We start from the raw sequence: 288,358 nt of genomic DNA, 5'->3' as shown, positions 1-288,358 counted from the left end.
GGGATGGGAGAACTACAATACCCAGATAGATTAGCGAAATTAGGATTATTTAGTCTAGAAAAAAGACGACTGAGGGGCGATCTAATAACCATGTATAAGTATATAAGGGGACAATACAAATATCTCGCTGAGGATCTGTTTATACCAAGGAAGGTGACTGTCATGATTCCAATGGCAGGGAATCACAAAAGGACAAGCACCAACGAGCTCTAGGGTGATGGAACCTGAGCTGACCGCGACCCTAAACCTGAACACACAAATAACAATAGCCGGGGAACGTGCCTACGTTGATCCTAGACGTCTCGCACCAGCCGAAGATCTAACTTCCCCTATTAGAAGAAACACAGACCTCTCTTGCCTCCAGAGAAATACCCCACAGAAATAGCAGCCCCCCACATATAATGACGGTGAAATGAGAGGAAGGCACATACACAGTATGAAAACAGATTCAGCAAAATGAGGCCCGCTAAAACTAGATAGCAGAGGATACAAAAGTAAACTGCGCGGTCAGCAAAAAACCCTTAAAAAAACCACCCTGTAATTACTTGAACTCATGTTCCAACTCATGGAACATGAGGAGCAATTACAGCCCACTAGAGCAACCAGCAGCAAAGAAACAATTACATGCAAGCTGGACAAGACAAAAATAAAGCAAAACGTGGAACAAGAAAATCAAAAACTTAGCTTGTCCTGAAGATTACTGAAGCCAGAAGCTGAGGTAACAAAACACTCTGATAACCTTGATAGCCGGCAGGGAAATGACAAGAAAGCCCGGTTAAATAGGAAACTCCCAAATCCTAATAGAACAGGTGGACACCAGAGACAGCAGAACACAAATCACCCAGTACCATCAGTAACCACCAGAGGGAGCCCAAAAACAGAACTCACAACAGTACCCCCCCTTGAGGAGGGGTCACCGAACCCTCACGAGAACCACCAGGGCGACCAGGATGAGCCCTATGAAAAGCGCGGACCAAATCATCAGCATGAACATCAGAGGCAACCACCCAAGAATTATCCTCCTGACCATAACCCTTCCACTTGACCAAATATTGGAGTTTCCGTCTGGAAACACGAGAATCCAAGATCTTCTCCACAACATACTCCAATTCTCCCTCCACCAGCACCGGAGCAGGAGGCTCAAGCGAAGGAACAACAGGTACCTCATACCTCCGCAACAACGACCGATGGAACACATTATGAATAGCAAACGATGCCGGGAGATCCAAACGAAACGACACAGGGTTAAGAATTTCCAAGATCCTATAAGGACCGATGAACCGAGGCTTGAACTTAGGAGAAGAGACCTTCATAGGAACAAAACGAGAAGACAACCACACCAAGTCCCCAACACGAAGTCGAGGACCCACGCGGCGACGGCGATTAGCAAACTGCTGAGCCTTCTCCTGGGACAACTTCAAATTGTCCACCACATGACTCCAAATTCGATGCAACCCATCCACCACAGGACAATCAGAAGGCTCCACCTGACCAGAGGTAAAACGTGGATGAAACCCCGAATTACAAAAGAAAGGAGAAACCAAGGTAGCAGAACTAGCCCGATTATTAAGGGCAAACTCGGCCAGCGGCAAAAAGGTAACCCAGTCATCCTGATCAGCAGAAACAAAACACCTCAAATAAGTTTCCAAGGTCTGATTAGTTCGCTCCGTCTGGCCATTCGTCTGAGGGTGGAATGCAGACGAAAAGGACAAATCAATGCCCATCTTAGCACAGAACGTCCGCCAAAATCTAGACACAAACTGGGATCCCCTGTCAGAAACGATGTTCTCCGGAATCCCATGCAAACGAACCACGTTCTGGAAAAACAGAGGGACCAACTCAGAGGAGGAAGGCAACTTAGGCAAGGGTACAAGATGAACCATTTTAGAAAAGCGGTCACACACAACCCAGATGACGGACATTTTTTGAGAGACAGGGAGATCCGAAATAAAGTCCATGGAAATGTGCGTCCAAGGCCTCTTCGGGATAGGCAAAGGTGACAACAATCCACTGGCTCGAGAACAGCAAGGCTTAGCCCGAGCACAAACCTCACAAGACTGCACAAAAGAACGCACATCCCTCGACAAGGAAGGCCACCAAAAAGACCTGGCCACCAAGTCTCTAGTACCAAATATTCCAGGATGACCTGCCAACGCAGAAGAATGGACCTCGGAGATGACTCTACTGGTCCAACTATCTGGAACAAACAGTCTCTCAGGCGGACAACGATCAGGTTTACCCGCCTGAAACTCCTGCAAAGCACGTTGCAAGTCTGGGAAGACGGCCGACAAAATCACCCCATCCCTAAGGATACCAGTGGGCTCAGAATTTCCAGGGGAGTCAGGCACAAAACTCCTAGAAAGAGCATCCGCCTTCACATTCTTTGAACCTGGCAGGTATGAAACCACAAAATTGAAACGAGAGAAAAACAGTGACCAACGAGCCTGTCTAGGATTCAGACGCCTGGCAGACTCAAGGTAAATCAGATTTTTGTGATCAGTCAAGACCACCACACGATGTCTAGCACCCTCCAGCCAATGACGCCACTCCTCAAATGCCCACTTCATGGCCAAAAGTTCCCGATTACCCACATCATAATTCCGCTCAGCGGGCGAAAATTTTCTAGAAAAGAACGCACATGGCTTCATCACCGAGCAATCGGAGCTTCTCTGTGACAAAACCGCCCCCGCTCCAATCTCGGAAGCATCAACCTCAACTTGGAAAGGAAGCGAAACATCAGGCTGACGCAACACAGGAGCAGAAGAAAACCGGCGTTTAAGTTCCTGAAAGTCCTCCACAGCCGCAGTAGACCAATCAGCAACATCAGCACCCTTCTTAGTCAAATCCGTCAAAGGCTTAACAACACTAGAAAAATTAGTTATAAAACGACGATAGAAATTAGCAAAGCCCAAGAACTTCTGTAGACTCTTAAGAGATGCAGGCTGCGTCCAGTCACAAATAGCCCGAACCTTGACGGGATCCATCTCAATAGTAGAAGGGGAAAAAATATACCCCAAGAAAGAAATCTTCTGGACTCCAAAGAGACACTTTGAGCCCTTTACAAACAAGGAATTAGCTCGCAGGACCTGAAACACCTTCCTGACCTGCTGAACATGAGACTCCCAGTCATCAGAAAAAAACAAAATATCATCCAAATACACAATCATAAATTTATCCAGATATTCACTGAAAATATCGTGCATAAAGGACTGGAAGACTGAAGGAGCATTAGAAAGTCCGAAAGGCATTACCAAATACTCAAAATGGCCCTCAGGCGTATTAAATGCGGTTTTCCACTCATCACCTTGCTTTATTCGTATAAGATTATACACACCCCGAAGATCAATCTTAGTGAACCATTTAGCCCCCTTAATGCGAGCAAACAAATCAGTCAACAAAGGCAAAGGATACTGATATTTTACGGTAATCTTATTCAAAAGACGATAATCTATACAAGGCCTCAAGGACCCATCTTTTTTGGCCACGAAAAAAAAACCTGCTCCCAAAGGGGACGAAGATGGACGGATATGTCCCTTTTCCAAGGACTCCTTAACATAATCCCGCATAGCAGTATGCTCTGGCACTGACAGATTGAACAAACGACCTTTAGGAAATTTACTACCAGGAATTAAATCTATAGCACAATCGCAATCCCTGTGAGGAGGAAGCGAACTGAGCTTAGGCTCCTCAAAAACATCCCGATAATCAGACAAAAATACAGGAACCTCAGAAGGAGTAGATGAAGCGATAGAAATCGGAGGTGCATCATCATGAACCCCCTGACATCCCCAGCTTAACACAGACATTGTTTTCCAGTCAAGGACTGGGTTATGAGTTTGTAACCATGGCAGACCAAGTATTAGAACATCATGTAAATTATACAATACCAGGAAGCGAATCACCTCCTGATGAACGGGAGTCATACGCATGGTCACTTGTGTCCAGTACTGAGGTTTATTCATAGCCAAAGGTGTAGAGTCAATTCCCTTCAAAGGAATAGGGACTTCCAGAGGCTCAAGACTAAACCCACATCGCTTGGCAAATGACCAATCCATAAGACTCAGGGCAGCGCCTGAATCTACATAGGCATCGACGGAAATGGATGATAATGAGCAAATCAGAGTCACAGACAGAATGAACTTAGACTGTAACGTACTAATGGCAACAGACTTATCAACCTTTTTTGTGCGTTTAGAGCATGCTGATATAACATGAGCTGAATCACCACAATAAAAGCACAACCCATTTTTCCGCCTATAGTTTTGCCGTTCACTTCTAGACTGAACTCTATCACATTGCATTGTCTCAAGTGCCTGTTCAGAAGACACCGCCAAATGGTGCACAGGTTTGCGCTCCCGTAAACGCCGATCAATCTGAATAGCCATAGTCATAGACTCATTCAGACCCGTAGGCGCAGGGAACCCCACCATAACATCTTGAATGGCCTCAGAAAGGCCATCTCTGAACTTTGCAGCCAGGGCGCACTCATTCCACTGAGTAAGCACTGACCATTTCCGAAATTTTTGACAATATATTTCTGCTTCATCTTGCCCCTGAGAGAGAGCTAATAAAGCTTTTTCAGCCTGAATCTCCTGGTTAGGTTCCTCATAGAGCAAACCCAATGCCAGAAAAAACGCATCCACATTAAGCAACGCAGGATCCCCTGGTGCCAATGCAAATGCCCAATTTTGAGGGTCACCCCGCAGGAAAGATATAATAATCTTAACCTGCTGAGCAGGGTCTCCAGAAGAGCGAGATTTCAAAGAAAGGAACAGCTTGCAATTGTTCCTAAAATTCAGAAAACTAGATCTATCTCCAGCAAAGAACTCTGGAATAGGAATTCTAGGTTCAGACATAGGAGCATGTACAACAAAATCTTGTATATTTTGAACCTTAGCAGCAAGATTATTCAAGCTGGAAGCTAAACTCTGGACGTCCATGATAAACAGCTAAGGTCAGAGCCATTCAAGGATTAAGAGGAGGAAAAAAAAAAATCAGCCAGGCTGCAATTAAGGCTAGGCAGCAACCTCAGAGGAGAGAAAAAAAAAAATAAAAAAAACTTCCTCAGACTACTTTTCCTCCTACTTCAGCCCAAACATTTTGGGCCGGCTATACTGTCATGATTCCAATGGCAGGGAATCACAAAAGGACAAGCACCAACGAGCTCTAGGGTGATGGAACCTGAGCTGACCGCGACCCTAAACCTGAACACACAAATAACAATAGCCGGGGAACGTGCCTACGTTGATCCTAGACGTCTCGCACCAGCCGAAGATCTAACTTCCCCTATTAGAAGAAACACAGACCTCTCTTGCCTCCAGAGAAATACCCCACAGAAATAGCAGCCCCCCACATATAATGACGGTGAAATGAGAGGAAGGCACATACGCAGTATGAAAGCAGATTCAGCAAAATGAGGCCCGCTAAAACTAGATAGCAGAGGATACAAAAGTAAACTGCGCGGTCAGCAAAAAACCCTTCAAAAAACCACCCTGTAATTACTTGAACTCATGTTCCAACTCATGGAACATGAGGAGCAATTACAGCCCACTAGAGCAACCAGCAGCAAAGAAACAATTACATGCAAGCTGGACAAGACAAAAATAAAGCAAAACGTGGAACAAGAAAATCAAAAACTTAGCTTGTCCTGAAGATTACTGAAGCCAGAAGCTGAGGTAACAAAACACTCTGATAACCTTGATAGCCGGCAGGGAAATGACAAGAAAGCCCGGTTAAATAGGAAACTCCCAAATCCTAATAGAACAGGTGGACACCAGAGACAGCAGAACACAAATCACCCAGTACCATCAGTAACCACCAGAGGGAGCCCAAAAACAGAACTCACAACAGGTGACGGGCACAAGGGGGCATTCTTTGCGTCTGGAGGAGAGAAGGTTTTTCCACCAACATAGAAGAGGATTCTTTACTGTTAGGGCAGTGAGAATCTGGAATTGCTTGCCTGAGGAGGTGGTGATGGTGAACTCAGTCGAGGGGTTCAAGAGAGGCCTGGATGTCTTCCTGGAGCAGAACAATATTGTATCATACAATTATTAGGTTCTGTAGAAGGACGTAGATCTGGGGATTTATTATGATGGAATATAGGCTGAACTGGATGGACAAATGTCTTTTTTCGGCCTTACTAACTATGTTACTATGTTACTATGTTACTCCCCAGATGGCGTGGTTCAATCCTTTATTGGAGATACACAGCTGTTTCGCGCTATACCAGCGCTTCTACAGGACCTGTAGAAGCGCTGGTATAGCGCGAAACAGCTGTTGTCTTTCCCTGCTCACTTCCACTATGTCCGCACTCCCCCGAGCCGTGAACACGCTACTATGGATTGTGTATCTCCAATAAAGGATTGAACCACGCCATCTGGTGAGTGCTGCCGCATTTTTTTCTTCGTTGTATTCACATATAGTATACTGATGCCACCCCAGAGTATAATGCAGCCACCCCACAGAATATATTGCAGCCCCCTGAGTATAATGTAACCCCCCAGAGAATATAATGCAACCCCCTCATATAGTATAATGCAGCCCCTGCATATAGAATATATGGTAGCCCCCTCATAGAACATAATGCAGCCCCCCATAGAATATAGTGTAGCCCCTCCATAGAATGTAATACAGCCCCCCATAGAATGTAATACAGCCCACCTCCCCATAGAATATAATACAGCCCCCATAGAATATAATGTAGCCCCAGGAAATGTAATACAGCCCCCCCCATAGAATGTAATACAGTCCCCCCATAGAATGTAATACAGCCCCCCCATAGAATGTAATACAGCCCTCCCACATAGAATGTAATACAACCCTCCCCCATAGAATGTAATGCAGCCAGCCCACAAGAATGTAATTCAGCCAGCCCCCATAGAATGTAATGCAGCCAGCCCCCAAAGAATGTAATGCAGCCAGCCCCCTTAGAATGTAATGCAGCTAGCCACCCATAGAATGTAACGCAGCCAGCCCCCATAGATTGTAACGCAGCCAGCCCCCATAGAATGTAACGCAGTACAGTCCCCATAGAATGTAACGCAGCACAGCCCCCATAGAATGTAATGCAGCACAGCCCCCATAGAATGTAATGCAGCACAGCCCCCAGTTACAGACTGGGACTGAAATTCAGTCCTGGCATTTGAAATCACACAAGCCCATGTTGTCCCCCGTCCTCATGAACCAGATGGGATATATTACTAATATTACCCTGGATGGAGGAAAGGAAGATTTTCTACAAGACCAATATTTCTAATGATACCAGTGGCCTGCTGGGGTAAGTGACGAAGTCAGCAACTTTGTGCTTCATCACAACTCTTAAAGGTACCTTCACACATAACGATTTAGTTAACGATATCGTTGCAACGTCACGGTTTTTGTTACGTAGCAATGATCCCGCTAACGATCTCGTTATGTGTGACAGCGACCAACGATCAGGCCCCTGCTGGGAGATCGTTGGTCGGTGGGGAATGATCAGGACCTTTTTTTGGTCGCTGATCACCCGCTGTCATCGCTGGATCGGCGTGTGTGATGCCGATCCAGCGATGTGTTCACTTGTAACCAGGGTAAATATCGGGTTACTAAGCGCAGGGCCGTGCTTAGTAACCCGATATTTACCCTGGTTACCATTGTAAAAGCTGTGCTCTGCTTTACGGCCGGCGCTGACAGTAAGTGCAGGGAAGCTGACGGCGGGGGACGTGACAGATATCGGAATGTGAGTATGTACTGTTTTTTTTTTTTTAACTTTTACAATGGTAACCAGGGTAAATATCGGGTTACTAAGCGCGGCCCTGCACTTAGTAACCCGATGTTTACCCTGGTTACCCGGGGACTTCGGCATCGTTGAAGACAGTTTCAACGATGCCGAAGTTGTACCCTTGATCGTTGGTCGCTGGAGAGAGCTGTCTGTGTGACAGTTCCCCAGCGACCACACAACAACTTACCAACGATCACGGCCAGGTCATATCGCTAGTCGTGATCGTTGGTAAGTCGTTTAGTGTAACGGTACCTTAACAGTATGGGTGTCTTGAGAACACCGATTCTGTTAACAACATAGCAGACAAGGCGGCCCATGACCAGACAGGCCCTTCTGGCATTTGCCAGATGACCAGTCCTGCCCTGTAAGTGAGGACGGGGATTAGTAGGGCTGGAGAACTAAGGATTAATCTCAGCTAATTGCTATCACCCGTCCTTTGTCCCAGGAGGAGAGAATCCCCATTGATGCTGCTGCTTTGGACTAAAAAACAAATTTACCTTAAGAAAGGACACTATGTTATTTTGTGGGGGCTTGAAGTATCCATCCATCAAATGAGGTTTACTGTTGATAACTGTAAAGTTCTGCCTATGTCTACTAATAATTTACATAAATCGTATGTCAGGGGCTGAATAAAACAGGATGTATAGATAACGGCACACAGTATCAAACACACACACCAATAAGTACATAGTGTAATGCAAAATACTATTTTATTACTCCTACACAATAGCACGGATGTAAAAGTCTATGTAAAACAAAGAACAAGCCTCGAGAATTCTCACTCTGCAACGTTATGGGGGTCTCCATTTTGTGGCTATGTTGCTGCCATTCTTTCTACGTTTGCACAGGTGATGGACTATTTAGAGGGGAAGAAATGTCATGATCTGACTTGTTACACCAGGACCTCCTATTGCTATTTAGCTTTACCGCACTCCATCCGATGCTTAGCATTGTGCTTGGTGATGTAAGGCTGGCATGCAGCTGCTCTGCCATTGTAAGCCATGCAGTGATGAAGCTCCTGGAGGGGGAAAGAATGTATTTTAATGAAGATTCCCCTAGGTGCAAGGTTTTATACATTACTGTGGCAATGGGGCTTAATGAAAAACCTGAATGAAATGATTAAGTCTATTGTCCCATTACTTTTCTCCAGGTAGTAACTATACTGAGAAGAATGATTATTCTAATCCCCACCTTTGAGGAATTACCTGAGCCGCTGCTCTCACGCCCCAATTATACCATATACTATGTAACCTTTAGGGTGGTAACCACATTCTATTGTGTTGAGAACAGGTTCTGAGATGGCAACCTCTCTTCTCCACGATGATAGGATCTATCACAATACCTCGTACATTTGGGACACTTTGGTTTCCTCTGTTTGAATTTTGACGTTATATCATTTTTCTACGAGGGACATCAATTTTGAGTTTCCGTGCAGTCACCACACAGTCAAATCGCCACACGCGGATGCATCGGCATACAACGCATGCCCCTGCGTACACAATGTTAAAGATAGGAACGCAGGATGCAGGACGCATGGAGAAGTAGGCAGAGCGTAGGCAGGGCTTCAAGGAGGAAGAAGGGAGGATGTAAGCTGCCATCCGCAGCCCTCGAGACCGCAAATGTGAAACTAGCCTTACTGTGTGTGGCTGGGGGATATCATACTGTATAGAGGTCACTAATGGGTAACATAGTGGGTGGGAACACAGAGTTTCGCACTTTCTGTGTGGGTGCACAAAAAAGTAAGTAGGTGTGAAAGAGTAGAAAATTGCTCTTTGCATTAACCCAATAGAGAGGGGGAAGTGTAGAAGAATCAGTCTGGCTGTTTAACCCTCTAAATGCCACGACCAATAGCAATTTCAGCATGCAGCATTTAGAAGGCTAGGAGAAGGAGAGGGCTGCGTCCGAAACAACCTGATCAATGAAAATGTCACATTATTTAATCCCTTCAGTGAACACCATAAAATCATATTTTTTTTCTATCACACAGCTGAACAAAACGTAGAATAGAATGTGACCGAAAAAAAACTGATGTAACCAGAGAGGTATTGATGAAATGTCACCTTGTCCTTCAAACAAATAAGCTCTAATTTAGCTCCATCAGCAGAAAAATAAAAAATAAACTAATGTCAGAATAAAATGATGCAAAACCCCAAAAAATATATAAATGTGGTATCTCTGTAATCGCATCGACCCAAAGAATAAAGTCGCCTAATTACTTATACTGCATGAGAAATGGCACAAAAAATAAATAAAACCAATTCTTCGCCAGCTGTTGATTTTTTCATTCTGCCTCCAAAAGACTGCAGTAAGGCTCGGCGCACATTTATCCTGCGCTCTGCGCTGAGCACTTACACCAGGGTTTCCGTGTAAATCTCTGAAATACGTGATTCACAGGGAATCCCCAGCAGAAGGTTCCGTATAATGTGGCAAATGAAGGCACTGTAGATGCCATAGGACCTGTGATCTGGCGGTGTCCATCTTTTTAGGATTGCATAAAAGTGCGGGCGACCACAGTTTTGTGCACTTCTGAAAAGAAGGACAACGCTAAACAGAGGCCAGACGGAGTCCAGAGTAACTCTGCTGCCTCATTCTAGTGAGCGGATCCCTCGGGGGTTTCATCTGAATCACGTCACTCTGAGATTTAGATGGAAACCCCAAAATAAGTGCTCAGCGCGGGATAAATGTGATCCAAAATGCCACCAATAAAAGCTTCAATCCAACCCACAAAAACAAGTTCCTATTTAGCCTGTTAACAAAAATATAGGGGGCTTCATGTTACTGGTAGCACAAAGGCTCTGGAAAAGTGACATTGATCCCAAGAAAAGAAATCCAGTGATCTCTGCTCTCCCAGATCCAAATGCCTCCCATCTCCCTTCTGAGCCCCAATGTGTCTACACTGCAGTTAGTGTCTACATGTTTGGAATTTCTGTAGTGAGGAAAGCCCACTTAGTTTTGTCTGGACCATTTTAGGGGTTTTGTGTGACATTTTGTCCAATTTGCCTTTATTCCTGTTTTTTAGTGTTGTTCCAATACACATAAAGGACATAAACATGTGTATAACAAAACGTGTAATTGTAATAATTTTCAGAGAAATACTACATTTTTCTGGAACAATTTCAAGGGTGCCAACACTTTCGGCCATGACTATGTGGTATTGCCACATTCAGATGAAATTGTGTAACAAGTTATGGTGCCTTCTTTCCCATTTCCCCTTGTGTAAAATTAAATATCTGGAGCAAAAACTATATTTTAGTGGTAAAAATGTAATTATTATTTCTTCACCAGCCAATGGTATAACTCAGTGACACTCCTGTGGTGTCAATATCCTCACTGCATCACTAGGTGTATTCACTGAGGGGTGCAGCTTGTAAACTGGGGTCACTGTGTTTTCTATGTTCTGGCATTTTAGGGGCTCTACCAATGTGACATGGCACCAGCAAACCATTCCAGCAAAATCTGCATTTCAATATGGCGCACCTTCATTGTGCATGGAAAGTAGTTTCCGACCACATGTAGTATATTGGTGTACTCATACGTTATTGTGTAACAAATGATGTGGTCCATTTTCTCCTAATAGTCTTTTGAAAATTAAAGACTTGTGCTAAAACAACTTTTTGGTGATTTTTTCTTTTTAATTTCCACAGCTCAGTGTTACACAATTCTATGATCCGTCCGTCTACAACGCTAAACAAAATTCCTCAAGAGGTCTAGTCTCCAAAATGGTCACGTGTGAGAGACGTCTGCCGTGTAGTCTCCAAAATGGGGTCGCATGTGTTTTTTTTCTGCTGCTTTGGCACCATAGCGGCTCTTCAAGTGCGACATGGAGTCCACAGTCTATTTTAGCCAAATCTGAGTTAAAAAGAAATAGCGCTCCGTCACTTCCAAGCCTTGCCGTGTACCCAAACAGCAGTGTTAACCCAATAAGTGGCATCACCAAACTCAGGAGAAAATGGACCACCCAATTTGTGTAATTTCTCCTGTTACCCTTGAGAAAATGGTAAATCTGGTGCTAAAGCAACATTCTAATTTTTCATTATGTTCTTTCATTTTGCTATTATTCCTGTGAAGCACCAGAAGGGTTAATGACCTTCCTGAATGAGGTTTGCATACAGTAAAGGGTGCAATTTTTATAACCGGGTCTGGTATGGGAGTTTTCTGACACATAGGACCCTCAAAGTCACTTCAAAAGTGAAGTGGTTCCTAAAAAGAAATAGGGTTTGCAAATCTTGCTGGAAAAATGAAAAATTGTACATGTTTTAACCCTTCGAACTTGCTATAAAAAACCATATGTCTCAAACATCATGCTAACATAAAGTAGACTTGTGGGAAATTTTATTAATTATTTTGTTTTGTTTGTTTTAAAAAGTCAAAGTTCAAAATTTTTTCAAACTTTTAAGATTTTCATTAAAAAAAATGCAAATCATATCTAGCTAAATTTATTACTATCAATGTGTCACGAAAAAGTCAATGGCCTACACTACCACAGATGAGCACTAGATGGCAGAGACATTATCCACCATTGCGATTGTGCCATTTGTAAATCATTTATGATTGACGTCCGTATTGGGTCGGGCTGGCGGCCGCTCCTCTTTTACACCCAGTGGATAATGCCGCCCTCTGATACAAGGCAGATATGTTAGATATGCTATTGGGTAAGGTTGGGACAAATGCTAGAATCGGCGCCCTGGGCTCTGGGCCAGGTCCGGTGACATCCCTATCATAACTCACAACTACCATGATGCAGCCAAATCTGAGGGCTCAAAAAATAGAGATCGCAAATATGGCAATAAACTGCTCTGAGTCACCGATCAATGATGAATTCTACTAGTTATACCTGTCATATGGCCCTCCTTCTTATGCTAATATGTGTAAATCTGCCTGTTTTAGACCAATTATATTACAATAAGGAGGCTGACAACCCTCAGGTCTGCAGTAATCCACAAAGTCTGAACGGGTCAAAAAATGTATGTGACAAGACAAAGATCTGCCATGTTAACACTTGGAGTACAGTATAATGACACTGACACTCAGGGTACAGGATAATGACGCTGACACTCGGGGTACATGATAATGACACTGACACTCGGGGTACAGGATAATGACGCTGGCACTCGGGGTACAGGACAATGACACTGACACTTGGGGTACATGATAATGACACTCAGGGTACAGTATAATGACGCTGACACTCGGGGTACAGGATAATGACACTGACACTCGGGGTACAGGACAATGACACTGACACTCGGGGTACAGGATAATGACACTGACACTCGGGGTACAGGATAATGACGCTGACACTCGGGGTACAGGATAATGACGCTGGCACTCAGGGTACAGGATAATGACGCTGACACTCGGGGTACAGGATAATGACGCTGACACTCGGAGTACAGGATAATGACACTGACACTTGGGGTACAGGATAATGACACTGACACTCGGGGTACAGGATAATGACGCTGGCACTCAGGGTACAGGATAATGACGCTGACACTCGGGGTACAGGATAATGACACTGACACTCGGGGTACAGGATAATGACGCTGACACTCAGGGTACAGGATAATGACGCTGACACTCGGGGTACAGGATAATGACACTGACACTTGGGGTACAGGATAATGACACTGACACTCGGGGTACAGGATAATGACGCTGACATTCGGGGTACAGGATAATGACACTGACACTTGGGGTACAGGATAATGACACTGACACTCGGGGTACAGGATAATGGTGCTGACACTCGGGGTACAGGATAATGACGTTGACACTCGGGGTACAGGATAATGACGTTGACACTCGAGGTACGGGATAATGACGCTGACACTCGGGGTACAGGATAATGACACTGACACTCGGGGTACAGGATAATGGTGCTGACACTCGGGGTACAGGATAATGGTGCTGACACTCGGGGTACAGGATAATGACACTGACACTTGGGGTACAGGATAATGACACTGACACTTGGGGTACAGGATAATGACACTGACTCTCGGGGTACAGGATAATGGCGCTGACACTCAGGGTACAGGATAATGACACTGACACTCGGGGTAAAGGGTAATGACACTGACACTCAGGGTACAGGATAATGACGCTGACACTCAGGGTACAGGATAATGACACTGACACTTGGGGTACAGAATAATGACAATGACACTCAGGGTACAGGATAATGACGCTGACACTCAGGGTACAGGATAATGACGCTGACACTAGGGGTACAGGATAATGACACTGACACTCAGGGTACAGGATAATGACACTGACACTTGGGGTACAGGGTAATGACACTGACACTCAGGGTACAGGATAATGACGCTGACACTCGGGGTACAGGATAATGACACTGACACTCAGGGTACAGGATAATGACGCTGACACTCGGGGTACAGGATAATGACACTGACACTTGGGGTACAGGATAATGACACTGACACTCGGGGTACAGGATAATGACGCTGACACTCGGGGTACAGGATAATGACACTGACACTTGGGGTACAGGATAATGGTGCTGACACTCGGGGTACAGGATAATGGTGCTGACCCTCGGGGTACAGGATAATGACGTTGACACTCGGGGTACAGGATAATGACGTTGACACTCGAGGTACGGGATAATGACGCTGACACTCGGGGTACAGGATAATGACACTGACACTCGGGGTACAGGATAATGGTGCTGACACTCGGGGTACAGGATAATGGTGCTGACACTCGGGGTACAGGATAATGACACTGACACTTGGGGTACAGGATAATGACACTGACACTAGGGGTACAGGATAATGGTGCTGACACTCAGGGTACAGGATAATGACGCTGACACTCAGGGTACAGGATAATGACGCTGACACTAGGGGTACAGGATAATGACACTGACACTCAGGGTACAGGATAATGACACTGACACTTGGGGTACAGGGTAATGACACTGACACTCAGGGTACAGGATAATGACGCTGACACTCGGGGTACAGGATAATGACACTGACACTCAGGGTACCGGATAATGACGCTGACACTCGGGGTACAGGATAATGACACTGACACTTGGGGTACAGGATAATGACACTGACACTCGGGGTACAGGATAATGACGCTGACACTCGGGGTACAGGATAATGACACTGACACTTGGGGTACAGGATAATGGTGCTGACACTCGGGGTACAGGATAATGGTGCTGACACTCGGGGTACAGGATAATGACGTTGACACTCGGGGTACAGGATAATGACGTTGACACTCGAGGTACGGGATAATGACGCTGACACTCGGGGTACAGGATAATGACACTGACACTCGGGGTACAGGATAATGGTGCTGACACTCGGGGTAGAGGATAATGGTGCTGACACTCGGGGTACAGGATAATGACACTGACACTTGGGGTACAGGATAATGACACTGACACTAGGGGTACAGGATAATGGTGCTGACACTCAGGGTACAGGATAATGACAATGACACTCAGGGTACAGGATAATGACGCTGACACTCGGGGTACAGGATAATGACACTGACACTCAGGGTACAGGATAATGACACTGACACTTGGGGTACAGGGTAATGACACTGACACTCAGGGTACAGGATAATGACGCTGACACTCGGGGTACAGGATAATGACACTGACACTCAGGGTACAGGATAATGACGCTGACACTTGGGGTACAGGATAATGACACTGACACTTGGGGTACAGGATAATGACACTGACACTCGGGGTACAGGATAATGACGCTGACACTTGGGGTACAGGATAATGACACTGACACTAGGGGTACAGGATAATGGTGCTGACACTCAGGGTACAGGATAATGACACTGACACTCAGGGTACACGATAATGACGCTGACACTCGGGGTACAGGATAATGACACTGACACTCAGGGTACAGGATAATGACACTGACACTTGGGGTACAGGGTAATGACACTGACACTCAGGGTACAGGATAATGACGCTGACACTCGGGGTACAGGATAATGACACTGACACTCAGGGTACAGGATAATGACGCTGACACTCGGGGTACAGGATAATGACACTGACACTTGGGGTACAGGATAATGACACTGACACTCGGGGTACAGGATAATGACGCTGACACTCGGGGTACAGGATAATGACACTGACACTTGGGGTACAGGATAATGACACTGACACTCGGGGTATAGGATAATAGTGCTGACACTCGGGGTACAGGATAATGGTGCTGACACTCGGGGTACAGGATAACGACACTGACACTTGGGGTACAGGATAATGGTGCTGACACTCGGGGTACAGGATAATGGTGCTGACACTCGGGGTACAGGATAATGACGTTGACACTCGGGGTACAGGATAATGACGTTGACACTCGAGGTACGGGATAATGACGCTGACACTCGGGGTACAGGATAATGACACTGACACTCGGGGTACAGGATAATGGTGCTGACACTCGGGGTACAGGATAATGGTGCTGACACTCGGGGTACAGGATAATGACACTGACGCTTGGGGTACAGGATAATAACACTGACACTAGGGGTACAGGATAATGGTGCTGACACTCAGGGTACAGGATAATGACACTGATACTCAGGGTACAGGATAATGACGCTGACACTCAGGGTACAGGATAATGACACTGACACTCGGGGTAAAGGGTAATGACACTGACACTCAGGATACAGGATAATGACGCTGACACTCAGGGTACAGGATAATGACACTGACACTTGGGGTACGGGATAATGACGCTGACACTCAGGGTACAGGATAATGACGCTGACACTCAGGGTACAGGATAATGACGCTGACACTCAGGGTACAGGATAATGACACTGACACTCGGGGTAAAGGGTAATGACACTGACACTCAGGGTACAGGATAATGACGCTGACACTCAGGGTACAGGATAATGACACTGACACTTGGGGTACAGAATAATGACAATGACACTCAGGGTACAGGATAATGACGCTGACACTCAGGGTACAGGATAATGACACTGACAATCAGGGTACAGGATAATGACACTGACATTCGGGGTACAGGATAATGACGTTGACACTCGGGGTACAGGATAATGACACTGACACTCGGGGTACAGGATAATGATGTTGACACTCGAGGTACGGGATAATGACGCTGACACTCAGGGTACAGGATAATGACGCTGACACTCAGGGTATAGGATAGTGACGCTGACACTCAGGGTACAGGATAATGACACTGACACTCGGGGTACAGGGTAATGACACTGACACTCGGGGTACAGGGTAATGGCACTGACACTCGGGGTACAGGATAATGACACTGACACTCGGGGTACAGGATAATGACACTGACATTCGGGGTACAGGATAATGACGTTGACATTCGGGGTACAGGATAATGACGTTGACACTCGGGGTACAGGATAATGACGCTGACACTCAGGGTACAGGATAATGACACTGACACTCGGGGTACAGGATAATGACACTGACATTCGGGGTACAGGATAATGACGTTGACACTCGGGGTACAGGATAATGACGTTGACACTCGGGGTACAGGATAATGACACTGACACTCGGGGTACAGGATAATGACACTGACACTCGGGGTACAGGATAATGACGTTGACACTCGGGGTACGGGATAATGACACTGACACTCGAGGTACAGTATAATGACTCTGACACTCGGGGTACAGGATAATGACGTTGACACTCGGGGTACAGGATAATGACGTTGACACTCGGGGTACAGGATAATAACACTGACACTCGGGGTACAGGATAATGACGTTGACACTCAGGGTACAGGATAATGACGCTGACACTCAGGGTACAGGATAATGACGCTGACACTCAGGGTACAGGATAATGACACTGACACTTGGGGTACAGAATAATGACACTGACACTTGGGGTACAGGATAATGACACTGACACTAGGGGTACAGGATACTGGTGCTGACACTTGGGGTACAGAATAATGACACTGACACTCGGGGTACAGGATAATGACACTGACACTAGGGGTACAGGATACTGGTGCTGACACTCGGGGTACAGGATAATGAAGCTGACACTCAGGGTACAGGATAATGACACCGATGGTACAGGGTGACTCTGACACTCAGAGTACAGGATAATTTGAAGGGAAGGAATATAAACCAGCACAATCTTGTCATGATTAAAGGAGCTTAGTCTCCAGAAACACGTTGAGATTCTTACCCATATGGTTTGTGCTGAAGTTTGTATCTACCATGTTTAAGTTTGTGAATAAAGAAAACTTTTTTTCACGGATTCGGTGAAGCTGGACATTGTACGGGATAATGACACTGATACTTGGGGTACGTGCTAATGACATTGGGGACACTGTCATTAAACACTCCGTTCCTGCCTGGTGTATCTCACGTGTCAGTGACAATCACTCCCCACAACCCGCCGTCGGTCAGTATTCCCGCTTGCTCATATTTGTACTTTGTATTACTGATGTATTACGCAGACTGCGTAGATTAGCGTGTTTGCCTTAGGGGTGGTGGAACGGAAAATTAAAGCCTCTCTCCAGGGGACTCAGAGTGGTTCTGCCAAGGAACAATGAGGTGTTGATAAATCACAGGAAAAACATCCCATTAATTGAGCTATTTGATGGCTGTGTACTCCTTATCGACAGCTTCACATCACTTCCTGAATTCCTCACCTGAGTTTCCTTCCAGGAGGCCACTCTGTGACTCACTGACTATCTTTTTCTTCTTTTATTTAACAAATTGACAATAAACAGGAAGTTTATCTGTGGCCTCATTCTATAATTACGGGTATCATTTCTCAGCATGGCCAGTGATGGAGGCAACTGAAACTGGACCCCCAAATTCTATATCTGGGGAGCAGGATATGATCACTTCCTACTCCAGCATCAGTGTGATCCATGGACATTGTCCAAACGAGCAGTTATTGGGGCTGGTACAGGTAGACTGGGCATGGAGGTGCTAAGGTCTCCATACTGCACCGTGATCCCTAACCTATCACATATTGACACCTGAAAGTTTGCTTGAATCCTCTACATTAGTAGTCTGCAGAAATCAGAACAAGAAAGGAGCACCAAAAGAACCAAAATACTAAAAGTACAAAACTTTATTAGTGTGATAATGAATACACAATGTAAAATCAGAAAAAATATAATTACAGGGAAATAACAGTGGAACACCAAAAACAGGAGTGGAGTCACGTTAAGTAATCAGGCAAAACGGAATCACAGGCAAAGTTAATAAATAAAACTATGTTGGTCAGCTCAAAAGTGCAAGTGCAATAGAAGATACCCACAGGAGTAAATGTAAATAGAGCATGTGACCAAGTTAAAGGTGTATCAAAGACACAAGCAATATGCATTGGGATAACTCAACAAGATGAAAGATCATGTGGAGCAAAGACCGTGAGCTAAAATTATATGAAAGCCTGGGAGTATTACCTGTAAAGACCGTGCCGCCACGCACCCCAACGCACGTTTCAGCAACAGTGCCTTCTTCCGGGAAGGCATTGTTGCCGAAACGCACGTTTACATTTACTCCTGTAGGTATCTTCTATTGCACTTGCACTTTTGAGCTGACCAACATAGTTTTATTTATTAACTTTGCCTGTGGTTCCGTTTTGCCTGATTACTTAACATGACTGTGGAGCGCCCCCAGAAGCAGGGCCGCGGGTTACTCAGTACCGGTCCTCTCTGTCTCGGTTCTAGGCACCGCCATGGGTGCGAATGTTGCACCGGCCTATGCCAATATCTACATGGACAACTACGAGAATGCCTATGTATGCAACAACACCCTCTTTCGCACCTATAGCCGATGCTGGCTCCGATTCATAGACGACATCTTTTGTCTATGGACGGGCCCACACGACACCTTACTCAGGTTCACTGAATACCTCAATTCTTTACATATTTTCTCCATTCCACTTAATCCTATACCATTCCCTCTCTACAGTTTTCCCTGGAGCCTGCGTCATGCTACTATGTGTCCCGCAATTTCGGGGTACCTTCCATTTTTTTCTTTCTACAACAAGGTTAGTCACCCTTTCTCTTACTGCTATTACCCGCATTGATTTTTTCAGGTTTTGTCAGAACCTTACCTTTGGATGTCATTCATCGATGTTTACGCCAACTTTCATGCCAGCTCTATGAATGTATATTTCACTAATTCAACTATTGGCATGATGTATATATTTTATGTGTATATAAAGTGTCTGTATTAGATAGATATCACTGTATATAGCTCTACAACCTCAACCAGCAGTTGTTGCACATGTATAGCACCTTTTTGATTTTTTGTATTTCTTTGTTCATATCTACTATATAAAGCTGAATGTGTGTATGTGTGTATGTGTGTATGTATGTCCGGGATTGGCATCTGCACCGTCGCAGCTACAGCCACAAAATTTTGCACAGTCACACGTCTGGACCCAGAGAGCGTCATAGGCTATATTGTGAGGTGAAATTTTAACCCCGCGCGTTCCAATTCACCAAACAATTTTGCCCCTATCTACATAATGGGGAAAAAAGTGAAAGGAAAAGTGTTGGAGGCGTTGAAGCTACAGCCACAAAATTTTGCACAGTCACACGTCTGGACCCCGAGAGCGTCATAGGCTATGTTGTGAGGTGAAATTTTAACCCCGCGCATTCCAATTCACCAAACAATTTTGCCCCTATCTACATAATGGGAAAAAATGAAAGGAAAAGTGTTGGAGGCAAATTGACAGCTGCCAGATGTGAACAAGGGGGACGTAAAGAGTGAGAGCGATGGCGCCAAAGAGTATATACCGTACAGTTGCTAAGGTGGGGCTCCGACATGGGATACTCACCACACACGGGGATATGAACACACACACACAAAATGCGCCACACACTTCCACGTGCTTGAACACATATCACCCTCAGCACACATTTCACCACACATTCTCCAACCTCGCCACATAAAAGTCGAAACACAAAAGTCGCCGCTCAAAACTCGCCACGTGCAGAACTCGCCACATGCAAAAACTAGGCTCTTGCAAAACTCGCCACAAGTGCAAAACTCACCTCAAGGAAAATTCGCCACACGCAAAACTTGCACATGCGGAAAAATTGCCACATGCACAAAAGTTGCAACACATGCAAAATTTCTTCACACAAAACTTGCACATACTCAAAAGGCACCACACAAAACTTGCCACGTGCAAAACTCGCCATGCGCAAAACTTGCTGCACACAAGTTGCTACACTAACATGTCACATGCAACTCGACACACAAAAAGTTGCTACACGCATGTTGCCACACACAACTCATCTCACAAAAGTCGCTACATACATGTCGCCACACGCAACTCAACACACACAACTTGACAAACGAAACTCGCCCTAAAACACACACAAGTCTGGTCTTATCCTTCAAAAATAAAAATCTGATTAATAAGCAGACAAACTACAACAAATGTACCATAAAGGAAATACGGCAGCTGTCAGTCACATGACCTGTCTATTATGTGTATGTGTGAGCTAATATATACTGCTGGCTGGGGATTTATCAGGCTGCCAATTTAGCTTACAAATACTGAGGTAAAAATACTGAGCAAATAACGTGTGAACGAGGTCTAACACAGGAGGCGATGACACACAGGTATATACTATATACAGGAGAGATGACACACAGGTATATACTATATAGAGGAGGAGATGACATACAGGTACATATATATACAGGAGGAGATGACATACAGGTATATACTATATACAGGAGGAGATGACACACAGGTATATACTATATACAGGAGCAGATGACCTACAGGTATATACTATATACAGGAGGAGATGACATACAGGTATATGCTATATATAGAAGATGACATTCAGGTATATGCTATATATAGAAGATGACATGCAGGTATATACTATATACAGGAGGAGATGACACACAGATATATACTATATACAGGGGAGATGACACACAGGTATATACTATATACAGGAGGAGATGACATACAGGTATATACTATATATAGAAGATGACATTCAGGTATATACTATATATAGGGGAGATGACACACAGCAGGTATATAATATATACAGGGGAGATGACATACAGGTATATACTATATACAGGAGATGACATACAGATGTATACTATATATAAGGGAGATGACAAACATGTATATACTGAGGTGATGAGGTGAAAATGAAAAGGTGTGAGTGCAAAATGAGAGGAGTGAGGAAAAATAATGGAGTGATCAGAAAATGACAGATGTGAGGTTGAAATGACAAGTGTTAGGGGGGGGAATGAGAGGAGTGAGGGAGAAAATGAGAGATGTGAGGGAGAAAATGAGAGATGTGATTGGGAAAATGAGAGGCGGGATGGGAAAATAAGAGAAGTGACGTGCTATAACTAACCACAGATATTTACTATGCCCAGGCAACGCCGGGCTCTTCAGCTAGTTAGTAATATATTACAATTCTTATTGTCTTTCTAGTGAGGTTTGACAAAGGCCCACAGCAGGGCCGAAACGTTACCTCAGTACCTTTATACGATTGTGGTGACCCCAGGTTCGCAATATCACTGTGGTGAACATAAATTACTTCTCTGCATATGAAAAAAACAAAAACTCGAGTGCGGCTGTTTTTTACTTATTTGTGAAGTTACCTTGGTTCAGCCTGCACCTATCTACATTGACCAGAGTGCACGCCTTTGCTATTTATATTCGGTTCTAGGGTTGTCACAGTGGCTGGACCCGGTCCGTGACCCTGCTAAGGGACGTCCAATGAAAGGGTGATGTAAGTTTGTCAAGGATTTGTGAAGCCACCTGTGGTATTCGGTCAGGGTGACCGACGCTGCTTAGAGGTCCACTGGGGTGATGGAATGGCAGCTAGATGGAATACCTTCCCACAGGTGAAATATATCCCCAGGGCTTCCCAATAGTGTAGGTGGAGATGATGTGAGGCACAGTTAATAACGAGGACACAGGGTTGCAGTCTCTTTACCTTTTACTGAAGACTTCGGGATCCGCAATCCAGAGCACTGCTAAAGGTACCGTCACATTTAGTGACGCTGCAGCGATCTAGACAACGATCCCGATCGCTGCAGCGTCGCTGTGCGGTCGCTGGAGAGCTGTCACACAGACAGTTCTCCAACGACCAACGATGCTGAAGTCCCCTGATAACCAGGGTAAACATCGGGTTACTAAGCGCAGAGCCGCGCTTAGTAACCCGATGTTTACCCTGGTTACCAGCGTAAACGTAAAAAAAAAAAAAACACTACATACTTACATTCCGGTGTCTGTCCTCTCCGGCGCTCTGCTTCTCTGCACTAAGTGCCCGCCGGAAAGCAGAGCACAGCGGTGACGTCACCGCTGTGCTTTCCGGCCGCTGCGCTTACACAGTGCAGAGAAGCAGAGCGCCGGAGAGGACAGACACCGGAATGTAAGTATGTAGTTTTTTTTTTTTTACATTTACACTGGTAACCAGGGTAAACATCGTGTTACTAAGCGCAGCCCTGCACGTAGTAACCTGATGTTTACCCTGGTTACCAGTGAAGACATCGCTGAATCGGCGTCACACACGCCGATTCAGCGATGTCTGCGGGAGATCCAGCGACGAAATAAAGTTCTGGACTTTCTGCGCCGACCAACGATGGCACACCAGGATCCAAATCGCTGCTGCCTGTCAAACTCAACGATATCGCTAGCCAGGACGCTGCAACGTCAGTCACGGATCGCTAGCGTTCAGTGTGAAGGTACCTTAACAGGGCTGGCTGAGTCCGGCCGGTCTGAAGGCACATCCAGAGTTCCCTTTGCAGGTGGAAATCAGTGCCTACCAACTAGCGCCTGTGTGTTGTAGTTCTTCCCTGCTGAGCATTCGGGATAGTCCTCACAACTTTCGTATTCGTTCTTTCTCTCTCCGTCCCCCAAGTATATCTGGCTAGGACGCACCCATTTGACGGGAAGGCTCGGAGCTATTCTGGGACCCTAGAGACGCCCCTCTCCACGTTTGCCCCCTATGTCTGCTTAGGTGATGCATGGTAGACAGCCAACCTATAATCAACTGTCCTGCCGCTGTTTGAAGTAATGCTTGGAGTCAGTTACTTCCTTGGCGTTCCGGCCACCGGCTACGCGCCTCAGTAGGATGTTGCCGATCTCGGGGCACGACTCCTACTGGCTCTCCTTTGTGATCTCGTTTCTCACTTCTCCACAATATCCTTCGCTTCGTGTCCTTCCTTAGGATGCCGCCGCAAGGTAGTGCAGGTGCGGCTCCGTAGCGTTCTGTCCTTCTGCTAGGTACCTGCCAGGAACCCACCCCTGACAGGTCCTCCCTGGAGCTCTCCCAGGCTGCGTTCTGACTAACTTCCTATCCAACCCCCAGTTTTACCAGTGTGAGGAGTGTCCTAATACATAGTGCCTTTTGCTCCCCCTGGTGGCCGGAGTGTGAAGTGTAATGTGTGACTGTGATACCTGGTCAGGTGAACTCCTTTAGTGCAATCAGACATAACATCACTCCCCTTAGTGGCAGAGCGACATTACTGCAACGACCAGGACTCTGGGGCGCTGCACTCCCCAGAATGCTTTAAACAAGTAAATATAACAATGCTTCCCTTTATGGGAGGTGAGGTCGCTTGAACGTTACAAACAGAAACGCGTTTAAATATTTTAAATAGCATTCTATTCTACTGACTATAAATAATTTCTATTACCCAGCCGGGTATTCTACTAAGTGCAAACCTTTGAACAATAATTTAACTTTTCCTTTAAGGGAGTATAAGCTGAACCCACTAATGGCTTACTATAAAACGCTACAGTACAAATCTAACTTTTTCTTTATTTCTTCTGACTTCACACATATGCAGGACCGCCTGGCTATTCATCCGGACCTACTGCCTCTCTTCTTCTTCTAGGTTCACAGCAACCATCTATCAACCCTCTCTCTATGGTTCTCAGACTCACTAACCCCTACGGGTTCACTTTCTAGCTCTCTAGCTATATGTCATCTACTATGTAAACATTATTACTATCTTACTACTTAAGGCAACATTATCACAAGGCAACAAGTAACATTCCCTTTAAGAGGAAAAATCAGTCTTCTTTGAGGTAGTGCAAACAATCATCAAGTCACTAATAAACTTTAAGACACAAGAAACTTTCACGTCGTCATCAGCAATAGTTTCTTCGCAAAGTCTTCTTTCCTTGTAAAACCAGTAGAGAACACCATTAAGAAGGTGCGAACTATTTACAAAACCAGTTTGTGAATCATTCACCGTCCATGATTTGGCAGTCTCTTGAAACAATGATGAACTTGTGCAAAAACGTAAAACAATAGGGATCCCGGGTCAACAAAGGGATCCCTTTAAGAGTTTACCCTAAACGGGTTTAAGCAGCAAAAGAGCAGGAAACAAACAGTTAACTATTTACATTTGTCGGGGTTTTGAGGTTTATTCTTGCGACGGTAGGTTGCAAGGCATCAATTGGTAGCGAACACTTCCTGGCCTGGGAAGATCTGTGTTCGACTTCTCATCCGATGCGGTATCAATGTCACTAATCGATTTTTCAGGTATAATCTGGGTTCGAATGTCAGTTTTGGTAGTAGGTTCAGTAGCGGCAATAATGCCCACCTTTATAGGAATATACTTGCGTTCTTTATTCAGGAGCACCCTCCTCCTTGCTGGGGGTAGTGCGATTCTGATTGACAGGTTGAGACGAAGACATGGCTGGCACAAACTGCACTCTCTCATGCTGCCAGCATAGGCAGTCTTACCCCTGCAGTATCAGAGGAGTGCAGAGGCACTGAAACTGGTCGGCCAGCTTCAGGATGGCAAATTCAAGCTCACACTTCTTTGTCTAGGATCTAAGGGGGAACGTTTCTCCTTGTGGAGACTGAGAAGCAAGGCCTGGCATGTCAGTGAAAGAAGACATACGTCATGCATGTTCCTCTGGGAAACTAATGAATGGCATATAAGTCTCCTCACTCTGGCATGTCAGGCCTGGATTGTTAGTCACCACAAGGAGAAACATTACCCCTTAGATCTCAGTCTTAAGTCTCTCACAGCCAAATCAAATCTCATACTTTACACTGATGAGGGGCAATACCCCTAAAACGTGTCTGCAAACTGAGATTCTTGTTTGGCTTTTATCCCATTATATAGCAAGGCTTGTTAAAGGGTCGATATTGACTTTCAGGCAGACCCTTGTCTTACCAGGCAGACTCGCCTACCCTTGTCTTACCAGGCAGACCCACCTACCCTTGTCTTACCAGGCAGACCTGCCTACCCTTGTTTTACCAGGCAGACCCGCCCACCCTTGTCTTACCAGGCAGACTCACCTAACCTTGTCTTACCAGGCAGACCCGGCTACCCTTGTCTTACCAGGCAGATCCGCCTACCCTTGTGTTACCAGGCAGACCTGCCTACCCTTGTCTTACCAGGCAGACTCGCCTACCCTTGTCTTACCAGGCAGACTCGCCTACCCTAATCTTACCAGGCAGACTCGCCAACCCTTGTTTTACCAGGCAGACTCGCCTACCCTTGTCTTAACAGGCAGACCCGCCTACCCTTGTCTTACCAGGCAGACCCAACTACCCTTGTCTTACCCGGCAGACTCGCCTACCCTTGTCTTACCAGGCAGACTCACCTACCCTTGTCTTACCCGGCAGACTCGCCTACCCTTGTCTTACCAGGCAGACTCACCTACCCTTGTCTTACCAGGCAGACCCTCCTACCCTTGTCTTACCAGGCAGACCCTCCTACCCTTGTCTTACCAGGCAGACCCACCTACCCTTGTCTTACCAGGCAGACTCACCTAACCTTGTCTTACCAGGCAGACCCGCCCACCCTTGTCTTACCAGGCAGACTCACCTAACCTTGTCTTACCAGGCAGACCCGGCTACCCTTGTCTTACCAGGCAGATCCGCCTACCCTTGTCTTACCAGGCAGACCTGCCTACCCTTGTCTTACCAGGCAGACTCGCCAACCCTTGTCTTACCAGGGAGACTCGCCTACCCTAATCTTACCAGGCAGACTCGCCAACCCTTGTTTTACCAGGCAGACTCGCCTACCCTTGTCTTAACAGGCAGACCCGCCTACCCTTGTCTTACCAGGCAGACCCTCCTACCCTTGTCTTACCAGGCAGACTCGCCTACCCTTGTCTTACCAGGCAGACTCACCTACCCTTGTCTTACCAGGCAGACCCTCCTACCCTTGTCTTACCCGGCAGACTCACCTACCCTTGTCTTACCAGGCAGACTCACCTACCCTTGTCTTACCAGGCAGACCCTCCTACCCTTGTCTTACCAGGCAGACCCTCCTACCCTTGTCTTACCAGGCAGACCCACCTACCCTTGTCTTACCAGGCAGATTCGCTTACCCTTGCCTTAACAGGCAGACATGCCTACCCTTGTCTTACCAGGCAGACTCGCCTACCCTTGTCTTACCAGGCAGACCCACCTACCCTTGTCTTACTAGGCAGACCCAGCTACCATTGTGGTAAATCAAATCTAAAGGACTGACTAACCTATTCCACAAGTTTAAAAAGAGTCCAAAAAATGTAGTAATTGAAAATTGTATATGAAATGCTAGAAGACAAGGCGTGGTGATGAGGATTTTACTAGTTATCTAAAAAAGATAAATATAATTACAAAGATGTAACAGATAATATATATATATATATACATCATGTACAATGCAGGAAAATGTGTCCTTCATATCATGGCTCAGTAATACTGCAGATTAAATGCCCTTTGTGGGGCGCGGGGTTTCAGGCAGATGAAGGTCGGCTACTTCACTTTCTGTCCGTGATAGGTCTGAGGCCTCCTTCACACCAGTTTTCTTGGCTTGCTAATTCACATTAAAAAGTCAGTTTTATGATGTTTTATTGCATTTATAAAAACTAAGCCAATTAAAAATATTTTTTGGCACAAGGACTTTTTCTATGTGTGTTTTTTTATATTAATGTCATTACAAAAGAAGAAAAACAACCTGAGACCTTCTTCATGCCTGCAAAAAATATAAGCTGTTTTCCTAGCGTCTTTTTTTGTTTTACAAAGGTTTTCACGTGTTGCTTTTGATGTTTTGTGCAAAAATACAAAAAAAAAATGTTATATCCAAAACAAGATTTTTTTTTTTTCTCTAAGAGGTTAGTTCACAGCAGATATATTATACAAAAGGTAGGGAAAAAGCCACATAAAATCCCAGCTCAACTATCACAATTATGTTATTAGTGGAATCATTGCTTTACACCATGACCCATACTCCAGTCACATCCAGAACTAAATTCACAATTGTGCAACATAGCCCTACTCTAAATGTTTGCACTGTGCTCTGATGGTTTATATTATTTTAGTTATAACATGTCTGAATCAGCAGGGAGCACTGGTTAAGATTTGAGCAAACCTACAGTATTGTGAATGCTGCTCTGGAGTATGAAAGGTGATGGACTTTTGTTAACAGTACTGAGGTTTAATGAAGAATTAACTGATGTTTAAAAGTGGACTCTGGTAGATAAAATCCCACCATGACCAATCATGTGTATTCAACTACCAGGCAGGTTGAGATTACATTTTGGGGTCATAGTTAGAGATTCTTCCGAACTACCATCTACGACTACGGTAACTGTTTCAGTTACCAATGAAATATTTTCCTGTCCTGAAATACTTTGGCTGCCTTTACCCAGGATGCTCTTAAGTTGGACCCAGAAAAATGGCTGTCGGTTTTCCTCCAAAGGCCACTCAAGATAAGTTTTTGTGCTAAGCATTTTTCTCAGCCTGCAGAACCTTTTTGGTAGGTCCTCCATACTGACTTTTTCCTTGACCACGAGTATGACATCTTCAAAGGCATGGCCAATAGCCCTCTGGTGAGCAAAGTAGAGTTCGTAGTTACACCATTCACTATTGACGAAGTTATGAGACAAGACAAAGATGATCTTGCGGCTGTTCTCAATGTTTTCAATGATGTTGTCAATGATCCATCTCCCAGGAAGAAAGTCTCGTTCATGAATGCAAACTCTATATGGAGGGTTGGAGTTCTCTAGGCGAGGCAGTAATACTCCTCTTACCCAATCTGCATCTGAATAGCTATATGATATGAAGGCATGATAAGCGTATTCTCTCGTCTCCTGATCTTTCTTGGACCGGTATTTGGACTGAATTACTTGCCATGTCGCTTTCAGATACCAGGGGACATCAAACCTATAGCAAAGCAACATGAAGATGATGACAATGAAAGCCGTCACCGAGACAGAGGCGGCCACCACCAAGCGGACATCACACTCTAGTTTCCCTGGACTGAAGAATTCAATCCTGGTATCTACAAGGTGTAGAGGATGATAGCAGTAGTAGTTTTCTGGCCAGTCAGAGAGAGTCAAAGATCCCTCATTCAGAGTCTCTGTGATGAAAGCATGGAGATCACACGTACAATGATAAGGATTGTTCCCGGCAGTCAAACTTCTCAATTGGTTCAAGTTTTCAAAAGACCCTTGATCGATGACTCCAAAAGAGTTCCCTTCAAGTGACAGGACCTGGAGATTAGGGCTTTGCCAGCCTGTTGGTATAAACTTGATTTTATTATTTCGTAGAATAAGCTCTGTAAGGTTGGTAGCTTGGAGAAAATATTTCATATTCAGACGATCAAGTTGAGAATTTGACATGTCGAGATATTCTAGAGTTATAGGTAGGCACTGAAACACATCCACTGTGAGTAGGTTGTTTGTTAGGATTAGGGTTTTTATGTTGTTTTGCCACACACAAGACTCGTTGAGGCTACCAATGAAATTATTCGCCATATCCACCTTAGTGAGCATTGGCCAGTTGGCAGTCAACCGTGAAATGGTCTTCAGACTGTGTATCTGATTATTACTAATGTTGAATGTGTGAATGTTCGGTAGTATATTCAGTGTACACAATGAGTTGAACAGGTAGCTGGCTAATAACCGATTTCCTGATATATTTAGAGTGACAACATTAGTCATTTCACCCCAAGCGTCACAGGGAACAAAGTTGAAGTTGACATTGATGATGCTCAGGTGGATGACTTGGCTGAACCAAGTGAAGGTCCAGTCAAATCTCAGGATGTCAGGGTTAGTGACATCCTGTATGATCAAATTCTGCAGAGTTAAGTTATTAATCCCCCCATCCGACTTATTGGCATTCAAGGAACGTGCAAAATCTATAGAGAGTAGTTGAAGATTTTTGATGTTAGAAATCTGAACGTTCTGCAGGACCTGACGGAGAAGATTCTCGTTAAATTTTCCTCTATAGAAGACCAGATCTCTTAAACCAATGGCGGGCAAGAAGGAAAATATATCCAAGGCACCTTCATAATAAGAAAACTCAAATAAGTTTCGGAATCGGAGAGTGGTTAAGTTTTTCTGTGCCAAGTCCATTAACATATAGGGTAGCAAAGAGGAATTACCATCCAGGGCGATGTCCAGCCACAAGATTTCAGTATTTAGCTCAGAAAAAGCCCCGGGCTCGTAATTTTCCAAACTTGATTTGGTTTTCAAAGAAAACTTCTGGAGTCTGATATTCCGGAGGACTCGAAAGTCATCTCTTAGAATGCAAGAAACCAAAGGACCACCAATAGATAATTCTTGTAAATTCACCAATGTGGTAAACTCTTCGCTCAGTGTTGGGAACTTGTAGAAATTATTGGACACATCAAGGATCTGCAGTCCGGTCAGAGACTCCAAGGATGAGGCTGGGATCTCCATGAGGGAGTTATTGAACAGACTCAGGTTCCTTAGAAGGAAGTTGACTTCGAATGACCCATTTTCTATTCTGGAAATATTATTGAAGCTAAGGTTTAATGTATGCAAGTATGGGTAACGTGACAAGCTGCCCGAGACCAGGTGAGTGATTATATTATAGGAAAAGTCCAGATATTCCAGTTCCTCCGACAAGTCCTGGGGGATATAGTCCAGCTTTTCTCCTTTGCAGTTGACATGTTTCCCACCCAGAGTGATTTCACATATCGACACACACAACCCAATGGCTCCAAAGAGGAAGAGGAGAAGCACCAGCAATCGCCCATTTTGGAGAAACATAACTAAATCCTCCACATCTTCTCTCTCTAAAAGAAAAATGCCAAATATTAGTATTGAGATATTAATGACAACGTTCCACCTCAGTCAGCTGTGTATCTAATCCTAGCATGTGTGATACTGTATATCAAGCCTTGTATCTAATTCTATTTATGCATTTTACTGTCTTCTAAGCCGGGTATCTAATCATATCCATGTGTGATACTGTATGATGAGCTACTTCACCTAATCCTATAACGCATGATTCTGTATGCTAAGTTGCTGCACCTAATCCTAACATGATACCGTTTTCTGAGCCATAAATCTAATCCTATTGTGTGATACTGTTTGCTGAGCTACTGTATCCAATTCTGTCCTGTGTGATACCACATTCTACTTGTGGGATAACACCTACTGGGTATGCATGTGTTTTTATTGGACAAAATGGCATTTAATACTATCTGACCCCCTAAGGGTCGAGCATGTGGGTTCCTTCTTGCCCTTGACATACGCCTTCAAGGGAGAATCGGGAGACCTCCAAACAACTGTCCAATCTGATGTGGAAGTTATCAGTATTTTAACTGACAGCTCAGTTGTCCAGTCTGGTGCAGAGGCATGCTGAGCTGTCAGTGTGTTGATTGACAGCTCAGCTGTCCAATCTGAGACTGGGAAGCGCTGGTTGTCTCCAGGTGTTCATTCCCAGGTAATTGCCATGCTACTTAACTGGGCTGTTTATACCAGATGAATATTTAACTACTGTGTGGTTTGTCTCACTGTGCTTTGCTTTCTGTTTGTAGATCTTTCGTCGCCCGACCTTGAACCTCATTCAGAACCTATTCTGCTCTGATCTGCTTTTCTGACCATGGAACGTTATCTGACTATGCCTTTGTCTCTTATTTCTGTTTATGACGTACCCTCCTGACTATTGATCTCGGACTCCTGACTATCATGTCTCACTGCTTGTCCGTGGGAGGTGACTCAGCGTCACAGCATATATATCATTATTTGTTTATGATCATGCTCGACAACTATCCTGGAAATGGGGAGACTTTGGTGGACAGGTCTCAACCTTCCAGAAACCTCTCAGAGGGATTGTGTTATGACCCTCTCTAATAGCGGTATGCAAATTTCTCCAGTATGACTATATGTTATGTAATTAACACCGTCTCCCAGCCTGCAGCCACAACAATGGCCACCTCCAGTGAGCACCTCTTCATCACATACTAATGCAGCTTCCCTTTCGCCTCTTCTGCTCTCTCTAAATACTTTCATGCCTACTTGAGTTTTTTGGCCCAAAGTCTTGGATTGCACACAGGAGACATCACCACTCCTCTCTGCAGAGATGGAGGTGGGGTGTGCCGCTTATCCACCTGTAATCACTGATTGTTTTCCAGGATGTCTCTCACCATGGAAAAACATCTAAATGTTCAGTGGTGCGATAAAGGGAGGGATCAGCTGATGTATACAGAGATTTGCCTCCTCTCCATAGTCTGTAATGGACCTTTCTGCTGAGGGATGGTTACTGCGATGAGGAATCCAAAATGTGTGGTGGTCCTCAGGGCAGCAATATCACTATGTGATGGGAGCTGCTCTTCAAGCTTGATGGTCTGACATGTCCATCTCTTCCAGAAATGTCAGAAAATGAGGAGATCGGCTGTGCAAAATGTGATCAGACAGTTTATGTCGTAATGAAAAATCATCATTCTCTGCAGCACGAGATGTGCTGCCGATAACACGATGCTGTTTGGAGGCAGAACAGAGGTAGCCATTGCTCTTCTTACACGTTTTGTTGGCCATGTAAACAAGCGGCTAAATGTACAATTAGTCCTATAGATCAGTCAGTCAGACATGTTCTACACACGCCTCACAGCACTTACCTCAAAGAATTCATTATTGTGGGCTCCGCAGACGTCAGGGAAGGACATGGAATCACGTGACCCGCGTTTTATTATCGTGTTGTAAAGTCCGGAGCCTTTATCTTCATCCAGAACTCGGACGGTCACTGAGAAGGATGGAAAATATCAGTCAGAATCCAGGATATCAGACGTTTGAGAACTTCTAAACTTGGTCTTAAGAAGTGTGACCCATAGCAACCCATCAAATCACCGCCATCATGGGACGTTGTGACAGTTCTGCCCCCTGTTGATGACATCATCAGTCATGTTGACCTGTTGGTGACATCATCAGTTATGATGATGTCTCAGTCATATTGAATGGAAGTGAGAAGAATCTGAAGGTGTCAGCACCTGATATGTGAAACTCTAGACTTTTGTACTATGTAGCCATGACGCAGCTGTGTTTCCGGGGATTAACCTTTTCATGCATGGAGAAGTCATTTCAAGGAATTCTACATAAATAGCTAGAAAACAGCATGTGATACAGTCCCTGGAGACTGTGAGCCAAAACTTGAAATGCCTGTTTGTCAGGCAGAAGTGAGGTAGAAGTTGCCACCTCCTAACACTGACTGTAAAGTGACCATACACAGGCGCCGTGCCTACAGGATCCCTCGCCTGCGGGGGTCCTGAATACTGAAATCTCCATGGTGACCTAGAGTATAGCCCCAGCATTATGAAAGAACAGTTACAGCCATCTTCTCACTCTGAGAATGTGTAATGTTTACAGCCGGCCACATCTGGGATCACTTGGATCCTTTCCCAGCGTAACGTGGAAATGTGTGTCACGTCGAATGACACTTTGCGGCGGCGTGTCCCACAAAACACGAGACAGTCGTTCACACAAAGAGAAGCGAAAAATAAGTCTTCACACCCAGCAGTTACCTCCATGCCTGCATTACTAGGACGGCGGATGGCAAGAAGCTCCAGGGGTGGAATTAATATCATTGTGACAAGGGGACAGGTTCTACCGGAGCAAAAGGAAGAAAAGTAAACAGAAAGAGGTGGGGAGCCGCCATTGTTACGCATTGCCTGCCAGTTCTAACTTTGGGGAGATAAGTGGCGCGGGCGACAGTGCAGTCACAGAATAACCCCAAATGTGATGAGAAAAATGACTAATGCGCCATGAATTGCATCCAAGTCACATGATTGGCGGGATAAGGTGATAGACGGCAGAACGGAAGAGTGCTAACGATGCTGGAATATGGGAGCTCTGCAAAGATCCTGGCAGGCACTGCAGAATTCAGTCCTCAGGAGCTGTCGCTCAAGAAGGACCCAAAACAACCATATTACGTAGCATTACGAGCCAGCTAATACTTCCATGACCAAGAGTCAGAAACACTATGTACAGGAACCAGAGGCATAAAAGAAAGTGATGAGGACAGATCGCACTAGTCATACTGATATCATGTGCGGGAGTTTATAATCACATCATCCCCAGATTATTATAAGATGATCATTACTACAGTCATACAACTACAACTCCCAGCAAGTGTAGAGCTGTGAATACCATTTACAGAACAGAAAAGTGCAGATAATTCAGAGCACTCACCTCCAGGGTGGAGGACCCTCAGCAAGGACTGGAGGACTCTCCTCAGCACACATCCTCCCTGCTCTCCAGTCACCAGCCCTGCTGATCAGAGGCCCCAGAGCAGGAGGTGTGTCACTACTCCCATCATCCCGGCCTAGAATAGTAACTCGTTCCTAGCCAGCCACTGCCGGGCTCGTGTATCTAACCCTATCCTGCGTGATACAGTCTGCTGACAGTGCTGAGCCGTGTATCTAACCCTATCCTGCGTGATACTGTCTGCTGAGCCGTGTATCTAATCCTATCCTGTGTGATGCTGTCTGCTGATCCGTGTATCTAATCCTATCCTTTGTGATACAGTCTGCTGAGCCGTGTATCTAATCCTATCCTGTGTGATACAGTCTGCTGAGCCGTGTATCTAATCCTATCCTGTGTGATACTGTCTGCTGAGCCGTGTATCTAACCCTATCCTGCGTGATACAGTCTGCTGAGCCGTGTATCTAATCCTATCCTGTGTGATACAGTCTGCTGAGCCGTGTATCTAACCCTATCCTGCGTGATACAGTCTGCTGAGCCGTGTATCTAATCCTATCCTGTGTGATACAGTCTGCTGAGCCGTGTATCTAACCCTATCCTGCGTGATACAGTCTGCTGAGCCGTGTATCTAATCCTATCCTGTGTGATACAGTCTGCTGAGCCGTGTATCTAATCCTATCCTGTGTGATACTGTCTGCTGAGCCGTGTATCTAACCCTATCCTGCGTGATACAGTCTGCTGAGCCGTGTATCTAATCCTATCCTGTGTGATACAGTCTGCTGAGCCGTGTATCTAACCCTATCCTGCGTGATACAGTCTGCTGAGCCGTGTATCTAACCCTATCCTGTGTGATGCTGTCTGCTGAGCCGTGTATCTAATCCTATCCTGTGTGATACAGTCTGCTGAGCCGTGTATCTAATCCTATCCTGCGTGATACAGTCTGCTGAGCCGTGTATCTAACCCTATCCTGCGTGATACAGTCTGCTGAGCCGTGTATCTAACCCTATCCTGTGTGATACTGTCTGCTGATCCGTGTATCTAATCCTATCCTGTGTGATACTGTCTGCTGAGCCGTGTATCTAATCCTATCCTGCGTGATACAGTCTGCTGAGCCGTGTATCTAACCCTATCCTGCGTGATACAGTCTGCTGAGCCGTGTATCTAATCCTATCCTGCGTGATACAGTCTGCTGAGCCGTGTATCTAACCCTATCCTGTGTGATGCTGTCTGCTGAGCCGTGTATCTAATCCTATCCTGTGTGATACAGTCTGCTGAGCCGTGTATCTAATCCTATCCTGTGTGATACAGTCTGCTGAGCCGTGTATCTAACCCTATCCTGCGTGATACAGTCTGCTGAGCCGTGTATCTAATCCTATCCTGCGTGATACAGTCTGCTGAGCCGTGTATCTAACCCTATCCTGCGTGATACAGTCTGCTGAGCCGTGTATCTAACCCTATCTTGTGTGATACTGTCTGCTGATCCGTGTATCTAATCCTATCCTGTGTGATACTGTCTGCTGAGCCGTGTATCTAATCCTATCCTGTGTGATACTGTCTGCTGAGCTGTGTATCTAATCCTATCCTGTGTGATACAGTCTGCTGAGCCGTGTATCTAACCCTATCCTGTGTGATACTGTCTGCTGAGCCGTGTATCTAATCCTATCCTGTGTGATGCTGTCTGCTGATCCGTGTATCTAATCCTATCCTTTGTGATACAGTCTGCTGAGCCGTGTATCTAATCCTATCCTGTGTGATACTGTCTGCTGAGCTGTGTATCTAATCCTATCCTGTGTGATACAGTCTGCTGAGCCGTGTATCTAATCCTATCATGTGTGATACTGTCTGCTGAGCTGTGTATCTAATCCTATCCTGTGTGATACAGTCTGCTGAGCTGTGTATCTAATCCTATCATGTGTGATACTGTCTGCTGATCCGTGTATCTAATCCTATCCTGGGTGATACTGTCTGCTGAGCCGTGTATCTAATCCTATCCTGTGTGATACTGTCTGCTGAGCTGTGTATCTAATCCTATCCTGTGTGATACTGTCTGCTGAGCCGTGTATCTAACCCTATCCTGCGTGATACAGTCTGCTGAGCCGTGTATCTAACCCTATCCTGTGTGATACTGTCTGCTGATCCGTGTATCTAATCCTATCCTTTGTGATACAGTCTGCTGAGCCGTGTATCTAATCCTATCCTGTGTGATACTGTCTGCTGAGCTGTGTATCTAATCCTATCCTGTGTGATACAGTCTGCTGAGCCGTGTATCTAACCCTATCCTGTGTGATACTGTCTGCTGAGCCGTGTATCTAATCCTATCCTGTGTGATGCTGTCTGCTGATCCGTGTATCTAATCCTATCCTTTGTGATACAGTCTGCTGAGCCGTGTATCTAATCCTATCCTGTGTGATACTGTCTGCTGAGCTGTGTATCTAATCCTATCCTGTGTGATACAGTCTGCTGAGCCGTGTATCTAATCCTATCCTGTGTGATACTGTCTGCTGAGCCGTGTATCTAATCCTATCATGTGTGATACTGTCTGCTGAGCTGTGTATCTAATCCTATCATGTGTGATACTGTCTGCTGAGCTGTGTATCTAATCCTATCCTGTGTGATACTGTCTGCTGAGCTGTGTATCTAATCCTATCCTGTGTGATACTGTCTGCTGAGCTGTGTATCTAATCCTCTCCTGTGTGATACTGTCTGCTGAGCTGTGTATCTAATCCTATCCTGTGTGATACTGTCTGCTGAGCTGTGTATCTAATCCTATCCTGCGTGATACAGTCTGCTGAGCTGTGTATCTAATCCTATCCTGTGTGATACAGTCAGGGCCGCCATCAGGGCATGACAGCCGTGACTGGCGTATGGGGCCCGGTGAGCAGAGGGGGCCCGCATCGGGCCCCGTCTCATCTGGTCACCGGGCCCCCCCTGCAGGCGCTGCGGCAGCGGCACACTATTGACGTGCGGGCCCGCGCCCGCACGTCAATAGTTAACAGCCGCCAGCCAGTCTGAGGCTGGCGGCTGAATAGGGCCGCAGTGCGCACTCGCCGCCGCCGGCGTCTGACGTCATTGTCAGCCGCCGGGCCCGGCGGCGAGTGCGTCTGTGTGGAGCCTGGAGAGGGAGCTTCACCCGGCGCTGGAGCTTGGCCAGGTAAGAAGTTGTGTTTTTTTTTTTTCTTTGAGAGCTGCTGCGATCCAGGGGGGCCCGGGGGGCAGGATGATGGACACACAGGGGCAGAAATGCTGGACACACAGGGGCAGAAATGCTGGACACAGTGGGGCAGAATGGTGGACACAGTGGGGCAGAATGCTGGACACACGGGCAGAAATGCTGGACACAGTGGGGCAGAATGGTGGACACACAGGGGCAGAATGGTGGACACACAGGGGCAGAATGGTGGACACACAGGGGCAGAATGGTGGACACAGTGGGGCAGAATGCTGGACACACAGGGGCAGAAATGCCGGACACAGTGGGGCAGAAATGCTGGACACAGTGGGGCAGAAATGCTGGACACAGTGGGACAGAATGGTGGACACACAGGGGCAGAATGGTGGACACAGTGGGGCAGAATGCTGGACACAGTGACACAGGGGCAGAAATGCCGGACACAGTGGGGCAGAATGGTGGACACAGTGGGGCAGAATGCTGGACACAGTGGGGCAGAAATGTGGACACACAGGGGCAGAAATGCTGGACACAGTGGGGCAGAAATGCTGGACACAGTGGGGCAGAAATGCTGGACACAGTGGGGCAGAAATGCTGGACACAGTGGGGCAGAAATGCTGGACACAGTGGGGCAGAAATGCTGGACACAGTGGGGCAGAAATGCTGGACACAGTGGGGCAGAAATGCTGGACACAGTGGGGCAGAAATGCTGGACACAGTGGGGCAGAAATGCTGGACACAGTGGGGCAGAAATGCTGGACACAGTGGGGCAGAAATGCTGGACACAGGGGCAGAAATGCTGGACACAGTGGGACAGAATGGTGGACACACACAGGGGCAGAAATGCTGGACACACAGTGGGGCAGAATGCTGGACACAGTGGGGCAGAATGCTGGACACACAGGGGCAGAAATGCTGGACACAGGGGCAGAAATGCTGGACACAGTGGGACAGAATGGTGGACACACACAGGGGCAGAAATGCTGGACACACAGTGGGGCAGAATGCTGGACACAGTGGGGCAGAATGCTGGACACACAGGGGCAGAAATGCTGGACACAGGGGCAGAAATGCTGGACACAGTGGGGCAGAATGCTGGACACACAGTGGGGCAGAATGCTGGACACACAGTGGGGCAGAATGCTGGACACACAGTGGGGCAGAATGCTGGACACACAGTGGGGCAGAATGCTGGACACACAGTGGGGCAGAATGCTGGACACACAGTGGGGCAGAATGCTGGAGACAGGGGCAGAAATGCTGGAGACAGGGGCAGAAATGCTGGACACAGTGACAGGGGCAGAATGCTGGACATTGGGGCAGAATGCTGGACACAGTGGGGCAGAAATGCTGGACACAGTGACAGGGGCAGAATGCTGGACACAGTGACAGGTGCAGAATGCTGGACACAGGGGCAGACTGTGAGACCCAGGGGCAGAATGCGAGACACGGGGCAGAATGGAGATACGGGGCATGATTGGAGACACGGGGCAGGATGAAAGACATGGGGGCATGACTGGAGACAGATGGGGCAGGATTGGAGACAGATGGGGCAGAATGGAGACACAGGGGGCATGATTGGAGACAAGTGTCAGGATTGCAGACATGGGGGCATGGTTGGAGACATAGGGGGCAGAATGGAGACATGGGGCATGATTGGAGACACTGGGGGCAGAATTGGAGACAGATCGTGCAGGATCATGGGGCAGGATGGATATGATGGAGACAGATGGGGCAGGATGGAGAGATCACATGGGGCGATCATATGGGGCAGGATAAGGAGATCATATGGGGCAGAATGGATACTCATGAGGGCAGGATGGGAGAATATCTGGCTGACGCCAGGAATGAGACACACGGGGCCAGGCTGGGTGATATTATTAATACCATAGGGGCTAATTTAGGGATATTATTACTGCAGTGATGTATTTATTTTATTTTTTGAGTATACTGTTTTAAATGGGGGGCGGTCCTGTTACTGTATAGAGTGATACTATGTCGCCTTCTTCATGTGGTGTAATGTAGAAGTTGTGAAAAATTAAGTAATGTGTTCTGCAAGCGGAGCTCGAGATAACTGTGTTATTTCCTGCAGAGAGAAGTCCTGGCTGGATGAAATGATGGCGGTCTGTGCTGGATGAAAGATGAAGGACTTCACCTAGAGACGTCACTGGTGAGTCAGTGTGTTACCTATACACTGACACTATACACTGTATACAGAGCTCCTGTGTATAATTTCACTAGTGATCACTATATTATCTGTACACAGACACTGCATACTAAGTACAGATCTCCTGTGTATAATGGCACTTATGGTGATAGTATGGTGCTTTTTTAAAAATTACTGATCAGAATTGTAGTATTCAGTCACTATGTGGTGGTAATATGTGGTCTGGACATGGTGTTGTGGTATTTGTTCCTTGTATGTGATATTATTCGATCACTGTGGTGGTAATATGTGGTCTGGTCATGGTGTTGTGGTATTTGTTCCTTGTATGTGATATTATTCGATCACTGTGGTGGTAATATGTCATCTGGTCATGGTGTTGTGGTATTTGTTCCTTCTATGTGATATTATTGGGCATTTTAAAAATTGAAAAATAAATAAAAATATACCTAAATTGTATTGCATATTTTAACAAATATTTAATAGGTTACAGCAGAGTAGGGCCCGGCCAAAAGTGTCTACCGTGTTATGGTGGCGGCTTAAAAAATCTTTTGGCCAAAACAAAAGCTGCCTGCTATATGTGTGATCTGGTGATGGGAACTGTTAATGTGTGATTGGTGAGAAGTGGAGTTTTTCCAACAGAGAGCGGTGGGACTGTGGACAGTTCGAGGGGTGGAGCCTGGAGGCAGGGCTGGGGTGGAGCCTGGGCGGAGTCTCAAGGGGGCCCCGAAAATTTTGCCAGTATGGGGCCCCGAAATTTCTAGTGGCAGCCCTGGATACAGTCTGCTGAGCCGTGTATCTAATCCTATCCTGTGTGATACTGTCTGCTGAGCTGTGTATCTAATCCTATCCTGTGTGATACTGTCTGCTGAGCTGTGTATCTAATCCTATCCTGCGTGATACAGTCTGCTGAGCTGTGTATCTAATCCTATCCTGCGTGATACAGTCTGCTGAGCCGTGTATCTAATTCTATCCTGCGTGATAGTCTGCTGAGCTGTGTATCTAATCCTATCCTGTGTGATACTGTCTGCTGAGCTGTGTATCTAATCCTATCCTGCGTGATACTGTCTGCTGAGCAGTGTATCTAATCCTATCCTGCGTGATACTGTCTGCTGAGCTGTGTATCTAATCCTATCCTGTGTGATACTGTCTGCTGAGCTGTGTATCTAATCCTATCCTGTGTGATACTGTCTGCTGAGCAGTGTATCTAATCCTATCCTGTGTGATACTGTCTGCTGAGCAGTGTATCTAATCCTATCCTGTGTGATACTGTCTGCTGAGCTGTGTATCTAATCCTATCCTGTGTGATACTGTCTGCTGAGCTGTGTATCTAATCCTATCCTGTGTGATACTGTCTGCTGAGCTGTGTATCTAATCCTATCCTGTGTGATACTGTCTGCTGAGCAGTGTATCTAATCCTATCCTGTGTGATACTGTCTGCTGAGCTGTGTATCTAATCCTCTCCTGTGTGATACTGTCTGCTGAGCTGTGTATCTAATCCTATCCTGTGTGATACTGTCTGCTGAGCTGTGTATCTAATCCTATCCTGCGTGATACAGTCTGCTGAGCTGTGTATCTAATCCTATCCTGCGTGATACAGTCTGCTGAGCCGTGTATCTAATTCTATCCTGCGTGATACAGTCTGCTGAGCTGTGTATCTAATCCTATCCTGTGTGATACTGTCTGCTGAGCTGTGTATCTAATCCTATCCTGCGTGATACTGTCTGCTGAGCAGTGTATCTAATCCTATCCTGTGTGATACTGTCTGCTGAGCTGTGTATCTAATCCTATCCTGTGTGATACTGTCTGCTGAGCTGTGTATCTAATCCTATCCTGTGTGATACTGTCTGCTGAGCAGTGTATCTAATCCTATCCTGTGTGATACTGTCTGCTGAGCTGTGTATCTAATCCTATCCTGTGTGATACTGTCTGCTGAGCAGTGTATCTAATCCTATCCTGTGTGATACTGTCTGCTGAGCAGTGTATCTAATCCTATCCTGTGTGATACTGTCTGCTGAGCTGTGTATCTAATCCTATCCTGTGTGATACTGTCTGCTGAGCTGTGTGTCTAATCCTATCCTGTGTGATACTGTCTGCTGAGCTGTGTATCTAATCCTATCCTGTGTGATACTGTCTGCTGAGCAGTGTATCTAATCCTATCCTGTGTGATACTGTCTGCTGAGCTGTGTATCTAATCCTATCCTGTGTGATACTGTCTGCTGAGCTGTGTATCTAATCCTATCCTGTGTGATACTGTCTGCTGAGCTGTGTATCTAATCCTATCCTGTGTGATACTGTCTGCTGAGCCGTGTATCTAATCCTATCCTGTGTGATACTGTCTGCTGAGCTGTGTATCTAATCCTATCCTGTGTGACACTGTCTGCTGAGCTGTGTATCTAATCCTATCCTGTGTGATACTGTCTGCTGAGCCGTGTATCTAATCCTATCCTGTGTGATACTGTCTGCTGAGCCGTGTATCTAATCCTATCCTGTGTGATACTGTCTGCTGAGCCGTGTATCTAATCCTATCCTGTGTGATACTGTCTGCTGAGCTGTGTATCTAATCCTATCATGCGTGATACTGTCTGCCGAGCTGTGTATCTAATCGTGTCCTGTGTGATACTGTGCTGACAATGAACGGAAAGTTTCTTGATTATATGCCTCTAGTTCACTGCATTATTTATCTGTAGCTCACAGAAGGGGGCACCGGTCGCTGGTGGTCCTGGGCTCCTCATTGTGACACTCTATTCCATGATGAAACTGCTGACCTACAGATACAATGTAATATTCCAGAGACAGATTAGAGAGGAGGAAGAGGAAATGCTGACTGGTGCAAAAGGTAACATTGTGGTCAGGGCAGCACTGTGACTCAGTGGTTAGCACTGCAGTATTCATAGGGCAGAATGGTGGCTCAATGGGTAGAATGGCAGTGTTTATACAGCAGCATGGTGACTCAGTGGTTAGCACTGTAGTATTCATAGAGCAGCACGGTGACTCAGTGGTTAGCACTGTAGTATTCATAGAGCAGCACGGTGGCTCAGTGGTTAGCACTGTAGTATTCATAGAGCAGCACCGTGGCTCAGTGGTTAGCACTGTAGTATTCATAGAGCAGCACGGTGGCTCAGTGGTTAGCACTGTAGTATTCATAGAGCAGCACGGTGGCTCAGTGGTTAGCACTGTAGTATTCATAGAGCAGCACGGTGGATCAGTGGTTAGCACTGTAGTATTCATAGAGCAGCACGGTGGATCAGTGGTTAGCACTGTAGTATTCATAGAGCAGCACGGTGGCTCAGTGGTTAGCACTGTAGTATTCATAGAGCAGCATGGTGGATCAGTGGTTAGTGCTGTACTATTCATAGAGTAGCACGGTGGCTCAGTGGTTAGCACTGTAGTATTCATAGAGCAGCACGGTGGATCAGTGGTTAGCACTGTAGTATTCATAGAGCAGCACGGTGGCTCAGTGGTTAGCACTGTAGTATTCATAGAGCAGCATGGTGGATCAGTGGTTAGTGCTGTACTATTCATAGAGTAGCACGGTGGCTCAGTGGTTAGCACTGTAGTATTCATAGAGTAGCATGGTGGCTCAGTGGTTAGCACTGTAGTATTCATAGAGCAACATGCTGGCTGAGTGGTTAGCGCTGCAGTATTCATAGAGCAACATGGTGGCTCAGTGGGTAGCATTGCACCATTGGGGTCCTGAGGTCAAATCCCACCAAGGACAACATCTGCAAGGTTCTTTTCGTATTTGTGGGGGTTTCTTTCAGGTCCTCTGCTTTCCTCTCACACTCCACAGACATACTGATAGGGAATCTAGATTATGAGCCCCAATGGAGACAGTGGTGATTATGTCTGTGGAATTAATGGCGCTATATAAGTGAGTAAAATAAATGAAATGAGTCCCCCACCTACAGAGTGCAGATATAGGGTATGCCTGTAAAGGTACTGTCACACTAGACGATATCGCTAGCGATCCGTGACGTTGCAGCGTCCTCGCTAGCGATATCGTCCAGTGTGACAGGCAGCAGCGATCAGGCCCCTGCTGGGAGATCGCTGGTCGGGGAAGAAAGTCCAGAACTTTGTTTAGTCGCTGGACTCCCCGTAGACATCGCCGATTCAGCGATGTCTTCACTGGTAACCAGGGTAAACATCGGGTAACTAAGCGCAGGGCCGCGCTTAGTAACCCGCTGTTTACCCTGGTTACCAGCGTAAAAAAACAAACAGTACATACTTACATTCAGCTGTCTGTCCCTTGCCGTCTGGTTCCTGCACTGACTGCTGGCCGTAAAGTGAAAGCAGAGCACAGCCACAGCGGTGAGTCACCGCTGTGTGACTCACCGCTGTGCTGTGCTTTCACTTTCACTTTACGGCCAGCAGTCAGTGCAGGAACCAGACGGCAAGGGACAGACAGCTGAATGTAAGTATGTACTGTTTGTTTTTTTACGCTGGTAACCAGGGTAAACAGCGGGTTACTAAGCGCGGCCCTGCGCTTAGTTACCCGATGTTTACCCTGGTTACCGGGGACCTCGGGATCGTTGGTCGCTGGAGAGCTGTCTGTGTGACAGCTCTCCAGCGACCAAACAGCGACGCTGCAGCGATCCGGATCGTTGTCGGTATCGCTGCAGCGTCGCTAAGTGTGACGGTACCTTAACCCCCAGCATCAGATACCACGCATTATTCTATTACTAGTAGGTGACTGGCTTATAGGTCTCACCTTGGTTTCTCGCCCCCTATATTCTCTCGGAGCTTTGTAGCACACTGGGTGGGATAGCGCCTCCATTCTTGTGGCTGCTGCTAAGACAGACTAGATACAAATGTGAAGGGCCGATAGGATCAAGCTATAATTCCCTTACATGTGTATCTATTTATTTTCGGCATTTATTCTTGGTGCTTTCTGCTCAGATGTGAATCCTGTACCCGTCCTCTATACAGTATGGATCATCTGGAGCTCAGGAATGTGCGGAGGAGATGCTGCAGCAGCTGTGGCCGCCCATCCTGTAATTCCTCAGTCACAGATGTTGCCTTTATTTCCTGGACCCTCATATAGATTTACTGCTTCATGTTTCTGACAATTAGAGAGCTATCAGACTGAATGGCAATGTGCAGCATATAGGGTATGTGCACACGTTGCGGATTTTGCTGCGGATCCACAGCGGTTTTGACGCTGCGGATCTGCAGCTGTTTTCCATGCGTTGTACAGTACCATGTAAACCTATGGAGAACAAAATCCGCAGTGCGTTGTTTATTCCGCAGCATGTCAATTCTTTGTGCGGATTCCGCTGCGGGTTACACCTGCTCCATAATAGGAATCCGCAGGTGTAAAGCCGCAGGTGGAATCCGCACAAAAAACGCATAAAATCCGCGGTAAATCCGCAGTAAATCCGCAGGTAAAACGCAGTGCTTTTTACCTGCGGATTTCTCAAAACAGGTGCGGAAAAATCCACAGAGGTTCCTTCTATGTGTGCACATACCCTTACTGTTGGCCATGGTGGCTCTGCAGCAGACGACCCTTCTGAAGGTGAAAGCGCAATATAATCCCTGGTGTCCACTTAGTGAACGTTCATTTATATTCCTGGGTGTCTAGTTGGTAAGGAAGGATGGCAGGACTACATTTTCTTACGATTTTATTATTGTAAACCCAACAACTGCAATTGTTGGGTTCTGTCCTGTGGCATTTTATCCCACCACTTCTAATTACATGCCTATTTTGCTCCTTTTTGGAGGTTTTTTTTCACCCTGTCTTTTTATTTAGAACTAGATGGTGGCCCGATTCTAATGCATCGGGTATTCTAGAACGTAGTATATAGCACAGCCCACGCAGTATATAGCACAGCCTACGCAGTATATAACACAGCCCACGTAGTATATAACACAGCCTACGCAGTATATAACACAGCCCACGCAGTATATAGCACAGCCCACGCAGTATATAACACAGCCCACACAGTATATAACACAGGCCACGTAATATATAACAGAGCCACGTAGTATATAGCACATCCACGTAGTATATTGCACAGCCACATACAGTCATGGCCAAAAGTATTGACACCCCTGCAATTCTGTCAGATAATACTCATTCTCTTCCTGAAAATGATTGCAAGCATAAATTATTTGGTATTATTATCTTCATTTAATTTGTCTTAAATGAAAAAACACAAAAATAATTGTCCTAAAGCCAAATTGGATATAATTCCACACCAAACATAAAAAAGGGGGTGGACAAAAGTATTGGCACTGTTAAAAAAATCATGTGATGCTTCTCTAATTTGCGTAATTAACAGCACCTGTAACTTACCTGTGGCACCTAACAGGTGTTGGCAATAACTAAATCACACTTGCAGCCAGTTGACATGGATTAAAGTTGACTCAACCTCTGTCCTGTGTCCTTGTGTGTACCACATTGAGCATGGAGAAAAGAAAGAAGACCAAAGTACTGTCTGAGGACTTGAGAAACCAAATTGTGAGGACGCATGAGCAATCTCAAGGCTACAAGTCCATCTCCAAAGACCTGAATGTTCCTGTGTCTACCGTGCGCAGTGTCATCAAGAAGTTTAAAGCCCATGGCACTGTGGCTAACCTCCCTAGATGTGGACGGAAAAGAAAAATTGACAAGAGATTTCAATGCAAGATTGTGCGGATGTTGGATAAAGAACCTCGACTAACATCCAAACAAGTTCAAGCTGCCCTGCAGTCCGAGGGTACAACAGTGACAACCCGTACTATCCGTCGGCATCTGAATGAAAAGGGACTGTATGGTAGGAGACCCAGGAAGACCCCACTCCTTACCCCGAGACATAAAAAAGCCAGGCTGGAGTTTTCCAAAACTTACCTGAAAAAGCCTAAAACATTTTGGAAGAATTATCTCTGTTCAGATGAGACAAAAGTAGAGCTTTTTGGGCAAAGGCATCAACATAGAGTTTATAGGAGAAAAAAAGAGGCATTCAAAGAAAAGAACACTGTCCCTACAGTCAAACATGGCGGAGGTTTCCTGATATTTTGGTGCCTCTGGCACTGGACTGCTTGAGCGTGTGCATGGCATTATGAAGTCTGAAGACTACCATCAAATTTTGCAGCATAATGTAGGGCCCAGTGTGAGAAAGCTGGGTCTCCCTCAGAGGTCATGGGTCTTCAAGCAGGACAATGACCCAAAACACACTTCAAAAAGCACTAGAAAATGGTTTGAGAGAAAGCACTGGAGACGTCTAAGGTGGCCAGCAATGAGTCCAGACCTGAATCCCATAGAACACCTGTGGAGAGATCTAAAAATGGCAGTTTGGAGAAGGCACCCTTCAAATATCAGGGACCTGGAGCAGTTTGCCAAAGAAGAATGGTCTAAAATTCCAGCAGAGCATTGTAAGAAACTCATTGATGGTTACTGGAAGCGGTTGGTCGCAGTTATTTTGGCTAAAGGTTGTGCAACCAAGTATTAGGCTGAGGGTGCCAATACTTTTGTCTGGCCCATTTCTGGAGTATTGTGTGAAGTGATCAATGTTTTGCTTATTGCTTCATTCTCTTTTGTGTTTTTTCATTTAAGACAAATTAAATGAAGATAATAATACCAAATAATTTGTGTTTGCAATCATTTTCAGGAAGAAACTGAGTATTATCTGACAAAATTGCAGGGGTGTCAATACTTTTGGCCATGACTGTAGTATATAGCACAGCCCACATAGTATATAACACAGCCCACATAGTATAGAGCACAGCACACGTAGTATATAGCACAGCCCACGCAGTATATAGCACAGCCTACGCATTATATAACACAGCCCATGCAGTATATAACTCAGCCCACATAGTATAGAGCACAGCACACATAGTATATAGCACAGCCCACGCAGTATATAACACAGGCCACGTAGTATATAGCACAGCGAGGTAGTATATAACACAGCTCACGCAGTATATAACACAGGCCACATAGTATATAACACAGCCCATGGAGTATATAACACAGCCCACGTAGTATATAGCAATGTGGGCACCATATCCCTGTGAAAAAAAAGAATTAAAATAAAAAATAGTTATATACTCACCTTCCGGCAACCCCCGGATCCAGCCCAGCAAATGCTCGTTGCGACGCTCCGTTCCCAGTAATGCCTTGTGGCAATAACCCGTGATGATGTAGCCGTCTCGCAAAACCGCTACATCATCTGGGGTCATTGCCGCAATGCATTCTTGGGACCGGAGCATCGCGAGGAGCAGGAAAGGCTGGCGCGGACGCCGGAAGGTGAGAATATAATTTTTTTTTTTTTTATTATTATTATTATTATTATTATTTTTAACATTATATGTTTTTACTATTGATGTTGCATAGGCAGCATCAATAGTAAAAAGTGAAGCAGTGTTAAAATCCGGCCCTATATCGCTGATTGGTCGCGGCCGGCCGGGCGCGACCAATCGGTGACGCGGGATTTCCGTTGCAGACGGAAGTTACAGACAAACAGACGGAAGTGGACCTTAGACAATTATATATAGACTAGATGGTGGCCCAATTCTAACGCATCGGGTATTCTAGAATATGCATGTCCACGTAGTATATTGCCCAGCCACGCAGTATATTGCCCAGCCACGCATTATATTGCCCAGCCACGTAGCATATTGCCCAGCCACGTAGTATATTGCACAGTCACGTAGTATATTGCCCAGCCACGTAGTATATTGCCCAGCCACGTAGTATATTGCCCAGCCACGTAGTATATTGCACAGTCACGTAGTATATTGCCCAGCCACTTAGTATATTGCCCAGCCACGTAGTATATTGCCCAGCCACGTAGTATATTGCCCAGCCACGTAGTATATTGCCCAGCGACATAGTATATTGCCCAACCACGTAGTATATTTCCCAGCCACGTAGTATATTGCAGTCACGTAGTATATTGCCCAGTCACATAGTATATTGCCCAGCAATGTAGTATATTGCCCAACCACGTAGTATATTGCCCAGTGATGTAGTATATTGCCCAGCCACGTAGTATATTGCCCAGTGACGTAGTATATTGCCTAGTGACGTAGTATATTGTGCAGCCATGTAGTATATTGCCCAGTGACGTAGTATATTGCCCAGTGACGTAGTATACAGCACAGATCCACGTAGTATATTGCCCAGTTACGTAGTATATTGCACAGCGACGTAGTATACAGCACAGAGCCGCGTAGTATATTGCACAGCGACGTATTATACAGCACAGAGCCATGTAGTATATTGGCCAGTCACGTACTATATTGCCCAGTGACGTAGTATACAGCACAGAGCCACGTAGTATATTGCACAGCGAAGTAGTATACAGCACAGAGCCATGTAGTATATTGGCCAGTCACGTAGAATATTGCCCAGCTACGTAGTATATTGCCGAGCCAGGTTTGTCACAGTTTAAAAAATAAACATATACTCACCTTTCCGAGGGCCCCTTGTAGTCCACGGCAGCTTCCGGTCCCAGGGTTGGTATGAGCGCAGGACCTGTGATGACGTTGCGGTCACATGACCGTGACGTCATGGCAGGTCTTTCTAGCGCAGGCGCGCAGGGCCTGTGATGACGTCGCAGTCACATGAACGTGATGTCATGGCAGGTCCTTCTCGCGCAGGCGCGCAGGGCCTGTGATGACGTCGCGGTCACATGACCGTGACGTCATGGCAGGTCCTTCTCCCATACCATCTTTGCCACCGGACCCTGCAATGGAAGATTGCGGCCGGCGCGAGCGACTACGGAGGGTGAGTATAGCAGGTTTTTTTTTTTATTATTATTTTTAACATTACTTTTTTACTATTGATGCCGCATAGGCAGCGTCAATAGTAAAAAGTTGGGACACACAGGGGTAATAGTGGCGGTAACGGAGTGCGTTACCCGCGGCATAACGCGGTCCATTACCGCTGGCATTAACCCTGTGTTAGCGGTGACCGGAGGGGAGTATGCGGGCGACAGGCACTGACTGAGGGGAGTAAGGAACGGCCATTTTCTTCCGGACTGTGCCCGTCGCTGATTGGTCGCGGCAGCCATGACAGGCAGCTGGCGAAACCAATCAGCGAATGAATAACCGTGACAGAAGGACAGACAGAAGGACAGACAAGAGTGACCCTAAGACAATTATATAGTAGATTATTATTTGATATTAATTTTGATATTGAATAAAAATTATTTGTGATTTTATCATTTTAAGTTGGAATCGCTCCTATCTAACCGTATTAGATCATGTTGAATTATTGATTTTTTAAAGGGTCTAACGCTTATTATAGGATACTAGATGGTGGCCCGATTCTAACGCATCGGGTATTTTAGAATATGTATGTAGTTTATTTATGAAGTTTTCAGAATAATGCAATTTATACACAGGATTCGGCCGGCCGGGCGCGACCAAATAGCGAAGCGTGGTTCAAATTCCATGCCACTTCGAGGCCGGACTGCACCTGTCGCTGATTGGTCACGCCCGGCCGGGCACGAACAATCAGTGAAGCCAGGGCTGTCTCCAGGTTTTTGAGGGCCCCAGGCGAAAGAGTCTCAGTGGGCCCCCCTCTTTAACACATACCATGATTCATGATGCACAGATACAGCAGAGAAATATACCACAGCCAAATAGCATATAACACAGCCCACGTAGCATATAACACAGCCCACGTAGCATATAGCACAGCCACATAGCATATAGCACAGGCCACGTAGTATATAGCACAGGCCACATAGTATATAACACAGCCCACGTAGCATATAGCACAGCCCATGCAGCATATAGCACAGCCACGTAGCATATAGCACAGCCGCGTAGCATATAACACAGCCACGTAGCATATAGCACAGCCATGTAGTATATAGCACAGCCACGTAGCATACACAGCCGTGTAGCATATAGCAAAGCCACGTAGTATATAGCACAGCCACATAGTATATAGTACAGCCCACGTAGTATATAGCACAGTCCACCACGTAGTATATAGCACAGCCCACGCAGTGTATAACACAGCCTACGTAGTATATAGCACAGCCAACATAGTATATAACACAGCCCACGCAGTGTATAACAGCCCACGTAGTATAAAGCACAGACCACCCAGTGTATAACACAGCCCATGCAGTATATAGCACAGCCCACGTAGCATATAGCACAGGCCACGTAGTATATAGCACAGGCCACGTAGTATATAACACAGCCCACGTAGCATATAGCACAACCCACGCAGCATATAGCACAGCCACGTAGCATATAGCACAGCCACGTAGCATATAACACAGCCACATAGCATACAGCACAGCCACGTAATATATAGCACAGCCACGTAGCATACATAGCCATGTAGCATATAGCACAGCCACGTAGTATATAGCACAGCCACGTAGTTTATAGCACAGCCCATGTAGTATATAGCACAGTCCATGTAGTATATAGCACAGCCCACGCAGTGTATAACACAGTCTACGTAGTATTTAGCACAGCCCACATAGTATATAACACAGCCCACGCAGTGTATAACAGCCCACATAGTATAAAGCACAGACCATGCCGTGTATAACACAGCCCATGTAGAATATAACACAGCCAACGTAGCATATAGCACTGCTCACATAGTATATAACACAGCCCACGTAGTATATAGAACAGCCCGTGCAGTGTATAACACAGCCCATGTAGTATATAACACAGCCCACGCAGTGTATAACACAGCCCATACAGTATATAGCACAACCCACGCAGTGTATAACACAGCCCACGTAGTATATAGCACAGCCCATGCAGTGTATAACACAGCCCACGTAGTATATAACACAGCCCATGCAGTGTATAACACAGCCCACGCAGTATATAGCACAACTCACGCAGTGTATAACACAGCCACGTATTATATAGCACAGCTCATGCAGTATATAACACAGCCCACGTAGTATATAACACAGCCACGTAGTATATAACACAGCCAGGTAGTATATAGCACAGCCCATGTAGTATATAGCACCGCTCACGCAGTATATAACACAGCCACGTAGTATATTGCCCAGCCATGTAATATATTGCACAGCTACGTAGTATATAGCACAGCCCACGTAGTATATAGCACAGAGACACAGTATATAACACAGCCACGTAGTATATAGCACAGCCACTTAGTAAATTGTCCAGCGATGTATATTGCACAGCTACGTAGTATATAGCACAGCCCACGTAGTATATAACACAGCCACGTAGTATATAGCCCAGCCACGTAATATATTGCACAGCTACGTAGTATATAGCACAGCTCACATAGTATATAGCACAGTTCACACAATATATAACACAGCCACGTAGAATATTGCCCAGCCAATTAATATATTGCACAGCCCACGTAGTATATAGCACAGAGACGCAGTATATAACACAGCTCACACAGTATATAACATAGCCCACATAGTACATAGCACAGCGATCTAGTATATAGCACAGCCCACGTAGTATATAGCAGAGATGTAGTGTATAACACAGTCCACGTAGTATATAGCACAGCCCACACAGTATATAGCACAGCCCACGTAGTATATAACACAGCCCACATAGTATATAGCAATGTGTGCACCATATCCCTGTTAAAAAAAAGAATTAAAATAAAAAATAGTTATATACTCACCTTCCGGCAGCCCTCGGATCCAGGCGAGGCGTTTAGGCTACGTTCACATTAGCGTCATGCGACGCAGCGTCGCCGACGCACGACAACGCATGCGTCATGCGCCCCTATCTTTATCATTGGGGACGCATGCGTTGCGTTGTCGTGCGTTTTCGGTAAAACGCACGACGCATGCATCGTTTCACCGCACCTGGGTGGCGTCGGAGACGCTAACTTGTTGCATTTTTCTAGCGTCCAAAAAACGCACGCGTCGCACTTGCGTCGCTCGTGCGTCGTCAATGCGTTCAATTTCCCATTGAAACCTATTGACAACGCACTTGCGTCGCGGGTGTGCGTCGTGCGTGCGTTGTGCGACGCATGCGTCGTTAGATAAAATGAAACAAAAAAGTGTCTAGACAGTGTCTAGACAGTGCAAACAGTGAGAAAAACATCCCCCATATATAAAGAAAATGTTGGATTGTTTGTCACTTCTGCTGCAGCATCTTGAGGCAAGACACCAGAGGCACATCTCCAGAATATCTAGAGGCATCACACCAGAAAACCAGACGACTTCTACTATTCATCCGCTGTCCAGAGATGTAAGTATAGAATGATTCTGTGCATTTTCTACATGTTTTTTAAAATTATTTTTGCAAGTTGTGTATTATATTCTGCACTGTGGTTAAAGATATTGTGGTATTTTTAGTCTGGTTGTGATGTATGGCGTTGTATAGGATGGCGTTTCCGTTTCATTGTCTGCGGCCTTGATTACTGTTACAGGATAGATTTTTAGTTTCCATTTTTTGGTTTGGTGGTGTTTTTTGTATTCAGTTGTGATGTTTTATTCTTGCGTTATATGATGGCGTTTAATAGTCTCCGGCCCTGTCGGTTTTATTGTAAAGTATGGTAGTATAGAATGATTCTGCGCCCTTTTATTACATTTATTAATTTTTTATTGCAAGTTGTGTATTATGTTCAGCACTGTGGTTGTGTAAAGACATTGTTGTATGTTTTCTGGTTGCGATGTATGGCGTTGTATGGCCCTTTTATTGTCTCCGTCCCTGTCGGTTTTATTGTAAATTATGGTATAGAATGATTCTGCGCTTAAATGTAATAATTTATATTGCAAGTTGTGTATTATGTTCAGCACCGTGGTTGTGTAAAGACATTGTTGTATGTTTCTGGTTGTGATGTATGGCGTTGTATGGCCCTTTTATTGTCTCCGTCCCTGTCGGTTTTATTGTAAAGTATGGTGTGTTATTAATGTTTCTGCCCTAAATTTTTGGGGGTGGTTAATTTTTTACTTTCAAAAAACTATTGTGTTTTTTGGGTTGCTCCATGCATACTGTACTTTTAAAAAAAAAAAAAAAACACTCTTTTGGGATTACTACATAGGGTCTGTTGTAGATTAGTTTTCTTATCTTTAGGCTTTTGTACTCTGGCATTGGGTTGTCTCTGCCATTGTTTCTTTAATTTAATCAATGTGGCAGTGTTGTTTGCTCAGCGTTAGTTCAGTTTGAGTGCAATGTTCTTTGTGGTTTAAATGATTTTTTTTATTTTTATTTATTGCTGGATTGTGCATAGGAGCATAGTATCAATGTTATTTTGTTCTTTATTTCAGAATTGCATTAGTCATGGCCAGCGGCAGCGACTCGAGTCACACCCCACCGCTGAGGAGTCCGGTGAGTACATGATCTACTATTGCTTACTATATTCGCTGTCATTTGTAGATGGGTCACTCAACTTTTTGGTCAACTATTTTGCAGGCTTCTTCAAGTGAGGAGGAGAACCAGGAGGAAGAGAGAGAGCAGCAGCAGGGACCACGGGGCCAAGCTGTGGCTGCAGGACGGAGAGTAAGTATTTATTTCAAACCTTTTTTTTTTTATTTTTTTATTTTTTTGTTTTTGCGGTTATGGGGGGTGGTGGGAGGTTGTGGTGTTGTGTGTAGTAGGTGGCGGTGGAGGAGGTAGGGATCATTGTTTTTATCTTTCAAACATTAATATTTCCCATTTTTTCTAGGTTTCACAACGGGCCCTGGATGAACCACTCAATATTGACATGATGGTGGCATCCATTGAAGCACGTGGCCCGTTGTGGGACAGCCGTGACCCCCGGCACGCGGACCAGGGCATATTGCGGCGTCTGTGGATAGAGGTGGCACAATCGCTGTGGGATGGCTTCGACAGCGCTTCACCAAAGGCCAAAACTAGTTTCCGTAAGTATTTACAAAATGCTGCTGTGACCCATCATGCCAGGATTACACAACCGTCAGTGATGTCTTCTATTGGGATTGCACACGGTTGCGTAATCGTTTTCAATATATTATCTAAAACCTTTTTTATTTTTTCAATTTATACACAGTTAAACAATTGAAGACCAGATGGCGCTCCATGAAGGACCGCTTCCGGAGGGGCCTGAAAAAGGAGGGACAGACTCGTAGTGGTGCTGCCGCTTCAAGGACCTCGGTGTACAAGTATAACCGTATACTGCAGTTCCTGCGACCGGTCCTTGAAAGCAGAGAGTAAGTATAGTACCTATGCACACACCTAGTTTTTACAACATGCATATTCACATACTACATTCCAGCCACGTAGCTTATTGCCCAGCCATTTATTTTGGCAAGTACAAAGTATAGAAATGAAGAAAAAAAGGAAAGCTCACCGAGGCGTGAAAAATAAAAAATACATACTTTTATCCTCTTCAATCATAAGCAGAGGATGAAACATCAGCACAATACAATAGACACTATCTACGCGTTTCAGGTGACAGGGAACATCAGACCTGAAACGCGTAGATAGTGTTTTTATTGTATTGTGCAGATGTTTCATCCTCTGCTTATGATTGAAGTGAATAACGTATTTTGTTTTTACTTTTCACGCCTCGTTGACCTAGAATTTTTTATTCATTTCTGGTCTTCTCACACTTGACACAGCGGCTCCCTTCTGGGATTACTACAATGTTGAGCTTGACTTACTAGCAATTTCACTGAAATCTGAAGTATACAGAACACAGAAAGATAGTAGATTGGCCATGCCCAGCCAATATTTAATAGTGTAGTAGTATAGTGGCTATCCAGGTGTATCCCCGATTTTTTTATACACAAAAAAGTAAAATATAATAGATACGGCATACATTCCACTGCAAAGCAGGTTATGTTCCCATGGTTGATCAGCTCGCAGGACCTGTGATGACGTCTCGGTCACATGACCGTGACGTCATGGCAGTTCCAACGTAAGCATAATTGTCTGGCGTTGCAAACCACAACCATGGGTGACTATTGTGAATTAAATAAATACCTTTTTTTTTAATATTGATGGTGCATATGCAGTGTCAATATTAAAAATAGGTTAATATTAATGGCGGCAATGGATACCTGGCGATAAAGTTAATTAATGACGCATGTGAAATGTGATATTTAGTATACTAATGGTTTCCTTATGTTTTCACAGAACACACAGCAGCACCCGCGAGACTGTCCGACCCTCTGGAGCGGTCCTTTGTGAAGCGCCATCTGAACAGTCGCAGCCATCCCACAGCGAGAGCAGGTCTGCACCACCACAATCTGGCGAACCGGCAGCCGGTCCATCAGATGTTCCCCTGGCCGAGGCCTCTGTCGCTCCTTCCTTTGGGTCTTCCCGACAGCATCAGCGGGCCTTGGACAGGGCGCCCATGCCCGAATTTTTACATCTGAGCACCGTATTTCAGAATGGTTTCAAGGCGCTGTGCGATAAAATGTGCAATATCGAACGGCGTCTTGAAAACATCGAAACGGATCTCTCGAGGCCGGCCAAACATTTTTTTACTGCCATTCACAACGGCATGGTTGAACATCTTACGCCGGAACTCCAGATTTCGGTCATGCAGGGCCGCAACAATGTATATGTCAGTGCTCTGCAGCAGGCTCGGGTCATGCAGTCAGCGACAAATATGCCCGCAGTACCATCGCTGGCTGCCATGACTCCGACTCCTGCTGCAGAGCACCACCACAGAGCTCCGCGTGCCGAGGGCCACCGCCACCGCCACCACAGAACAGAGCCCCAAAGTTCAGAGCCTGACAGACCTTCAAGGGGACACAGACGGGATGCCGACCCACACCCAGAGGGAGAGAGGAGGAAAAAGAAGAAGAAGACGACGACGACAAGTACTACGACCTTGGCTATGGCTGCTCCCAAAAGTACCACCAGAAAACACCCCGGGTCGACCCGGAGCACACCAAGTACCCAGGCTGGGTCTACACGGAGTACACCCAGTACCCAGCCTGGGTCTACAAGGAGTACACCATCACAGCCTGGGTCTACCCGGAGCCGGAGTAGCCAGCCAAGGACACTGGTCGTCCCTCCTCCCTCCCTCACCTCCTGCTTTGCTAATCTCGCCACCATCCACTACCTGGATTGATGTCGGCATCCCGTCTAGTGTCATAGAGTATGCTGCTTCCTCCCCCTCGTCCTCCTCCTCGGTCTCCTCAACACCCCCAAAAAGTGTGGGATATCAATCCCCTTTAATTGCGGATGTTGGTACCCCCTAGTAACATTTCCCAATTTTTTTTTTTTGTACCCTAAATAAATGTTATTTTTAAAAAAAAAAATTAGTTTTTATTGTCTCAAATAAAGTTTGCACCAAATCACACCTTGCGCCGTATACACAAATCTTGTCTTTGTAACACCTGATGTGCAATGTCTGACAATATTTATCAATTTGTTTATTTCATTGTTTTATAGGGCTGTCGCTCATTGTACTCAGATGTTACAAACACAAACAGCATTGCTCAATATGTCAAGTTTACAATGTACCATCACACCACAATTTCAGTATAGATAAAGTTGGTTTTTGTGTGTAACCAACGTTATCTTTTCTGAAATCGTAAAACGATTGAGCCCCTGCTGTGAGTTTTTTGGTGTCAGCGAATGATTTTGAATTTTTTTTGGGTAACTGATCAGACGCTGTCATTGTTGGATCGGCGAGTTTCGACCGATCCAGCGATGTCTTTGTGTTAAACAAGGGAATATTGGGTTACTAGCGCAGTGTTTTAAACAGTCAAATAAAAAGTGAACAATACCCCACAAATATAAAAAGGTGTCTACCACGTCCCTCGCCGTCATCTTTCCGCACTGACACTGTGATTCCCGCCCGTAAAGCTGAGCACACCGTTGACTTAATAATAAACGCTGTGCTGTGCTTTAGGGCTGCCACAGTACGGGAAGTTGACGGCGATGGACGTTTCACACACCGGAGTGTAAGGTTTTTTTGTATTTTTTAAAATTACATTTACAATGGTAAACATCGTGAGTGTGGCAAAGCGCTTCATAACATTACCCAGATTACACGGGACTTGCTCTTTTTTGGTCGCTGAAGAGCTGTCTGTGTGACAGCTCTCCAGCAACCACGCGACAACTAAACAACGATCTCGGTCCAGTCGTATCACTGGTCGGTATCGTTGGGTAATAGTTTTATTAATGTACCTTAAGAATATTGGTCAGGTGAGGTGGAAGCAATGTTCACAGTGTCGCCACTATTTGACTCTGGACAAATTCTATCATCCTGAGTACAATAGTGTTAACTCTGTAGAGTTTTGCAAACATGATCGTCTCCCTCCTTGTCTAGCCTGGTTCCATATGCAAATAGTCTGCAGGATTAAAAATGGTTGACAAGGTGGGAGCCGATTATGTAATTATACGTCAAAACTATGGAACACACAAATTTTGTGTGACACACATTACTTTCAATAAAATTGGATTTTACAATTCTATTACTATGGAAAAACGTATGGGAGATTTGTTTGGTGAAAACGGAAAGGCACAAGAACTTTATTTCAAAACACAACGCATTATACAATCAGGGGACATTTTAACAATAACCATACATAGTATGGTTAAATGACATGGACTCCACAGTGTTTACATGACATCATAATAACACGAAGAATTAAACCATTTGATCTTGCCATGAAACACGGCCAACATCAGAAACAAAGTATGCAGCAAATTGGTCCCTCATATGAGCAATCTCCACAGTTGTCCGCAGAGGATGAGCTTGATAATCAGGCAATGGATTTTGTATGGGTTCATCGAGTTCCACGTTGACTCTCTCTTTATCAATAATAAAATTGTGGAGAACCACACACGCCTTCACCACCTCATTCACTGTCTCAATTTTCAAATTTATGGCGGATCCTAAGATACGCCATTTGGAGACCAGGATGCCAAAGGCGCACTCCACAGTTCTTCTGGCCCTGGACAGTCTATAATTAAATATAGTTTTGGTGCGGTCCAACCCACGACTTGAGTAAGGTTTAAGTAGGTTGCCACTCATTTGAAAAGCCTCATCACCAACAACAACAAATGGCAGAGCTGGGCCGTCGGTGTTGGGAAGAGGTCGTGGATGGGGGAAATTAAAATTGTTATTGTACAATCTTCGGCCCATATCAGACTCCTTAAATGTCCGTGAATCATTTGCACGACCAAACGCTCCAATGTCCACAGCGAGAAACCTGCAGTCCGCACCTGCAATTGCCATCAGCACGGTGGAAAAGTATTTTTTATAATTAAAAAAAAGAGATCCACTTCTTGAAGGCTTGGTAATCCTAATGTGCTTCCCATCCACGGCTCCAATACAGTTAGGGAAAGAACACACTTGTTCAAATTTTTGGGCGTTGGCAAGCCATATTTCTCTTGTAGGGATGGGTAAAAATTCCTCCCGGAGGTTGTCCCACAATGCGCGGCAAGTGTCGGCAATAATACCCGACAGTGTTGAGACTCCAATCCGAAACTGGAAATGCAGTGATCTCAATGTCTCTCCGGTAGCCAGGAAACTGACAAGAAGAAAAATAAATAAATATAATTAATAAAATTGTTATGAAAGAATTTTTCATTTTTAATAACAATCCCCCCACCCCACAAAACAAAAACACGTTACTTTAAAAAATGGCAAGAACATATAAATCCTTCACATTCCATTACGTACCGTAGAGTCACCAGCAGACGTTCCTCAGGGGAAATCAATTTACGGAGCTGCGTGTCCTGCCTGGAAATGGTTCCTTTCACCAGACGCAGCAGATATCGGAAGCTGTCTTTTGACATCCTGGTGTATTCAAAGTATTTGTCCTGGTTCTCATTTAATTCGCCAGACAATGGTAGGCTCCACGACTCTCTCGGACTTCCACTATAGGGTGTAGCCAAAAACGCCGACGACTCCTTCTCCGTAGTTTGTCTCTTTTCCTCTGTTCATGACAGGCAATAGCATAAGCAATAGCAAGGGCTAATTCCAGCTGAAAATTGAGGTAGATACTCTCCATGGAACAATCCATCTTGATGCTCTATGGTTGGAAATAATCTATGCCGGGGTATATATACCACTATTACATTAATACCCACCCCCATTTACCCATTGGTGGCATTATCGATTGTCTAGACACTAGACCCACCCTCTTCTATTCATTGGTGGTGTTATCTAGTGTCTAGACACTAAATTGTGTGTAAAGATCTAATCAGTGTTTGACAACGCATGCGTCGTAAAACGCTGCGTTTTTTGTAAAAACGCAACAAAAACGCACCAAAAACGCTGCGTTTTACGATGCATCCGTCCGACGCTTGCGTCAAAAAAGGTGCGTTTTTGCGTGCGTTTCCGATGCGTCGTGCGTTGCGTCGGCGACGCTGCGTCGCATGACGCTAATGTGAACGTAGCCTTAGCAATGCTCCTCGCGACGCTCCGGTCCCAAGAATGCATTGCGGTCTCGCGAGATGATGACATAGTGGTCTCGCGAGACCTCTACATCATCATCTCGCGAGACCGCAATGCCTGGCCCGGAGCGTCGCGAGGAGCGGGAAATTATTTTTAACATTAGCTCTTTTTACTATTGATGCTGCATAGGCAGCATCAATAGTAAAAAGTTGGTCACACAGGGATAATATCAGCGTTAACGGACTGCGTTACACCGCAGCATAATGCGGTGTAACGCAGCCATTAACCCTGTGTGAGCGCTGACTGGAGGGGGCACTGACAGAGAGTAGGAGGGGGCGACCAATCAGCGACACGGGCTTTCCGTGACAGGCAGACAAACAGACGGAAGTTCCCCTTAGACGATTATATATATAGATATAGAAATGGTAGTCTTAGTATTGTAGTATTATTACCACCACCACTATATGGCGGTATTACTATTATTTTGCAGATTTTGTGGATGTAAGTATCTGTTATCTTATTCATACTTTGTGTTTTGGGAAATCAGCATCAACCATTATATCAGCATATATAATGAATAATGGCTAAAAAGCAAAGCACTTAAAAAGCTGCAGAGAGCGCTGGGAGGGGCGAATATTTCATTACTCGTTCTAAGAAATCATGTCCGTGTCTGGAACTGACTGAATCTGGAACAGAGCAGATTCGCTGCAAGGTGTCACCTCCATGACTGTAAAGAATCCTGAAGGGAACAAAAGCGTCTCTGCAATCTGATGTAACAAAGCAATGGACAATAAAAACGTAATAACACAATGTAAAATATCCTAAACTCATTTAGATCTACTTTACACAAATGATCTTGGCATAACGATATAAAATATGACATGAAATTACGGTAAGTAATGAAAAGGTGTAACAATATAAGTCACAATGTAATAAGCTGATGTAGTAGAAGAATATAATAAAAGATAGAGCCATAATAAAGTATGATATAAAACATCTTAATTACAGTTACAGCCTTAGTTTGACCAAGAGCTGCCAGAGGAAGAGGCTTGATTCAGGAGAGATGTGATGCCTAACATTAGCTGAATAATGGAAAAGGGCAAAGGAGGTCTAGCTTTTATTCATCGATTACAGCGAAGTCTTCGCATTTGTTGATCACCAGACACTTTGGAATACCATGAAGGATATGGGTTGATGGACCATCTCATCAGCCTCATTGGGAACGTTTATATCAACCAAGAAGCAACCATGGCCAGGAGATCAGCCTGCAGGAGGGGAAAAAACATCAGAGTGGGCCCCTAACTTGTAACCCTGCTTACAACTATGGTGGCACACTGATATTACCGCCATATGGTGACATATAGTGGTAGATATCAGTGCTGCAGAACATGTAAGAGATCACAGCGCAGTTATAGATGGTGACTTACGGCTGATGTTCTTTCTGGCCCAGACCGACATCTCCAGCCAGGACTAAGCTGCAGAGATTACAGCACAGAGACACATCTGAATTCTCACATTTCTGGCACCGTCCCCATCTATCCCTAACCTGCACAAACTCCTCATCCTGCTGATACCACAATTCTGAGCGCTGCTGCTGTAAGTGTCCATATTACTGCACCTGCTGTGTGGTACAATAACGGCTCCTCTTACTGTCCCATATAATAATGCCACCACTGTGCCCAGGGGCTGACTGGCAAATTTTGGACTGGGGGGCAAGCACACAGCAGTGGCCCATGAGTAGCGGCTCATCCTTAAAGGGGTTGTCGGATCTTATGCTACATGTCTACAGACACTATGTGTGAATCCTCATATCGTGCGCTGTGAAGATTCTCTGGTGACGGCAACAGGTGGTCTTGTGACTGCAAGCATGCGATATATATATTCCCAGCCACATTTCGACTAGACTGTTTTTGGCCTTGTTCAATACAGTTGCATTAGGCCATGCAAGTCTAGTCGGCATGTGACCGCATGTATGCAAATCACAAACTTACAGCCACACACCCGCCAAATGACCACAGCACTGCCAGCAATGTGAGAAGCACAAGTCTGCAGTCCAAAGAATTACAGAGTGAATGCACCAATGACACACACACACACGCACAGCCCCACTGTATAATGACAGACACACGCACAGTCCCACTGTATAATGACACACACACAGCCCCACTGTATAATGACACACACACAGCCCCACTGTATAATGACACACACACAGCCCCACTGTATAATGACACACACAGCCCCACTGTATAATGACACACACTCATGCACAGCCCCACTGTATAATGACACACATGCACAGCCCCACTATATAATGACACACACACAGCCCCACTGTATAATGACACACACAGCCCCACTGTATAATGACACACACGCACGCACAGCCCCACTGTATAATGACAGGCACATGCACAGCCCCACTGTATAATGACAGGCACACGCACAGCCCCACTGTATAATGACAGGCACACTCACAGCCCCACTGTATAATGACACACACACACACGCACAGCCCCACTGTATAATGACACACACACAGCCCCACTGTATAATGACAGGCACATGCACAGCCCCACTGTATAATGACACACACCCACAGCCCCACTGTATAATGATACACACACGCACAGCCCCACTGTATAATGACATACCCACACAGCCCCACTGTATAATGACACACACGTACAGCCCCAATGTATAATGACAGGCACACGCACAAGCCCACTGTATAATGACACACACATGCAGCTCACACACACACGCACGCAGCTCTCACACACACATGCACGCATCTCTCACACACACATGCAGCCCTCACACATACATGCACGCAGCTCTCACACACACGCACGCAGCTCTCACACACACGCACGCAGCTCTCACACACACGCACGCAGCTCTCACACACACAGGCACGTAGCTCTCACACACACACACACATACATATGCACGCAGCTCACACACACGCGCACGCAGCTCACACACACGCGCACGCAGCTCACACACACACGCACGCAGCTCACACACATGCGTTATCTCATACACACATCACACACCAGTTACCTCATACACACATCACACACTCTACTCATACACACATCACACACTATCCTCATACACACATCACACACACTCTCCTCATACACACATCACACACACTCTCCTCATACACACAACACACACTCTCCTCATACACACATCACACACTATCCTCATACACACATCACACACTATCCTCATACACACATCACACACACTCTCCTCATACACACATCACACACACTCTCCTCATACACACATCACACACTCTCCTCATACACACATCACACACTATCCTCATACACACATCACACACACTCTCCTCATACAGACATCACACACTCTCCTCATACACACAACACACACTCTCCTCATACACACATCACACACTATCCTCATACACACATCACACACCAGTTACCTCATACACACATCACACACTCTCCTCATACACACATCACACACTATCCTCATACACACATCACACACACTCTCCTCATACACACAACACACACTCTCCTCATACACACATCACACACTCTCTTCATACACACATCACACACTATCCTCATACACACATCACACACACTCTCCTCATACACACAACACACACTCTCCTCATACACACATCACACACTCTCCTCATACACACATTACACACTATCCTCATACACACATCACACACACTCTCCTCATACACACATCACACACACTCTCCTCATACACACATCACACACTCTCCTCATACACACATCACACACTATCCTCATACACACATCACACACACTCTCCTCATACACACATCACACACTCTCCTCATACACACAACACACACTCTCCTCATACACACATCACACACTATCCTCATACACACATCACACACCAGTTACCTCATACACACATCACACACTCTCCTCATACACACATCACACACTATCCTCATACACACATCACACACACTCTCCTCATACACACATCACACACACTCTCCTCATACACACATCACACACTCTCCTCATACACACAACACACACTCTCCTCATACACACATCACACACTATCCTCATACACACATCACACACACTCTCCTCATACACACAACACACACTCTCCTCATACACACAACACACACTCTCATACACACAACACACACTATCCTCATACACACATCACACACTCTCCTCATACACACATCACACACACTCTCCTCATACACACATCACACACTCTCCTCATACACACATCACACACTATCCTCATACACACATCACACACACTATCCTCATACACACATCACACACACTATCCTCATACACACATCACACACCAGTTACCTCATACACACATCACACACTCTCCTCATACACACATCACACACTATCCTCATACACACATCACACACACTCTCCTCATACACACATCACACACACTCTCCTCATACACACATCACACACTCTCCTCATACACACAACACACACTCTCCTCATACACACATCACACACTATCCTCATACACACATCACACACTCTCCTCATACACACAACACACACTCTCCTCATACACACAACACACACTCTCATACACACAACACACACTATCCTCATACACACATCACACACTCTCCTCATACACACATCACACACACTCTCCTCATACACACATCACACACTCTCCTCATACACACATCACACACTATCCTCATACACACATCACACACACTATCCTCATACACACATCACACACTATCCTCATACACACATCACACACACAACACACACTCTCATACACACAACACACACTCTCCTCATACACACATCACACACTCTCCTCATACACACATCACACACACTCTCCTCATACACACATCACACACTCTCCTCCTACACACATCACACACTATCATCATACACACATCACACACACTCTCCTCATACACACAACACACACTCTCCTCATACACACATCACACACTATCCTCATACACACATCACACACCAGTTACCTCATACACACATCACACACTCTCCTCATACACACATCACACACTATCCTCATACACACATCACACACACTCTCCTCATACACACATCACACACACTCTCCTCATACACACATCACACACTCTCCTCATACACACAACACACACTCTCCTCATACACACATCACACACACTATCCTCATACACACATCACACACACTATCCTCATACACACATCACACACTCTCCTCATACACACATCACACACACTCTCCTCATACACACATCACACACTCTCCTCATACACACATCACACACTATCCTCATACACACATCACACACACTATCCTCATACACACATCACACACACTATCCTCATACACACATCAAACACCAGTTACCTCATACACACATCACACACTCTCCTCATACACACATCACACACTATCATCATACACACATCACACACACTCTCCTCATACACACATCACACACACTCTCCTCATACACACATCACACACTCTCCTCATACACACAACACACACTCTCCTCATACACACATCACACACTATCCTCATACACACATCACACACTCTCCTCATACACACAACACACACTCTCCTCATACACACAACACACACTCTCATACACACAACACACACTATCCTCATACACACATCACACACTCTCCTCATACACACATCACACACACTCTCCTCATACACACATCACACACTCTCCTCATACACACATCACACACTATCCTCATACACACATCACACACACTATCCTCATACACACATCACACACTATCCTCATACACACATCACACACACTCTCCTCATACACACAACACACACTCTCATACACACAACACACACTCTCCTCATACACACATCACACACTCTCCTCATACACACATCACACACACTCTCCTCATACACACATCACACACTCTCCTCCTACACACATCACACACTATCATCATACACACATCACACACACTCTCCTCATACACACAACACACACTCTCCTCATACACACAACACACACTATCCTCCTGGGGGTTGTCATTTTGTCCCTCAAGTAGCCCTGACTGGTTTGCGTTAGAGGTGGATTTACAGGCCTTCTTCAGACGATTAAGACTATCTACTTTTTTTTCTGAGAAACTTGAACAGAGTGAGACCCCTGGTACTTCTATGGATAGTGCTGGGAAGGGTTTTACTTTGAGAGGGGTAGGTTTGTACTGCAGGAGCAATTTTCAACCACCCTCTAGGAATCATTTTGTGGAGTCATACATCGACCTGGTACACAGAGACATTGAAAAATTGAAGAGGGACTTTAAATCTATTTCAGTTCATAATTTATCATCTATGGAAAGAGAGACATTGAGGGCCTTGGCTGACAATACCTCAATAACAATCAAACCAGCCGATAAAGGCGGGGCGGTAGTAGTAATGGACAGTAACAAATATAAGGCAGAGATTCTAAGACAATTAGATGATGGGGCTGTATATGAGAGACTGACGTGTAATCCTTCTTTTCGTTTCCAAAGGGAACTACAGCTTGTGGTCAGTGACTCCCTGGCCTCGGGACTCATTGACCACAAGCTGTCGGAATTTCTGATTATTGAGGCTCCGGTGGTCCCGGTAATATACGTATTGCCGAAGATACATAAGGACTTGTACAATCCCCCGGGACGACCGATCGTCTCGGGGAGAGGTTCCCTCTTTAGCAATGCGGCCATTTTCTTGGATCGGGTATTGAGACCATATGCAACATCAGCACGGTCGTATATTCGTGATACGGGTGACTTCCTGGATAAAATTGATGATTTGACCGTCTCTGAGACCACCATTTTAGCCTCATTTGATGTGGTATCGCTATACACGTCCATTGAACATAATAGGGGACTGGAGGCTGTTTCTTGTGTGCTATCAGGCTCTGACGTGGCCCCAGAGTGTGCACGGCTCGTCCTCACATTGCTCGAATTCATCCTCGGGCGGAATTTTCTTCTATTTGGGGATGAGTTTTTCTTGCAATTGAGGGGCACCGCCATGGGGTCCAATGTGGCCCCCACTTATGCCAACATCTTTATGGCGGTGCTTGAGGATGAGTTTGTGTACAGTTCCATCTACTGGCGCCACGTCAGAGCCTGGTGGCGATATATCGATGATATTTTTCTGGTATGGGAGGGGACTATAGAGGAGTTGGAGGACTTTCATGGGGCCCTGAATTTGATATATCCTGAGCTACAGTTTACCCTAACACATTCGACTACACAGGTACAGTTCCTTGACACGTTAGTGTATAAATGTGGCGATAGACTGGGTACAGATATTTTTGTCAAGGAGACGGACAGGAATGGGCTGTTAGCCTTTGACAGTAATCATCCCAGGAAAATGGTGAGTTCCCTCCCCTGGAGTCAACTATTAAGGGTGAGGAGGATTGTGTCTGATGAGGAGCGAGTGGACAGTAGACTCGATGAAATGAGTAGGAAATTTATTTCAAGAGGATACCCAGCGAGGGAGGTGGCTAGGTATAGGAGTAAAGCTGCTAGCTGCTCTCGTGCGAGTATTCGAAATAAAGTTCGGGTCAATTCAACAGGTGAGCGAATTCCTTTTGTATCTACTTATAATACAGTGAGCAACCGTATTGGTAATATTCTGAGGAAACATTGGACTTTGTTGCAGCGGGGTCTTCCGTCTGTTCCTAATTTTGAAACATACCCCATAATGTCATACAGAAGGGGTCGCAATCTTAAAGATAAACTTGTCAAATCGGATATAGGGACTTCTAAAAATTTGATCCAAAGTACCCTAAGTGCAGTCAAATATGGAAATTTTCCATGTTTAGGCTGCTCCTGTTGTAACAACATGCTGAAAGGAGAATTTTTTTACCATCCCCAAACTGGGAAAAAGATTTTTTTAAAGGACAGGTATACCTGTGCTTCAAGCTATGTTGTATACATGATTGTGTGCCCGTGCGGACTCACTTATGTTGGTGAAACAACCATGGAGGTGAGGTCACGCATCAATAAACATAAGAGCACTATAAGGACGGGTTTAACGGAATTACCAGTCCCTAAACATTTTTTGGAAAACAGACATTCAGTAAACCAATTAAGGTTTAGGGTAATTGATAGCGTCCCTGTACTGAGAAGAGGGGGCAATAGGTTACAAATTCTTAAACAAAAGGAACTTCGGTGGATTTATACCCTGGAATCACTGCAACCTAAGGGTTTGAATATTGATTTTAACTTACATACCTGTGTTCGCTAGATTTGTGGGGCAATGTCATTGGTTTTTGTTTTTAAATGTTTTCCGTCATCTGTATGAGGTGGTGAGGTTGGATACGACTTTGTGTGTCTTTTTCTGTTCTAGACTATGTCTGCTACAGTCGTCTGCCAGGAGGACGGGTCTTATTGGAGTGATGTAGTAATGGTCAACTGTATAAATGTGGGATTTCGTTCGACTCCCCTTGTTGGGGTTTTCTCGACTGTTTTATGGTGGTCTATTATATTATATATAAAAGAAATGTTCCTGAGGTGTATATAGTTATTACATGGTTTTGTGATATGCCTTGTATAGATATTTGGATTGATAAGTATAGAGCCTTGTACATTTCTATATTAAGGTCATTATGTAGTTTTATGGTATTTCCCCTGAATCAAATATCTGGTTTGTTGTGTTCCATTTTTTTGTACCATGAGGTTTGTGCTAACTGTTATCTGGCTTTTATTATTGCCTCTAATGTGGTCTATTGGTCACATGAGGTATATGTATGTTGCGTTCGGTTCACTGGCGCAGCATTAGACAGGGAGTTGGTCCTGATAGTTGGGCGCTTGTGTGTTCTGAATGCTGCCCTGTGGAGACCTGGTTAGCGGCCATGTGGTTCATGGTTTCGGTCTCCTTGGTAACCAATTTTGGTCTTTTCGGGCGTCTCTGGATGTGGACGCATGACGCGCTCTGGCTGGGGGCGGTTCCTAAGACGGTGACGTGTGGGGGCTGGTCCGGGCGGTAGTGCGCGTGCGTCCCCTAGGTGTTGCGCCGCGGGGCTCCAGATGGTGGCCGGGACTCCTTGTCAGTGACGCGCTCCAGCTGGGGGTGGTTCTGTACACGGCGGGGCTGCGCATGCGCCGCCTTGCTGTTGCGCCGTGGGGCTCTAGATGGTGGCCGTAACTCCTTTGCAGTGACGTTTTAGGTAACGGGGGAGGTTTTGAGCCTGATGGGAACCCTTGGATTGGTCCGAGGTGATTTCCTGTTGCTGATGATTGGTGCTAGCATGGAGTGTATGGAAGTTTGGAGCTCATTGGCTCTCCTTTGTTTACAGGTAGCCATGTGGACTCCGGGGGATTGGATAAACGGCATAATGGTGACCCTGAGACCGGAAGTTAACTGCTTATGGTTCTTTATTTACTTTTGTATATTTATGTTACAGGGCAATATCGATCTGCCACACGGATTGCTGATACTGATGGATGGAAACTTTTAATATGTATATGTTTGATGTCTATTTTGTACTTTTTATTATATGTTAAATATGTTAAAGGGGCGGCTTGATGGTGATTGGTGCCCTGCGTGGCACACACACTATTTAAAGCCGCACCTGTGCACTGAGTGTTATGCTTGACAAAGACCCTCTGGGTCGAAACGTTGCTGTTTGATGGCTCAATAAACTCATTTGTTTGGACTTTACACCCGGATGGAGCGCTGTCTTTCTATTGCCTGAATCTTCTGTGGTCCTGGTGGGTTCCCTGGACCTGGACGGGCGCTCCAGGTTGTGAGTGCTGTCGGCCATTTCTTTTGTATTCTCCTCATACACACATCACACACACTCTCCTCATACACACAACACACACTCTCCTCATACACACATCACACACTATCCTCATACACACATCACACACTCTCCTCATACACACATCACACACTCTCCTCATACACACATCACACACCAGTTACCTCATACACACATCACACACTCTCCTCATACACACATCACACACACTCTCCTCATACACACATCACACACTCTCCTCATACACACATCACACACTCTCCTCATACACACATCACACACACTCTCCTCATACACACATCACACACACTCTCCTCATACACACAACACACACTCTCCTCATACACACAACACACACTCTCCTCATACACACATCACACACACTATCCTCATACACACATCACACACACTCTCCTCATACACACATCACACACTCTCCTCCTACACACATCACACACCAGTTACCTCATACACACATCACACACTCTCCTCATACACACATCACACACACTCTCCTCATACACACATCACACACTCTCCTCATACACACATCACACACTCTCCTCATACACACATCACACACTCTCCTCATACACACATCACACACTCTCCTCATACACACATCACACACACTCTCCTCATACACACAACACACACTCTCCTCATACACACATCACACACTCTCCTCATACACACATCACACACTCTCCTCATACACACATCACACACACTCTCCTCATACACACATCACACACTCTCCTCATACACACATCACACACTCTCCTCATACACACATCACACACACTCTCCTCATACACACAACACACACTCTCCTCATACACACATCACACACTATCCTCATACACACATCACACACACTCTCCTCATACACACATCACACACTCTCCTCATACACACATCACACACTCTCCTCATACACACATCACACACTCTCCTCATACACACATCACACACACTCTCCTCATACACACAACACACACTCTCCTCATACACACATCACACACTATCCTCATACACACATCACACACACTCTCCTCATACACACAACACACACACTATCCTCATACACACATCACACACACTCTCCTCATACACACAACACACACTCTCCTCATACACACATCACACACTATCCTCATACACACATCACACACACTCTCCTCATACACACATCACACACTCTCCTCATACACACATCACACACACTCTCCTCATACACACAACACACACTCTCCTCATACACACATCACACACTATCCTCATACACACATCACACACACTCTCCTCATACACACATCACACACTCTCCTCATACACACATCACACACACTCTCCTCATACACACATCACACACTCTCCTCATACACACAACACACACTCTCCTCATACACACAACACACACTCTCCTCATACACACATCACACACTCTCCTCATACACACATCACACACACTCTCCTCATACACACATCACACACTCTCCTCATACACACAACACACACTCTCCTCATACACACAACACACACTCTCCTCATACACACATCACACACTCTCCTCATACACACATCACACACACTCTCCTCATACACACATCACACACTATCCTCATACACACACACACGCACACTCTCCTCTGTGGTGCAGGGGCGGCTGATGTCCATGTGCAGCTCTTCAGTTTCTCCTGCTCACAGCTCTGCACTGTCCCGGCACCTCCCCCGTCTTTCCTTCTCTGCCGGGATAGCAGATAAGAGCAGGAGAAGCCGGAGCTCCGTGCATACACAGCCTACACAGGCCGGTATTCCGGTATGCTGATCTTTCATCTTGGCTGCTGGCTCTCTCCCTCAGAATGGCAGTGGCGCATAGGAGCCTGCTCATCACATACCCCTGCAGCCTGCATGCCAGGGCTGCTGGCGGGATGACACCACCGCGCACTACAGGTGCACTATGTATTAGTCACTGCCAGTCCTCCAGCGGCCCTGTGCAGCTGCTTAAACACCGGCCCGGGGGGCATATGCATTTCTGCCACCCAGCCCAGCCCGCGCCTGACTGTGCCCCTTACATAGTAATGCCTCATTTGTGCCCTATAGATGGTAAAATTGCCCCCTACAAAATACTAATGCCCTGTTTAAATGCCCAAGAGAACAGTGTTCCCATTTTGCCCCTTTAACAACCACATTTCTCTGAGTGCTCCTATGCCAATAATAAGTGCCCACTTATCATTTAATAATGTCCCCTGAGTTCCCCAATGTACAGCTCATCTACACATAGTATTGTGGGCCCACAGCTCCTGTATACGGTACATAGTACACTGCTCAAAAAAAATAAAGGGAACACTTAAACAACAGAATATAACTCCAAGTAAATCAAACTTCTGTGAAATCACACTGTCCACTTAGGAAGCAACACTGTTTGACAATAAGTTTCACATGCTGTTGTGCAAATGGAATAGACAACAGGAAATTATTTGGCAATTATCAAGACACACTCAATAAAGGAGTGGTTCTGCAGGTGGGGACCACAGACCACATCTCAGTACCAATGCTTTCTGGCTGATGTTTTGGTCACTTTTGAATGTTGGTTGTGCTTTCACACTCGTGGTAGCATGAGACGGACTCTACAACCCACACAAGTGGCTCAATGTGAGCTGTGGAAAGAAGGTTTGCTATGTCTGTCAGCGTAGTGTCCAGAGGCTGGAGGCGCTACCAGGAAACAGGCCAGTACACTAGGAGACATGGAGGGGGCCAGAGGAGGGCATCAACCCAGCAGTAGGACCTCTACCTCAGCCTTTGTGCAAGGAAGAACAGGAGGAGCACTGCCAAGCCCTGCAAAATGACTTCCAGCAGGCCACAAATGTGCATGTGTCTGCACAAACGGTTAGAAACCGACTCCATGAGGATGGTTTAAGTGCCTGACGTCCACAGATGGGGGTTGTGCTCACAGCCCAACACCGTGCAGAACACTTGGCATTTGCCACAGAACACCAGGATTGGAAAATTTGCCACTGGCGCCCTGTGCTCTTTACAGGTGAAAGCAGGTTCACACTGAGCACATGTGACAGACGTGACAGAGGCTGGAGACACCGTGGAGAGCGATCTGCTGCCTGCAACATCCTTCAGCATGACCAGTTTGGCAGTAGGTCAGTAATGGTATGTGGTGGCATTTCTTTGGAGGGCCCCACAGCCCTCCATGTGCTTGCCAGAGGTAGCCTGACTGCCATTACTGAGATGAGATCCTCAGACTCCTTGTGAGACCATATGCTAATGCGATTGGCTCTGGGTTCCTCCTAATGCAGGACAATGCCAGACCTAATATGACTGGAGAGTGTCAGCAGTTCCTGCAAGATGAAGGCATTGAAGCTATGGACTGGCCCGTCCATTCCCCAGACCTGAATCAGATTGAACACATCTGGGACATCTTGTCTCGCACCATCCTCCAAAGTCACGTTGCACCACGGACTGTCCAGGAGTTGGCAGATGCTTTAGTCCAGGTCTGGATGGAGATCCCTCAGGAGACCATCCGTCGCCTCATCAGGAGCATGCCCAGGTGTTGTAGGGAGATCATACAGGCACGTGGAGGCCACACACACTACTGAGCTTCATTTCCTTGTCTTGAGGCATTTCCACTGAATTTAGATCAGCCAGTAACTTCATTTTCTGCTATGATTTTGAGCATCATTCCAAGTCCAGACCTCCGTGGGATATTAGTTGTGATTTACATTGATCATTTTTAGGTTTTATTGTTCTCAACACATTCGACTATGTAATGAATAAAGATTTGCAACTGAAATATTTCATTCAGTGATATCTAGGATGTGGGATTTTAGTGTTCCCTTTATTTTTTGAGCAGTGTATGTTGTCCCCACTGCTCTCCCAAAACAAACTATAATGACCCCTACAGAAGCCCTCACAAAGTATAATGATCCCCACAGTAGAACCCACACTGCATAATGGTCCCCACACTGTATAATTGTGTAATGTCCCCACAGTAGTCCCCACATTAGCCCTCAGACTGTATGATGGCCTCCTCTTTAGCTCCAATACTGTATAATGGCCCTCACTTTAGCCCCAAACTGTATAATGGCCCTCATGGTAGCCCCCAAACTAAATGATAGGTTCTAGCACTTTATAAGGACCCCCATAGTACTCCCTAATATATCAGGCCATTGTTTATGATCCCGCACAAGCATTAATTAAAAATAAAAAAACATAATATACTCATCGAATCCAGGATCCTGAGGACTCCACCAACGAGGCTCGAGCGGACCAACGCACCGCCATAGCGCCAACGCATGCACAAGACGTCAGAGTCCCGGCACTGCACGATGGCGAAGCTGCACCAGGACTTTGAAGCTCTGTGCCAGGGTCGGCGCCTTTGCTGTCCTGTAGACAGCAGGGTTAAAGTGACCTGCGGTCTACAGAACAGAGAGCGGTGGTGCAGGGAGACCATGCGAGATAACGAACATTGTAATTGACTCCAATTGAAAAGATGTCACTGACCCTGGAAACTGCCACCTGAATAACAGCTTATATATGAGGAAAAGGGTTATACCAATGTGCTATTGAGCCACTTTATCCAAGTCTCTCATGTGGTACACGGCCTACTCATAGAAGAGCAGTGACATTTACAGGAGATATTTACATATCACCGTATACAAAACATCCCTCCAAGGCCCGACACAGTGCTGAGAAACCAGTATGTCCACATCAACTTCATTCCTCATATCACATGCACCGACCACTGCAGAATGTAACCTTCATAACATGCTTCATAGCGGGCAGTATAATAGTAGTTATATTCTTGTACATAGTAGCAGTATAGTAGTTATATTATTGTACATAGGGGCAGTATTATAGTAGTTATATTATTGTACATAGGAGCAGTATTACAGTAGCCATATTCTTGTATATAGGGGCAGTATTATAGTAGTTATATTCTTGTACATAGGAGCAGTATTATACATAGTTATATTCTTGTACATAGGAGCAGTATTATAGTAGTTATATTCTTGTACATAGCGGGCAGTATTATAGTAGTTATATTCTTGTACATAGGGGCAGTATTATAGTAGTTATATTATTGTACATAGGAGCAGTATTACAGTAGCTATATTCTTGTATATAGGGGCAGTATTATAGTAGCTATATTCTTGTACATAGCGGGCAGTATTATAGTAGTTATATTCTTGTACATAGGAGCAGTATTATAGCAGTTATATTCTTGTACATAGGGGCAGTATTATAGTAGTTATATTCTTGTACATAGGAGCAGTATCATAGTAGTTATATTCTTGTACATAGCGGGCAGTATTATAGTAGTTATATTCTTGTACATAGGGGCAGTATTATAGTAGTTATATTCTTGTACATAGGAGCAGTATTATAGTAGTTATATTCTTGTACATAGGGGGCAGTATTATAGTAGTTATAGTCTTGTACATAGGGAGCAGTATTATAGTAGTTATATTCTTGTACATAGGAAGCAGTATTATAGTAGTTATATTCTTGTACATAGGGGCAGTATTATAGCAGTTATATTCTTGTACATAGGGGCAGTATTATAGTAGTTATATTCTTGTACATCGGAGCAGTATTATAGTAGTTATATTCTTGTACATAGGGAGCAGTATTATAGTAGTTATATTCTTGTATATAGGAGCAGTATTATGGTAGTTATATTCTTGTACATATGGACAGTATTATAGTGGTTATATTGTTGTACATAGGGGCAGTATTATAGTAGTTATATTCTTGTACATAGGGGGCAGTATTATAGTAGTTATAGTCTTGTACATAGGGAGCAGTATTATAGTAGTTATATTCTTGTACATAGGGAGCAGTATTATAGTAGTTATATTCTTGTACATAGGGGCAGTATTATAGCAGTTATATTCTTGTACATAGGGGCAGTATTATAGTAGTTATATTCTTGTACATAGGAGCAGTATTATAGTAGTTATATTCTTGTACATAGCGGGCAGTATTATAGTAGTTGTATTCTTGTACATAGGGGCAGTATTATAGTAGTTATATTATTGTACATAGGAGCAGTATTATATTAGTTATATTCTTGTACATCGGAGCAGTATTATAGTAGTTATATTCTTGTACATAGGGAGCAGTATTATAGTAGTTATATTCTTGTATATAGGAGCAGTATTATGGTAGTTATATTCTTGTACATATGGACAGTATTATAGTGGTTATATTGTTGTACATAGGGGCAGTATTATAGTAGTTATAGTCTTGTACATAGGGGCAGTATTATAGTAGTTATATTCTTGTACATTGGGGCAGTATTGTAGTAGCTATATTCTTGTACATAGGGGCAGTATTGTAGTAGCTATATTCTTGTACATAGGGGCAGTATTATAGTAGTTATATTCTTGTACATAGGGGCAGTATTATAGTAGTCATATTCTTGTACATAGGGGCAGTATTATAGTAGTTATATTCTTGTACATAGGGGCAGTATTATAGTAGTTATATTCTTGTCCATAGAAGTATTATGGCAGTTATATTCTTGTACATAGGGGCAGTATTGTAGTAGCTATATTCTTGTACATAGGGGCAGTATTATAGTAGTTATATTCTTGTACATAGGGGCAGTATTGTAGTAGCTATATTCTTGTACATAGGGGCAGTATTATAGTAGTTATATTCTTGTACATAGGGGCAGTATTATAGTAGCTATATTCTTGTACATAGGGGCGGTATTATAGTTATATTCTTGTACACAGGGGACAGTATTATAGCAGTTATATTCTTGTACATAGAGGGCAGTATTATAGTAGCTATATTCTTGTACATAGGAGCAGTATTACAGTAGTTATATTCTTGCACACAGGAGCAGTATTATAGTAGTTATATTCTTGTACAAAGGAGCAGTATTATAATAGTTATATTCTTGTACATAGGAGCAGTGTTATAGTGGTTTTATTGTTGTACATAGGAGCAATGTTATTGTTTTCTCTTCTACACAAGATCAGTATTGTAGTGGTAGAATTGAAATTAATATCTTGGAGATTTTGTGATTACACAGAGCTGATTTATAATCACTTCCTTTGTGTATGCTAGAACAACATCTGCAAGACTTTGTATGTTCTCTCCGTGTTTGTGTGGGTTTATTTCCGGTTTTCTCCCACACTCCAATGACATACTGGTAGGGAACAACCATATAAACAGAGGCGTAATTGAACAAATAGAAAAACTTTATGACATATAAACATACAGGTGTTAAAACGTAGTCAAAAGTGCTTGCAGATAGAGCTACAAAGTTATGGTGGCACCTCCACAGGGCAAGCAAAACTGTAATAACATTCATAATATAACTCAGCACTACACCGAATGACAATAACAAATCTAACCATATACAACAGCGACACTAGTAGTACATCACGTCATATATGTAGTTTACTTCTAAAGTACAAGGCAAGTGACAAGGGTAAGATCACGTGACCACGATAGGCTGGAAGTCTAAGAAGAGGATGCCGGTATTTGTAGTTCTAAACCTAGCGTTCTGACCAAATGACTGGCCAAATCACGGCGCGTGCAGCGCCGACACGCCAGGATTAAATGTGGCCGACGAGGGCATCATGACAGGCAGCGAGATTCCAAGGTCTGGCCGCAGCCCTCCGCTCCCAAATGCCGGCGCCAGAGCTGGGTTTTCACCTGCGAGACTCGGCCGTATCTTGCGTATGTGTGATCCCGGCCATAAAGGGAATGTCACGTGGCTGCGACCTGGTCCATGGCTCTGGGTGTCCAATTACAGGGGGAAAGGTCTTTTAAGGGAAAAATGTTTATAAGTTGTGACGCCACCTGTGGTGTTCTGTCAATAGTGGGACCAGCGCTGCGTTAAAAGGGTCCTCTGGGGGATGTTATTGCAGCACTGATGATACACTTCCCACAGGTGAAGCGGGGTCCCCAGGGGTCCTAAGGTGTATGGTTATGATGGTGTACGCCGGGTAATGAGTAAAAGACACAAGTTGTAAGTCTTTACCTGGTTTACTGTAGTTGTAGTAGTCCACAGTCCAGGTTACCAGGCACGGATGATGGTATGGCCCTTCTTCCAGTAGAGGTCGGTTTCCAACTAGCGCCTGCTGTATATGAAGTCCCTGCTGCCTGAAGCTTTCTGCGGAGTCCTCTATTCCCCCTGTCCTGAGACAGGTACCTGCATGACGGGCAGCTTGAGCCGTTATACAGGGACTCTATCATGCCCCGGGCTCCTCAGGTGCTGCTGCGTCTCAGGTGTGGTGTGGGCAATGTCTGTATGATCTTATGCCCTCTGGTTCTGCCAAGTGTCGTACAGTTCCACTGAGGCTTCGGGCTCTCAGTACCTGACTTCTGCGCTATAGCTCTGAGGGTGTCCTATCGCTATTCCCCTCTGAGCCCTGTTCCTCTCCTTTGCTCCTTCCCTTCCTGCTCCTCCACACTCAACCCCTCAGGTCTTCCTCTGTTGTGAATTCTGTTGTTGGGCTCCCTCCTGTGGTCATGAATGGTACTTCGGCTGGTTCTATCCATGGAATTCCTCTGGTGGCTGTGGGTGTTTCTGAGTTTCCTTCCACAGGTGACGAGGTTAATTCGTTAGCTGCTGCTCTATTTAACTCCACTTAGTTCTTTGCTCCATGCCACCTGTCAATGTTCCAGTATTGGTCTTGTTCACTCCTGGATCGTTCTTGTGACCTGTCTTCTCAGCAGAAGCTAAGTGCCTGCTAGTTTTTCTCTGGTTTGCTATTTTTCTGTCCAGCTTGCTATTTTGTTTTGTTGTCTTGCTTGCTGGAAGCTCTGGGACGCAGAGGGAGCGCCTCCGCACTGTGAGTCGGTGCGGAGGGTCTTTTTGCGCCCTCTGCGTGGTCTTTTTGTAGGTTTTTGTGCTGACCGCAAAGCTACCTTTCCTATCCTCGGTCTGTTCAGTAAGTTGGGCCTCACTTTGCTAAATCTATTTCATCTCTGTGTTTGTATTTTCATCTTTACTCACAGTCATTATATGTGGGGGGCTGCCTTTTCCTTTGGGGAATTTCTCTGAGGCAAGGTAGGCTTTATTTTTCTATCTTCAGGGCTAGCTAGTTTCTTAGGCTGTGCCGAGTTGCATAGGGAGCGTTAGGAGCAATCCACGGCTATTTCTAGTGTGTGTGATAGGATTAGGGATTGCGGTCAGCAGAGTTTCCACGTCCCAGAGCTCGTCCTATATTATCAGTAACTATCAGGTCATTCCGTGTGCTCTTAACTATCAGGTCCATTATTGTCCTGACCACCAGGTCATAACAGTACAGGTGGCCCAAAGTACTAATGCATCTCAATAGAGGGATAAGAGAAGTTCTGAGACCATTTTTTTTTCTTTGCAGTGTGTTTTGTCTCTCTTTTCCCCTTTACATCTGGGTGGTTCAGAACACAGGTGTAGACATGGACATTCAAGGTCTGTCCTCTTTGATGGATAATCTCACTACAAGGGTACAAAACATTCAAGATTTTGTGGTTCAGAATCCGATGTCAGAGCCTAGGATTCCAATTCCTGATTTGTTTTTTGGTGATAGATCTAAGTTCTTGAATTTCAAAAATAATTGTAAATTGTTTCTTGCCTTGAAACCTCGCTCCTCAGGTCACCCTGTTCAACAAGTAAAGATCATTATTTCTTTGTTACGTGGTGACCCTCAAGACTGGGCATTTTCCTTTGCGCCAGGAGATCCGGCATTGCGTGATGTTGATGCGTTTTTCCTGGCGCTTGGATTACTTTATGACGAACCTAATTCAGTGGATCAGGCAGAGAAAATCTGGCTGTCAGGGTCAGGATGAAGCGGAGATATATTGTCAGAAGTTTAGAAAGTGGTCTGTGCTCACTCAGTGGAATGAATGTGCCCTGGCAGCAATCTTCAGAAAGGGTCTCTCTGAAGCCCTTAAGGATGTCATGGTGGGATTTCCCATGCCTGCTGGTCTGAATGAGTCTATGTCTTTGGCCATTCAGATCGATCGACGCTTGCGTGAGCGTAAAGCTGTGCACCATTTGGCGGTACTATCTGAGCATGGGCCTGAGTCTATACAATGTGATAGGACTTTGACCAGAGCTGAACGGCAAGAACACAGACGTCGGAATGGGCTACGTTTTTACTGTGGTGATTCCACTCATGCTATCTCCGATTGTCCTAAGCGCACTAAGCGGTTCGCTAGGTCTGCCACCATTGGTACGGTACAGTCTAAATTTCTATTGTCCGTTACTCTGATTTGCTCTTTGTCATCCTATTCTGTTATGGCATTTGTGGATTCAGGCGCTGCCCTGAATTTGATGGACTTGGAGTTTGCTAGGCGCTGTGGTTTTTTCTTGGAGCCCTTGCAGTATCCTATTCCATTGAGAGGAATTGATGCTACGCTTTTGGCCAAGAATAAGCCTCAGTACTGGACCCAATTGACCATGTGCATGGCTCCTGCACATCAGGAGGATATCCGCTTTCTGGTGTTGCATAATCTGCATGATGTGGTCATTTGGGGTTGGCATGGCTACAGGTCCATAATCCAGTATTGGACTGGAAATCTATGTCTGTGTCCAGCTGGGGTTGCCAGGGGGTACATGGTGATGTTCCATTTTTGTCTATTTCGTCTTCCACTCCTTCTGAAGTTCCAGAGTTTTCGTCAGATTATCGGGATGTATTTGATGAGCCCAAAGCCAGTGCCCTACCTCCTCATAGGGATTGCGATTGTGCAATTAATTTGATTCCTGGTAGTAAGTTTCCTAAGGGCCGATTGTTCAATTTATCTGTGCCAGAACACGCCGCTATGCGGAGTTATATAAAGGAATCCTTGGAGAAAGGCCATATTCGCCCGTCGTCATCACCGTTAGGAGCAGGGTTCTTTTTTGTGGCCAAGAAGGATGGTTCTTTGAGACCTTGTTTTGATTACCGCCTTCTCAATAAAATTACAGTCAAATTTCAGTATCCTTTGCCGTTGCTGTCTGATTTGTTTGCTCGTATTAAAGGGGCTAGTTGGTTCACCAAGATAGATCTTCGAGGGGCGTATAATCTTGTGCGTATTAAACAAGGCGATGAATGGAAAACAGCATTTAATACGCCCGAGGGCCATTTTGAGTACCTGGTTATGCCATTCGGGCTTTCCAATGCTCCATCAGTATTTCAGTCCTTTATGCATGACATCTTCCGAGAGTACCTGGATAAATTCCTGATTGTGTATTTGGATGATATTTTGGTCTTTTCGGATGATTGGGAGTCTCATGTGAAGCAGGTCAGAATGGTGTTCCAGGTCCTTCGTGCGAATTCCTTGTTTGTGAAGGGGTCAAAGTGTCTCTTTGGAGTTCAGAAGGTTTCATTTTTGGGGTTCATTTTTTCCCCTTCTACTATCGAGATGGACCCTGTTAAAGTCCAGGCCATTTACGATTGGACTCAGCCGACATCTGTGAAGAGCCTGCAAAAGTTCCTGGGCTTTGCTAATTTTTATCGGCGCTTCATCGCTAATTTTTCTAGTGTTGCTAAACCGTTGACTGATTTGACCAAGAAGGGTGCTGATGTGGTCAATTGGTCTTCTGCAGCTGTAGAGGCTTTTCAGGAGTTGAAGTGTCGTTTTTCTTCTGCCCCTGTGTTGTGCCAGCCAGATGTTTCGCTCCCGTTTCAGGTTGAGGTTGATGCTTCTGAGATTGGAGCTGGGGCTGTTTTGTCGCAAAGAAGTTCTGATGGCTCGGTGATGAAGCCATGTGCTTTCTTTTCTAGAATGTTTTTGCCTGCTGAGCGCAATTATGATGTTGGTAATCGAGAGTTGTTGGCCATGAAGTGGGCATTCGAGGAGTGGCGTCATTGGCTTGAGGGAGCCAAGCATCGCGTGGTGGTCTTGACAGATCACAAGAATTTGACTTATCTTGAGTCTGCCAATTGGTTGAATCCGAGACAGGCTCGATGGTCGTTATTTTTCTCCCGTTTTGATTTTGTGGTTTCGTACCTTCCGGGCTCTAAGAATGTGAAGGCTGATGCCCTGTCAAGGAGTTTTGTGCCTGACTCTCCGGGTGTTCCTGAGCCGGCGGGTATTCTCAAAGAGGGGGTAATTTTGTCTGCCATCTCCCCTGATTTGCGGCGGGTGCTGCAAAAATTTCAGGCTGATAGACCTGACCGTTGCCCAGCGGAGAAACTGTTTGTCCCTGATAGATGGACTAGTAGAGTTATCTCTGAGATTCATTGTTCAGTGTTGGCTGGGCATCCTGGAATCTTTGGTACCAGAGATTTGGTGGCTAAATCCTTTTGGTGGCCGTCTTTGTCACGGGATGTGCGTTCTTTTGTGCAGTCCTGTGGGACTTGTGCTCGGGCTAAGCCCTGCTGTTCTCGTGCCAGTGGGTTGCTTTTGCCCTTGCCGGTCCCGAAGAGGCCCTGGACGCATATTTCTATGGATTTTATTTCGGATCTCCCCTTCTCTCAAAAGATGTCGGTCATTTGGGTGGTTTGTGATCGCTTTTCTAAGATGGTCCATTTGGTACCTTTGTCTAAATTGCCTTCCTCCTCTGATTTGGTGCCATTATTTTTCCAGCATGTGGTTCGTTTGCATGGTATCCCGGAGAACATCGTTTCTGACAGAGGCTCTCAGTTTGTTTCGAGGTTTTGGCGATCTTTTTGTGCTAGGATGGGCATTGATTTGTCTTTTTCCTCGGCTTTCCATCCTCAGACAAATGGCCAAACCGAACGAACTAATCAGACTTTGGAAACATATCTGAGATGCTTTGTTTCTGCTGATCAGGATGATTGGGTGTCCTTTTTGCCGTTGGCTGAGTTCGCCCTTAATAATCGGGCCAGCTCGGCTACTTTGGTTTCGCCGTTTTTCTGCAATTCTGGTTTCCATCCGCGTTTCTCTTCAGGGCAGGTTGAGTCTTCGGACTGTCCTGGTGTAGATACTGTGGTGGATAGGTTGCAGCAGATTTGGACTCATGTGGTGGACAATTTGACATTGTCCCAGGAGAAGGCTCAACGTTTTGCTAACCGCCGGCGCTGTGTGGGTCCCCGACTTCGTGTTGGGGATTTGGTTTGGTTGTCGTCTCGTTATGTTCCTATGAAGGTTTCCTCTCCTAAGTTTAAGCCTCGTTTCATTGGTCCGTATAAGATTTCTGAGGTTATCAATCCTGTGTCATTTCGTTTGGCCCTTCCTGCTTCTTTTGCCATCCATAATGTGTTCCATAGGTCGTTATTGCGGAGATACGTGGCGCCTGTGGTTCCATCCGTTGATCCTCCTGCCCCGGTGTTGGTTGAGGGGGAGTTGGAGTATGTGGTGGAGAAGATTTTGGATTCTCGTATTTCGAGACGGAAACTCCAGTACCTGGTCAAGTGGAAGGGTTATGGTCAGGAAGATAATTCCTGGGTTTTTGCCTCTGATGTTCATGCTGCCAATCTGGTTCGTGCCTTTCATTTGGCTCATCCTGGTCGGCCTGGGGGCTCTGGTGAGGGTTCGGTGACCCCTCCTCAAGGGGGGGGTACTGTTGTGAATTCTGTTGTCGGGCTCCCTCCTGTGGTCATGAATAGTACTTCGGCTGTGTCTATCCATGGAATTCCTCTGGTGGCTGTGGGTGTTTCTGAGTTTCCTTCCACAGGTGACGAGGTTAATTCGTTAGCTGCTGCTCTATTTAACTCCACTTAGTTCTTTGCTCCATGCCACCTGTCAATGTTCCAGTATTGGTCTTGTTCACTCCTGGATCGTTCTTGTGACCTGTCTTCTCAGCAGAAGCTAAGTGCCTGCTAGTTTTTCTCTGGTTTGCTATTTTTCTGTCCAGCTTGCTATTTTGTTTTGTTGTCTTGCTTGCTGGAAACTCTGGGACGCAGAGGGAGCGCCTCCGCACCGTGAGTCGGTGCGGAGGGTCTTTTTGCGCCCTCTGCGTGGTCTTTTTGTAGGTTTTTGTGCTGACCGCAAAGCTACCTTTCCTATCCTCGGTCTGTTCAGTAAGTTGGGCCTCACTTTGCTAAATCTATTTCATCTCTGTGTTTGTATTTTCATCTTTACTCACAGTCATTATATGTGGGGGGCTGCCTTTTCCTTTGGGGAATTTCTCTGAGGCAAGGTAGGCTTTATTTTTCTATCTTCAGGGCTAGCTAGTTTCTTAGGCTGTGCCGAGTTGCATAGGGAGTGTTAGGAGCAATCCACGGATATTTCTAGTGTGTGTGATAGGATTAGGGATTGCGGTCAGCAGAGTTTCCACGTCCCAGAGCTCGTCCTATATTATCAGTAACTATCAGGTCATTCCGTGTGCTCTTAACTATCAGGTCCATTATTGTCCTGACCACCAGGTCATAACATTCCTCCTTCCAGAGGCTGCAGCTCCCTCGTGGCTGCCAGGCCTCTCTGTCCGCTCTGCATCTCTCCTAGACGTCTGCTCACCTTGGTCTCCCCGGACCAACTCCCTCTGAACAACTAACTAGCTCCTCCTCCAGATCAGGATACATATAGCTTAGGGAAGCTCCCATGAATTAGGGTCCTGAGCTCCCCCTCCTGGTCTGGATTTGGAATATGTTGTGTGTGGGTGCCTTACCTGGTGAAGAGAACTCCATTGCCTCTGAGCATGATACTACGCTCCCCGAAGGGAAAGCAACATCACTGCAGCAACCGGTCACCTGGGGTGCTGCATGTAAATTAAACTTATCCATATGTCTCACTCACAAAGAGACAATAACACAATAAGCAATAATGTGACGAGAGGGAAAGAGATATAAAAAAGGAAAAATTAAAAAAATAAAGAAAGAAATAAAGGACTAAAATACAAAATACTGAAAATAAAAAAGAATCTACTATATAATTGTCTAAGGGTCACTTCGTCTGTCCTTCTGTCTTATTGTCACAGATATTCATTGGTCGCGGCCTCTGTCTGTCATGGAATCCAAGTCGCTGATTGGTCGTGGCAAAACGCTCACGACCAATCAGCGACGGCCACAATCCGTGCATATGCAGCATCAATAGTAAAAAGATCTACTGTTACAAATAATAATAATTTAAAAAAAAAAAACACGTTATTCTCACCCTCCGACGTGTCGTTCTGTCCTCGGCAATGCAAGCGGCAGGTTCTGGTGCTAAGAATGCTATGCGAGAAGGACCTGTCAAGACGTCACGGTCATGTGACCGCGACGTCATCACAGGTCCTGTGCTCATACCAACCCTGGGACCGGAAGCTGCCGCGTGCACCGCACACAGGTGATAGGACTACAAGGGGCCCTCGGAAGGTGAGTATATGTTTCTTTTTTCTTTTTTAACCTGTTACATACCTGGCTGGGCAATATACTATGTGACTGGCCAATATACTACGTGACTGGGCAGTATACTACGTGTCTATGCTGTATACTACATGGCTCTGTGCTGTATACTACGTCGTTGTGCAATATACTACGTGGCTGGGCAATATACTACGTGACTGGGCAATATACTACGTGGCTGGGCAATATACTATGTGAGTGGGCAATATACTACGTGGCTGAGCAATATACTACGTGGCTGGGCAATATACTACGTGGCTGGGCAATATACTATGTAGCTGGGCAACATAATACGTGGGCTGTGCAATATTCTATGTGGACATGCATATTCTAGAATACCCGATGCGTTAGAATCGGGCCACCATCTAGTAAAAAATATAATAAATAAAGGTAAGAATCAGTAATAGCCGACAATAGTCCCACAATTGTCAAATCCTAGATGAGAAAATCTATATTGATGAGCAGGATTGATAAGATAAGTCCCAAAGAAATAATCAACCATCTTCAAATCTTCTTCTCAAAAAGAATTCCTCTAAAAAAAAACTATGCACGGGGGTCAGAGTTTAAATGAAAGGAGCAAAATTTAACCCTTTTACACCCAAGGGTGGTTTGCACGTTAATGACCGGGCCAATTTTTACAATTCTGACCACTGTCCATTTATGAGATTATAACTCTGGAACGCTTCAACGGATCTTGGCGATTCTGACACTGTTTTCTCGTGACATATTGTACTTCATGATAGTGGTAAAATTTCTTCGATATAACTTGGGTTTATTTGTGGAAAAAAATGGAAATTTTGCGAAGATTTTGAAAATTTTGCAATTTTCCAACTTTGAATTTTTATGCCCTTAAATCACAGAGATATGTCATGTAAAATAATTAATAAGTAACATTTCCCACATGTCTACTTTACACCAGCACAATTTTGGAACCAAAATTTTTTTTTGTTAGGGAGTTATAAGGGTTAAACATTGACCAGCAATTTCTCATTTTTACAACACCAATATTTTTTAGGGACCACATCACATTTGAAGTCATTTTGAGGGGTCTATATGATAGAAAATAACCAAGTGTGCCACCATTCTAAAAACTGCACCCTTCAAGATGCTCAAAACCACATTCAAGAAGTTTATTAACCCTTCAGGTGTTTTATAGGAATTTTTGGAATGTTTAAAAAAAAAAACATTTAACTTTTTTTCACAAAAAATGTACTTCAGCTCCAATTTGTTTTATTTTCCCAAGGGTAAGAGAAGAAATTGGACCTCAAAAGTTGTTGTGCCATTTGTTCTGAGTACGCCGATACCCCTCATGTGGGGGTAAACCACTGTTTGGGCGCATGACAGAGCTCGGAAGGGATGGAGCGCCGTTTGACTTTTCAATGCAAAATTGACTGGAATTGCGATGGGACGCCATGTTGCGTTTGGAGAGCCACTGATATGCCTAAACATTATGCCTTACGGCGCGCGAATTTTTGCCTGTAGGACATTATTGCAAGAGAGCTTGGCTGAGTAGATTACACAAGAAGGAAAACACACAGCAAGTCAGCAGGATCTAGGAGCAACATGGCAGATGTGACAACCTACATGGTGAGCTGCAGCATGTGCTACATGTTCACAGATCGACCAGAAGAAGAATCCAATTTCACCTGTCAGAAGTGTAGACTAGTGGCCCTTTTAGAAGAAAAGGTGCGGGGTCTGGAAGAAAGAATAGCAACTTTGAAACTCATCAAAGAGAATGAAGACTTTCTAGACAGAACAGAAGCATCTCTACTGGTCACAGAAGGTGCAAAAAGTGTCAGAGAACCTCCAAAAGCAGATGAGTGGAAGCATGTGACCAAAAGAAGCAAGAAGACCATGGAGAAATCACCAACCACACAACTGAAGAACCGATATCAAATCTTTGTAGAGGATGAAGATGGCACACCTAAGAATGAAGCAATACCAGCAAGCAAAAAAGAAAAGGGCACACAGCAACAAGTGACAGCAAAAAGTACAGCCAAGAAGCAACGAAGAGTGGTGGTGGTGGGAGACTCACTACTGAGAGGCACCGAAGCAGCCATCTGCAGACCGGACATAACTGCAAGAGAAGTATGCTGCCTTCCAGGTGCGATGATCAAGGATGTGACCGATAGGATACCAAAGCTCTTCAGCTACAAGGACGTCCACCCATTTCTTCTGATACATGTTGGCACCAATGACACGGCAAGGAAGGACCTACCGACAATCTGCAAGGACTTTGAAGAGTTGGGGAAGAAAGTAAAGGAACTGGATGCACAGGTAGTTTTTTCTTCTATCCTTCCAGTAGACGGGCATGGCACCAGGAGATGGAACAGGATCCTTGATGCAAACAACTGGCTAAGACGATGGTGCAGACAACAAGGATTTGGATTCCTGGACCACGGTGTGAATTACTGGTATGATGGACTCCTCGCCAGAGACGGACTACACCTCAACAAACCTGGGAAACACACATTCGCCAGAAGACTCGCTACACTCATCAGGAGGGCGTTAAACTAGAAGAAGAGGGGACGGGAAGAAAAACATTAGACTCGAACAAAGACGACCCAGGAAAACATACTCAGAAGGGAGGTAAGAACATTTCTAAAACAATCCACAGTGAGGAGATTGGAACAAAACAAAATCCTCTAAACTGCATGCTCGCAAACGCCAGAAGCCTGACAAACAAGATGGAAGAACTAGAAGCAGAAATATCTACAGGTAACTTTGACATAGTGGGAATAACCGAGACATGGTTAGATGAAAGCTATGACTGGGCAGTTAACTTACAGGGTTACAGTCTGTTTAGAAAGGATCGTAAAAATCGGAGAGGAGGAGGGGTTTGTCTCTATGTAAAGTCTTGTCTAAAGTCCACTTTAAGGGAGGATATTAGCGAAGGGAATGAGGATGTCGAGTCCATATGGGTTGAAATTCATGGAGGGAAAAATGGTAACAAAATTCTCATTGGGGTCTGTTACAAACCCCCAAATATAACAGAAAGCATGGAAAGTCTACTTCTAAAGCAGATAGATGAAGCTGCAACCCATAATGAGGTCCTGGTTATGGGGGACTTTAACTACCCGGATATTAACTGGGAAACAGAAACCTGTGAAACCCATAAAGGCAACAGGTTTCTGCTAATAACCAAGAAAAATTATCTTTCACAATTGGTGCAGAATCCAACCAGAGGAGCAGCACTTTTAGACCTAATACTATCTAATAGACCTGACAGAATAACAAATCTGCAGGTGGTTGGGCATTTAGGAAATAGCGACCACAATATTGTGCAGTTTCACCTGTCTTTCACTAGGGGGACTTGTCAGGGAGTCACAAAAACATTGAACTTTAGGAAGGCAAAGTTTGAACAGCTTAGAGATGCCCTTAATCTGGTAGACTGGGACAATATCCTCAGAAATGAGAATACAGATAATAAATGGGAAATGTTTAAGAACATCCTAAATAGGCAGTGTAAGCGGTTTATACCTTGTGGGAATAAAAGGACTAGAAATAGGAAAAACCCAATGTGGCTAAACAAAGAAGTAAGACAGGCAATTAACAGTAAAAAGAAAGCATTTGCACTACTAAAGCAGGATGGCACCATTGAAGCTCTAAAAAACTATAGGGAGAAAAATAATTTATCTAAAAAACTAATTAAAGCTGCCAAAAAGGAAACAGAGAAGCACATTGCTAAGGAGAGTAAAACTAATCCCAAACTGTTCTTCAACTATATCAATAGTAAAAGAATAAAAACTGAAAATGTAGGCCCCTTAAAAAATAGTGAGGAAAGAATGGTTGTAGATGACGAGGAAAAAGCTAACATATTAAACACCTTCTTCTCCACGGTATTCACGGTGGAAAATGAAATGCTAGGTGAAATCCCAAGAAACAATGAAAACCCTATATTAAGGGTCACCAATCTAACCCAAGAAGAGGTGCGAAACCGGCTAAATAAGATTAAAATAGATAAATCTCCGGGTCCGGATGGCATACACCCACGAGTACTAAGAGAACTAAGTAATGTAATAGATAAACCATTATTTCTTATTTTTAGTGACTCTATAGCGACAGGGTCTGTTCCGCAGGACTGGCGCATAGCAAATGTGGTGCCAATATTCAAAAAGGGCTCTAAAAGTGAACCTGGAAATTATAGGCCAGTAAGTCTAACCTCTATTGTTGGTAAAATATTTGAAGGGTTTCTGAGGGATGTTATTCTGGATTATCTCAATGAGAATAACTGTTTAACTCCATATCAGCATGGGTTTATGAGAAATCGCTCCTGTCAAACCAATCTAATCAGTTTTTATGAAGAGGTAAGCTATAGACTGGACCACGGTGAGTCATTGGACGTGGTATATCTCGATTTTTCCAAAGCGTTTGATACCGTGCCGCACAAGAGGTTGGTACACAAAATGAGAATGCTTGGTCTGGGGGAAAATGTGTGTAAATGGGTTAGTAACTGGCTTAGTGATAGAAAGCAGAGGGTGGTTATAAATGGTATAGTCTCTAACTGGGTCGCTGTGACCAGTGGGGTACCGCAGGGGTCAGTATTGGGACCTGTTCTCTTCAACATATTCATTAATGATCTGGTAGAAGGTTTACACAGTAAAATATCGATATTTGCAGATGATACAAAACTATGTAAAGCAGTTAATACAAGAGAAGATAGTATTCTGCTACAGATGGATCTGGATAAGTTGGAAACTTGGGCTGAAAGGTGGCAGATGAGGTTTAACAATGATAAATGTAAGGTTATACACATGGGAAGAGGGAATCAATATCACCATTACACACTGAACGGGAAACCACTGGGTAAATCTGACAGGGAGAAGGACTTGGGGATCCTAGTTAATGATAAACTTACCTGGAGCAGCCAGTGCCAGGCAGCAGCTGCCAAGGCAAACAGGATCATGGGGTGCATTAAAAGAGGTCTGGATACACATGATGAGAGCATTATACTGCCTCTGTACAAATCCCTAGTTAGACCGCACATGGAGTACTGTGTCCAGTTTTGGGCACCGGTGCTCAGGAAGGATATAATGGAACTAGAGAGAGTACAAAGGAGGGCAACAAAATTAATAAATGGGATGGGAGAACTACAATACCCAGATAGATTAGCGAAATTAGGATTATTTAGTCTAGAAAAAAGACGACTGAGGGGCGATCTAATAACCATGTATAAGTATATAAGGGGACAATACAAATATCTCGCTGAGGATCTGTTTATACCAAGGAAGGTGACGGGCACAAGGGGGCATTCTTTGCGTCTGGAGGAGAGAAGGTTTTTCCACCAACATAGAAGAGGATTCTTTACTGTTAGGGCAGTGAGAATCTGGAATTGCTTGCCTGAGGAGGTGGTGATGGCGAACTCAGTCGAGGGGTTCAAGAGAGGCCTGGATGTCTTCCTGGAGCAGAACAATATTGTATCATACAATTATTAGGTTCTGTAGAAGGACGTAGATCTGGGTATTTATTATGATGGAATATAGGCTGAACTGGATGGACAAATGTCTTTTTTCGGCCTTACTAACTATGTTACTATGTTACTATGTTACTATTGAAACCCCCCACAAATGACACCATTTTGGAAAGCAGACCCCCTAAGGAACTTATCTAGATGTGTGGTGAGCACTTTAACCCACCAAGTGCTCCACAGAAGTTTATAATGGAGAGCCGTAAAAATAAAAAATCATATTTTTTCACAAATATGATCTTTTCTCCCCCAATTTTTTATTTTCCCAAGGGTGAGAGAAGAAATTGGACCCCCAAAAGTTGTTGTGCCATTTGTTCTGAGTATGCTGATACCCTAACTGTGGGGGTAAACCACTGTTTGGGCGCATGGCAGAGCTCGGAAGGGAAGGAGCGCTGTTTGACTTTTCAATGCAAAATTGACTAGAATTGAGATAGGACACCATGTCCCGTTTGGAGAGCTCTTGATGGGCCTAAACAATGAAACCCCCCACAAGTGACACCATTTTGGAAAGTAGACCCCCTAAGGAACTTATATAGCTGTGTTTTGACAGCTTTGAACCCCCAAGTGTTTCACTACAGTTTATAATGCAGAGCCGTGAAAATTAAAAAAATAAAAATTTTCCCAAAAATTATTTTTTAGCCCCCCGTTTTGTATTTTCCCAAGGGTAACAGGAGAAATTCGACCCCAAAAGTTGTTATCCAATTTGTCCTGAGTACGCTGATACCCCATATGTGGGGGGAACCACCGTTTATGCGCATGGCAGAGCTCAGAAGGGAAGGAGCGCCATTTGGAATGCAGACTTAGATGGATTGGTCTGCAGGCATCACGATGCATTTGCAAAGCCCCTGATGCACCAAAAGAGTAGAAACCCCCCAGAAGTGACACCATTTTGGAAACTAGACCCCCCAAGGAACTTATCTAGATGTGTTGTGAGAATTTTGGACCCCCAAGTGTTTCACTACAGTTTTTAACGTAGATCCGTGAAAATAAAAAATCATTTTTTCCACAAAAATTATTTTTTAGCCCCCAGTTTTGCATTTTTCCAAGGGTAACAGGAGACATTGGACCCCAAAAGTTGTTGTACAATTTGTCCTGAGTACGCTGATACCCCATATGTGGGGGGGGGAACCACTGTTTGGGTGCATGTCAGAGCTCGGAAGGGAAGAAGCGCAATTTGGAATGCAGACTTAGATGGATTGGTCTGCAGGCATCACGTTGCATTTGCAGAGCCCCTGATGCACCTAAACAGTAGAAACCCCCCACAAGTGAGACCATTTTGGAAACTAGACCCCCCAAGGAACTTCTCTAGATGTGTTTTCACAGCTTTGACCCACCAAGTGTTTCACTACAGTTTATAACGCAGAGTCGTTAAAATAAAAATTAATTTTTTTCCCACAAAAATGTTTTTTATCCCCCCAAATTTTTATTTTCTCAAGGGTAACAAGAGAAATTGGACCCCAATAGTTGTTGTCCATTTTGTCCTGAGTATGCTGATACCCCATATGTGCGGGGAACCACCGTTTGGGCGCATGGCAGAGCTTGGAAGGGAAGGAGCGCCATTTGGAATGCAGACTTAGATGGATTGGTCTGCAGGCATCACGATGCATTTGCAGAGCCCCTGATGCACTTAAACAGTAGAAACCCCCCACAAGTGACACCATTTCGGAAACTAGACCCCCTAAGGAACTTATCTAGATGTGTTTTGACAGCTTTGAACCCCCAAGTGTTTCACTACAGTTTATAACGCAGAGTCGTGAAAATAAAAATTAATTTTTTTCCCACAAAAATGTTTTTTTAGCCCCCTAAATTTGTATTTTCCCAAGGGTGGCAAGAGAAATTGGACCCCAATAGTTGTTGTCCAATTTATCCTGAGTATGCTGATACCCCATATGTTGGGGTAAACCCATGTTTGGGCGCACGAGAGAACTTGGAAAGGAAGGACCACTGTTTTACTTTTTCAACGCAGAATTGGCTGGTATTGAGATCGGACTCCATGTCGCTTTTGGAGAGCCCTGATGTGCCTAAACAGTGGAAACCCCCAATTCTAACTGAAACCCTAACCCTGACACACCCCTAACCCTAATCCCAACCATAGCCCTAACCACACCCCTAACCCTGACACACCCTGTTAGGGTTGGCGGAACGCACCGAATATATATTTATTAGAAGAAGTTGGTGCGTTCGCAACCCGGGATCCACCGTGCAGGAAAGCACCTGCTGCTAGATATGGCGGTACAAAAAGCAGTATAAACAGACTCTGTTACTTCACAGAGTCTGTTAGCAAAGATAACGCAGTGCCCTGTTTGGCTCACAGAGGAACACAGCTACTTAGTAGAGCAGATGGTGGTCATGCAGTCAAATGCAAACATGAAACTCCTCGCCGGAGGTGCCAGCATTCTAGGGGCTTATTTCAGCCGGGTCCCTGAATACACACACACGAAACTCCTCGCCGGAGGTGCCAGCATTCTAGGGGCTTATTTCAGCCGGGTCCCTGACTGCATACAAATATGAATACACTGGCGCTGAGCTCATACATAAATTGATACTAGTGCGGCCATGCGAACCTTATATAGCTACAGCACATACAGGACCTTCCTAGAAGGACCAATGAGAGGCTGCCACAGAGCCTGAGGAACTTCAGGACCTTCCTGGAGAACCAATGGGTCTTGCTGCAGTACCTGAGCATGTGACCCTCGATCTCCAATGAGAGATCTTACCCTGGGCATGCTCAGAAGCGGAAAAGCAGGACTTAGTCCCAAAAGCGTCTGCTCGCCGCTGCCCAACACTGGCTTTAATGGCAGAAGCAGGAAAAGCAGCAGTAACCCTTTGCACAGAGTCAGACTGAGCGAGATGCTGGGACCGACGTCTCCGCTGAGCAGGCTCCACTGCGGCAGGAGATGAATGGGAGACCGCAGCGGAGATGGCCCGAGATTCCCCCTGTGCAGAGGCGGGAACTCGACCCCAACATCACCCCCCCTGGGGCCCCCCCCTGGACCTCGCCACACTCGAAGGTAACAATGAGCTCAGCAGGCTCCCAGGACCTGTCCTCAGGACCATAACCCTTCCAGTCCACCAAATAATTTTTTTTGCCACTTACCACCTTGTACCCCAAAATAGCGTTCACCTCGTAATCGTCCGTAGACGAACCCGATGTCCCAGCAGATGATTCGGAAAACCGGGACATGTATACGGGTTTCAAGAGGGACACATGAAAGGTGTCGGTGATACCCAGGTGTGGCGAAAGGGCTAAACGATAGACCACAGGGTTAACCTGTTCGAGGACCTTGAAAGGACCCAAGTAGCGAGATGCAAACTTAGTGGCCTCAACTCGCAGCTTGATGTTACGGGCGGAGAGCCACACCAAGTCGCCAGGAGCAAAGGTCGGAGCGGGGCGCCAATGTGCATCGGCGGAGAACCTCATTCTCTCCTTGGAGGTCCGAATGGCATCCTGAGTGCGGTCCCAAATATCCCATGCTTCCAGAGCCCAGTCTGCCACCCTGGAGTCGGCGGAAGACACGGGCATAGGCACAGGTACCCGCGGATGCTGACCATAGTTAAGGAGGAATGGGGTTTGTCCAGTGGAGTCGGCCACGGCGTTGTTCAGCGCAAACTCTGCCCACGATAGCAAGGATGCCCAGTCATCCTGCCTGGCTGAGACAAAATGTTGCAGATATGTGACCAAGGTCTGGTTGGCCCTCTCTACCAACCCATTCGTCTCGGGATGATATGCGGAAGAGAGACTTAACTCAGTGCTGAGAAGACGACAAAGCTGTCTCCAGAACCGAGACGCAAACTGGGGACCCCGGTCACTGACAATTTTGTCCGGCATACCGTGTAGGCGGAAGATGTGTTTCATGAACAACGCTGCCAAGGCCCGTGCAGAAGGTAACCGTGGAAGCGGCACCAAATGCACCATTTTAGAAAAATGATCGGTGATAACTCAAATGATGGTACAGCCACGAGACTTGGGCAAACCCACCACAAAGTCCATCCCGACCATCTCCCTGGGCCTGTCTGCCACCGGCAAGGGATAGAGTAACCCTGCTGGCCGTTGTCGAGGAGACTTATTTTTGGCGCAGGATACACACGCCTGAATGTAATCTCTGACATCACGGACCATATATGGCCACCAGTACGTCCTCGCCAGCAGCTCAGATGTCCTCTTTGTCCCAAAGTGTCCACCCACCCTGGCCGAATGAGCCCAAGAGAGAACCTCCGGTCACAAATTAATGGGTACAAAAGTCTTGCCCGGAGGCACAGACTCTAGCGAAACCGGAGCTAATGTTCTCAGGCTCTCAGAAGGGACAATAAGCCGGGGCTCCCCTTCCTCCTCCTCAGATGACACAACAGAGCGAGAGAGGGCATCAGCACGAATGTTCCTCTCCCCAGCGAGTTAATGGAGGGTGAAGTGGAACCGGGAGAAGAACAAGGACCATCTGGCCTGGCGAGAATTTAGCCGCTGGGCTTTTTACAAATAACAAATTTTTGTGGTCCGTGAAGACTTGAAAGGGAAAGCGAGCCCCCTCCAAGAGATGTCTCTACTCCGAAAAAGCCAACTTCATCGCTAGCAACTCCCTGTCCCCGATGGAATAATTCCTCTCCGCTGGTGTGAAGGTCTTGGAGAAGAAGAAGCAAGGATGCTTCCGACCTTGAGCATCCTTTTGGAAAAGGACTGCTCCTGCACCAACGGATGAGGCATCCACCTCCATTATAAACGGTTTATCAACATCGGGACGATGTAGGATGGGAGTGCTAGCAAAATGAGACCTAATAGAAGAGAAGGCCATGGAGACCTCTTCAGACCACAATTTGGGATTTGCTCCCTTCTTGGTGAGGGCTACAAAGGGAGCTACCAAAGTTGGGAATGAACTGGCGGTAATAATTAATGAACCCAATAAAGCACTGCACCGCTTTAAGAGAATGGGGTTCTTACCAGTCCATCACAGCCTGTAGTTTGGCAGGATCCATAGCCAATCCCTGGACAGAGATGATATAGCCCAGGAAAGATAAAGACTCCTGCTCAAACATACACTTCTCCAACTTTGCATAGAGGGAATTTGCCCGTAAGAGGTCGAAGACTCTGCCAACATCTCTCCGGTGGGAGTCAATATCTGGAGAGAAGGTGAGAATATCATCCAGATAGACTATGACCGAGGTGGAGAGCATATCCCGGAAGATGTCGTTGACAAAGTCTTGGAAGACGGCTGGGGCATTACAGAGCCCGAAGGGCATCACCAGATACTCATAGTGCTAATCCCTGGTATTAAACGCCGCCTTCCATTCGTCCCCCTCACGGATGCGAATCAAGTTATAAGCACCCCTCAGAATTAATTTGGTAAATACCTTTGCTCCCTGTAGCCTATCAAAGAGCTCAGAAATCAGGGGCAACGGGTACTTCTTCTTAACGGTGATGGCGTTTAGACCCCTGTAATCTATGCAAGGACGTAATTCTCCATTCTTCTTCAGTACAAGGAAGAATCCCGCCCCTGCAGGTGACACTGACTTCCTAATGAACCCTCTTGCCAAATTTTCCTGGATGTATTGGGACATAGCCTCTGTCTCCGGGAGAGAGAGGGGATAGACCCGTCCCCGAGGAGGTTCTGCTCCAGGCAAGAGATCAATAGGACAGTCATAGGGGCGGTAAGGTGGAAGGGTCTCCACAGCCTTTTTGAAGAAGACGTCTGCATAGGACCAATAGCATTTGGGAAGGGAAGAAAGATCTGCGGGTATCTCGGTGGTAGAAACCTGAACGCACTCTCTCACACATCTGCCCTTACATGAATCACTCCAACCCAATATCCTCCCAGAGGTCCATTCAATATGTGGGGAGTGAAAATGGAGCCAGGGTATTCCCAGCAGAATCTCATCCATTCCCTCGGGAAGGACAAGAAGGGAAATAATCTCCTGGTGGGAAGGGGACATGGATAATGTGAAAGGGACAGTCTGGTGTGTGATCTGAGATGGAAGTGTCGACCCATTCACTACTCTAACAGTCACCGGTTTGGCGAGCATCACCAGAGGTATTGCATGGCGCTGAGCAAAAGCCGAGGACATGAAATTCCCCTCTGCTCCAGAATCCACACAAATATCAACTGTTAGAGAGTAAAAGCCTAATATGATTGTCCCTTTGAAGGACAGCTTGGAGGAAAATGCCGCTGTGTCTAGTGAACCTCCTCTAATGGTTACTAGACGCGATCGTTTACCCAATGGAAAGTGGGTCCCTCCTAGGACTACTGGAGACATAAGGCAGGGGCAGCTGTGATTACTGGGAGACGCAACATAGACCTGCTTTGACTACTAGGGAGATAGGAACGTCTGATCTAATTATTGGGGAAGTGGCAAAGGAACTGATGTGTCAACTGAGGAAGTAGTGGCCTTGTGCAGGCCACTGGGAAGGAGAAGGGAAGAGGACAGTAGGGCATATATTGACTACTGGAAAGGAAAGTTTCATGAATACTGTGACAATGGGGGAAGGAAAAACTATGACTGATGTTTGTAGGCGCCATTATCCAGGCTTATACTCAGCCAACTGGGTGTTCTAAAGAAGGCTTGTCCCTGGAGCACCCCCAAGGGCTAGGGGTACTCGGTACCGGGTCCTTCGGTTCTCAGGGGGATGTCACGGTGGCTGACCCGGTCCGTGGCCCTTGGGACATCCGTGTAAAAGGGAAAGGTCTTTAAAGGGATATGTTCGTGACGCCACCTGTGGTATTCGGTCAGGGTGACCGACGCTGCTTTAAGGGGTCTGCTGGGGTGATGTTATGGCAGCTAGATGGTATACCTTTCCACAGGTGAAGTATGTCCACAGGGCTTCCCAGTGTGTAGATGGTGGATGTGAGAGGCGCAGTGAAGAATGAGGACACGAGGTTGCAGTCTCTTTACCTTTACTGAAGGCTTCAACATCCACAGTCCACGGGGCAGGCAGAGTCCGGCCGGTTTAAAGGCAAATCCAGAGTCCCCTTGTCCAGGTGGAAATCAGTAGCCTTCCTCTAGCGCTGCAGTGTTGTAGTCCCTTACTGCTAAGCTTCTCATAAGGTCCTCACAACTGTTGTAGATGTTCTAGATGTTGTGTCTGTCTCTCTCTCTCTGTCCCCCAGATGGATAGGACAAACCCGTATGACTGGTGGCTTGAGGCTTTTTGTAGGGACTCTTGCACGCCCCGGCCTATGAGAGGTGCCGCCGTGCCTCCTGGGTGTAGGTGCGGACAGGTAACTTGCAATTAGCTGTCCTTCCAGTCTCTGAAGTAAAGCGTGGAGATCCTTACTCCCTCGGTATTCTGGCTACCGGGATCCTGCGCCAAAGAAGGAAGCAGCCTGCTCCTGGCTGGTCTCCCTCTGATATCCTCTCCTTTGCTCTGCTTTCCTTCACGCTTGCTGCAATATGTCCTGCTTTCTATCCGTCTGTTTCCTAGGAGCTGCAGCACTTCAAGCCACAGGCTCATCTCTCTCTCCCTGACAGGAACTGAACTCTTTCCCTCCAGATCAGGATGGTCTTATAGGGGAGTTCACCTTGAACAGGCTTAGAGCCCCCCCTTCTGGTCTGGAGTGTGAAAATGTTGCTTGCATTGTGTTACCTGACAAAGAGTTCTCCTTTATTGCCTCCAAACGTAACATCACTCCCCCTAGAGGAGATTGATATTACTGAAACGACCAGTACCCTGTGGCGCTGCATCCCCATTTGTTGTTCTATGTAAAAAAAAGGGCAGAGATCAGTGTGCTGTTCCGTGTAAGTTGTGTTCTTTAGTTTTATGCATCTTCATGTTATGTATGTTGTTATATTTAACTCTGCTGCCACCCAATGGCCTTTTTCCGTATGGCAGCTTGTAATTCATTATTTCTTACTAGATGGTGGCCTGATTCTAACGCATCGGGTATTCTAGACTATGCATGTCCACGTAGTATATTGCCCAGCGACGTAGTATATTGGCCAGTCACGTAGTATATTGGCCAGTCACGTAGTACATTGGCCAGTCACGTAGTATATTGGCCAGTCACGTAGTATATTGCCCCGCCACGTAGTATATTGCCCAGCCACGTAGTATATTGCCCAGTCACGTAGTATATTGCCCAGCCACGTAGTATATTGCCCAGCGACGTAGTATATTGCCCAGTCACGTAGTATATTGCCCAGCCACATAGTATATTGCCCAGCCACGTAGTATATTGCCCAGCCACGTAGTATATTGCCCAGTCACGTAGTATATTGCACAGCCCACGTAGTATATTGCCCAGCGACGTAGTATATTGCCCAGTCACGTAGTATATTGCCCAGCCACGTAGTATATTGCACAGCCCACGTAGTATATTGCCCAGTCACGTAGTATATTGCCCAGTCACGTAGTATATTGCCCAGCCACGTAGTATATTGCCCAGCCACGTAGTATATTGCCCAGCCACGTAGTATATTGCCCAGTCACGTAGTATATTGCCCAGCCACGTAGTATATTGCACAGCCACGAAGTATATTGCCCAGCCACGTAGTATATTGCACAGCGATGGAGTGTATTGCACAGCGACGGAGTATATTGTCCAGCCACATAGTATATTGCCCAGGCACGTAGTATATTGCCTAGCCACATAGTATATTGCACAGCGATGGAGTATACAGCACAGAGCCACGTAGTATAGAGACTTAAAAAAAAAAAAAACATATACTCACCTTCCGAAGGTCCTTGTCGCACACCAGCCCTGGGACCGGAAGCTGCCGCTTGCAATGGAGCGGTCCCGGGAGCGTCCCGAGGAGCGAGAAAGGCGGCGGAGGGTGAGTATAGCAGGTTCTTTGTTTTTTTTTATTATTTTTAACATGACATATTTTTACTATTGATGCTGCATTGGCAGCATCAATAGTAAATAGTTTGGGACACACAGGGTTAATAGCAGCGGTAACGGAGTGCGTTACACCGCGGGTCGTTACCGCTGCCATTAACCCTGTGTGAGCGGTGAGTGGAGGGGATTATGGAGCGGGCGCCGGGCAGTGAGATTATACTCACGCAGGGGCAGTCCCGCTGCGGTCTGGTCCGATAGATGTCACAGGTCCGGTCCGGCGCCTCCCATCTTCTTACGATGATGTCCTCTTCTGGTCTTCACACTGTGGCTCCGGCGCAGGCGTACTTTGTACCATATGTCCAATAATGAGTTAGACACTTCCATATTTAGAACGCAACATGATCTTATACGGCCGATAACCGTTAGATACGAAGAGATTTTAACAAAAATTAATACAAAAACATATTATTTTATTAGGTGTTCAACATAAAAACAATTAATATAAAAACACAAGGCAAGGACCTCCAAAAAGGGAGGAGAAAAGACACAGCATGAATATGTATAAAAAGCCTGTGGGGATATAAAACATAAAGCCAATGATAAATGCTATGCAATGAGCAACGAAAAGAGCAATAACCTGCACAAGGTACAGCATATAATACAGAACATACATGAGCTGTGCTAAAGGCTGGTGAATAAAGGAAGGGAGCAAATGTAAGCAGCCATTATATACTCCCCCCATTTCTTGGCTCCCAGAAAGAGGATCAGTGTGAGGAGCCTGCCATAAAGGCGCTGGTCCTGTATGCTCCGCACACTTAGTAGTCATACAGTGAAGGCTTCCCTTAACCCCTTAGTGACGGAGTCAAATTTTTAAAATCTGACCAGTGTCACTTTTTATTTGGTAATAACTCTGGAACGCTTCAATAATTCCCATTGATTTGGAGATTCTTTTTTTCATGACACATTATACTTTATGATAATAGTAAATTTAGGTCAATATGTTTTGTGATATTTGTAAAAAAAAAAATCTAAAATTTGTCAAATGTGAAAAATTTGCAATTTTCAAACTTTGTATGATTATCACTTTAAAGATAGTCATACCACAGCAAAACATTCATAAATAACATTTCCCTCATGTCTGCTTTACATCAGCACCATTTGTAAAATGTTATTATATTTTGTTAGCATTTTAGGAGGTTTAACCCCTTCATGACCCAGCCTTTTTTGACCTTAATGACCTGGCAGTTTTTTGCAATTCTGACCAGTGTCCCTATATGAGGTAATAACTCGGGAACGCTTCAATGGATCGTAACGGTTCTGAGATTGTTTTTTTCATGACATATTGGGCTTCATGTTAGGTCACTAATTTTTGCGTTTATTTGTGAAAAAAAAAGAAATTTGGCTAAAATTTTGAAAATTTCGCAATTTTCAAATTTTGAATTTTTATTCTGTTAAACGAGAGAGTTATGTGACACAAAATAGTTAATAAATAATATTTCCCACATGTCTACTTTACATCAGCACAATTTTGGAAACAAAATTTTTTTTGCTAGGAAGTTATAAGGGTTAAAATTTGACCAGCGATTTCTCATTTTTTCAACGAAATTTACAAAACCATTTTTTTTAGGGACCGCCTCACATTTGAAGTCAGTTTGAGGGGTCTGTATGGCTGAAAATACCCAAAAGTGACACCATTCTAAAAACTGCACCCCTCAAGGTACTCAAAACCACATTCAAGAAGTTTATTAACCCTTCAGGTACTTCACAGCAGCAGAAGCAACATGGAAGGAAAAAAGGAACATTTAACTTTTTAGTCACAAACATGATGTTTTAGCAACAATGTTTTTATTTTCCCAAGGGTAAAAAGAGAAACTGGACCCCAAATGTTATTGTACAATTTGTCCTGAGTACGCCGATACCTCATATATGGGGGGGGGGAGCACTGTCTGGGCGCACGACAGGGCTCTAAAGGGAAGGAGCGCCATTTGACTTTTTCAATGAAAAATTGGCTCCAATCTTTAGCGGACACCATGTCACGTTTGGAGAGCCCCTGTGTGCCTAAACATTGCAGCTCCCCCACAAGTGACCCCATTTTGGAAACTAGACCCCCCAAGGAGCTTATCTAGATGCATAGTGAGCACTTTGAATTCCCAGGTGCTTCACAAATTGATCCGTAAAAATAAAAAAGTACTTTTTTTCACAAAAAAATTATTTTAGCCTCAATTTTTTCATTTTCACATGCAACAGGATAAAATGGATCCTAAAATGTGTTGGGCAATTTCTCCTGAGTACACTGATAACTCACATGTGGTCACAAACCACTGTTTGTGCACACGGCAAGGCTCGGAAGGGAAGGAGAGCCATTTGACTTTTGAATGAAAAATTAGCTCCAATCGTTAGCGGACACCATATCGCGTTTGGAGAGCCCCTGTGTGCCTAAACATTAGAGATCCCCCACATGTGACCCCATTTTCGAAACTAGACCCCCCAAGGAACTTATTTAGATGCATAGTGAACACTTTGAACCCCCAGGTGCTTTACAAATTGATCCGAAAAAATGAAAAAGTCCTTTTTTTCACAAAAAATTTCATTTAGCCTCAATTTGTTCATTTCCACATGGGCAACAGGATAAAATAGATCCTAAAATTTATTGGGCAATTTCTCCTGAGTACACTGATACCTCATATGTGGGGGTAAACCACTGTTTGGGCACGCGGCAGGGCTCGGAAGGGAAGGAGTGCCATTTTACTTTTTGAATGAAAAATTAGCTCCAATCGTTAGCGGACACCATGTCACGTTTGGAAAGCCCCTGTGTGCCTAAACATTGGAGTTCTCCCACATGTGACCCCATTTTGGAAACTAGAAGTCCCATGGAACTAATCTAGATGCGTGGTGACCACTTTAAACCCCCAAGTGCTTCATAAAAGTTTATAACGCAGAGCCGTGAAAATAAAAAATCATTTTTCTTTCCTCAAAAATGATGTTTTAGCAAGCAATTTTTTATTTTCACAAGGGTAACAAAAGAAATTAGACCCCAATAGTTGTTGCCCAGTTTGTCCTGAGTACACTGATGCCCCATATGTGGGGGCAAACCACTGTTTGGGCACACGTCGGGGCTCGGAAGGGAAGTAGTGACTTTTGAAATGCAGACTTTGATGGAATGGTCTGCGGGCGTCACGTTGCATTTGCAGAGCCCCTGATGTGCCTAAACAGTAGAAACCCCCCACAAATGACCCTGTTTTGGAAACTAGACCCCCCAAGGAACTTATCTAAATGTGTGGTGAGCACTTTCAACCCCCAAGTGCTTCACAGAAGCTTATAACGCAGAGCCGTGAAAATAAAAAATAATTTTTCTTTCCTCAAAAATTATGTTTTAGCAAGCAATTTTTTATTTTTGCAAGGGTAACAGGAGAAATTGGACCCCAATAGTTGTTGCACAGTTTGTCCTGAGTACGCTGGTACCCCATATGTGGGGGTAAACCACTGTTTAGGTGCACGGCGGGGCTCGGAAGGGAAGGAGCACCATTTGACTTTTTGAACGCAAGATTGGCTGGAATCAATGGTGGCGCCATGTTGCGTTTGGGACCCCTGATGTGCCTAAACAGTGGAAACCCCTCAATTCTAACTCCAACACTAACCCCAACACACCCCTAACCCTAATCCCAACTGTAGCCATAACCCTAATCACATCCCTAACCCCAACACACCCCTAACCACAACCCTAACCCCAACACACCCGTAACCCTAATCCTAACCCTAATCCTAACCCTAATCCCAACCCTAATCCCAACCCTAACCACAACTTTAACCCCAACACACCCCTAACCCTATCCATAACCCTAACCACAAGCCTAATCTTAACCCTATTTCCAACCCTAGCCCTAATTCCAACCCTAACTCTAATTCCAACCCTAACCCTAAGGCTATGTGCCCACGTTGCGGATTCGTGTGAGATTTTTCCGCACAATTTTTGAAAAATCCACAGGTAAAAGGCACTGCGTTTTACCTGCGGATTTACAGCGGATTTCCAGTGTTTTTTGTGCGGATTTCACCTGCGGATTCCGCACAAAATTGACATGCTGCGGAAAATACAACGCAGCGTTTCCGCATGGTATTTTCCGCACCATGGGCACAGCGGATTTGGTTTTCCATAGGTTTACATGAAACTGTAAACCTGATGGAAAACTGCTACGAATTCGCAGCGGCCAATCCGCTGCGGATCCGCGGCCAATCCACTGCGGATCCGCAGCCAATCCGTTGCGGATCCGCAGCCAAATCCGCACCATGTGCACATACCCTAACCCTAGCCCTAACCCTAGCCCTAACCCTAGTTCTAACCCTAACCCTACTGGAAAAAAACTAGATATTTTCTTTATTTTATTATTGTCCCTACCTATGGGGGTGATAAAGGGGGGGGGGTCATTTACTATTTTTTTTATTTTGATCACTGTGATGTCATGCGCCCGCCATTTTGGAAGATGTCGGCACCCATGGAGAAGACGGACGGACACCGGGAGGCTCGGTAAGTATGAGGGGGGGAGATCGGAGCATGGTGGGGATCGGAGGACGGGGGGTGGCATCGGAGCACGGGGGGAGCGGGCAGGAGGACGGGGGAGCAGACAGGATGATGGAGGGGAGCGGAGCACAGGACGGAGGACTGTGGAGGCGATCACTGGTGGTGGGGGGCACATCAAGGTTTCCAGCCATGGCCGATGGCATTGCAGCATTGACCATGGCTGGATTGTAATATTTCACCAGTTTTTATAGGTGAAATATTACAAATCGCTCTGATTGGCAGTTTCACTTTCAACAGCCAATCAGAGCGATCGTAGCCACGGGGGGGGGATGAAGCCACCCCCCGTGGGCTGAACTACCACTCCCCCTGTCCATGCAGATCGGGTGAAATTGGAGTTAACCCTTTCACCTGATCTGTAGGGACGCAATCCCTCCATGACGCCACATAGGCGTCACAGGTCGGATTGGCACCGACTTTCATGACGCCTCCGTGGCGTCAAAGGTCAGGAAGGGGTTAAAAATGCAGCAGTAATTTTTAATTTTTTCCAAAGAAATTTACAAAATTATTTTTTCTATATATTGGAATCCCCCCAAACGTGATACCATTTTAAAAACAGCACCCCTAGACATACTGAAAACTGCTGTCAGGTAGTTTATTAACCCTTCAAGTGATTTTCAGGAATGAATGCAAAGTGACATGATAGGAATAAAAACTGTATTTTTACCCCTCACACCCGATGGGCGGTTTACCCCTCACACTGCTGGCTTCTTCTGGGGGCGTGTCAGGTAAGGGTTAAATATGCCGGTATCTGAGTGACACTCACCACGTCATTGGTGCCCACTTTCTCCAAAAGACTTGGGACTCCGCCCCCTATAGCATAGGGGGCTTCTGGAATCACGCCAGGTGAAGCGCAATGGAACGCACAGCGATCACCTGATCAAGCACTTCCAGAAGTCAGAGGGGAACCCAGAGCATGCGCACCGTCATGGGAGCCGTCGGTGCGGGCCGAAAGAGTAAGGATGCCAAAGGAAGGGGGGATTCTGTTATGATCTGGTGGCCTTGGAGCAGCATGAAACGTACTCTGGAGAAGGTGGCCCCTGTACTGACCGCAAACCCTGAACCTAGCAGCGCAACTAGAAGTAGCCGTGGGGGGTACCTAACACTCCCTAGACCCCTCGACACAGCCTAAGAAATTAACTACCCCTAAAGACAGAATCAGGAAACCTATCTTGCCTCAGAGAAAATCCCCAAAGGACAGACAGCCCCCCACATATATTGACTGTGAGAGGAGAGGGAAAAAACATACGCAGACATGAAATCAGGATTTAGCATAGGAGGCCATACTAGCTAAATAGAAAGAATAGAACAGAGAACTATGCGGTCAGTATTAAAACACTAGAAAATATCCACCACAGAAAATACAAAACACCACATCTGACTAAAGACATGGAGGGTATATCTGCATCTCCAGAGAAATAGCTTGGCTGCAAAAAATCCTTCACAGACAAAGCTGGACAAGGCAAAACATGAAAATGCACAGAACTATAAGGTCCACAGCAGGTGGACAGCAAAAACAAAGCCAGGACTTATCTTTGAAGAAAAGCACAGCGAACAGGAGAGAACAGAAGGGATGTGAATCCTCCAAAAACAATGGACAACTGGCAGGGACTAAAGAGTCCTGCAAAGCTATATACCCCAGTCAGTTTTGCAATTAGTAGATACACCTGTCCAATCCTGCAGTCCAGGCACAACTGCATTACCCTCTACAACCACCGGAGGGAGCCCAAAAGCTGAATTCACAACAGTACCCCCCCCCTTGAGGAGGGGTCACCGAACCCTCACCAGAGCCCCCAGGCCGATCAGGATGAGCCCGATGAAAGGTACGAACCAAATCAGCGGCATGGACATCAGAGGCAGAAACCCAAGAATTATCCTCCTGGCCATAACCCTTCCATTTGACAAGGTACTGAAGCTTCCGCCTCAAAAAACGAGAATCCAAAATCTTCTCAACAACATATTCCAACTCCCCATCGACCAACACATGGGCCGGAGGATCAACAGAGGGAACAACGGGCTCCACATATTTCCGCAACAAAGATCTATGGAAGACATTATGAATAGCAAAAGAGGCCGGAAGCGCCAGGCCATGGCCAGGGAAGCCGAGGAGAGGCTGTAAAAGAGGAAAATAACCTCAACAGCAGGGCATGAAGTGATAGATATTAAAGAATTAGATATTAAGGAGTCATTGGGTCACAATTGCACCTCCAGATGGAAAAGAACCAATAATAGAGCATAATAAGTGATTATTAGGTTTGCATTAGGTCATTGGAGTCTGGTGGGAATGTTATATTAAGGGAAGCCTTCACTGTATGACTACTAAGTATGCGGAGCATAGAGGACCAGCGCCGTTATGCAGGCTCCTCCTCAGGCTTGTAACCCGTAATGTAAAGTTGTCTTTTCTCACATAGACCATTAGGTGTCAGTGTTGTATAAGCGGCATCTATGGAGCCAGGTAGCTCTACTCTTCTAACAAGACACTTCTTTTTATCACCTTGATACTTTTTATTATTATTATTATTATTATTTATTTATATAGCACCATTAATTCCATGGTGCTGTACATGAGAAAGGGGTTACATACAGAGTTATAGATATCTTGTAGATTGTGAGCCCTCGCGGGCAGGGTCCTCACTCCTCCTGTACCAGTTGTGACTTGTATTGTTTAAGATTATTGTACTTGTTTTTATTATGTATACCCTTCCTCACATGTAAAGCACCATGGAATAAATGGCGCTATAATAAATAATAATAATATCATACTTTTCTTATACTGTTAGGTTTTTTATTGCGTAATTGTTCTTTTTTTAAATTAGCAATGGAATAATAATTTATATAATTTTTTACCCCCGAAGAAGCCTACGCGAAACGCATGTAGGGGCTGACAGTCCGCTTCCACACTACGATCACAATGGGTGAGGATCAATGTTTTGTTTACCTATGTGACTAGCTGTCCTTTGGGACATACACTGATTTTCACTATAGGGCTTACGTGCCTTTAGAACTTGATTCCTCTGACTGGATTTCATTCTATTAGTGTGGACTCTTGGACTTCCTTACCTGTGTCCTTCATTGTTCTTGTTACCCATGTGATGATCATTTGTACTTAAATGTACTGTTTTAATTTTTGACTATACTATGTGATATTGTTATTTAATAAATACTATTTTGTAATTTTTAGGCAGTAGTTTTGACTCCAATTGTCCGAATTTTGTATTATTCAGTAGTTCCTGTCAATATTTCTAAATTTCCTCTAACGTTTGGGTTGCTCTGATCTATATAACTATATCTGCATCTTTTGCCCACAGATTCACGGGCACATGTGCACAGACCCATTCACTTGAATGGGTCTATGTGTGCAAGTGTCTCCAGTGCGTGTGAAAACTGTCACCACTTACTGGGCACACTGACATCTGAAAAAGGCCTAATGCAGGAAGTCTCCTGATGAAGATCTAACGAAACGTGTGTTGGGGTGGCAGGGATACCATTACCCGTATTACCACATACATGTAAGTTTACTTAATTTTGTCTCTTAAGTGCCCTTGTCTTTCTCACATTTAGGGAAGTTTACCTTTTTATTATTGCATTTATATAGGGGTCTTAACAATCTACATGCTTATTGACTGATGTATTGCATCACTATCTGATTTATCTGTATGGGTCCCTGCAGAATTCTCTAGCAGCCTCTGGTGCTGTACATTTTTTATGTTGTTTTTAATTGTTCTAATAGTTACATATAGTTACATAGTTATTAAGGTTGAAGGAAGACTATAAGTCCATCTAGTTCAACCCATAGCCTAACCTAACATGCCCTAACATGTTGATCCAGAGGAAGGCAAAAAAAACCCACGTGGCAAAGAGTAAGCTCCACATTGGGGAAACAAATTCCTTCCCGACTCCACATACGGCAATCAGACTAGTTCCCTGGATCAACGCCCTATCAAGGAATCTAGTGTATATACCCTGTAACATTGTACTTTTCCAGAAAGGTATCCATTCCCCTCTTAAATTTAAGTAATGAATCACTCATTACAACATCATACGGCAGAGAGTTCCATAGTCTCACTGCTCTTACAGTAAAGAATCCGCGTCTGTTATTATGCTTAAACCTTCTTTCCTCCAGACGTAGAGGATGCCCCCTTGTCCCTGTTTCAGGTCTATGATTAAAAAGATCATCAGAAAGGTTTTTGTACTGTCCCCTCATATATTTATACATTAAAATAACATCACCCCTTAGTCTTCGTTTTTCCAAACTAAATTACCCCAAGTGTAATAACCTATCTTGGTATTGCAGACCCCCAGTCCTCTAATAACCTTGGTCGCTCTTCTCTGCACCCGCTCCAGTTCAGCTATGTCTTTCTTATACACCGGAGACCAGAACTGTGCACAGTATTCTAAGTGTGGTCGAACTAGTGACTTGTATAGAGGTAAAATAATGTTCTCCTCATAAGCATCTATGCCTCTTTTAATGCATCCCATTATTTTATTTGCCTTTGTAGTAGCTACCTGACACTGGCCACTGAATATGAGTTTGTCATCCACCCATACTCCCAGGTCTTTTTCATTGACGGTTTTGCCCAGAGTTTTAGAATTAAGCACATAATTATATATCTTATTACTTCTACCCAAGTGCATGACCTTACATTTATCCCCATTAAAGCTCATTTGCCATTTATCAGCCCAAGCTTTTAGTTTACATAAATCATCCTGTAATATAAAACTGTCCTTCTCTGTATTGATTACCCTGCAGAGTTTAGTGTCATCTGCAAATATTGAAATTCTACTCTGAATGCCCCCTACAAGATCATTAATAAATATGTTAAAAAGAAGAGGGCCCAATACTGACCCCTGTGGTACCCCACTGCTAACCGCTACCCAGTCCGAGTGTGCTCCATTAATAACCACCCTGTTTCCTGCCCCTGAGCCAGCTCTTAACCCACTTACACATATTTTCCCCTATCCCCAATATTCTAATTTTATGTATCAGACAACCAACTAGGATAATATAAGGATATAATTACTTGAACAACCAAAAAAAAACACAATATCCTAAAAAAATATTGTATTAATAATATTAAAAATCTCATAGATACTTGAATGTACTTAAATGTATGACTACCAACATCAACCACCTGAGTCCGAGTGGGGTAGGAAAAATTCAGGAAATAATAGTAACAAATGTATTCCTGACACAGTCCCTGTTAAGTGGCCCTATAGTAGCTCACGCCTACCTAACAGCGGAGGTTGGCACCCTAAAATTCGATGTGGCGCCCCCGCTCCACGTCGACTGTCCCTTCTTGCCCTACCCTGGAATGTCTCCACCTTATGTGCCGAAAGGACAGCATTCTCTGAACATTACGGTATTCTGAACTATTAAGTATAGCGTCGCTACCTCCGCATGTTCATATCCACTTTCTAAGCCATTGCTGCTATATCCCAATTTATCCCCTGATGAGCCCCTATACTGGGAAGGGGCGAAACGCGTAGGGATGATGACATGGGACGAACTACGTCACATATTCAGATAAGTTTTTTCTTTCTCATTGTCATGGCAGACTGAGCATAGCACTTTTTCTATATGAATGCTTAAATGTGTAGTCTGATAGCAATGAGGGATTGGCCTCAGCTGGTTTGGGCTCCTATATGCATTGGCTAAATCTAAGTGAGACATACTATATGTGATACCTGATATAGCAGACACTTTTCATTTGTTTTTTATTAATTTTTTCTTTGTTTCTTTGAGTATTTTGTTTATTTTTTATCTCAGACACCCGAAGCTTTCTATATGTGTCGATCTGTATGGCATTTAGGGTGTAAATAAATAAATCACCCATACAAGTGAGCTCGCATAAGAGATACATTGGACTAGGTATCGGATAATAACGAGGGATTGACCTCAGATGTACCAGCTGCACTGATTAACCATATATGAGACACACTATATGTGGCATTCTGATATAGCAGATGTATCCATGTGAAATATAATGGTTAATAACTAGCATTGCTATATACATATTTTTTCATTTTTTTCATTTTTTACTTTTTCTTTGATTATTTTGCTAGTTTTTTATTTCATGCATCTGAAGTTCTTTATATATGACTTTGAGGGTATGTTCAAATGACCACTTTTTGAGTGAGCCCTTACATTGGCTATTCTGGAGTTGAGATACACTGTACTAGGTATCCAACAGAGATATATACATTTCTTTTCATTTTGTTTAGTTTTTCTCATTTTTTTTCTAGTATTTTGTTTATTTTTTATAAGTCCTGTGTATAGGTCTGCCTTGATGACCTTCAGGTCATTACGTACTAACAAAGACAGCGACATATAAGTATACATACTAGAGGTATCTATTTTATGACCTCTTAGGGTCTTTGAGCATAGGACATCTGTGCTCTATTGTACCCCTGGGTATTTTTTTGACTATTACCCGTATAGGTTTTCCTGAAGCTATTATTCACGCTATAGAATACTTCTACTGATTAATATTTAGATCATTTTTTGATATAGCCCATGGGGTACATGTAATTTAGTGGACATTTACGCAGCACTATTTTTGCTGTGTTGTTTTTAGTAGTTTTTGCTACACTGTTTTTTTCACTTTTTTCACCTTTTTTTTACACGTTTTTTCTTGTTAGTGTGACCTTAGGTCAATTTGTGTGTATGTTGTTGGGGTCTGGGCGTGGGTAGTTGGTAGGGCCCAGTAGGGCAAGAAGGGACAGTCGACGTGGAGCGGGGGCGCCACATCGAATTTTAGGGTGCCAACCTCCGCTGTTAGGTAGGCGTGAGCTACTATAGGGCCACTTAACAGGGACTGTGTCAGGAATACATTTGTTACTATTATTTCCTGAATTTTTCCTACCCCACTCGGACTCAGGTGGTTGATGTTGGTAGTCATACATTTAAGTACATTCAAGTATCTATGAGATTTTTAATATTATTAATAAAATATTTTTTTAGGATATTGTGTTTTTTTTTTGGTTGTTCATTTTATGTATCAAACTTTTGTGTGGCACCATATCAAAAGCTTTTGAAAAGTCCATATACACTACGTCCACTGGGTTCCGTTGGTCCAGTCCGGAACTTACCTCTTCATAGAAACTGATCAGATTAGTCTGGCATGAACGGTCCCTAGTAAACCCGTGCTGATACTGGCTCATGAGGTTATTCCTCTTCAGATACTCCAGTATAGCATCCCTTAGAATGCCCTCCAGGATTTTACCCACAGTAGAGGTTAAGCTTACTGGCCGATAATTTCCGAGTTCAGTTTTTGTCCCCTTTTTGAATATTGGCACCACATTTGCTATACGCCAGTCCTGTGGTACAGACCCTGTTATTATGGAGTCTTTAAAGATTAAAAATAATGGTCTATCAATGACTGTACTTAATTCCTGCAGTACTCGAGGGTGTATCCCATCCGGGCCCGGAGATTTGTCAATTTTAGTGATTTTTAGACGCCGCCGCACTTCCTGCTGGGTTAAGCCGGTGACATTTAATGGGGAATTTTTATCACTGATCATATTGTCTGCCATGGGATTTTCTTGTGTAAATACTGATGAAAAAAGTCATTTAGCATATTGGCTTTTTCCTCATCCTCATCCGCCATTTCACCCAGACTATTTGTAAGGGGGCCAACACTATCATTTTTTAGTTTCTTAAGGCCCCTTCACATTAAGCGACGCTGCAGCGATACCGACAACGATCCGGGTCGCTGCAGCGTCACTGTTTGGTCGCTGGAGAGCTGTCACACAGACAGCTCTCCAGCGACCAACGATCCCGAAGTCCCCGGGTAACCAGGGTAAACATCGGGTTACTAAGCGCAGGGCCGCGCTTAGTAACCCGATGTTTACCCTGGTTACCAGCGTAAAAGTAAAAAAAAAAAAACACTACATACTTACCTACCACTGTCTGTCCCCGGCGCTCTGCTTCTCTGCACTCTTCCTGCACTCACTGTGAGCACAGCGGCCGGAAAGCAGAGCGGTGACGTCACCGCTCTGCTTTCCGGCTGACCGACGCTCACAGCCAGTACAGGAGGAGTGCAGAGAAGCACAGCGCCGGGGACAGACAGCTGTGCTATGACTTCTGTGCTCACTCACTACAGCACACTTCCTTTCGTGTCCGTTCTTAGGAGGCTGCCGCATGGGTTGCAGGCACAGCTCCGTGTCCTTCTTTCCTTCCTCCTCAGACTTCAGTCTGGATCTGACCAGGGATCACCCCAGCCAGCTCGACCTGGAGACCTTTTCTCGTCGGTCCCCAGCCAGGAGCTCTCCTTTCCTCCGACTCCCTCTGACTCTGCCTAACTTCCTAACCAACCCACCAGTTTTACCCTATGTGAGGAGTGGCCTAGTGAACAGAACCCTTAGCTCCCCCTGGTGGACCGGCGTGTGAAGTGTGTGTGTGGCTGTGATACCTGGCAGGGTGAACTCCTTTGGTGCCATCAGACGTAACATCACTCCCCCTGGTGGAAGAGCGACATTACTGCAATGACCAGGACTCTGGGGCCCTGCAGATGAAACAAGACATGATGTCCCAGATGTGTTCAATCGGATTCAGGTCTGGGGAATGGGCGGGTCAGTCCATAGCTTCAGTGCCTTCATCTTGCAGGAACAGCTGACATACTCCAGCCACATGAGGTATGGCATTGTCCTGCATCAGAAGGAACCCAGGGCCAACCGCACCAGCATATGGTCTCATAAGGGGTCTGAGGATTTCAACCCGGTACCTAATGGAAGTCAAGGTACCTCTGGCTTACACATGGAGGCCTGTGCGGTCCTCCAATAAAAGCCTCCCCACACCATTACTGACCCAATGCCAAACTGCTCATGCTGCAGGATGTTACAGGCAGCAGAACGTTCTCCACGGCGTCTCCAGACTCTGTCACGTCTGTCACATGTGCTCAGTGTGAACCTGCTCTCATTCATGAAGTGCACAGTGTGTCAATGTCGAATCTGCCAATCTGGCAAATGCCAATAGTGACCCGATGGATTTTAGTGACCCGCTGGAGGTCATTTTGCAAGGCTCTGGCACTGCTCCTCCTGTTCCTCCTTGCACAAAAAAGGAGGTAGCAGTCCTGCTGCTGGGTTGTTGCCCTCCTACGGCCCTCTCCACATCTCCTGGTGTACTGGCCTGTCTCCTGGTATCTGCTGCATGCTCTGAACACTGTGCTGACAGACACAGCAAACCTTCTTGCCACAGCTCGCATTAATGTGCCATCTGAATGAGCTGCACTGCCTGAGAATCTTCTGTGGGTTGTAGACACCACGTCATGCTACTGTACAGTACCTCTAGGGGTGAGAGCAGTGTCAGACTGGGGTACCAAGGGCCCACCAGTAACATTGACTGTGAGGGGGGGAACCGACTTTTTACCTGCATTCAAATATTACACCACCCTTGTTCACAAAGTTACCTATATAGCTATATAATAATAAACTGGATAGTTTGGTTAATGAATGAGATGCTGTTTTTTCTGTACAGAGTGAATCAAGTGAATTATGCCAAGTACTGCCCATCCAGTGGGGTTGGGGGCCCAGATCCACCAGGGGATTCCCCTGTTGCCCTATGGGACAGTCTGAGCCTGGGTGAGAGCAATGACAAAATGCAAAAGTGACCAAAACAGCTAAAAAGGAAGAGAACTGAAAAATGGTCTGTGGTCACCCCTTGCAGAACCACTCCTCTATAGGGGTTGTCTTGCTGATTGCCTATCATTTCTACCTGGTGTCTGTTCCATTTGCACAACAGCAGAACAAATTGATTCACAATTAGTGTTGCTTCCTAACTGGGACAGGTTGATTTCACAGAAGTGTGATTGACTTGGAGTTACATTGTGTTGTTTAAGTGATCACTTTACTTGTTTGAGCAGTGTATATATACCAGGATGAGGGACATACAGTATGAGTCGCCTACGTAAGGGCAATGGGGTACTTGGTACCGGGTTCTTCAGTTCCCTCAGCTGGGATGTCACGGTGGCCCGACCCTGACCGTGGCCCTTTGAGGGGCGCCCAATAAAAGGGGTTAGAGTTTGTAGATTTTGGTAGTATTTGTGATGCTACCTGTGGTATTTGGTCAGGGTGACCGACGCTGCTTAGGGGTCCGTTGGGGTGATGGAATGGCAGATAGATGGTATACCTTCCCACAGGTGAAGTATATCCCCAGGGCCTCCCAGAAGTGTAGATGGTGATGGTGGGTGGTGCAAGGCACGGTGAATAACGAGGACAGAATGGGTGCAGTCTCTTTACCTTTACTGAAGGCTTCAGCATCCACAGTCCAGGGTGCCGGATGACAGGGTAGGCAGAGTCCGGCCGGTCTGATGGCAATTCCCGAGTCCCCTTATCCAGGTGGAAATCAGTAGCCTTCCCCTTGCGCACAGTAACGTAGTAGGTCCCTACGTGCATTAGCTCCCATAGGGTCCTCATTCTTGTTACTCTTCTCTCTCTGTCCCCCAGATGGATAGGACAAACCCGTATGACGGTGGTGGCCTGAGGATATTTTATAGGGACCCTAGTGACGCCCCTCCTCCGCGTTGACATCTTGTCTGCTTAGGTTCTTAGGTTGGCAGCCAACTTGGAATCGACTGTCCTGCCGGTCCCTGAAGTAAAGCGTAGAGTCTATTAATCCCTTGGTGTTCCGGCTACCGGATCTGCGCTCAGTGGGAGGCAGACTGCTTCTAGCTGGTCTCCCACTGGTGTTATACTCCTGTTGCTACGACTTCGGTGCTCACTCACTATGGCACACTTCCTTTCTTGTCCTTTCTTAGGAGTCTGCTGCATGGGTTGCAGGCGCAGCTCCGTGTCCTTCATTCCTCCCTGGGCCGAGCCCAGTCTGCTCCTCTCCTCTCCTGCTGACTATCTCCTTCTCCCTCCAGTCAGCTTCTCCTCCAACTCCAACTGACCTCACTTCCTAACCAAACCCCCAGTTTTACCCAAGTGTGAGGAGTGGCCTAATAGATAGAACCTTTTGCTCCCCCTGGTGGCCGGCATGTGAAGTGTGTGTGTGGCTGTGATACCTGGCAGGGTGAAATCCTTTGGTGCCATTAGACGTAACATCGCTCCCCCAGGTGGAAGAACGACATTACTGCAACGACCAGGACTCTGGGGTGCTGCACATACATACCAGGAGGGATTTGGATGTTTCGCCTCCAGCAGCAGTTCGCCCCAGCAGTTCGCCCAGGTTACATTTACTTCACCTGTGGGAAGTAATACCATCCAGCTGCCATACCATCGCCCCCAAGGACCCCTTTAAGCAGCATCCGTCCCTACTGACCGAATACCACAGGTGGCGTCACGAACAAACTTTATTCTTAAACTCCCTTTAAAGACCTTTCCCTTTACTTAGGCGCCCAGGGCCATGGACCGGGTCGCAGCCACCGTGACGTCCCCTTCAAGTACCGGACACCAGACCTGAACTCAATCGAGATGGTTTGGGGTGAGCTGGAACGCAGAGTGAAGGCAAAAGGGCCAACATGTGCTAAGCATCTCTGGAAATTCCTTCAAGATTGTTGGAAGACCATTCCCGGTGACTACCTCTTGAAGCTCATCAAGAGAATGCCAAGAGTGTGCAAAGCAGTCATCAAAGCAAAAGGTGGCTACTTTGAAGAACCTAGAATATAAGACATAATTTCAGTTGTTTCACAGGTTTTTGTTAAGTATATAATCCACATATGTTAATACATAGTTTTGATGCCTTCAGTGTGAATGTACAATTTTCATAGTCATGAAAATACAGAAAAATCTCTAAATGAGAAGGTGTGTCCAAACTTTTGGTCTGTACTGTATATTGTGGAAATATAAAATAAATTCAGCAAGTGATCTAGTGCACTAGCCGAAACTGCATGAACCAGGGCTCATCTCAACAAATGCCCACTCTCCTTTTTCTGTGGGCATAATATGGTTATAATTCTTCTTACCTCTGAAGAAGCCATAGAGATGTGACGTAACATGTAGGGTCTGCTGCTCTCCTCCTCCAATAACTTTTGACTGGTGGCTTGTATGGACACTTTATTATTTATAATTGTTATCATGTTGCCATGATTAGTGTTTTTCCAGATATATTCTGATTAGTGTTGTATAAGGCACTTCTGCGTATTTGGTTTCACCTTTGCTGGCATTATCGGTTTTTGCTCTATTATGCCATTCATTCATATATACAATATTGGCATAGGAATTTCTATTACCCACTAATTTCTGGTGTTTTATATATGTTGGCCCTTTTTCCGATACTATACAGATCATACCATCATTTGAGGTTAGATCTTTTGCTCCAAACCCTGTCTATTATGACATGACAAATAAATGCCTTATTGTAAGGGTATAATCTTTCACGTTTTTTTCATTTTGTGTTTTTAAATGGTTTTTGTGTGTGGTAATAATAAACACTTTTCTAGTCATTATTGTATTCATTTTGCTATTTGGGATGCTTGGTACCTGTAGTTCACTTTCCTTTGTTTTTTCATAATCACCTATATTTGAAATATGACTTTATGCCCTTAGTTGCTAACGTTGGCCGCTGGGATGTTCATAGACTCTCCTGGCTTACTTACCAGGTTTGTCTCCATGTAACCACTCAGTTTCTATTTTCATTAATAAATGTAGTATTTATGAATCCCATTGTTTGCACCTATATTATCAGTATTCATTCAGCTGAAATCTTGAGTTTTTTTTTTTTAATTCATACACTGGCAATTTTGCCTCTATTCATCAATATACTATTCAACTTTAATACAGTATATCTACTTATACATATACTTATATATTTAAACTTTTTCTGTTTTTTAGCTAGCTAATGGTTACTTTATATATATTTTTGCAAATTATTTTTCCCAGCCTATTGGGCCGTATATTCATGTTGCACTTGCACTTTATTCAAAATCAACGTGATTATTCTCCCTGGTCTATGACCATAGCCATTCCTTCATAGATCCTTTCTTTCATGGATCTATTCTTTCATAGATCCGTTCTTTCATAGATCCGGTCTTTCATAGATCCGTTCCCTTCATAGATCCATTCTTTCATAGATCCGTTCTTTCATAGATCCATTCCTTAATAGATCCATTCTTTCACAGATCCGTCCACTCTTTCATAGATCCATTCTTTCATAGCTCCATTCTTTCATAGATCCATTCTTTCATAGATCCATTCTTTCATAGATCTTTATTGTTGCAGCCATTCATTGTATCTCATACCCACCTTTTTTTTTCCTTATTTGAATCTCTCTTTTTTTCCATGACTTTTAATGGTTTTTCAATAAAGATTTATCCTATTTTATTTATCCTGTCTGGCATTTTTCTATTTCCTCACACCTTCAGGAAAAAGCAGTAAGTCAGACTCAGAGGAAAACATTGAATATGCCAATATCAATTTTTCAGATGCAGCTGAGGAACTGAAACCAAAAAGACCTCAATGATCTGATCAGAGACCTGGGTCTCACCAAGGCCAACGCTGAGCTTCTGACATCAAGGCTCAAGCATTGGAACTTATTAGATGAAAGCGTCCAAGTCACGGATCAGAGGAACCCTTACCAAGCTTTTTCCAGCTTCTTCATTCATAAAGATTGACTGTGCTGCTGTAACAATGCGGCTGATCTATTCGAGGCTATAGAAATCACCATAAACCCACGGAGTGGGGCATGTCCATAGATCGTCAATGCAAGAGCCTCAAAGTCGTGCTCCTCCACAACTGGAACACGTATCCGTCTCTTCCTGTGGCTCACTTGGTGCACCTGACAGAGGAATACACCAGGGTCAAGATGGTGCTTGGTGCCTTGAAGCATGATGAGTACAGTTGGGGGGGTTATCATAGATTTCAAAATGCTGTCGGGACGAGTTGACATTAGCGTTTCTCTGCGCAGCATATGATCCACATAGATCTGCATGCGTCATGCATACATATCTTTAACATGGTGTACGCAGGGATATGCATTTGCATACGTTCATACATGTTGCATTTTTTGAGGCGTCAAATATTGCGCAATCATGCGCTTGCAGATGAGTGCGTCAAAAAACGCATTACTGTCTATGGGAACGCATTGGTACGCAAGAACATGCATAAGCATGCGTTCGATACGCATGCATGCTTCAGACTGAACATGTCCAGGAACTGGTTTCAGCCACTCCTAAAACAAAGGGGTATAAAAGGGGGTGAGGACACAGAAATTTCATTACTCTCAATACTCTGAATGCAAGCACAAGACTTTGGATGTAAGTATAGAAGCTTTGAAAATGTCTGTCTGTCTGTCTTTGCAGTCTGTACTCTGTACTAATTTTTTTTCTGTTCATTGTAGACTGCTTCTCCTATCCTGGTGCCACCGTCCTGGTGCTGCCTTCCTGGTGCCGCCGTCCTGGTGCCGCCGTCATGGTGCCGCCTTCCTGGTGCTGCCTCCCTGGTGCTGCCGTCCTGGTGCTGCCTGCCTGGTGCTGCCGTTCTCGTCCTGCCTTACTGCTGTGCTGTTAGACTACTGCATGTAATGTAAGTATTTGTGTCCATTGTTCTTTCTTCTTTTTTTGGGCTACATTGTGTTTGGCTCTTAACAAGTAAAATTTTTGAGCTTCGGTCCTACGTAGCAGGGCCAATTGGGCTATGCCAGCTTCTTCTTGAAAGTCTGTGAGTCATTTCCTTGACCAAATGAGCCAACGTCAATGGCAACAAATCGTCACTCAGCATCCGCAATCGCCATGAGGATAATGAAAAAGTGTTTTTTATAATTGAAGTACTTGGATCCACTTCCAGCAGGTTTTAGAGTCCGAAAGTGTTTACTGTCCACAGCCCCCACACAGTTTGGAAAATTACAAATTTCATTGAATTTTTCAGTCAAGAGTTCAGTTTTGGGAGTTCTGCACGCAGAACGTCACACAATGCCCGGCAGGTGTCTCCAACAATCCCAGAAAAGGTGGACACTCCAATCCGAAATTGAAAATGTAGAGATTTTACGGTCTCTTCGCTTGTCAGGAATCTGTGGAAATGAAAATGGAAAAAAAATCAGTTCATGGCTTTTAGAACAATAATATTAATGACAGGTGTTTCTTTTTCAAAATTACGTACCTTAGGGTCACCAACAGACGTTCCTCAGCAGGAATTGCTCTACGAAGCTGTGTGTCCTGCCCGGTGATGTCATCCTCGCACACGTAGCAACAATTCTTGGAAGCTCTGCTTCGACATTCTCGTGTACTAGAAAAACTTTTGCAGGTTTTCATGAAGCTCAGTTGTAGAACGAGTGGTAGGCTCCACGGCTCTGTCGGACTTCAGCAATGGGGTGTTGCCAATAGCGACGACAACGTCTTCTTCGTCTTTCTCTTCTCCTTTCTTTCTCATAAGCCACAGCAAAGGAAAAACCAATTTCAATAACAAATCCAGATTCAGATTGAAGCTCTCCATGCTAAGGTCCATCTTGCAGCTGAATACACCATCAAAAGCCAAGGATTTTATCTGTGCAGTGTCTATATGTAGAAATCCCATGAGACACGCCCATTGGGAGATAACTTACGCATGCATAAACAGCGCAAACGCATGCAAAAACACATACAAATGCATGCACATGCAGCATTTTTTTGCCGTCATGCATAAGATCATGCGGATAAAAAACGCTGCGTAAACATGTGTTTGCATGCGTTTTGGCATGCGTTTGCGCATGCAGATGATACACTGCACACAGAAAAAAAAAGTATATTTCAACTCACCCTTAGTTCATCTGTCCGATGTGGTAAGTATCCATCCGAGCATGGAAACAAAGTGTTGGTGCCACAACACTGGTCGACATGTAGAGAAAGGAAATATGGATCCAGTTCCAGGAATAAAATGTAAAAACTTTATTAGTTCACATTAAAATGCTGCTGAGACATGACCGGCATAGTGTGTAAAGGAGAGCAACCAGCACCCGACTGGACGCGTTTCGAGCAACAAATGTGCCCTTAGTCCTCAGTATGTGAATGTGAACTAATAAAGTTTTTACATTTTATTCCTGGAGCTGGATCCAGATGATACACTACGCACAGATACACTAATGTGAACCTAGCCTCATCCTTGGCAGTTCTACAAAGTATCCTTGCTTTCTTTGCCTTTGGGTCAGCTCAGGCGCACTATCACAGGCAGGACTAGCCTCACCTCGAATTGACCACCATGGAGATGACAGACCAATATGGAGATATCTTGGGAGGCATAGTGGCTCAGTGGTTAGCACTGTACTATATATAGAGCAGTATGGTGGCTCAGTGGTAGCAATTTACTATATATAGAGCAGCACAGTGGCTTAGTGGTTAGCACTGTACTATATATAGAGCAGCACGGTGGCTCAGTGGTTAGCACTGCACTATATATAGAGCAGCACAGAGGCTCAGTGATTAGCACTGTACTATATATAGAGCAGCACGGTGGCTCAGTGGTTAGCACTGTCCTATATAAAGAGCATAATGGTAGCTCTGTGGTAAGCAATATACTATATAGAGAAACAACAAATAGGAAACTCAGTTGAATTAACCCCTGAGTCCAATGAAGAGAACCATAGGATATCAATAAAATCTCAGTTTATTGCCAAAAATTAAAAGAAAAAACAGGTATGGAACATACAATACAAAAAGATACCCAGGGGGCCAGAACAATACCCTAAATCCTTATTTTATAAAAATATGCCACCACAATACAGCAAGAAAGGAGAATCTAAAACTATCAAGATTTAGCAAGTGCTGTGAGGCACTATATGTTGCCAGATCTGCCTGGTGCATGCAATTATAAATTAATCATTCTGCAGTGCCCACATAGGTAATACATAATACATTGCATTTATGTACAAGCGCAGATCCCAAAATGCATATTACCTCACCGCTGTGACACGTGGATCTATGGAGGCTGTGAATCATATGGTATCGGGTAATTCGGCGTTCCCCTGTCGCCCCGACGCGCGTTTCGCCCTTAGCTTCTTCCAGGGGCGTGCCCAGTGGATGAAAGGTGCGGTTATTTAAATGAGTAGCAGCTAATAGACGTGCGAGGACAAGAAAGAGCTGTGACGTAAGTGATTTCCTATTGGCTAAGCCGTATCTAAGTTACCATTAAGAGGAGATGACGTCGATGGCCCGCAAATGGAACGCATGCATCCCACATCCACCGTGCTGTGACTGTGTATATAGGGCTTGTAAGTGTCAGCGCACCATGAGTAGAATGTACGGCGCATGCGGTCATCATCGTCATCCATATTAAGGCATTTCTCAGGCAGCGCTCCCTGTACCGCGCTCAATAATGTGCGTAGGTCCAGTGTGGAGTGCCCTGGGAAATGCAAGGTGACTAGATGATCCACGCATGCGCTCCTTCTCTCTGGTGCCTGATAGGGATAAGTGTTGGAAAGTGGTTGCTGGGATACTAAGCGGTGACAAACAAATAAATTACATGCCGGCAGCCACGAATACTGCAGTAGAAGGTGCGCCATATTAAGTGCAAGTTACGGAAATAATGCAGGAAAAGTGCTCAAAATGTGGATGTAAAGATTTATTAAATAAAAAGGTGCATATATTAAAATAGCTATATAGATACTGGGATAAACTAATCCCCTATGGGTTAGGGCTGAAAAGCCAGGATGGACGTGCCAAACGAGACAAGTGCTCTGAGAGTAGATGGTTAAAGAGATAAATAAAGATGCATATAATAAAGTTACAATATGCTGCCGGAATAAACTATTATCCTATGCAGCTGGACTAGTGGAATAGGTGATATGCTAAAAAGGAAGTGAGGGAAAACAGGGGGGGGGGAGAAGGGGAAGGGGGGACAGGTGGAAAGAAAGGAGGGGGGGGGGGGGAACTACCTAAAAACCGTATCTCTAAATGGGGAATCACGTGCAGAATCCAAATAAGGATTCATATTCAATACAATAAATATAATTAGACAAATGTAAAAGTGACAGTTAGTCAGTGCATAACTATAATAACATAGTCTATATTTAACAATATTATAAAAAGCTGAAAATGCTTAAGAAATAACCTCAATACAACACAACCGCCACTCATCCAAGCAACGGATTATGGATACACAACAAGTCCCTATATTGCAGGGTGTAAGTCCACGGAGTTCTATAGCTGGTCCATATACGAGCATAAGAATTTCTTCAAGGAAGTTCAGATATGAGGGCCAGAGCTTCTCCACACACGTCCATGAAACCACCCATTCCAAGACCGCAAGATAAACAAGAGGTAAATAATTTTAAAAACAAGAAAAGAATATAAATTAATGAACAAATATATAAATCTACGCAATAAGCTAAACAACTAAAAACCGATAAAAGAACCCATCCCTAAAAAAGATGCCTCAAAGAAATTATATATATTATAAAGGCCAGCATGCCTATAGAAACGCTTTGAAACCCAAACTCTCATTTAGGCCTCCCAGGCTCATGGTGCCCAGCCGGTAGATCCATTTGCTTTCTAAGACCTTAGATAGGTCCCCACCTCGGGGTCCAAGTGTAACCTGGTCAATTGCTTTTATCATTAGACCCCTCGCATTGCATTCATGGTGGCGTTTGAAATGCCTAGGGAGACTTTTTAGTGAAGAGTCCTCTTCACTGGATTTCGCTTTCTCTATGTCCCTAATGTGTTCGCGAGCTCTTACCTTTAATTCCCTTGTGGTCAGGCCAATATAGACCTTCCCACAGGGACAGGTGGCATGGTAGATCACTCCGACTGCCGCACATGTGAGGTGTTTTCGAATACTGTAGCTGCGAGATCCATTCCAGTTTGCGAAAGTAGTAGATTTAGTATGGTTATAGCACCCTTTGCAAAGACCACTGGGAAAGAAGCCTGGCAATCCTTTCTGATTGGCATGGTTAGTTGCAGTTCTAATGGATTCGTAGTGACTGTGGACCAATAAATCTTTTAAATTAGCGGATCTTCTGGCCACAATTGACGGTTGTGTTGGTAATATGCCACGTAGAACCGGATCTACCAGTAATACTTCCCAGTGTTTATAAATAGTTTCCTTTAGACCTTTCCATTCTTTGTTGAATGTAGAGATAAATCATACCTGGTTGTTGTTGTCCCTTTTTGTAGATACAGAGGTACGATATAAGAGTTGGTCTCTTGTTGCTTTTACAGCCCTTTGATAGCCTCTCTTGATGTTTCGTTTGCTATAGCCTCCGTCGAGAAATCTGCTTGTGAGGTCAATAGCCAGCATATTGAAGTTTTCCTCATTTGAGCAAATTCGTTTGACTCGTAGGAACTGGCCGATGGGTATCCCGCGAATAGTAGATGGTGGATGAGATGAGTCTGCAGATAAAAAAGAATTTGTGGATGTATATATAGAGAGCAGCACGGTGGCTCAGTTGTTAGCACCATACTATATATAGAGCAGCATGGTAGTTCAGTGGTTAGCACTGTACTATGTATAGAGCAGCACAGTAGCTCAGTGGTTAGCACAGTACTATATATAGATAAGCAAAGTGGCTCAGTTGTCAGCATTGTACTATATATAGAGCAGGACGTGGCTCAGTTGTTAGCACTGTTCTGTATATTTAGAGCAGCACGGTGGCTCATTAGTTAGCAATGTACTATATATAGAGCAGCACAGTGGCTCAGTGGTTAGCAAAGTTCTATATATAGAGCAGCATGGTGGCTCAGGGGTTAACACTATACTATATAGAACAGCACGGTGACTTGGTGGTTAGCACTGTACTATATATACATTCAAAACCTAAAAGAAACAAAATGAGCAAAAACCCTGTTGTAACTAAATAAAGAAACAAAAATGAGCAAAAACGCTTCTGTAACTAAGGCCGGGATCACACACAGCGAGATATGGCCGAGTCTCGCAGGTTAAAACCAAGCTCTGGCACCGGCACTCCGGAGCGGAGCGTGCGGCCGCACAGCAATACATGGAGCTGCACGCTCCGCTCCGGAGTGCTGGTGCCAGAGCTTGGTTTTAACCTGCGAGACTCAGCCGTATCTCGCTGTAGTGTGTGTTATGACCTGGTGGTCAGGACAATAATGGACCTGGTGGTTAAGAGCACATGGAATGACCTGATAGTTACTGATAATAAAGGACGAGCTCTGGGACGTGGGAACTCTGCTGACCGCAATCCCTAATCCTATCAAACACACTAGAAATAGCCGTGGATTGCGCCTAACGCTCCCTATGCAACTCGACACAGCCTAAGAAACTAGCTAGCCCTGAAGATAGAAAAATAAAGCCTACCTTGCCTCAGAGAAATTCCCCAAAGGAAAAGGCAGCCCCCCACATATAATGACTGTGAGTAAGATGAAAATACAAACACAGAGATGAAATAGATTTAGCAAAGTGAGGCCCGACTTACTGAACAGACCGAGGATAGGAAAGGTTACTTTGCGGTCAGCAAAAAAACCTACAAAAAGACCACGCAGAGGGCGCAAAAAGACCCTCCGCACCGACTCACGGTGCGGAGGCGCTCCCTCTGCGTCCCAGAGCTTCCAGCAAGCAAGACAACAATAAAAATTGCAAGCTGGACAGAAAAATAGCAAACCAAAGAAATACAAGCTGGAACTTAGCTTCTGCTGGGAAGACAGGTCACAAGAACGATCCAGGAGTGAACTAAACCAATACTGGAACATTGACAGGTGGCATGGAGCAAAGATCTAAGTGGAGTTAAATAGAGCATCAGCTAACGAATTAACCTCGTCACCTGTGGAAGGAAACTCAGAAACCCCCACCAGAGGAAGTCCATGGACAGAACCAGCCGAAGTACCATTCATGACCACAGGAGGGAGCCCGACAACAGAATTCACAACAGTACTCCCCCTTGAGGAGGGGTCACCGAACCCTCACCAGAGCCCCCAGGCCGACCAGGATGAGCCAAATGAAAGGCACGAACCAGATCGGCAGCATGAACATCAGAGGCAAAAACCCAGGAATTATCTTCCTGACCATAACCCTTCCACTTGACCAGGTACTGGAGTTTCCGTCTCGAAACACGAGAATCCAAAATCTTCTCCACCACATACTCCAACTCCCCCTCAACCAACACCGGGGCAGGAGGATCAACGGATGGAACCACAGGCGCCACGTATCTCCGCAATAACGACCTATGGAACACATTATGGATGGCAAAAGAAGCAGGAAGGGCCAAACGAAATGACACAGGATTGATAACCTCAGAAATCTTATACGGACCAATGAAACGAGGCTTAAACTTAGGAGAGGAAACCTTCATAGGAACATAACGAGACGACAACCAAACCAAATCCCCAACACGAAGTCGGGGACCCACACAGCGCCGGCGGTTAGCGAAACGTTGAGCCTTCTCCTGGGACAATGTCAAATTGTCCACCACATGAGTCCAAATCTGCTGCAACCTATCCACCACAGTATCTACACCAGGACAGTCCGAAGACTCAACCTGCCCTGAAGAGAAACGAGGATGGAAACCAGAATTGCAGAAAAACGGCGAAACCAAAGTAGCCGAGCTGGCCCGATTATTAAGGGCGAACTCAGCCAACGGCAAAAAGGACACCCAATCATCCTGATCAGCAGAAACAAAGCATCTCAGATATGTTTCCAAAGTTTGATTAGTTCGTTCGGTTTGGCCATTTGTCTGAGGATGGAAAGCCGAGGAAAAAGACAAATCAATGCCCATCCTAGCACAAAAGGATCGCCAAAACCTCGAAACAAACTGGGAACCTCTGTCAGAAACGATGTTCTCCGGGATACCATGTAAACGAACCACATGCTGGAAAAATAATGGCACCAAATCAGAGGAGGAAGGTAATTTAGACAAAGGTACCAAATGGGCCATCTTAGAAAAGCGATCACAAACCACCCAAATGACCGACATCTTTTGAGAGACGGGGAGATCCGAAATAAAATCCATAGAAATATGCGTCCAGGGCCTCTTCGGGGCCGGCAAGGGCAAAAGCAACCCACTGGCATGAGAACAGCAGGGCTTAGCCCGAGCACAAGTCCCACAGGACTGCACAAAAGAACGCACATCCCGTGACAAAGACGGCCACCAGAAGGATCTAGCCACCAAATCTCTGGTACCAAAGATTCCAGGATGCCCAGCCAACACTGAACAATGAATCTCAGAGATAACTCTACTAGTCCATCTATCAGGGACAAACAGTTTCTCCGCTGGGCAACGGTCAGGTCTATCAGCCTGAAATTTTTGCAGCACCCGCCGCAAATCAGGGGAGATGGCAGACAAAATTACCCCCTCTTTGAGAATACCCGCCGGCTCAGGAACACCCGGAGAGTCAGGCACAAAACTCCTTGACAGGGCATCAGCCTTCACATTCTTAGAGCCCGGAAGGTACGAAACCACAAAATCAAAACGGGAGAAAAATAACGACCATCGAGCCTGTCTCGGATTCAACCGTTTGGCAGACTCAAGATAAGTGAAATTCTTGTGATCTGTCAAGACCACCACGCGATGCTTGGCTCCTTCCAGCCAATGACGCCACTCCTCGAATGCCCACTTCATGGCCAACAAATCACGATTACCAACATCATAGTTACGCTCAGCAGGCGAAAACTTTCTAGAAAAGAAAGCACATGGCTTCATCACCGAGCCATCAGAACTTCTTTGCGACCACCACGCGATGCTTGGCTCCTTCCAGCCAATGACGCCACTCCTCGAATGCCCACTTCATGGCCAACAAATCACGATTACCAACATCATAGTTACGCTCAGCAGGCGAAAACTTTCTAGAAAAGAAAGCACATGGCTTCATCACCGAGCCATCAGAACTTCTTTGCGACAAAACAGCCCCTGCTCCAATCTCAGAAGCATCAACCTCAACCTGAAACGGGAGCGAAACATCTGGCTGGCACAACACAGGGGCAGAAGAAAAACGACGCTTCAATTCCTGAAAAGCCTCTACAGCTGCAGAAGACCAATTGACCACATCAGCACCCTTCTTGGTCAAATCAGTCAACGGTTTAGCAACAGTAGAAAAATTAGCGATGAAGCGCCGATAAAAATTAGCAAAGCCCAGGAACTTCTGCAGGCTCTTCACAGATGTCGGCTGAGTCCAATCGTAAATGGCCTGGACTTTAACAGGGTCCATCTCGATAGTAGAAGGGGAAAAAATGAACCTCAAAAATGAAACCTTCTGAACTCCAAAGAGACACTTTGACCCCTTCACAAACAAGGAATTCGCACGAAGGACCTGGAACACCATTCTGACCTGCTTCACATGAGACTCCCAATCATCCGAGAAGACCAAAATATCATCCAAATATACAATCAGGAATTTATCCAGGTACTCTCGGAAGATGTCATGCATAAAGGACTGAAATACTGATGGAGCATTGGAAAGCCCGAATGGCATAACCAGGTACTCAAAATGGCCCTCGGGCGTATTAAATGCTGTTTTCCATTCATCGCCTTGTTTAATACGCACAAGATTATACGCCCCTCGAAGATCTATCTTGGTGAACCAACTAGCCCCTTTAATACGAGCAAACAAATCAGATAGCAACGGCAAAGGATACTGAAATTTGACTGTAATTTTATTAAGAAGGCGGTAATCAATACAAGGTCTCAAAGAACCATCCTTCTTGGCCACAAAAAAGAACCCTGCTCCTAACGGTGATGACGACGGGCGAATATGGCCTTTCTCCAAGGATTCCTTTATATAACTCCGCATAGCGGCGTGTTCTGGCACAGATAAATTGAACAATCGGCCCTTAGGAAACTTACTACCAGGAATCAAATTAATCGCACAATCGCAATCCCTATGAGGAGGTAGGGCACTGGCTTTGGGCTCATCAAATACATCCCAATTATCCGACAAAAACTCTGGAACTTCAGAAGGGGTGGATGACGAAATAGACAAAAATGGAACATCACCATGTACCCCCTGGCAACCCCAGCTGGACACAGACATAGATTTCCAGTCCAATACTGGATTATGAACCTGTAGCCATGGCAACCCCAAAACGACCACATCATGCAGATTATGCAACACCAGAAAGCGGATATCCTCCTGATGTGCAGGAACCATGCACATGGTCAATTGGGTCTGAGGCTTATTCTTGGCCAAAGGCGTAGCATCAATTCCTCTCAATGGAATAGGATACTGCAAGGGCTCCAAGAAAAAACCACAGCGCCTAGCATACTCCAAGTCCATCAAATTCAGGGCAGCACCTGAATCCACAAATGCCATAACAGAATAGGATGACAAAGAGCAAATCAGAGTAACAGACAATAGAAATTTAGACTGCACCGTACCAATGGTGGCAGACCTAGCGAACCGCTTAGTGCGCTTAGGACAAACGGAGATAGCATGAGTGGAATCACCACAGTAAAAACATAGCCCATTCCGACGTCTGTGTTCTTGCCGTTCAGCTCTGGTCAAAGTCCTATCACATTGCATAGGCTCAGGCCCATGCTCAGATAGTACCGCCAAATGGTGCACAGCTTTACGCTCACGCAAGCGTCGATCGATCTGAATGGCCAAGGACATAGACTCATTCAGACCAGCAGGCATGGGAAACCCCACCATGACATCCTTAAGGGCTTCAGAGAGACCCTTTCTGAAGATTGCTGCCAGGGCACATTCATTCCACTGAGTGAGCACAGACCACTTTCTAAACTTCTGACAATATATCTCCGCTTCATCCTGACCCTGACACAGAGCCAGCAAGATTTTCTCTGCCTGATCCACTGAATTAGGTTCGTCATAAAGCAATCCAAGCGCCAGGAAAAACGCATCAACATCACGCAATGCCGGATCTCCTGGCGCAAGGGAAAATGCCCAGTCTTGAGGGTCATCACGTAACAAAGAAATAATGATCTTTACTTGTTGAACAGGGTCACCTGAGGAGCGAGGTATCAAGGCAAGAAATAATTTACAATTATTTTTGAAATTCAAGAACTTAGATCTATCACCAAAAAAAAAATCAGGAATTGGAATCCTAGGCTCAGACATCGGATTCTGAACCACAAAATCTTGAATGTTTTGTACCCTTGTAGTGAGATTATCCATCCAAGAGGACAGACCTTGAATGTCCATGTTTACACCAGTGTCCTGAACCACCCAGAGGTAAAGGGGAAAAAAGAGACAAAACACACTGCAAAGAAAAAAAAATGGTCTCAGAACTTCTCTTATCCCTCTATTGAGATGCATTAGTACTTTGGGCCACCTGTACTGTTATGACCTGGTGGTCAGGACAATAATGGACTTGGTGGTTAAGAGCACACAGAATGACCTGATAGTTACTGATAATAAAGGACGAGCTCTGGGACGTGGGAACTCTGCTGACCGCAATCCCTAATCCTATCAAACACACTAGAAATAGCCGTGGATTGCGCCTAACGCTCCCTATGCAACTCGGCACAGCCTAAGAAACTAGCTAGCCCTGAAGATAGAAAAATAAAGCCTACCTTGCCTCAGAGAAATTCCCCAAAGGAAAAGGCAGCCCCCCACATATAATGACTGTGAGTAAGATGAAAATACAAACACAGAGATGAAATAGATTTAGCAAAGTGAGGCCCGACTTACTGAACAGACCGAGGATAGGAAAGGTTACTTTGCGGTCAGCAAAAAAACCTACAAAAAGACCACGCAGAGGGCGCAAAAAGACCCTCCGCACCGACTCACGGTGCGGAGGCGCTCCCTCTGCGTCCCAGAGCTTCCAGCAAGCAAGACAACAATAAAAATTGCAAGCTGGACAGAAAAATAGCAAACCAAAGAAATACAAGCTGGAACTTAGCTTCTGCTGGGAAGACAGGTCACAAGAACGATCCAGGAGTGAACTAAACCAATACTGGAACATTGACAGGTGGCATGGAGCAAAGATCTAAGTGGAGTTAAATAGAGCATCAGCTAACGAATTAACCTCGTCACCTGTGGAAGGAAACTCAGAAACCCCCACCAGAGGAAGTCCATGGACAGAACCAGCCGAAGTACCATTCATGACCACAGGAGGGAGCCCGACAACAGAATTCACAACAAGTGTGACTCCGGCCTAAATAAGGAAAATGCAAAAGTGCATTTAAATAACACAAGGTTCTTAGTAATACTGTTTTTTTTTTTTTTTAGCAAAAATAGCATAAAAGCCATCCCACCGTCGACAAGGTGGCCCTGATCGGGACGGTCCTACGCTGTCTAATATTAAAAACCTTATCATGTGTCAGAGTTCACCTCAGTGTGAATAAGGGCAGACAAAATGACCGGGTCCCAACATGTGGACACCAGTCTGGGGAAGCCTTTAGTAATACTTAGTAATACTGTTTTGGATTAAAAATAGCATAAAAGCCATGCTCAAACTCAAACAGGCTTTATTGGCAGGACCAAAATACATTTAGTGTTGCCAAAGCAAGGAAAATAGATGTGACAGGGGAGGGTGTTAGGGCTGGCGGAGCGCACCAAATAAATATATTAATAAAAATAAGGTGTGTTCGCAGCCCGGGGTCCACCATGCAGGGATGGTAACTGCTGCTCGGTAATGGCGGACAATAAATGGCAGTATCGCACTGGACACACGTAGGTTAACAGATACCCGGTGTGTACTTGGGGCGAACCCTGTTACCTCACAGAGCTGCAGTACTACAGAATACAAATGCCTCACAGAGCACAGCAGAATCAGCGCTAGTGCACGGACACAGGACTCAGCCCCAAGGACGCAGGGTTAGATTCCCTCTAGACCCACTATGCACACGGCGTCGCCCTTACGATGCCTAAGAAACAACTAACTAAAGATTTAACATGATTTAGCACACTGAGTGCTCGCAGCGTCGACCTGGTGAACGCCACTAACCACCCTGTCAAAGGGGATTTAGCGCTCTGGTAGCACACGGCATCGTGCTGGTGAACGCCTCTAACAAACGCAATCCTAGAAGATTTAGCGCACTGAGTGCGCGTGGCGTCGCACAGGCGAGCGGAACTAACTGATGCTGTATAACATGTGTTGCGCCAATACTTGCGCTGTCCTTAGCTCCAAACACCCAGAACACACACACAACATGAGGATAGGGGAAGATTAGGAGCTTTCCCCTGAGACAGACACACTTGAACACATACACAACACAATTAGGTCATACTAGCACACTGCTGTGTGATTCTTTTATAGCCGCAGCCTTCCGGGACCTTGCTGACGGCCCAATCGGAGCTGCTTGAGGACCTGAGCATGTGACTTCCGACCACCAATGAGCTGTCGTCCCACGGGCATGCTCAGATGGAGAAAAGCAGGACTTAGTCCCAGCAGCATCTGCCTCCCCGCTGACTAATGCTGGTTGCTATAGCTGAACCTGGGACGGCAGCAGCAACCAGATGCACAGCGTTAGCCTCAGCAAGACGCTGGGACCGACGTCTCTGCGGCTGAAGAAGAATGGGAGACTGCAGAGGACATGGCTCGAGATTCCCCCTGTGCAGGGGCGGGATCTTGACGCCTAACAGAGGGGATCGGGGATTATGTGAATGGGGTGTTGGGGGCACGATTTGGTAAATAATAGTCCATTTGGAGGTTTTAAATTCCTCTCAGCTTTTGACATATGGTGACGTATTGGGCTGGGATCTCCACTGTTGATTCCTCTTTCCCCAGTAGGATGCACAGTTTGGCCGGGATCACACATGCGAGAAATACGGCTGAGTCTCGCATGTTAATACCCGGCATTGCAGCAGTCACTCAGGAGCGGAGCGTGAGGCTGCATGTATTGCTATGCGCCGCATGCTCCGCTCCAGAGTGACGGTAGCAATGCCGGGTATTAACATGCGAGACTCAGCCGTATTTCTCGCATGTGTGATCCCGTCTTTTCCTCTACTCGTCCATGAATGGGAAGTCCGGATTGTGAATGGAAAGTCTCTGGAAGTGGGAGACCCACACTGCTGAGTATTTGTTGCAGTAAAGCAGGAAGTGCGTCTCGTCCTCCAGTGCCCCCTGCTGTCAGTGCTGGCACAGTCTGTTCTCCTGTGGCTTGAATGTGAGTAGCCCGCCAGGGCAGCGGGGTACTCGGCACCGGGTCCAGTCACTGTTAAAGGGGATGTCACGGTGGCTGCGACCCGGTCCGTGGCCCTGGGACTCACTGTAAAATGGGAACGATCTTTAAAGGGGAATTGTGATAAAGTCTGTTGTGACACCACCTATGGAATTCGGTCAATAGGGGGACCGACGCTGCTTTAAAGGGGTCCTCTGGGGCATGTTGTTGCAGCAAGGATGGTGACGCTTCCCACAGGTGAAGCACGGTCCCCAGGGCTCCCAAGGTGTATGGCGATGATGGTGTTTGCCAATGAGTAAAGGACACAGCGTTGCAGTCTTTACCTGGTTTACTGAAGTTGTCCAGGGTACCGGCAACAGGTGCATAAGGAGTCCAGGCAGCCCGGAAACAAGTGAAATCCCCTTTGCAAGTCATAAGTCCCTTGCTGCCTGAAGTGTTCTAACAAGGTCCTGGTTCTTTCCCCTGTCCTGGGACAGGTACCTGTATGGTAGGCAGCTTGAGCCATTCCTCTGGGGCCTCTGCACGGTGACTCCAGGCTCCAGAATGCTGCTGTACCACAGGCTTAATTTGGGCAATGTACGTGTAGTTCTGTGCCCTCCGGTTCTGCTATGGGGGCTTGCAGCTCCCCGCAGCCTCCTTGAGCCCTCAAATCTCTCCTCTGCTCCTTTCCTGTCTGCTCTCCAGGCTAAAAACTGAACTGACTCCGCCTCCAGACCAGGATCTTTATTCAGGGAAGCTGCCCTAAAACCGGGTTTTGAGCTCCTCCTCCTGGCCTGAATTCAGAAGGTGTTTGTGTGAATTACCTGCCAAAGAGATCCCTCTTGTTTCCAGGCATAGCACTACCCTCCCTGAGAGGAAGGCAGCACTACTCTGGTACCTGAACTCCTGGGGTGCCACAAATGTCTGTCGGTGCCACCCTGTTTCCACCTCTAGACTGTGAACACTCAGTCTGTATAGACTCAGGATCTGCCTGTCTCTGGGGTGATGTAACCTCTCCAGATATGGGGCCAGAGTGTAGTCCCTCCGCAGTGACCGGTAGATGGTGAGTTTCTGGGAGTTCTCTAATTCACTCTATATATTGCATCTTGCAGCTCTCTGAGATCTTCTTTATTTCGGCTTTTGTCAGGGTGTGTTGCTGACTTTGGCGGGACTGGCTGCTGGGGTCCGTGGCTTGCTCTGGGCTTTGGCTCAGTAGGGCTCTATGATGGTAGGAGCTGGGGTTGCTGCTCTGTATGTGCGCCTGGTGTGATAGCGCCCTCTTGTTTATAGTTAGCCATAAGGGGAATCAACCCAACTCTGCCCGACAGGCTATGTTTTTTTGTAGATAAATAGGTCAGGATTGGTGCACTCTTTAATAAAGAATGGTGCTCGAAGGAAAAAATTGCAATATAAGAGAAAAATAACCTCCGGCACTCAACAAGTCCACACTCAAATGTCCTTAATGAAGATAAATTTATTCATGGATAGCCAGAAAAAATGGATGACAGACAAAAACTCCAACGTTTCGGCGTATCGCCTTTTTCAAGGAAGTCTGTGATAGCAGAACAGAATAGACATTACAACAATTTTTATTACATAAATAAACATATGTAAGCAAAATAAATCCCATCCAAAAGGAAAAGAATTTAATTAAAGAGGGACACCGAAAAGAATCATGTGATAAGACGACACCAAGACAAAAAGGGAAATCCTTTATTGATAAAGATCCATATGTCCCAGAAGCCAGGAAGAGGGGGATGTGCAAATAAAAGAAAAACAGAGTAACAAGTGAACGAGAAAAAGAAATAAAAATAAAAAATTAATAGAACTATAAGTCCCTATGGAAGTATACTACAAAAGAGACAAATCCGCCCACAATAGTGTAAATAGGCATAACTAATATACCTATAAAAAATCTCATCCGTATGTGTACAGATATGTACACATCCACATATATACCCAAATAGATAGGCACCCCAATACGAAAATACAAAAAGCAATACCTGTATAGAATAATGAATAGATCACATGTCAATAACCGCTAGTGTGGAAGGACCACTGTAAAAAAAGGGGGAGAAATAGAACAAAATGCTAACTCCACTATCATGTCAAATATAGGCAAAAAGACAAAGTCTAGATGCTAAGAAAAACTGAAATAACGGCCCCTCAGTGATAATTAAATAGAGGCAGAATAATGGTCCCCCTGCGATAAACAATAGGTCAGAACGCATAAACAAATAACAACCAAAAGCAAGCGCCGAAATATCGGCCCCCCAACGATGGACCATAGGTCAGATCGCATGCGGTAACACCACCCAAAAGCCGCCCTAGAATAATACATAAACTTCCAGTACTCACACATGTGATCTATTCATTATTCTATACAGGTATTGCTTTTTGTATTTTCGTATTGGGGTGCCTATCTATTTGGGTATATATGTGGATGTGTACATATCTGTACACATACGGATGAGATTTTTTATAGGTATATTAGTTATGCCTATTTACACTATTGTGGGTGGATTTGTCTCTTTTGTAGTATACTTCCATAGGGACCTATAGTTCTATTAATTTTTTATTTTTATTTCTTTTTCTCGTTCACTTGTTACTCTGTTTTTCTTTTATTTGCACATCCCCCTCTTCCTGGCTTCTGGGACATATGGATCTTTATCAATAAAGGATTTCCCTTTTTGTCTTGGTGTCGTCTTATCACATGATTCTTTTCGGTGTCCCTCTTTAATTAAATTCTTTTCCTTTTGGATGGGATTTATTTTGCTTAAATATGTTTATTTATGTAATAAAAATTGTTGTAATGTCTATTCTGTTCTGCTATCACAGACTTCCTTGAAAAAGGCGATACGCCGAAACGTTGGATTTTTTGTCTGTCATCCATTTTTTCTGACTATCAATGAATAAATTTATCTTCATTAAGAACATTTGAGTGTGGACTTGTTGAGTGCCGAAGGTTATTTTTCTCTTATGTTTTTTTTATAATTATCAATTTTTATTGAAAATAAACATTTTCAAAGTGATTAACTTAGAACATGAATATCAACATTCTCTTGTAGAAAACAGTGTCAAACAATAAATTGTCAAATAAATGAACCAGTACGATGTTGCCGACATTATATTAGGTGGCATCATAGCGAATTATATACCAGCAGAATGTTCAACCATTGTATACATGAATCAGTATACTCCGATAGACTATGTTTGAGGTGCTGCGATGTACTTGAAAGAGATATTTGCAGAACTCCAGGTGGAAGACTTCGGTTGGGCTGGAATCCCACTTTGTCTGGTCTGGGTAAGTCGCTGGGCCCCAAACCTCACTACCATACAGCAGTATAGGAGAGATGACGCTATCAAATATCTTAAGCCAAACTCTCACCAGTGGTTTGAGGTGGTACAGTTGTCTTCTGAAGGCATAGAAGGTTCTGCACGCTTGATCTTTCAGGGCCTCTGCTGCTTGCTTGAGGCTCCCAGATTGGCTTAGCTCCAGACCGAGGTAGGTATAGCTGTTGGTCTTCTCCAGTGTGGAACCATTTAATTTGAGGGAGTGAGTGGGGTTTTTATTCTGGTTCCTCTTCTGAAACACCATGACTTTGGTCTTCTTTTGGTTGATGGGCTGCGCCCAGGTGGTGCTGAATGTTTCCAGCACTGCCAGGCTATCTTGGAGGCCTCTCTCGGTTGGGGGTAGTAGCAGGAACCCATCTGAGTACAGCAGTAACTTCACCTCTCGGTTTTGCAGACTGAGACCTGGGGTGGACGATGATTCTAGAGCTGCTGCCAGTCCATTTATGTAGATGTTGAATGGAGTTGGGCTCAGGCTGCAGCCCTGTCTGACCTGACCCCGCGGCCCTGCCGGAAGAAGGCTGTCCTCTTCCCGTTCACCTTCACGCTGCAACGGTTCTCAGTGTATGAGCTCTTGATGACGTTGTAGGTTCTGCCACCTATTCCGCTTTCCAGGAGTTTCAGAAACAGGCCGGGGTTTCGCACTGAGTCAAAGGCCTTCTTGAAGTCCACGAAGCATGCAAATATTTTCCCGTTTTTTGCTGTGGACGTGGGTCTTGATGAGGCTGTGCAGGGCGTAGATGTGATCGGTAGTGCGGTGGTTTGTCATGAACCCAGCTTGGCTTCTGCTGAGGATGTCACGCTGGGTGAGGAAGGTGATGATCTTTTTATTATTGATGCTGTTAAACAGTTTTCCCAGAATGATATTGACACAGATCCCTCTGTAGTTTGCTGGACTGTATCGGTCTCCATTCTTGTAGATGGGCGTAATGAGACCTTGATTCCAGCATTGTGGGAAGTAGCCGATGTTTAGGACGTGGGTGAAAAGTTTTGCCAGTGCTGCATGTATTTGATCATCCCTGGCAGGATGCCGTAACTGCCCCGGCCTTCTTGCATTTCATCAGTCTGATTCTATCCTTTATTTCCAGCACACTGATTGGTGTGTCCAGAGGGTTTTGGAAGTCCTTGACTGTTTCCTCAGTTAGATGTTGCTGCTCTGGGGTTAGGTCTTCTTCTGGTATGTTCCTGCAGAGGCTTTCAAAGTAGTTGTGTCAGATGTTGCCATTCTGGATGTGGAGGGTGTTCTGCTTGGGTTTTGTGCCGATATGACTCCAGGTCTTCCAGAATGAGTTGTCCTGGAGGGAGTCTTCAAGCTGCCGTAGTTTCTGGGAGATGTGACTCTGTTTTTTCTCCTTGAGGATGCACTTGTATTGCCTCTGTAGGGTGTCATGGGCCGCTCTTAGGTCCCTGTTGTTGGGGTCTCTGTGTGTTTTTACTTATTTAGTTACAGCAGGGTTTTTGCTCATTTTATTTCTTGTAGGTTTTGTATGTTTTATGGCCAATGTGAACATGTGCTTATGTGCTGCATGTATACCAACTTAATCCAAGCTCAATTTTCGTACTATATATACATATATAGCAGAACGGTGGCTCAGTGGTTAGCACTGTACTATATATAGAGCAGCGCGGTGACTCAATGGTTAGCCTTTTACTATATATAGAACAGCACAGTGGCTCAGTGGTTAGCGCTGTACTATATATACATATTTATAGCAGAACGGTGGCTCAGTGGTTAACACTGTACTATATATAGAGCAGCGCGGTGACTCAATGGTTAGCATTGTACTATATATATAAAGCAGCTCAGTGGTTAGTACTGTACTATAGACAGTGTCTCAGTGGTTAGCACTGTACTATATATAGAACAGCACGGTGACTCAGTGGTTAGCACTGTACTATATATAGAGCAGCACGGTGGCTCAGTGGTTAGCACTGTACTATATATAGAGCAGCACGGTGGCTCAGTGGTTAGCACTGTACTATATATAGAACAGCACGGTGGCTCAGTGGTTAGCACTGTACTATATATAGAACAGCACGGTGGCTCAGTGGTTAGCACTGTACTATATATAGAGCAGCACGGTAGCTCAGTGGTTAGCACAGCAGCGCTGGGTTCCTGGGTTCAAATCCCACCAAGGACAACATCTGTAAGGAGTTTGTATGTTCCCTCCATGTTTGTGTGGGTTTCCTCCGGGTTCTCCGGTTTCCGCCCACATTCTAAAAACATACTAGTAGGGGATGCAGATTGTGCAGAAATGATAATAGCTGTAAAGTGCTGTGGAATTAATGGTGCTATATAAGTGAGTAAACTAAATAAATATTTCCCCGTACAGCTTTCTGTCCTGTGATTGCACAGGTTCTGTCTCCTTGGGGGGCGCACTGATTGATGACATTAGTACAAGCACTGTCACACTTGAGGACCCCCTGCAGGTATCGCTGCTTTGGTCTTGTAAACATCACACCCCATGAGGTCCCCTGTGATTGGTGGCTGCTGCTGTCAGTCTCACTGGCTTTGCCCGCCCTCCTCCTATAAATCTCTAGTCTCTTCCATCCAGCTCCAGTCCTCACAGTTCTTTCTTCTCCTCTGTCTGAGCACCGGATTACAAATGGTCGTACAGCAGCTCACCAGGATGACCGACTCCAGCCACCAGCAACACAAGGCGGAAGCCAACATCCTGGTCCTGGGAGCTGAAAACGTGGGAAAATCTGGTAAGTGCATTTTCTAAGAATTATTGTTGTTAGATGGCCAGCTCTTCTGCCAAGTCCTCCTGTCTTACCTCCATCTTCATATCTGCAGCTCTCACCGTTCGCTTCCTGACACGGAGGTTTATTGGAGAATACGTGGGCACAGGTGAGCGGAGATTATAATACAGGTGATAATAATCCAGATGATAATGTACAATATTATACTCACCCTCCATTATATATTACAGAGTCCATCTACACCCACAACATCAGCCTGGACGGCAGAGACACCTCCTTCAGCATCTGGGACTCTGTCTGCCCACAGGTAATCACCCATTATACACCGTACCATAATAACGGTCCCTGGTCTGCAGATTATTACACCACTGACCTCTCTGCAGAACATGGCTCCTCCACCTCCTGACAGATACATAGTGATATATCCTGCAGATTATTACACCACTGACCTCTCTGCAGAACATGGCTCCTCCACCTCCTGACAGATACATAGTGATATATCCTGCAGATTATTACACCACTGACCTCTCTGCAGATCATCGCTCCTCCACCTCCTGACAGATACATAGTGATATATCCTGCAGATTATTACACCACTGACCTCTCTGCAGAACATCGCTCCTCCACCTCCTGACAGATACATAGTGATATATCCTGCAGATTATTACACCACTGACCTCTCTGCAGATCATCGCTCCTCCACCTCCTGACAGATACATAGTGATATATCCTGCAGATTATTACACCACTGACCTCTCTGCAGAACATCGCTCCTCCACCTCCTGACAGATACATAGTGATATATCCTGCAGATTATTACACCACTGACCTCTCTGCAGATCATCGCTGCTCCACCTCCTGACAGATACATAGTGATATATCCTGCAGATTATTACACCACTGACCTCTCTGCAGAACATCACTCCTCCACCTCCTGACAGATACATAGTGATGTATCCTGCAGATTACACCACTGACCTCTCTGCAGAACATCGCTCCTCCACCTCCTGACAGATACATAGTGATATATCCTGCAGATTATTACACCACTGACCTCTCTGCAGAACATCGCTCCTCCACCTCCTGACAGATACATAGTGATATATCCTGCAGATTATTACACCACTGACCTCTCTGCAGAACATCGCTCCTCCACCTCCTGACAGATACATAGTGATATATCCTGCAGATTATTACACCACTGACCTCTCTGCAGAACATCGCTCCTCCTCCTCCTGACAGATACATAGTGATATATCCTGCAGATTATTACACCACTGACCACTCTGCAGAACATCGCTCCTCCACCTCCTGACAGATACAGTGATATATCCTGCAGATTATTACACCACTGACCTCTCTGCAGAACATCGCTCCTCCTCCTCCTGACAGATACATAGTGATATATCCTGCAGATTATTACACCACTGACCACTCTGCAGAACATCGCTCCTCCACCTCCTGACAGATACAGTGATATATCCTGCAGATTATTACACCACTGACCTCTCTGCAGAACATCGCTCCTCCACCTCCTGACAGATACAGTGATATATCCTGCAGATTATTACACCACTGACCACTCTGCAGAACATCGCTCCTCCACCTCCTGACAGATACAGTGATATATCCTGCAGATTATTACACCACTGACCACTCTGCAGAACATCGCTCCTCCACCTCCTGACAGATACAGTGATATATCCTGCAGATTATTACACCACTGACCTCTCTGCAGAACATCGCTCCTCCTCCTCCTGACAGATACATAGTGATATATCCTACAGATTATTACACCACTGACCTCTCTGCAGAACATCGCTCTCCACCCTCTGACAGATACAGTGATATATCCTGCAGGTTATTACACCTCTGCAGACCTGCGTTCCTTCAGTTTTAGCATTGTATTGGCTATCACCCAGCTTTCCTGGTAGCAAATGTCTGATGTCTGATATCCTCCCCTCCCCTGCAGAAGCCGAGCTTGCAGAGCTGTGTCAGCGAGGAGCAGCTGCGCTGGGCAGATGGTTTCATCCTCGTCTACAGCCTCTGTGACCGTGACAGCTTCAGTGTGGTGCGGCAGCAGCTCCAGCGAATCCGCCAGCTGAAGAAGCGGCACAGCTCCACGCCCATCATCATTGTGGGCAACAAGCGGGACCTCCAGCACCGGCGTCAGATTTCCAGCGAGGAGGGTCGCCTTCTTGCCATTACTTCGGACTGTGACTTTTTTGAGATCTCGGCAGCAGAGACCTACCATGGCTCATTAGTGGTTTTCCACCAACTGCTCGAGAGGGTGAGGGCGAGCCGGAGCTTGAGCAAGAAGAACGTGGGCATCAAGGGCATAGTGAGGAGCATGTCTGCTGTCTTCGGGAGAAGAAGGACCGAATGAGGCAGGAAGACCCAACCTCATCCATGGTGGACATAACCCTTTGGAGACAGACTTTAACACCTTTTTCTCCACCATAACAGCTTAGGGAATGTCAATGACTGATCCTCGGTTGCATCACTGTCCTCAAAGTTATCGCCTCCATGCCCGGGACGCCACTTTGGACTTTTGCCGTCGCGGTAGGACTTGGAGGAATGCAGACTACTATGCAAACTTTTGGAAAACTTTTCGCTGGCAGGCGGTACCACCCCACACTGGAGCATGCGCAGCTGTGAGGTGTCAGCAGTCCTACATTGCACTAGGCAGGACTGTCAAGACCTAGTTCCTTAGTCTGCCCCATTCTGCCTATGGCGGAGTTCCACCAGGCTTTCTGTAGCCCTTCTAGAACTGCAATTAATAACTTCAAAAGTTGTGGTGAGAAATATACAGAACATACTGATCTATAGAGTTCAGTACTGAACCTCCCTAAAATCTCAATGGACAGTTAAACCTTTTGTGTGTTGCATCTGCTGGCTCAGAGACTGCATATATAGGTGTTTGTATATATTTATATATAATCTTAGGTCAGAAACAACGTTTACATGAAGATATTTATTTTTTTACACCATCTCTGAAAATTGTAAAAAATAAATAAATAAATTTTTTCATTTTCTGAAAATAAAATATTTATTGTTCAAAAATTGTTATGGTTATAATACATAATATGAATGTCAGATGAGTATATAAGGACTATGCTGCTCTCCTGTTAGCTCTCAGGCTGCGCACTTCACATAACTGGACCCAGTGTCCCCAACCTGTGGCTTTTAAGCTGTGCTAACATCTCTATATATAGGTGTGTGTGTGTATATACTGTATTGTAGTTATAAGTGAAGCATAAAGAACATAAGCAATCATCTGTACACAATATAGACGCAGTCATCCATAATCAGTCCTGATGGGTGAGGGCCACATTGTCAGGATCTCTAACAACCAATCAAAATTCAGCTTTATTTTTTAAACTGCAGGGGAGAATGGATTGTAGACCACGGATGGTTACATAGGTTGAAAAAAGACCTAGGTCCATCAAGGTCAATCTTCCTACACCAGTTGTACATGGGCAACACTGTGACATGCCCAGTGTTTCTTGTAACCTACAGGATATATAGATTAGGGAGGACACAGAAAATGCAGGAGGAGGGGGGACACAATAGTCTGGAGGAGGGAGCACCTGGAGGAGGAGGATGAGAGAGAAGTTTGGAAGAGGGGGGACACAGAGAAGTCTGGAGGAGGAGGCAACAAAGGAGTCTGGAATAGTGGGATACAGAGGAGAAGGACAGCAAAGTCTGGAGGAGTGATGACACACAAAAAGTCTGGACAAAAGGGTCTGGAGGGATTGATTAAGAAGCCTGGAGGAGCAAGGATACAAAAGTCTGGAGGAGAGAGGGCAGAAGAGTCTTCAGGAAGAGATGACTCAGAAGTTTGGAGGGGGCAGTGGAGTATGATTGAGGGGGACAGGACCGAGGGAGTCTCTGTGGTTTACTCCCCTATCCACAATCACAAAACCTACTCATTCGGCTGAGTTGCATATACAGTCATGGCCAAAAGTATTCACACCCCTGCAATTCTGTCAGATAATACTCATTTTCTTCCTGAAAATGATTGCAAACACAAATTACTTGGTAATATTATCTTCATTTAATTTGTCTTAAATGAAAAAACACAAAAGAGAATGAAGCAAAAAGCAAAACATTGATCATTTCACACAAAACTGCAAAAATGGGCCAGACAAACGTATTGGCACCCTCAGCCTAATACTTGGTTTCACAACCTTTAGCCAAAATAACTGCGACCAACCGCTTCCGGTAACCATCAATGAGTTTCTTACAATGTTCTGTTGGAATTTTAGACCATTCTTCTTTGGCAAACTGCTCCAGGTCCCTGATACCTGAAGGGCGTCTTCTCCAAACTGTCATTTTTAGATCTCTCCACAGGTGTTCTATGGGATTCAGGTCTGGACTCATTGCTGGCCACCTTAGAAGTCTCCAGTGCTTTCTCTCAAACCATTTTCTCGTGCTTTTTGAAGTGTGTTTTGGGTCATTGTCCTGCTGGAAGACCCATGACCTCTGAGGGAGACACAGCTTTCTCACACTGGGCCCTACATTATGCTGCAAAATTTGTTGTTAGTCTTCAGACTTCATAATGCCATGCACACGGTCAAGCAGTCCAGTGCCAGAGGCAGCAAAGCAACCCCAAAACATCAGGGAACCTCCGCCATGTTTGACTGTAGGGACCTTGTTCAACCCGTACTATCTGAATGAAAACGGACTGTATGGTAGGAGACCCAGGAAGACCCCACTTCTTACCCCGAGACATAAAAAAGCCAGGCTGGAGTTTGCAAAAACTTACCTGAAAAAGCCTAAAACATTTTGGAAGAATGTTCTCTGGTCAGATGAGACAAAAGTAGAGCTTTTTGGGCAAAGGCATCAACATAGAGTTTACAGGAGAAAAAAAGAGGCATTCAAAGAAAAGAACACGGTCCCTACAGTCAAACATGGCGGAGGTTCCCTGATGTTTTGGGGTTGCTTTGCTGCCTCTGGCACTGGACTGCTTGACCGTGTGCATGGCATTATGAAGTCTGAAGACTACCAACAAATTTTGCAGCATAATGTAGGGCCCAGTGTGAGAAAGCTGGGTCTCCCTCAGAGGTCATGGGTCTTCCAGCAGGACAATGACCCAAAACACACTTCAAAAAGCACTAGAAAATGGTTTGAGAGAAAGCACTGGAGACTTCTAAGGTGGCCAGCAATTAGTCCAGACCTGAATCCCATAGAACAACTGTGGAGAGATCTAAAAATGGCAGTTTGGAGAAGACACCGTTCAGATATCAGGGACCTGGAGCAGTTTGCCAAAGAAGAATGGTCTAAAATTCCAACAGAGCATTGTAAGAAACTCATTGATGGTTACCGGAAGCGGTTGGTCGCAGTTATTTTGGCTAAAGGTTGTGAAACCAAGTATTAGGCTGAGGGTGCCAATACTTTTGTCTGGCCCATTTTTGGAGTTTTGTGTGAAATGATCAATGTTTTGCTTTTTGCTTCATTCTCTTTTGTGTTTTTTCATTTAAGACAAATTAAATGAAGATAATATTACCAAGTAATTTGTGTTTGCAATCATTTTCAGGAAGAAAATGAGTATTATCTGACAGAATTGCAGGGGTGTCTATACTTTTGGCCATGACTGTATATATATCGGGAAGTGGTCAGGAGGATGGCTTGTCTACTAAAATTGTGATCTGTAAAGTGGGAATTTTCATCCAAAAATGCAAGTGAATGGCAAAATCGCAGGAGTTGGCTGATCATTTGCCATTGTGCACAATCCAACCTGACTACCTGATTTGGCCAATTAAAGTGTTGTGTGAGTGTCAAGCTTATAGTATATCTTTGCTATTCTCTACCCTCAGTGCCGGGTCCCATTCTCTCCTGCTATCTCTTCCATCCATTTTGCCTTTGCTCCCTCAAGTCCCCCACAAATCTCACTGTGTTATTAGTAGGGTTAGAATGGGGTTAAGAAACATGGATTGACTTGTTAATGCTCTTTCTTAGGGGTCTTTAACACATCCTGATATTTCCAGTAATGGAAAAAAACAGTACTGGAGATATTTGTTTGTGTGTTTTAATATGTGTGGCAACCGTGAGCCGCATCAGTATCACACGGTACTGTTCGCGCTGTTCCTCAACGCCGGGAGCTGAAGACAGCCCTCCTCATTCTCTCCTGCTTGCGCTGCAGTCGGCTATCAATTCAACTGATAACACCGAGAGCAGGCAATGGCTGATGGGAGTATTCATCAGCCACCGCCTGTGCAATAAATAAATAATTAAAACAAAAAGAAGTGGGTTCCCCTGTATTTTTGATAACCAGCCAGGCAAACCTGACAGCTGTGGGCTGCAACCCTCAGCTGTTTGCTTCAGCAAGGCTGGCTCTCAAGAATAGAAGGGTCCCCACCCCATTTTTTTAAATTATTTAAATAATTGTAAAAAATAGCATGGGGTCCCCCCATTTTTGACAACCAGTCAAGCTAAAGAAGACAGGCTGGTAAGGGGCAATGGATATTGTCCCCACTCCAGCCTAAAAACAACAGCCTGCAGCTGCCCCAGAAAAGGCACATCTATTAGATGTGCAAATTCTGGTGCTTTGCCTGGCTCTTCCATCTTGCCCTGTAGTGGTGGCAAGTGGGGTTCATATTTGTGGGGTTGATGTCACCTTTGTATTGTCCGGAGACATAATGCCCATGGCTTAGTAATGGAGAGGCATCTATAAGACTTCTATCCATTACTAATCCTATAGTTGTATGGTAAATAAAGACGCAGCCAATCAGTCATCAGTATGCATGTGTGCGGGACTTTTGCAGCCTGTGCTGCTGTTAACAAACAGACACGTCAGCGTGTTTTGCCCACAGACACACAGTCTGTGGAAACACACTGACTTGTGCACAGACCCATTCACTTGAATGTGTCTACGTGTGTAAGTGTCTCCGGAACGTGTGAAAACTGTCACCACACGTACCGAAGACACTGATGTCTGATAGAGGCCTAATGAAGGACACCTCCTGATGTAGTTCTATCGAAACGTGAAAGAGGCCTAAGTTAGAGAGGTACGGAAAAGCTGGATATAGAGACTTAAGCATATACATTGCATATCAGGACTATAGATTGTTAAAGGGCAGCTCAACTTTGAAGTATCTTCTGACATATTTCTAACACGAATCTACGAATCTATAATAGATGTGGGCAGAGCCTAATACCAGTAGTCACCATCACTTCCAGACACAATGCACCTAGTCCTACTGGATCTTGGAGGGGTACAATGGGCTGTCCAGACTCAGGCATCTCCGGCCCTGCACGCCAGCTCTCGCCCCTCTTATATCAGAGAAGCCAGGATTGTCGTTGCTGAAGACTCGAAAGCCATACACACCAATTGGGGAGTGTATTGAGTGTCTCCTGTTTGGAGCTTGTACCAAGGAGGACTCCACCTGGTTCTTCTTAAGATTCACCTTCTGCTTTGGATCTTCCTTGGAGATGTTCTGCACTATCAAAGACTCCAAGATGGCATTGGAGAATCTCTCCAGCTGAAAGAAAACATGGTGGTTATCAGACATTCATAAGATAGGTGACCACCAATAAGGCTGACACAACAGTTCTACAGCTTTCACTTCATATCACAAGAAGCTTCTTCCTATTAACTCTGGGGCTAATCATCCAGTCTCCTTATAACACCTCTCTCTGTGAGAACAATATTAGTACATATCGTATGGTACCATAGCTCATGTTTGATAACTATCCTGGAATATTAAGGTAACTGCTGGAAGAAAAGGAAGTCCTCCTGAAGGCCTGAAGGAGTGAAACTCTTAGGCCCTGCTGAAGCTTCTCAAAATCTCCTGGAAAGCAAAATTGAGGACAGGGTATGGTGCAGGGATAAAAGAAAAACATTTCCGGAATCAGGAGAACAGTGGTATTTACACCAGGAAGGAAAACAAATTACACATTTATGGTCAAGCGCCAGGTTCCCTTTAAGAAGCCAGGAAAGAGTTAAAAAAAAAAGTGAAAAAAATTAAAAAATCTTTCCGTTCTTTTCTGGGCCACTCAAAGTGGATGTACCCTCTAAGAAGATACTAGCGTCAATAGTGGATTTTCTACTGTACTAGAAGCAGTAGTTGAGGTGCAATATCCGCAGCAAAGAGCAGTAATGGTAGGTCTCGGAGAGAGAGAATGGCTGTCCTCACCTAAGGCTCTCTTAAGGCAAATACATTTGGTGTGAAGTGCGCCCCGCGGCATCCTGAGAGAACATCACAGTGTCATTACAAACCTCTTGACCTGTCTCAGATATCACTCACTGCCCTGACAGGCCGAAAGTTGTTGGAAAATACAAAGAAATTTACAGTACAAGACACAGCTCACTGTGAAATGTGGAGAGGAGGAGACCTGAAAATAAGGCGCTCCACCTGCAGCCTCTCCACAAAACATCTGTCCTTTCCTGCTACCAGCCAGGATGGCAAGTGGGCTGCCATGTGGCCATAACATGAGGAAAAAAAAATACAAACTGGAGACAAGTCTGACAGAAAGAAAGCTTGAAAACGTCCATACATAACAAATAAAAAAGCACTCTGTGGCGCCATAGCATGAAAACATGTAATATATTAAAATTGCTCTAGATAATAAGAAAAAATGGAGAAACTTAGGGCAGAGGGCAACTTTACCAGTTTGTAAAGGTAGTAACGGAGCACAAAACGCTACCCTGTGTACAGCGAGCCCGTGGAGGAGACATGTACAGATGTAGCATTATGTGATCTGCCGTATCGGACAGACTGTGGGGAAACACTACAGGCCGCTCACTCTGCGCCACACATTATCCTGTAAGTGGGTCAAAACGAGGAGCTCGACAATGGAAGGAGGCAGAAATCCAGCAGCACATGGCCGACACGCATACAGCGCCATACAGCGCCAGCAGTCCACGTTTATGGCCCATAAACAGGTGACTGAGGGAGTAATTGTACACAGGACTGAGCCTTTCGTGAGAAGGAGAAATCTGAGGAGAATAAGCAGACATTATTGAGAAAGCTGGGTGACAACAAACACGGCCAACACACACAGTCATTCGGGACTCTGGAAAAGATGAGAAGACGTAATGGCCTAACAACAAAGTTACCAATGTGATGGAAAGGTTCACTAAAGTCCAGTCACAGGAGCTGGAATCATACATTCATTTACATTCTCTGCAAGGAGCCCCAGAATACCTCATAGTCATTACCTACTCGACAACAGGTTTATTATAAACAACGTTATATCTGCTCCATAGAGGAAAGAGCATCCACGGGCAAAGTGTCCACGGACCACGACCACTGGAGAGAAAACTGTAAATACATCCACATCACTGAGAATGCCCCTATCCATCACCAGAGATCAGCGGTGACATCACTGAGAATGCCTCCTATCCATCACTAGAGATCAGCGGTGACATCAGAGAATGCCTCCTATCCATCACTAGAGATCAGCGGTGACATCACTGAGAATGCCTCCTATCCATCACTAGAGATCAGCGGTGACATCACTGAGAATGCCCCTATCCATCACCAGAGATCAGCGGTGACATCACTGAGAATGCCTCCTATCCATCACTAGAGATCAGCGGTGACATCAGAGAATGCCTCCTATCCATCACTAGAGATCAGCGGTGACATCACTGAGAATGCCTCCTATCCATCACTAGAGATCAGCGGTGACATCACTGAGAATGCCTCTTATCCATCACTAGAGATCAACAGTGACATCACTGAGAATGCCTCTTATCCATCACTAGAGATCAGCGGTGACATCACTGAGAATGCCGCCTATCCATCACTAGAGATCAGCGGTGACATCACTGAGAATGCCTCCTATCCATCACTAGAGATCAGCGGTGACATCACTGAGAATGCCTCCTATCCATCACTAGAGATCAGCAGTGACATCACTGAGAATGCCTCCTATCCATCACTAGAGATCAGCGGTGACATCACTGAGAATGCCTCCTATCCATCACTAGAGATCAGCGGTGACATCACTGAGAATGCCACCTATCCATCAGTAGAGATCAGCGGTGACATCACTGAGAATGCCTCCTATCCATCACTAGATATCAGCGGTGACATCACTGAGAATGCCTCCTATCCATCACTAGAGATCAGCGGTGACATCACTGAGAATGCCTCCTATCCATCACTAGATATCAGCGGTGACATCACTGAGAATGCCTCCTATCCATCACTAGAGATCAGCGGTGACATCACTGAGAATGCCTCCTATCCATCACTAGAGATCAGCGGTGACATCACTGAGAATGCCTCCTATCCATCACTAGAGATCAGCGGTGACATCAGTGAGAATGCCTCCTATCCATCACTAGAGATCAGCGGTGACATCAGTGAGAATGCCTCCTATCCATCACTAGAGATCAGCGGTGACATCGCTGAGAATGCCTCCTATCCATCACTAGAGATCAGCAGTGACATCACTGAGAATGCCTCCTATCCATCACTAGAGATCAGCGGTGACATCACTGAGAATGCCTCCTATCCATCACTAGAGATCAGCGGTGACATCACTGAGAATGCCTCCTATCCATCACTAGAGATCAGCGGTGACATCAATGAGAATGCCTCCTATCCATCACTAGAGATCAGCGGTGACATCACTGAGAATGCCTCCTATCCATCACTAGAGATCAGCGGTGACATCACTGAGAATGCCTCCTATCCATCACTAGAGATCAGCGGTGACATCACTGAGAATGCCTCCTATCCATCACTAGAGATCAGCGGTGACATCACTGAGAATGCCTCCTATCCATCACTAGAGATCAGCGGTGACATCTTTGAGAATGCCTCCTATCCATCACTAGAGATCAGCAGTGACATCACTGAGAATGCCTCCTATCCATCACTAGAGATCAGCAGTGACATCACTGAGAATGCCTCCTATCCATCACTAGAGATAAGTGGTGACATCACTGAGAATGCCTCCTATCCATCACTAGAGATCAGCAGTGACATCACTGAGAATGCCTCCTATCCATCACTAGAGATAAGTGGTGACATCACTGAGAATGCCTCATATCCATCACTAGAGATCAGAGGTGACATCACTGAGAATGCCTCCTATCCATCACTAGAGATCAGCGGTGACATCACTGAGAAGGCCTCCTATCCATCACTAGAGATAAGTGGTGACATCACTGAGAATGCTTCATATCCATCACTAGAGATCAGAGGTGACATCACTGAGAATGCCTCCTATCCATCACTAGAGATCAGCGGTGACATCACTGAGAATGCCTCCTATCCATCACTAGAGATCAGCGGTGACATCACTGAGAATGCCTCCTATCCATCACTAGAGATCAGCGGTGACATCACTGAGAATGTCTCCTATCCATCACTAGAGATCAGGGGTGACATCACTGAGAATGCCTCCTATCCACCACTAGAGATCAGCGGTGACATCACTGAGAATGCCTCCTATCCATCACTAGAGATCAGCGGTGACATCACTGAGAATGCGTCCTATCCATCACTAGAGATCAGCGGTGACATCACTGAGAATGCCTCCTATCCATCACTAGAGATCAGCGGTGACATCACTGAGAATGCCTCCTATCCATCACTAGAGATCAGCGGTGACATCACTGAGAATGTCTCCTATCCATCACTAGAGATCAGGGGTGACATCACTGAGAATGCCTCCTATCCACCACTAGAGATCAGCGGTGACATCACTGAGAATGCCTCCTATCCATCACTAGAGATCAGCGGTGACATCACTGAGAATGCCTCCTATCCATCACTAGAGATCAGTGGTGACATCACTGAGAATGCCTCCTATCCATCACTAGAAATCATCGGTGACATCACTGAGAATGCCTCCTATCCATCACTAGAGATCAGCGGTGACATCACTGAGAATGCCTCCTATCCATCACTAGAGATCAGCGGTGACATCACTGAGAATGCCTCCTATCCATCACTAGAGATCAGCGGTGACATCACTGAGAATGCCTCCTATCCATCACTAGAGATCAGAGGTGACATCACTGAGAATGTCTCCTATCCATCACTAGAGATCAGGGGTGACATCACTGAGAATGCCTCCTATCCATCACTAGAGATCAGCGGTGACATCACTTAGAATGCCTCCTATCCATCACTAGAGATCAGTGGTGACATCACTGAGAATGCCTCCTATCCATCACTAGAAATCATCGGTGACATCACTGAGAATGCCTCCTATCCATCACTAGAGATCAGCGGTGACATCACTGAGAATGCCTCCTATCCATCACTAGAGATCAGAGGTGACATCACTGAGAATGTCTCCTATCCAACACTAGAGATAAGGGGTGACATCACTGAGAATGCCTCCTATCCATCACTAGAGATCAGCGGTGACATCACTGAGAATGCCTCCTATCCATCACTAGAGATCAGCGGTGACATCACTGAGAATGCCTCCTATCCATCACTAGAGATCAGCAGTGACATCACTGAGAATGCCTCCTATCCATCACTAGAGATCAGCAGTGACATCACTGAGAATGCCGCCTATTCATCACTAGAGATCAGAGGTGACATCACTGAGAATGCCTCCTATCCATCACTAGAGATCAGCAGTGACATCACTGAGAATGCCTCCTATCCATCACTAGAGATCAGCAGTGACATCACTGAGAATGCCTCCTATCCATCACTAGAGATCAGCGGTGAAATCACTGAGAATGCCTCCTATCCATCACTAGAGATCAGCGGTAACATCACTGAGAATGCCTCCTATCCATCACTAGAGATCAGCGGTGACATCACTGAGAATGCCTCCTATCCATCACTAGAGATCAGCGGTGACATCACTGAGAATGCCGCCTATTCATCACTAGAGATCAGAGGTGACATCACTGAGAATGCCTCCTATCCATCACTAGAGATCAGCAGTGACATCACTGAGAATGCCTCCTATCCATCACTAGAGATCAGCAGTGACATCACTGAGAATGCCTCCTATCCATCACTAGAGATCAGCGGTGAAATCACTGAGAATGCCTCCTATCCATCACTAGAGATCAGCGGTAACATCACTGAGAATGCCTCCTATCCATCACTAGAGATCAGCGGTGACATCACTGAGAATGCCTCCTATCCATCACTAGAGATCAGCAGTGACATCACAGAGAATGCCGCCTATTCATCACTAGATATCAGCGGTGACATCACTGAGAATGCCTCCTATCCATCACTAGAGATCAGCAGTGACATCACTGAGAATGCCTCCTATCCATCACTAGAGATCAGCGGTGATATCACTGAGAATGCCTCCTATCCATCACTAGAGATCAGCGGTGACATCACTGAGAATGCCTCCTATCCATCACTAGAGATCAGTGGTGACATCACTGAGAATGCCTCCTATCCATCACTAGAGATCAGCGGTGACATCACTGAGAATGCCGCCTATCCATCACTAGAGATCAGCGGTGACATCACTGAGAATGCCTCCTATCCATCACTAGAGATCAGCAGTGACATTACTGAGAATGCCTCCTATCCATCACTAGAGATCAGAGGTGACATCACTGAGAATGCCTCCTATCCATCACTAGAGATCAGGGGTGACATCACTGAGAATGCCTCCTATCCATCACTAGAGATCAGCGGTGACATCACTGAGAATGCCTCCTATCCATCACTAGAGATTAGCAGTGACATCACTGAGAATGCCTCCTATCCATCACTAGAGATCAGAGGTGACATCACTGAGAATGCCTCCTATCCATCACTAGAGATCAGCGGTGATATCACTGAGAATGCCTCCTATCCATCACTAGAGATCAGCGGTGACATCACTGAGAATGCCTCCTATCCATCACTAGGGATCAGCGGTGACATCACTGAGAATGCCTCCTATCCATCACTAGAGATCAGCGGTGACATCACTGAGAATGCCTCCTATCCATCACTAGGGATCAGCGGTGACATCACTGAGAATGCCTCCTATCCATCACTAGAGATCAGCAGTGACATCACTGAGAATGCCTCCTATCCATCACTAGAGATCAGGGGTGACATCACTGAGAATGCCTCCTATCCATCACTAGAGATCAGCGGTGACATCACTGAGAATGCCTCCTATCCATCAGTAGAGATCAGTGGTGACATCACTGAGAATGCCACCTATCCATCACTAGAGATCAGCGGTGACATCACTGAGAATGCCTCCTATCCACCACTAGAGACCAGCGGTGACATCACTGAGAATGCCTCCTATCCATCACTAGAGATCAGCAGTGACATCACTGAGAATGCCTCCTATCCATCACTAGAGATCAGCAGTGACATCACTGAGAATGCCTCCTATCCATCACTAGAGATCAGCGGTGACATCACTGAGAATGCCTCCTATCCATCACTAGAGATCAGCGGTAACATCACTGAGAATGCCTCCTATCCATCACTAGAGATCAGCGGTGACATCACTGAGAATGCCTCCTATCCATCACTAGAGATCAGCAGTGACATCACTGAGAATGCCTCCTATCCATCACTAGAGATCAGCGGTGACATCACTGAGAATGCCTCCTATCCATCACTAGAGATCAGCGGTAACATCACTGAGAATGCCTCCTATCCATCACTAGAGATCAGCGGTGACATCACTGAGAATGCCTCCTATCCATCACTAGAGATCAGCAGTGACATCACTGAGAATGCCTCCTATCCATCACTAGAGATCAGCGGTGACATCACTGAGAATGCCTCCTATCCATCACTAGAGATCAGCGGTAACATCACTGAGAATGCCTCCTATCCATCACTAGAGATCAGCGGTGACATCACTGAGAATGCCTCCTATCCATCACTAGAGATCAGCAGTGACATCACTGAGAATGCCTCCTATCCATCACTAGAGATCAGCGGTGACATGACTGAGAATGCCTCCTATCCATCACTAGAGATCAGCAGTGACATCACTGAGAATGCCGCCTATTCATCACTAGAGATCAGAGGTGACATCACTGAGAATGCCTCCTATCCATCACTAGAGATCAGCGGTGACATCACTGAGAATGCCTCCTATCCATCACTAGAGATCAGCGGTGACATCACTGAGAATGCCTCCTATCCATCACTAGAGATCAGAGGTGACATCACTGAGAATGCCTCCTATCCATCACTAGAGATCAGCAGTGACATCACTGAGAATGCCTCCTATCCATCACTAGAGATCAGCGGTGACATCACTGAGAATGCCTCCTATCCATCACTAGAGATCAGAGGTGACATCACTGAGAATGCCTCCTATCCATCACTAGAGATCAGCGGTGACATCACTGAGAATGCCTCCTATCCATCACTAGAGATCAGAGGTGACATCACTGAGAATGCCTCCTATCCATCACTAGAGATCAGCAGTGACATCACTGAGAATGCCTCCTATCCATCACTAGAGATCAGCGGTGACATCACTGAGAATGCCTCCTATCCATCACTAGAGATCAGCAGTGACATCACTGAGAATGCCTCCTATCCATCACTAGAGATCAGCGGTGACATCACTGAGAATGCCTCCTATCCATCACTAGAGATCAGCGGTGACATCTTTGAGAGTGGCTCCTATCCATCACTAGAGATCAGCAGTGACATCACTGAGAATGCCTCCTAGCCATCACTAGAGATCAGCGGTGACATCACTGAGAATGCCTCCTATCCATCACTAGAGATCAGCAGTGACATCACTGAGAAGGCCTCCTATCCATCACTAGAGATAAGTGGTGACATCACTGAGAATGCCTCATATCCATCACTAGAGATCAGAGGTGACATCACTGAGAATGCCTCCTATCCATCACTAGAGATCAGCGGTGACATCACTGAGAATGCCTCCTATCCATCACTAGAGATCAGCGGTGACATAACTGAGAATGCCTCCTATCCATCACTAGAGATCAGCGGTGACATCACTGAGAATGTCTCCTATCCATCACTAGAGATCAGGGGTGACATCACTGAGAATGCCTCCTATCCACCACTAGAGATCAGCGGTGACATCACTGAGAATGCCTCCTATCCATCACTAGAGATCAGCGGTGACATCACTGAGAATGCCTCCTATCCATCACTAGAGATCAGCGGTGACATCACTGAGAATGCCTCCTATCCATCACTAGAGATCAGCGGTGACATCACTGAGAATGCCTCCTATCCATCACTAGAGATCAGCGGTGACATCACTGAGAATGCCTCCTATCCATCACTAGAGATCAGCGGTGACATCACTGAGAATGCCTCCTATCCATCACTAGGGATCAGCGGTGACATCACTGAGAATGCCTCCTATCCATCACTAGAGATCACCGGTGACATCACTGAGAATGCCACCTATCCATCACTAGAGATCAGCGGTGACATCACTGAGAATGCCTCCTATCCATCACTAGAGATCAGCGGTGACATCACTGAGAATGCCTCCTATCCATCACTAGAGATCAGCGGTGACATCACTGAGAATGCCTCCTATCCATCACTAGAGATCAGCGGTGACATCACTGAGAATGCCTCCTATCCATCACTAGAGATCAGCGGTGACATCACTGAGAATGCCTCCTATCCATCACTAGAGATCAGCGGTGACATCACTGAGAATGCCTCCTATCCATCACTAGAGATCAGCGTTGACATCACTGAGAATGCCTCCTATCCATCACTAGAGATCAGCGGTGACATCACTGAGAATGCCTCCTATCCATCACTAGAGATCAGCAGTGACATCACTGAGAATGCCTTCTATCCATCACTAGAGATCAGGGGTGACATCACTGAGAATGCCTCCTATCCATCACTAGAGATCAGCGGTGACATCACTGAGAATGCCTCCTATCCATCACTAGAGATCAGCGGTGTCATCACTGAGAATGCCTCCTATCCATCACTAGAGATCAGCGGTGACATCACTGAGAATGCCTCCTATCCATCACTAGAGATCAGCGGTGACATCACTGAGAATGCCTCCTATCCATCACTAGATATCAGCGGTGACATCACTGAGAATGCCTCCTGTCCATCACTAGATATCAGGAGTGACATCACTGAGAATGCCTCCTATCCATCACTAGATATCAGGAGTGACATCACTGAGAATGCCTCCTATCCATCACTAGATATCAGAGGTGACATCACTGAGAATGCCTCCTATCCATCACTAGAGATCAGCGGTGACATCACTGAGAATGCCTCCTATCCATCACTAGAGATCAGCGGTGACATCACTGAGAATGCCTCCTATCCATCACTAGATATCAGAGGTGACATCACTGAGAATGCCTCCTATCCATCACTAGAGATCAGCGGTGACATCACTGAGAATGCCTCCTATCCATCACTAGAGATCAGCGGTGACATCACTGAGAATGCCTCCTATCCATCACTAGAGATCAGCGGTGACATCACTGAGAATGCCTCCTATCCATCACTAGAGATCAGCGGTGACATCACTGAGAATGCCTCCTATCCATCACTAGAGATCAGCGGTGACATCACTGAGAATGCCTCCTATCCATCACTAGAGATCAGCGTTGACATCACTGAGAATGCCTCCTATCCATCACTAGAGATCAGCGGTGACATCACTGAGAATGCCTCCTATCCATCACTAGAGATCAGCAGTGACATCACTGAGAATGCCTCCTATCCATCACTAGAGATCAGCAGTGACATCACTGAGAATGCCTCCTATCCATCACTAGAGATCAGCGGTGACATCACTGAGAATGCCTTCTATCCATCACTAGAGATCAGGGGTGACATCACTGAGAATGCCTCCTATCCATCACTAGAGATCAGCGGTGACATCACTGAGAATGCCTCCTATCCATCACTAGAGATCAGCGGTGTCATCACTGAGAATGCCTCCTATCCATCACTAGAGATCAGCGGTGTCATCACTGAGAATGCCTCCTATCCATCACTAGAGATCAGCGGTGACATCACTGAGAATGCCTCCTATCCATCACTAGATATCAGCGGTGACATCACTGAGAATGCCTCCTATCCATCACTAGATATCAGCGGTGACATCACTGAGAATGCCTCCTATCCATCACTAGAGATCAGCGGTGACATCACTGAGAATGCCTCCTATCCATCACTAGAGATCAGCGGTGACATCACTGAGAATGCCTCCTATCCATCACTAGAGATCAGAGGTGACATCACTGAGAATGCCTCCTATCCATCACTAGAGATCAGGAGTGACATCACTGAGAATGCCTCCTATCCATCACTAGAGATCAGCGGTGACATCACTGAGAATGCCTCCTATCCATCACTAGAGATCAGTGGTGACATCACTGAGAATGCCTCCTATCTATCACTAGAGATCAGCGGTGACATCACTGAGAATGCCTCCTATCCATCACTAGAGATCAGCGGTGACATCACTGAGAATGCCTCCTATCCATCACTACAGATCAGCAGTGACATCACTGAGAATCCCTCCTATGCATCACTAGAGATCAGGGGTGACATCACTGAGAATGCCCCCTATCCATCACTAGAGATCAGCAGTGACATCACTGAGAATGCCTCCTATCCATCACTAGAGACCAGCGGTGACATCACTGAGAATGCCTCCTATCCATCACTAGAGATCAGCAGTGACATCACTGAGAATGCCTCCTATCCATCACTAGAGATCAGCAGTGACATCACTGAGAATGCCTCCTATCCATCACTAGAGATCAGCGGTGACATCACTGAGAATGCCTCCTATCCATCACTAGAGATCAGCGGTGACATCACTGGGAATGCCTCCTATCCATCACTAGAGATCAGCGGTGACATCACTGAGAATGCCTCCTATCCATCACTAGAGATCAGCGGTGACATCACTGAGAATGCCTCCTATCCATCACTAGAGATCAGCGGTGACATCACTGAGAATGCCTCCTATCCATCACTAGAGATCAGCAGTGACATCACTGAGAATGCCTCCTATCCATCACTAGAGATCAGCAGTGACATCACTGAGAATGCCTCCTATCCATCACTAGAGATCAGCAGTGACATCACTGAGAATGCCTCCTATCCATCACTAGAGATCAGCGGTGACATCACTGAGAATGCCTCCTATCCATCACTAGAGATCAGCGGTAACATCACTGAGAATGCCTCCTATCCATCACTAGAGATCAGCGGTGACATCACTGAGAATGCCTCCTATCCATCACTAGAGATCAGCAGTGACATCACTGAGAATGCCTCCTATCCATCACTAGAGATCAGCGGTGACATCACTGAGAATGCCTCCTATCCATCACTAGAGATCAGCAGTGACATCACTGAGAATGCCTCCTATCCATCACTAGAGATCAGCAGTGACATCACTGAGAATGCCTCCTATCCATCACTAGAGATCAGCAGTGACATCACTGAGAATGCCTCCTATCCATCACTAGAGATCAGCGGTGAAATCACTGAGAATGCCTCCTATCCATCACTAGAGATCAGCGGTAACATCACTGAGAATGCCTCCTAGCCATCACTAGAGATCAGCGGTGACATCACTGAGAATGCCTCCTATCCATCACTAGAGATCAGCGGTGACATCACTGAGAATGCCGCCTATTCATCACTAGATATCAGCGGTGACATCACTGAGAATGCCTCCTATCCATCACTAGAGATCAGCAGTGACATCACAGAGAATGCCGCCTATTCATCACTAGATATCAGCGGTGACATCACTGAGAATGCCTCCTATCCATCACTAGAGATCAGCAGTGACATCACTGAGAATGCCTACTATCCATCACTAGAGATCAGCGGTGATATCACTGAGAATGCCTCCTATCCATCACTAGACATCAGCGGTGACATCACTGAGAATGCCTCCTATCCATCACTAGAGATCAGTGGTGACATCACTGAGAATGCCTCCTATCCATCACTAGAGATCAGCGGTGACATCACTGAGAATGCCGCCTATCCATCACTAGAGATCAGCGGTGACATCACTGAGAATGCCTCCTATCCATCACTAGAGATCAGCAGTGACATTACTGAGAATGCCTCCTATCCATCACTAGAGATCAGAGGTGACATCACTGAGAATGCCTCCTATCCATCACTAGAGATCAGGGGTGACATCACTGAGAATGCCTCCTATCCATCACTAGAGATCAGCGGTGACATCACTGAGAATGCCTCCTATCCATCACTAGAGATTAGCAGTGACATCACTGAGAATGCCTCCTATCCATCACTAGAGATCAGAGGTGACATCACTGAGAATGCCTCCTATCCATCACTAGAGATCAGCGGTGATATCACTGAGAATGCCTCCTATCCATCACTAGAGATCAGCGGTGACATCACTGAGAATGCCTCCTATCCATCACTAGGGATCAGCGGTGACATCACTGAGAATGCCTCCTATCCATCACTAGAGATCAGCGGTGACATCACTGAGAATGCCTCCTATCCATCACTAGAGATCAGCGGTGACATCACTGAGAATGCCTCCTATCCATCACTAGAGATCAGCGGTGACATCACTGAGAATGCCTCCTATCCATCACTAGAGATCAGCGGTGATATCACTGAGAATGCCTCCTATCCATCACTAGAGATCAGCGGTGATATCACTGAGAATGCCTCCTATCCATCACTAGAGATCAGCGGTGACATCACTGAGAATGCCTCCTATCCATCACTAGGGATCAGCGGTGACATCACTGAGAATGCCTCCTATCCATCACTAGAGATCAGCGGTGACATCACTGAGAATGCCTCCTATCCATCACTAGAGATCAGCGGTGACATCACTGAGAATGCCTCCTATCCATCACTAGAGATCAGCGGTGACATCACTGAGAATGCCTCCTATCCATCACTAGAGATCAGCGGTGACATCACTGAGAATGCCTCCTATCCATCACTAGAGATCAGCGGTGACATCACTGAGAATGCCTCCTATCCATCACTAGAGATCAGCAGTGACATCACTGAGAATGCCTCCTATCCATCACTAGAGATCAGCAGTGACATCACTGAGAATGCCTCCTATCCATCACTAGAGATCAGCGGTGACATCACTGAGAATGCCTCCTATCCATCACTAGAGATCAGCGGTGACATCACTGAGAATGCCTCCTATCCATCACTAGAGATCAGAGGTGACATCACTGAGAATGCCTCCTATCCATCACTAGAGATCAGCAGTGACATCACTGAGAATGCCTCCTATCCACCACTAGAGATCAGCGGTGACATCACTGAGAATGCCTCCTATCCATCACTAGAGATCAGCAGTGACATCACTGAGAATGCCTCCTATCCATCACTAGAGATCAGCAGTGACATCACTGAGAATGCCTCCTATCCATCACTAGAGATCAGCGGTGACATCACTGAGAATGCCTCCTATCCATCACTAGAGATCAGCGGTGACATCTTTGAGAATGCCTCCTATCCATCACTAGAGATCAGCAGTGACATCACTGAGAAGGCCTCCTATCCATCACTAGAGATAAGTGGTGACATCACTGAGAATGCCTCATATCCATCACTAGAGATCAGAGGTGACATCACTGAGAATGCCTCCTATCCATCACTAGAGATCAGCGGTGACATCACTGAGAATGCCTCCTATCCATCACTAGAGATCAGCGGTGACATAACTGAGAATGCCTCCTATCCATCACTAGAGATCAGCGGTGACATCACTGAGAATGTCTCCTATCCATCACTAGAGATCAGGGGTGACATCACTGAGAATGCCTCCTATCCACCACTAGAGATCAGCGGTGACATCACTGAGAATGCCTCCTATCCATCACTAGAGATCAGCGGTGACATCACTGAGAATGCCTCCTATCCATCACTAGAGATCAGCGGTGACATCACTGAGAATGCCTCCTATCCATCACTAGAGATCAGCGGTGACATCACTGAGAATGCCTCCTATCCATCACTAGAGATCAGCGGTGACATCACTGAGAATGCCTCCTATCCATCACTAGAGATCAGCGGTGACATCACTGAGAATGCCTCCTATCCATCACTAGGGATCAGCGGTGACATCACTGAGAATGCCTCCTATCCATCACTAGAGATCAGCGGTGACATCACTGAGAATGCCACCTATCCATCACTAGAGATCAGCGGTGACATCACTGAGAATGCCTCCTATCCATCACTAGAGATCAGCAGTGACATCACTGAGAATGCCTCCTATCCATCACTAGAGATCAGCGGTGACATCACTGAGAATGCCTCCTATCCATCACTAGAGATCAGCGGTGACATCACTGAGAATGCCTCCTATCCATCACTAGAGATCAGCGGTGACATCACTGAGAATGCCTCCTATCCATCACTAGAGATCAGCGGTGACATCACTGAGAATGCCTCCTATCCATCACTAGAGATCAGCGTTGACATCACTGAGAATGCCTCCTATCCATCACTAGAGATCAGCGGTGACATCACTGAGAATGCCTCCTATCCATCACTAGAGATCAGCAGTGACATCACTGAGAATGCCTTCTATCCATCACTAGAGATCAGGGGTGACATCACTGAGAATGCCTCCTATCCATCACTAGAGATCAGCGGTGACATCACTGAGAATGCCTCCTATCCATCACTAGAGATCAGCGGTGTCATCACTGAGAATGCCTCCTATCCATCACTAGAGATCAGCGGTGACATCACTGAGAATGCCTCCTATCCATCACTAGAGATCAGCGGTGACATCACTGAGAATGCCTCCTATCCATCACTAGATATCAGTGGTGACATCACTGAGAATGCCTCCTGTCCATCACTAGATATCAGGAGTGACATCACTGAGAATGCCTCCTATCCATCACTAGATATCAGGAGTGACATCACTGAGAATGCCTCCTATCCATCACTAGATATCAGAGGTGACATCACTGAGAATGCCTCCTAGCCATCACTAGAGATCAGCGGTGACATCACTGAGAATGCCTCCTATCCATCACTAGAGATCAGCGGTGACATCACTGAGAATGCCTCCTATCCATCACTAGATATCAGAGGTGACATCACTGAGAATGCCTCCTATCCATCACTAGAGATCAGCGGTGACATCACTGAGAATGCCTCCTATCCATCACTAGAGATCAGCGGTGACATCACTGAGAATGCCTCCTATCCATCACTAGAGATCAGCGGTGACATCACTGAGAATGCCTCCTATCCATCACTAGAGATCAGCGGTGACATCACTGAGAATGCCTCCTATCCATCACTAGAGATCAGCGGTGACATCACTGAGAATGCCTCCTATCCATCACTAGAGATCAGCGTTGACATCACTGAGAATGCCTCCTATCCATCACTAGAGATCAGCGGTGACATCACTGAGAATGCCTCCTATCCATCACTAGAGATCAGCAGTGACATCACTGAGAATGCCTCCTATCCATCACTAGAGATCAGCAGTGACATCACTGAGAATGCCTCCTATCCATCACTAGAGATCAGCGGTGACATCACTGAGAATGCCTTCTATCCATCACTAGAGATCAGGGGTGACATCACTGAGAATGCCTCCTATCCATCACTAGAGATCAGCGGTGACATCACTGAGAATGCCTCCTATCCATCACTAGAGATCAGCGGTGTCATCACTGAGAATGCCTCCTATCCATCACTAGAGATCAGCGGTGTCATCACTGAGAATGCTTCCTATCCATCACTAGAGATCAGCGGTGACATCACTGAGAATGCCTCCTATCCATCACTAGATATCAGCGGTGACATCACTGAGAATGCCTCCTATCCATCACTAGATATCAGTGGTGACATCACTGAGAATGCCTCCTATCCATCACTAGAGATCAGCGGTGACATCACTGAGAATGCCTCCTATCCATCACTAGAGATCAGCGGTGACATCACTGAGAATGCCTCCTATCCATCACTAGAGATCAGAGGTGACATCACTGAGAATGCCTCCTATCCATCACTAGAGATCAGGAGTGACATCACTGAGAATGCCTCCTATCCATCACTAGAGATCAGCGGTGACATCACTGAGAATGCCTCCTATCCATCACTAGAGATCAGTGGTGACATCACTGAGAATGCCTCCTATCTATCACTAGAGATCAGCGGTGACATCACTGAGAATGCCTCCTATCCATCACTAGAGATCAGCGGTGACATCACTGAGAATGCCTCCTATCCATCACTAGAGATCAGCAGTGACATCACTGAGAATCCCTCCTATGCATCACTAGAGATCAGGGGTGACATCACTGAGAATGCCCCCTATCCATCACTAGAGATCAGCAGTGACATCACTGAGAATGCCTCCTATCCATCACTAGAGATCAGCGGTGACATCACTGAGAATGCCTCCTATCCATCACTAGAGATCAGCGGTGACATCACTGAGAATGCCTCCTATCCATCACTAGAGATCAGCAGTGACATCACTGAGAATGCCTCCTATCCATCACTAGAGATCAGCGGTAACATCACTGAGAATGCCTCCTATCCATCACTAGAGATCAGCGGTGACATCACTGAGAATGCCTCCTATCCATCACTAGAGATCAGCGGTGACATCACTGAGAATGCCTCCTATCCATCACTAGAGATCAGAGGTGACATCACTGAGAATGCCTCCTATCCATCACTAGAGATAAGCAGTGACATCACTGAGAATGCCTCCTATCCATCACTAGAGATCAGCGGTGACATCACTGAGAATGCCTCCTATCCATCACTAGAGATCAGAGGTGACATCACTGAGAATGCCTCCTATCCATCACTAGAGATCAGCGGTGACATCACTGAGAATGCCTCCTATCCATCACTAGAGATCAGAGGTGACATCACTGAGAATGCCTCCTATCCATCACTAGAGATCAGCAGTGACATCACTGAGAATGCCTCCTATCCATTACTAGAGATCAGCGGTGACATCACTGAGAATGCCTCCTATCCATCACTAGAGATCAGCAGTGACATCACTGAGAATGCCTCCTATCCATCACTAGAGATCAGCAGTGACATCACTGAGAATGCCTCCTATCCATCACTAGAGATCAGCGGTGACATCACTGAGAATGCCTCCTATCCATCACTAGAGATCAGCGGTGACATCTTTGAGAATGCCTCCTATCCATCACTAGAGATCAGCAGTGACATCACTGAGAAGGCCTCCTATCCATCACTAGAGATAAGTGGTGACATCACTGAGAATGCCTCATATCCATCACTAGAGATCAGAGGTGACATCACTGAGAATGCCTCCTATCCATCACTAGAGATCAGCGGTGACATCACTGAGAATGCCTCCTATCCATCACTAGAGATCAGCGGTGACATCACTGAGAATGTCTCCTATCCATCACTAGAGATCAGGGGTGACATCACTGAGAATGCCTCCTATCCACCACTAGAGATCAGCGGTGACATCACTGAGAATGCCTCCTATCCATCACTAGAGATCAGCGGTGACATCACTGAGAATGCCTCCTATCCATCACTAGAGATCAGCGGTGACATCACTGAGAATGCCTCCTATCCATCACTAGAGATCAGCGGTGACATCACTGAGAATGCCTCCTATCCATCACTAGAGATCAGCGGTGTCATCACTGAGAATGCCTCCTATCCATCACTAGAGATCAGCGGTGACATCACTGAGAATGCCTCCTATCCATCACTAGAGATCAGCGGTGACATCACTGAGAATGCCTCCTATCCATCACTAGAGATCAGCGGTGACATCACTGAGAATGCCTCCTATCCATCACTAGAGATCAGCGGTGTCATCACTGAGAATGCCTCCTATCCATCACTAGAGATCAGCGGTGACATCACTGAGAATGCCTCCTATCCATCACTAGAGATCAGCAGTGATATCACTGAGAATGCCTCCTATCCATCACTAGATATCAGTGGTGACATCACTGAGAATGCCTCCTGTCCATCACTAGATATCAGGAGTGACATCACTGAGAATGCCTCCTATCCATCACTAGATATCAGGAGTGACATCACTGAGAATGCCTCCTATCCATCACTAGATATCAGAGGTGACATCACTGAGAATGCCTCCTATCCATCACTAGAGATCAGCGGTGACATCACTGAGAATGCCTCCTATCCATCACTAGAGATCAGCGGTGACATCACTGAGAATGCCTCCTATCTATCACTAGATATCAGAGGTGACATCACTGAGAATGCCTCCTATCCATCACTAGAGATCAGCGGTGACATCACTGAGAATGCCTCCTATCCATCACTAGAGATCAGCGGTGACATCACTGAGAATGCCTCCTATCCATCACTAGAGATCAGCGGAGACATCACTGAGAATGCCTCCTATCCATCACTAGAGATCAGCGGTGACATCACTGAGAATGCCTCCTATCCATCACTAGAGATCAGTGGTGACATCACTGAGAATGCCTCCTATCCATCACTAGAGATCAGCGTTGACATCACTGAGAATGCCTCCTATCCATCACTAGAGATCAGCGGTGACATCACTGAGAATGCCTCCTATCCATCACTAGAGATCAGCAGTGACATCACTGAGAATGCCTCCTATCCATCACTAGAGATCAGCAGTGACATCACTGAGAATGCCTCCTATCCATCACTAGAGATCAGCGGTGACATCACTGAGAATGCCTTCTATCCATCACTAGAGATCAGGGGTGACATCACTGAGAATGCCTCCTATCCATCACTAGAGATCAGCGGTGACATCACTGAGAATGCCTCCTATCCATCACTAGAGATCAGCGGTGTCATCACTGAGAATGCCTCCTATCCATCACTAGAGATCAGCGGTGTCATCACTGAGAATGCCTCCTATCCATCACTAGAGATCAGCGGTGACATCACTGAGAATGCCTCCTATCCATCACTAGAGATCAGCGGTGACATCACTGAGAATGCCTCCTATCCATCACTAGAGATCAGCGGTGACATCACTGAAAATGCCTCCTATCCATCACTAGAGATCAGAGGTGACATCACTGAGAATGCCTCCTATCCATCACTAGAGATCAGGAGTGACATCACTGAGAATGCCTCCTATCCATCACTAGAGATCAGCGGTGACATCACTGAGAATGCCTCCTATCCATCACTAGAGATCAGTGGTGACATCACTGAGAATGCCTCCTATGCATCACTAGAGATCAGGGGTGACATCACTGAGAATGCCCCCTATCCATCACTAGAGATCAGCAGTGACATCACTGAGAATGCCTCCTATCCATCACTAGAGATCAGCGGTGACATCACTGAGAATGCCTCCTATCCATCACTAGAGATCAGCGGTGACATCACTGAGAATGCCTCCTATCCATCACTAGAGATCAGCAGTGACATCACTGAGAATCCCTCCTATGCATCACTAGAGATCAGGGGTGACATCACTGAGAATGCCCCCTATCCATCACTAGAGATCAGCAGTGACATCACTGAGAATGCCTCCTATCCATCACTAGAGATCAGCAGTGACATCACTGAGAATGCCTCCTATCCATCACTAGAGATCAGCGGTGACATCACTGAGAATGCCTCCTATCTATCACTAGAGATCAGCGGTGACATCACTGAGAATGCCTCCTATCCATCACTAGAGATCAGCGGTGACATCACTGAGAATGCCTCCTATCCATCACTAGAGATCAGCAGTGACATCACTGAGAATCCCTCCTATGCATCACTAGAGATCAGGGGTGACATCACTGAGAATGCCCCCTATCTATCACTAGAGATCAGAGGTGACATCAATGAGAATGCCTCCTATCCATCACTAGAGATCAGCAGTGACATCACTGAGAATGCCTCCTATCCATCACTAGAGATCAGCGGTGACATCACTGAGAATGCCTCCTATCCATCACTAGAGATCAGCGGTGACATCACTGAGAATGCCTCCTATCCATCACTAGAGATCAGCGGTGACATCACTGAGAATGCCTCCTATCCATCACTAGAGATCAGCGGTAACATCACTGAGAATGCCTCCTATCCATCACTAGAGATCAGCGGTGACATCACTGAGAATGCCTCCTATCCATCACTAGAGATCAGCGGTGACATCTTTGAGAATGCCTCCTATCCATCACTAGAGATCAGCAGTGACATCACTGAGAATGCCTCCTATCCATCACTAGAAATCATCGGTGACATCACTGAGAATGCCTCCTATCCATCACTAGAGATCAGCGGTGACATCACTGAGAATGCCTCCTATCCATCACTAGAGATCAGCGGTGACATCACTGAGAATGCCTCCTATCCATCACTAGAGATCAGCGGTGACATCACTGAGAATGCCTCCTATCCATCACTAGAGATCAGCGGTGACATCACTGAGAATGCCTTCTATCCATCACTAGAGATCAGCGGTGACATCACTGAGAATGTCTCCTATCCATCACTAGAGATCAGCAGTGACATCACTGAGAATGCCTCCTATCCATCACTAGAGATCAGCGGTGACATCACTGAGAATGTCTCCTATCCATCACTAGAGATCAGCGGTGACATCACTGAGAATGCCTCCTATCCATCACTAGAGATCAGCGGTGACATCACTGAGAATGCCTCCTATCCATCACTAGAGATCAGGGGTGACATCACTGAGAATGCCTCCTATCCATCACTAGAGATCAGCGGTGACATCACTGAGAATGCCTCCTATCCATCACTAGAGATCAGCGGTGACATCACTGAGAATGCCTCCTATCCATCACTAGAGATCAGCGGTGACATCACTGAGAATGCCTCCTATCCATCACTAGAGATCAGCGGTGACATCACTGAGAATGCCTCCTATCCATCACTAGGGATCAGCGGTGACATCACTGAGAATGCCTCCTATCCATCACTAGAGATCAGCGGTGACATCACTGAGAATGCCTCCTATCCATCACTAGGGATCAGCGGTGACATCACTGAGAATGCCTCCTATCCATCACTAGAGATCAGCGGTGACATCACTGAGAATGCCTCCTATCCATCACTAGAGATCAGGGGTGACATCACTGAGAATGCCTCCTATCCATCACTAGAGATCAGCGGTGACATCACTGAGAATGCCTCCTATCCATCAGTAGAGATCAGCGGTGACATCACTGAGAATGCCACCTATCCATCACTAGAGATCAGCGGTGACATCACTGAGAATGCCTCCTATCCACCACTAGAGACCAGCGGTGACATCACTGAGAATGCCTCCTATCCATCACTAGAGATCAGCAGTGACATCACTGAGAATGCCTCCTATCCATCACTAGAGATCAGCAGTGACATCACTGAGAATGCCTCCTATCCATCACTAGAGATCAGCGGTGACATCACTGAGAATGCCTCCTATCCATCACTAGAGATCAGCGGTGACATCACTGGGAATGCCTCCTATCCATCACTAGAGATCAGCAGTGACATCACTGAGAATGCCTCCTATCCATCACTAGAGATCAGCGGTGACATCACTGAGAATGCCTCCTATCCATCACTAGAGATCAGCGGTGACATCACTGAGAATGCCTCCTATCCATCACTAGAGATCAGCGGTGACATCACTGAGAATGCCTCCTATCCATCACTAGAGATCAGCGGTAACATCACTGAGAATGCCTCCTATCCATCACTAGAGATCAGCGGTGACATCACTGAGAATGCCTCCTATCCATCACTAGAGATCAGCAGTGACATCACTGAGAATGCCTCCTATCCATCACTAGAGATCAGCGGTAACATCACTGAGAATGCCTCCTATCCATCACTAGAGATCAGCGGTGACATCACTGAGAATGCCTCCTATCCATCACTAGAGATCAGCAGTGACATCACTGAGAATGCCGCCTATTCATCACTAGAGATCAGAGGTGACATCACTGAGAATGCCTCCTATCCATCACTAGAGATCAGCAGTGACATCACTGAGAATGCCTCCTATCCATCACTAGAGATCAGCAGTGACATCACTGAGAATGCCTCCTATCCATCACTAGAGATCAGCGGTGAAATCACTGAGAATGCCTCCTATCCATCACTAGAGATCAGCGGTAACATCACTGAGAATGCCTCCTATCCATCACTAGAGATCAGCGGTGACATCACTGAGAATGCCTCCTATCCATCACTAGAGATCAGCGGTGACATCACTGAGAATGCCGCCTATTCATCACTAGATATCAGCGGTGACATCACTGAGAATGCCTCCTATCCATCACTAGAGATCAGCAGTGACATCACAGAGAATGCCGCCTATTCATCACTAGATATCAGCGGTGACATCACTGAGAATGCCTCCTATCCATCACTAGATATCAGCAGTGACATCACTGAGAATGCCTCCTATCCATCACTAGAGATCAGCGGTGATATCACTGAGAATGCCTCCTATCCATCACTAGAGATCAGCGGTGACATCACTGAGAATGCCTCCTATCCATCACTAGAGATCAGTGGTGACATCACTGAGAATGCCTCCAATCCATCACTAGAGATCAGCGGTGACATCACTGAGAATGCCGCCTATCCATCACTAGAGATCAGCGGTGACATCACTGAGAATGCCTCCTATCCATCACTAGAGATCAGCAGTCACATTACTGAGAATGCCTCCTATCCATCACTAGAGATCAGAGGTGACATCACTGAGAATGCCTCCTATCCATCACTAGAGATCAGGGGTGACATCACTGAGAATGCCTCCTATCCATCACTAGAGATCAGCGGTGACATCACTGAGAATGCCTCCTATCCATCACTAGAGATTAGCAGTGACATCACTGAGAATGCCTCCTATCCATCACTAGAGATCAGAGGTGACATCACTGAGAATGCCTCCTATCCATCACTAGAGATCAGAGGTGACATCACTGAGAATGCCTCCTATCCATCACTAGAGATCAGCGGTGATATCACTGAGAATGCCTCCTATCCATCACTAGGGATCAGCGGTGACATCACTGAGAATGCCTCCTATCCATCACTAGAGATCAGCGGTGACATCACTGAGAATGCCTCCTATCCATCACTAGGGATCAGCGGTGACATCACTGAGAATGCCTCCTATCCATCACTAGAGATCAGCAGTGACATCACTGAGAATGCCTCCTATCCATCACTAGAGATCAGGGGTGACATCACTGAGAATGCCTCCTATCCATCACTAGAGATCAGCGGTGACATCACTGAGAATGCCTCCTATCCATCACTAGAGATCAGCGGTGACATCACTGAGAATGCCACCTATCCATCACTAGAGATCAGCGGTGACATCACTGAGAATGCCTCCTATCCACCACTAGAGACCAGCGGTGACATCACTGAGAATGCCTCCTATCCATCACTAGAGATCAGCAGTGACATCACTGAGAATGCCTCCTATCCATCACTAGAGATCAGCAGTGACATCACTGAGAATGCCTCCTATCCATCACTAGAGATCAGCGGTGACATCACTGAGAATGCCTCCTATCCATCACTAGAGATCAGCGGTGACATCACTGAGAATGCCTCCTATCCATCACTAGAGATCAGCGGTGACATCACTGAGAATGCCTCCTATCCATCACTAGAGATCAGCGGTGACATCACTGAGAATGCCTCCTATCCATCACTAGAGATATGCGGTGACATCACTGAGAATGCCTCCTATCCATCACTAGAGATCAGCGGTGACATCACTGAGAATGCCTCCTATCCATCACTAGAGATCAGCAGTGACATCACTGAGAATGCCTCCTATCCATCACTAGAGATCAGCAGTGACATCACTGAGAATGCCTCCTATCCATCACTAGAGATCAGCAGTGACATCACTGAGAATGCCTCCTATCCATCACTAGAGATCAGCGGTGACATCACTGAGAATGCCTCCTATCCATCACTAGAGATCAGCGGTAACATCACTGAGAATGCCTCCTATCCATCACTAGAGATCAGCGGTGACATCACTGAGAATGCCTCCTATCCATCACTAGAGATCAGCGGTGACATCACTGAGAATGCCTCCTATCCATCACTAGAGATCAGCGGTGACATCACTGAGAATGCCTCCTATCCATCACTAGAGATCAGCAGTGACATCACTGAGAATGCCGCCTATTCATCACTAGAGATCAGAGGTGACATCACTGAGAATGCCTCCTATCCATCACTAGAGATCAGCGGTGACATCAGTGAGAATGCCTCCTATCCATCACTAGAGATCAGCGGTGACATCACTGAGAATGCCTCCTATCCATCACTAGAGATCAGAGGTGACATCACTGAGAATGCCTCCTATCCATCACTAGAGATCAGCAGTGACATCACTGAGAATGCCTCCTATCCATCACTAGAGATCAGCGGTGACATCACTGAGAATGCATCCTATCCATCACTAGAGATCAGCAGTGACATCACTGAGAATGCCTCCTATCCATCACTAGAGATCAGCAGTGACATCACTGAGAATGCCTGCTATCCATCACTAGAGATCAGCAGTGACATCACTGAGAATGCCTCCTATCCATCACTAGAGATCAGTGGTGAAATCACTGAGAATGCCTCCTATCCATCACTAGAGATCAGCGGTAACATCACTGAGAATGCCTCCTATCCATCACTAGAGATCAGTGGTGACATCACTGAGAATGCCTCCTATCCATCACTAGAGATCAGCGGTGACATCACTGAGAATGCCTCCTATTCATCACTAGATATCAGCGGTGACATCACTGAGAATGCCTCCTATCCATCACTAGATATCAGCGGTGACATCACTGAGAATGCCTCCTATCCATCACTAGAGATCAGCAGTGACATCACAGAGAATGCCGCCTATTCATCACTAGATATCAGCGGTGACATCACTGAGAATGCCGCCTATTCATCACTAGATATCAGCGGTGACATCACTGAGAATGCCTCCTATCCATCACTAGAGATCAGCAGTGACATCACAGAGAATGCCGCCTATTCATCACTAGATATCAGCGGTGACATCACTGAGAATGCCTCCTATCCATCACTAGAGATCAGCAGTGACATCACTGAGAATGCCTCCTATCCATCACTAGAGATCAGCGGTGACATCACTGAGAATGCCTCCTATCCATCACTAGAGATCAGCGGTGACATCACTGAGAATGCCTCCTATCCATCACTAGAGATCAGCGGTGACATCACTGAGAATGCCGCCTATCCATCACTAGAGATCAGCGGTGACATCACTGAGAATGCCTCCTATCCATCACTAGAGATCAGCAGTGACATTACTGAGAATGCCTCCTATCCATCACTAGAGATCAGAGGTGACATCACTGAGAATGCCTCCTATCCATCACTAGAGATCAGCGGTGACATCACTGAGAATGCCTCCTATCCATCACTAGAGATTAGCAGTGACATCACTGAGAATGCCTCCTATCCATCACTAGAGATCAGAGGTGACATCACTGAGAATGCCTCCTATCCATCACTAGAGATCAGCGGTGATATCACTGAGAATGCCTCCTATCCATCACTAGAGATCAGCGGTGACATCACTGAGAATGCCTCCTATCCATCACTAGAGATCAGCGGTGACATCACTGAGAATGTCTCCTATCCATCACTAGAGATCAGCAGTGACATCACTGAGAATGCCGCCTATCCGTCACTAGAGATCAGCGGTGACATCACTGAGAATGCCTCCTATCCATCACTAGAGATCAGCGGTGACATCACTGAGAATGCCTCCTATCCATCACTAGAGATCAGCAGTGACATTACTGAGAATGCCTCCTATCCATCACTAGAGATCAGAGGTGACATCACTGAGAATGCCTCCTATCCATCACTAGAGATCAGCAGTGACATCACTGAGAATGCCGCCTATTCATCACTAGATATCAGCGGTGACATCACTGAGAATGCCTCCTATCCATCACTAGAGATCAGCAGTGACATCACTGAGAATGCCTCCTATCCATCACTAGAGATCAGCGGTGACATCACTGAGAATGCCTCCTATCCATCACTAGAGATCAGCGGTGACATCACTGAGAATGCCTCCTATCCATCACTAGAGATTAGCAGTGACATCACTGAGAATGCCTCCTATCCATCACTAGAGATCAGCGGTGACATCACTGAGAATGCCTCCTATCCATCACTAGAGATCAGCAGTGACATCACTGAGAATGCCTCCTATCCATCACTAGAGATCAGCGGTGATATCACTGAGAATGCCTCCTATCCATCACTAGAGATCAGCGGTGACATCACTGAGAATGCCTCCTATCCATCACTAGAGATCAGAGGTGACATCACTGAGAATGCCTCCTATTCATCACTAGAGATCAGCAGTGACATCACTGAGAATGCCTCCTATCCATCACTAGAGATCAGCGGTGACATCACTGAGAATGCCTCCTATCCATCACTAGAGATCAGAGGTGACATCACTGAGAATGCCTCCTATTCATCACTAGAGATCAGCAGTGACATCACTGAGAATGCCTCCTATCCATCACTAGAGATCAGCGGTGACATCACTGAGAATGCCTCCTATCCATCACCAGAGATCAGAGGTGACATCACTGAGAATGCCGCCTATCCATCACTAGAGATCAGCGGTGACATCACTGAGAATGCCACCTATCCATCACTAGAGATCAGGGGTGACATCACTGAGAATGCCTCCTATCCATCACTAGAGATCAGCAGTGACATCACTGAGAATGCCACCTATCCATCACTAGAGATCAGCGGTGACATCACTGAGAATGCCTCCTATCCATCACTAGAGATTAGCAGTGACATCACTGAGAATGCCTCCTATCCATCACTAGAGATCAGAGGTGACATCACTGAGAATGCCTCCTATCCATCACTAGAGATCAGCAGTGACATCACTGAGAATGCCGCCTATTCATCACTAGATATCAGCGGTGACATCACTGAGAATGCCTCCTATCCATCACTAGAGATCAGCAGTAACATCACTGAGAATGCCTCCTATCCATCACTAGAGATCAGCGGTGACATCACTGAGAATGCCTCCTATCCATCACTAGAGATCAGAGGTGACATCACTGAGAATGCCTCCTATCCATCACTAGAGATCAGAGGTGACATCACTGAGAATGCCTCCTATCCATCACTAGAGATCGGCGGTGACATCACTGAGAATGCCTCCTATCCATCACTAGAGATCAGCGGTGACATCACTGAGAATGCCTCCAATCCATCACTAGAGATCAGCGGTGCATCACTGAGAATGCCTCCTATCCATCACTAGAGATCAGCAGTGACATCACTGAGAATGCCTCCAATCCATCACTAGAGATCAGCGGTGCATCACTGAGAATGCCTCCTATCCATCACTAGAGATCAGCGGTGACATCACTGAGAATGCCTCCTATCCATCACTAGAGATCAGCGGTGACATCACTGAGAATGCCTCCTATCCATCACTAGAGATCAGCGGTGACATCACTGAGAATGCCTCCTATCCATCACTAGAGAATGCCTCCTATCCATCACTAGAGATCAGAGGTGACATCACTGAGAATGCCTCCTATCCATCACTAGAGATATGCGGTGACATCACTGAGAATGCCTCCTATCCATCACTAGAGATCAGCGGTGACATCACTGAGAATGCCTCCTATCCATCACTAGAGATCAGAGGTGACATCACTGAGAATGCCTCCTATCCATCACTAGAGATCAGCGGTGATATCACTGAGAATGCCTCCTATCCATCACTAGAGATCAGAGGTGACATCACTGAGAATGCCTCCTATCCATCACTAGAGATCAGCGGTGACATCACTGAGAATGCCTCCTCTCCATCACTAGAGATCAGCGGTGATATCACTGAGAATGCCTCCTATCCATCACTAGAGATCAGAGGTGACATCACTGAGAATGCCTCCTATCCATCACTAGAGATCAGCGGTGACATCACTGAGAATGCCTCCTATCCATCACTAGAGATCAGAGGTGACATCACTGAGAATGCCTCCTATCCATCACTAGAGATCAGCGGTGACATCACTGAGAATGCCTCCTATCCATCACTAGAGATATGCGGTGACATCACTGAGAATGCCTCCTATCCATCACTAGAGATCAGCGGTGACATCACTGAGAATGCCTCCTATCCATCACTAGAGATCAGCGGTGACATCACTGAGAATGCCTCCTATCCATCACTAGAGATCAGAGGTGACATCACTGAGAATGCCTCCTATCCATCACTAGAGATATGCGGTGACATCACTGAGAATGCCTCCTATCCATCACTAGAGATCAGCGGTGACATCACTGAGAATGCCTCCTATCCATCACTAGAGATCAGCAGTGACATCACTGAGAATGCCTCCTATCCATCACTAGAGATCAGAGGTGACATCACTGAGAATGCCTCCTATCCATCACTAGAGATATGCGGTGACATCACTGAGAATGCCTCCTATCCATCACTAGAGATCAGCGGTGACATCACTGAGAATGCCTCCTATCCATCACTAGAGATCAGCAGTGACATCACTGAAAATGCCTCCTATCCATCATTAGAGATCAGCGGTGACATCACTGAGAATGCCTCCTATCCATCACTAGAGATCAGAGGTGACATCACTGAGAATTCCTCCTATCCATCACTAGAGATATGCGGTGACATCACTGAGAATGCCTCCTATCCATCACTAGAGATCAGCGGTGACATCACTGAGAATGCCTCCTATCCATCACTAGAGATCAGCAGTGACATCACTGAGAATGCCTCCTATCCATCACTAGAGATCAGCAGTGACATCACTGAGAATGCCTCCTATCCATCACTAGAGATCAGCGGTGACATCACTGAGAATGCCTCCTATCCATCACTAGAGATCAGAGGTGACATCACTGAGAATGCCTCCTATCCATCACTAGAGATATGCGGTGACATCACTGAGAATGCCTCCTATCCATCACTAGAGATCAGCGGTGACATCACTGAGAATGCCTCCTATCCATCACTAGAGATCAGCAGTGACATCACTGAGAATGCCTCCTATCCATCACTAGAGATCAGAGGTGACATCACTGAGAATGCCTCCTATCCATCACTAGAGATATGCGGTGACATCACTGAGAATGCCTCCTATCCATCACTAGAGATCAGCGGTGACATCACTGAGAATGCCTCCTATCCATCACTAGAGATCAGCAGTGACATCACTGAGAATGCCTCCTATCCATCACTAGAGATCAGCGGTGACATCACTGAGAATGCCTCCTATCCATCACTAGAGATCAGCAGTGACATCACTGAGAATGCCTCCTATCCATCACTAGAGATCAGCAGTGACATCACTGAGAATGCCTCCTATCCATCACTAGAGATCAGCGGTGACATCACTGAGAATGCCTCCTATCCATCACTAGAGATCAGAGGTGACATCACTGAGAATGCCTCCTATCCATCACTAGAGATATGCGGTGACATCACTGAGAATGCCTCCTATCCATCACTAGAGATCAGCGGTGACATCACTGAGAATGCCTCCTATCCATCACTAGAGATCAGCAGTGACATCACTGAGAATGCCTCCTATCCATCACTAGAGATCAGAGGTGACATCACTGAGAATGCCTCCTATCCATCACTAGAGATATGCGGTGACATCACTGAGAATGCCTCCTATCCATCACTAGAGATCAGCGGTGACATCACTGAGAATGCCTCCTATCCATCACTAGAGATCAGCAGTGACATCACTGAGAATGCCTCCTATCCATCACTAGAGATCAGCGGTGACATCACTGAGAATGCCTCCTATCCATCACTAGAGATCAGAGGTGACATCACTGAGAATGCCTCCTATCCATCACTAGAGATATGCGGTGACATCACTGAGAATGCCTCCTATCCATCACTAGAGATCAGCGGTGACATCACTGAGAATGCCTCCTATCCATCACTAGAGATCAGCAGTGACATCACTGAGAATGCCTCCTATCCATCACTAGAGATCAGCAGTGACATCACTGAGAATGCCTCCTATCCATCACTAGAGATCAGCGGTGACATCACTGAGAATGCCTCCTATCCATCACTAGAGATCAGAGGTGACATCACTGAGAATGCCTCCTATCCATCACTAGAGATATGCGGTGACATCACTGAGAATGCCTCCTATCCATCACTAGAGATATGCGGTGACATCACTGAGAATGCCTCCTATCCATCACTAGAGATCAGCGGTGACATCACTGAGAATGCCTCCTATCCATCACTAGAGATATGCGGTGACATCACTGAGAATGCCTCCTATCCATCACTAGAGATCAGCGGTGACATCACTGAGAATGCCTCCTATCCATCACTAGAGATCAGCAGTGACATCACTGAGAATGCCTCCTATCCATCACTAGAGATCAGCGGTGACATCACTGAGAATGCCTCCTATCCATCACTAGAGATCAGCAGTGACATCACTGAGAATGCCTCCTATCCATCACTAGAGATCAGCGGTGACATCAGTGAGAATGCCTCCAATCCATCACTAGAGATCAGCAGTGACATCACTGAGAATGCCTCCTATCCATCACTAGAGATCAGCAGTGACATCACTGAGAATTCCTCCTATCCATCACTAGAGATCAGCAGTGACATCACTGAGAATTCCTCCTATCCATCACTAGAGATCAGCAGTGACATCACTGAGAATGCCTCCTATCCATCACTAGAGATCAGCAGTGACATCACTGAGAATGCCTCCTATCCATCACTAGAGATCAGCAGTGACATCACTGAGAATTCCTCCTATCCATCACTAGAGATCAGCAGTGACATCACTGAGAATGCCTCCTATCCATCACTAGAGATCAGCAGTGACATCACTGAGAATGCCTCCTATCCATCACTAGAGATCAGCAGTGACATCACTGAGAATGCCGCCTATCCATCACTAGAGATCAGAGGTGACATCACTGAGAATGCCTCCTATCCATCACTAGAGATCAGAGGTGACATCACTGAGAATGCCTCCTATCCATCACTAGAGATCAGCAGTGACATCACTGAGAATGCCTCCTATCCATCACTAGAGATCAGCGGTGACATCACTGAGAATGCCTCCTATCCATCACTAGAGATCAGCAGTGACATCACTGAGAATGCCTCCTATCCATCACTAGAGATCAGCAGTGACATCACTGAGAATGCCTCCTATCCATCACTAGAGATCAGTGGTGACATCACTGAGAATGCCTCCTATCCATCACTAGAGATCAGAGGTGACATCACTGAGAATGCCTCCTATCCATCACTAGAGATCAGCGGTGACATCACTGAGAATGCCTCCTATCCATCACTAGAGATCAGAGGTGACATCACTGAGAATGCCTCCTATCCATCACTAGAGATATGCGGTGACATCACTGAGAATGCCTCCTATCCATCACTAGAGATCAGCGGTGACATCACTGAGAATGCCTCCTATCCATCACTAGAGATCAGCAGTGACATCACTGAGAATGCCTCCTATCCATCACTAGAGATCAGCAGTGACATCACTGAGAATGCCTCCTATCCATCACTAGAGATCAGCGGTGACATCACTGAGAATGCCTCCTATCCATCACTAGAGATCAGAGGTGACATCACTGAGAATGCCTCCTATCCATCACTAGAGATATGCGGTGACATCACTGAGAATGCCTCCTATCCATCACTAGAGATCAGCGGTGACATCACTGAGAATGCCTCCTATCCATCACTAGAGATCAGCAGTGACATCACTGAGAATGCCTCCTATCCATCACTAGAGATCAGAGGTGACATCACTGAGAATGCCTCCTATCCATCACTAGAGATATGCGGTGACATCACTGAGAATGCCTCCTATCCATCACTAGAGATCAGCGGTGACATCACTGAGAATGCCTCCTATCCATCACTAGAGATCAGCAGTGACATCACTGAGAATGCCTCCTATCCATCACTAGAGATCAGCGGTGACATCACTGAGAATGCCTCCTATCCATCACTAGAGATCAGAGGTGACATCACTGAGAATGCCTCCTATCCATCACTAGAGGTATGCGGTGACATCACTGAGAATGCCTCCTATCCATCACTAGAGATCAGCGGTGACATCACTGAGAATGCCTCCTATCCATCACTAGAGATCAGCAGTGACATCACTGAGAATGCCTCCTATCCATCACTAGAGATCAGCAGTGACATCACTGAGAATGCCTCCTATCCATCACTAGAGATCAGCGGTGACATCACTGAGAATGCCTCCTATCCATCACTAGAGATCAGAGGTGACATCACTGAGAATGCCTCCTATCCATCACTAGAGATATGCGGTGACATCACTGAGAATGCCTCCTATCCATCACTAGAGATATGCGGTGACATCACTGAGAATGCCTCCTATCCATCACTAGAGATCAGCGGTGACATCACTGAGAATGCCTCCTATCCATCACTAGAGATATGGGGTGACATCACTGAGAATGCCTCCTATCCATCACTAGAGATATGCGGTGACATCACTGAGAATGCCTCCTATCCATCACTAGAGATCAGCGGTGACATCACTGAGAATGCCTCCTATCCATCACTAGAGATCAGCAGTGACATCACTGAGAATGCCTCCTATCCATCACTAGAGATCAGCAGTGACATCACTGAGAATGCCGCCTATCCATCACTAGAGATCAGAGGTGACATCACTGAGAATGCCTCCTATCCATCACTAGAGATCAGAGGTGACATCACTGAGAATGCCTCCTATCCATCACTAGAGATCAGCAGTGACATCACTGAGAATGCCTCCTATCCATCACTAGAGATCAGCAGTGACATCACTGAGAATTCCTCCTATCCATCACTAGAGATCAGCAGTGACATCACTGAGAATTCCTCCTATCCATCACTAGAGATCAGCAGTGACATCACTGAGAATGCCTCCTATCCATCACTAGAGATCAGCAGTGACATCACTGAGAATGCCTCCTATCCATCACTAGAGATCAGCAGTGACATCACTGAGAATTCCTCCTATCCATCACTAGAGATCAGCAGTGACATCACTGAGAATGCCTCCTATCCATCACTAGAGATCAGCAGTGACATCACTGAGAATGCCTCCTATCCATCACTAGAGATCAGCAGTGACATCACTGAGAATGCCGCCTATCCATCACTAGAGATCAGAGGTGACATCACTGAGAATGCCTCCTATCCATCACTAGAGATCAGAGGTGACATCACTGAGAATGCCTCCTATCCATCACTAGAGATCAGCAGTGACATCACTGAGAATGCCTCCTATCCATCACTAGAGATCAGCGGTGACATCACTGAGAATGCCTCCTATCCATCACTAGAAATCAGCAGTGACATCACTGAGAATGCCTCCTATCCATCACTAGAGATCAGCGGTGACATCACTGAGAATGCCTCCTATCCATCACTAGAGATCAGCGGTGACATCAGTGAGAATGCCTCCAATCCATCACTAGAGATCAGAGGTGACATCACTGAGAATGCCTCCTATCCATCACTAGAGATCAGCGGTGACATCACTGAGAATGCCTCCTATCCATCACTAGAGATCAGCGGTGACATCAGTGAGAATGCCTCCAATCCATCACTAGAGATCAGAGGTGACATCACTGAGAATGCCTCCTATCCATCACTAGAGATCAGCGGTGACATCAGTGAGAATGCCTCCAATCCATCACTAGAGATCAGAGGTGACATCACTGAGAATGCCTCCTATCCATCACTAGAGATCAGAGGTGACATCACTGAGAATGCCTCCTATCCATCACTAGAGATCAGCGGTGACATCAGTGAGAATGCCTCCTATCCATCACTAGAGATCAGCGGTGACATCAGTGAGAATGCCTCCTATCCATCACTAGAGATCAGAGGTGACATCACTGAGAATGCCACCTATCCATCACTAGAGATCAGCGGTGACATCACTGAGAATGCCTCCTATCCATCACTAGAGATCAGCGGTGACATCACTGAGAATGCCTCCTATCCATCACTAGAGATCAGCAGTGACATCACTGAGAATGTCTCCTATCCATCACTAGAGATCAGAGGTGACATCGCTGAGAATGCCTCCTATCCATCACTAGAGATCAGCGGTGACATCACTGAGAATGCCTCTTATCCATCACTAGAGATCAGAGGTGACATCACTGAGAATGCCACCTATCCATCACTAGAGATCAGCGGTGACATCACTGAGAATGCCTCCTATCCATCACTAGAGATCAGAGGTGACATCACTGAGAATGCCTCCTATCCATCACTAGAGATCAGCAGTGACATCACTGAGAATGCCTCCTATCCATCACTAGAGATCAGCGGTGACATCACTGAGAATGCCTCCTATCCATCACTAGAGATCAGCGGTGACATCACTGAGAATGCCTCCAATCCATCCCTAGAGATCAGCAGTGACATCACTGAGAATGCCTCCTATCCATCACTAGAGATCAGCGGTGACATCACTGAGAATGCCTCCTATCCATCACTAGAGATCAGCGGTGACATCACTGACAATGCCTCCTATCCATCACTAGAGATCAGAGGTGACATCACTGAGAATGCCTCCTATCCATCACTAGAGATCAGCGGTGACATCACTGAGAATGCCTCCTATCCATCACTAGAGATCAGCAGTGACATCACTGAGAATGCCTCCTATCCATCACTAGAGATCAGCAGTGACATCACTGAGAATGCCGCCTATCCATCACTAGAGATCAGAGGTGACATCACTGAGAATGCCTCCTATCCATCACTAGAGATCAGAGGTGACATCACTGAGAATGCCTCCTATCCATCACTAGAGATCAGCAGTGACATCACTGAGAATGCCTCCTATCCATCACTAGAGATCAGCAGTGACATCACTGAGAATTCCTCCTATCCATCACTAGAGATCAGCAGTGACATCACTGAGAATTCCTCCTATCCATCACTAGAGATCAGCAGTGACATCACTGAGAATGCCTCCTATCCATCACTAGAGATCAGCAGTGACATCACTGAGAATGCCTCCTATCCATCACTAGAGATCAGCAGTGACATCACTGAGAATTCCTCCTATCCATCACTAGAGATCAGCAGTGACATCACTGAGAATGCCTCCTATCCATCACTAGAGATCAGCAGTGACATCACTGAGAATGCCTCCTATCCATCACTAGAGATCAGCAGTGACATCACTGAGAATGCCGCCTATCCATCACTAGAGATCAGAGGTGACATCACTGAGAATGCCTCCTATCCATCACTAGAGATCAGAGGTGACATCACTGAGAATGCCTCCTATCCATCACTAGAGATCAGCAGTGACATCACTGAGAATGCCTCCTATCCATCACTAGAGATCAGCGGTGACATCACTGAGAATGCCTCCTATCCATCACTAGAAATCAGCAGTGACATCACTGAGAATGCCTCCTATCCATCACTAGAGATCAGCGGTGACATCACTGAGAATGCCTCCTATCCATCACTAGAGATCAGCGGTGACATCAGTGAGAATGCCTCCAATCCATCACTAGAGATCAGAGGTGACATCACTGAGAATGCCTCCTATCCATCACTAGAGATCAGCGGTGACATCACTGAGAATGCCTCCTATCCATCACTAGAGATCAGCGGTGACATCAGTGAGAATGCCTCCAATCCATCACTAGAGATCAGAGGTGACATCACTGAGAATGCCTCCTATCCATCACTAGAGATCAGCGGTGACATCAGTGAGAATGCCTCCAATCCATCACTAGAGATCAGAGGTGACATCACTGAGAATGCCTCCTATCCATCACTAGAGATCAGAGGTGACATCACTGAGAATGCCTCCTATCCATCACTAGAGATCAGCGGTGACATCAGTGAGAATGCCTCCTATCCATCACTAGAGATCAGCGGTGACATCAGTGAGAATGCCTCCTATCCATCACTAGAGATCAGAGGTGACATCACTGAGAATGCCACCTATCCATCACTAGAGATCAGCGGTGACATCACTGAGAATGCCTCCTATCCATCACTAGAGATCAGCGGTGACATCACTGAGAATGCCTCCTATCCATCACTAGAGATCAGCAGTGACATCACTGAGAATGTCTCCTATCCATCACTAGAGATCAGAGGTGACATCGCTGAGAATGCCTCCTATCCATCACTAGAGATCAGCGGTGACATCACTGAGAATGCCTCTTATCCATCACTAGAGATCAGAGGTGACATCACTGAGAATGCCACCTATCCATCACTAGAGATCAGCGGTGACATCACTGAGAATGCCTCCTATCCATCACTAGAGATCAGAGGTGACATCACTGAGAATGCCTCCTATCCATCACTAGAGATCAGCAGTGACATCACTGAGAATGCCTCCTATCCATCACTAGAGATCAGCGGTGACATCACTGAGAATGCCTCCTATCCATCACTAGAGATCAGCGGTGACATCACTGAGAATGCCTCCAATCCATCCCTAGAGATCAGCAGTGACATCACTGAGAATGCCTCCTATCCATCACTAGAGATCAGCGGTGACATCACTGAGAATGCCTCCTATCCATCACTAGAGATCAGCGGTGACATCACTGACAATGCCTCCTATCCATCACTAGAGATCAGAGGTGACATCACTGAGAATGCCTCCTATCCATCACTAGAGATCAGCGGTGACATCACTGAGAATGCCTCCTATCCATCACTAGAGATCAGCGGTGACATCACTGAGAATGCCTCCAATCCATCACTAGAGATCAGCAGTGACATCACTGAGAATGCCTCCTATCCATCAATAGGGATCAGCGGTGACATCACTGGAAATGTACCGTACCTCCCGCCATGATCTTTGTAGTTTTCCGTACAAACTTTTGGTGAATATTTAACCAGGCAGGAATTTGCTGTGTGTATGATTGACCTGCCCTCCCGCCACCTTCCTCCACGGGAGGTAATTTGGTCACAGAGGATGAGTTTGAGACTTGTGGTGTGGAGTATTATTTGTATATTAGGGTGCAAAGAGCAGGCAGTGAGGTAGAAGTACTATAACTCAGCTGATGAGACTCCATAACTTAGTGACCCCTTCCCAGAAGGCTGTGAGATGCATGTTCAGTGTAGAGGGCCCCTGATCAGCCTCGGGTCCACTCTCACAGGCCTCCATGTAGTGGTGACAGTTCAGCTCGGCCATAATAATATTTCAAATTTGGTTGGTAATGTCGAGGCCTCGAGTCATCAGATAATGAGTGAATGATGGGAACACGTCTCATACAATGTGTCAGGCTCTCATCCACGTGCTTCACTGACACAATTACCAGAGACTTAGAAGACACTCATGATGTGTCCACTATTTACTATCATATTCATGACATACTTTCACATACGGTCAGTGATCTCAGGAGATCGCTGATGATCAAGATCATCTATCAGGCTAGTGCATCAGCATTGATTATGCCACATATCATAAAGAAACTAGAGGTCAGACTAGTGGACCACCAGGGATCATATTGCAGATTATAGGGAAACTAAATATTAAAGTACGGGACCACCTGGGATCATAACGGAGGCAGTAAGTAAACTGGAGATCATCAGCATACTGAATCACCATGGACCATACCTGAGACAATAAAAAAACTGGAGATCATTAGACCACTGGACCACCAGGGATCATACCACACATTAGATCTTACAGCCACTTGCCACCATGATAACTCAGAAATAGAGATCAGGAACGTCGTCCACACAGACTGGGGCGTATAATAGCATGGCACCTCAAGATTTAGAGCAAGGTACCCTGAATGTCAGCGTCATTATCCTGTACCCTGAATGTCAGCGTCATTATCCTGTACCCTGAGTGTCAGCGTCATTATCCTGTACCCTGAGTGTCAGCGTCATTATCCTGTACCCTGAGTGTCAGTGTCATTATCGTGCACCCCTAGTGTCAGCATCATTATCCTGTACCCCGAGTGTCAGCGTCATTATCCTGTACCCCGAGTGTCAGCGTCATTATCCTGTACCCTGAGTGTCAGTGTCATTATCGTGCACCCCTAGTGTCAGCATCATTATCCTGTACCCCGAGTGTCAGCGTCATTATCCTGTACCCCAAGTGTCAGTGTCATTATCGTGCACATCTAGTGTCAGCATCATTATCCTGTACCCTGAGTGTCAGCGTCATTATCCTGTACCCTGAGTGTCAGCGTCATTATCCTGTACCCTGAGTGTCAGCGTCATTATCCTGTACCCCGAGTGTCAGCGTCATTATCCTGTACCCTGAGTGTCAGCGTCATTATCCTGTACCCCGAGTGTCAGCGTCATTATCCTGTACCCTGAGTGTCAGCGTCATTATCCTGTACCCCTAGTGTCAGCGTCATTATCCTGTACCCTGAGTGTCAGCGTCATTATCCTGTACCCCGAGTGTCAGCGTTCATTATCCTGTACCCTGAGTGTCAGCGTCATTATCCTGTACCCTGAGTGTCAGTGTCATTATCCTGTACCCCGAGTGTCAGCGTCATTATCCTGTACCCCGAGTGTCAGCGTTCATTATCCTGTACCCTGAGTGTCAGCGTCATTATCCTGTACCCTGAGTGTCAGTGTCATTATCGCATACCCCGAGTGTCAGTGTCATTATCCTGTACCCCGAGTGTCAGCGTCATTATCCTGTACCCTGAGTGTCAGTGTCATTATCATGCACCCCTAGTGTCAGCATCATTATCCTGTACCCCGAGTGTCAGCGTCATTATCCTGTACCCCGAGTGTCAGTGTCATTATCGTGCACCTCTAGTGTCAGCGTCATTATCCTGTACCCTGAGTGTCAGTGTCATTATCGTGCACCCCTAGTGTCAGTGTCATTATCCTGTACCCCCAGTGTCAGTGTCATTATCCTGTACCCCAAGTGTCAGCATCATTATCCTGTACCCCGAGTGTCAGTGTCATTATCGTATACCCCGAGTGTCAGTGTTATTATCCTGTACCCTGAGTGTCAGTGTCATTATCGTATACCCCGAGTGTCAGCATCATTATCCTGTACCCTGAGTGTCAGTGTCATTATCGTATACCCCGAGTGTCAGCGTTATTATCCTGTACCCTGAGTGTCAGCGTCATTATCCTGTACCCTGAGTGTCAGTGTCATTATCGTATACCCCGAGTGTCAGCGTCATTATCCTGTACCCCGAGTGTCAGCGTCATTATCCTGTACCCTGAGTGTCAGTGTCATTATCGTATACCCCGAGTGTCAGTGTTATTATCCTGTACCCAGAGTGTCAGCGTCATTATCCCGTACCCCGAGTGTCAGTATCATTATCCCGTACCCCGAGTGTCAGTGTCATTATCGTATACCCCGAGTGTCAGTGTTATTATCCTGTACCCAGAGTGTCAGCGTCATTATCCCGTACCCCGATTGTCAGCGTCATTATCCCGTACCCCGAGTGTCAGTATCATTATCGTATACCCCGAGTGTCAGTGTTATTATCCTGTATCCTGAGTGTCAGCGTCATTATCCCGTATCCCAGTGTCAGTATCATTATCCTGTACCCCAGTGTCAGTATCCGATGCCCCTTGTTTCCATCTCCCTGTACTGCCCCCCGTATATGTTGGGGTACATGGGGTGATGGGTATACAGCAGTATGCAGTAGTTATGTAATGACAGTTAACCCTTCCGGCACCACAGAGATGAGTGTGTATGAGGCAGACAATGGCACTGTGTTGGCGTCACGTGCGGACCCTCGCACTTCATCGTGTGTCCCTGTGGGAGGACGGTGAGGCGCTGGAGATACGTGTGACTGCCATTGCTGGGCTATTTCAGGAGGTTGCTGAACACGAGGAGATGGTGCAGACATCTCAATTCAATTCAATTCAATTCAATTGAGCTTTATTGGCAGGACTAAGTACATGTTAGCATTGCCAAAGCATATGGTAAAAATACGGGGGTGGGGGAGGGAGGCATAGGCTGCGACATGCACACACTGGGGATCCCGCACCTCGGAGTGTGGGGGTCAGTGTGGGCTCTGGTGTCCCTGCAGACGCCCATCCTGGGGTAATACAATTACAGTTTCTGTATATTATCAGCTTATTACATTACAGCTCCGATAATTCAATCCTGTGGGAACAAGAAATCCCGAGCCGGCGGCCATGTGTGATGTGCGAGGACACGGTCACGTACTATTGGGGGGCGGCGAGCCTCATGGTAAGCAGAGGGGCAGGAGCGGCAGAGGGGCAGGAGCGGCAGAGGTGACAGGTGCGGCAGAGGTGACAGGAGCGGCAGAGGGACAGGAGCGGCAGAGGTGACAGGAGCGGCAGAGGTGACAGGTGCGGCAGAGGTGACAGGAGCGGCAGAGGTGACAGGTGCGGCAGAGGTGACAGGAGCGGCAGAGGTGACAGGTGCGGCAGAGGTGACAGGAGCGGCAGAGGTCTCAGGAGCGGCAGAGGGACAGGAGCGGCAGAGGGACAGGAGCGGCAGAGGTGACAGGAGCGGCAGAGGGACAGGAGCGGCAGAGGTGACAGGAGCGGCAGAGGTGACAGGTGCGGCAGAGGTGACAGGAGCGGCAGAGGTGACAGGTGCGGCAGAGGTGACAGGAGCGGCAGAGGTGACAGGTGCGGCAGAGGTGACAGGAGCGGCAGAGGTCTCAGGAGCGGCAGAGGGACAGGAGCGGCAGAGGGACAGGAGCGGCAGAGGTGACAGGAGCGGCAGAGGGACAGGAGCGGCAGAGGGACAGGAGCGGCAGAGGGACAGGAGCGGCAGAGGTGACAGGAGCGGCAGAGGGACAGGAGCGGCAGAGGTGACAGGAGCGGCAGAGGGACAGGAGCGGCAGAGGGACAGGTGTGGCAGACGTGACAGGAGCGGCAGAGGTGACAGGAGCGGCAGAGGGACAGGAGCGGCAGAGGTGACAGGTGCGGCAGAGGTGGCAGGAGCGGCAGAGGTGACAGGAGCGGCAGAGGTGACAGGAGCGGCAGAGGGACAGGAGCGGCAGAGGGACAGGAGCGGCAGAGGTGACAGGAGCGGCAGAGGGACAGGAGCGGCAGAGGGACAGGAGCGGCAGAGGTGACAGGAGCGGCAGAGGGACAGGAGCGGCAGAGGGACAGGAGCGGTAGAGGTGACAGGAGCGGCAGAGGGACAGGAGCGGCAGAGGTGACAGGAGCGGCAGAGGGACAGGAGCGGCAGAGGGACAGGTGTGGCAGACGTGACAGGAGCGGCAGAGGTGACAGGAGCGGCAGAGGGACAGGAGCGGCAGAGGTGACAGGTGCGGCAGAGGTGGCAGGAGCGGCAGAGGTGACAGGAGCGGCAGAGGTGACAGGAGCGGCAGAGGGACAGGAGCGGCAGAGGGACAGGAGCGGCAGAGGTGACAGGAGCGGCAGAGGGACAGGAGCGGCAGAGGGACAGGAGCGGCAGAGGTGACAGGAGCGGCAGAGGGACAGGAGCGGCAGAGGGACAGGTGTGGCAGAGGTGACAGGAGCGGCAGAGGGACAGGAGCGGCAGAGGGACAGGAGCGGCAGAGGTGACAGGTGCTGGCCGCCGGCGTAGATGGCACCTCTCAGGACATGGCCCAGTTACTAAACAGTTGTAGCTTTTCTTAAATCTTTCTATCATTCCCCTATTACTCCTCCTGGAAATGCAGGAAGAAACGGACTTCTGAGTGTACAGGGGACAGCAAGCACTGACCGGAGACCGTCAGCATGTAGGAACCATCCCAACTGATAAAGGGAATTGTAAATGACAGCCAACACTTACTTTATCCATGTCCAGGAGAAACAGAGGAGAATTATTGGAAAGTATCAGTATTCACTAATACAATGATGTATGCTAATATATCACAACATATATCATTAACCCAATGGCGTCTGGACAGTGTGCCACATCGGCCTCTGCTCTCAGGGAGAGAGACAACTAATTACTGGGAAAGATCGAGGCCAAAGAGGAACCAAACCACAGAGTCCTCCACACCCTAAATCGCAGCACTACCACCCCCATCATGTCTCCGAGGAGGGATGATATTTCCCATGATGCAGTTTCATATTTTCAGGGGTTTTTTTTAACTTTGAGAAAGTGGCTCTGAGGCGAAGGATTCGTAGGAGGACGATCTGTGTCCTTACATGGGACTGCAGGGAATTACTAGCATTATTCCCAGGCCTGGCCAACCGATCCCCACCCCAGGGATTATAATCAAGGCCCTGCACAGGAGGCGACACTGCCGACTGCACGTACCACTCTGCTGAGCTACCATGCATCCGAACCAACATCACCGTACCAAAAAAGATTGTGTCAGACATCATAGGATTAGATACATGGCTTAAGGTACCGTCACACTCAGCGATGCTGCAGCGATATAGACAACGAGCCGATCGCTGGAGCGTCGCTGTTTAGGTCGCTGTAGAGACATCAAACACCGGCAACAGCAGAACGATGCAGGAGCGATCCAGTGACGTAACGGCGACTCACTTCTCGTTCTTGCTGGTTGTTAGCTCCATGTCAAACAGCCGGAGTGTACCGATCCGACACACATCTAGGGGCCCTATGCTCGTTGCTGGCGTCGTTGCTTTTGATGTCAAACATGACGATACACGCCGACCTGACGACCAAATAAAGTTCTGGAATTCTAGCTCCGACCAGCGATGGTACAGCGGGATCCTGATCGCTGCTGCGTGTCAAACACAACGAGATCGCTATCCAGGACGCTGCCACGTCACGGATCGTTGTCGTTCTCTTTGCAAAGTTGCTGAGTGTGATGGTACCTTTAGCAGGCAGTATCGTAAGGCTATGTGCACACGTAGAAAAATCCGCTGCAGATTTTTCCGCAGCGGATTTGATAAATCCGCAGTGCAAAACCGCTGCAGTTTTTACTGCGGGTTTATCGCGGTTTTTAATGCGGATTCTGCTGCGGTTTTCCATCTGCAGTTTTCTATTGGAGCAGATGGAAAACAGCTGCGGATTCCGCACAAAGAATTGACATGCTGCGGAAAATAATTTGCTGCGTTTCCGCGCGGCTTTTTCCGCAGCATGGGCACAGCGTTTTTGGTTTCCCATAAGTTTACATTGTACTGTAAACTCATGAGAAACTGCTGCGGATCCGCAGCTGCGTAAACGCTGCGGATCCACAGCAAAATCCGCAACATGTGCACATAGCCTAAAGGATTAAATACATGACTCAGCAGACAGTATCAAGTAGAATTAGACTGTGGGGTGCCGTACTATGTGTGTGTGTGGGGGGACTGTGGGGTACCGTACTGTGGGGGGGGGGGGACTGTGGGGTACCGTACTGTGTTGGGGGGGGACTGTGGGGTACCATACTGTGTGTGGGGACTGTGGGGTACCGTACTGTGTTTGGGGGGGACTGTAGGGTACCGTACTGTGTGTGTGTGGGGGGACTGTGGGGTACCGTACTGTGCTTGGGGGGGACTGTGGGGTACCGTACTGTGTGTGTGTGGGGGGACTGTGGGGTACCGTACTGTGTGTGTGGGGGGACTGTGGGGTACTGTAGTGTGTGTGGGGGGGGACTGTGGGTACCGTACTGTGTGTGTGTGTGGGGGGACTGTGGGGTACCATACTGTGTGTGTGGGGGGACTGGGGGGGTACTGTAGTGTGTGTGTGTGGGGGGGGACTGTGGGTACCGTACTGTGTGTGGGGGGTACAGTACTGTGTGGGAACACTAGTGGGCCTCACTAGGAGCATGTTCCTGGGTGGACACAGGACTATGTTCGGGTACTGTTATAGTACAGGTGATAAGTCATGGCATATGGCACAGGTGGGCAACAATACTAATGTTTTAACTCAGGAAGAGTTCAGGAATCAATTGAATAACCATGATTATTAATCACAGCTTTCATGCGTCTTGGCATGCTTTCCACCAGTCTTTCTCGCTGCTTCTGGCACAAACATTTAAGCAGTTCTTCTTTGTTTGATGGCGTGTGACTATCCATCATCCTCCTGATTACATTCCAGAGGTTTTCAATGGGGTTCAGGTCTGGAGATTGGGCTGCCCATGACAGGGATTTGATGCCAGAGCTGTGTATATGTGCAATCTGTAATGTGCCATCCTCTCTCGCCTGAGGTGCTCACAATCTCCTCTGTCATCAGTACTCTGTACACGCGGTATCAGGCGCTGGGGCCACTGGTTCCTCCACAGGACATTATCTGGGCGGTGGGGATGTGGCGGGAGGACGGATCGATGCCTCCATCGCTCCTGGCTAAATATATTCTCTAAATTGAGTTTATTGTGACAGAAATACATGTGTCTGAGTATGGAGGATGCAGAGGAGATAATGTGTCCTCCGTGTAGTCACTATGTCACCTGAGGGGGTGCCATCACTGCATGGATGATTCGAGCGCTGTCTAACGACATGTCCCAGCATACCCTTACCCTTAGATGTGAGACCAGAGCTCTATGTATGGACCTTACCTGGGTAAGGAAACCAGAGAGCAGATGGAGGCCAACATGGAGGAACGAGAAGACCTGATCCAGGGAGGAGAACAGTCTACTGACACAGCGTGTGAGAACAACACCACCCAGCATCCAGAGACGAGACACCGAGCCAGACTCCGACTCCTCACCCGCCTCTTCAATACCGCCGCTCCCCAGTCCTGCAAAAATATAAATGCTGACAACCAGCCTGTATACCCTGTGTAAAAAGTTGTCAACCCCACCCCTAGTAATGATATCACTGATATAATTTGATAACTGGGGTACATGTGCAAATTTTATGATAAGCCAGTGATCTGCCATCTATGACTTGTCATTTACTCTGCAACAACAACTCCCAGCATAGACATGTCCATGTCACCAGAGATTGCAGAGTACACATTGTTCTCTAGTCATCATAACCTGTACATGTGAGGAGTGAGAGTTTATCAACAACTGCTGGGCACGACCTTTATCGCCAACTACTGGGCAAGACCGGGTACTGCACCCAGTGACCGCAGCTCTGCTGACAGTATCACACAGGATAGGATTAGACGTAACGTCTCTCCTTGTGCAGAGTGCCGAGCTCATGTAAGGAGACTTATTGGCCATGCATTGCTCCTCTGGGAAATTATATATACAAATTATCTCTTCAGAGAAGAGGAGAACTTGAACTCCAGTGCCTCCTATTGGGGTAGCAATCCTAAAAGTCAATATCGACCCTTTAACAAGCCCAAAGAGTGATGATAGTACTTATATCTTGTCACAGTCATCTCATCCTCTTTATTTGCACTGCTGAGGGGTAAACACCCAGAGACAAGTGTCATAACATACAGATGTATTTTACCCTGTGCGTCTCCTTCCTCGTCTTGTTTCGGGAGGTACAGATCCACCAATTCTTCTGCGCGGTTCACAACCAGCTCAGCTCCCAATCTCACCACATCCCGGGCCCCGAGGGCCCCCAGAGAGAGCACACCTAAAGAAGTGACTTCATAGACTTCCCTGATCACAGTCTGGGTCCTGTTTATCATGTCCTGTGCCCGGGCCATCGCCCGCGTCCTCACCGAGCTCACACCCATCACCAGCTTGATGTGGATATCTGCCACCACCTATAATATGACACTATAAGATTAGCAGTGAGCGCGATGGAGGGTAAATGATCCCAATGTTCAATGGACACATGTACAGGCCAGGATGACGATGGCTTCACATATAGATTATTTACAGGGGCCCCACTCAGGCACAGCATCCATAGTGTGGTCGGCGACACCTGGAGGCAGAATCTAGAGTGATCACATAGAAAGTAGGGAGCATGATTGTACATAGTAAGATACAAGAGAAATATGGCATCTTACCTCATCCGCTGGTAGGTCAAGCACAGGGAGACGATCCTCCAGCTCATCAACGACACGTAATGCAGCTCCATTCATCACCGCAACTAGTCAGGAAAAAAACATGCATATGCAGTGATATCACAGCTCTATGTCCTGGTGATCTGGGTGTAGTACTGATCATTATAGTGATGTTTCACCAGTGATGTATATACAGTGATATCACCGCTCTATATCCTGGTGATCTGGGTGTAGTACTGATCACTATAGTGACCTTTCACCAGTGATGTATACAGTGATATCACTGCTGTATGTCCTGGTGATCTGGGTGTAGTACTGATCACTATAGTGACCTCTCACCAGTGATGTATATACAGTGATATCACTGCTCTATATCTGGTGATCTGGGTGTAGTACTGATCACTATAGTGACCTTTCACCAGTGATGTATATACAGTGATATCACTGCTGTATGTCCTGGTGATCTGGGTGTAGTACTGATCACTATAGTGACCTCTCACCAGTGATATATATACAGTGATATCACCGCTCTATATCCTGGTGATCTGGGTATAGTACTGATCACTATAGTGACCTCTCACCAGTGATGTATATACAGTGATATCACTGCTCTATATCTGGTGATCTGGGTGTAGTACTGATCACTATAGTGACCTCACCAGTGATGTATATACAGTGATATCTCCGCTCTATATCCTGGTGATCTGGGTGTAGTACTGATCACTATAGTGACCTCACCAGTGATGTATATACAGTGATATCACCGCTCTATATCCTGGTGATCTGGATGTAGTACTGATCACTATAGTGACCTCTCACCAGTGATGTATACAGTGATATCACCGCTCTATATCCTGGTGATCTGGGTGTAGTACTGATCACTATAGTGACCTCTCCCCAGTGATGTATATACAGTGATATCACCGCTCTATATCCTGGTGATCTGGATGTAGTACTGATCACTATAGTGACCTCTCACCAGTGATGTATACAGTGATATCACCGCTCTATATCCTGGTGATCTGGGTGTAGTACTGATCACTATAGTGACCTCTCCCCAGTGATGTATATACAGTGATATCACCGCTCTATATCCTGGTGATCTGGATGTAGTACTGATCACTATAGTGACCTCTCACCAGTGATGTATACAGTGATATCACCGCTCTATATCCTGGTGATCTGGGTGTAGTACTGATCACTATAGTGACCTCTCCCCAGTGATGTATATACAGTGATATCACCGCTCTATATCCTGGTGATCTGGGTGTAGTACTGATCACTATAGTGACCTCTCACCAGTGATGTATACAGTGATATCACCGCTCTATATCCTGGTGATCTGGGTGTAGCACTGATCATTATAGTGACCTCTCCCCAGTGATGTATATACAGTGATATCACCGCTCTATATCCTGGTGATCTGGGTGTAGTACTGATCACTATAGTGACCTCTCACCAGTGATGTATATACAGTGATATCACCGCTCTATATCCTGGTGATCTGGGTGTAGCACTGATCACTATAGTGACCTCTCACCAGTGATGTATATACAGTGATATCACTGCTGTATATCCTGGTGATCTGGGTGTAGTACTGATTACTATAGTGACCTCTCACCAGTGATGTATATACAGTGATATCACCGCTCTATGTCCTGGTGATCTGGGTGTAGTACTGATCACTAGAGTGACCTTTCACCAGTGATGTATATACAGTGATATCACCGCTCTATGTCCTGGTGATCTGGGTGTAGTACTGATCACTATAGTGACCTCTCACCAGTGATATACAGTACAGACCAAAAGTTTGGACACACCTTCTCATTTAAAGATTTTTCTGTATTTTCATGACTATGAAAATTGTGCATTCACACTGAAGGCAACAAAACTATGAATTAACACATGTGGAATTATATACTTAACAAAAAGTGTGAAACAACTGAAATTATGTCTTATATTCTAGGTTCTTCAAAGTAGCCACCTTTTGCTTTGCACACTCTTAGCATTCTCTTGATGAGCTTCAAGAGGTAGTCACCGGGAATGGTTTTCACTTCACAGGTGTGCACTGTCAGGTTTAATAAGTGGGATTTCTTGCCTTATAAATGGGGTTGGGACCATCAGTTGTGTTGTGCAGAAGTCTGGTAGATACACAGCTGATAGTCCTACTGAATAGACTGTTAGAATTTGTATTATGGCAAGAAAAAAGCAGCTAAGTAAAGAAAAACGAGTGGTCATCATTACTTTAAGAAATGAAGGTCAGTCAGTCCCAAAAATTGGGAAAACTTTGAAATTGTCCCCAAGTGCAGTGGCAAAAACCATCAAGCACTACAAAGAAACTGGCTCACATGAGGACTGCTCCAGGAAAGGAAGACCAATAGTCACCTCTGCTTCTGAGGATAAGTTTATCCGAGTTACCAGCCTCAGAAATCGCAGATTAACAGCAGCTCAGATTAGAGACCAGGTCAATGCCACACTGAGTTCTAGCAGCAGACACATCTCTACAACAACTGTTAAGAGGAGACTTTGTGCAGCAGACCTTCATGGTAAAATAGCTGCTAGGAAACCACTGCTAAGGACAGGCAACAAGCAGACGAGACTTGTTTGGGCTAAAAAATGCATCGCTGTAAAAAAAGCAGCATGTTCATTAATTTAGCGGATTTTTTGCGTTTTTCCCGCTATATAATGCATTGGGAAAAAACGCACAAAAAAGTGTCAAAAAACGCATCAAAAACCGCAAAAACACATGCGGATTTCTGGCAGAAATGTCCGGTTTTTGTCAGGAAATCTCTGCTAGAAATCCTGACGTGTGCACATACCCTTAGTACCAGCATGTGCCCACTGCTGAACAACCACATCCCACCAAATAAACTGTACAGTACTAACATGGACCTGATAATCGGGCAGTGCCCATAGGTAAATCCAGCTGGGCCACATCAAAGAGAATACCACCAGACTTACGCTGAGGTTCCACAAGCTTTAAAATGGGATATACCCCGAGAGCGGCAGCTCCACCCACTGCTTGCACCCCTCTCTCCGAAACATCGCAGACGTACTCCACCAGCGGATGCACAGACTTCACATCCTGGTATGCAAACGACAGGATCTGAGAGGCCGATTGGAAGAGGGGCAAGTGAGCAACCCGCAGGACCACGCTGATCTAGATAACAGCATGTATGTAAGAGAGAGAGATAAATAGGAGACACATAGATGATAGCTAGATAATACTGTAGATATAAAGATAGATAGATCTATAAATAGATAGATAATAGATAGATATGAAGATAGATAGATAGATAGATAGATAGATAGATAGATAGATAGATAGATAGATAGATAGATAGATAGACGAAAAAACGGGTGCAGAGTCCCCCAGGCATAGATCAAACCTCAATTTTAGGAATCCAAAAAATGGAGGCAGCACACTATTCATAGTGAAAAAGCAGGAGCTACTTTTATTAGCCCATCTCAGCAACGTTTTGGTTCAAATAGATGTGAACCTTGTTCAAGCTTGAAAAAGATTTTTTTTTTATCATGTTTAACATTATATCTTTTTACAATTAATGCTGCATAGGCAGAAACCGCTGCGAAGATGCACACACAACAGGTGCACATAGCCTCGACGGGTCCGTAAAAAAAACTTACCCGTCCGTAAAAAAAACTTACCCAGTGAACCCGTTTTTTACAATCTGCACTGGATCCGTCTTTTCAACATTTTGACGGATCCTGTGCAGATTGTAAAAACTGAAGTGTGAACGAGGCCTAAGGGACCTTTTTAAACCCAAGCCTTTGCAGGTGTTTTTTGTTAGTTATTCTAATTTACTGAGATAATGACTTTTTGGGTTTTCACTGGCTGTAAGCCATAGTCATCAACAGTAACAGAAATAAACACTTGAAATAGATCACTGTTTGTAATGACTCTATATAATGTGTTTCACTTTTTGTATTGAAGAACTGAAATAAACTTTTGATGATATTCTAATTTTGTGAGAAGCCCTTGTAGATAATAGATAGATCTGTAGATAGATAGATAGATGATAGATAGATAGGCTTGCTGCTTACATTTTGGTTTTCTCCTCTTTCAGTCATTTCCTTAATAAATTTTGTAACTGCAGAAGAGAAAAGATCTCATAATTATAAAAAAAACAACAACACTCCATGTAGAGGACAGTACCCGGTATAGAGATCACTCCATGTAGAGGACAGTACCCAATGTAGAGGACAGTACCCAATGTAGAGGAGATCACTCTGGTGTACAGTGCAGATCACTCAATGTAGAGGAGATCACTCTGGTGTACGGTGCAGATCACTCAATGTAGAGGAGATCATTCTGGTGTACAGATCACTCCATGTAGAGGACTGTAACCGATGTAGAGATCACTCCATGTAGAGGAGATCACTCTGGTGTACAGATCACTCCATGTAGAGGACTGTAACCGGTGTAGAGATCACTCCATGTAGAGGAGATCACTCTGGTGTACAGATCACTCCATGTAGAGGATCGTAACCGGTGTAGAGATCACTCCATGTAGAAATCACTCTGGTGTACAGATCACTCCATGTAGAGGACAGTACCCGGTGTAGAGATCACTCTGGTGTACAGATCACTCCATGTAGAGGACAGTACCTGGTGTAGAGGAGATCGCTCTGGTGTACAGATCACTCCATGTAGGAGATCACTCTGGTGTACAGATCACTCCATGTAGAGGACTGTACCTGGTGTAGAGATCACTCCATGTAGAGGAGATCACTCTGGTGTACAGATCACTCCATGTAGAGGACAGTACCCGGTGTAGAGATCACTCTGGTGTACAGATCACTCCATGTAGAGGACAGTACCCAGTGTAGACGACAGTACCCAGTAAAGAGATCACTCAACGTAGAGGACAGTACCCGGTGTAGAGGAGATCACTCTGGTGTACAGATCACTCCATGTAGAGGACAGTACCCAGTGTAGAGGACAGTACCCGGTAAAGAGATCACTCAATGTAGAGGACAGTACCCGGTGTAGAGGAGATCACTCTGGTGTACAGATCACTCCATGTAGAGGACAGTACCCAGTGTAGAGGACAGTACCCGGTAAAGAGATCACTCAATGTAGAGGACAGTACCCGGTGTAGAGGAGATCACTCTGGTGTACAGATCACTCCATGTAGAGGAGATCACTCTGGTGTACAGATCACTCCATGTAGAGGACATTACCCGGAGTAGAGGAGATCACTCTGGTGTACAGATCACTCCATGTAGAGGACTGTACCCGGTGTAGAGGAGATCACTCTGGTGTACAGATCACTCCATGTAGAGGACTGTACCCGGTGTAGAGGAGATCACTCTGGTGTACAGATCACTCCATGTAGAGGACTGTACCCGGTGTAGAGGAGATCACTCTGGTGTAGAGTACTCTAAGTATCCAGTGTAAGTAGTGTAGAGTACTCTAGTGTAGAGCACCCATTGTATAGGATTAGTATCCAGTTTCTGGTGTCCAGTGGGGGCAGTAACCAGTCTGACAGGAGTTATAGGAGCGATGTGCTGCAGTTATCAGTGGTGTAATGATCTGCAGGATATTTCAGGGTGTATGTAGGTGGTATACCTGCCTCCGCTCTCCTCTGTCTGTCCGGCTGGTTATAGACGATGCAGGGTGTGTTGTGATTCTCGGCTCTGGCTTTTCCTGTGAATAATTCTGTATCTGAAGAACTAAAGTGTGACCAAAGCAAAAGCCTGACAGTGTTATATAAATGGGAAAACACCTCCCGTCACTAATCTGTGCTGTCATCACCAGGGGTGAGGCCGACAACCTCTCACACAGTATACAGGCTGGTTGTCAGAAGTAATAATGTCCCGTGTTGTAGGACTGCGGAGGCCACTGACGTGCGGACACTTTTATAAAAGATGAATCTTTAATCTGAGGCTTCAAATTATTTACACAATTACAATCATACATTATATACAGGTCGTGTTACTGCAGGGAGCGAGGGCAGAGAGCGCTGACACCCACCTCAACAGGAAAAAAGTGGGTTGTCAGCAGGGAGGGCAGGAGACGATGTTATGAAGGGTCCCGCGCTCCTACAGACATCACACGCAGAATTACAGTGATCACAATCCATTATCATTCAGTGCGGCAAAGAGATACAAGTGACCCCCATTACAGGGCACCGAGGAGTCTGCGTAAGTCACGCAGGGGGGTAGACATCTCAGATAGGTGGTGAGAGATGGAGGTTTGGGTGACTAGATGGTCAATCTGACTAGGTGACTAGTCAGGAAGATGGCCAGTCAGGGGAATGGTGACTACTCAGGGAGGCAGCCAGTCAGGAAGTTGGTGGGTCAGGGGGATGGTGACTAGTCAGGGAGGTGGTCAGTCAGAGGGATTATGACTAGTCACAGAGGCAGCCAGTCAGAGAGATTGTGACTAGTTACAGAGGCAGCCAGTCAGAGAGATTGTGATTAGTCATGGAAGCAGTCAGGTGGATTGTGACTAGTCAGGGAGTCAGCCATTTAGGGGGATTGTGACTAGTCAGGGAGCCAGCCATTCAGGGGGATTGTGACTAGTCAGGGAGGCAGTCAGTCAGGGGGATTGTGACTAGTCAGGGAGTCGGCCAGTCAGGGGGATTGTGACTAGTCATGGAAGCGGTCAGGGAATTGGTGTCTAGTCATGGAGGCAGTCAGTCAGGGGGATTATGTCTAGTCAGGGAGTCAGTCAGTCAGAGGGATTGTGACTAGTCACAGAGGCAGCCAGTCAGAGAGATTGTGATTAGTCATGGAAGCAGTCAGGTGGATTGTGACTAGTCAGGGAGTCAGCCATTTAGGGGGATTGTGACTAGTCAGGGAGCCAGCCATTCAGGGGGATTGTGACTAGTCAGGGACCCAGCCAGTCAGGGGGATTGTGACTAGTCAGGGAGTCAGATAAATTGTGACTAGTCATGGAAGAAGCAGTCAGGGGATTGGTGACTAGTCAGGGAGGCAGTCAGTCAGGAAGATTGTGTCTAGTCAGGGAGGCAGTCAGTCAGATTGTGACTAGTCATGGAAGCAGTCAGTCAGGGGGATTGTGACAAGTCAGGGAGGCAGTCAGTCAGGGGGATTGTGACTAGTCAGGGAGTCGGCCAGTCAGGGGGATTGTGACTAGTCATGGAAGCGGTCAGGGAATTGGTGTCTAGTCATGGAGGCAGTCAGTCAGGGGGATTATGTCTAGTCAGGGAGTCAGCCAGTCAGAGGGATTGTGACTAGTCACAGAGGCAGCCAGTCAGAGAGATTGTGATTAGTCATGGAAGCAGTCAGTCAGGGGGATTGTGACTAGTTAGGGAAGCAGTCAGTCAGAGGATTGGTGACTAGTCAGGGAGGCAGTCAGTCAGGAGGATTGTGTTTAGTCAGGGAGGCAGTCAGTCAGAGAGATTGTGACTAGTCATGGAAGAAGTCAGTCAGGGGGATTGTGACAAGTCAGGGAGGCAGTCAGTCAGGGGGATTGTGACTAGCCATGGAAGCAGTCAGGGGATTGGTGTCTAGTCAGGGAGGCAGTCAGTCAGGGGGATTATGTCTAGTCAGGGAGGAAGTCAGTCAGGGGGGATTGTGACTAGTCAGGGAGTCAGCCATTCAGGGGGATTGTGACTAGTCACGGAGCCAGCCATTCAGGGGGATTGTGACTAGTCAGGGAGCCAGCCAGTCCGAGAGATTGTGTCTAGTCAGGGAGGCAGTCAGCCAGGGGGATTGTGACAAGTCAGGGATGCAGTCAGTCAGGGGGATTGTGACTAGTCAGGGAGGCGGTCAGTCAGGGGGATTGTGACTAGTCAGGGAGTCGGCCAGTCAGGGGGATTGTGACTAGTCATGGAAGCGGTCAGGGAATTGGTGTCTAGTCATGGAGGCAGTCAGTCAGGGGGATTGTGACTAGTCATGGAAGCAGTCAGTCAGGGGGATTGTGACAAGTCAGAAAGGCAGTCAGTCAGGGGGATTGTGTCAAGTCAGGGAGGCAGTCAGTCAGGGGGATTATATCTAGTTAGGGATTCAGCCAGTCAGGGGGATTGACTAGTCAGGGAGGCAGTCAGTCATGGAGATTGTGACTAGTCATGGAAGCAGTCAGTCAGGGGGATTGTGACTAGTCAGGGGGTCGGCCAGTCAGGGGGATTGTGACTAGTCATGGAAGCGGTCAGGGAATTGGTGTCTAGTCATGGAGGCAGTCAGTCAGGGGGATTGTGACTAGTCATGGAAGCAGTCAGTCAGGGGGATTGTGACAAGTCAGAAAGGCAGTCAGTCAGGGGGATTGTGTCAAGTCAGGGAGGCAGTCAGTCAGGGGGATTATGTCTAGTTAGGGATTCAGCCAGTCAGGGGGATTGACTAGTCAGGGAGGCAGTCAGTCATGGAGATTGTGACTAGTCATGGAAGCAGTCAGTCAGGGGGATTGTGACTAGTCAGGGGGTCGGCCAGTCAGGGGGATTGTGACTAGTCATGGAAGCGGTCAGGGAATTGGTGTTTAGTCATGGAGGCAGTCAGTCAGGGGGATTGTGACTAGTCATGGAAGCAGTCAGTCAGGGGGATTGTGACAAGTCAGAAAGGCAGTCAGTCAGGGGGATTGTGTCAAGTCAGGGAGGCAGTCAGTCAGGGGGATTATGTCTAGTTAGGGATTCAGCCAGTCAGGGGGATTGACTAGTCAGGGAGGCAGTCAGTCATGGAGATTGTGACTAGTCATGGAAGCAGTCAGTCAGGGGGATTGTGACTAGTCAGGGAGGCAGTCAGTCAGGGGGATTGTGACTAGTCAGGGAGGCAGTCAGGGGATTGGTGACTAGTCAGGGAGGCAGTCAGGGGGATTGTGACGAGTCATGGAAGCAGTCAGTCAGGGGGATTGTGACTAGTCAGGGAGTCGGCCAGTCAGAGGGATTGTGACTAGTCATGGAGCGGTCAGGGGATAGGTGTCTAGTCATGGAGGCAGTCAGTCAGGGGGATTATGTCTAGTCGGGGAGGAAGTCAGTCAGGGGGGATTGTGACTAGTCAGGGAGTCAGCCAGTCAGGGGGATTGTGACTAGTCAGGGAGGCAGCCAGTCAGGGGGATTGTGTCTAGTCAGGGAGTCAGCCAGTCAGGGGGATCGTGACTAGTCAGGGAGTCAGCCAGTCAGGGGGATTGTGACTAGTCAGGGAGTCAGCCAGTCAGGGGGATTGTGACTAGTCAGGGAGCCAGCCAGTCAGGGGGATTGTGACTAGTCAGGGAGCCAGCCAGTCAGGGGGATTGTGACTAGTCAGGGAGGCAGTCAGTCATAGAGATTGTGACTAGTCATGGAAGCAGTCAGTCAGGGGACTGGTCACTAGTCAGGGAGGCAGTCAGTCAGGAGGATTGTATCTAGTCCGGGAGGCAGTCAGTCAGGGGGATTGTGTCAAGTCAAGGAGGCAGTCAGTCAGGGGGATTGTGACTAGTCAGGGAGGCAGTCAGTCAGAGAGATTGTGACTAGTCATGGAAGCAGTCAGTCAGGGGATTGGTAACTAGTCGGTGAGGCAGTCAGTCAGGGGGATTGTGACTAGTCAGGGAGATAGCCAGTCACGGGGATTGTGACTAGTCAGGGAGGCAGTCAGTCAAGGGGATTGTGTCTAGTCAGGGAGGCAGTCAATCAGAGGGGGATTGTGACTAGTCAGGGAGGCAGTCAGTCAGAGAGGATTGTGTCTAGTCAGGGAGGCAGTCAGTCAGAGGGGGATTGTGACTAGTCAGGGAGGCAGTCAGTCAAAGGGATTGTGTCTAGTCAGGGAGATTTTGTCTAGTCAAATAGGCATTTAGTCAAGGGGATTGTGACCTAGTCAGGAAGTTGGCCAGTCAGGCGAAAGGCGACTAGTCAGGGAGCCAGCCAGTCAGGGGGATTGTGACTAGTCAGGGAGGCAGTCAGTCAGAGAGATTGTGACTAGTCATGGAAGCAGTCAGTCGGGATTGGTGACTAGTCAGGGAGGCAGTCAGTCAGGGGGATTGTGACAAGTCAGGGAGGCAGTCAGTCAGGGGGATTGTGACTAGTGAGGGAGGCGGTCAGTCAGGGGGATTGTGACTAGTCAGGGAGGCAGTCAGTCAGTCAGAGAGATTGTGACTAGTCATGGAAGCAGTCAGTCGGGATTGGTGACTAGTCAGGGAGGCAGTCAGTCAGGGGGATTGTGACAAGTCAGGGAGGCAGTCAGTCAGGGGGATTGTGACTAGTGAGGGAGGCGGTCAGTCAGGGAGTCGGCCAGTCAGGGGGATTGTGACTAGTCATGGAAGAAGTCAGGGGATTGGTGACTTGTCAGGGAGGCAGTCAGTCAGGGGGATTATGTCTGGTTAGGGAGGCAGTCAGTCAGGGGGATTGTGACTAGTCAGGGAGCCAGCCAGTCAGGGGGATTGTGACTAGTCAGGGAGCCAGCCAGTCAGGGGGATTGTGACTAGTCAGGGAAGCAGTCAGGGGATTGGTGACTAGTCAGGGAGGCAGTCAGTCAGGGGGATTGTGTCAAGTCAGGGAGGCAGTCAGTCAGGGGGATTGTGACTAGTCATGGAAGCAGTCAGTAAGGGGGATTGTGACTAGTCAGGGAGGCAGTCAGTCAGCGAGATTGTGACTAGTCATGGAAGCAGTCAGTCAGGGGATTGGTGACTAGTCGGTGAGGCAGTCAGTCAAGGGGATTGTGTCTAGTCAGGGAGGCAGTCAGTCAAGGGGATTGTGTCTAGTCAGGGAGGCAGTCAGTCAGAGGGGGATTGTGACTAGTCAGGGAGGCAGTCAGTCAAAGGGATTGTGTCTAGTCAGGGAGGCAGTCATTCAGGGGGATTGTGTCTAGTCAGGGGGATTGTGACTAGTCATGGAAGCAGTCAGTCAAGGGGATTGTGTCTAGTCAGGGAGGCAGTTAGTCAAGGGGATTGTGACCTAGTCAGGGAGGCGGTCAGCCAGGGGGATTGTGACTAGTCAGGGAGCCAGCCAGGTCATACCTTTGGGTTTTTTCAGTCTGTTTGCAATATGTGCATATAAAGGTGTGGTCTGCCTATCCTTTAAGCTGGACATTATATTGATGTGATCTCCCATGGCTGTGTGTCCACTAGCTGGGTCCAGCCCTTCTAAGCCCTTAGGCTAGGTTCCCATTGCGTTAATGGGACAGCGCTAACGGACAGTGTTGCACGGCGAAATTAACGCCGTGCAACGCGTCCGTTTTGCGCTCCCATTGGCAGCAATGTTAACGCGCATCGCTAGCACGTGCCATTTTCGGCACGGGCTAGCGATGTGCCGTTGTTTTGTGACAACGTCACGTCCAAGGTCCGTTCCCCGCTCTCGCAGATCGGGGATCTGCGCTAGCAGGGACGTTAAACGCGACCCCGAAAAAGACATTGCTATGCGCTAAATGGATTGCTCTAACGCAATCTGAACCTAGCCTTATCCACATGCATGGCACTTGACAAACGGTAAGGTTTTAATATTAGAGATAGGACTAGTGATGAGCGAATATATTCGTTACTCGAGATTTCTCATCCTCCGAGTATTTTTTAGTGCTCGGAGATTTAGTTTTCATTGCCGCAGCTGAATGATTTACATCTGTTATCCAGCATAAGTACATGTGGCGGTTGCCTGGTTGCTACGGAATCCCCACATGTACTTAAGCTGGCTAACAGATGTAAATCATTCAGCTGCAGCAAGAAAAACTAAATCTCCGAGCACTAAGAAATACTCGGAGGACCCCCGAGCATGCTCGAGAAATCTCGAGTAACGGGTATATTCGCTCATCACTAGTTAGGACTGTCCCAACTATGGTCACCGTGGAGTGGTGGGATGGCGTTCACATTTTTTTTTATCAAAATACATGTTAACTAAGTACCGTATATTATTTTCATGTACTATGCTGGTTATTTATTTACTGCAGAGTATTTTATCATTGTGTTTCGGACTTTGCTTTTTTCTGTTCAGTGGCCAAGGATGAATATGCGCTTACATGCTGCAGGCACACCAGTTTATTTCCCAGTTCATACCTTTCGGTTTTTCTCATTCAGGGGGTTGGTGACTAGTCAGGGAGATGGACAGTTAGGGGGATAGCGACTAGTCAGGGAGACGGACAGTAAGGGGGATAGCGACTAGTCAAGGAGACGGAGAGTCAGGGGGATAGCGACTAGTCAGGAAGACGGGAGAGTCAGGGGGATAGCGACTAGTCAGGGAGATGGACAGTAAGGGAGGATAGCGACTAGTCAGGGAAAAGAGAAGTAAGGGGGATAGCGACTAGTCAGGGAGACGGACAGTTAGGGGGATAGCGACGAGTCAGGGAGAGGGATAGTCAGGGGGATAGCGACTAGTCAGGAAGACGGAGAGTCAGGGGGATAGCGACTAGTCAGGGAGATGGACAGTAAGGGAGGATAGCGACTAGTCAGGGAGAAGGAAAGTAAGGGGCATAGCGACTAGTCAGGGAGACGGACAGTTAGGGGCATAGCGACTAGTCAGGGAGAGGGACAGTCAGGGGGATAGTGACTAGTCAGGAAGACAGAGAGTCAGGGGGATAGCGACTAGTCAGGGAGATGGACAGTTAGGGGCATAGCGACTAGTCAGGGAGATGGACAGTAAGGGAGGATAGCGACTAGTCAGGGAGACGGAGAGTCAGGGGAATAGCAACTAGTGAGTGAGGAGTCAGGGGGGTAGCGACTAGTCAGGGAGATAAACAGTCATGGGGATAGCGACTAGTCAGGGAGATGGACAGTCAGGGGGATAGTGACTAGCCAGGGAGATGAACAGTTAGGGAGAGACAGTCGGGGGAATAGTGACTAGTCAGGGAAACGGACAGTCAGGGTAAGGATAGCGACTAGTCAGGGAAACGGACAGTCAGGGGGATAGCAACTAACCAGGGAGATGAACAGTTAGGGAGATGGAGAATCGGGGGGATAGCGACTAGTCAAGGAGTTGGATGGTCGGGAGAGGGTGGCTAGTTATGGAGGCATCTATTTCAGGGTGGCTAGTCAGGGAGGTGACAAGTCTGTATGCAGAATCAGGGCTTCAACTTCAGCCAGGGGTGCAGGATGGTGAGGATGCCCAGTATGGAGGAGGTCAGACCGCATAGGCCCACCACACCCAGGTTGGTCTTGTACAGTCCCAGTTTGTCCAGCGGGATGAAGAGGTCACACGCATTCTTCACAAGATCCAGCAAGAGTGGGGGGTTACCCTGCAGGACGTGCACCAGAAGACGTAGCTGGAGTGCCAGGATGTGGTGCAGAGGGCGATCACCCCGGGTCACTGTGCCATTCTCCATCTTGGAGGATGAACGTTTCGCACCAGTTTCCACTTCCATCAATAATTTTATCTCATAGAGATCGCGACTCAGATTCATGATGAGGGAGAAAAGGTAATACCTGAGGAGGAGAAGAGAAGGTGACCCAGCGCTCCACTCACAGCCAGATCTTTATGTACAATATGAACAGTGAGTGCAGCTCTGGAGGAGACAAGAGTGTGAGTATAATGAATGCAGATTGGAAAGCGACTGATGAAATATGTGAATGCAGCTCTGGAGATGACTGGTGCGTAAGACAGTGAAAGCAGATATAAAGGCGACTCGTTACTAATGCAGCTCTAAATGTGCCTTGAATATAGGAAACATGGTTGCAGCTCTAGAGGTGAGTGGAGTACTGTGCTGGTGTAGCAGGCCTATGCAGGATCGCCCACCTGAAGGAGCGCTGGCTCCACTTCTCCTGGTCCATGTTCTTGGACAGTCCGGTCTTCCCCAACCACAGGATATTATCGCAGGCGAAGTACATGGCTCTGTTCAGGTGGCTGACCGTGATGCAGAGCCGCAGTACCACATCTGACAGGTGGATGGCACGCTTCGCTGACTCCAGGGCGTCCACAGAGTTCCCCAGTCTGAACACTGCAGATAGAGGAGGGTGTCTGTAATACGGGGGTCTGAGCGGCAGCAGATGGAGGACACACAGGGGTGGCGGTGGTACTCACACTTCCGGCCCAGGCTCAGGTGCGCCTCCAGCTGTTTGATGGTGGTAATGACATCCGTACCGGCCCCATTCTTCTGCAGTGTGTACCCCAATAATGTGCAGGCATACTGGGCCGCTCTGCAAGACACAGGGGTGTGCGGGTGAGAGGGGCGACACTTGCAAGATGTCATCCGGAGGACTAACAGTGTCACCACATCCAGAAGTGACAACCAGGATGGCCGCCATCCTGACTGCAAGAACAAATATCACCCTCATAGACAGAAATCCCCCTCTAAGGAACTACACTTCCCAGCATGCCCTGCTCAGCTCACCAGGAGACTGCTGAGACTCACTTGAGGCTGCATGGCCTCTGCTGACCTCACACCTACATGGACTCTGCACATAGATCTGGGAGTAAAGATGAAATAGCCAAACATTGCGACATCACAAAGCACTGTGGAGAAAGGAGCGGGTGTACTGACCAGGGAGAACCGCACCCGCATCTAATCCCATCCAGTGATACTGTCTACTGTATCTAATCCTGTCTTGTGTGCTACTATCTGCTGTATCTAATCTTCTGTGTGCTGCTGTCTGCTGTATCTAATCCTCTCCTGTGTGCTACTGTCTGCTGTATCTAATCCTCTCCCATGTGCTACTGTCTGCTGTATCTAATCCTCTCCCCTGTGCTACTGTCTGCTGTATCTAATCCTCTCCTGTGTGCTACTCTCTGCTGTATCTAATCCTCTCCCGTGTGCTACTGTCTGCTGTATCTAATCCTCTCCTGTGTGCTACTGTCTGCTGTATCTAGTCCTCTCCCGTGTGCTACTGTCTGCTGTATCTAGTCCTCTCCTGTGTGCTACTGTCTGCTGTATCTAGTCCTCTCCTGTGTGCTACTGTCTGCTGTATCTAGTCCTCTCCCGTGTGCTACTGTCTGCTGTATCTAATCCTCTCCCGTGTGCTACTGTCTGCTGTATCTAATCCTCTCCCGTGTGCTACTGTCTGCTGTATCTAATCCTCTCCCGTGTGCTACTGTCTGCTGTATCTAGTCCTCTCCTGTGTGCTACTGTCTGCTGTATCTAGTCCTCTCCCATGTGCTACTGTCTGCTGTATCTAATCCTCCCCTGTGTTCTACTATCTGCTGTATCTAATCCTCTCCTGTGTGCTACTGTCTGCTGTATCTATTCCTCCCCTGTGTGCTACTGTCTGCTGTATCTAGTCCTCTCCTGTGTTCTACTGTCTGCTGTATCTAATCCTCCCTTGTGTGCTACTGTCTGCTGTATCTAATCCTCTCCTGTGTTCTACTGTCTGCTGTATCTAATCCTCCCTTGTGTGCTACTGTCTGCTGTATCTAATCCTCTCCTGTGTGCTACTGTCTGCTGTATCTAATCCTCTCCTGTGTGCTGTCTGCTGTATCTAATCCTCTCCTGTGTGCTACTGTCTGCTGTATCTCATCCTCCCCTGTGTTCTACTGTCTGCTGTATCTAATCCTCTCCTGTGTTCTACTGTCTGCTGTATCTAATCCTCCCTTGTGTGCTACTGTCTGCTGTATCTAATCCTCTCCTGTGTGCTACTGTCTGCTGTATCTAATCCTCTCCTGTGTGCTACTGTCTGCTGTATCTAATCCTCCCTTGTGTGCTACTGTCTGCTGTATCTAATCCTCTCCTGTGTGCTACTGTCTGCTGTATCTAATCCTCCCTTGTGTGCTACTGTCTGCTGTATCTAATCCTCCCTTGTGTGCTACTGTCTGCTGTATCTAATCCTCTCCTGTGTGCTACTGTCTGCTGTATCTAATCCTCCCCTGTGTGCTACTGTCTGCTGTATCTAATCCTCTCCTGTGTTCTACTGTCTGCTGTATCTAATCCTCCCTTGTGTGCTACTGTCTGCTGTATCTAATCCTCTCCTGTGTGCTACTGTCTGCTGTATCTAATCCTCTCCTGTGTGCTACTGTCTGCTGTATCTAATCCTCTCCTGTATTCTACTGTCTGCTGTATCTAGTCCTCTCCCGTGTGCTACTGTCTGCTGTATCTAATCCTCTCCTGTGTGCTACTGTCTGCTGTATCTAATCCTCCCCTGTGTTCTACTGTCTGCTGTATCTAATCCTCTCCTGTGTTCTACTGTCTGCTGTATCTAATCCTCCCTTGTGTGCTACTGTCTGCTGTATCTAATCCTCTCCTGTGTTCTACTATCTGCTGTATCTAATCCTCTCCTGTGTTCTACGGTCTGCTGTATCTAATCCTCCCTTGTGTGCTACTGTCTGCTGTACCTAATCCTCTCCTGTGTGCTACTGTCTGCTGTATCTAATCCTCTCCTGTGTTCTACTGTCTGCTGTATCTAATCCTCCCTTGTGTGCTACTGTCTGCTGTATCTAATCCTCTCCTGTGTGCTACTGTCTGCTGTATCTAATCCTCCCTTGTGTGCTACTGTCTGCTGTATCTAATCCTCTCCTGTGTGCTACTGTCTGCTGTATCTAATCCTCCCCTGTGTGCTACTGTCTGCTGTATCTAATCCTCTCCTGTGTTCTACTGTCTGCTGTATCTAATCCTCCCTTGTGTGCTACTGTCTGCTGTATCTAATCCTCTCCTGTGTGCTACTGTCTGCTGTATCTAATCCTCCCTTGTGTGCTACTGTCTGCTGTATCTAATCCTCTCCTGTGTGCTACTGTCTGCTGTATCTAATCCTCCCTTGTGTGCTACTGTCTGCTGTATCTAATCCTCCCCTGTGTGCTACTGTCTGCTGTATCTAATCCTCTCCTGTGTGCTACTGTCTGCTGTATCTAATCCTCCCCTGTGTGCTACTGTCTGCTGTATCTAATCCTCTCCTGTGTTCTACTGTCTGCTGTATCTAATCCTCCCTTGTGTGCTACTGTCTGCTGTATCTAATCCTCTCCTGTGTGCTACTGTCTGCTGTATCTAATCCTCTCCTGTGTGCTACTGTCTGCTGTATCTAATCCTCTCCTGTATTCTACTGTCTGCTGTATCTAGTCCTCTCCCGTGTGCTACTGTCTGCTGTATCTAATCCTCTCTTGTGTGCTACTGTCTGCTGTATCTAATCCTCCCCTGTGTTCTACTGTCTGCTGTATCTAATCCTCTCCTGTGTTCTACTGTCTGCTGTATCTAATCCTCCCTTGTGTGCTACTGTCTGCTGTATCTAATCCTCTCCTGTGTTCTACTGTCTGCTGTATCTAATCCTCTCCTGTGTTCTACGGTCTGCTGTATCTAATCCTCCCTTGTGTGCTACTGTCTGCTGTACCTAATCCTCTCCTGTGTGCTACTGTCTGCTGTATCTAATCCTCTCCTGTGTTCTACTGTCTGCTGTATCTAATCCTCCCTTGTGTGCTACTGTCTGCTGTATCTAATCCTCTCCTGTGTGCTACTGTCTGCTGTATCTAATCCTCCCTTGTGTGCTACTGTCTGCTGTATCTAATCCTCTCCTGTGTGCTACTGTCTGCTGTATCTAATCCTCCCCTGTGTGCTACTGTCTGCTGTATCTAATCCTCACCTGTGTTCTACTGTCTGCTGTATCTAATCCTCCCTTGTGTGCTACTGTCTGCTGTATCTAATCCTCTCCTGTGTGCTACTGTCTGCTGTATCTAATCCTCTCCTGTGTGCTACTGTCTGCTGTATCTAATCCTCCCTTGTGTGCTACTGTCTGCTGTATCTAATCCTCTCCTGTGTTCTACTGTCTGCTGTATCTAATCCTCTCCTGTGTGCTACTGTCTGCTGTATCTAATCCTCCCCTGTGTTCCACTGTCTGCTGTATCTAATCCTCTCCTGTGTTCTACTGTCTGCTGTATCTAATCCTCCCTTGTGTGCTACTGTCTGCTGTATCTAATCCTCTCCTGTGTTCTACTGTCTGCTGTATCTAATCCTCTCCTGTGTTCTACTGTCTGCTGTATCTAATCCTCCCTTGTGTGCTACTGTCTGCTGTATCTAATCCTCTTCTGTGTGCTACTGTCTGCTGTATCTAATCCTCTCCTGTGTTCTACTGTCTGCTGTATCTAATCCTCCCTTGTGTGCTACTGTCTGCTGTATCTAATCCTCTCCTGTGTGCTACTGTCTGCTGTATCTAATCCTCCCTTGTGTGCTACTGTCTGCTGTATCTAATCCTCTCCTGTGTGCTACTGTCTGCTGTATATAGTCCTCCCCTGTGTGCTACTGTCTGCTGTATCTAATCCTCTCCTGTGTGCTACTGTCTGCTGTATCTAATCCTCTCCTGTGTGCTACTGTCTGCTGTATCTAATCCTCCCTTGTGTGCTACTGTCTGCTGTATCTAATCCTCTCCTGTGTGCTACTGTCTGCTGTATCTAATCCTCCCTTGTGTGCTACTGTCTGCTGTATCTAATCCTCTCCTGTGTGCTACTATCTGCTGTATCTAATCCTCCCCTGTGTGCTACTGTCTGCTGTATCTAATCCTCTCCTGTGTTCTACTGTCTGCTGTATCTAATCCTCCCTTGTGTGCTACTGTCTGCTGTATCTAATCCTCTCCTGTGTGCTACTGTCTGCTGTATCTAATCCTCCCCTGTGTGCTACTGTCTGCTGTATCTAATCCTCCCCTGTGTTCTACTGTCTGCTGTATCTAATCCTCCCTTGTGTGCTACTGTCTGCTGTATCTAATCCTCTCCTGTGTGCTACTGTCTGCTGTATCTAATCCTCTCCTGTGTGCTACTGTCTGCTGTATCTAATCCTCTCCTGTATTCTACTGTCTGCTGTATCTAGTCCTCTCCCGTGTGCTACTGTCTGCTGTATCTAATCCTCTCCTGTGTGCTACTGTCTGCTGTATCTAATCCTCTCCTGTGTGCTACTGTCTGCTGTATCTAATCCTCCCTTGTGTGCTACTGTCTGCTGTATCTAATCCTCTCCTGTGTGCTACTGTCTGCTGTATCTAATCCTCTCCTGTGTGCTACTGTCTGCTGAATCTAATCCTCCCTTGTGTGCTACTGTCTGCTGTATCTAATCCTCTCCTGTGTGCTACTGTCTGCTGTATCTAATCCTCCCTTGTGTGCTACTGTCTGCTGTATCTAATCCTCTCCTGTGTGCTACTATCTGCTGTATCTAATCCTCCCCTGTGTTCTACTGTCTGCTGTATCTAATCCTCTCCTGTGTTCTACTGTCTGCTGTATCTAATCCTCTCCTGTATTCTACTGTCTGCTGTATCTAATCCTCTCCTGTGTTCTACTGTCTGCTGTATCTAATCCTCTCCTGTGTTCTACTGTCTGCTGTATCTAATCCTCTCCTGTATTCTACTGTCTGCTGTATCTAATCCTCTCCTGTATTCTACTGTCTGCTGTATCTAATCCTCTCCTGTGTTCTACTGTCTGCTGTATCTAATCCTCTCCTGTGTTCTACTGTCTGCTGTATCTAATCCTCTCCTGTATTCTACTGTCTGCTGTATCTAATCCTCCCTTGTGTGCTACTGTCTGCTGTATCTAATCCTCCCATGTATTCTACGGTCTGCTGTATCTAATCCTCTCCTGTGTTCTACTGTCTGCTGTATCTAATCCTCCCATGTATTCTACGGTCTGCTGTATCTAATCCTCTCCTGTATTCTACTGTCTGCTGTATCTAATCCTCCCATGTATTCTACTGTCTGCTGTATCTAATCCTCTCCTGTGTTCTACTGTCTGCTGTATCTAATCCTCCCATGTATTCTACTGTCTGCTGTATCTAATCCTCTCCTGTATTCTACTGTCTGCTGTATCTAATCCTCTCCTGTATTCTACTGTCTGCTGTATCTAATCCTCTCATGTATTCTACTGTCTGCTGTATCTAATCCTCTCCTGTATTCTACTGTCTGCTGTATCTAATCCTCTCCTGTATTCTACTGTCTGCTGTATCTAATCCTCCCATGTATTCTACGGTCTGCTGTATCTAATCCTCTCCTGTATTCTACGGTCTGCTGTATCTAATCCTCTCCTGTATTCTACTGTCTGCTGTATCTAATCCTCTCCTGTATTCTACGGTCTGCTGTATCTAATCCTCCCATGTATTCTACTGTCTGCTGTATCTAATCCTCCCATGTATTCTACGGTCTGCTGTATCTAATCCTCCCATGTATTCTACTGTCTGCTGTATCTAATCCTCTCCCGTGTTCTACTGTCTGCTGTATCTAATCCTCTCCCGTGTGCTACTGTCTGCTGTATCTAATCCTCTCCTGTATTCTACTGTCTGCTGTATCTAATCCTCTCCTGTGTTCTACTGTCTGCTGTATCTAATCCTCTCCTGTGTTCTACTGTCTGCTGTATCTAATCCTCCCATGTATTCTACTGTCTGCTGTATCTAATCCTCTCCTGTATTCTACTGTCTGCTGTATCTAATCCTCTCCTGTATTCTACTGTCTGCTGTATCTAATCCTCCCATGTATTCTACGGTCTGCTGTATCTAATCCTCTCCTGTATTCTACGGTCTGCTGTATCTAATCCTCTCCTGTATTCTACTGTCTGCTGTATCTAATCCTCCCATGTATTCTACGGTCTGCTGTATCTAATCCTCTCCTGTATTCTACTGTCTGCTGTATCTAATCCTCTCCTGTATTCTACGGTCTGCTGTATCTAATCCTCCCATGTATTCTACGGTCTGCTGTATCTAATCCTCTCCTGTATTCTACTGTCTGCTGTATCTAATCCTCCCATGTATTCTACTGTCTGCTGTATCTAATCCTCCCATGTATTCTACTGTCTGCTGTATCTAATCCTCCCATGTATTCTACGGTCTGCTGTATCTAATCCTCCCATGTATTCTACGGTCTGCTGTATCTAATCCTCTCCTGTATTCTACTGTCTGCTGTATCTAATCCTCCCATGTATTCTACGGTCTGCTGTATCTAATCCTCCCATGTATTCTACGGTCTGCTGTATCTAATCCTCTCCTGTATTCTACGGTCTGCTGTATCTAATCCTCCCATGTATTCTACGGTCTGCTGTATCTAATCCTCCCATGTATTCTACTGTCTGCTGTATCTAATCCTCTCCTGTATTCTACTGTCTGCTGTATCTAATCCTCCCATGTATTCTACTGTCTGCTGTATCTAATCCTCCCATGTATTCTACGGTCTGCTGTATCTAATCCTCCCATGTATTCTACGGTCTGCTGTATCTAATCCTCTCCTGTGTTCTACTGTCTGCTGTATCTAATCCTCCCATGTATTCTACGGTCTGCTGTATCTAATCCTCTCCTGTGTTCTACTGTCTGCTGTATCTAATCCTCCCATGTATTCTACGGTCTGCTGTATCTAATCCTCTCCTGTATTCTACTGTCTGCTGTATCTAATCCTCCCATGTATTCTACTGTCTGCTGTATCTAATCCTCTCCTGTGTTCTACTGTCTGCTGTATCTAATCCTCTCCTGTGTTCTACTGTCTGCTGTATCTAATCCTCCCTTGTGTGCTACTGTCTGCTGTATCTAATCCTCTCCTGTGTTCTACTGTCTGCTGTATCTAATCCTCTCCTGTGTTCTACTGTCTGCTGTATCTAATCCTCTCCTGTATTCTACTGTCTGCTGTATCTAATCCTCTCCTGTATTCTACTGTCTGCTGTATCTAATCCTCTCCTGTGTTCTACTGTCTGCTGTATCTAATCCTCTCCTGTGTTCTACTGTCTGCTGTATCTAATCCTCTCCTGTGTTCTACTGTCTGCTGTATCTAATCCTCTCCTGTATTCTACTGTCTGCTGTATCTAATCCTCTCCTGTGTTCTACTGTCTGCTGTATCTAATCCTCTCCTGTGTTCTACTGTCTGCTGTATCTAATCCTCTCCTGTATTCTACTGTCTGCTGTATCTAATCCTCTCCTGTATTCTACTGTCTGCTGTATCTAATCCTCTCCTGTGTTCTACTGTCTGCTGTATCTAATCCTCTCCTGTGTTCTACTGTCTGCTGTATCTAATCCTCTCCTGTATTCTACTGTCTGCTGTATCTAATCCTCCCTTGTGTGCTACTGTCTGCTGTATCTAATCCTCCCATGTATTCTACGGTCTGCTGTATCTAATCCTCTCCTGTGTTCTACTGTCTGCTGTATCTAATCCTCCCATGTATTCTACGGTCTGCTGTATCTAATCCTCTCCTGTATTCTACTGTCTGCTGTATCTAATCCTCCCATGTATTCTACTGTCTGCTGTATCTAATCCTCTCCTGTGTTCTACTGTCTGCTGTATCTAATCCTCCCATGTATTCTACTGTCTGCTGTATCTAATCCTCTCCTGTATTCTACTGTCTGCTGTATCTAATCCTCTCCTGTATTCTACTGTCTGCTGTATCTAATCCTCTCATGTATTCTACTGTCTGCTGTATCTAATCCTCTCCTGTATTCTACTGTCTGCTGTATCTAATCCTCTCCTGTATTCTACTGTCTGCTGTATCTAATCCTCCCATGTATTCTACGGTCTGCTGTATCTAATCCTCTCCTGTATTCTACGGTCTGCTGTATCTAATCCTCTCCTGTATTCTACTGTCTGCTGTATCTAATCCTCTCCTGTATTCTACGGTCTGCTGTATCTAATCCTCCCATGTATTCTACTGTCTGCTGTATCTAATCCTCCCATGTATTCTACGGTCTGCTGTATCTAATCCTCCCATGTATTCTACTGTCTGCTGTATCTAATCCTCTCCCGTGTTCTACTGTCTGCTGTATCTAATCCTCTCCCGTGTGCTACTGTCTGCTGTATCTAATCCTCTCCTGTATTCTACTGTCTGCTGTATCTAATCCTCTCCTGTGTTCTACTGTCTGCTGTATCTAATCCTCTCCTGTGTTCTACTGTCTGCTGTATCTAATCCTCCCATGTATTCTACTGTCTGCTGTATCTAATCCTCTCCTGTATTCTACTGTCTGCTGTATCTAATCCTCTCCTGTATTCTACTGTCTGCTGTATCTAATCCTCCCATGTATTCTACGGTCTGCTGTATCTAATCCTCTCCTGTATTCTACGGTCTGCTGTATCTAATCCTCTCCTGTATTCTACTGTCTGCTGTATCTAATCCTCCCATGTATTCTACGGTCTGCTGTATCTAATCCTCTCCTGTATTCTACTGTCTGCTGTATCTAATCCTCTCCTGTATTCTACGGTCTGCTGTATCTAATCCTCCCATGTATTCTACGGTCTGCTGTATCTAATCCTCTCCTGTATTCTACTGTCTGCTGTATCTAATCCTCCCATGTATTCTACTGTCTGCTGTATCTAATCCTCCCATGTATTCTACTGTCTGCTGTATCTAATCCTCCCATGTATTCTACGGTCTGCTGTATCTAATCCTCCCATGTATTCTACGGTCTGCTGTATCTAATCCTCTCCTGTATTCTACTGTCTGCTGTATCTAATCCTCCCATGTATTCTACGGTCTGCTGTATCTAATCCTCCCATGTATTCTACGGTCTGCTGTATCTAATCCTCTCCTGTATTCTACGGTCTGCTGTATCTAATCCTCCCATGTATTCTACGGTCTGCTGTATCTAATCCTCCCATGTATTCTACTGTCTGCTGTATCTAATCCTCTCCTGTATTCTACTGTCTGCTGTATCTAATCCTCCCATGTATTCTACTGTCTGCTGTATCTAATCCTCCCATGTATTCTACGGTCTGCTGTATCTAATCCTCCCATGTATTCTACGGTCTGCTGTATCTAATCCTCTCCTGTGTTCTACTGTCTGCTGTATCTAATCCTCCCATGTATTCTACGGTCTGCTGTATCTAATCCTCTCCTGTGTTCTACTGTCTGCTGTATCTAATCCTCCCATGTATTCTACGGTCTGCTGTATCTAATCCTCTCCTGTATTCTACTGTCTGCTGTATCTAATCCTCCCATGTATTCTACTGTCTGCTGTATCTAATCCTCTCCTGTGTTCTACTGTCTGCTGTATCTAATCCTCCCATGTATTCTACTGTCTGCTGTATCTAATCCTCTCCTGTATTCTACTGTCTGCTGTATCTAATCCTCTCCTGTATTCTACTGTCTGCTGTATCTAATCCTCCCATGTATTCTACTGTCTGCTGTATCTAATCCTCTCCTGTATTCTACTGTCTGCTGTATCTAATCCTCTCCTGTATTCTACTGTCTGCTGTATCTAATCCTCCCATGTATTCTACGGTCTGCTGTATCTAATCCTCTCCTGTATTCTACGGTCTGCTGTATCTAATCCTCTCCTGTATTCTACTGTCTGCTGTATCTAATCCTCTCCTGTATTCTACGGTCTGCTGTATCTAATCCTCCCATGTATTCTACTGTCTGCTGTATCTAATCCTCCCATGTATTCTACGGTCTGCTGTATCTAATCCTCTCCTGTGTTCTACTGTCTGCTGTATCTAATCCTCTCCCGTGTGCTACTGTCTGCTGTATCTAATCCTCTCCTGTATTCTACTGTCTGCTGTATCTAATCCTCTCCTGTGTTCTACTGTCTGCTGTATCTAATCCTCTCCTGTGTTCTACTGTCTGCTGTATCTAATCCTCCCATGTATTCTACTGTCTGCTGTATCTAATCCTCTCCTGTATTCTACTGTCTGCTGTATCTAATCCTCCCATGTATTCTACGGTCTGCTGTATCTAATCCTCTCCTGTATTCTACGGTCTGCTGTATCTAATCCTCTCCTGTATTCTACTGTCTGCTGTATCTAATCCTCCCATGTATTCTACTGTCTGCTGTATCTAATCCTCTCCTGTATTCTACTGTCTGCTGTATCTAATCCTCCCATGTATTCTACGGTCTGCTGTATCTAATCCTCCCATGTATTCTACGGTCTGCTGTATCTAATCCTCTCCTGTATTCTACGGTCTGCTGTATCTAATCCTCCCATGTATTCTACGGTCTGCTGTATCTAATCCTCCCATGTATTCTACTGTCTGCTGTATCTAATCCTCTCCTGTATTCTACTGTCTGCTGTATCTAATCCTCCCATGTATTCTACTGTCTGCTGTATCTAATCCTCCCATGTATTCTACGGTCTGCTGTATCTAATCCTCCCATGTATTCTACGGTCTGCTGTATCTAATCCTCTCCTGTGTTCTACTGTCTGCTGTATCTAATCCTCCCATGTATTCTACGGTCTGCTGTATCTAATCCTCTCCTGTATTCTACTGTCTGCTGTATCTAATCCTCCCATGTATTCTACTGTCTGCTGTATCTAATCCTCTCCTGTGTTCTACTGTCTGCTGTATCTAATCCTCCCATGTATTCTACTGTCTGCTGTATCTAATCCTCTCCTGTATTCTACTGTCTGCTGTATCTAATCCTCTCCTGTATTCTACTGTCTGCTGTATCTAATCCTCCCATGTATTCTACTGTCTGCTGTATCTAATCCTCTCCTGTATTCTACTGTCTGCTGTATCTAATCCTCTCCTGTATTCTACTGTCTGCTGTATCTAATCCTCCCATGTATTCTACGGTCTGCTGTATCTAATCCTCTCCTGTATTCTACGGTCTGCTGTATCTAATCCTCTCCTGTATTCTACTGTCTGCTGTATCTAATCCTCTCCTGTATTCTACGGTCTGCTGTATCTAATCCTCCCATGTATTCTACTGTCTGCTGTATCTAATCCTCCCATGTATTCTACGGTCTGCTGTATCTAATCCTCCCATGTATTCTACTGTCTGCTGTATCTAATCCTCTCCTGTGTTCTACTGTCTGCTGTATCTAATCCTCTCCCGTGTGCTACTGTCTGCTGTATCTAATCCTCTCCTGTATTCTACTGTCTGCTGTATCTAATCCTCTCCTGTGTTCTACTGTCTGCTGTATCTAATCCTCTCCTGTGTGCTACTGTCTGCTGTATCTAATCCTCCCATGTATTCTACTGTCTGCTGTATCTAATCCTCTCCTGTATTCTACTGTCTGCTGTATCTAATCCTCCCATGTATTCTACGGTCTGCTGTATCTAATCCTCTCCTGTATTCTACGGTCTGCTGTATCTAATCCTCTCCTGTTTTCTACGGTCTGCTGTATCTAATCCTCCCATGTATTCTACTGTCTGCTGTATCTAATCCTCTCCCGTGTGCTACTGTCTGCTGTATCTAATCCTCTCCTGTATTCTACTGTCTGCTGTATCTAATCCTCTCCTGTGTGCTACTGTCTGCTGTATCTAATCCTCTCCTGTGTTCTACTGTCTGCTGTATCTAATCCTCCCATGTATTCTACTGTCTGCTGTATCTAATCCTCTCCTGTATTCTACTGTCTGCTGTATCTAATCCTCCCATGTATTCTACGGTCTGCTGTATCTAATCCTCTCCTGTATTCTACGGTCTGCTGTATCTAATCCTCTCCTGTATTCTACGGTCTGCTGTATCTAATCCTCTCCTGTATTCTACTGTCTGCTGTATCTAATCCTCCCATGTATTCTACGGTCTGCTGTATCTAATCCTCTCCTGTATTCTACGGTCTGCTGTATCTAATCCTCTCCTGTATTCTACGGTCTGCTGTATCTAATCCTCTCCTGTATTCTACTGTCTGCTGTATCTAATCCTCCCCTGTATTCTACGGTCTGCTGTATCTAATCCTCCCATGTATTCTACTGTCTGCTGTATCTAATCCTCTCCTGTATTCTACGGTCTGCTGTATCTAATCCTCCCATGTATTCTACTGTCTGCTGTATCTAATCCTCTCCTGTATTCTACGGTCTGCTGTATCTAATCCTCCCATGTATTCTACTGTCTGCTGTATCTAATCCTCTCTTGTATTCTACTGTCTGCTGTATCTAATCCTCCCCTGTGTTCTACTGTCTGCTGTATCTAATCCTCTCCTGTATTCTACGGTCTGCTGTATCTAATCCTCTCCTGTATTCTACTGTCTGCTGTATCTAATCCTCCCCTGTATTCTACTGTCTGCTGTATCTAATCCTCTCCTGTGTTCTACTGTCTGCTGTATCTAATCCTCCCCTGTATTCTACTGTCTGCTGTATCTAATCCTCCCCTGTATTCTACTGTCTGCTGTATCTAATCCTCCCATGTATTCTACTGTCTGCTGTATCTAATCCTCTCCTGTATTCTACTGTCTGCTGTATCTAATCCTCCCATGTATTCTACGGTCTGCTGTATCTAATCCTCTCCTGTATTCTACGGTCTGCTGTATCTAATCCTCTCCTGTTTTCTACGGTCTGCTGTATCTAATCCTCCCATGTATTCTACTGTCTGCTGTATCTAATCCACTCCCGTGTGCTACTGTCTGCTGTATCTAATCCTCTCCTGTATTCTACTGTCTGCTGTATCTAATCCTCTCCTGTGTGCTACTGTCTGCTGTATCTAATCCTCTCCTGTGTTCTACTGTCTGCTGTATCTAATCCTCCCATGTATTCTACTGTCTGCTGTATCTAATCCTCTCCTGTATTCTACTGTCTGCTGTATCTAATCCTCCCATGTATTCTACGGTCTGCTGTATCTAATCCTCTCCTGTATTCTACGGTCTGCTGTATCTAATCCTCTCCTGTATTCTACGGTCTGCTGTATCTAATCCTCCCATGTATTCTACTGTCTGCTGTATCTAATCCTCTCCTGTATTCTACTGTCTGCTGTATCTAATCCTCTCCTGTATTCTACTGTCTGCTGTATCTAATCCTCTCCTGTATTCTACGGTCTGCTGTATCTAATCCTCTCCTGTGTTCTACTGTCTGCTGTATCTAATCCTCCCATGTATTCTACTGTCTGCTGTATCTAATCCTCTCCTGTATTCTACTGTCTGCTGTATCTAATCCTCTCCTGTATTCTACTGTCTGCTGTATCTAATCCTCTCATGTATTCTACTGTCTGCTGTATCTAATCCTCTCCTGTATTCTACTGTCTGCTGTATCTAATCCTCTCCTGTATTCTACTGTCTGCTGTATCTAATCCTCCCATGTATTCTACGGTCTGCTGTATCTAATCCTCTCCTGTATTCTACGGTCTGCTGTATCTAATCCTCTCCTGTATTCTACTGTCTGCTGTATCTAATCCTCTCCTGTATTCTACGGTCTGCTGTATCTAATCCTCCCATGTATTCTACTGTCTGCTGTATCTAATCCTCCCATGTATTCTACGGTCTGCTGTATCTAATCCTCCCATGTATTCTACTGTCTGCTGTATCTAATCCTCTCCCGTGTTCTACTGTCTGCTGTATCTAATCCTCTCCCGTGTGCTACTGTCTGCTGTATCTAATCCTCTCCTGTAGTCTACTGTCTGCTGTATCTAATCCTCTCCTGTGTTCTACTGTCTGCTGTATCTAATCCTCTCCTGTGTTCTACTGTCTGCTGTATCTAATCCTCCCATGTATTCTACTGTCTGCTGTATCTAATCCTCTCCTGTATTCTACTGTCTGCTGTATCTAATCCTCTCCTGTATTCTACTGTCTGCTGTATCTAATCCTCCCATGTATTCTACGGTCTGCTGTATCTAATCCTCTCCTGTATTCTACGGTCTGCTGTATCTAATCCTCTCCTGTATTCTACTGTCTGCTGTATCTAATCCTCCCATGTATTCTACGGTCTGCTGTATCTAATCCTCTCCTGTATTCTACTGTCTGCTGTATCTAATCCTCTCCTGTATTCTACGGTCTGCTGTATCTAATCCTCCCATGTATTCTACGGTCTGCTGTATCTAATCCTCTCCTGTATTCTACTGTCTGCTGTATCTAATCCTCCCATGTATTCTACTGTCTGCTGTATCTAATCCTCCCATGTATTCTACTGTCTGCTGTATCTAATCCTCCCATGTATTCTACGGTCTGCTGTATCTAATCCTCCCATGTATTCTACGGTCTGCTGTATCTAATCCTCTCCTGTATTCTACTGTCTGCTGTATCTAATCCTCCCATGTATTCTACGGTCTGCTGTATCTAATCCTCCCATGTATTCTACGGTCTGCTGTATCTAATCCTCTCCTGTATTCTACGGTCTGCTGTATCTAATCCTCCCATGTATTCTACGGTCTGCTGTATCTAATCCTCCCATGTATTCTACTGTCTGCTGTATCTAATCCTCTCCTGTATTCTACTGTCTGCTGTATCTAATCCTCCCATGTATTCTACTGTCTGCTGTATCTAATCCTCCCATGTATTCTACGGTCTGCTGTATCTAATCCTCCCATGTATTCTACGGTCTGCTGTATCTAATCCTCTCCTGTGTTCTACTGTCTGCTGTATCTAATCCTCCCATGTATTCTACGGTCTGCTGTATCTAATCCTCTCCTGTGTTCTACTGTCTGCTGTATCTAATCCTCCCATGTATTCTACGGTCTGCTGTATCTAATCCTCTCCTGTATTCTACTGTCTGCTGTATCTAATCCTCCCATGTATTCTACTGTCTGCTGTATCTAATCCTCTCCTGTGTTCTACTGTCTGCTGTATCTAATCCTCCCATGTATTCTACTGTCTGCTGTATCTAATCCTCTCCTGTATTCTACTGTCTGCTGTATCTAATCCTCTCCTGTATTCTACTGTCTGCTGTATCTAATCCTCCCATGTATTCTACTGTCTGCTGTATCTAATCCTCTCCTGTATTCTACTGTCTGCTGTATCTAATCCTCTCCTGTATTCTACTGTCTGCTGTATCTAATCCTCCCATGTATTCTACGGTCTGCTGTATCTAATCCTCTCCTGTATTCTACGGTCTGCTGTATCTAATCCTCTCCTGTATTCTACTGTCTGCTGTATCTAATCCTCTCCTGTATTCTACGGTCTGCTGTATCTAATCCTCCCATGTATTCTACTGTCTGCTGTATCTAATCCTCCCATGTATTCTACGGTCTGCTGTATCTAATCCTCTCCTGTGTTCTACTGTCTGCTGTATCTAATCCTCTCCCGTGTGCTACTGTCTGCTGTATCTAATCCTCTCCTGTATTCTACTGTCTGCTGTATCTAATCCTCTCCTGTGTTCTACTGTCTGCTGTATCTAATCCTCTCCTGTGTTCTACTGTCTGCTGTATCTAATCCTCCCATGTATTCTACTGTCTGCTGTATCTAATCCTCTCCTGTATTCTACTGTCTGCTGTATCTAATCCTCCCATGTATTCTACGGTCTGCTGTATCTAATCCTCTCCTGTATTCTACGGTCTGCTGTATCTAATCCTCTCCTGTATTCTACTGTCTGCTGTATCTAATCCTCCCATGTATTCTACTGTCTGCTGTATCTAATCCTCTCCTGTATTCTACTGTCTGCTGTATCTAATCCTCCCATGTATTCTACGGTCTGCTGTATCTAATCCTCCCATGTATTCTACGGTCTGCTGTATCTAATCCTCTCCTGTATTCTACGGTCTGCTGTATCTAATCCTCCCATGTATTCTACGGTCTGCTGTATCTAATCCTCCCATGTATTCTACTGTCTGCTGTATCTAATCCTCTCCTGTATTCTACTGTCTGCTGTATCTAATCCTCCCATGTATTCTACTGTCTGCTGTATCTAATCCTCCCATGTATTCTACGGTCTGCTGTATCTAATCCTCCCATGTATTCTACGGTCTGCTGTATCTAATCCTCTCCTGTGTTCTACTGTCTGCTGTATCTAATCCTCCCATGTATTCTACGGTCTGCTGTATCTAATCCTCTCCTGTATTCTACTGTCTGCTGTATCTAATCCTCCCATGTATTCTACTGTCTGCTGTATCTAATCCTCTCCTGTGTTCTACTGTCTGCTGTATCTAATCCTCCCATGTATTCTACTGTCTGCTGTATCTAATCCTCTCCTGTATTCTACTGTCTGCTGTATCTAATCCTCTCCTGTATTCTACTGTCTGCTGTATCTAATCCTCCCATGTATTCTACTGTCTGCTGTATCTAATCCTCTCCTGTATTCTACTGTCTGCTGTATCTAATCCTCTCCTGTATTCTACTGTCTGCTGTATCTAATCCTCCCATGTATTCTACGGTCTGCTGTATCTAATCCTCTCCTGTATTCTACGGTCTGCTGTATCTAATCCTCTCCTGTATTCTACTGTCTGCTGTATCTAATCCTCTCCTGTATTCTACGGTCTGCTGTATCTAATCCTCCCATGTATTCTACTGTCTGCTGTATCTAATCCTCCCATGTATTCTACGGTCTGCTGTATCTAATCCTCCCATGTATTCTACTGTCTGCTGTATCTAATCCTCTCCTGTGTTCTACTGTCTGCTGTATCTAATCCTCTCCCGTGTGCTACTGTCTGCTGTATCTAATCCTCTCCTGTATTCTACTGTCTGCTGTATCTAATCCTCTCCTGTGTTCTACTGTCTGCTGTATCTAATCCTCTCCTGTGTGCTACTGTCTGCTGTATCTAATCCTCCCATGTATTCTACTGTCTGCTGTATCTAATCCTCTCCTGTATTCTACTGTCTGCTGTATCTAATCCTCCCATGTATTCTACGGTCTGCTGTATCTAATCCTCTCCTGTATTCTACGGTCTGCTGTATCTAATCCTCTCCTGTTTTCTACGGTCTGCTGTATCTAATCCTCCCATGTATTCTACTGTCTGCTGTATCTAATCCTCTCCCGTGTGCTACTGTCTGCTGTATCTAATCCTCTCCTGTATTCTACTGTCTGCTGTATCTAATCCTCTCCTGTGTGCTACTGTCTGCTGTATCTAATCCTCTCCTGTGTTCTACTGTCTGCTGTATCTAATCCTCCCATGTATTCTACTGTCTGCTGTATCTAATCCTCTCCTGTATTCTACTGTCTGCTGTATCTAATCCTCCCATGTATTCTACGGTCTGCTGTATCTAATCCTCTCCTGTATTCTACGGTCTGCTGTATCTAATCCTCTCCTGTATTCTACGGTCTGCTGTATCTAATCCTCTCCTGTATTCTACTGTCTGCTGTATCTAATCCTCCCATGTATTCTACGGTCTGCTGTATCTAATCCTCTCCTGTATTCTACGGTCTGCTGTATCTAATCCTCTCCTGTATTCTACGGTCTGCTGTATCTAATCCTCTCCTGTATTCTACTGTCTGCTGTATCTAATCCTCCCCTGTATTCTACGGTCTGCTGTATCTAATCCTCCCATGTATTCTACTGTCTGCTGTATCTAATCCTCTCCTGTATTCTACGGTCTGCTGTATCTAATCCTCCCATGTATTCTACTGTCTGCTGTATCTAATCCTCTCCTGTATTCTACGGTCTGCTGTATCTAATCCTCCCATGTATTCTACTGTCTGCTGTATCTAATCCTCTCCTGTATTCTACTGTCTGCTGTATCTAATCCTCCCCTGTGTTCTACTGTCTGCTGTATCTAATCCTCTCCTGTATTCTACGGTCTGCTGTATCTAATCCTCTCCTGTATTCTACTGTCTGCTGTATCTAATCCTCCCCTGTATTCTACTGTCTGCTGTATCTAATCCTCTCCTGTGTTCTACTGTCTGCTGTATCTAATCCTCCCCTGTATTCTACTGTCTGCTGTATCTAATCCTCCCCTGTATTCTACTGTCTGCTGTATCTAATCCTCCCATGTATTCTACTGTCTGCTGTATCTAATCCTCTCCTGTATTCTACTGTCTGCTGTATCTAATCCTCCCATGTATTCTACGGTCTGCTGTATCTAATCCTCTCCTGTATTCTACGGTCTGCTGTATCTAATCCTCTCCTGTTTTCTACGGTCTGCTGTATCTAATCCTCCCATGTATTCTACTGTCTGCTGTATCTAATCCACTCCCGTGTGCTACTGTCTGCTGTATCTAATCCTCTCCTGTATTCTACTGTCTGCTGTATCTAATCCTCTCCTGTGTGCTACTGTCTGCTGTATCTAATCCTCTCCTGTGTTCTACTGTCTGCTGTATCTAATCCTCCCATGTATTCTACTGTCTGCTGTATCTAATCCTCTCCTGTATTCTACTGTCTGCTGTATCTAATCCTCCCATGTATTCTACGGTCTGCTGTATCTAATCCTCTCCTGTATTCTACGGTCTGCTGTATCTAATCCTCTCCTGTATTCTACGGTCTGCTGTATCTAATCCTCCCATGTATTCTACTGTCTGCTGTATCTAATCCTCTCCTGTATTCTACTGTCTGCTGTATCTAATCCTCTCCTGTATTCTACTGTCTGCTGTATCTAATCCTCTCCTGTATTCTACGGTCTGCTGTATCTAATCCTCTCCTGTATTCTACTGTCTGCTGTATCTAATCCTCCCATGTATTCTACTGTCTGCTGTATCTAATCCTCTCCTGTATTCTACTGTCTGCTGTATCTAATCCTCCCATGTATTCTACGGTCTGCTGTATCTAATCCTCTCCTGTATTCTACGGTCTGCTGTATCTAATCCTCTCCTGTATTCTACGGTCTGCTGTATCTAATCCTCTCCTGTATTCTACGGTCTGCTGTATCTAATCCTCTCCTGTATTCTACGGTCTGCTGTATCTAATCCTCCCATGTATTCTACTGTCTGCTGTATCTAATCCTCTCCTGTATTCTACTGTCTGCTGTATCTAATCCTCTCCTGTGTTCTACTGTCTGCTGTATCTAATCCTCTCCTGTATTCTACGGTCTGCTGTATCTAATCCTCTCCTGTATTCTACTGTCTGCTGTATCTAATCCTCCCCTGTATTCTACGGTCTGCTGTATCTAATCCTCCCATGTATTCTACTGTCTGCTGTATCTAATCCTCTCCTGTATTCTACGGTCTGCTGTATCTAATCCTCCCATGTATTCTACTGTCTGCTGTATCTAATCCTCTCCTGTATTCTACGGTCTGCTGTATCTAATCCTCCCATGTATTCTACTGTCTGCTGTATCTAATCCTCTCCTGTATTCTACTGTCTGCTGTATCTAATCCTCCCCTGTGTTCTACTGTCTGCTGTATCTAATCCTCTCCTGTATTCTACGGTCTGCTGTATCTAATCCTCTCCTGTATTCTACTGTCTGCTGTATCTAATCCTCCCCTGTATTCTACTGTCTGCTGTATCTAATCCTCTCCTGTGTTCTACTGTCTGCTGTATCTAATCCTCCCATGTATTCTACTGTCTGCTGTATCTAATCCTCTCCTGTATTCTACTGTCTGCTGTATCTAATCCTCCCCTGTGTTCTACTGTCTGCTGTATCTAATCCTCTCCTGTGTTCTACTGTCTGCTGTATCTAATCCTCTCCTGTATTCTACGGTCTGCTGTATCTAATCCTCTCCTGTATTCTACTGTCTGCTGTATCTAATCCTCCCCTGTATTCTACTGTCTGCTGTATCTAATCCTCTCCTGTATTCTACTGTCTGCTGTATCTAATCCTCCCCTGTATTCTACTGTCTGCTGTATCTAATCCTCTCCCGTGTGCTACTGTCTGCTGTATCTAATCCTCTCCTGTATTCTACTGTCTGCTGTATCTAATCCTCCCCTGTATTCTACTGTCTGCTGTATCTAATCCTCCCCTGTATTCTACTGTCTGCTGTATCTAATCCTCTCCCGTGTGCTACTGTCTGCTGTATCTAATCCTCTCCTGTATTCTACTGTCTGCTGTATCTAATCCTCCCCTGTATTCTACTGTCTGCTGTATCTAATCCTCTCCTGTATTCTACTGTCTGCTGTATCTAATCCTCTCCTGTATTCTACTCTCTGCTGTATCTAATCCTCTCCTGTATTCTACTGTCTGCTGTATCTAATCCTCTCCTGTATTCTACTCTCTGCTGTATCTAATCCTCTCCTGTATTCTACTGTCTGCTGTATCTAATCCTCCCCTGTATTCTACTGTCTGCTGTATCTAATCCTCTCCTGTATTCTACTCTCTGCTGTATCTAATCCTCTCCTGTATTCTACTGTCTGCTGTATCTAATCCTCTCCTGTATTCTACTCTCTGCTGTATCTAATCCTCTCCTGTATTCTACTGTCTGCTGTATCTAATCCTCCCCTGTATTCTACTGTCTGCTGTATCTAATCCTCTCCTGTATTCTACTGTCTGCTGTATCTAATCCTCCCCTGTATTCTACTGTCTGCTGTATCTAATCCTCTCCTGTATTCTACTGTCTGCTGTATCTAATCCTCCCCTGTATTCTACTGTCTGCTGTATCTAATCCTCCCCTGTATTCTACTGTCTGCTGTATCTAATCCTCTCCCGTGTGCTACTGTCTGCTGTATCTAATCCTCTCCTGTATTCTACTGTCTGCTGTATCTAATCCTCCCCTGTATTCTACTGTCTGCTGTATCTAATCCTCTCCTGTATTCTACTGTCTGCTGTATCTAATCCTCTCCTGTATTCTACTCTCTGCTGTATCTAATCCTCTCCTGTATTCTACTGTCTGCTGTATCTAATCCTCCCATGTATTCTACTGTCTGCTGTATCTAATCCTCTCCTGTATTCTACTGTCTGCTGTATCTAATCCTCCCCTGTATTCTACTGTCTGCTGTATCTAATCCTCCCCTGTATTCTACTGTCTGCTGTATCTAATCCTCTCCTGTATTCTACTGTCTGCTGTATCTAATCCTCCCCTGTATTCTACTGTCTGCTGTATCTAATCCTCTCCTGTATTCTACTGTCTGCTGTATCTAATCCTCCCCTGTATTCTACTGTCTGCTGTATCTAATCCTCCCCCGTATTCTACTGTCTGCTGTATCTAATCCTCTCCCGTGTGCTACTGTCTGCTGTATCTAATCCTCTCCTGTATTCTACTGTCTGCTGTATCTAATCCTCTCCTGTATTCTACTCTCTGCTGTATCTAATCCTCTCCTGTATTCTACTGTCTGCTGTATCTAATCCTCTCCTGTATTCTACTCTCTGCTGTATCTAATCCTCTCCTGTATTCTACTGTCTGCTGTATCTAATCCTCCCCTGTATTCTACTGTCTGCTGTATCTAATCCTCTCCTGTATTCTACTGTCTGCTGTATCTAATCCTCTCCTGTATTCTACTCTCTGCTGTATCTAATCCTCCCCTGTATTCTACTGTCTGCTGTATCTAATCCTCCCCTGTATTCTACTGTCTGCTGTATCTAATCCTCTCCTGTATTCTACTGTCTGCTGTATCTAATCCTCTCCTGTATTCTACTCTCTGCTGTATCTAATCCTCCCCTGTGTTCTACTGTCTGCTGTATCTAATCCTCTCCTGTATTCTACTGTCTGCTGTATCTAATCCTCTCCTGTATTCTACTGTCTGCTGTATCTAATCCTCTCCTGTATTCTACTGTCTGCTGTATCTAATCCTCTCCTGTATTCTACTGTCTGCTGTATCTAATCCTCTCCTGTATTCTACTGTCTGCTGTATCTAATCCTCTCCTGTATTCTACTCTCTGCTGTATCTAATCCTCTCCTGTATTCTACTCTCTGCTGTATCTAATCCTCTCCTGTATTCCACTGTCTGCTGTATCTAATCCTCTCCTGTATTCTACTGTCTGCTGTATCTAATCCTCTCCTGTATTCTACTCTCTGCTGTATCTAATCCTCTCCTGTGTGCTACTGTCTGCTGTATCTAATCCTCTCCTGTATTCTACTGTCTGCTGTATCTAATCCTCTCCTGTATTCTACTGTCTGCTGTATCTAATCCTCTCCTGTATTCTACTCTCTGCTGTATCTAATCCTCCCCTGTATTCTACGGTCTGCTGTATCTAATCCTCTCCTGTATTCTACTGTCTGCTGTATCTAATCCTCTCCTGTATTCTACTGTCTGCTGTATCTAATCCTCTCCTGTATTCTACTCTCTGCTGTATCTAATCCTCTCCTGTATTCTACTGTCTGCTGTATCTAATCCTCTCCTGTATTCTACTCTCTGCTGTATCTAATCCTCTCCTGTATTCTACTGTCTGCTGTATCTAATCCTCCCCTGTATTCTACTGTCTGCTGTATCTAATCCTCTCCTGTATTCTACTGTCTGCTGTATCTAATCCTCTCCTGTATTCTACTCTCTGCTGTATCTAATCCTCCCCTGTATTCTACTGTCTGCTGTATCTAATCCTCCCCTGTATTCTACTGTCTGCTGTATCTAATCCTCTCCTGTATTCTACTGTCTGCTGTATCTAATCCTCTCCTGTATTCTACTCTCTGCTGTATCTAATCCTCCCCTGTGTTCTACTGTCTGCTGTATCTAATCCTCTCCTGTATTCTACTGTCTGCTGTATCTAATCCTCTCCTGTATTCTACTGTCTGCTGTATCTAATCCTCTCCTGTATTCTACTGTCTGCTGTATCTAATCCTCTCCTGTATTCTACTGTCTGCTGTATCTAATCCTCTCCTGTATTCTACTGTCTGCTGTATCTAATCCTCTCCTGTATTCTACTCTCTGCTGTATCTAATCCTCTCCTGTATTCTACTCTCTGCTGTATCTAATCCTCTCCTGTATTCCACTGTCTGCTGTATCTAATCCTCTCCTGTATTCTACTGTCTGCTGTATCTAATCCTCTCCTGTATTCTACTCTCTGCTGTATCTAATCCTCTCCTGTGTGCTACTGTCTGCTGTATCTAATCCTCTCCTGTATTCTACTGTCTGCTGTATCTAATCCTCTCCTGTATTCTACTGTCTGCTGTATCTAATCCTCTCCTGTATTCTACTCTCTGCTGTATCTAATCCTCCCATGTATTCTACGGTCTGCTGTATCTAATCCTCCCATGTATTCAACGGTCTGCTGTATCTAATCCTCTCCTGTATTCTACTGTCTGCTGTAACCAAACCTGTCCTGTGCGGTACCGCCTGCGGAGCTGTATCCAATCCTTTGCTGGACCGTATAGTCCTCCATGGTCATCTCCCACAAGGCATGCTTGTATTTGTGGTTCTATCTGGCTACAGGGCATGCTGGACGCTGTAGTCTCCGCCCAGTACTAGTAGCCGGGGAGGTCACCTGAGGAGCCGCTCCTTGGCCTGACTCTGGCTGGTAAACCGGACCCAGGAGTCCATGTGTGTCTGTCCGCGGAGATACACTCAAAGTGTAAAGATCACAAGAGCGCACGTCCGGGTGCAGGACGGAGCGCAGCTGGAGCCAAACTTCCTGAGAGCGCGGAGCTAGCAACCTACAACTAGTGTAAGGGATGGGTTGCGCGTCACTATGACAACCTCTATACGCCTGCGTCTGCTATCAGGCATGTGATTGGTTCTTCCGCTCCTGTTACCTTATTTGTATTATCCCAATGGCAGGGATGAGAAAGCGTCTGATTAATTAATATCACTGAGCCCCGCCCAGCCACAATCTTTTTATTACATGATCTAACCCCGCCTCGTCTAGTTTTGTCGTGTTTCATTGGCTGCCGGTCATAATAGCTGATTGGTAATATTATCATCCTGTCCCGTTAGTTCTAGATCAGGCCGCAACCTACTTCAGTCAAAGGTGGAAGGTGATTGGATAGTAGTGCTTAGCCCCTCCTCCTTTCTTGTGTGAGTGACAGTATAGTCTGTGTGCGTCCCGTTATGCCGCTGAGGTGTTCCGCCCCTTCTGCAGATCCCAGCTGCTGATTGGTTGTCAGTGTGAGTGACAGCTCCGTCTCCTTAATCCCGTTATTCGCCCATGGAGTCTCTCCGTTCTCAGCGGTTACAGCCGGGGGTCGGTCCCGGGGTGTCTACCGGCTCCCTGCGCTCCCTGAGACCCGGAGTCACTGGCGGCTCGTACCCCACATCACAGGCCTCAGCTCCTCCGCCCCCGCTCGGCCTGGGGATCCCGGGTAGTGCGGGGAGTCCGGCGGTGCTGCGGGAGGCGGTGGAGGCTGTGGTGCGGAGCTTCGCCAAACACACCCAGGGCTACGGGCGAGGTGAGAACCGGCGGGGGTCTGTGGAGGGGCTCTCCTGTGTATGGGTGGGCGCAATCACCAAGGAATGGCTCCGCTAATACAGGGGGGTCACTGAGGGCCCCTGAATGGAAGTACTGGAGGGGGGACAGGAGGGCCCCTGAATAGAGGGACTGATGGGGGGCAGGAGGGCTACTGAAGAGAGGGACCGAGGGGGACAGGAGGGCCCCTGAATAGAGGGACTGATGGGGGGCAGGAGGGCTACTGAATAGAGGGACTGGGGGGGGCAGGAGGGCCCCTGAATAGAGGGACTGATGGGGGGCAGGAGGGCTACTGAATAGAGGGACCGAGGGGGACAGGAGGGCCCCTGAATAGAGGGACTGATGGGGGGCAGGAGGGCTACTGAATAGAGGGACTGATGGGGGACAGGAGGGCCCCTGAATAGAGGGACTGATGGGGGGCAGGAGGGCTACTGAATAGAGGGACTGATGGGGGACAGGAGGGCCCCTGAATAGAGGGACTGATGGGGGGCAGGAGGGCTACTGAATAGAGGGACTGATGGGGGGCAGGAGGGCTACTGAATAGAGGGACTGATGGGGGACAGGAGGGCCCCTGAATAGAGGGACTGATGGGGGGCAGGAGGGCTACTGAATAGAGGGACTGATGGGGGACAGGAGGGCCCCTGAATAGAGGGACTGATGGGGGGCAGGAGGGCTACTGAATAGAGGGACTGATGGGGGACAGGAGGGCCCCTGAATAGAGGGACCGAGGGGGACAGGAGGGCCCCTGAATAGAGGGACTGATGGGGGGGCAGGAGGGCCCCTGAATAGAGGGACTGATGGGGGGCAGGAGGGCTACTGAATAGAGGGACCGAGGGGGACAGGAGGGCCCCTGAATAGAGGGACTGATGGGGGGCAGGAGGGCTACTGAATAGAGGGACCGAGGGGGACAGGAGGGCCCCTGAATAGAGGGACCGAGGGGGACAGGAGGGCCCCTGAATAGAGGGACTGATGGGGGGCAGGAGGGCCCCTGAATAGAGGGACCGAGGGGGACAGGAGGGCCCCTGAATAGAGGGACCGAGGGGGACAGGAGGGCCCCTGAATAGAGGGACCGAGGGGGACAGGAGGGCCCCTGAATAGAGGGACTGATGGGGGACAGGAGGGCCCCTGAATAGAGGGACCGAGGGGGACAGGAGGGCCCCTGAATAGAGGGACTGATGGGGGGCAGGAGGGCTACTGAATAGAGGGACTGGGGGGGGGCAGGAGGGCCCCTGAATAGAGGGACTGATGGGGGGCAGGAGGGCTACTGAATAGAGGGACTGGGGGGGGCAAGAGGGCTACTGAATGGAAGGATGGGGGGCAGGGGGGCTACTGAATGGAGGGACGGGGGGGGCATGAGGGCCACTGAATGGAGTAACGGAGGGGCAGGAGGGCCCCTCAATGGAGGGATGGGGGCAGGAGGGTCCCTGAATGGAGGGACGGGGGGCAGGAGGGCTACTGAATGGAGGGACGGGGGGGCAGGAGGGCCCTGAATGGAGGGACGGGGGGGCAGGAGGGCTACTGAATGGAGGGACGGGGGCAGGAGGGCCCCTGAATGGAGGGACGGGGGGGGGGGGGGGGCAGGAGGGCTACTGAATGGAGGGGCAGGAGGGCCCTGAATGGAGGGACGGGGGGCAGGAGGGCCCTGAATGGAGGGACGGGGGGGCAGGAGGGCCCTGAATGGAGGGACGGGGGGGCAGGAGGGCCCCTGAATGGAGGGACGGGGGGGCAGGAGGGCCCCTGAATGGAGGGACGGGGGGCAGGAGGGCCCCTGAATGGAGGGACGGGGGGCAGGAGGGCTACTGAATGGAGGGACAGGGGGCAGGAGGGCTACTGAATGGAGGGACAGGGGGCAGGAGGGCCCCTGAATGGAGGGACGGGGGGGGCAGGAGGGCCCCTGAATGGAGGGACGGGGGGGGCAGGAGGGCCCCTGAATGGAGGGGCGGGGGGGCAGGAGTGCCACTGAATGGAGGGATGGGGGAGCAGGTGGGCCCCTGAATGGAGGGACGGGGGGGGGGGGGGGCAGGAGGGCCCCTGAGTGGAGGGATGGGGGGGGGCAGGAGGGCCCCTGAATGGAGGGACGGGGGGGCAGGAGGGCCCCTGAATGGAGGGACGGGGGGGGGGGGCAGGAGGGCCCCTGAATGGAGGGACGGGAGAGGCAGGAGGGCCCCTGAATGGAGGGACGGGGGGGGGGGGGGGGGCAGGAGGGCTACTGAATGGAGGGAACGGGGGGCAGGAGGGCTACTGAATGGAGGGAACGGGGGGCAGGAGGGCTACTGAATGGAGGGAAGGGGGGGCAGGAGGGCTACTGAATGGAGGCGTGGGGGGTCTGGCAGCCTCCTGAATGGAGACATGACACCGTCCTGACATGAGTATGGGGGGGCGCAGCGTCCCCTCAGTGGCCCTCATCATGTGATCTTCTGTGCAGTGAACGTGGTGGAGGCGCTGCAGGAATTCTGGCAGATGAAGCAGACGCGGGGGGCGGAGCTGAAGAATGGCGCCCTGGTGGTGTACGAGATGGTGCCGTCTAACAGCCCGCCTTATGTCTGCTATGTCACCCTGCCCGGGGGCAGCTGCTTCGGGAGCTTCCAGGTACCGGCTGAATGTACGCCTGCGCTGTCAATCCTTCTTTTGCTGTTTTTCTCATTGATTTTATTCTCTCTAGTTCTGTCCAACTAAAGCAGAAGCACGGAGAAGTGCGGCGAAGATCGCCCTGATGAACTCCGTGTTCAACGAGCATCCGTCCCGCAGGATCACTGACGAGTTCATAGAGAAGAGCGTCTGCGAGGCCCTGGCCACGTTCAACGTAAGGGACGTCCTAACACAGCGTGATGAATTCCCCCCCCTGCCCCCCATACGGGCCAGAGGTGCATGACAAATCCCCTCCTGTGGTGAATTTGCCCCAGTACAAGCCAGAGGCACAGGACACATCCCCCCCTCCCCATGTACCGTCCGGTGGAGGCGGCGTGATGAATCGGGGGAATGGATGCGGCATGACAAATTTACTCCCCAGAGATGTGGCCTATAGTGATGAGTGAACGTCCTCGGATAATATATCCGAGTCCCTGCGGCTGGATGTTTTGTGGTGGAAGACAGCGGCAACACGTGGGGATTGGGCTGGAGCACACCCAATATACACTGCTAACACCCGAGCACACTCGCATAACACGTTATCAGACCACCTTGGCCCACCACTAGTGGCCGACAGTTGTACAACTCCTTGGTGCTGGACAAAGTTTCCTTTGTTTCGCTCATGTGATCGCCATCATAAAATCACCCATATTCCCTAATAAATTAATTTTGCATGCTGGTATTTCTCTTCCCCCGCCGCGGTGCATCCTGTCACGCTTGTCGAAGGGTTACGAGAATTGGAGGCGCTGGTTTAATTTTATCCTCTTAACAATGACGCCCACGAGGCCTCTGAGAACAATTCGTGCCGGTGGCCGCTGATCTCTCTCAGAAAATATCTTCTCTGCAAATGTGGTGACGCCAATTAAAAGCAGATGATCCCGACAGCAACCACGTAATAGTCTGCAGATGTCACTGACAACGCTGAGTCCTCCCATCTGTCTGTCCTCATAGGGGAACCGCGAGGAAGCTGACAACCCCAACACAGGAATCGGTGCCTTCCGCTTCATGCTGGAGTCCAACAAGGGCAAATCCATGCTGGAATTCCAGGTATACGCACCGTACAAAGGAAACACTGACTGATCATACTGCCCTCTGTGTACAAGAATATAACTACCATAATGCTGCCTCCTATGTACAAGAATATAACTCCTATAATACTGCCCCCTATGTACAAGAATGTAACTACTATAATACTGCTCCTATGTACAAGAATATAACTACTATAATACTGCCCCTATGTACAAGAATATAACTACTATAATACTGCCCCTATGTACAAGAATATAACTACTATAATACTGCCCCTATGTACAAGAATATAACTACTATAATACTGCCCCTATGTACAAGAATATAACTACTATAATACTGCCCCTATGTACAAGAATATAACTACTATAATACTGCCTCCTATGTACAAGAATGTAACTACTATAATACTGCCCCTATGTACAAGAATATAACTGCTATAATACTGCCCCCTATGTATAAGAATATAACTACTATAGTACTGCCTCCTATGTACAAGAATATAACTACTATAATACTGCCCTATGTACAAGAATATAACTACTATAATACTGCTATGTACAAGAATATAACTACTATAATACTGCCCCCTATGTACAAGAATATAACTGCTATAATACTGCCCCCTATGTATAAGAATATAACTACTATAGTACTGCCTCCTATGTACAAGAATATAACTACTATAATACTGCCCTATGTACAAGAATATAACTACTATAATACTGCTATGTACAAGAATATAACTGCTATAATACTGCCCCCTATGTATAAGAATATAACTACTATAGTACTGCCTCCTATGTACAAGAATATAACTACTATAATACTGCCCTATGTACAAGAATGTAACTACTATAATACTGCTCCTATGTACAAGAATATAACTACTATAATACTGCCCCTATGTACAAGAATATAACTGCTATAATACTGCCTCCTATGTACAAGAATATAACTACTATAATACTGCCCTATGTACAAGAATATAACTACTATAATACTGCCCTATGTACAAGAATATAACTACTATAATACTGCTATGTACAAGAATATAACTACTATAATACTGCCCCATATGTACCAGAATATAACTACTATAATACTGCCCCCTATGTACAAGAATGTAACTACTATAATACTGCCCCCTATGTATAAGAATATAACTACTATAATACTGCCTCCTATGTACAAGACTATAACTACTATAATACTGCTCCCTTTGTACAAGAATATAATTGTTATACTCTTTCCTAGGAGCTGATGACGGTCTTTCAGCTCTTGCACTGGAATGGCAGCCTGAAAGCGATGAGGGAACGTCAGTGCTCCCGTCAGGTCCGGTTTTGCTCCGCTTATCTTTCCTTCACTCTTCATTCACTTGTGTCCTGATCAGTTGATGTTTTGTTCTGTGCAGGAGGTGTTGGCTCACTACTCTCATCGGGCACTGGATGATGATATGAGGAACCAGATGGCCATGGACTGGGTGAACCGAGAGCAGGACATTCCCGGGATCCTCACCAGAGAGCTAGCCGCCACTGAGAGGCAACTTGATGAGGCTCGGCTCGCTGGAAAGGAGCTGCGCTACCACAAGGAAAAGAAGGATATCCTGATGCTGGCTGCTGGGCAGTTGGGCAATATTCACTCCTCCAACTGCTAGGCCGGGGTGGTGGGCTCTGCCCCATATGATTGGCATTGTTATGAAGGAGACCCCGGGCACATAAGAGAACTTACAGTGTACAACGCTCTGGATACCTCTCTGGTGCCTCCAGAGCAAAGGCGAGAGCGTTTCCTCGAAAAGACAACTTTTACGAGGACTAACCTGATAATACCAAACTAAACTCCCCAAGCTACTATAGGTGGAATGTTAAAAAACACTTCACCAGTTAAGTAAAGGGCATATGTATGAATTTCCACTAAGGAGTGAGCATTTGTGGCTGGTCCGCAGTTCAGAAAGTTATCATGTGACTCAATTTCGTGGGTTCTGTCCTGGTGTTAGGATGACCCGAGAGATTTCGGGAGCTGTACACTGTAACGTCTTCACCCAGTATTAACAAGCCCCAGAACTAGAGACTTGCGTTAATATTCAGGACAGTGTCGACCTTTTCTCAAATTCTGCCGCCACCTTGGCTCTACCGGAAGCACCGAATACACTACCATGGCATAAAGTATAGAGACCCGGGCAGCACGCCCGTCTCCTTCCGCCACCTTGGCTCTGCCGGCAGCACCGAATACACTACCAGGGCAGCACGCCCGTCTCCTCCGCCACCTTGGCTCTGCCGGCAGCACCGAATACACTAACGTGGCATAAAGTACAGGGGCCCGGGCAGCACGCCCGTCTCCTCTCACCACCTTGGCTCTGCCGGCAGCACCGAATACACTACCGTGGCATAAAATATAGGGGCCCGGGCAGCACGCCCGTCTCCTCCCGCCACCTTGCCTCTGCCGGCAGCACCGAATACACTACCATGGCATAAAGTATAGGGGCCCGGGCAGTACCCGAGTCTCCTCTCACCACCTTGGCTCTACCGGCAGCACCGAATACACTAACGTGGCATAAAGTACAGGGGCCCAGGCAGCATGACCGTCTCCTCTGCCACCTTGGCTCTGCCGGCAGCACCACATACACTACCGTGGCATAAAGCATAGGGGCCCGGGCAGCACGCCCGTCTCCTCTCGCCACCTTTGCACATGTTGTATGTACGCGCACCGTGGTTTATACTCCGGTGACCTGTGTCTTGTCTCTGTCTTTTATATATATTCTATATTTTGATAGCCATGCTGCGCCGCCTGCAGTCTTAGGCCGGCGTCACACTGGCGTATTGCATCCGATGCGAGATCATCGAATGCGATATGCTAATGATACTCGGCTCCTGCTCGCAGCAGAGCAGGAGCCGAGTGTCATGCGTCTGTGCTCCGATTTTCTTGCACAGGGAGGATCGGAGCACAGGGCAGAGGAGGCGGAGAAATGAATTTCTCCATCTCCTCCATTGCTGGGGTCCGCTTATAACTCGCATCACTCGGATGTTATCCGAATGGTGTGCGCTGTCTCATTCGCACCCATAGGCTTATATGGGTGCGAGTGAGCCGAGAGTCGGCCGAGTGTCCGTGACAATCGCAGCATGCTGCGATTGTCTCGGACTGAGGAAAACAGCTGTCAAAAAGTCGGCTGCTGGGAGCTGCCCCATAGTGTTACATTGGTCCGAGTGCAATGCAATTTTTTTTTTTTTTTTTTTATCGCATTGCACTCGGCCGTTTAAAACGCCAGTGTGACGCTGGCATTAGGCTTCACCCCTTCTGCTTTCCTGCGGCCTGTACCCAGGGCCAGGAGGGGGAGTTTTATAAGCGTCAGGTTTATTTTTAGTATTTTTATGTCCGTAGCTTTTATAACTAGAGTGAATGAGGGTTCTGTATGGAAATGGGGGGAAGGGCTTAACAAGACAGATTCGTTTTGTCTTCCACCGTGTATTAGACTGTCCCGCGCTCGTGTATCACAAGCACAGACTGTTGGCACAACAGGAGGGAGCTGTGAATAGATGACACGAGAATGTACTCCAAAAAAGTGTCAGAAAGCAAAACTGGCCACTCAGGTCCCATCTCTTGTATATTTTCAGTTTGAGATCTGTTACTCTACTGCCTAATCGGCTTTCCCTTCCCTGGTCACGTGTCCATGGCTGCTGTTTAGTGCATGTGCTCTAGAAGCTGTATCACTGTCCTCTGGAAAAAACAAAATCCAGCTCACCATACCGACATTCCCAAGAGCTCGGAGCACGGAACCGCTGTGTCAGGGCGTAGACGAACAGGAAAGAGAAGGAGATCCAGCTCAACGAAATAGTGAAAAATCCATAGTTTATTTCACTTAAAATATAGTGAAAGGACAAAACATCAGCATACAAAAAAAATATTTTAAAACCAAGGTCAACGCGTTTCCGGTGACTAAGCACCCTTAATCATGAATGATTAAGGGTGCTTAGTCACCGGAAACGCGTTGACCTTGGTTTTAAAATATTTTTTTTGTATGCTGATGTTTTGTCCTTTCACTATATTTTAAGTGAAATAAACTATGGATTTTTCACTATTTCGTTGAGCTGGATCTCCTTCTCATCACTGTCCTCTGACTCCATCTTTTGGTTTGTATAGCGCATAACCAAAATCTTTGTTGCATGCGTCCTCTGCTCTGCTGTGCTTGGGTAATAGCAGCGTATGATGAAGGAGCAGAGACACCTCCTCTGTGGAGCCTGCATGGGCCAAGAGTTCTGTGCTTGGGTAATAGCAGCGTATGATGACGGAGCAGAGACACCTCCTCTGCGGAGCCTGCATGGGCCAGAGTTCTGTGCTTGGGTAATAGCAGCGTATGATGACGGAGCAGAGACACCTCTGCGGAGCCTGCATAGGCCGAGAGTTCTGTGCTTGGGAAATAGCAGCGTATGATGACGGAGCAGAGACACCTCCTCTGCGGAGCCTGCATGGGCCGAGAGTTCTGTGCTTGGGTAATAGCAGCGTATGATGAAGGAGCAGAGACACCTCTGCGGAGCCTGCATGGGCCGAGAGTTCTGTGCTTGGGTAATAGCAGCGTATGATGACGGAGCAGAGACACCTCCTCTGCGGAGCCTGCATGGGCCGAGAGTTCTGTGCTTGGGTAATAGCAGCGTATGATGACGGAGCAGAGACTCCTCCTCTGCGGAGCCTGCATGGGCCGAGAGTTCTGTGCTTGGGAAATAGCAGCGTATGATGAAGGAGCAGAGACACCTCCTCTGCGGAGCCTGCATGGGCCGAGAGTTCTGTGCTTGGTAATAGCAGTATATGATGACGGAGCAGAGACACCTCCTCTGCGGAGCCTGCATGGGCCGAGAGTTCTGTGCTTGGTAATAGCAGTATATGATGACGGAGCAGAGACACCTCCTCTGCGGAGCCTGCATGGGCCGAGAGTTCTGTGCTTGGGTAATAGCAGCATATGATGAAGGAGCAGAGACACCTCTGCGGAGCCTGCATGGGCCGAGAGTTCTGTGCTTGGGTAATAGCAGCGTATGATGACGGAGCAGAGACACCTCCTCTGCGGAGCCTGCATGGGCCGAGAGTTCTGTGCTTGGTAATAGCAGCGTATGATGACGGAGCAGAGACACCTCCTCTGCGGAGCCTGCATGGGCCGAGAGTTCTGTGCTTGGGTAATAGCAGCGTATGATGAAGGAGCAGAGACACCTCTGCGGAGCCTGCATGGGCCGAGAGTTCTGTGCTTGTGTAATAGCGTATGATGAAGGAGCAGAGACACCTCTGCGGAGCCTGCATGGGCCGAGAGTTCTGTGCTTGGGTAATAGCAGCGTATGATGAAGGAGCAGAGACACCTCTGCGGAGCCTGCATGGGCCGAGAGTTTTGTGCTTGGTAATAGCAGCGTATGATGAAGGAGCAGAGACACCTCCTCTGCGGAGCCTGCATGGGCCGAGAGTTCTGTGCTTGTGTAATAGCGTATGATGAAGGAGCAGAGACACCTCTGCGGAGCCTGCATGGGCCGAGAGTTCTGTGCTTGGGTAATAGCAGCGTATGATGAAGGAGCAGAGACACCTCTGCGGAGCCTGCATGGGCCGAGAGTTTTGTGCTTGGTAATAGCAGCGTATGATGAAGGAGCAGAGACACCTCCTCTGCGGAGCCTGCATGGGCCGAGAGTTCTGTGCTTGGGTAATAGCAGCGTATGATGAAGGAGCAGAGACACCTCTGCGGAGCCTGCATGGGCCGAGAGTTCTGTGCTTGTGTAATAGCAGCGTATGATGAAGGAGCAGAGACACCTCTGCGGAGCCTGCATGGGCCGAGAGTTCTGTGCTTGGGTAATAGGAGCGTATGATGACGGAGCAGAGACACCTCCTCTGCGGAGCCTGCATGGGCCGAGAGTTCTGTGCTTGGTAATAGCAGCGTATGATGAAGGAGCAGAGACTCCTCCTCTGCGGAGCCTGCATGGGCCGAGAGTTCTGTGCTTGTGTAATAGCGTATGATGAAGGAGCAGAGACACCTCTGCGGAGCCTGCATGGGCCGAGAGTTCTGTGCTTGGGTAATAGCAGCGTATGATGAAGGAGCAGAGACACCTCTGCGGAGCCTGCATGGGCCAGAGTTCTGTGCTTGGTAATAGCAGTATATGATGAAGGAGCAGAGACACCTCCTCTGCGGAGCCTGCATGGGCCGAGAGTTCTGTGCTTGGGTAATAGCAGCGTATGATGACGGAGCAGAGACACCTCCTCTGTGGAGCCTGCATGGGCCGAGAGTTCTGTGCTTGGGTAATAGCAGCGTATGATGACGGAGCAGAGACACCTCCTCTGCGGAGCCTGCATGGGCCGAGAGTTCTGTGCTTGGTAATAGCAGCGTATGATGAAGGAGCAGAGACTCCTCCTCTGCGGAGCCTGCATGGGCCGAGAGTTCTGTGCTTGGGTAATAGCAGCGTATGATGACGGAGCAGAGACACCTCCTCTGCGGAGCCTGCATGGGCCGAGAGTTCTGTGCTTGGGTAATAGCAGCGTATGATGACGGAGCAGAGACACCTCTGCGGAGCCTGCATGGGCCGAGAGTTCTGTGCTTGGGTAATAGCAGCGTATGATGAAGGAGCAGAGACACCTCTGCGGAGCCTGCATGGGCCAGAGTTCTGTGCTTGGTAATAGCAGTATATGATGACGGAGCAGAGACACCTCCTCTGCGGAGCCTGCATGGGCCAGAGTTCTGTGCTTGGGTAATAGCAGCGTATGATGAAGGAGCAGAGACACCTCTGCGGAGCCTGCATGGGCCAGAGTTCTGTGCTTGGTAATAGCAGTATATGATGAAGGAGCAGAGACACCTCCTCTGCGGAGCCTGCATGGGCCGAGAGTTCTGTGCTTGGGTAATAGCAGCGTATGATGACGGAGCAGAGACACCTCCTCTGTGGAGCCTGCATGGGCCGAGAGTTCTGTGCTTGGGTAATAGCAGCGTATGATGACGGAGCAGAGACACCTCCTCTGCGGAGCCTGCATGGGCCGAGAGTTCTGTGCTTGGTAATAGCAGCGTATGATGAAGGAGCAGAGACTCCTCCTCTGCGGAGCCTGCATGGGCCGAGAGTTCTGTGCTTGGGTAATAGCAGCGTATGATGACGGAGCAGAGACACCTCCTCTGCGGAGCCTGCATGGGCCGAGAGTTCTGTGCTTGGGTAATAGCAGCGTATGATGACGGAGCAGAGACACCTCTGCGGAGCCTGCATGGGCCGAGAGTTCTGTGCTTGGGTAATAGCAGCGTATGATGAAGGAGCAGATACACCTCTGCGGAGCCTGCATGGGCCAGAGTTCTGTGCTTGGTAATAGCAGTATATGATGACGGAGCAGAGACACCTCCTCTGCGGAGCCTGCATGGGCCAGAGTTCTGTGCTTGGGTAATAGCAGCGTATGATGAAGGAGCAGAGACACCTCTGCGGAGCCTGCATGGGCCAGAGTTCTGTGCTTGGTAATAGCAGTATATGATGAAGGAGCAGAGACACCTCTGCGGAGCCTGCATGGGCCGAGAGTTCTGTGCTTGGGTAATAGCAGCGTATGATGACGGAGCAGAGACACCTCCTCTGTGGAGCCTGCATGGGCCGAGAGTTCTGTGCTTGGGTAATAGCAGCGTATGATGACGGAGCAGAGACACCTCCTCTGCGGAGCCTGCATGGGCCGAGAGTTCTGTGCTTGGGTAATAGCAGCGTATGATGAAGGAGCAGAGACACCTCTGCGGAGCCTGCATGGGCCAGAGTTCTGTGCTTGGTAATAGCAGTATATGATGAAGGAGCAGAGACACCTCCTCTGCGGAGCCTGCATGGGCCGAGAGTTCTGTGCTTGGGTAATAGCAGCGTATGATGACGGAGCAGAGACACCTCCTCTGTGGAGCCTGCATGGGCCGAGAGTTCTGTGCTTGGGTAATAGCAGCGTATGATGACGGAGCAGAGACACCTCCTCTGCGGAGCCTGCATGGGCCAGAGTTCTGTGCTTGGGTAATAGCAGCGTATGATGAAGGAGCAGAGACTCCTCCTCTGTGGAGCCTGCATGGGCCGAGAGTTCTGTGCTTGGGTAATAGCAGCGTATGATGACGGAGCAGAGACACCTCCTCTGTGGAGCCTGCATGGGCCGAGAGTTCTGTGCTTGGGTAATAGCAGCGTATGATGACGGAGCAGAGACACCTCCTCTGCGGAGCCTGCATGGGCCGAGAGTTCTGTGCTTGGGTAATAGCAGCGTATGATGAAGGAGCAGAGACACCTCTGCGGAGCCTGCATGGGCCAGAGTTCTGTGCTTGGTAATAGCAGTATATGATGAAGGAGCAGAGACACCTCTGCGGAGCCTGCATGGGCCGAGAGTTCTGTGCTTGGGTAATAGCAGCGTATGATGACGGAGCAGAGACACCTCCTCTGCGGAGCCTGCATGGGCCGAGAGTTCTGTGCTTGGGTAATAGCAGCGTATGATGACGGAGCAGAGACACCTCCTCTGCGGAGCCTGCATGGGCCGAGAGTTCTGTGCTTGGGTAATAGCAGCGTATGATGAAGGAGCAGAGACACCTCTGCGGAGCCTGCATGGGCCAGAGTTCTGTGCTTGGTAATAGCAGTATATGATGACGGAGCAGAGACACCTCCTCTGCGGAGCCTGCATGGGCCGAGAGTTCTGTGCTTGGGTAATAGCAGCGTATGATGACGGAGCAGAGACACCTCCTCTGCGGAGCCTGCATGGGCCAGAGTTCTGTGCTTGGGTAATAGCAGCGTATGATGAAGGAGCAGAGACTCCTCCTCTGTGGAGCCTGCATGGGCCGAGAGTTCTGTGCTTGGGTAATAGCAGCGTATGATGACGGAGCAGAGACACCTCCTCTGTGGAGCCTGCATGGGCCGAGAGTTCTGTGCTTGGGTAATAGCAGCGTATGATGACGGAGCAGAGACACCTCCTCTGCGGAGCCTGCATGGGCCGAGAGTTCTGTGCTTGGGTAATAGCAGCGTATGATGAAGGAGCAGAGACACCTCTGCGGAGCCTGCATGGGCCAGAGTTCTGTGCTTGGTAATAGCAGTATATGATGAAGGAGCAGAGACACCTCTGCGGAGCCTGCATGGGCCGAGAGTTCTGTGCTTGGGTAATAGCAGCGTATGATGACGGAGCAGAGACACCTCCTCTGCGGAGCCTGCATGGGCCGAGAGTTCTGTGCTTGGGTAATAGCAGCGTATGATGACGGAGCAGAGACACCTCCTCTGCGGAGCCTGCATGGGCCGAGAGTTCTGTGCTTGGGTAATAGCAGCGTATGATGAAGGAGCAGAGACACCTCTGCGGAGCCTGCATGGGCCAGAGTTCTGTGCTTGGTAATAGCAGTATATGATGACGGAGCAGAGACACCTCCTCTGCGGAGCCTGCATGGGCCGAGAGTTCTGTGCTTGGGTAATAGAAGCTTCGTGCTGGAGGCTTAAAGATATATCATCTATTGTGCATGCACCCGACAGTAGGTTCAGGCATCGGTGCAGAACATGGCAGGGGCACACAGTGAGACATGGACCTCAGGGTCAGGTGCTACCATTCAGCCCTGGACACTGTATGACCAGTGATTAGAGTGCTGGGTATGGTGGGAGATCTCAGAAGGGTGGCAGGACCCACGATAACTAATCTTTGCTTGGATACCCCGATCATAAAGGGCTATTCTGCCAAGTACTGAACTATATCCAGACTCCCTGTGCCCTCACAGATGCCCTAATAACCCTGAGCCACCAGTATAGAGAGCGCAAAAGTGCCCATCAACCAGTATGTAATGCCCACCTCTAGCTCCGCCCCCGGAGGGGTCGCATGACATTTCGCTGCAGTTCTGACTCCTCGTGGGTGGAGCTTATTTCTAGCCTTCTGATTGGTTATTGTACAGTATGTGACATTTCTTTGGAGAGGAAGTAGACAGATCGTACGATAACGGAGTAGGACGCGCCATGTTCCTATACAGGTAAAGGAAGCAATAACTGCGCCCATCGTGTGAGGCGAGAACGGACACTACGGTATTATACTGTACAAAGGACTATTTTCTATCTGTACTTTTCTTACTACCTAACAAGGTCTCCACGATGGTACCGGACCAATATCCCGGGTTTTATATCACTATCTGCTCTTTGTATGGCCATATACACAAATAAAAACTATTTACAAGAACATGGTGAGTTTACTGATCTGTAAAGTCCTTTATACTGGGAGTGGAGCTCCCCCAACATCACCATTCTGTTCCTGCTGACAACCAGCCTGTGTATCCTGGCTGTGCTAGTTGTCAGCCCCGCCCCTGGTGATGACATCACTGATTTCCATCAGGGCTGGTAATAAGAAGATCCCCATTTTCTTTGGAGTTATGACAGGACTACGACCCTTCTGGTCTGACCACCCTGCTATTAAACGAGTTTATTGGACTCTCCTCCCTCGTACATAGCATTTATCTGCATTTGACCTTCCCAATATGGCGGCGTAGACCTCCCGCCGTGACGTCACTTCCGCTCCCTGCGTCATCACTGTGCGCTGTTTTTGTTCCTGTCCTGCCTGGTTCCCGTCTCGGTGTCTTCTCGCTCAACTCTCACGCTGCAATCATGGCCGATGTGCTGGATCTACACGAGGCTGGAGGCGAGGACTTCGCCATGGACGAGGACGGTGACGGTGTGTATGGGGCCGGACGTTGTAATATGGCGTTCATGTGTCCTATCTGCCTCCTGAAAGTGGTAGTACCCTTATTTTCTGGTAGTATTAACCCTGGAATACCCGTCCAGGTAACTCACAGGCAGCAGGAGACCCCTAAAACTGCAGATTGAGGGTCTCTGTATTCTGGAGCCCCCTTATAAGAGAATGTGATGTGTTTTCGTGGTCTCCCCCTGCCGCTGTGCGACGCTGATCTCTTGGCTTATTCTCTCCTACAGAAAGTATCCACAAATTAAAGGAGAAGGCGAAGAAAAGGAAAGGAAGAGGATTTGGGGCCGGTGAGTATGTGCAGGGTGTGTTCTCTGTTATCAGCCAGCAAAGACGGGGCAGATCTACAATGGGATATGTGGGATGGTGGTGCTATAACTCAGCGTACTACACGTTCCCACCCCCCGATATGTAGGATGGTGGCCCTATAAGGAAGCGTCATACACATACGCACCCCCAATATGTAAGAAGGCGACCCTATAAGACAGCGTTGTACACGTCCTCCCCCGATATGTAGGATGACGGCCCTATAAGACAGTGGCGCACATGTCCTCCCCCTGATATGTAGGATGACGGCCCTATAAGACAGTGGCGCACATGTCCTCCCCCTGATATGTAGGATGACGGCCCTATAAGACAGTGGCGCACATGTCCTCCCCCGATATGTAGGATGACGGCCCTATAAGACAGTGGCGCACATGTCCTCCCCCTGATATGTAGGATGACGGCCCTATAAGACAGTGGCGCACATGTCCTCCCCCGATATGTAGGATGACGGCCCTATAAGACAGTGGCGCACATGTCCTCCCCTGATATGTAGGATGGTGGCCCTATAAGGCAGCGTCATACACATACGCACCCCCGATATGTAAGAAGGCGACCCTATAAGACAGCGTTGTACACGTCCTCCCCCGATATGTAGGATGACGGCCCTATAAGACAGTGGCGCACATGTCCTCCCCCGATATGTAGGATGACGGCCCTATAAGACAGTGGCGCACATGTCCTCCCCCTGATATGTAGGATGACGGCCCTATAAGACAGCGTTGTACACGTCCTCCCCCTGATATGTAGGATGACGGCCCTATAAGACAGTGGTGCACATGTCCTCCCCCTGATATGTAGGATGACGGCCCTATAAGACAGTGGCGCACATGTCCTCCCCCTGATATGTAGGATGACGGCCCTATAAGACAGTGGCGCACATGTCCTCCCCCTGATATGTAGGATGACGGCCCTATAAGACAGTGGCGCACATGTCCTCCCCCTGATATGTAGGATGACGGCCCTATAAGACAGTGGCGCACATGTCCTCCCCCTGATATGTAGGATGACGGCCCTATAAGACAGTGGCGCACATGTCCTCCCCCTGATATGTAGGATGACGGCCCTATAAGACAGTGGCGCACATGTCCTCCCCCTGATATGTAGGATGACGGCCCTATAAGACAGTGGCGCACACATACGCGACCCTATAAGACAGCGTTGTACACGTCCTCCCCCGATATGTAAGATGGCGGCCTATAAGACAGTGGCGCACATGTCCTCCCACTGATATGTAGGATGGTGGCCCTATATGACCGCGTCGCACACGTCCTCCCCCCTGCACGTCCTCCCCCCTGATATGTAAACCTGGCTCACCCCTTCTGACACAGTCTCTCCTGCTGCACTCTCTTACGGTGGCTTCCACCTTTCCCACACACCCCGCCCCAGCAGCAAACATGGCGGAGGAGTTCGTTTTCTCCTGTCAGATAACTGCTCCTTCACCCCAATCCCACTGCCACCCTCTGTTACCCTCCCTTCCTTTGAGGTGCACTCTATGCGCATCTACTCCCCCATCAACCTCCAACTGGCTGTCATTTACCGCCCCCCAGGGCCAGCCACCACCACCTTTGACCACTTCACCACCTGGCTACTTCATTTCCTTTCTGCGGACATTCCCACTATCATCATGGGCGACTTCAACATCCCCATTGACACTTCCCTCTCAGCTGCCACTAAACTTCTGACTCTCACTTCCTCCTTCGGCCTCATTCAATGGTCTTCTGCAGCCACTCACAAAGATGGTCACACATTGGTCCTCATCTTCACCCGCCTCTGCTCCCTATCTAACCTCTCTAACTCACCTCTTCCACTCTGACCACAACCTTCTCACATTCTCATCTCTCTCCACTCCATGTCTACAATCCCCACCCCACAAACTTTCACACCCTCGTAGAAATCTTAAACATCTTGACCTACATTCATTCTCTGAATCCCTCCTCCCCCTCACAGGCATAAGTTCCATACACAATGCGGATGACGCTGCCGCTCTATATAACACCACAATAGCTGTAGCTTTGGAATCTGCTGCCCCACTTACACATACCAAAGCTCGCAAAATCAACAGACAGCCCTGGCACACCAGCCTGACAAAAGAACTGAGGCGAGCTTCCAGGGCTGCTGAGCGCAGATGGGAAAGATCCCACTCCAACGAGCACTTTATCACATTCAAACAGTCCCTCACTACTTTCATGACCACACTCGCCACATCTAAACTAACCTACTTCTCATGTCTCATATCCTCCCTGTCTCACAGCCCTAAACAGTTATTCAACACCTTCAATTCTCTCCTCCGTCCCTCAGCACCTCCTCCCTCCCCACTTATCTCCGCTGAAGACTTTGCCTCATTTTTCAAGCAGAAGATTGATAGCATTAGAGACAGTTTTGGTCAACAACCCCCAGAGCCCTTCCTCCCGATTTCCAAGCCCTCCACCTCCAAAACCAACTTCTCCACCATTACAGAAGATCAACTCTCCACTCTACTCTCAAGATTGCATCTCACCACCTGTGCACTTGACCCGCTCCCATCCCACCTCATCCCAAACCTCACCACAGTCTTCATCCCAACCCTAACCCATCTCTTCAACCTATCACTAACAACTGGTGTTTTCCCCTCAAGCTTTAAACATGCCTCCATCACACTTATCCTCAAAAAGCCCTCTCTTGACCCATCCTCTGTATCTAGCTATCGCCCTATATCAGTTCTCCCCTATGCCTCCAAACTACTGGAACAACACGTTTACCTTGAACTGTCCTCCCATCTCTCTTCTTGCTCCCTCTTTGACCGCCTACAATCTGGCTTCCGGTCACACCGTTCCACTGAAACTGCCCTAACTAAAGTCACCAATGACCTCTTAACCGCCAAGAGCAAGTGACACTACTCTGTCCTCCTTGACCTGTCGGCTGCCTTTGACACAGTGGACCATTCCCTATTATTACAGACCCTCTCATCCCTTGGCATCGCAGACTTGGCCCTATCCTGGATCTCATCATACCTAACAGACCAGACATTCAGCGTCTCCCACTCACACACCACCTCCTCACCTCGCCCCCTATCTGTCGGAGTCCCACAAGGTTCAGTCCTTGGGCCCTTGCTCTTCTCCATTTACACCTTTGGCCTGGGACAGCTCATAGAATCTCACGGCTTTCAGTATCACCTTTATGCTGACGACACACAGATCTACATCTCTGGAACAGATATTACCACCCTACTAACCAGAATCCCTCAATGTCTGTCTGCTATTTCATCCTTCTTCTCCACTAGATTTCTAAAACTTAACATGGACAAAACAGAATTCATCATCTTTCCCCCATCTCACGCGACCCCCCCAACGAACCTATCCATTACAGTAAATGGCTGCCCACTCTCCCCAGTCCCACAAGCTCGCTGCCTCGGGGTAATCCTTGACGCTGATCTCTCCTTCAAACCACATATCCAAGCCCTTTCCACTTCCTGCCGCTTTTCAACTCAAAAATATTTCACGAATCCGTTCATTCCTCAACCATGAATCTGCAAAAACCCTAGTCCATGCCCTCATCATCTCTCGCCTTGACTACTGCAACCTCCTGCTCTGTGGCCTCCCCTCTAACACTCTCGCACCCCTCCAATCTATTCTAAACTCTGCTGCCCGACTAATCCACCTGTCCCCCCACTATTCCCTGGCCTCTCCCCTCTGTCAATCCCTTCACTGGCTCCCCATTGCCCAGAGACTCCAGTACAAAATCCTAACCATGACATACAAAGCCATCCACAACCTGTGTCCTCCATACATCTGTGACCTCGTCTCCCGGTACTTACCTACCCGCAACCTCCGATCCTCACAAGATCTCCTACTCTACTCCCCTCTTATCTCCTCTTCCCACAATCGTATACAAGATTTCTCTCGCGTATCACCCCTACTCTGGAACCCTCTACCACAACACATCAGACTCTCACCTACCATCCAAACCTTCAAAAAGAACCTGAAGACCCACCTCTTCAGACAAGCCTACAACCTGCAGTTACCACCGATCGACCAAACCGCTGCATGACCAGTTCTATCCTCGCCTACTGTATTCTCACCCATCCCTTGTAGATTGTGAGCCTTCGCGGGCAGGGTCCTCTCTCCTCCTGTACCAGTTATGACTTGTATTGTTTAAGATTATTGTACTTGTTTTTATTATGTATACCCCTCCTCACATGTAAAGCGCCATGGAATAAATGGCGCTATAACAATAAATAATAATAATAATATGTAGGTTGGTGGCCCTATATGACTGCGTCGCACACGTCCTCCCCCCTGCACGTCCTCCCCCCCGATATGTAGGATGGTAGCCCTATATGACCGCGTCGCACACGTCCTCCCCCCTGCACGTCCTCCCCCCTGATATGTAGGATTGTGGCCCTATATGACCGCGTCGCACACGTCCTCCCTCCTGCACGTCCTCCCCCCTGATATGTAGGATGGTGGCCCTATATGACCGCGTCGCACACGTCCTCCCCCTGATATGTAGGATGGTGGCCCTATATGACCGCGTCGCACACGTCCTCCCCCTGATATGTAGGATGGTGGCCCTATATGACCGCGTCGCACACGTCCTCCCTCCTGCACATCCTCCCCCCTGATATGTAGGATGGTGGCCCTATATGACCGCGTCGCACACGTCCTCCCCCTGATATGTAGGATGGTGGCCCTATATGACCGCGTCGCACACGTCCTCCCCCTGATATGTAGGATGGTGGCCCTATATGACCGCGTCGCACACGTCCTCCCCCTGATATGTAGGATGGTGGCCCTATATGACCGCGTCGCACACGTCCTCCCTCCTGCACATCCTCCCCCCTGATATGTAGGATGGTGGCCCTATATGACCGCGTCGCACACGTCCTCCCCCGATATGTAGGATGGTGGCCCTATATGACCGCGTCGCACACGTCCTCCCTCCTGCACATCCTCCCCCCTGATATGTAGGATGGTGGCCCTATATGACCGCGTCGCACACGTCCTCCCCCCTGATATGTAGGATGGTGGCCCTATATGACCGCTTCGCACACGTCCTCCCCCTGATATGTAAGATGGCGGCCCTATAAGACAGCATCGCTCACGTTCCCGCACTAACAGTGGGGTTTTCTCCGCACAGAGGAGGGCTCGCGGGCCCGGATCCGAGAAGACTATGACAGCGTGGAGCAGGACGGGGATGAGCCGGGTCCTCAGCGATGTGAGTATTTGCGCCATCATTCCTCGCCCCATGTGCACCCCATTAGGGCACTTGGTCCTGTTATTTACCCGCTGATCTGTAATCCCGTTCCTGTCTCTCAGCTGTCGAGGGCTGGATCCTTTTTGTCACCGGGGTCCATGAAGAAGCCACAGAGGAGGATATCCATGATAAATTTGGCGAATTTGGGGAGATCAAGAACGTCCACCTGAATCTGGACCGGAGGACAGGATTCCTGAAGGTAAGAGAAGCAAACATGACTGCCCGCCCCAGCCCTGCACCCATCTATTTAGGAATCATTTTTATTTATATAGCGTTAACATATGTATGCCTCATATTGGCGGTCTTCTTGTTAAGAAAACTTATATTCTTTCCCTGTGCTAATGATTTCTTCCAGGCTCCATGGCATGCAGTGCCTAAGGCCGGTTTCACACGTCAGTGGCTAAGGTAAGTGAGGTGACAGTTTCCTCACGTACCGGAGCCACTGACACACGTAGACACATTGAAATCAATGCATCTGTGCAGATGTCATTGATGTTTTGCGGACAGTGTCTCCGTGTGCCAAACACGGAGACATGTCAGTGTTCGTGGGAGCGCACGGATTACACGGACCCATTAAAGTCAATGGGTCCGTGTAAAACACGTACCGCACACGGACGGATATAAATAACCATGGTACCGCTGAAAACGTCATCTTGTCCCGACAAAAACGAGCCGCCATACTGCATCATCATTACAAAATAAAAAAGTAAGTAGTAGTCCTCAGAATAAAGCGATGCAAAAACAATTATTTTTTTTATATAAAATAGTTTTTATCGTATAAAAACGCCAAAACATAAAAAAATGATATTAATGATGTATCGCTGTAATCGTACTGACCCGAAGAATAAAACTGCTTTATCAATTTTACCAAACGCGGAACGGTATAAACGCCTCCCCCAAAAGAAATTCATGAATAGCTGGTTTTTGGTCATTCTGCCTCACAAAAATCTGAATAAAAAGCGATCAAAAAATGTCACATGTCCGAAAATGTTACCAATAAAAACGTCAACTCGTCCCGCAAAAAACAAGACCTCACATGACTCTGTGGACCAAAATATGGGTAAATTATAGCTCTCAAAATGTGGTAACGCAAAAACTATATTTTGTTATAAAAAGCGTCTTTTAGTGTGTGACGGCTGCCAATCGTAAAAATCCGCTATAAAAAACGCTATAAAAGTAAATCAAACCCCCCTTCATCACCCCCTTAGTTAAGGAAAAACAATAAAATAAAAAAAAATTATTTATTTCCATTTTCCCGTTAGGGTTGGGGCTAGGGTTAAGGCTACAGTTAGGGTTGGGGCTAAAGTTAGGGTTAGGGTTTGGATTACATTTACGGTTGGGATTAGGGTTAGGTGTGTGTCAGGGTTAGAGGTGTGGTTAGGGTTACCGTTGGGATTAAGGTTAGGGGTGTGTTTGGATTAGGGTTTCAGTTATAATTGGGGGGTTTCCACTGTTTAGGCACATCAGGGGCTCTCCAAACGCGACATGGCGTCTGATCTCAATTCCAGCCAATTCTGCGTTGAAAAAGTAAAACAGTGCTCCTTCCCTTCCGAGCTCTCCCGTGTGCCCAAACAGGGGTTTACCCCAACATATGGGGTATCAGCGTACTCAGGACAAATTGGACAACAACTTTTGGGGTCCAATTTCTCTTGTTACCCTTGGGGAAAATAAAAATTTGGGGGCTAAAAAATCATTTTGTGGGGAAAAAAAAGATTTTTTATATTCACGGCTCTGCGTTATAAACTATAGTGAAACACTTGGGGGTTCAAAGTTCTCACAAAACATCTAGATAAGTTCCTTCGGGGGTCTAGTTTCCAATATGGGGTCACTTGTGGGGGGTTTCTACTGTTTAGGTGCATCAGGGGCTCTGCATATGCAACGTGACGCCCGCAGACCATTCCATCTAAGTCTGCATTCCAAACAGCTCTCCTTCCCTTCCGAGCTCTGCCATGCGCCCAAACAGTGGTTCCCCCCCACATATGGGGTATCAGCGTACTCAGAACAAATTGTACAACAACTTTTGGGGTCCAATTTCTCCTGTTACCCTAGGTAAAATAAAACAAATTGGCGCTGAATTAAATTTTTGTGACAAAAAAGTAAAATGTTCATTTTTTTTTTAAAACATTCCAAAAATTCCTGTGAAACAACGGAAGGGTTAATATACTTCTTGAATGTGGTTTTGAGCACCTTGAGGGGTGCAGTTTTTAGAATGGTGTCACACTTGGGTATTTTCTATAATATAGACCCCTCAAAATGACTTCAAATCGGATGTGGAGACCGATGAATAAGCAGGAGCGGATTATGGATAATATTTAGAAGGAGGGAACAGGGGAGAGTTAGGTTAGTGAGTTGAGGTGATAGGCTTGTCTAAACAGATGTGTATTTAAAGCACACTTAAAGGGACCCTGTCAGCAGGATTGTGCACAGTAACTACAGACAGTGTCAGGTTGGCACCATTATACTGATTACAGTGATACCTGGTGATGAAATCCGTCTTGTGGTTGTTGTGTAATCTTTATTTTCAGTTAATGATATGCTTATGCCCCAGGGCGACCTCTGGGGGTCTGCATGTGGTGCTCTGATTAGGTATTCATGTGTATGTCTTCTGACAGGCACCTGCCCCCTAGTTTACATAATGAAAATTATATATGTCTTGGAAAAAAATCCCCTTCTGCAGGCAGGCACCAGCGTTGGCGCCTGCGCTGCAGCATGATCACATATGTAACGCATTATATACACGAGTCCTCGCCTGCGCAGTAGCAGCTACTGGCGCCATCTTGGAGGAGGACATTTTTTATTTTTAGCAAGCTTGTGCCATCTGCACAGTAGCAGCTATCAGATCACCGGTAGCTGCTACTGCACAGGCATGGCTGGCTCCATTTTCAAACAGTTTTTTTTTTTTTTTTTTGGGGGGGGGGAACTTCAGGATTACATTAAGCAAATGTGTATATAATTAGTTACATATGCGATCATGCTGCAGCGTAGGCGCCACGGCTGCCACCTGCCTGCAGAAGGGTTTTGGTTTTTCCCAAGTTGTATATAATATTCTTTAGGTATTCACATGTATGGTTTACATAATCAGAGCACCGCATGAAGACCCCCACAGGCCGCCCCGGAGCACGAGCATATCACTACCTCAAAACTGAAAATAAAGATTACACAACAACCACGGATTTCATCACCAGGTATCACTGTAATCAGTATAACTGCACCCACCTGTGTGTAGGTTTCTGTGCACAATCCTGCTGACAGGTTCCCTTTAAAAACATGGGGGCTAGATATTAGTTGGATCTTTTTGGCTAGTGCGTTCCAGTTGACTTCTGCAGCGAAAATGTCTTGGAGACTGAAGTGTAGGGTTTGGTTTATGAAGGATGTTAGGTTTAGATCAGTTGCAGGAAGGATGATAGACGAGGGAGGAGATGTAGGATCATGCAGAACTCTGAAGGGCTTTGCAGGTGAGAGATATGAGTTTATATTGTATTCTATAGCGACTGGGTAACCAGTGCAATGACTGGCACAGGGTCGAGGCGTCGGTGAAGTAGCCTGATGGAAATATGACAATGGCTGTCACATCCAGGTTGGATTGAGAGGAGAACGTTTGGTTAGATGGAGACCGATCAGTAGAGAGTTGCAGTAGTCTAGACGAGGGTGAATAAGAGCGACAGTAAGAGTTTTTGCAGTTTCAAGTGTGAGAAAAGGTCGGATTCTGGAGATGGTTTTTAAGGTGAAGGTGACATGAGCGAGTGATTGGATATAGGGAATAAAAGGAAGTTGTGTGTCGAATATGACCCCGAGACCACGGGCGTGCACCACCCAAGGAAATTGAAAAGTCAGTTATAGGAAGGTTAGTAGAGGGAGGAAACACAAGGAGTTCAGTTTTGGAGAGGTTTTTTTTTTCAGATAGAGGGAGGACATGATGTTGGAGACAGCGGCAATCCCTGATATTTTGTGTTAAAGTGGGAGCGATGTCCGGAGACTATGTATAATCAGGGGATCATCAGCACAGAGATGGTACTGGAAACCAAAGTTGCTGATGGTTTGTCCAATGGGGGAAGTGTATAGAGTGAAGAGGAGGGGGCCCAGGACTGAGCCCTGTGGAACCCCGATAGTAAGAGGACGAGGAGAGGAAGAGGAGCCGGCAAAAGATACAGTGAAGGAGCGGTCAGAGAGGTAGGAGGAGAACCAGGAGAGAACGGTGTCTGAGGCCAAAGGAGCAGAGCATGGTGAGGAGGAGGAGCTGATGATCCATGGTGTTGAGTGCTGCAGAAATCCAGGAGTATCAGCAGGGAGCAGCAGCCATAGTATTTTGTCATTAGTGACTTTTTAGTGAGGGTAGTTTCAGTAGAGACCGAAGAGCAGAAACCAGATTGTAAATGGTCGAGAAGAGTTATCTGAGAGATGGTGAATGAGACAGGCGTGGACCAAGCATTCCAATAGTTTGGAGATAAAGGGAAGATTAGAGATTGGTCTGTAGTTAGCAGTGCTGCTCTGATCCATGGATGGCTTTTTAAGTAAACTGGTTATGTTGACGTGTTTGAAAGAAGAGGGAAAAATACCCAAAGAAAGCGAGAGGTTAAATATTTTAGGTAGGTAGTGGCAGCTGGAGAGACATGTGGCAATAGGGTCACTGGTGCATGTTGTAGGGCGAGAAGAAGTGAGTAGCCTGGTCTCTTATCCTGTAACAGGCTCCAAGATGGAAAGTGAACTTGAGGTGTGGTTATCCTGGATCTGAGGGGTTTGTGCAGAAATGTCTTGAAGGAGGTGATTGATTTTTTTCTTTGTAATAGGTAATAAGTGGCCAGATCGTCAGTACTGAGTTTGGTGACGGGGTCAGGAGGGAGTGAAGGGTTTCAGAGTTTGTTTTGGATTGTTGGCTAGAGGTGTGATGAGGGTGGTGAAGTAGACTTGTTGGGCCAGATGGAGAGCAGCGTTAATTGTTTTGAGCATGAACTTATAATGGATGAAGTCACCTGCTGAAAGTGAATTTTCTCCCCAGATGCTCGGCATACCTTTAGCCATGCTGGAGAATGTGTGTTTGCAGCATGTGCCGGGTTATTCTGAGTGTAGCCAGTGCTGCTTCATCCAGGGCGCTCTGCAGTGTATTATTATAGTGTGACAATGCTGAGTTCTCGACAGGAGAGGGAGGAGATCATGGCTAAAGATGACTGTATGTTGTTGATAAACTGCTGGGTATGGATGGCTCGTAGGTTTCTTGTGCGCGGTAAGTGGGGCTGTCTTGGATGTTGAGACTGTTCTTGACAGTGAAGGAGAGAAGGTGATGGTCTGAGAGGCAGGAGTTTACAAGGTCATGCAGCGAGCAGAGTTGGAAGAACATCAGGTCCGGAGTATTCCAGTCCTCAAGTGTAGGAGAGTTAGTAAGCTGTGAAAGGCCAAAGAAGGAAGTTAGATATAGAAGATGATGCAGAAGGGGAGAGCGGCTCATCATTGGGGATGTTAAAATCCTCCATGATGAGACTGGGATTGTCACCGGATAGGAAGCGTGGAAGCCAAGTGATAAAGTGGCCCAGAAACTGACGGGAGGAACCTGGAGGGTGACGCACAACCGCCACTTGCAGGGAGAAGGGATTTCAGGGCCCAACTGTATAAACTTCAAAGGAAGGAAACATAAGTAAGGGAACCTGGGATAATCTGTGAAGACAGGAACAGACCAACACCTTCACCTTCTTTGCTCTCAGGTCTGGGGGCATGTGAGAATTGTAGCCCACCATATGATAGCAGCGGTGGTGGTGTCTGACTGGTGGATCCAGGTTTCAGTAAGCATCAGACGGTTAAGGGAGTTAGAAAGTAAGAAATCTTGGATGTAGTGGAGTTTGTTGCACGCTGACCGTGAGTCACAAAGGGCACAATTAAGGGACAGGATGGTTTGTAGTGATTTAGAAAAGTCAGTAAGGCTTCAGTGTTACACATGAGAGGGGCTGATGTAGAGAGACAGTAGAACATGGAGAGGTGAAGGGAAGCCGCGGCTGGAGCATGTATGGACATTAGATGGTGTAGTGCAGCTGGACGAGTATCGGACGTAGCTCTCCTGTCTCCTGCACTGTCCACTTGTCATGTTTAACTGGCAAGACACTGAAAATATTGCAGTATTTCTCATGTGACTTCTCTCTCCGCAGGGTTACGCTCTGGTGGAGTATGAGACTTACAAAGAAGCCCTGGCGGCCATGGAGGGGTTAAACGGTCAGGACATGATGGGGCAGCCTATCAGCGTGGACTGGTGTTTTGTCCGGGGCCCTCCGAAGGGAAAGAGAAGGTAAGAAGCCCATCCCCCGACTGTGACGACTAGTTGTGGTGGGGGGTACTAAATAGTCCCTGCATGTGATCCCGCATGGGGAGGATGGGGGCAACGGAAGGTGGCTGGCAGGGAGGAAGGGGATGAGTGCATGTGGTGGGTGGGAAGGTTGGGGGCAGGTGGCTAGCGGGGAAGTTAGAGGCGGCAGCAGATTATCCAATGAACAAGTAATTCCCATAAATACTGTACTGATACTGTGGTGACACTTCATTGCCCGCACCCCCAAGCTGCCCAGGCTTCGCCCCTACTAACATTGCTTCTATAAAACCGCATGCTCTGCTCACCCCCCAAGCTGCTGTACGGTCACCTGCCTTGCTGGAGGTGCTGTGGATACAGCGGCTCACCTCATGTACTGGATGTCTGTTTTTCAGGAGTGGTCGCAGGAGGAGCCGGAGCCCTGACAGGAGGAGGCGCTGAGTCCCGCACCGCTCGCCTCTCGCAGTTTCCTTTTTCTCGTTTGTTCGTTCTGTTTTTTTAGCTTCTACTAGTTGAGGTGACATTATTCTGTGCCTCATCCCTGGGGATTGCAGCAGACCAGACTGGGGTAGCGCGGGGTCTCTGGAAGGCCGGGTGGGGTGTAAAACTTTATTTTATTTTGTTACTTTTTATTTGGGGGTAAGTTTTGTATGATGTCTGCCGTGTTCTCAATAAAGTTTCATCATGTGAGCACATCACAGGCATCTCCGTCACTTTATTCCCACTCTGTAAGACCTCTGCTTGCTGTCAGTGAATGGAGCGCTCTTGGTTACATCCAAAGGCCTGCAGGAGCACCTGCACTGATACACTGTAACAAAGCACAGGACGGGGGAGAGTTGTACTGCTGCTGCGTTTTACTTCAGACAATAGCCTGGACTGATACATTGTAACAAACTCTACAGAATGAGTGTGCAGAACAAGTTGTGGATCTGTGATGCAGTTTGGGTTGCTCCCAGCAGGTGGCGTCTGCACTTTTGCCAGTGTGACATATAAGGTATGTTTTACACACTGCTCTCCTGGAGTCTCCCAGCAGAGGGCGCCCTGACACCACACTGACATATTACCAATTGATGTAGTATCACCGGGGTCAGATCAATATGGGGACTCCAGGGATCCTCACACCCCATACATACAACTAGAGCCCCCCACTGTCAGGGCATGCTGAGACTTGTAGTCGTCTTACTCCAGCTGGGAGAGATGAGTAGTAATTCAGTGGCTGTGATTCCTGGAATACACGGCACATGCAACAAGTGAGCGGGGGAGGATGGCGTGACAAGTCAAGGCCATGCTGGTAGTCCTGCTGTTATGGGCAGAAGCAAGGCTCAATCGATAGTACAGAGAGAGGTGTCCTAACCATGGGGAGATCATGTGTACAGACATAAATATACCTCCCGTATCATACATGCCTATACCGCACATTTACATATAGCCACATGGCTCCTGTGTACATGCCTATACTGCACACATATATATATATATATATATATATATATATATATATATATATATATATATATATATATATATGGCTCCTGTGTACATACCTATACCCCACGTTTATACATACGCCCCACGGCTCCCGTGTACATACCTATACCCCACGTTTATACATACGCTCCACGGCTCCCGTGTACATACCTATACCCCACGTTTATACATACGCTCCACGGCTCCCGTGTACATACCTATACCCCACGTTTATACATCCGCTCCACGGCTCCCGTGTACATACCTATACCGCACGTTTATACATATGCCCCACGGCTCCCGTGTACATACCTATACCCCACGTTTATACATACGCTCCACGGCTCCCGTGTACATACCTATACCGCACGTTTATACATGCGCTCCACGGCTCCCGTGTACATACCTATACCCCACGTTTATACATACGCCCCACGGCTCCCGTGTACATACCTATACCCCACGTTTATACATACGCCCCACGGCTCCCGTGTACATACCTATACCGCACGTTTATACATACGCTCCACGGCTCCCGTGTACATACCTATACCGCACGTTTATACATACGCTCCACGGCTCCCGTGTACATACCTATACCGCACGTTTATACATACGCTCCACGGCTCCCGTGTACATACCTATACCGCACGTTTATACATACGCCCCACGGCTCCCGTGTACATACCTATACCGCACGTTTATACATACGCCCCACGGCTCGCGTGTACGTACCTATACCCCACGTTTATACATACGCCCCACGGCTCGCGTGTACATACCTATACCGCACGTTTATACATACGCCCCACGGCTCGCGTGTATGTACCTATACCCCACATTTATACATACGCCCCACGGCTCGCGTGTACGTACCTATACCCCACGTTTATACATACTCGCCACGGCTCCCGTGTACATACAGTAAATATACTTACACCCCACATGTCATATAAGCGGTGTATGTGTGATTGCGGTATATATGACATTACACAGCGTCGCTTATATTAACCAGGTGCTTTTTCTGGTAACTATCCTCTCGGACAGACTTTCATTGCATATTATTGCGAGCGACATTTACACAATAAAATCACCCCCCAGACTTGGCCACTAATCACTTTAATGGTATCTGTAACATCCGTAAGGAATAAATACCCCCGGTGTAGAAAATGCCCAGGCCAAACAGTTACCAGAGGTCAATCCCCTCCCTGATGATGACATCATGTAACGTAACTCTGCCTACAGTGATGACATCATGTAACGTAACTCTGCCTACAGTGATGACATCATTGTGTAGAAGTTGTCGTTGCCACCTCCCTCTTTTCCGTTTGGTTGTCTCTTATGTGGGTGTGATGTGGCGGTAACTTCTGTACCCCCATGGGATGTTGCACTGCAGTCCACCCTCTGCGAATGGTCTACCGTCACTGTGCTTGGAGGCCACCGCTCACATGAAGCTCTCATCCACTTTCCTCTTACACTGCTCACATTTTCTTGAATGGAGGCCGACTCCTGTGACCTCCAGGTCAACTTTACGGGAGCCTCCAGTGGGTCTCTTCGCGGACACAGCGGCTATAGAAGTCCGGAAAGACCCAGTCCCCAAGGACGTGGTATCATCCGTTCCTGGAGAGGAGCAGCGGCAGACTCTGCTGATCTCCCTGCGGAAGTGAATGGTGAAGAGGCCGTAGATGATGGGGTCCAGGCACGCGTTAAACAGGCCGAAGAGGAACAGGATGTGGCTGAGAGATGGCGGAACTTTTCGTCGGGTCAGCATATCTGGAGAGAACCAGTACCAGATCCCGAGGAGGTAGTAAGGAGTCCAACAAATTATGAAGGTCAGTACAATCACTAATGACATCTTAAAAGTCCTCATCCGAGCACGAGGAATGTTATTATAAGAGCGGCGGAGGTGGAATTCTCTAGAAGAAGCTGAAAGAAAAAGCAAAGAACCTGAAAATTATATTCCTCCACATTCCTCTGTACATAGAGAGCAGTATTATAGCAGTTATATTTTTATACATAGGGGGGCAGTATTATAGTAGTTATATTTATGTACATAGGAGCAGTATTATAGTAGTTATATTCTTGTATATAAGAGCAGTATTATAGTAGTTATATAGTTATATTCTTGTATATAGGGGAGTATTATAGTAGCTATATTCTTGTACATAGCAGGCAGTATTATAGTAGTTATATTTTTATACATAGGGGGACAGTATTATAGTAGTTATATTCTTATACATAGGAGCATTATTATAGTAGTTATATTCTTGTACATAGGAGCAGTATTATAGTAGTTATATTCTTGTACATAGGGGCAGTATTATAGTAGTTATATTCTTGTACAAAGGGGCAGTATCATAGTAGTTATATTCTTGCACATAGGAGCAGTATTATAGTAGTTATATTCTTATACATAGGGGCAGTATTATAGTAGTTATATTCTTATACATAGGGGGGCAGTATTATAGTAGTTATATTCTTATACATAGGGGCAGTATTATAATAGTTATATTCTTGTACATAGGGGACAGTATTATAGTAGTTATATTCTTGTACATAGGAGCAGTATTATAGTGGTTACATTCTTGTACGTAGAGGGCAATATTATAGCTATATTCTTGTACATAGGGGCAGTGTTATAGTAGTTATATTCTTGTACATTTGGGCAGTATTATAGTAGTAATATTCTTGTACATAGAAGCAGTATTATAGTAATTGTATTCTTGTACATAGAGGGAAGTATTAAAGTAGTTATATCCTTGTACATAGAGGGCAGAATTATAGTAGTTATAATACTGCTCCTATGTACAAGAATATAACTACTATAATACTGCTCCTATGTACAAGAATATAGTAGTTATATTCTTGTACATAGGGGGCAGTATTATAGTAGTTATATTCTTGTACATAGGGACAGTGTTATAGTAGTTATATTCTTGTACATAGGGGCAGTATTATAGTAGTAATATTCTTGTACATAGGGGCAGTATTATAGTAGTTATATTCTTATATATAGGGGACAGTATTATAGTAGTTATATTCTTATACAGTACAGACCAAAAGTTTGGACACACCTTCTCATTTAAAGATTTTTCTGTATTTTCATGGCTGTGAAAATTGTAAATTCACACTGAAGGCATCAAAACTATGAATTAACACATGTGGAATTATATACTTAACAAAAAAAGCGTGAAACAACTGAAAACATGTCTTATATTCTAGGTTCTTCAAAGTAGCCACCTTTTGCTTTGATGACTGCTTTGCACACTCTTGACATTCTATTGATGAGCTTCAAGAGGTAGTCACCGGAAATGGTTTTCACTTCACAGGTGTGCCCTGTCAGGTTTAATAAGTTGGATTTATTGCCATATAAATGGGGTTGGGACCATCAGTTGTGTTGAGCAGAAGTCTGGTGGATACATAGCTGATAGTCCTACTGAATAGACTCTTAGAATTTGTATTATGGCAAGAAAAAAGCAAATAAGTAAAGAAAAACGAGTGGCCATCATTACTTTAAGAAATGAAGGTCAGTCAGTCCGAAAAATTGGGAAAACTTTGAAAGTGTCCCCAAGTGCAGTTGCAAAAACCATCAAGCGCTACAAAGAAACTGGCTCACATGAGGACCGACCCAGGAAAGGAAGACCAAGAGTCACCTCTGCTTCTGAGGATAAGTTTATCCAAGTCACCAGCCTCAGAAATCACAGGTTAACAGCAGCTCAGATTAGAGACCAGGTCAATGCCACACAGAGTTCTAGCAGCAGACACAGCTCTACAACAACTGTTAAGAGGAGACTTTGTGCAGCAGGCCTTCATGGTAAAATAGCTGCTAGGAAACCACTGCTAAGGACAGGCAACAAGCAGAAGAGACTTGTTTGGGCTAAAGAACACAAGGAATGGACATTAGACCAGTGGAAATCTGTGCTTTGGTCTGATGAGTCCAAATTTGAGATCTTTGGTTCCAACCACCGTGTCTTTGTGCGACGCAGAAAAGGTGAACGGATGGACTCTACATGCCTGGTTCCCACAGTGAAGCATGGAGGAGGTGTGATGGTGTGGGGGTGCTTTGCTGGTGACACTTTTGGGGATTTATTCAAAATTGAAGGCATACTGAACCAGCATGGCTACCACAGCATCTCGCAGCGGCATGCTATTCCATCCGGATTGTGTTTAGTTGGACCATCATTTATATTCCAAAAGGTCAATGACCCTAAACACACCTCCAGGCTGTGTAAGGGCTATTTGACCAAGAAGGAGAGTGATGGGGTGCTACGCCAGATGACCTGGCCTCCACAGTCACCAGACCTGAACCCAATCGAGATGGTTTGGGGTGAGCTGGACCGCAGAGTGAAGGCAAAAGGGCCAACAAGTGCTAAGCATCTCTGGGAACTCCTTCAAGATTGTTGGAAGACCATTTCCGGTGACTACCTCTTGAAGCTCATCAAGAGAATGCCAAGAGTGTGCAAAGCAGTCATCAAAGCAAAAGGTGGCTACTTTGAAGAACCTAGAATATAAGACATATTTTCAGCTGTTTCACACTTTGTTGTTAAGTATATAATTCCACATGTGTTAATTCATAGTTTTGATGCCTTCAGTGTGAATGTACAATTTTCATAGTCATGAAAATACTGAAAAATCTTTAAATGAGAAGGTGTGTCCAAACTTTTGGTCTGTACTGTATATAGGGGGCAGTATTATAGTAGTTATATTCTTGCACACAGTATTATAGTAGTTATATTCTTGTGCATGGGGACAATATTATAGTAGTTATATTCTTGTACATAGGGGCAGTATTATGGTAGTTATATTCTTGTACATAGGAGCAGTATTATAGTAGTTACATTTTTGTACATAGGGGCAGTGTTATAGTAGTTATATTCTTGTAAGTAGAGGGCAGAATTATAGTAGTTATATTCTTGTGCATAGGGGCAGTATTATAGTAGTTATATTCTTGTACATAGGGGCAGTGTTATAGTAGTTATATTCTTGTACATAGGGGCAGTATTATAGTAGTTATATTCTTGTACATAGGGGCAGTATTATAGTAGTTATATTCTTGTACTTAGGGGCAGTATTATAGTAGTTACATTCTTGTACGTAGAGAGCAGTATTATAGTAGTTATATTCTTGTGCATAGGGGCAGTATTATAGTAGTTATATTCTTGTACATAGGGGCAGTATTATAGTAGTTATATTCTTGTACATAGGGGCAGTGTTATAGTAGTTATATTCTTGTACATAGGGGCAGTATTATAGTAGTTATATTCTTGTACATAGGGGCAGTGTTATATTAGTTATATTCTTGTACATAGGAGGCAGTACTATAGTAGTTATATTCTTGTACATTTGGGCAGTATTATGGTAGTAATATTCTTGTACATAGGAGCAGTATTATAGTAATTATATTCTTGTACATAGAGGGAAGTATTATAGTAGCTATATTCTTGTACATAGGAGCAGTATTATAGTAGTTATATTCTTGTACATAGGAGCAGTATTATAGTAGTTATATTCTTGTACATATGGGCCAGTATTATAGTAGTTCTATTCTTGTACATGGGGGCAGTATTATAGTAGTTATATTCTTGTACATAGGGGCAGTACTATAGTAGTTATATTCTTGTATATAGGGGCAGTATTGTAGTAGTTATATTCTTGTAGATAGGGGCAGTATTATAGTAGTTACGGTATATTTTTGTACATAGGAGCAGTATTATAGTAGTTATATTCTTGTACATATGGGCCAGTATTATAGTAGTTATATTCTTGTACTTAGGGGCAGTGTTATAGTAGTTATATTCTTGTATATAGGGGCAGTATTATAGTAGTTACATTCTTGTACGTAGAGAGCAGTATTATAGTAGTTATATTCTTGTACATAGGGGCAGTGTTATATTAGTTATATTCTTGTACATAGGAGGCAGTACTATAGTAGTTATATTCTTGTACATTTGGGCAGTATTATGGTAGTAATATTCTTGTACACAGGAGCAGTATTATAGTAATTATATTCTTGTACATAGGAGCAGTATTATAGTAGTTATATTCTTGTACATATGGGCCAGTATTCTAGTAGTTCTATTCTTGTACATAGGGGCAGTATTATAGTAGTTATATGCTTGTACATAGGGGCAGTACTATAGTAGTTATATTCTTGTATATAGGGGCAGTATTGTAGTAGTTATATTCTTGTAGATAGGGGCAGTATTATAGTAGTTACGGTATATTTTTGTACATAGGAGCAGTATTATAGTAGTTATATTCTTGTACATATGGGCCAGTATTATAATAGTTCTATTCTTGTACATAGGGGCAGTATTATAGTAGTTATATTCTTGTACATAGGGGCAGTACTATAGTAGTTATATTCTTGTATATAGGGGCAGTATTGTAGTAGTTATATTCTTGTAGATAGGGGCAGTATTATAGTAGTTACGGTATATTTTTGTACATAGGAGCAGTATTATAGTAGTTATATTCTTGTACATATGGGCCAGTATTATAATAGTTCTATTCTTGTACATAGGGGCAGTATTATAGTAGTTATATTCTTGTACATAGGGGCAGTACTATAGTAGTTATATTCTTGTATATAGGGGCAGTATTGTAGTAGTTATATTCTTGTAGATAGGGGCAGTATTATAGTAGTTACGGTATATTTTTGTACATAGGAGCAGTATTATAGTGGTTATATTCTTGGACATAGGGGCAGTATTATAGTAGTTATATTGTATGTACAGGACAATATTATAGTAGTTATATTCTTGCACACAGGGGACCGTATTATAGTAGTTATATTCTTGTACATAGGGGCAGTACTATAGTAGTTATATTCTTGTACATAGGGGCAGTATTATGGTAGTTATATTCTTGTACATAGGGGCAGTACTATAGTAGTTATATTCTTGTACATAGGGGCAGTACTATAGTAGTTATATTCTTGTGCATAGGGGCAGTACTATAGTAGTTATATTCTTGTACATAGGGGGCAATATTATAGTAGTTATATTCTTGTACATAGGAGCAGTACTATAGTAGTTATATTCTTGTAGATAGGGGCAGTATTATAGTAGTTATATTTTTGTACATAGGAGCAGTATTATAGTGGTTATATTCTTGGACATAGGGGCAGAATTATAGTAGTTATATTGTATGTAGAGGGCAATATTATAGTAGTTATATTCTTGCACACAGGGGACCGTATTATAGTAGTTATATTCTTGTACATAGGAGCAGTATTATAGTAGTTATATTCTTGTACATAGGAGCAGTATTATAGTAGTTACATTCTTGTACGTAGAGGGCAGAATTACAGTAGTTATATTCTTGTGCATTCGGGCAGTAGTATAGGAGTTATATTCTTGTACATAGGGGGCAGTACTATAGTAGTTATATTCTTGTACATTTGGGCAGTATTATAGTAGTAATATTCTTGTACATAGGAGCAGTATTATAGTAATTATATTCTTGTACATAGAGGGAAGTAATATAGTAGTTATATTCTTGTACATAGGGGGCAGTACTATAGTAGTTATATTCTTGTACATTTGGGCAGTATTATAGCAGTTATATTCTTGTACATAGGAGCAGTGTTATAGTAGTTATATTCTTGTACATAGGAGCAGTATTATAGTAGTTATATTCTTGTACATAGGGGGCATTATTATAGTAGTTATATTCTTGTACATATGGGCCAGTATTATAGTAGTTATATTGTTGTACGTATGGGCAGTATTATAGTAGTTATATTCTTGTACATAGGGGTAGTATTATAGTAGTTATATTCTTGTACATAGGAGCAGTATTATAGTAGTTATATTCTTGTACATAGGGGCAGTATTATAGTAGTTATTTTCTTGTACATAGGAGCAGTAGTATAGTAGTTATATTCTTGTACATAGGAGCAGTATTATAGTAGTTATATTCTTGTACATAGGGGCAGTATTATAGTAGTTATATTCTTGTAGATAGGGGCAGTGTTATAGTAGTTATATTCGTGTACATAGGGGCAGTGTTATAGTAGTTATATTCCTGTACAAAGGGGGCAGTATTATAGTAGTTATATTCCTGTACATAGGGGGCAGTACTATAGTAGATATATTCCTGTACATAGGGGGCAGTACTATAGTAGTTATATTCCTGTACATAGGGGGCAGTACTATAGTAGTCATATTCTTGTACATAGGGGGCAGTACTATAGTAGTTATATTCTTGTACATAGGGGGCAGTACTATAGTAGTTATATTCTTGTACATTTGAGCAGTATTATAGTTGTTATATTTTTGTACATAGGACCAGTGTTATACTTCTATTACTCACCACAGGCTTTCTTCATCTTTCGAGAAATTTCTATCAGGATTTGTGTGTAGCAGAAGACCATGATTATCAGTGGAAGCAGAAAGAGGCAGCAGAAGGTAATCATATTGTACAGTGTCTCCTGCCAGTGCTCATGGAAGCTGCCCAGCGTGGCACACTGGATAAATTGGACCGGATACGACCTACTGACCGTGTGAAACACAAAGACCTGAAAAGGGAAAGGATTTGGATTGAACATTTCATAAGTGATCAGATTTGCTGCCTAATCTCCCAGAGCTGATTATTAACACCAGAGATGATGGAGACTTTGGTTGGATCTTGAGGACTTACCTGCGGAGTAGCCAATAAAAGGCTCAGCGTCCAGGCTGCAGATAACATTGTTTTGTTTTTTTTCTTGGCATCTCCTATTCCCAGAGGGTTTAAGATGGCGGCACGTCGGTCAAGGCTGATGACCACAGTGACGAAGGCAGAAGAATACATGGCCACTAGTTTGAGGAACATCAAGATCCTGCAGGCAACATCGCCAGCGTACCACTGGATAGTGACATTCCATACTGCATCCAAGGGCATGACCACAAAGGTAATAAGGAGATCAGCGGCCACCAAGTTCATGATAAGAATGCGAATGTGGGATTTTTTCCTATACTTGTGGGTTATAGTCCACAGAGTGGCCACATTGAAACAAGCAGAAGAGACGAAAAGGACACAGGTGATGGCTACGCGGACTTTGGCCGCCATGGAGAATGTGGGCAACACAAATTGATCTTCCTTCAGAAATGTTGTGTTAGGACCATCTGTTCTCTCAAACCCATTGACGTGTATACAACTAAGGTTCAACCCCCTAAAAAAGCAGAGACCTGGGGGTGCCAATGACCCTTTCTCAGTGGCTTCATCACTCACATTCATATTGCATTTCATGAGGAAACTAGAACATAAGAGACCAGTGAAGAAGAAGGTGATGCCATTCTTGAAGGTCTTTATTTGTGGGGTCCAAATCTGTGCGACAAGTTCGGCATCATGCCTAAATGCATGTTATATGCACCGACTCGACGAGGGGCATCTTCACATATGTGACCATCGTTGACATGTCTGTCCATACATTTATAGCCTCATACTGTACAGCACTCCTCCACATGGTACATGATAGATCCTCAGAGCAGGAAATCACTGTCTCTGGTGTCAGGAGATCTATGCTGTGGATCCAATTCAAATATCTACAACATCAGCATTCATGAGGAGCTAACAACCCCTGAAACACAAAAAAAAAACCAACATACTAACCTTTATACTTCCAGTTACAAGTACTACAACCTCATATATATGGAAATAACTACTATAATACTGTCCCTATGTACAAGAATATAACTACTATAATACTGCTCAAATGTACAAGAATATAACTACTATAATACTGCTCCTATGTACAGGAATATAACTACTATAATACTGCCCCATGTACAAGAATATAACTACTAGAATACTGCCTCTATGTACAAGAATATAACTACTATAATACTGCTCCTATGTACAAGAATATAACTACTATAATACTGCCCCATGTACAAGAATATAACTACTAGAATACTGCCTCTATGTACAAGAATATAACTACTATAATACTGCTCCTATGTACAGGAATATAACTACTATAATACTGCCCCATGTACAAGAATATAACTACTAGAATACTGCCTCTATGTACAAGAATATAACTACTATAATACTGCTCCTATGTACAAGAATATAACTACTATAATACTGCCCCATGTACAAGAATATAACTACTAGAATACTGCCTCTATGTACAAGAATATAACTACTATAATACTGCTCCTGTGTACAGGAATATAACTACTCTAATACTGCCCCATGTACAAGAATATAACTACTATAATACTGCCCCCTATGTACAAGAATATAACTACTATAATACTTCCACTATGTACAAGAATATAACTACTATAATACTGCCCCATGTACAAGAATATAACTACTATAATACTGCCCCCTATGTACAAGAATATAACTACTATAATACTTCCACTATGTACAAGAATATAACTACTATAATACTGCCCCATGTACAAGAATATAACTACTATACTGCTCATATGTACAAGAATATAACTACTATAATACTGCCCCATGTACAAGAATATAACTACTATAATACTGCCTCTCATGTACAAGAATATAACTACTATAATACTGCTCCTATGTACAAGAATATAACTACTATAATACTGCCCCTATGTATAAGAATATAACTACTATAATACTGCCACTATGCACAAGAATATAACTACTATAATACTGCCACTATGCACAAGAATATAACTATTATAATAAGACTCTTATATACTGTTTGTTGTTCGTCCATTAATCTCCTCCATTCACAAAACCAATCAGTTGGAGTGTTTTAATATCTCTGACAAAAGTTAGTCCATAATGGCGCCATAGAAATATTCAGTAAACCGCACTCATACCGCCATAGTGACAATATCAGAAATGTTCTCACTTTCAAAACGCGATTATGAAAAGCTGTGCTGCAAACATCACAACTGGTATTAAGGGGTTAAGACGCAGCTTAAGTTACTGCTCAGGGATGAAAAAATCAATTGATGCCGGGACGTGATTATTTATTTATAGGGTACTATAGTGTGACTGGGCGAGAGGGTCGGCAGTTAATCATGTATAATATCCCAGCGCTGGCGCGTTGTTCCCCCATTATGTGACTCAGGAGCCGGTAATTGGAGGTGGGGGTGCGGTACACTGATATATACTGCTATCCACCGCTATAATACCAACCTTAAAGGGAAAGAACTGTTTCATGTTTACAGTTGTAAAATCTGGACTGGTGGTTAACGGAGGTGCCCCCTATAGTGTCAGCGGCCCTCGTACACTGCGTCAGGTCATATGTATATCCGTCCCACCTTAGAAAGTGTAACAAATACTTACAGGAGGGTCATCTGCCCCACCCTCTGCATCACCCTCTGCTGGACACAAGCAGCACTGCGGCCTCCTCAAAGCAATCTCCCAATAACTGTAGATGGTCCTCAGTTTTCCCAAAATCCCATAAATGGGGGTGAGCGATTCCCTGCAATCTAAAGTCTGGAGAAGTTGACAGGAAAAGGACCCGGCTATCCGCCTCCCATGCTCCCATGCATCCCTCCTACCTGCATGGAGGGCGAGGGACCATCCAGCGGTGTACGCAGCTCCCCTGCTGGACACTGTAGAGAGATCGACTCCTCACCAGGCTCTGCAGTGCTGCGGATGTCAGGCTTCCAGCCCTGGGGTCTGCAGCTCCGTACCCCTGCTAGATGTCATTCATTGCAGATGTCTGCTGCCAGTGTCCTGCAGGTGTGAGCGGTGGTCTCTGTGCCCTCCACCTGCTCCTCACATCCCGGCACATCCTCAGCCGGGGCTGCCTCACATCATCACTGCAGGGATGGAGAGCGCTGCAGAGAGCGGAGGGAAGGATGGGACAGGAGGATGGGGCAGGAGGATGCTGAGGGGGCCGGTACTGCCCCCACCTGAGCCCAGAAATGGATACTAGGCCACCCTGACCATGGCTACTGTCCTCCACACCACCATTATTACACCACGACCTCTCTGCAGAACATCGCTCCTCCACCTCCTTACAGATACATAGTAATATATCCTGCAGATTATTACACCACTGACCTCTCTGCAGAACATCGCTCCTCCACCTCCTGACAGATACATAGTGATATATCCTGCAGGTTATTACACCACTGACCTCTCTGCAGAACATCACTCCTCCACCTCCTGACAGATACATAGCGATATATCCTGCAGGTTATTACACCACTGACCTGTCTGCAGAACATCGCTCCTCCACCTCCTGACAGATACATAGTGATATATCCTGCAGGTTATTACACCACTGACCTCTCTGCAGAACATCGCTCCTCCACCTCCTGACAGATACATAGTGATATATCCTGCAGATTATTACACCACTGACCTCTCTGCAGAACATCGCTCCTCCACCTCCTGACAGATACATAGTGATATATCCTGCAGATTATTACACCACTGACCTCTCTGCAGAACATCGCTCCTCCACCTCCTGACAGATACATAGTGATATATCCTGCAGATTATTACACCACTGACCTCTCTGCAGAACATCGCTCCTCCACCTCCTGACAGATACATAGTGCTATATCCTGCAGATTATTACACCACTGACCTCTCTGCAGAACATCGCTCCTCCACCTCCTGACAGATACATAGTGATATATCCTGCAGATTATTACACCACTGACCTGTCTGCAGAACATCGCTCCTGCACCTCCTGACAGATACATAGCGATATATCCTGCAGGTTATTACACCACTGACCTGTCTGCAGAACATTGCTCCTCCACCTCCTGACAGATACACAGTGATATATCTGCAGATTATTACACCACTGACCTCTCTGCAGAACATCGCTCCTCCACCTCCTGACAGATACATAGTGATATATCCTGCAGATTATTACACCACTGACCTCTCTGCAGAACATCGCTCCTCCACCTCCTGACAGATACATAGTGATATATCCTGCAGATTATTACACCACTGACCTCTGCAGATCACTCCTCCACTTCCTGACAGATACATAGTGATATATCCTGCAGATTATTACAAAACTGACCTCTCTGCAGAACATCGCTCCTCCACCTCCTGACAGATACAGTGATATATCCTGCAGATTATTACACCACTGACCTCTCTGCAGAACATCGCTCCTCCACCTCCTGACAGATACATAGTGATATATCCTGCAGATTACACCACTGACCTCTCTGCAGAACATCGCTCCTCCACCTCCTGACAGATACAGTGATATATCCTGCAGATTATTACACCACTGACCTCTCTGCAGAACATCGCTCCTCCACCTCCTGACAGATACATAGTGATATATCCTGCAGATTATTACACCACTGACCTCTCTGCAGAACATCGCTCCTCCACCTCCTGACAGATACATAGTGATATATCCTGCAGATTATTACACCACTGACCTCTCTGCAGAACATCGCTCCTCCACCTCCTGACAGATACATAGTGATATATCCTGCAGATTATTACACCACTGACCTCTCTGCAGAACATCGCTCCTCCACCTCCTGACAGATACGTAGTGATATATCCTGCAGATTATTACACCACTGACCTCTCTGCAGAACATTGCTCCTCCACCTCCTGACAGATACATAATGATATATCCTGCAGATTATTACACCACTGACCTCTCTGCAGAACATCGCTCCTCCACCTCCTGACAGATATATAGTGATATATCCTGCAGATTATTACACCACTGACCTCTCTGCAGAACATCGCTCCTCCACCTCCTGACAGATACATAGTGATATATCCTGCAGATTATTACACCACTGACCTCTCTGCAGAACATCGCTCCTCCACCTCCTAACAGATGCATAGTGATATCTTATTATCTGAATGTTTTGTTGGAGGCATATTTTGGGAACATTGATACAGTGAGATCTGTATGTGTATAACCAGAAAATGTCAGTGATGATAGTAATTGTATCACCGACACTTAAAGTTCAAATTACCTGGAAAAGAGCAAATAATAAACAACACAAAGGAAAATGGAAATAATATCTCCTCAAATAGTAGCGTCCTGTACCCGAGGGTCAGCATCACTATCCTGCATCCTGAGTGTTCAGTATCATTATCCTGTACTGGTAGCGTAACTATGCTACTTTTAACTGTACCTGCGTGGATGGCTATGTGCTGTGCATTATGCTGTACTGTATGGAGGACTGTGGGGAATGCATTATACTGTATGGAGGACTATGTGCTGTACATTATGCTGTACTGTATGGAGGACTGTGGGGAATGCATTATACTGTATGGAGGACTGTGGGGAGTGCATTCTACTATATGGAAGACTATGGGGAGTGCATTATACTGTATAGAGGACTGTGTGCTATGCATTATACTCTATGGAGGACAATGGGGAGTGCATTATACTTAATGAAGGACTATGGGGAATGCATTATACTCTATGGAGGACTATGAGGAGAACATTATACTGTATGGATTATGGAGGACTGTTGGGAGTGTATTATACTTTATGGAGGACTATGGGGAGTGCATTATACGGTATGGAGGACTGTGGGGAGTGCATTATACTTTATGGAGGACTATGGGGAATGAATTATACGGTATAGAGAACTATGGGGAGTGCATTATATGGTATGGAGGATTATGGGGAGTGCATTATACTTTATGGATAACTATGGGGAATGCATTATACGGTATGGACTACAGGGAGTTCTTTATACTATATGTAGGACTATGGGTAGTGCATTATACTATATGGAGGACTATGTGGAGAGCATTATATTGTATGGACTATGGAGGACTAAAGGGAGTGCATTATACTGTATCGAGGACTATGAGGAGAGCATTATACTGTATGGACTACAGGGAGTGCATTATACTATATGGAGGACTATGGGAGTGCATTGTGCTGTCTGTAGTAATATAGGGAGTGCATTGTGCTGTTAGGACTGCAGGAAGTACATTATACAGTATGGAGGACTATGGGGACTGCATTATACTGTGTTGACTATGGGGAAAGCATTGTGCTGCATGGACTATGGGGAGAACATTATATTGTATGAAGTATATTTTACTGTATGGGCTATGAAGAGTGCATCATACTGTATGCAGGATGATGGGGAGTGCAGTATTCTATATGGAGGACTATGGATAGCACATTATACTGTATTGAGGACTATGGGAAGTGGATTGTACTATATAGACTATAGGCAGTGCATTATTCTGTATGGAGGACTGTGAGGAGCGCATTATACTGTATGGAGGATTATGGGGAGTGCATTATAATGTATCGAGGACTATGGAGAGAGCATTATACTGTATGGACTACAGGGAGTGCATTATACTATATCGAGGACTTTGGGGAGTGCATTATACTATATGGAGGACTATGTGCTGTGCATTATACACTGTACTGTATGAAGGACTGTGGAGAATGCATTATACTGTATGGATGACTATGGGGAGTGCATTATACTATATGGAAGCCTATGGGGAGTGCATTATACTATATAGAGGACTATGTGCTGTACATCATACTGTATGGAGGACTATGGGGAGTGCATTATACTATATGGAGGACTATTGGGAGTGCATTATACTGTATGGAGGACAATGGGGAGTGCATTATACTGTATGAACTACAGGGAGTGCATTATTCTTAATGGAGGACAATGGATAGTGCATTATACTCTATGGAGGACTATGGGGAGAACATTATACTGTATGCGTGAGGATTCTATAGAAAAAACTAAATGTGGACCCACTGGACCGTGACAACGACCCACCCATTGATGAGCTGACCCCTATACAGGGAGAGTTAGGCCACATTCACACGTTCCTTTTTATTCTGCGGGTTCTCCCGCAGCGGATTTGATAAATCTGCAGGGCAAACCCGCTGCGGTTATCCCTGCAGATTTATCGCGGTTTGTCCTGCGGGTTCCGCTGCGGGTTCCGCTGCGGGATTTACCCCTACTATTGATGCTGCATATGCAGCAATATGCAGCATCAATAGTAATGTTAAAAATAATAAAATCATGATGATATACTCACCCTCTGACGTCCCGATCTCCTGGGCGCTGCAGGCGGCGGTCCGGTTCTAAAGATGCTGTGCGACCAGGACCTTCGGTGACGTCACGGTCATGTGACCGCGACGTCACCGAAAGTCCTGGTCGCATAGCAAACCTGAGACCGGACGGCCCCGTGCAGCGCTGAGACTTCAGAGGTGAGTATAACATGATTTTTTATTTTTATTCTTTTTTTTTAATACAGATATGGTTCCCGGGGCCTGGAGGAGAGTTTCCTCTCCTCCACCCCGGGTATAACCCGCACATTATCCGCTTACTTCCCGCATGGTGGGCACAGCCCCATGCGGGAAGTAAGCGGATCAATGCATTTCTATGGGTGCAGAATCGCTGCGATTCTGCACAAAGAAGTGACATGGTCCTTCTTTTTTTCCGCAGTAATTCTGCGCGGTTTTTTTCGTGTTTTTCCGCATCATGTGCACTGCGGTTTCTGTTTTCCATAGGGTAACATTGTACTGTACCCTGCATGGAAAACAGCTGCGGACCCGCAGCAGCAAAATCGCCGCGGTTCCGCAGTAAAAACCGCATAGTGTGAACATGGACTTAAGGGCAGGCACGTGGGGAACTATCGCCTTAGCAGATGGGAGACAAAGATGGATAAGAAAGTAATCCACAGAGACACCGGACTAGCAGGAGTGCCAGAGACACTGGACGGGTGGATAAGGCAGGAACACAGAACTAGCGAGAGTGGAGAGGACACGGGACTGGCAGGTATGCCGAGACACAGGACTGGCAGGTATGCAGAGACACAGGACTGGCGGGTATGCCGAGACACAGGACTGGCTATGCTGAGACACTGGACTGGCAGGTATGCCGAGACACAGGACTGGCAGGTATGCAGAGACACAGGACTGGCGGGTATGCAGAGACACAGGACTGGCTATGCTGAGACACTGGACTGGCAGGTATGCAGAGACACAGGACTGGATCTAAGGAGAGCAAGGAAAACAACCAGGTCAGGAAGCAAGGTAACAACAAGGTAAGCGTGCGGCCAAGAACACTTGGAATCACAAATGATCATCAGGCACAGGGAAGAGGAAGGAGCCGATTAATAAAGCAGCGCTGAGCAGTACTTCCGGGTGGGAGTCCTCCTAGGTGATAGAGAGGGCAGGAAGAAAGTACCAGAAGAGAGTTTAGAAATGCGCGCACGCAGTACTGAACCTTGCGTGCGCGCGCACCCGACAAGCAGCAGAAGCCGGGAGCGAGCGCTGAGGAGAGGACGCTGCAGCTGAGGAGACGCACCGGGACATCGAGGACTCGTGAGTATGACAGGGAGCGGCAGCGGCATGACAGTATCCCCGTCTTTACACCCTCCTTTTTTAAAGCTAGAAAGGAACCTAGCTAAAATTCGAGGAGCCTGAATGTTCGCCAGAGGCTCCCAGGACCTCTCCTCAGGACTGAAACCCTTCCAGTCGACCAAAAACAAAGTTCTACCTCTAAGTTTTTTCATGGCCAGAATGTCTTTAACCTCAAAGACATCATCTGCCGAAATAGGCAAACAGAAAGTCGAGGTATGAAACTGATTAAAAACCACTGGCTTTAGGGGGCGTGGCTATGTAGCTGGAGCGAGAAGACGTGCCCTGGGTGAGCTCCCATTATCCTGCCAATATCCTGCCGCTCAAATCCCCCATAGTGTGGACTACTCACAATTTGTGCCCCTCACTGGGTCCTGGAAGGTGCGGGGTCACTGCGGGGAGCGTTGCGAGATCCGGAGAGGAGCGGGAAACCAGCGAAGCCCGCCGGAGCAGGAGACTCGTGTGCTGACGGCGGCCATCTTGAGAGCGCGCTCTGAGGAAGCACAGCGCGGCACCAGCTCTCATCACCCCCGGGACTCCCCCCTAGGCTTCGGAGGGCTCTGAGAGACTGCGGAGCCAGCGTTTGAATCCAGGTGCGCTGGAGCTGGGGGACTGTGGACGGCGGTACCGGTGGGGCAGCGGTCAATACAAGCGCGCGCTCTGGTGAGAGGAGACGTGACGCTGTGCACCACATATACAGCGCTGTCTGGGAGGTGGATACGCATCCTGCAATATATCAGGGAGCGAACGGTGAGTGCCCTGGAAAATTGGGCCCCACGTTCCCTTATTTAAAGATACCTTTCCTGTTAGTGCACGTGATTTGGAGGGTCTGGCACCCCTCCCCCCTGCTGCCTCTGCCGCTGCTGTGGTCTTCCCCCCCCCCCCCTGGTGCATAGAATCCGTTGAGATCTAAGTGCTGCTGCACCTGCAATCATAAACACTTTATATATCCCTGTGGTTGCCCCATAACACCACATTAACAACCTCTGCCGGTTCTGCTAATATACTGTGACTGCAATTGGGCACTGCTCCGGATTATAATCTCAGCCGCTCTGCTGCCTTTCATCTTTATTCAAAATGCACCACCCCAAAGGATCGGGGGCGTCTGATAAATTGAAAAAATTTGCTAGAGAGGACCCTATGGATAGTGGGGGACACTCAGAAATACCCCTGCGCAGGTCCAGCGTAAGGGTCAATCTTCTGATAGTAATGAGGAGGGGGCACAGGAGGAATTAACTCTTAAACAGGCCTCTGAACAACTAATGCAGGCCATTTCCTTAACCAGATCCTCTCTTACTGAAAAAATAGAGGATGTACACACTGAGGTGGGTCGCCTGAGACTAGACATGCAGACCATGGGAGGACGCATTGTGGAGGTGGAAACGAGAGTGTCACAGATAGAAGATACTATTACACCCATGGAGGCTAAACTGACAAAAGTGGCAGGTTCCATTAACACCTGGAAACAAAAAGCGGATGACCTGGAGAACAGGCTGCGTCGGAACAACATTCGTATTATTGGGCTGCCGGAGCGCTCGGAGGGTCAGCGGCCTGAGGAATTTCTGGAGAACTGGCTTAAAACCTCTTTGGAAGGCGAATTTTCATCAACCTTCTCTGTGGAGAGGGCCCATAGGGTCCCCACGAGGCCCCTCCCCCCTGGGGCTCCTCCGAGGCCTTTCCTGGCACGCATCCTCAACTGTAGAGATAGTGACGCCATTCTACGTCTGACACGGCAAAAGAGTCCTATCAAGTTCCACAATGCCACAATCTCGATTTTCCCAGACTTCTCCATGGAACTTCAGAAACAACGAGCACGGTTCCTGGAAATTAAGAAACGACTCAGAGATCGGAACGTCATATATTCCATGCTCTATCCTGCCCGCTTGCGAATCGTTCATGAGGGTTCCTCGATATTCTTCACTAATCCGGAGGACGCGGCTGAGTGGTTGCGGGTCCATGAAGGGTCCAGTATGAAGACATCCTAAAGCATTTGAGTGGATGATTATATAATGAAGCTCTCCTTGTGGGTGCCTAACCTACTAACAATACCGAACGCTTAATTTTAGCGAGGGTATCCCCGTTTTCATCTGATAATAGGAGCATGGGAGTATGCTCCTACATTGTTTGGTTTTTTGGTTTGTTCTTTTTTCTATGTTTGTTCTATCTGTTTTGTAGACAGACTCGCCGCCAATGGATCTCTCAACCTCTACGTGCTACCCCTAAGTTTTGCCTGGACAATTATTGCTTATCATATAGTGTTGTGTTAGTATGGGGTCGGAAATAATATACAGTACATGACCTGGAATGTGCGCGGCATCAAATCTCCCCGGAAAAAGATTAAGGTATTCTCACAGATCAAGCGCTATCACCCACATATTGTAGCATTGGTCGAGACACATTTGACCAGAGACACGGCCCGGTGTGTACAGAAGCCGTGGGTGCAATGGTCCATACACGCATTTCATACCAGCTACTCAAGGGGGGTCTCACTGTTAGTTCACAAAGACGTTAGATGGGAGATGAGGGAGGCTAGGAGGGACTCTGAGGGTCGATTTGTATTTGTGAATGCGTTAGTCAACTCCCGTGAATACGTCATCTTATGTGTCTACAACCCTCCTCCAGCTAATTTATCAATACTCCGAATGGCAATGAGCTTTGCCTTGAGCTTTCCAGACGCGAACATCATCTGTATGGGGGATTTTAATCTAGTCATGGATACTCGCTTGGATAGGCTGAGATTGGGCGACGATGTGGTGGGGGAGCCCTCCTCTCAAACTTTATCCCAATTAGCTTCATTTATGGAGGGTAGTGGTTGGGTGGATCTATGGAGAGTGCGCCATCCAGGGGAGAGAGGCTATACCTGTCATTCATCTACCAGACGATCCCTCTCCCGCCTAGATTATATATTTGGATCAGTGGGGTTGGCAACATGGATAGATAGTATTGAGCATGGTAATAGGGGAATATCTGACCACAGCCCGGTTGTTCTTAAACTCAAATTTAGGCAATCAAATGGCGGCATAGTCTGGAAATTGAATCCATTTTGGCTCAAATTGATAGATTCCAATGATAGAACTGTGGACTAACTGCAAAGTTTCATTTTATCCCACCCGGAGCCCCAGAATACTAATATATTTTGGGATACCCTTAAGGCATATTTGAGGGGGTGTCTATCCTCCACAATATCTTATATTAAAAGGGTGACCTCACGGGAAGATGATGAGGTGGAACAACGACTAAAGAACTCAGAGTCTGCATATATATCTGACCCAACCAGTGGCAATAGACTTGAGTGGCTAACTTCCCAGAGGCTATATGTTCAGTATAAAGATACTAAATCTAAACGTAAACTATTTTTTACTCGCCAATCCTATTTTGAAATGGGAAACCAGGCCAGCAAATTTTTGGCTTTCTTGGTACGCCAACACAATGTCTCCAATACTGTATTGCAGATTCGAACACCAGATGGGTCATTAGTGTCCTCGAATGAGGAGATAATTTGCTGCTTTCATGATTATTATAAGTCACTATATACCTCTAAATGTGACTTTGATATTCCTAATAATTTAGATTATCTATCAGATATAACATTTCCCTTATTGACCCCGGCTCAGCAGGCCTTTATGGATGCGGAGTTTACTTTGGAGGAGGTTGAAAAGGCTTTGATGGATATGGCCTCTGGGAAGGCCCCGGGTCCAGATGGGTTTCCCATTGAACTATATAGAAAGTATAGAGATATACTGGCACCGCTTTTGTTGAGGGTGTTCCAAGGGGTGTGTGAGAGGGGTTCTATGCCTGACACATTCTACGAGGCAAACATCATTTTACTTAAAAAGGAGGGGAAAGACCCATTGGAATGTGGATCATACAGACCCATCTCACTGGTAAATGTGGACTATAAAGTTTTTACTAAAATTCTAGCCACGAGATTGAATTCGGTCATACTTGACCTTATACATCCAGACCAAACGGGTTTTATGCCGGGTAAACATACCTCTATTAACATCAGACGGGTCCAGTCAGTGGTTCAGTATAGCTCATTGGTACCAGATAACACCTGGGCATTGGCATCACTGGATGCAGCCAAGGCCTTTGACTCTCTTGAGTGGCCCTTCCTTCTAGCATGTTTGAAAAAATATGGCTTCGGAGATAGTTTTTTGAAGTGGGTAGGCCTATTGTATATGAAACCTAAGGCTCGTATAATTGTTAATGGCTCCATCTCTAAGTCTTTCTCACTATCTAGAGGGACTCGACAGGGGTGTCCTCTCTCCCCGGCCCTCTTCGCCCTTGCGATTGAGGCCTTGGCGATACGCATAAGATCCTCTGTCGAGATCAAAGGTATAAATATAGCTGATCGGGTGGACACGGTTGGTCTGTACGCTGACGATATGGTGATATTTATGGATGAGGTGGAGGTAACACTACCGCGGGTGATAGACACTATAGATATATTTAGTAGACACTCAGGCCTGTATATAAACTGGGATAAATCAGCATTGATGCCCCTTTCTCATGTTTCATCGCCTGGCCTTGGGGCTCTCTCCTCCCTTCCTATTGTACCCAGCTTTAAATACTTGGGCATATATATTTCTCAGAGCAGTAGACTTGATCTACAACTTAATATATTCCCGCTGTCAGAACTAATTAAACTTAAATTTACAGCTTGGAGCAAACTTCCGTTGTCTGTAGCCGGCCGCATTAATTTAGTCAAGATGATAGTGCTCCCCAAGCTCAGCTACTGTCTTCAACATAGTGCTGTGTTAATTCCTAAATCCTTTTTTACAAGTTTGAACTCTCAAATTACATATGGGGGAAATCTAGGCCCAAACTTAAGCTATCTACGCTACAAAGACCAAAGTCGGGAGGTGGGGCGGCGTTACCAGATTTCTATTTATATTATTTGGCTGGTCAGGTTAAGGCTCTGAATAAGTGGATGCCCGATAATCGCCTTCCGAATTCAGAAAGCCATCTTCTCCATGTGGCTCAAACAGACTATCCGCTGACTTTTCTAGAACTGGAGAAAATTAATATCCCTCGTATGCTTCCTCTGCTTCGCCTGGCGAGATCGGTTTGGAGGCAAATAAAAAAAATTGTAGGATTCACGGATATCGTGGCGGAGATGCCCCTGTGGAGAAATGGCTATTTCCCAACTTTGTTGAATCACCCATCCACTGACTTCTGGCTCGGGCATGGTGTCTCCTCAATAGGTGATCTGTATGATGGGGGGTCCTTCATGTCTTTTGAGCAGTTGCAAATCAAACATGGTATACAGAGATCCCAGTTCTTTCGATATTTACAGTTAAGGTCAGCCGTACAATCATATATGAGACAGGCAGGTACGGGTCGTGCTATATCCTCTTTACCCTTGATAGGAATTCTCAAGTCACAAGGTCCCCAGGGTCTTATCTCCTCCCTATATACTTACATGCTATCTTCGGGAGACGCGTCTACTGTTAACTCTGTTAAGGGGAAGTGGGAGGGACTTCTTTCTAATATGCAGGGGGAGGAATGGGAGGACATTCTTGAATCCCCAACCAAAGTATCCCCATCAGTTAATAACAGGATGACTCAACTATACATAATACATCAATCGTATTTAACTCCGACACGGCTTTTTAGAATGGGTCGATTCCAAACATCAGAATGTACGCGCTGTCATTCCTTAGATGCAGACTTCATTCACATGATATGGTGCTGTCCTGTTGTTTTTCAATACTGGAGGGAGGTGACTTCACTACTTACATCACTGTTGTCCATTCCGGTTCCCCTTGACCCATTAGTATGTATATTTGGAGTATGGGAGGAGGAGACTTGGGATCACTATACTGATATTTTTTTACGTGAGGCGCTCTTTATGGCAAGAAAGGTATTGGCTTTGAGGTGGATGGGTAGTACAAGCCCAACTAGGGGAGCTTGGATCGAACTGGTCAACTCAATCATTCCATATGAGCGCACGCTATATCAAAACAGAGGATGTCCAGGCAAATTCGAAAAAATCTGGGGCAGGTGGAATTCTTCCCATTTTACTCTATAGAATTGTTGTATAGTAGGGGTATTGAGTGAAGACTAATGTAGAGTACGGCGGCAAGTTAGCAGTTAGCGTAGATATAGTCTATTTGTAAAATTTCATGTGTTACCATTGATCCAACAGTTTTAATAATCACAATACAATGTTGGTTATAGATGACAACTGTATTTTATTCCGAACTTAATAATATGCAATTTATATATATTACAGTTTATGTGTGACAATCTTGGATGCAAAATGTTTGTAACATTACTATTTTGTTGTTAATAAACGAATTTAAAAAAAAAAAAAACACTGGCTTTAGAAGAGACACATGAAAGGAATTAGGAATACAAAGAGAGGCAGGTAACTTAAGCTTGTAAGAAACATTATTAATGCGAGCCAAAACCTCAAAAGGATCAATATAGCGAGGACCCAGCTTATGCAAAGGAATTTTAAGACGGATAAATTTAGAAGTAAGCCAGACCTTATCCCCAGGATGATATACAGGAGAATCGAGACGCCTTTTATCCGCATGTCTTTTCATCCTCTGCTGGGCTAATTCGAAAGCGGACTTGGTCTCCTGCCAGACCCTGGAGAACTCTCTAGACCAGGGGTCCCCAACTCCAGTCCTCAAGGCCCACCAACATGTCATGTTTTCAGGATTTCCTTAGTCTTGCCCAGGTAATAATTGCATCACCTGTGCAATGCAAAGGAAATCCTGAAAACATGACCTGTTGGTGGGCCTTGAGGACTGGAGTTGGGGACCCCTGCTCTAGACAGAAGATCAGCCGCTGGTACAGCAGAGACAGGAGGAACCGGTAGAGGAAGACCAGGATGCTGACCATAGACGATAAAAAATGGTGACTTGGTAGAAGCCTTGCTGGTATGGTTATTATAGGCAAATTCAGCCCATGGTAGTAAGTCAGACCAATCATCATGTTGAGCATTGGTGAAATGACGGAGGTAAGTCACCAAAATCTGATTAGTAAGCTCCACTTGGCCGTTGGTCTGCGGATGGTAAGTCGAAGAGAAGTCAAGCGAGATGTTCATCGACTTACAGAGAGATCTCCAGAATCGAGCGGTGAACTGGACTCCACGATCAGAAACAATATGTTGAGGTAGACCATGAATACGAAAAATATGATGAACAAAAATCTTCGCCAATTCAGGAGCCGATGGTAAACCAGGTAGGGCAATGAAATGAGCCATTTTAGAAAAACGGTCCATGACCACAAGGACGACGGTGCGACTAGAAGAACGAGGTAAGTCAGTAATAAAATCCATTGCAATATGTTGCCAAGGATTAGTAGGCACCGGAAGAGGATGTAGAAGACCAGAAGGTAACTGCCTCGGAACCTTATTCTTAGCACAGGAAGAACAAGAGGCGACAAAACTTCGGACATCCTTTGAAAGAGTCGGCCACCAGTAGTAGCGAGAAATCAGACTGAGGGTTTTTTTTAAGCCGACATGTCCCGCCAGTTTGGAAGCATGGACCCAAAGTAAAACGCGTTTCTTGTTCCTCTCAGAAACAAAAGTCTTACCCGGAGGTAAAGAGGTCAGAGAGACCAGAGCAACCGTGACGATCTTGGCAGGATCGATGATGTGCGTGGCCTCCTCCTCAATATCCTCTGACAAGAAGGTCCTGGAAAGAGCGTCGGCCTTGAAGTTTTTATTACCTGGCTGGAAGCGAAGCTCAAAGTCGAACTGAGCGAAGAACAAGGCCCACCTGGCCTGCCGGGGATTTAGTCTGTGCACAGAACGAATGTATGCCAAATTCTTATGGTTCGTATAGATTACAAAGATAGATAGATAGATACAATAAATTGTAAAGCTCACTCCAACAGATACCTCCACTCCTCCAGTGCCAATCTAATGGCCAAAAGTTCTCTGTCACTGATAGAATAGTTATTGTCAGAAGAGGAGAAGATCTTGGAGAAGAAGCCACAGGGAGCAAGCACAGCTTCGGCTCTGATAGCAGAAGCATCAACTTCAAGGACGAAGGGTTTATTAGCTTCAGGGCATTGGAGTATAGGAGCGGAAGCAAATGCTTGTTTGAGAGACAGGAAAGCTTCTTCGGCCTCTGCTGGTCAATGGTGAGGGTTAACACCCTTTCGTATCAATGAGGAGATGGGAGCAGACAAGGAAGAAAAGTGAGGAATAAACTGCCGATAGTAATTCGCGAATCCAAGAAATCGCTGAATTGCTTTCACCCCAAACGGACGCGGCCAGTTGAGCATGGCAGAAACCTTTCCCGGATCCATACGTAAACCAGCATTGGAGATGGAGAAACCCAAGAATGGCAGAGACGACTGTTCAAAGGCGCACTTCTCAAGTTTTGCGTACAGACGATTCTCTCTTAGATGCAGAAGTACTTGCCGAACATCTCTCCTATGAGAAGGCAGGTCTGGTGAAAACACAAGAATATCGCCCAAGTACACCACTACACAGGAGTAAAGTAGATCCTGAAAAACATCATTCACCAACTCTTGGAAGACTGCGGGTGCATTGCATAAACCGAAGGGCATAACCAAATACTCGTAATGACCGTCTCTGGTGTTAAAGGCAGTCTTCCACTCGTCTCCAGAGCGGATACGGATCAAATTATAGACTCCTCTGAGATTCAGTTTAGTGAAGATACGTGCTCCTTGCAGACGATCGAAGAGTTTAGGAATGAGAGGAAGTGGGTACTTGTTTTTAACCCCTTAATCCCATATGACGTACTATCCCGTCCAGGTGACCTGGGACTTAATTCCCAGGGACGGGATAGTACGTCATATGCGATCGGCCGCGCTCACGGGGGGAGCGCGGCCGATCGCGGCCGGGTGTCAGCTGCCTATCGCAGCTGACATCCGGCACTATGTGCCAGGAGCGGTCACGGACCGCTCCCGGCACATTAACCCCCGGCACACCGCGATCAAAGATGATCGCGGTGTGCCGGCGGTGCAGGGAAGCATCGCGCAGGGAGGGGGCTCCCTGCGGGCTTCCCTGAGACGATCGGTACACGGTGATGTACTCACCGTGTACCGAGCGTCTTCTCCCTGCAGTCCCCGGATCCAAAATGGCCGCCGGGCTGCATCCGGGTCCTGCAGGGAGCACTTCCGGGTCAGGATCAGGCTGCAGCTGCAGCTCTAATCCTGCCCGGCTGTATGTCAGATCACCGATCTAACAGAGTGCTGTGCACACTGTCAGATCAGTGATCTGTATTGTCCCCACCTGGGACAAAGTGAAAAAGTAAAAAAAAAAATTTCCACACTTGTAAAAAAAAAAAAAAAAAAAAATTCCTAAATAAAGCAGAAAAAAAAAATATTATTCCCATAAATACATTTCTTTACATAAAAAAAAAACAAAAAAACAATAAAAGTACACATATTTAGTATCGCCGCGTCCGTAACGACCCGACCTATAAAACTGGCCCACTAGTTAACCCCTTCAGTGAACACCGTAAGAAAAAAAAAAAAAACCGAGACAAAAAACAACGCTTTATTATCATAACGCTGAACAAAAAGTGGAATAACACGCGATCAAAAAGACAGATATAAATAACCATGGTACCTCTGAAAACGTCATCTTGTCCCGCAAAAAACGAGCTGCCATATAGCATCATAACCAAAAAAATAAAAAAGTTATAGTCCGCAGAATAAAGCGATGCCAAAATAATTATTTTTTCTATAAAATAGCTTTTATCGTATAAAAGCGCCAAAACATAAAAAAAATGATATAAATGAGGTATCGCTGTAATCGTACTGACCCGAAGAATAAAACTGCTTCATCAATTTTACCAAACGCGGAACGGTATAAACGCCTCCCCCAAAAGAAATTCATGAATAGCTGGTTTTTGGTCATTCTGCCTCACAAAAAATCGGAATAAAAAGCGATCAAAAACTGTCACATGTCCGATAATGTAACCGATAAAAACGTCAACTCGTCCCGCAAAAAACAAGACCTCACATGACTCTGTGGACCAAAATATGGAAAAATTATAGGTCTCAAAATGTGGAGACGCAAAAACTTTTTTGCTATAAAAAGCGTCTTTTAGTGTGTGACGGCTGCCAATCATAAAAATCCGATATAAAAAACGCTATAAAAGTAAATCAAACCCCCCTTCATCACCCCCTTAGTTAGGCTAGGTTCACATTGCGTTAATGGGTTAACGCTAACGGACAGCGTTGCATGGCGAAAATGTCACAATTAACGCCGTGCAATGGGTCCGTTAGCACAACCATTGACAGCAATGTGATTTTCGGGTGTAGCGCATCGCTAGAGCGTGCCATTTTCGGCTCGCGCTAGCAAGGTGCCATTCTTTTGTGGCGCGCCTCAGACGCTGCTTGTTAACGCGACCACTAAACACGACACCTAAAAAGACATTGCGTTAGCGCAATCCGCTAGTGCTAAACGGATTTCGCTAACGCAATGTGAACCTAGCCTTAGGGAAAAATAATAAAATTAAAAAAAATGTATTTATTTCCATTTTCCCATTAGGGTTAGGGTTAGGGCTAGGGCTAGGGTTAGGGCTAGGGTTAGGGTTTGGATTACATTTACGGTTGGGATTAGGGTTGGGATTAGAATTAGGGGTGTGTCAGGGTTAGGTGTGTGGTTAGGGTTACAGTTGGGATTAGGGTTAGGGGTGCATTTGGATTAGGGTTTCATTTATAATTGGGGGGTTTCCACTGTTTAGACACATCAGGGGCTCTCCAAACGCGACATGGCGTCCGATCTCAATTCCAGCCAATTCTGCATTGAAAAAGTAAAACAGTGCTCCTTCACTTCCGAGCTCTCCCGTGCGCCCAAACAGGGGTTTACCCCAACATATGAGGTATCATCGTACTCGAGACAAATTGGACAACAACTTTTTGGGTCCAAGTTCTCTTGTTATCCTTGGGAAAATAAAAATTTGGGGGGCTAAAAATCATTTTTGTGGGAAAAAAAAGGATTTTTTATTTTCACGGCTCTGCGTTGTAAACTGTAGTGAAACACTTGGGGGTTCAAAGTTTTCACAACACATCTAGATAAGTTCCGTGGGAGGTCTAGTTTCCAATATGAGGTCACTTGTGGGTGGTTTCTACTGTTTGGGTACATCAGGGGCTCTGCAAATGCAACGTGACGCCTGCAGACCAATCCATCTAAGTCTGCATTCCAAATGGCGCTCCTTCCCTTCCGAGCTCTGCCATGCGCCCAAACAGTGGTTCCCCCCCACATATGGGGTATCAGCGTACTCAGGACAAATTGAACAACAACTTTTGGGGTCCAATTTATTCTGTTACCCTTGTAAAAATACAAAGCTGGGGGCTAAAAAATCATTTTTGTGAAAAAAAAAAGAATTTTTATTTTCACGGCTCTGCGTTATAAACTGTAGTGAAACACTTAGGGGTTCAAAGTTCTCACAACACATCTAGATAAGTTCCTTAGGGGGTCTAGTTTCCAAAATGGTGTCACTTGTGGGGGGTTTTAATGTTTAGGCACATCAGGGGCTCTCCAAACCAACATGGCGTCCCATCTTAATTCCAGTCAATTTTGCATTGAAAAGTCAAATGGCGCTCCTTCCCTTCCGAGCTCTGCTATGCACCCAAAAATTGGTTTACCCCCACATATGGGGTATCATCGCACTCAGGACAAATTGCACAACAACTTTTGTGGTCTAATTTCTTCTCTTACCCTTGGGAAAATAAAAAATTGGGGGCGAAAAGATCATTTTTGTGAAAAAATAAGATTTTTTATTTTTACGGCTCTGCATTATAAACTTCTGTGAAGCACTTGTTGGGTCAAAGTGCTCACCACACATCTAGATAAGTTCCTTAAGGGGTCTACTTTTCAAAATGGTGTCACTTGTGAGGGGTTCCAATGTTTAGGCACATCAGGGGCTCTCCAAACGCAACATGGCGTCCCATCTCAATTCCAGTCAATTTTGCATTGAAAAGTCAAATGGCGCTCCTTTCCTTCCGAGCTCTGCCATGCGCCCAAACAGTGGTTTACCCCCACATATGGGGTATCGTCGCACTCAGGACAAATTGCACAACAACTTTTGTGGTCTAATTTCTTCTCTTACCCTTGGGAAAATAAAAAATTGGTGGCGAAAAGATTATTTTTGTGAAAAAATATGATTTTTTATTTTTACGGCTCTGCATTATAAACTTCTGTGAAGCACTTGTTGGGTCAAAGTGCTCACCACACCTCTAGATAAGTTCCTTAGGGGGTCTACTTTCCAAAATGGTGTCACTTGTGGGGATTTCAATGTTTAGGCACATCAGGGGCTCTCCAAACGCAACATGGCATCCCATCTCAATTCCAGTCAATTTTGCATTGAAAAGTAAAATGGCGCTCCTTCCCTTCCGAGCTCTGCTATACGCCCAAACAATGGTTTACACCCATATATGGGGTATCAGCGTACTCAGGACAAATTGGCCAACAATTTTTGAGGTCCAATTTCTTCTCTTACTCTTGGGAAAATAAAAAATTGGGGGCTAAAAGATCATTTTTGTGAAAAAATATGATTTTTTATTTTTACGGCTCTGCATTATAAACTTCTGTGAAGCAATTGGTGGGTCAAAGTGGTCACCACACATCTAGATAAGTTCCTTAGGGTGTCTACTTTCCAAAATGGTGTCACTTGTGGGGGGTTTCAATGTTTAGGCACATGAGGGGCTCTCCAAACGCAACATGGCGTCCCATCTCAATTCCTGTCAATTTTGCATTTAAAAGTCAAATGGCGCTTCTTTCCTTCCGAGCTCTGCCATGCGCCCAAACAGTGGTTTACCCCCACATATGGGGTATCAGCGTACTCAGTACAGATTGTACAACAATGTTTGGCATCCATTTTATCCTGTTACCCTTGGTAAAATAAAACAAATTGGAGCTGAAATAAATTTTGTGTGAAAAAAAGTTAAATATTCATTTTTATTTAAACATTCCAAAAATTCCTGTGAAACCCCTGAAGGGTTAATAAACTTCTTGAATGTGGTTTTGAGCACCTTGAGGGGTGCAGTTTTTAGAATGGTGTCACACTTGGGTATTTTCTATCATATAGACCCCTCAAAATGACATCAAATGAGATGTGGTCCCTAAAAAAAAATGGTGTTGTAAAAATGAGAAATTGCTGGTCAACTTTTAACCCTTATAACTCCCTAACAAAAAAAATTTTGGTTCCAAAATTGTGCTGATGTAAAGTAGACATGTGGGAAATGTTACTTATTAAGTATTTTGTGTGACATATCTCTGTGATTTAATTGCATAAAAATTCAAAATTGGAAAATTGCGAAATTTTGATAATTTTCGCCAAATTTCTGTTTTTTTCACAAATAAACGCAGGTACTATCAAAGAATTTTTACCATTGTCATGAAGTACAATATGTCACGAGAAAACAATGTCAGATTCACTGGGATCCGTTGAAGCGTTCCAGAGTTATAACCTCATAAAGGGACAGTGGTCAGAATTGTAAAAATTGGCCCGGTCATTAACGTGCAAACCACCCTCGGGGCTTAAGGGGTTAATAGTGATATTATTGAGGCCACGGTAATCAATGCAGGGACGAAGAGAACCATCCTTCTTCTTGACAAAGAAAAAGCCAGCTCCTGCAGGAGAGGAGGATTTCCAAATAAAGCCTCTGGCCAAGTTCTCTTGGACATATTCTGATATGGCTTGAGTCTTGGTAGGAGACAGAGGGTAGATACGACCTCTGGGAGGAGTAGAACCAGGAAC

The 288,358-nt window shown here is 46.2% G+C and overlaps 8 protein-coding genes across 12 annotated transcripts; 4 read left to right on the top strand and 4 right to left on the bottom strand.

The window, feature by feature from the left end:
• Nucleotides 1-27,348: 27,348 nt before the first annotated feature.
• Nucleotides 27,349-34,309, bottom strand: LOC138640752 (toll-like receptor 2). The gene is made up of 3 exons (XM_069728858.1): nt 34,218-34,309; nt 32,651-32,775; nt 27,349-30,823 (listed from the first exon to the last, which is right to left on the bottom strand). The coding sequence occupies exon 3, from the start codon at nt 30,795-30,797 to the stop codon at nt 28,290-28,292; it is 2,508 nt and encodes an 835-aa protein (XP_069584959.1). The 5' UTR covers nt 30,798-30,823; nt 32,651-32,775; nt 34,218-34,309; the 3' UTR covers nt 27,349-28,289.
• Nucleotides 34,310-37,224: 2,915 nt separating this feature from the next.
• LOC138640716 (uncharacterized) lies at nt 37,225-56,704 on the top strand. 3 transcript variants are annotated; one of them, XM_069728855.1, is made up of 9 exons: nt 37,225-37,380; nt 39,491-39,568; nt 42,253-42,401; nt 52,631-52,729; nt 53,752-53,812; nt 53,897-53,983; nt 54,150-54,345; nt 54,492-54,651; nt 55,580-56,704. In XM_069728855.1, exons 5-9 carry the CDS (start codon nt 53,765-53,767, stop codon nt 56,523-56,525), a joined length of 1,437 nt encoding a protein of 478 aa, XP_069584956.1. In that variant the 5' UTR covers nt 37,225-37,380; nt 39,491-39,568; nt 42,253-42,401; nt 52,631-52,729; nt 53,752-53,764; the 3' UTR covers nt 56,526-56,704. The 3 variants fall into 3 exon arrangements, with proteins under 3 accessions (XP_069584956.1, XP_069584957.1, XP_069584958.1); XM_069728856.1 differs by lacking the exon at nt 42,253-42,401 and having other exon boundaries at nt 55,580-56,680; XM_069728857.1 differs by lacking the exons at nt 37,225-37,380; nt 39,491-39,568; nt 42,253-42,401; nt 52,631-52,729 and having other exon boundaries at nt 53,076-53,812; nt 55,580-56,680.
• A 61,230-nt stretch (nt 56,705-117,934) lies between these two features.
• Nucleotides 117,935-140,730, top strand: LOC138640690 (ras-related and estrogen-regulated growth inhibitor-like protein). 2 transcript variants are annotated; one of them, XM_069728854.1, is made up of 5 exons: nt 117,935-118,119; nt 137,419-137,572; nt 137,661-137,714; nt 137,797-137,873; nt 139,539-140,730. In XM_069728854.1, exons 2-5 carry the CDS (start codon nt 137,470-137,472, stop codon nt 139,950-139,952), a joined length of 648 nt encoding a protein of 215 aa, XP_069584955.1. In that variant the 5' UTR covers nt 117,935-118,119; nt 137,419-137,469; the 3' UTR covers nt 139,953-140,730. The 2 variants fall into 2 exon arrangements, with proteins under 2 accessions (XP_069584955.1, XP_069584954.1); XM_069728853.1 differs by lacking the exon at nt 117,935-118,119 and having other exon boundaries at nt 133,923-137,572.
• Nucleotides 140,731-143,141: 2,411 nt separating this feature from the next.
• On the bottom strand, nt 143,142-196,977 carry LOC138640674 (perilipin-2-like). The gene is made up of 7 exons (XM_069728852.1): nt 196,882-196,977; nt 195,354-195,400; nt 194,253-194,451; nt 191,295-191,377; nt 190,787-191,048; nt 189,940-190,121; nt 143,142-145,050 (listed from the first exon to the last, which is right to left on the bottom strand). The coding sequence occupies exons 2-7, from the start codon at nt 195,378-195,380 to the stop codon at nt 144,766-144,768; spliced, it is 1,038 nt and encodes a 345-aa protein (XP_069584953.1). The 5' UTR covers nt 195,381-195,400; nt 196,882-196,977; the 3' UTR covers nt 143,142-144,765.
• Nucleotides 196,978-202,809: 5,832 nt separating this feature from the next.
• PEX11B (peroxisomal biogenesis factor 11 beta) lies at nt 202,810-228,964 on the bottom strand. The gene is made up of 4 exons (XM_069728850.1): nt 228,814-228,964; nt 205,184-205,299; nt 204,899-205,100; nt 202,810-204,588 (listed from the first exon to the last, which is right to left on the bottom strand). The coding sequence occupies exons 1-4, from the start codon at nt 228,867-228,869 to the stop codon at nt 204,228-204,230; spliced, it is 735 nt and encodes a 244-aa protein (XP_069584951.1). The 5' UTR covers nt 228,870-228,964; the 3' UTR covers nt 202,810-204,227.
• A 461-nt stretch (nt 228,965-229,425) lies between these two features.
• On the top strand, nt 229,426-243,525 carry LIX1L (limb and CNS expressed 1 like). Its single transcript, XM_069728848.1, has 6 exons — nt 229,426-229,714; nt 232,157-232,320; nt 232,394-232,534; nt 233,311-233,406; nt 234,646-234,723; nt 234,803-243,525. Exons 1-6 carry the CDS (start codon nt 229,474-229,476, stop codon nt 235,043-235,045), a joined length of 963 nt encoding a protein of 320 aa, XP_069584949.1. The 5' UTR covers nt 229,426-229,473; the 3' UTR covers nt 235,046-243,525.
• Nucleotides 243,526-243,856: 331 nt separating this feature from the next.
• Nucleotides 243,857-256,584, top strand: RBM8A (RNA binding motif protein 8A). Its single transcript, XM_069728849.1, has 6 exons — nt 243,857-244,014; nt 244,272-244,331; nt 249,484-249,561; nt 249,663-249,799; nt 255,735-255,871; nt 256,282-256,584. Exons 1-6 carry the CDS (start codon nt 243,948-243,950, stop codon nt 256,325-256,327), a joined length of 525 nt encoding a protein of 174 aa, XP_069584950.1. The 5' UTR covers nt 243,857-243,947; the 3' UTR covers nt 256,328-256,584.
• Nucleotides 256,585-258,458: 1,874 nt separating this feature from the next.
• LOC138658018 (gonadotropin-releasing hormone II receptor-like) lies at nt 258,459-269,298 on the bottom strand. Of its 2 annotated transcripts, XM_069745601.1 has the most exons (4): nt 268,843-269,298; nt 265,997-266,915; nt 265,670-265,874; nt 258,459-259,279 (listed from the first exon to the last, which is right to left on the bottom strand). In XM_069745601.1, the coding sequence occupies exons 2-4, from the start codon at nt 266,582-266,584 to the stop codon at nt 258,798-258,800; spliced, it is 1,275 nt and encodes a 424-aa protein (XP_069601702.1). In that variant the 5' UTR covers nt 266,585-266,915; nt 268,843-269,298; the 3' UTR covers nt 258,459-258,797. The 2 variants fall into 2 exon arrangements, with proteins under 2 accessions (XP_069601702.1, XP_069601701.1); XM_069745600.1 differs by lacking the exon at nt 268,843-269,298 and having other exon boundaries at nt 258,682-259,279; nt 265,997-266,572.
• Between the last annotated feature and the right edge of the window lie 19,060 nt (nt 269,299-288,358).

Source organism: Ranitomeya imitator, chromosome 1 (genome assembly GCF_032444005.1).
Source record: "Ranitomeya imitator isolate aRanImi1 chromosome 1, aRanImi1.pri, whole genome shotgun sequence".
Taxonomy (NCBI): domain Eukaryota; kingdom Metazoa; phylum Chordata; class Amphibia; order Anura; family Dendrobatidae; genus Ranitomeya; species Ranitomeya imitator.
Note: the sequence above shows the minus strand (reverse complement) of the source record. Positions and strands in the feature narration are given on the sequence as shown.

Excerpts from the sequence above, each read along its gene's own strand:
- LOC138658018 (XM_069745601.1), bottom strand. The coding sequence starts at position 266,584 with ATGAAATGCAATATGAATGTGAGTGATGAAGCCACTGAGAAAGGGTCA. Across the intron at positions 265,875-265,996 it reads TTTTATTGGCTACTCCGCAG|GTCTTTGTGTTTCACACGGT; the intron begins GTAAGTCCTCAA and ends TTCCCTTTTCAG. Across the intron at positions 259,280-265,669 it reads AAAGATGAAGAAAGCCTGTG|CTTCTTCTAGAGAATTCCAC; the intron begins GTGAGTAATAGA and ends TTTTTCTTTCAG.
- LOC138640752 (XM_069728858.1), bottom strand. The coding sequence starts at position 30,797 with ATGTTTCTCCAAAATGGGCGATTGCTGGTGCTTCTCCTCTTCCTCTTT.
- LOC138640716 (XM_069728855.1), top strand. The coding sequence starts at position 53,765 with ATGGCCAGCGGCAGCGACTCGAGTCACACCCCACCGCTGAGGAGTCCG. Across the intron at positions 53,813-53,896 it reads CCCCACCGCTGAGGAGTCCG|GCTTCTTCAAGTGAGGAGGA; the intron begins GTGAGTACATGA and ends ACTATTTTGCAG. Across the intron at positions 54,346-54,491 it reads AAAGGCCAAAACTAGTTTCC|TTAAACAATTGAAGACCAGA; the intron begins GTAAGTATTTAC and ends ATTTATACACAG.
- LOC138640690 (XM_069728853.1), top strand. The coding sequence starts at position 137,329 with ATGAGGTCCCCTGTGATTGGTGGCTGCTGCTGTCAGTCTCACTGGCTT. Across the intron at positions 137,573-137,660 it reads TGAAAACGTGGGAAAATCTG|CTCTCACCGTTCGCTTCCTG; the intron begins GTAAGTGCATTT and ends TCATATCTGCAG. Across the intron at positions 137,874-139,538 it reads GGGACTCTGTCTGCCCACAG|AAGCCGAGCTTGCAGAGCTG; the intron begins GTAATCACCCAT and ends CCTCCCCTGCAG.
- RBM8A (XM_069728849.1), top strand. The coding sequence starts at position 243,948 with ATGGCCGATGTGCTGGATCTACACGAGGCTGGAGGCGAGGACTTCGCC. Across the intron at positions 244,332-249,483 it reads AGGAAGAGGATTTGGGGCCG|AGGAGGGCTCGCGGGCCCGG; the intron begins GTGAGTATGTGC and ends TTCTCCGCACAG. Across the intron at positions 249,562-249,662 it reads TGAGCCGGGTCCTCAGCGAT|CTGTCGAGGGCTGGATCCTT; the intron begins GTGAGTATTTGC and ends CCTGTCTCTCAG.
- LOC138640674 (XM_069728852.1), bottom strand. The coding sequence starts at position 195,380 with ATGACTGAAAGAGGAGAAAACCAAAAT. Across the intron at positions 191,378-194,252 it reads AAAGCTTGTGGAACCTCAGC|TTGCGGTGATGAATGGAGCT; the intron begins GTAAGTCTGGTG and ends TTTCCTGACTAG. Across the intron at positions 191,049-191,294 it reads TTGACCTACCAGCGGATGAG|GTGGTGGCAGATATCCACAT; the intron begins GTAAGATGCCAT and ends GTCATATTATAG.
- PEX11B (XM_069728850.1), bottom strand. The coding sequence starts at position 228,869 with ATGGACTCCTGGGTCCGGTTTACCAGCCAGAGTCAGGCCAAGGAGCGG. Across the intron at positions 205,300-228,813 it reads GCCAAGGAGCGGCTCCTCAG|AGCGGCCCAGTATGCCTGCA; the intron begins GTGACCTCCCCG and ends TGTGTCTTGCAG. Across the intron at positions 205,101-205,183 it reads CCTGAGCCTGGGCCGGAAGT|TGTTCAGACTGGGGAACTCT; the intron begins GTGAGTACCACC and ends CTCTATCTGCAG.
- LIX1L (XM_069728848.1), top strand. The coding sequence starts at position 229,474 with ATGGAGTCTCTCCGTTCTCAGCGGTTACAGCCGGGGGTCGGTCCCGGG. Across the intron at positions 232,321-232,393 it reads GCTGCTTCGGGAGCTTCCAG|TTCTGTCCAACTAAAGCAGA; the intron begins GTACCGGCTGAA and ends TATTCTCTCTAG. Across the intron at positions 233,407-234,645 it reads AATCCATGCTGGAATTCCAG|GAGCTGATGACGGTCTTTCA; the intron begins GTATACGCACCG and ends ACTCTTTCCTAG.